Source organism: Trichosurus vulpecula, chromosome 5 (assembly GCF_011100635.1).
Source record: "Trichosurus vulpecula isolate mTriVul1 chromosome 5, mTriVul1.pri, whole genome shotgun sequence".
NCBI lineage: Eukaryota > Metazoa > Chordata > Mammalia > Diprotodontia > Phalangeridae > Trichosurus > Trichosurus vulpecula.
In genome coordinates, this window is record NC_050577.1 from 84997056 (window position 1) to 85285413 (window position 288358).

The following is a 288358-nucleotide window of genomic DNA, read 5'->3' on the forward strand; positions in this document are numbered from 1 at the left end:
ATCCTCTTAAAGAAACCACTGTGAAAGTGGAGACTTGACTTAGTTCTGAGAAGAAATTGAGATTCGTTTCTTCTAAGTGCCCCCTACAAAGCTCTTAGTATGATTCAGTATTGAGGTTTCATGAAGAAAACAAAAACAAAAAAGAAAAAAATGAAAGCCCAAAGGGGCCACCTCTTTGACGTTTTGCTCATCCTTTTACATGTCTTGATTCCCACCTTTGAAGTTTATGGTGCTGTTATTTCTAATTTGATGAGATTCTCAAATCTACCACATCTTAAAAATGGTTCTTCTAGAGTTGGGGCTTTTAAAAAATACGTAAAATAAAGAGAATGGAAGAATGGATGTACCTCATTATAGAGGAAAGTATAGGTCAATACCAGGATGTTTGATTTTAATTCCTAAAAGAAGGCTTCACACAGTTTGTGGCTTTTTTAGTTTTACATTTAAGTATACAGGAGCATTATCTGGAAATGAAGACTCAAGCCTCATTTTCATTTTTTAAACCAACATTGTCCTATAGAAGTCCATAAATTTATTAGCTTATGACCCTGGGATATCAAGACAAGCTTTTGGGAAAGACATTCTTTTCCATTAAAATCATGATGTACCATTTATCTAAAAGAATAATGAAATATTATTATTAAATTAAATCATAAGTTTTAAGTAGGTTCTGAACAACCATGGCATGTTACTTTATTTTAATCTTGGAATACCATAAATATCTTAAGTAAAAGACTGTGGGGAGGGGAATACTTGATTATAACTATGGCTGGTGATGGAATTGTTTTGCTCTAAAAATTTCTATCAGATTGGATTGGAAGTTTACTAACTTAAATAAAAATCTCTCACAAACAAATTAAGTAGTTGAACCTCTGCAAAACTGCAGATTGTTGCACTAAGGAATGGACCTGAGAATAAGAAGAATTAATAAAATTTCATAATTAATGAAAACTGCAAATAGAAAGCATGTATATTCATAGAATGTCATATTCATTATAGAACTAGACATGGTGAGTTTAGTTATTGTGGTAGCCCAAGGACCTCATTATAAGGGAATTTCACACTTAAGGCAGCACTATGTCAGAATTAGTGACAATTCAGGGTACCTTCATGTGAAGCAAGGGACAGAAGATAATAAATGGAGAGTGTACCAAAGGACTTCTGCTGGGAAATCCAATTAGAATTTACATTTCCTTTTCGTGTTTACTGAACACTTTGACTGCCTTAAAATGAGAATTTTATTTTATTTGCTTAATATTTTTTCTCTTTTTTTACTATTAGAAAATATCTCTCCCCATTGAATTGATGCACAGTGCCACATCGTAACCTAGCTAAATGCGAAGCTGGGACGAGAAGCAGTCTTTTCTTTAGCTCTCTATCCTGTGGCTAATGTGGCAGCATTTAAACTATGGTTTCAATAAGTATATTTTTCCAAAATCATTTGAAACTTTGCAGAAAAATTAGCTGATTAATACTCCTCAGTCTTTTTCTCCTTCCCTTTACTTTCCCCCTTTCCTTTCCCTTCCTTTTCCCCTTCCCCTTCCTCTTTTCTTTTATCCCTTCTTGCTTTCTCTTTCACACTTTCTCCCTCTATCCCTCTTTTTCTCCCTCCTCCCTCCCCCTTGTCTCTCTCTCCCTCACTCCTTCTTTCCTTTTTTCATCATGTAACACTATTACAGTCTTATTTGTCTGCAAGTATCATGGCTAAGGGATGGAGTTCGGTGATACTTCATTGTAATGAAATTTTCAACCAATTTCTTGCCTGTTAGTCAAGACTCCCCAAAAGACACTAAATTTTGCTAAACAAAATGTTTGTTATTCTTCCCCATTTTAATTTAACATTAGTCACCCCATCACATTTAACTCCCAACTGGAATTTTAAATGTTAATGTTATTCTCTATTTTCTTTTTATTAGGCTTTTGACATAAAGGCCACTTAATATTTCTTTCCTAAATGTTTAAAATATCAAATAGCTTATGCCACAAATTCTACCACTCTCAGTTTAGACATGGGCCTCATAGGACTTAGGATAGAGATATAGATAGATAGAAAGAAATTGATCAATTAATAGATCAATATGTACACACATATATAAACATAATCTTTATACATGTTTATACACATTTATGAATACATATATATTTATATATACATGTATATCTCTCTATCTCTTTATCTATCTACATCTCATAAGTGTACTTAATTTAGTCGGAGATTGTTATTTAAAGAATCCTTTTTGAGTATCTACCACAATCAGCAAGGGACTTATTACAGTATAGCCATGCAAAAACTTGTAGTTTGCTATCCTTGTGCAAAGAGGTGTCTGACAACATTCCCTTTGACCATATTCAGAAGTGGGAAACACACTGAGCATGTGGTAACAGCAATCTTATTTTTGCGTAACTGCTGCGGTCGCAAGGAGAAACACATGAAATGATGCGGACATCATTTGATGTGTCCTTGAGCTCTGAAAATGGAAGTATGAGATGAGACTGAGTGCTGTGACTCTGGGGATTGTGGAACAGCAGCTGGAGAAAGTCACGTCTCTGGCTTGACCTATCTGTTGTGAAAATAGGGAAGAAAGCCAATCACACACAATTCTGGCCACATTCTGACAGCTAAAGGAGGCATTAACAATTTGCAACACATGGTATGGGGGGCCAGGCTCTGCAATGGAGAGAAATTATTTTCTGACTGAAATAACACAAGAAGTAAAGGGAACTCAGGAATTACCCCTCTCCATGTGTTCTCTGGTGCTTCAGAATTTAGGCCTCAGGTAAAAATTATGGGTCAGATTTCATAGAATAAAGCTTTAAGGATGCTTCAAGAAAGCTGAATTGTTTTTGACTTATTTTTTTTTACCTCCTCTAATACATCTTGCTATTTGGTATAGATAGTTATAGGAAAAACTCATTATGACCATTCTTGAAAAAAAAAGTCATTAATCCTGGTGGCACTGAACTGATGCAAAAGCTGACCTAGACTGATATTAAAGTCTGGCTACAAGGTAGCCAGCCCATCAACTGTCGGTTAGATTTGTTTATCTGGTTGCTTTCTCAAAAGGAGCAAAAGCTACAAGAAAAAAAAAGTCTTTACTGTAGAAAAATTAAAAGTATACTTTTATCATATGTGTGGGTGAGTCTCTGCATTCCTATACACAAGTTAATGGATATAAAATATATGAATGCATACGTATATACCCATATAAACATAAATGTTCACATACACAAATGTATGTATATACAAGCATGTATACATATAAACACATTGTATAAATATGTATACATACATGCGTATGCACACATATGTATGCAGTTTGTCCCCAAAGTCTTCTTATACTTTTTAAACTTTAATAACTTTAATAATTCAGAAATATAAATTCTACAAACTTTCAAAAAAAACCTCAACATTTAAAAGTTTAATTATTTAATTTTTAATTTTTTAAATTACCATGTAATTGCACAACAGTAGTTTTTTGAACTTTGTAAAAACTTTCTTTAGTTGCTGCTCAGAGACTGAAAGGATTACATTTTTAATCCTAGCCTTAAACATCATCCAAAGAACAAGGTTTTGGTGTATACCTGACAATTTTGACATTATCTCACAAGAAAAATTCAAATAGATAGTTAAGGTGACCTAGTTGGCTAAGCAAAAGTGTCTCCTCTGTAGATCTACTGGTCTGAGAAAGTGTCATCCAGAAAGTGTCATCCAAACCATGCATAATGACAGAATGCCTAATCTTCTCCAAATTAAAATTAAAAGTGTCTTATTCATAATTTCCAAATTAAAATAAAATAAATTGAAATGAACTTTCTAATTATGTCTTTGTAAGTTAGTAACATATATACATTTGAAATTATTAAAGCTTAAAATTGTACTGTTTTGAAACATCATATGTATCTATCTCTATCTTTATCTTTCTGTCTATATATTTATGCATAGAAATATATCTACTATCTATCTGTCTCTGCATTTAGGTATCTCACTATCTTTGTATCTCTGTGTATCTCTCTTTCAATCTCTATCTCTCTGTCTTTATCTCTCTCTCCCTTCCTCCTTCTCTCCCTCGTATCCATCTTCTGTCTATTTCTATGTATGTATCTATCATCTATCAGTAATAAGTGACTAGACCTATTACTTTACTGGTTTAGAGAGCTACCACTGAGGAACTCCCTTTGCCAGTGTAGGTTATCACCTTCTCTACAACTAATAGTTGTTGAGAATACAGCTATTACAAATAATATCTCTGAGCGACCCATTGCACTCCTGAGTGCAAACCAAACCAGATAAAAATGTAAATCAGAGATACTTAACAAAATAAATAAAGATAAAACAAAACATTCTTAAATTAGTATTTGGTTTTTCAAAGTCAATATGTGGCTGCAGGAATCCTTATGCACAATCTAGTGACCCCATTTCCATTTAAGTTTTTTATGACTGGCCTAGAGTACTGAGAGGTTAAGTGATTTGCCCACAGTTACACAGGCAGGATCAGTCAGAGGTGTGATTTGAACCAAAGTCTTTTTGGATCCAAGGCCAGGTGTCTGTCCACTAGGCTACTCTACCTCTCATTCGCCACTTGAACATTTTTTTAAACATGATATAGACTCATAGTCCCATTATTCAGATGGAGAAGCTATTGACCCAACACAATGAAAAATCTTAATAGTAAAATTGAGAAGGAAATACCAAACCAATAAAGGCTTAGGGCTCCTCAACTCATCAACTCTCTCCAGATAGGTATAAATTGGTAACAATTTTCCTCCATACTAGAAGCAGTTACTATCAGAAGGGAAAATCAGGAAATATGATTTTTTTAAAAATGTGGTAAAAGTGGAAAGAGTCCTTCCTGGCTTTGTAGTCAGAAGACCTGGCTTTAAATCCCACCTTCTTTTACTAACTACCTGAATGACTTTGGGTATTTCATTTAACCTTTAAATTTCCCCATCTATAAAATGATGAGATTTGACTAGATGGCCTGAAAGACCCATTTCAGCTCTCAGTCCATGATCCCATAAACTAAAGGACTCTTTTGATGATACCGATGCTCTGAATTAATTTGAACTTGGGAGGATGTCACTTGCTGAACTGTCACCAAGTGTTATAGGATGGGTCAAAGCTGGGCGGCATAGCCCTAAGACCTTCATGGAGCTTGTGGTCTTACTCTGCTTGGCTCTGGTTCTGTCATTGCCTTCCCTCAGGGCCAGATAACCTATCCACTTTATTTTAAATTAACCGATACAATCTCATGAAGTCTGTTCCCTTTGCTTCCTGCCTGCTTGGCCCAGGAAGAGAAGGAGAGAAATTGTTTTTCTTATTTGTGAAAACAATCTTCATGTTATCTGGAACTACAATTCAATCTCAATATAAGAGAGAGAGACAAAAAAGAGGGGTTGGAAAAACTATTAACTGGGTCCTCTCATCCTGCAACTCTACTTTGACCATTCTTCCTCACCACCTCCCATTTCCCCATTAATCACTGACAAGAATCATTCCTTCCTATCAGATGCTGTGGTTGTAGCTATGTGGGGGTTGGCATTGTCCATCTGTGGGAGGTCATAGCTAAAAAAAAATAGACAACCTAGTCAGAACTCCAGCAGAGCTGGTCAATCGGTAACTCAATGTCCTACAATACAGCCCCTTTGGTGACATGGAAATAATGTGTGTACATTACAGCCCTGCTGTGATCCTGGGCAGTCAGCAGAGCAAAATTGTTATAATTGGGGTGTGAGCCAAGAGCATCCACTAGGTATGGTGACAGAGACAAAGGGGAAACAAGACGTTGCCAACCCTTCATTTTGATCGCAGCTGTCAGCTTGGTATGACGGTTCCTGTGTATGGGCTCTTTGTTGAGCTTTATGTAAGGAGAGAGCCTCTCCTTCCCTCCCTCCTTCCCTTCTTTCTCTTTCATTTTCTTTTTTGTTTTCTTTCTCTTTTCCTCTTTTTTCTTTTCTTATTCCTCTCCTGCCTCTCTTCTTTCTCTCCCTTCTGCCTCTCTCTTCTTTCTCCCCCTTCCTTCCTTCTTTCATTCCTTTGTTCCCTGCTCCCTCCCTGGAAGACTATGCATAAGGTATATGTTAGACATAATTACACTTTCTGGGTAGATGATAGTGTGAAGAATTATGGTCATACTGACTAGAAAGAAGTAGACTGCTTTCAAAGTAAGGAATGGATTTGGTTTTCCTACAAGCTTGTTGACCTGTGTTACCTATTTTGTTGTAAGTCACTTGCCGAAGAAGAATGAAGGTTAGTGTTGTCGCATAAGAAAGAGAATCCCATTGATAGGTAAAGTCTATGGGGAAAGTCTTCTCTTTTCCTCTTCTTTTTGTTCTTTCCTGTCTTTTATACCTGGCATTTATTTTAAAACTTAGATGACACTACTAATAGATTCCAAGAAAGCTTAAGTGACATAGAAACTATCATTATCCTCCACTTTGCAGTGCCTATGTTGTAGTAGAGAGAACAATGAGGAAAGACACAGGTCAGATTGTATCTTCTCCAGTTTCAGGATGGTGGCACCTTCCTGGAACCAAATGAGAGAGTAGAGATGAATATATAGTAATAAGAATACAACTAGCTTACCGACTGAGGCAGGGAGAAAGGGAGGGAGGAAAAGAGAGAGATAGAGAGGGAGAGGGGGGAGAGGGAGAGCATTGATCAGTGAAATCCATGCATCATTCAGCAACCTCATTTTAACTAACAATCTTCTCTGCACTTACCTCATGAAGTTTTATTTGGAAAGAAGAAAATTGACTAATATGCACTCTATCTTTTCCATTTTTTTCTTAATTCTCTTTTGACAGAATTCTAATGAGCAGCAAGATAACCACATAGCTCAAATATGGGAAGGAAAAATAAGAGGTGTGGAACAAATCCTCTCAACCAGGACTTGGATAATTTAAAAGTATAATTTAATAACAATAGAACCAATCTTCTGGCATGGCAATGTTGGTTGGGGAAGATGGGCTGCCCTATAGGGAAGAGAAAAATACCCTATATGAGCTGAGTTCTCATAGAATATGGAGGCAGGATGGCAACGAGATTCAAGGAACCTCATCAGCTGGACCAAATGTGATTTCTATTTGAATGCTGCCATTCAACATCTTACATGTCTCTGTTCTATAAAAATATCTGGGGTTTTTGAGTTTGATAAGCTTTGGAATAGTCCTACAGGATTCCATGATGTACTTAAATTTTTGTTTATATTTGACAACTTAAGAATATAGCTAATGAATTTCTATACTGGAATTTATGATTTTTAATGGTTTTCAATTATACTTGAGGTATGCATCATAGAACATAGAGGTAGATATGATGCTAGGGATCATCTAGTATAGGGGTTTTCAATATTGGGTCCACAGACCCCTTAGGAAATCTCTAATCAGGTTCTTAACTTCTCTCTGTGCTTCTGTGTCTGTATCTGTGTCCATCTATCTCTGTCTCTGCCTCTCTCTCTCTCTCTCTTGTCTGTCTCTCTCTCTCTCTCTCTCTCTCTCTCTCTCTCTCTCTCTCTCTCTTCTCTGTGTATGATGGCCCCTTGGAGAGTTTGGTAAAGCCAATAGATCCCATCTCAGAAAAACATTTTTAAATGAATAAAATAAAATACATAGGAGTACTAAGGAAATTCATTATATTGAAATCTTTGTTGAACTACTTAAAAAAATTCACCAATCCCAGGTTAAGAACCCCTCCTATAACTGAAATGTAGGATTTTCCTCAATTATTTAGAAATACTGTTCTGAGAAGGGGTCTGTATGCTTCCCCAGACTGCCCGAAGGGGACCATTTATGTTCTATAAAAGGGTAAAAATGTTGTTCTTTTCCATTTCCTTCCATTCACAAGTAAGGAAACTGATATCCAGAAGAGTTAAGTGACAGTTCTACGTAGGTAGACATAGCAGAAATGGGATTTGAACCCAGATTTTCATCTCTTGAGCCAGTGCTTTTCTACTACAGCATACAAAGTTTATACAGAGGTATATGGGGTTAGCAAAGCTATGCTCTTTCCATGTGATAACCAGGGAATGTCAATGACTTGTTCATACTCACAGTAGATTCATGATAGTCAATATACCTATACCTAGCAAATCAGTCAATTGATAAGTTGTTATTAAGCACCTACTATTTGCAAGGAACTGTGTTGGCGACTAGGGATACAAATGCAAAAGAGGAAACAGTCATACTCTTGAGGAGCTTATATTCCAACAGTAGCTAACATTTCAGGTTATTTGTTCACCATAAAAATACAAGTGGTTTTAAAACAAAATTGGCTTGTTCATGGTTACTTAAAAGCAAACAAAGAAATAGAACTGACAAATTCTCAGTACATTTTCCTTTTTTTTGCATCACTTTAAGACAAACATATCTGATTCCCTCTTGCAGGAGCCATAGGATCTCTTAACCCTTGCCATTCTCCTATTTAGCCCTATTCTGGAGATTTTATAGAGCTGGAAGGGCCCTTGAGTGACTTCTGGCTCTCTCTTTACACATGAGGAAACTGAGGCACAGAGGGGTTGACTGGCTTACCCAAAGTTGCCCAGATAATAGGAGAGCCAGGATTTGAACCTAAATCCTTTGATTCTAAACCTAGTACTCTTTCCACTTATCACACTGCCTCAGAACTCTGCCTCATGAACTCTGCCCTGGGAAAGCATTTGTGTGGTTGGATATATTTTGCCATGGCCTTTCCCCATCTCTCCCTTTCAAGCTAGTGTGAAATTTAATGGTCTATCCCAGGAACAACCAATTGCCTAGCTAAGGGTGCCTGCTACCAATGATTAACCAATAATTGGGTGGTAAACTATTACCTTTTCCCGAGGCAAGCCCTGACATCCCATCCATAGGCTACTGGTCTAATTGTTTCTCCTTTTTTTAGAATTGAAATTTCGCATATCGAGGAGAAATCAATTTCCTTTTTGTGTTCTCTCTCTGTCTTAATACCATTAATTTCAACTAAAGAAGAATAAATCTACTTCATTCTCTGGATGAATTGTTGCTTTTGAATAAGCATTAATATAAACCGACATGAGACAGTAGAAAGTTCTGGATCCCAGCTTTGGAAGCATTCCCAACCCATGCATGCTACATGTATCTCTCCTTAGAGTCAGAAGGCCTGATTTTGAATGCCCTCTCTGTTCCATAATACCTGTGTTACCTTGGATAGGTCGATAATCTTGACTGACCTCAGTTTTTTTCATCAGTAAAATAAAGGAGTTGGACAAGGTGACCTTCAAAGTTCCTTCCATATTTAAATTTGTGATCCAAAGATCTTAAATTATTTCGTGGAGTATGATGCCGATGCTAACATGCACAATGTGTTTGTCTTTCTGAGTGAACCAGAAGTATTAATAGAGGCATGGGTTTCTTTGGGATCTATTTTGTTCTAGTCTTTTTTTTAAAGAAGTCCAGGGCAAGTGAAACAGACTTGTCTCACTTAGTAGCATCTTTCTCCAAGTCATTTATAACACTTAGGTTGTGCTTTGACTGCCTATCTACAGTGACTGCTTTTCAAGGAGTTGTGTTGTACCAGACAAAGCTTCTTAGAGCAACTTTTTGTAGGAGCTTGTTCTGTTTGGTGACATTTTCCTCCAACTCCCATCCTGGATAATTCCTGGGAGCATTCTAAGATTTAGAAAGGTACAAACAGTTTGAATCCTGCCACCTGTATGTTTAGAAAGGTGAGATTTGCATTTGAAAACGACTTTAAGTGGGGTCCTGCAGGCAGCTTATATCTCCCAGTCTCTTTTCTGAGACCTTGCAGAGAGCTTGTTTCTCAGCAAAATTGCTGCCATATCTGAACACAGCCAGCACATACACTTGTGCGTGTGCTCACACCCACATCCATGCACACACACACACATACATTTGTACTTGTGCATTCATGGACTCAGGCTATACACACACACACACACACGCACACACACAATCAGTGATCTTGATTTGAAGATTTTGGTAATGTGTTTTCGTACAGGGCATAAAAATATATCTCTGTAATTACATGATATTTAGTGATTAGATAATTATGGATAATTGCATGGGGGTAGTTCTAAGAGCTAAAGTGTTACCATAAGATCTAAAATGTACAAATTGCATAATAATTATTCTTGGGAGTTATTTGGTAATTCTGAACATAATTATCATGTGATCTGCAGTGCATGTAATTAATGTATAATCGCATGGATTTTGCCTTCATAACTACACTTCACCCTTGTTATAAACCTCTTTGTCATAACATTTGAGTATAAATATAATGTAAATTGGCTCCCAGATACAGTACATTAAGCCCCGTGATAATTACTTTCACAGTAACAATACCCCTTATTCCATTCCAAATGCTTGACTCTTAAGCAAGATTGAGTTGATGAAGAGGGATGGCCTGGAGATTGAAAGATTGGGCAGTGTATCTGATGAGTGGGGTGTAGGATTGTACAAACTGCTCATGAGATGTAACTTTTTCCTATGATTGTCATCCTCCAGTTTGGAAGCTCCTTCATTATCTTTCATAATGGCTAGAAATAGCTCTTCTGTTTAAAAACAACATCTGTCCAGCTTAGGGCACTTGGGTGTCTAGTGGTGGTAGAATTTCATTAAGTCTAGTCCCTTTTTAAACCCAGCACAATACCCACTGTCTTATTTGAGAGGAATACTTTTGTAGTATTGGGATTTGAGTGTTAGAAAGTCTGATTAATAAAAAATGCTTATAGTAGAGGATAGTCTTCACTTGGGATTACTAGGGTAATCCTATATGGTTAAAAAAAAAGTTTTCCCCATCTACATCTCCCGTATCCAGGTACCCAGCAGCTTTACTATAATTTTTACAGTGGCTGAAAATTTTCTGTGTTTTTATTTCACAGGTTTCACTTGGCAAGATGATTATACTCAGGGCACTGTTGCCCAGGAACTTGAAAATATCCCAAAAATCCACCAGTGGCACCCAGAATCTTTAGCAAGTGATGGAGTCAACTCAATCAGGTGAATTCTTCATGATGTTATTTCCCCAGTTCCTCTATTGCCTAATCAGAAGAAATATTGCCATTCCCCATTTGTATAATAAGTCATTTTGAGTTTGATTCTCCTCAAGTCCCAGGTTTGAACTAATCCTGTATTTTGGCATTGACTCTGGACAAATTCTGCAATTCTCCATGCCTCCTCTATGGAATAGAAAGGGAGGTGCTTACAGTAAAGGAAAATAGTTACAGTAAGTGATTTGGTTTATATTAGTAAGTAGGACAAGAAAAAATGTCAAGGTTAAAAAAATCACCTCTTATTATTTGTGACTATATCAAAAATAGAGCAGGGCTTTGTGATATGTTAAAAACAGGATTACTCAACAATTAAATGGATTAGTGATCTCATCTGTAGGGGTACTCCTTCCAGTAATGCAGATCACAAGTCACCTACATCTTTTTATTCTGTAGAATATGTAAGGCATGGCCTGTCTCTCTAAGCTAAAGGCTTATACAGACCAAATATTGGTCATTTTGATTAGCTGCAGGAATACAGGACAAAGACTGTCAGTTCTACCCTGGCTCTCCAGAGTAACTAAGCGAAACTCTAAAGTAGTCTTCATAGCATTGGTGTTAACGATCAGGAGCATTATGGGATTTTCAAAACTATGTTCCTCTCAACCCAAATATTGAATATGCCTGGAGGATTTGCCCCTAAGAATGAAGCCACATAGTCAGAAAGACAGATTGGACCTGAGAAACTCTTTGCTGTGCTGGCTGGATATGACTATGGCTCCGACTCACAAAAGAGCAAAAATATCCCTAAAGCTTTGAACTGGTTCATAAAATGACTATAAAACACTTTACTATTTAGAAGCAGCCTACCATAGCAATTCATCAGTTGTCAGTAGAAGCTCATTAGTGAAGTAGGCTGGTAACAGTTCACTGGGGAGCCCACAGATGGCGTAGCTCAATAGAGAAAGCAGCACAAGAGTTGATATTAATAGCCTGTAACCTTACAGAAAGCATCATTTGCTCTTCAGAGAAGTGGGGAGTGGGTACTTTTGAAGCAAAGAAGTATTATAGCTGGCTTACAACCAAAGGAAAATGAATTGTTCCACCAACAGATATCTCCTCTCTCACTGGTACGAGTATATGAGATAGTATGCCCTTTGTTTATGGGGTGGTAGTAATGTTTCCTTATTAATTATTTTTTGACTATGTCTAATTACATATATTTACTTTGAATTAATGTGTCCTCTACACTTATCTGTCTAAATAAAGGTATTATATAGGCACTTCTAAGGCCTTCTGAATAGATGCTGACTTAAGTAGAGCCTTGAGTCTGGGTGTAATGTTCAGGGAGAAATGTTGAGGGATAAACAGGGTTACTTAAGGATAGCATGTAAGCAAACAGAAATAAGAATTAAAGTTGGAGAAGGAGGCTAGCAAGAATCGATTCTCAGACCCCTTAGGGTATTTGAACGTCTTGGGGTTGAGAAACAGAAAAAAAATGCCATAAATTCTTGAAAAGAGATTTTAGTCAATGCACGTGTTATGACGTATGACAAAACATGACTTTCTTTTAGATTTCATTTAATATTTGAAGCTATTGACCTCCACTTAGAAATGTTCAAATCTTTTAAGGAGATGACATAGTTGTTTTTTTCTTTTTTGGTTTGCCATACAATTGTTTATTTACTATTAGGAATTTCTTTATATCTGATGCCTTTCTGTATTGGTTTATGCTTGATCTCTGCCTCCCCCTACCCTCCCTAGTACTGAGTATCTTTCTATTTTTATAATTTCCCCTTTTCTATTGTTGGGACTAAGTTCTCTGTTTTTCCATTTAAATTTATGTCCTAGATTTGGATGCATAATTCAAGGAATAACTTGACTAGTGTTGTTTTTTATTTTCATTTGTAATAGCAGCACTCTATAAGTGATTCCTGTTACTTGTTTTTCACTATGAATCTATTCTCTGATCATCTGCCACATTGGTTTTCCTAAGGTATAGATTTGACCTTGTCATCCCCTCCCCCTCAATAAATACCATTGACTCCATATTATTTTCAACATCAAATATAAAAATTTTTACTTGACTTTTAAAGCCTTTCACAACCTGATACCTTCCTACTTTTCAGTAAGGTAGTGGGAAGACACACTAGTTTTAGGTTGCAGGAAGTTGTGGAGGTTATGAGAAAGTGAATGCAGGGAGTATAGCCTCCTTTTGTTGGAAGTTCAACAGGAATGGGGAGGCAAAAGGATGATAGTTTTAATGAGTGACTGGATCAAAGGAAGGTTTATCTCTTTTTAAAGTATTGAGGACTATGTATTTGTACACTGAAGAGGGTGAGACAGTAAAGAGAAAAATATGGAAGAGGAGAGATAACTAATGGAACAAGGTCTCAAAAGAAATGGGAGAGAATAGGATGAAGGATGCAATGAAGGTGTTAGATGCTGTAAAGAAGAGACATGGCTCTTCCTTTGTGATGAGATGGAAAGAGAGGATGAATGAGATGAGTAGTCTGAGAGGATTGAAATGAAAGAAGGGAGTTGATAGAGCTCACATCAGTGTGTCTAATTTGTATCAGCAAATAAAAATTTGAGGCTATATGTTTTGAATGAGGAAGGATGTGATACAGTTGGGAGCTTAAAGAAAGATGAAAATATCAAGAACAGTTATAGGGAATGTGAGAGAGATAAATCAGTAATAAAAGAACAAAGAATTGCTGTGTAATTGAGATATAGCAGATTAGTTGAGATTAAATAGCTTAAATTGAGGTGAACCCAATAAGCACTATTTCATAATTTCTTCCAGCAGCTCTGAAGGAGGAGTCTGGGAAATGGATATTAGGAATACCTTAGAGTTGAGGATTAGCAGCACTGGGAATCCTGGGAGATTGGGCAAACAAGGGATTCAGAGGTAGAGAAGACCTAATAGAAATGACTGACCATAGGGTCAAAACAGAGAAGTGATGAAGGTGAGGCCAGAATCAAATGAATAAACTTGGTGTATTGGGAGTAACCAGAGGACTGAAAGGCTGTAGGCAAAGAGCAGGTGTGGGAGGGGGAGGAGAATAGAAGACGGTGGTAAAAGAGGAGAACTTTAGAGTTTAGTATCTTGAAGTACTGGTGATGGCAGGCAACCTTTGCAAGCAAAACCACACAATCTCAAAGGTGAAAAGGATCTGAGAGGTCAAGTCTAATGTATACTTAGTCCAGAATCTCCTCTATATCATTCTCAACATGTGGTTGAGAGCCTTCCCCTGATGACTTCCAGGGAGAGAAAACCTATTAGTTGTCAAGGCTTTGTGGATAGTCTTATTAGAAAAATTTCCTTTACATTGAGCCTAAAATTGCCTCTCTGCAAAATCAGTCCCATATATCTTCACTACAGTGGTCCTTCACATACCTTAAATACTTAGAGATTTCTATTACTCTTTAAATCTCCTCTTCTCCATTCTAAACAGACCCATCTCTTTCAATGCAACTTTAGCATCATCTCCCCATCCTCATTGCTCTCCTTTTGTCGTATTAATATTTCTCAATATCATTCCTAAACTATGGCTCCCAGAAAGAAATATTCTCTCTCTCTCTCTCTCTCTCTGTCTCTCTCTCTCTCTCTCTCTCTCTCTCTCTCTCTCTCTCTCTCTCTCTCTGTGTATATATATATATATATATATACCACATATAACATGTATGTGTATATAACTGTGCACAATACATACATTTAGATGGAGTTGTATCATATGCCATGTTATATATAAGTATAGTCAGAAACATATTGCTATACATAGATATAGATATATGGGTTTAAACACATGCATGTATCTATAGTTATATATCTATGTATCTCTGTATCTCTCTGTCTCTCTCTACAAACATAATAGAACATATATTTTCAATACTAACTTACATGTAAGAAACGATGTAAAGGAAACCCATTCTTCTCTACTCCGATAAGAAGGTGGCCTAGTAGCAAGAGTAGGTAGTCCTCCTCTAGTGCTAAACTGGTACCAACAGAATGTCCAAAGGAAGGACTTAATATTGTTGTATAAATCCTCTACATGGGATTTCTGGAAGAACCTAGAAAATTATTACATAGCACAAGAATGCAACCATAGTCTGTTATCTGTCCTCTTAAGCATAGAAACAATATCCAGGAGATCACAGCTCCCCTGAATTATTGAATTAATATTCACTGTAATAAATTTATCCCATTGTTCTAATTGTTCCAATATTTAGGGATCATGATTCTGTTATCCAACATGATAGTTATCCTGCCTCGCTTCATGCTCTTCACACATTTGATAAGCATACCTTGTATACTCTGCTGGCCAATCCAAGAAACATGGCAAACAAGGACACTATACTCCTTGAATATGAGTTCATTTGTGAAAACATGGCAGAATATTACAGAAGAGAGTGAAAAGCAGTTGAGAAGAAAATGAACCTGCAGAGAACTTACTATAAGATGCAGCTAAACCAGAACATCCTGAGAGTGCTTTAACATCAATATATGTCCACTGATATTGTGTGGAGATAAGCCACAGAACACTATAGTATCCAAAGGACTAAAGGTGAAGACCAATGATAGGGTATTGGAAAGGCATACGGAGGGCATGTGCAACCTGTGATGTATTATAAACAAAAAATTTTGCATGAGAAATAGTGTAAATTATGTCATCAAAAAAAGGAATGATCAGAGAATATGGATAAGGAGAACTGTTTGTGTGCACAGTGTCCTCAATGGATGGATCCTTGGTGATGAATTTAGGGTAGGGCATAGACAAAAGATACACATATGAGACACGCTCATGATGGCCTGCTGTCAGCATCACTTTAAGGGATGTTCATAGTGGTAAGATCATAGATTACTTGAATTATAGTTGAATCTACTTCATAGGATAATTGTGAGAAGAATGCTTTGTGCATCCTGAAGTGCCACATATATAAATTATTATTGCTACCCATTTGCCTACTTTCTGTTCTGCATAAAATCTTTATGAAAATGGCATATACAAGTTCAGAAGAAAAAAAGGATACTGAAGTACCCTTGAAGAAAAAGACAGAAACATCCAGAGTTTCACAGGTGAAGTCTATTGCATAAAATTATCTGTAGATGATAATATAAAATTCAGCTGCATCCATTATTTAAAAACTTTTAAAAAGTAATTTAATCTGATAGAACAAAAAAGTTTTAATGATGCTATTCAAAGCAGTGGCCTTATAGGCATATGCTAGAATTATACAAAACTCTACAGCAGATGTGACTAAAGAGATGACTTTATTTTTTAACCTATATGTTTTAGCAGAAATATAAATTACAGGGAGTAGCCATCAATTGGGGAATGGCTAAACAAGTCATGGTGTAAGATTGTGATGGAATATTACTGTACTATAAGAAAGGATGAGTTCAATGAACATAAAAGAAACATGGAAAGACTTGCAGGAAATAATGAAGAGTGAAATGAGCAGAAACAAGAGAATATTGTATACAGTAATGGCGGTAATGTTTTAAGAATGGCTTTGAGCAAATAAGTTATTTTGACTATTGTAAATACCCAATTTTTCTATGAAGGACACCATCTGATCCCAGAGAAATAACTGATAAATGGAAGTACATATAAAATAGTTTTATACACACACATACATATTTGTGTCTAACAGATGACTTTATTTAATGTGCGAAATATTGCCATCAAGTCAAATGCAAAACACATGCTTACTTTTAATGTTTATCATAGTCAAGAATAATGTATTGGCTACCATCCAAATAAAAGGATTATCTAATGATGGTTGTTGGTTGTCCTTCATTCTTGAATAGGACCATGACATCAAGAAGGTGATGTCATGACCTGCAAATGAATTGGATTTAAGTGAGTCAGGGCTTTGCAAAATCACCAGCCTCACTCTTTCTTCTGGAGCCATCTGGGTCTATTGGCAAGATATAGATCATTGTTTACATCTTTATATAGGATTATATCATTTTACATATGTTTATATGTATATATATATATATATGTCAATCTTGAGAATAGTATAGTTATTATGACAACTGAAAGGGATACACCTGGGAGAAGAGGTAAGAAGGTAGTAGAAAAGGTTAAATTACATCAAATGAAGAGGCACAAAAACACATTATAGTAGAGGGAAAGATGGGAGGGAGAAGAGTAGTATATGAGCTTTACTCTCATTGGATTTGGTTCAAGAAGAGCATAATATACTTTGAAAAGTATAGAAATCAAACTTGTCCTACAGGCAGTAGGAGGGGAAAGGGGAAAGAAAAGGGGGGTGGTCAGAAGGGAGGGAAGAAGTAGCAAGGGAAAAAGGGTAAGATAAGGGAGGGAAATCAAAAGGGAGGGTAAATTGAGGAAGGTGGTGGTCCAAGGCAAAACTCTTGAGGAGCAGAAGGGGTGAGGGAGAAATAAAACATAAATGGGGGGGAGGAAACAGGATGGAGAAAAAGACACAGCTTATAATCATAACTGTGAATGTGAATGGATGCACTCTCCCATAAAATGGAGGTAGATAGTAGAATTGATTAAAACCATAATTCTACAATATATTGTTTACAGGCAACACATTTGTAAAAGGGGGATACACACAGGGTAAAAGTAAAAGGATGGAGTAGAATTTATTGTGCTTCAGCTAAAGTAAAAAAAAAAAAGCAGGAGTAGTAATCCTAATCTCAGACAAAGGAAAAGCAAAGATAGATCTAATTAAAAGAGATAAGGAAGGACACTATATCCCGCTAAAAGTCTCCATAGACAATGAAGCAATATCATTATTTGACATATATGCACCAAGTGGTATAGCATGCAAATTCTTAGAGGAGAAGTTAAGGGAGTTACGGGAAGAAATAGACAACAAAACCATACTAGTGGGGGACCTCAACCTCCCCCTCTCCAAACTTGATCAATCTAACCTCAAAACAAACAAGAAAAAAGTTAAGGATGTGAATAGAATTTTAGAAAAGGCAGATATGACAGATCTCTGGAGATGAAAAGGAATATACTTTTTTCTCAGTGGTACATGGCACATACTCAAAAATTGACCATGTGCTAGGGCATAAAAACATCACCATCCAGTGCAGAAAGGCTTAAATAGTGAATGCATCCTTCTCAGACCGTGATGCACTAAAAATTATTTGTAATAAAGGACCATGGAAAGATAAACTAAAAATTAATTGGAAACTAAATAATCTAACCTTAAAGAATGAATGGACCAAAGAAAAATTGTAGAAACAATTAATAATCTCATTCAAGAGAATGACAATAATGAGACAACATACCAAAACTTATGGGATGCAGCAAAAGCAGTTCTTAGGAGAAGTTTTATATCTCTAAATGCTTACATCAATAAAATAGATAAAAAGGAGATCAATGAAATGAGCATGCAACTGAAAAAAAAACTAGAAAAAGAACTAATTGAAAATCCCCAATTAGATACCAAATTAGAAATAGTGAAAATCAAATGAGAGATTAATAAAATTGAAATCAAGAAAATTATTGAACTAACAAATAAAACTAAGAGCTGGTTTTATGCAAAAACCAATAAAATTGATAAACCCTTGGTCAGTTTGATTAAAAAAAAGAAAGAAGAAAACCAAATTACCAGTATAAAAAGTGAAAAGGGTGAATTCACCTCCAATGAAGAGGAAATTAAAGCAATAATTAGGAACTATTTTGCCCAATTGTATGCCCATAAATTTGATAACCTTAGGGATATGGATGAATATCTATGAAAATATAAATTGCCCAGATTAACAGAAGAGGAAATAAAATTCCTAAATAACCCCATCTCAGAAAAAGAAATTGAGTAAGCCATCAATGAACTCCCTAGGAGAAAATCTCCAAGGCCAGATGGTTTTACATGTGAATTCTATCAAACAGTTAAAGAACAATTAATTCCTATACTTAATAGACTATTTGGGAAAATAGGTGAAGGAGTCCCACCAAATTCTTTTTATGACACAAATATGGTACTAATACGTAAACCAGGAAGAATAAACACAGAAAGAAAATTATAGACCAATTTCCCTAATGAATATTGATGCAAAAAATTTAAATGAAGTATTAGCAAAAAGAATGCAGCAACTCATTAGGAGAATAATACACTAGAATAATAGAGAATAATAAATCCAGGTAGGATTTATTCCAGGAATGCAAGCCTGGTTCAATATTAGGAAAACTATCAGCATAATTGATCATATCAATAACAAAACTAGCAGAAACCATATGATTATCTCAACAGATGCAGAAAAAGCTTTTGACAAAATACAACACCCATTCCTATTAAAAACACTAGAAAGCATAGGAATAAATGGATTCTTCCTTAAAATTATAAATAGCATCTACCTAAAACCATCAACAAGCATTATATGTAATGGGGATAAGCTAGATGCATTCCCAATAAGATCTAGAGTGAAACAAGGATGTCCATTATCACCCCTATTATTTAATTTGGTACTAGAATTGTTAGCCTTAGCATCAAGAGAAGAAAAAGAAATTGAAGGAATTAGAATAGGCAAAGAAGAAACTAAATTATCACTTTTTGCAGATGATATGATGATTTACTTAGAGAATCCTAGAGATTCAAGTAAAAAGCTACTTGAAATAATAAACAACTTTAGCAAAGCTGCAGAATATAAAATAAATCCACATAAATCCTTGGCATTCCTGTATATTACTAACAAAGCCCAACAACAAGAGATAGAAAGAGAAATTCCATTTAAAGTCACTGTAGACACTATAAAATATTTGGGGGTCTACCTGCCAAGACAAACCCAGGACCTATGTGAACACAATTATGAAACACTTCTCACACAAAGAAAGTCAGATTGAATTAAATGGAATAACATCAGTTGCTCGTGGTTAGGCCGAGCTAATAAAATAAAGATGACAATTTTACCTAAATTAATTTATTTATTCAGCCATACCCATTGAACTACTAAAAAATTATTTTACAGAGCTGGATAAAATAATAGCAAAATTCACCTGGAAGAACAAAAAGTTTAGAATATCAAGGGAACTAATGAATAGAAATGCTAGGGAAGGTGGCCTAGTCATACCAGATATGAAACTGTACTATAAAGCAGCAGTCCTCAAAACTACCTGGTACTGGCTAAGAAACAGAGTGGTAGATCAGTAAAATAGGTTAGGTACACAAGACCCAGTAGTCAACGACTATAGCAATCTACTCTTTGATAAACCCAAAGAATCCAGCTTCTGGGCTAAGAATTCACTACTTCACAAAAACTGCTGGGAAAATCAGAAAATGGAGGGCAGAAACTGGGCATAGAATTCATGACCCAACAAGAGATAGAGAGCATTACAAAATGCAAAGTGGATAATTTTGATTATGTTAAATTGAAATGTTTTTGTATAAACAAAGCCAATGCAAAAAAGATTAGAAGGGAAGCAGAAAACTGGGAGAAAATCCTTACAGCCAGTGTCTCTGATAAAGGCCTCATATCTAAAATACATAGGGAACTGAGCCAAATTTATAGGAGGACAAGTCATTCCCTAATTGAGAAATGGTCAAAGGATATGAACAGGCAGTTTTCAGAGGAAGAAATTAAAGATATCTATAGGCATACGAAAAAATGCTCTAAATCACTATTGATTAGAGAAATGCAAATCAAAACAACTCTTAGGTACCTCATATCTCCTGTCAGATTGGCTAACATGACAAAACAGGAAAATGATAAATGCTGGAAAGGATGTGGGAAAATTGGAACATTAATACGTTGTTGGTGGAACTGTGAACAGATCCAGCCATTTTGGAGAGCAATTTGGAACTATGCCCAAAGGGCTATAAAAATGTGCATACCATTTGACCCAGCAATACCACTCCTAGGGTTGTATCCCAAAGAGAAGACACAAGTGGAAAAGGGACCTGTATGTACAAAAATATTTATAGCTGCTCTTTCTGTGGGGGCAAAAAATTGGAAATTAAGGGCATGCCCCTCAATCGGGGAATAGCTGAACAAGTTGTGGTATATGAATGTAATGGAATACTATTGTGCTATAAGAAATGGGGAAGATACGGACTTCATAATAACCTGGAAAGATCTACATGATTTGATGCTGAGTGAGAGGAGCAGGACCAGGAGAACATTATGCACAACCACAGACATATTGATTCTGTGATGACTAACCTTGATAGGCTTGGCTCTCCTCAGCAATACAAGCCTCAGAGACATCTCCAAAGGACTCATGATGGAAAAAGTGAGATACACCCAGAGAAAGAACTGTGGAATCTGAATGCAGATTGAGGCAAACTATTTGCTCTCTTTTTTCCCTCTTTTTTTGGTTTTGTTTCTTCTCTGTCATAATTCATTCCATTGGTCATAATTCATCTTTGCAACTTGACTGTGTAAATAAGCTTAATGTGAAGGCCTATGTAGAATCTATATTGGACTGCATGCTGTCTTGGGGGGCAGGGAGGATGGGAAGGAAGGGATGAAAATTTGAAACTCAAGAACATGTAAAACTAAGTGTTGCAAACTAAAAATAAAAAATCTAATAAAAAAAGTGAAAAAAGAGATATAGATTGGAATGACTGGAGATGGTGGGAGACCTTGGCCTTTTTAAGCTAAGGTCTTTCCCAGGTCTCAGTTTGTCTCAACTCCAATTCAGTCATTAAGGCTAGGTTAAAAATACAGGCAAAGAATGGCTTCTTTCACCTAGTCAAAAAACTCAGTCTGGGAAGGGAAGACAGGCTTTCTAGCCAAAACAGAAACAATTGCTATTTACACTCACTCTGAGCCATCAGAACCCAAACAATGACCAAATGAGGTTAGGGCTGGCACCTGTTTTTGGCCAATCAATGAGGGTTCAGAGTGATTTGAGTTTAAAGCATGGTCCATAAAAAAAATCTAGCCCATAAAGCCCAAGATATCTTGCTAGGTTTCAGTGATCAAAATTTATTTTTCTTTGGATATAAGACCTGCAGGTGAGGATATGATTCCCTATGTGGACAGAGGGAGAGGAGCAAGGTAGGGAAGGAAGGAAGGAAGGAAGGAAGGAAGGAAGGAAGGAAGAAAGGAAGGAACGAAAAAACAGTGGCATTGCCCAACTGGATCTGGCCAGTTGGGACCCCATTACGGCAGTTACTAATAATTACAGTTTGTCCTTTGTCCTTATACAGGACCATGATGTTAGGAAGATGATTTCATGACTTGCAAGTGAATTGGATTTACGTGAGGCAGGGCTATGCAGTCACCAGTCTTACTCTCTCCTCTGGAGCCATTTGAGTCCAGTGGCAAGATATGGATCAGGATGACTGGAAATGACCCCAGATGCAGTGAAGAATGTTGCGATTTGTTTTCCTCTAATGATGGTGAAGCTTTTTAAATGCCCCTCTTTTCAGATGATACTACACTAACTGTATCAAATCCTAAAATGCTACAGAGGTGAAAACACTATAAATTGAGGTGAAATACACATCAGTGCAAAAAGAGAATTATTTAATCATTCATAGTTCAAAAGAAAGTGGATGAAAAATTCATTCATCCTGATTAGCCTATGAATTTAATCTAGTGATTCCTTCCTTCTTCCTTCCTTCCTTCCTACCTTTCTTCCTTCCTTCCTGCCTTCCTTCCTTCCTTCCTTCCTTCCTTCCTTCCTTCCTTTATTTAATGTGGTGAAGTGTTGGCATCAAGTCAAATGCAAAACACGTGCTTACTTTTAATGTTTATCAGAGTCAAGAATAATGTCTTGGCTAAGGTCCAAATGAAAGGATTATCTAATGGTGGTTGTAGTTGTTTGTCCTTCATTTTTAAATAGGACCATGACATCAAGAAGGTGATGTCATGATATGCAAATTAATTGGATTTAAGTGAGTCAGGCCTTTCCTTCCTTCCTTCCTTCCTCCCTCTCTCCCCTCCTGTCTGCCTGCCTCCCTCCCTCCCACCCACCCTTATTTCCTTCCTTCCTTCCTTCCTTCCTACCTTTCTTCCTTCCTTCCTTCCTACATTCCTTCCTTTATTTAATGTGGTGAAGTGTTGGCATCAAGTCAAATGCAAAACACGTGCTTACTTTTAATGTTTATCAGAGTCAAGAATAATGTCTTGGCTAAGGTCCAAATGAAAGGATTATCTAATGGTGGTTGTAGTTGTTTGTCCTTCATTTTTGAATAGGACCATGACATCAAGAAGGTGATGTCATGATATGCAAATTAATTGGATTTAAGTGAGTCAGGCCTTTCCTTCCTTCCTTCCTTCCTTCCTCTTTTCTGATTACATGCCTTCTTCCCCCTCTCCATTCTTCCCCTCCTTCCTCCCAAGATGTGGTCATTACTAATCAATAATGATTTAAGCCCAGAACTAGTAGGCAGAGCATATTGTATTAGACAAATTGATTTCTTTGTTTGTAAACTGATTTCTGCTGGAAAAGCCCATCTCTTTAATACTGATATCCTTTTAGTAATGCTATTTAGAAGAATCACAATTATAATAGTATTTTATTTTTTCTAATTACATGTAAAAATAGTTTTCTACATTCACTTTTATAAGATTTTGAGTTTCAAATTTTTTCTCCCTCCCTGCCCCCTCTCACCAAGATGGCATGCAATCTGACATAAACTATCCATGTCCAGTCATATTAAACATATTTCCACATTAGTCATGATGTGAAAGAAGAATCAAAACAAAAGGGAAAAACAATGAGAAAGAAAAAACAAAAAAAAGTGAAAATAGTATGCTTTGATCTGCATTCAGATTCCATAGTTATTTCTCTGAATGTGAATAGACTCATTTTGCACCAAGAGCCTTTTAGAATTGCCTTAGATCATTGTATTGCTGAGAAGAGCTATATCTATCAAAGTTGGTCATCGCACAATGTTGCGGTTCCTGTGTACAATGCCTTCCTGGTTCTGCTTGCTTCCCTCAGTACTAGTTCATGTAAGTCTTTCCAGGTTTTTCTGAAATCCACCTGCTCATCATTTCTTATAGAACAATAGTAAGGAATAGCAATTATAATTAACCCAAAAGGCAATGAAGGTACACATGATAGACATAAGTAAACTGTGGCACACTACTAACAACGATCAATGCCACAAATTATGTGGTGGAGAAAATAAATAAAAAAGAAAAGGTTGTGAGATAGTCATTTAGTGAGAATGGGATCAAGAGAGGGCAGCATAAGTTCTATGGTCATATCTCTGACATAGTGACAGAATCAGAGGCAGATTCAGTGTTGTGATGGGGTGTAGGAGGATATAATTTGGAGGGTTTATCATTAAACTTGAGAAACGATCACATTGATTGTAAAGGAGTAATGATAGAGTTCTAATCTATATTAATTGAGGGAGTATTCACACCAACTAAACCATAGATTCTTTAGTGAACAAGCCTTTATTAAGGACCTCCTTTTTACAAGCTGGGCAGCCAGGTGGCACAGTGGTCCTGGAGTCAGGAGGGCCTACATTCAAATCTGGTCTCAGACACTTACTGTGTGATCCTGTGCAAGTCACTTACCTATGTTTGCCTTAATTTCCTCTTCTGTAATAGGAGCTGGAGAAGAAAATGACAAGCCACTCCAATGACACATACCAAAATTTGTGGTATACAGCCACTGTAATACTTAAAGGAAAATGCATATTTCTTAATGCTTACATAAGTAGAAGAAACAAAGGGCAAATCAGTGAATTGGGCATGAAATTTAAAAAGTAGGAAACTAAAAAACTAAAACTCCTTAATTAAACACCAAATAGAAATCCTTAAAAAAAATCAAAGGAGAGATTAGCAAAAAGGAAATTAAAAAAGAAAAAAATGGACTAATAAATAAAACTAGGAGTGTTTTTTTTTGGGGGGGGAGTAGATGGGTGGAGGGATATAGGAGATAAATTATTGGCTAATGTAATTTCCAAAAGGAGAAGAAAACTAGTATTGCCAGTGTTAAAAATGAATTGATGAAGATGATGAAGATAAACTAAAAGCAATTGTTAGGAGTTACTTTGCCCAATTAAATACCAATAAGACTAACATTCTACATGAAATTCATGATTATTTAAAAAAATATTTTTGGATTAACAGAACAGGAAATAGAATACTTTAAAAACCCTATGTTAGAAAAAGTAATTGAACAAGCCATAAATGAACAAATGCAGAAGCAGATGGATTGACAAGCAAATACTGCCAAACATTTAAAAATAATTATTCCTATGCTACATAATTTGTTTTTTAAAATAGGCAAATAAGGAGTCCTAAAAAAAAATCTTTCTATGACAGAGATATACAAGGCATAGTCCTGATACCCAAACCATGCAGAGCCAAAACAGAAAAAGAAAACTATAATTTCCCTAATGAATATTGATGCAAAAATTTTAAATAAAATAGTAGCAAAGAGATTATAGCAATATATCAGAAAGAAAGTATCGAATGAACAGACTGAATTTATACCAGGAAGGAAGAATTGGTTCAATATCAAGAAAACTATAACTGATCATAATACTAATAAAACCAATAAAAATCATGCAATTATTTTAATAGATTCAGAAAACTTTTGATAAAAAATAACATTCATTCCTGTTAAAAAGAAACCTAGAAATTATGGGAATGAATGGAGCTTTATTTTTTAATTAATTAATTTTTAGTTTTCAACATTCACTTCCACAAGATTTTGAGCTCCAAATTTTCTCCCCATCTCTCCCCTCCCCCCCAAGATGGCATCCATTCTGTTTATCCCTTCTCCCAATATGCCTTCCCTTTTATTCCCTCCCCCTTATCCACTTTCCTTCTGTTTTCCTGAATATAGCTTTCTTTAAAATCATAGCATAGTTTAAAATTATAAACCAAGCACAGTCAGTATTTATAATGGGGAAATGTTAGAGACCTTTTTAATAAGATCAGGGTAAAGCCAGGATATCCATGATCACTGTTACTATTCAGTATTTTACTAGAAATGCTAACTATAGCAATAAGACAAGGTTAAAAAAAAGAAATTAAAGGAATAAGCATAAATATTGAGGAAACAAAACTATCACGTTTTGAAGATGGTATGATGATGTACTTAAAAACTCTATAGTCAACTAAAAATCTAATCAAAACAATTAATATCTTCAGCAAAGTTGTAGGATATAATATAAAATCACACAAATGATCAGCATTTCTGTAGATTATAAAAAATATCCTGGCAAGGAGAGATAGAAAAAAATGCATTTAATATAAGTACAGACAATATAAACTACTTGGAACTCCATCTGCCAAGATATACATAAAAACTATATGATTATAGATACAAAATATTCTTCACTCAAATGAAGACAGATCTGAGTAATTGGAGAAATATTAATTGCTCATGGGTAGGCTGAGCCAATATTTAAAATGTGGAAAAATTATCTAAGTTAATTTATTCAGTGCTATACCAATGAAACTACCAAAGAATTATTTATTGTGCTAAAAATAATAAAATAATTCACCTACAGGAACAAAAAGTCAAGAATATTAAGGCACTTAATGAAAAAAAATTGAGAATGAAGTAGGACAGTGGTACCAGATCTTAAACTCTACTACAAAGCTGTAATCATTAAAATAATTTGGTAATGAGTATGAAACAGAGAGGTTGATCAATGAAACAGTTTCAACACACAATATACAGACCCAAATGAGCACAGCAACCTATTGTTTAATAAACCCCAAGATCTGAGCTATTGCAGCAAGAATTCACTATTTGACAAAAATTGTCGGGAAATCTGGAAAATAGTCTGGCGGAAAGTAGGCATCAACCAATATTTAGTACTGTATGCCAAGATAAGTTCCAAATGGGTACATGATTTAGACATAAAAGATAGTATAATACAGTAAGCAAAGTAGCAGAACAGGAAAAAAAATTACCTCCCAGATCTATGTATAATCAAAAGTTCATGACAAACAAGAGATAGAGAAGTTCACAGTATCCAAAATAGATAATTTTGATGAAAGAAAACTAAAGATACTTTGCACAAACCATGCAACTAGTATTAGAAGAAAAGCAGGAAACTGAAAAAAATCTGTGTAGCAAGTTTTTCTGATAAATGTATCATTTCTAAAGTATATAGTGAACTGAGTGAAATTTATGTAAGAATCATTCCTCATTTGATAAATGGTCAAGAGCTATGAATAGACAATTTTCAGAGCAAAAAATCAAAGATATCAATAGCTATACTAAAATGCTTTAAATCACTAGTAATTAGTGAAATGCAAATTTAAATGACTCTGAGGTAAAATAACTCACACCCATCAAATTGAATAAAAATGACAAAGAAAAATTCCAAATGCTGGAGGGGATATGAAAAAAAAATAGGTACATTGATGTGCTATTGGTGGAGCTGTGAATCAGTCCAACCATCTTGGAATGCATTTTGAAACTATGCCCCAAAAGCTATTAAACTGTGCATAAACATGTGCAGACCAGTGATAGTTCTAATTGGTCTATACTCTGATATCCCATAGATCAAGGAAAGATAACAGGATCCATAGGTATAACAATCTTTATAGCATCATATTTTGTGGTGACAGAAAACTGGAAACTGGGGGGATGCCCAGCTACTGAGGAATGGCCAGACTTTTGTGGTATATGAATACAGTGGAATACGGTTGTGCTGTAAGATATAATGATTTTAAGGAAACTTCGGAAGACTTGTATGAACTGATGTAGAGTGAAATAGGCAGAACCAAGAGAACAGTTTATATAAATTACAGCAATAGTATAAAGATAATGAACCTTAAAAGACTTGATAACTCTGAAGAACACAGTGATCAACCATAATTCTCAAGACTCATGGTAAAGCATGCTATCCATCTCTAGATAGAGTACTGATACACTCTAAATGCAGATTGAAGCATATTTTCCTCCATTTCTTTCTTTTTCCTATTTTTTTTGGCGGGGGGGGCATGGCTAACAGAACATTTGTTTTCCATGTTTCTAAAAATTTGTTATTGGTTCTAAATATCTTGCCTTCTTAATGAATGGAGTAGTTGGGAGAGGGAGAAAACTTGAAACTGAAAATAAAGTAAAATTGAATTTTTAAAAAGAAGGGATGCTTGTGAAATGGCACAAAGTTGGGAGATAGAGTTTTATGTATGGGAAATGGCAAGAAGACTAGCATTACCAGATTATAGAAAGTGAGGAGGAAATACTAGACAAGTAGGAAGAGGCAAATTTGTGAAGGCCTTCAACGCCAAAAAAAAAAAAAATAGAAGACTTTATTCAGGTTGTCCCAAAAATCTTAGTGCAGTTCAACACTTTAATAGCTTTATTTTGTAGGTGATATGGAACCTGTGGAATTTATTTAACAAGAGAATAACATGGTCAGACCAGCATTGTAGGAAGATCACTTCTGTAACGTGGTGGAGAATGAAATGGAGTAGGGAGAGACTTGAACTAATTAGACCAACCAGAATGCAGGTGTGAAGTGTGAAGTGATGATGGTCTGTACCAGAGTGGTGGTCAGAGAAGAAAATGTGGTGCATATGAGGGATGTTACAAAGGAAGAAATAACAGCATTTGGCACAGCTTAGTATATGTGGCGTGAAGGAGGGTCAGAAGTTGAATATAAAACCTATGTTACAAACCTGGGTGACTGGAAGGATGATGGTGACCTCGTTAGTAGCAGTGAAGTTTGTAAAAAGGGAGGGTTTGGGAAAAAATAGTTGAGTTCAGTTTGGAGCATGTTTAGTTTAAGATATCTGTGGTTCAATGTGCCCAGAGGCAGTTGGAGATGCAAGGCTGGAGGATAGAGAAATTAAGTTTGGTTGAATAGATCTAAGGATCATCTGCATAGAGATGATAATTGCATCCATGAGAGCTGATGATATCATAAAGTGAGGTCATATAAAGGGAGATTATCCTTGGGTTTCCCATACTTAGCAGTTGTGACCTGGATTCTGCAAAGGATGAATAAAGAGTGGTCACATAGGTAGGAGAGGAATGAGGAGAGAGCAGTATCATCAAAACTCAGAAAGCAGATAGTACTCAGGAGAAGAGGTTGATTGACAAGACTTCAGTTACATAGACAATTTGTCCAATAGGAGTTCAGAGGAGGGAAAGAACATTTTAGCCTGGCATATTTGTGGAAAAGGTCTCATAGAAGTTCTAGAAGGCTGGAGACAAACAAATGTCACAACTGCTAAGGGAAGTGAAAATGATGCTTCAAATTTGAAACCATAAGCTTGATTTTGATTGCTGTCAAAATTCTAGAAGGCATTATTAAAGAACTAGATTGTGAGCCTTTAGAAATGGAAGTGATGATCACCGAGAGCTAGCATGGATTTGTCATGAAATGGCCAGGACACATTAACTGCATTAACTTTTTTGACAGGTTGCTTAAGATATTCTCCAGACAAAGAATACATGAATTTCAACAACACATTTGACAGAGCTCTTTAATCAAAGGCTTAATGGACCAGTGGAGGGGGGTGGGTGCAGCATTTTGTAGAGAGGATTCCTGCTCATATTACAGATTAGAATAGATGACCTTTGAGTTCCCTTTCAACTCTGGAATTTTGTAATTCTCTGATTCTGTGATCAGGGAAGTCTGCATGGTGGAAGCACAATTTGGTATGGATCCTGAAGGAATCAGGGTTTTAGATCAGCAGAGAGGATAGGCTGCTGTATATGGCAGCTAGGTGGTGCAGTAGATGGAGTTTGGGGCCTCGACTTAGCAGTACCAGAGTTCAAATCTGACCTCAGATACTTACTAAATGTGTCACCTTGAGCAAGTCACTTAACTTTTGTTTGTCTCAGTAAACAGCCTCATCTGTAATATAAAAATAGTGATAGCACCAATGAGATAGTCATTGTAAAATGCTTAACCCAGTTCCTGGCACATAAAAGATTCTACATAAATGTTAGATGTTAGCTAACCATTAGCTACTTTCTTGCTTGCTTGGATCTTTTCTCCTTAGGGAGCTATGAAACTGAGACAAATTTTAACCTTCATTATAACCCCACTTTTCATAGCATGAAGCACAGCATTTTAGGAAACAGGAAGCAGGGTAAACCATAGTGGAAATATTTTAAAATATTTAAGATGCAGAAAAATTATGTTTGAAATGATTTACTCTACCCGTGCCAGAATTACTGGGTGAAAGTCAACTTACAAGTTAATTGCTATGATATTGCACACTGTAATGATGATGACTCCCGTTCCTATAATATATTACAGTGTCACAAACAAATCCGTGAGCATGAACAAAGACACAAGGAAGATGAATAAGACAATTTAAAGGTACATTTATGAGATGGTTTTATCTGCATTGATTAGCAATTAGTGAGAAAAAGAGACAAAATACCAGAATGGTAAATTAACTTGAGTTAAATTACACCCTGAAAACATAGAACAAGAAATTTCATCCATTATAAAATAGCCAATGAATATATGCTGTTATTTGGAGTTGTAAAGTCTCCCAGTCATGGAATGTAGAGGTTGAATGGTTCAGCAGAAAGAACACTGGGTTGGGAATCAAAAGATCTGGATTAGAAACCCAGCTCTCCTTCAATCTCCACAACATCTCTCACTTTTGTCCCTTATTGCCTCTATAGGAAGGATATCCCAGGAGAAATTGAAAGGACATGAACCATGGTCAACTTAGGGATGAGGAAGTGGGAGAAGTCGAACTGCAAACCTTAGTAACTTGAAAACGGTTAGCTTAAGTGATGGCCAGGTTGTGCAGTGTGTAAAATGTTAGACTTGGAGTCAGGAAGACCTGTGTTCAAATTCTGCCTCATATACTTATTAGCTGTGTGCCCCCAAACAAATCATTTAACATCTTTTTGTGTCAATTTCCTCATCTGTAAAATGGGGCTAATTGTATCACTTATATCCCAGGGTTCTTGTAAGAATCAAATAAGATATTTGTAAAGCACTTTGCAAACCTTAAAAAGGTATATCAGTGCTGGCTATTATAATTGTTGTTACCATTAGAAGCCACATAGGTGACATATTGGATAAAGCACTTGACCCAAAGTCAGAAAGATGTGAGTTCATATCCAATCTCAGATATTTATTAGCTGTATGACCCTTAGCAAGTCACTTACCTATCACCTGTTTCATTTTCTTCATCTATAAAATACAGGTAATACCTACCTTCCACTTTTGTTTTGAGAATCAAATGAAATAATATTTGTAAAGTGCTTTTCAAAACTTAAGTGCTATATAAATGCCATGATGATGATGATGATGATGTCATTGATGAGGTCGTCAAGAGGCAAGTTTGGACAAAAGAGATTAAGTTTGGTTTGGGACATACTGAATTTGAAAACAGTATTATCTTGATGTTAAAATGGAAAAGAGCTGAGCATTATTTGAGGGTTCTTTTAGGATATTGAGAAATCGGAATATTCCTTTGGAATGACCATGTTTATTGTGGAAAAGAGGACTGATTTGGGTAAAAGTTAACTTAAGTAGTTGACATAGTAAACATTTTAAATAAATTAGCTAATTGGCAAATATAGGCAAAGGTGGTTATAATTCTATGCATCAAGAAAGGTATTCCCTGACCTAGATATGATCCTATAAAACTGCCTTTCTTGATGTTGTAATGGCTCAGTGTGGGCCTGGGTGGAAGGAAATGCTATAAAAAAGATATTTTTTCCTAGCCAGAATATTTTTGCAGTGTTTTAGATTAAAAATAAACTCACTAATAACACTACTTAACCCTTACCCATAAAGGATGTTTAAAAATAATTCACCTACTAGGTTGGTTAAAATCAATAATCCCCCTTTGAGTGTAAGCAAATCTGCAGTCAAAGGCACTTTAAATGCAAAGCAACTGTTGACATATTTGTGACTCCCAAATGAATAACTCTTAATTAGCTCATAAATGGAAACAATATAAAAGGTCCAAATGGTTAATTTTTGCCAAAAGAATTTCTTTGAATTATCTGTGTTAGCAGTATAGCTAGGGATAACAAGTAAAATTTCCATATGTGCCGTAGACATAGCTTCAACCAAACTGGAACTAGATGATAAGCCTCAAACTTGAAAGAGATAGGCATGCCTAGTGAGTATATGGCAGGTTAACACATGCTGATGTAACCCTTAGTAAGTCTTACATCTAAGGCTTAGACCCATGCCAGCTTCTCACCTTTGCATTCTCCCCAGAGGCTTTGTTGTTGATGATGATGACATTGATGGTCGAGGAATCTGATGAGATTTTCATAGATTCTTGAAGCAAAACAAGAACGCTTTCAATGGAAAATCCCCAGACTTTATCACCTACCTACCTTTTTTGGTCATAGGCCATTGTGAATAACTGAAATAAATGCCTTTGGAGAATTCAGGGGAGTCATGCACACACATCTATAGAGCTGGGAATTCCATGGTGCTGCTGGTCAAGCCCTTTGATGGGTGGAGCTTTCTTCATGGCTTTTTTCCTGCATCCATAAAAAATGGGATGGGGAGAGTTGGCATAGCTCCATTTTAACTATCAGTTTAGGTAGCCTATTTTCTAAATTCTGCTCAAACATGATGCACATTAAGTCAAAACCCAATGAAAATGGAGAGAAAAAAGGCACACACTTCCAACAACCTGACTAATTCAGGTTCCCCCCACAGAATTAAGAAAAGGACAACCTAGGAGCTCAGTTCAAAATCTGCCTCTAGCACCTACTGACTTTAGCTAGCTAGTGAAATTTGCTGGGGCTCTGTTGCTTCATCTATAAAATGGGTGTATTGGACCAGATGACTTCTAAGCTTCATTCCAAATCTACATCTATGATCCTATGAACTCTATGCCTCTGGAATGCCATTTAAACTGCCTTTATTTACATCATACCATAAACATTATTTGGGTTCCGTTCTCCCCTTAGTGGGTTTAGGTTTACAGCTGTCCAATGGCCAGTTTTCGACTGGTATTCATTAAGTGTGAAATAACAATTACCACCATTAAAAAACCGGTCTACCACACCCACTGAGCACCTACTGGGCATAGAACATTGTGGTAGGGATGGTTCCCATAGCAGCCATAAATTGAATCTGCTACTGTGAATTGCTGAAGAGGATGTTAAAGTTTATGTCTTAATGCAATACCTTCTGCATTTCATTACCATGTTTAAAAGAAATAAAGACAAAGAAGAATGTTTTGTTTTGCCTGCAAATAAATTAAAAACTGACATTTAAAAGGAATGAATTCATTTACATCATGCAGTGCATTTTATTCTACTATCATCCCTTTCATTGTAATCAGCTCTTAGATTTCATAAAGATATTTTAATACTTGAAAAACAAAAATAACTGACATTTGTATACAGTAGCATAGAGAATAGAGAATAATTGCTAGAATGCTAGGTTTGGATCTTGAGAGACCTGAGTGGAAACATTTGTTTGAGCAGTTGCCAGCTGTGTGACCCTGGGAAAGTGACTTAATCTATTTGAGTCTCACCTGTAAAAGGAAGGCTTTGGAATGATAGCTTCTAAGGTCACTTCTAGTGCTAAATCTGTGATCCTATGAACCTGTGTGGGTTCAGATCCTGCCTGTGACAATTACTAGCTGTGTGACCCTAAGCAAGTCAATCAATCTGACTCAATTTTACTTATCTACAATATGGGTATAATAATACAGATGTAAAAAAGTACTTTGCTAAACTTAAAATGCTATGTAAATACTGTTTTGTTATTTCATATATATGAAATATGCACATACATTATGTATATATATATATATATATGTATGTCTCAGTAGTATTCACCATATAGTTAAGTGCCATATTCATGGAAAAGATGACATTCCTGAAAGGCAATTTATTATAGGTTGACAATGTAAGGAATAATATACCCTGAGCTTCATGAGGGTGGGGACCAGGTCATATTGGAGTCTGAACCTTGCTATATTCTCTGTTGCTTAGCATTGTGCCTGCACATAGGAAAGAGGGGAGGGAGGGAGGGAGGGAAGAAGGAAGGAAGAGAAGGAGGGAGGGAGGAAGGAAAGAGGGTTACAAGGAAGAAAAGGAGGAGAAAGGAAGGGAAAAGGGATGATGGAAGGAGAGAAGAGGATGAAAATAAGCATTTATTAAGTTCCTGCTATATGCCTACTAAGGCACTGTGCTAAGCACTTTACAAATATTGTCTTATCTTCACCACAGTCCTCCTAAGTAGGTGTTATCATTAGCCCCCTTTACAGTTGGGGAAACAGTCTGAAGCAGACAGTGATGAAGTGACTTGTCCAGAGTCATACATCTAGAAAGTATCTAAGGCTGTATTCAAACCTTGATCTGCCTGACTCCTAGTCCTATGCTCTGATCACTGCACCACCTAGCATTTGTTAAGTGCTTACTTTGTGCCAGGCACTGTGCTAAGTTAACAATGCGTAATTAATAAATGTTTGTTGAATGTCAATGTGATACAGTGCCAAGAGTATGGAATTTGCCATCAAGAGACTTGGGCAACACTCTTGACTCAATTTTTTATTAATTGTGTGACCTTGGACAAATCACTTTATCTTTCTAAAGTTTACTCACCTGTAATATGAAATCATAATAAGACTGGCCCTTCTAGTTCTAAATGCTACAGACTAAATGGAGAAAAGGTCACCTATCCTCCAATACTCTTTATGTCATACTAGATGACTAAACCAAACAAAAAAAATCTTGCAGAAATTTCAGCAAACATACAGTTCAGTCAAAGGTAGAAAGAAGAACAAAATGGGAAGTTCCATCTTGTGCTATTTATTTTTAAGAATTTCTTCATGGTTCAAAAGAAAGTCAGTCAGGTTGCCATCCTAACTACATAACCCAGTAATTCTCCCCCCTCAAATCCAACTAGGATTATGTAGTCTTCCCTTCTATAACATTTACCACCCAGATTTTAAGACAAATAGAAAGTATTCAGTCCATTGAACAAGCTGGAAACTGTGAACTTGTGCTAAGCATCTTGATTGATGGCTCTCAGAATTTGACCCTCTGGGCAAAAGCTAAAATTTCCAAAGGACCCATAATTAAAATAAGGTTTATCAGGAAATATGCTATTTGTGTCTTATTCAAGGTTTAGGAGTAATCTCAGAGTCTCCTGCCTCAAGTCTTTGAAGGGAAAAGAAATTGGGAATTTTTAAAGAAGATTGGAATTGGAGGAGAGTTGGAGCATGCGAGAGAAGTCTACAAAGTAGGAGAATCTTGACAATGTGGGCAACAGGTTGAGCTTTCTTTGGCAGTGTGTGTGTGTGTGTGTGTGTGTGTGTGTGTGTGTTTTCTGGGAATGCCCAGTCTGATGAACTCCTGGGCAACAGGAGAAGCTGAGAATTTGGAAGAATGAGGCCTTTGAGGCAGCAGCTTGTTGTTGAGGAAGGGGAGACCTACTTCTCCTGCTTTCAGGTCTCTAAATTGTTCCTGAGGGATTTACCTGGCAATCATCAGGAAACATTCTATGTTTGGAAATTGGAATTTACCTGTTGCAGAGCTTCAGAATGAGTAGCGTTTCTTGACCTTTAACATCACTCTATTCAGTTGGGGTAGGCAGTAGGGAATGAGAAGCTGCAGGTGATGGGGAGAAAAGAAGAGAATTTAGACAACACCAAGAACTGTGCTGAGAATGCAAAACTAGGTTTTTGCATCCTTGCTCCCATCCCACCAAGGAAGGACATCAAAATAACCCTGCCCCTTTTATGAGTAGCTTTATATTTCTATAGAGACAAACATAGTGTAAAGAGAGGTGGATTTGACATCTCAAAGACCTGGTTAGGAATCCCTCCTTAGATATCGATGAGGCTGTGAGAACTCGGGCAAATCATCACTTCCCCTCTTTTGGTCAGTTTCTACATCTACAAAATAGAGATCATAATAGCACTTACTTCACAGGATAATTGTGAGAATCAAATGAGGTAATAAATGTCAAGTACTTATCCAACTGTTTAAGTGCTATATAGATGCTGTTTTTATTAATATGATAGTAGTTATCATTTAGGTAGCATTTTCAGGTTTCCAAAATGCCTTACAAATATTATCTCATTTGATCTTCACTGCAATCCTGGAAGATAAATTCTATTATTATTTCCACTGTGCAGATGAGAACATTGAGACTGAAAGAGATTAAATGACATGCCTAGGGTCACACAGCTAAGTGTGTGAACCAGGATTTGAACTTCGATCTTCCCAACTCCAGGTCCAGTACTCTATCCACGGTGCTGTCTAGTGACATCTACCATTATTATTATTGTTGTTCTCACTGTTATTAGTCCTGATTTATTGATATTCCTTAATTTTTGCATCCCCCAATGCCTTTGATATGTAAAATATGTCCTCAGTGATTTCTTGGCACTTGAGTGACAATAATCATAACTTAACTTAGTGATCTATTGCTTAAATATTTTTCTACAGATAGCAGAATTATCACCATCTCTCTTTTACAAATGAGGAAACTGAGGCTCAAAGAGGGTATATAACTTGCCTATGATCATCTATCTTGGAACTCCTAAAGCCAGGACTTGAACTGAGTTCTCATGTGTCCAAGTATAGCTTTCTTTCTATTCTTTTTTACATTTCTAACAGTGCTTTTCTCTATGAAAAGAAAAAAGAGAGAGAGATGTAATTATATATTTAGGTCATAAATGCTTCACCTTATGACAAGAAACCATAAAGCTGGATGTAGTGAGAGGTTTGGTGTTTTGAGATGATCAGATGATCAGAACATAGTGTTATTTCTCTTCAAAGCTTTTTGGGAATCTGTCCCATTGCTTCTGGCTAGCTCTTGGCAAGCCAGAGCTAACAAGGGGGAAGAGAGCCAATCTAGACTGGAAGCAGCACCTTGAAAGCATTTCTTCCCCCCTCCCCACAAAGTATGGTTCAGCTGAAGAGCTTTGACTTTATGGCTCGGTCAGGTGCTTATTATTAGCACTTGATGTTGCCATGACTCCAGCAATGGATTTCCACTAGTCATAAGAACTGGGCCGTGTGATCATTTTCTCAATTTCTTTTGTTAAACTACACTTGCCTGGTGATAATGTTTTCAAGTCCAGTCAGTTGGAGATGAGAATTGATTAACTTTGCTTGCTGACTAGTGCGATTATAAGGAGAGAGAAATTCCATTTCTTCCTTTAAAATGTCTCCCAGATTGCCCCTTTCCTCTTCATTCCCACTGTCACCACTGTACTCAGTACCTTATCAGCTTCTGACTACAGCACTGTCTGTCTCCTACCAGATGGCTGCATTCTCTTGGTCCCTCTGGACCATTCAGTATACTTCTGCCATTATTGTGGTGTTATGGAAAGAATATGGGATTTCTAGTAGAAGACTTAGATTCTGCTCATAAGATGTGTGATCTTAGTCAAGTTACAACCTCTCTCTGAGCCTCAATTTCTTCATCTGTAAAACAAGGATAATATTTTTACCACTTATCTCATTAGGTTTTGTGAAAAAAGTACCTAGAAAACTTTCAAGTGATACATAAATGTGAGCTAATGTTATTTTTCAAGTAATTATGTAAATGTAGTTATCTTCCAAAATAACACTTTCATCACGTAACTTCCACTTGACCACTTTCATCACATAACTTCATCACATAACAAACATGGTTTTGTTTAATTCTACAAACAATTATTAAGCTACTGAGTGTCAGGTGCTGTCCTAGGTGCTGGGAATAACAAGACATAAAAGGGTTTTTAAAAGTTCTTTCCCTTACAGAGCTTATATTCTGCTGCATAATCAATATTATTTTATTGTCATTTGCATCCATCTTAGTCAGACTCCTCTGCTTCTCTTTCTAGGTTTTTGATGATTTGAATTTGCCTTCTCTAACTGAACTCATCTCTTCTTATTGCCCTACTTGAAGCATCTGCTTTGGGTGTCAATATCTATTCACAATCTCTGAACATGCTTTTCTAAATACCACTACTGTCTCTGTGTTTTTGCTCATTCTATTTCTTCATTAGAATACTGTCCCTCTTCCATTGTACTTTTCTAAAACAAAAACACATGAAATGACTTTAAAAATTTATCTAAAACTTCCCCTGCAGTTATCTTACTCAAATTTCAATTCCTAACACCTACATAAAAAGTGCTTTGACTATAGTCACATAGTGACAAGTCTTTCAGTTTAGATTCTATTCATGAAGTGCTTATTAACTCCATACTGTATACCAGGCACTGTACTAGGAGCTGGGGGTACAGAGACAAAAGGTAAACAAAACAAAAGAAAAAACTACCTATGTTACTGTTCACTTGTTCCCAACTCTTTGTGATCCCAAGGATCATAACATGTCAGGCCTCTTTATCCTCCATGGTCTCTTGAAGTCTGACCAAGTTCATGGTTATTGCTTCCATGACATTCTCTATCCATCTCATTCTCTGCTGTCCTCTTTTCCTTTTCAATCATTCCCAGCATCAGGGTCTTTTCCAATGAGTCCTATCTTCTCATTATGTGGTCAAAGTAAACTTCAGCTTCAATATTTAGTGTTCTGTGAATAGTTTGGATTAATTTCTTTAAGTATTGACCTATTTAATCTCTTTGCCATCCAAGGGACTCCTCGAAGTCTTCTCCAGCACCACAATTTAAAAGCATCAATTCTGTGGCACTCAGCTTTCCTAGCAAGGCAATAATCACAATATAGACTATAATTGTAACTGCCTATGTCATTCTATATTAAGAGATTCTCTGTATAGAAGGTAGGCATAAACCATTTATTCAGACACCAGAGAACCAGATCCTAAAACCAGTAAGTCTGACCCATCCAAGCAGCAAGCAAATTCCAGAACCAGTAAGTCCACTTTATAATAACAGCAAAGAACCTAAAACACAACATCACAGCAGGGAACTGAGCCATCTCATAACCTTCCTTCCCCCTGCTGGGGCCTTGCCATCAATAATCACTCACAGCACAGCTAGCACACATCTGCTCTCTCCCTCAGCTTTAATTGCTCTGAGCATTTCCTGCTCCATCCTTTCTTGTTCTGCTTGTTCAGCAAGCTCCTCCCACCACATGTGACTTAGGCTTCCTATGACATAAGCAGGTCACATGGGTCTATTAATGGGTGGGAAAGATCTTCAAATTTAAATTACCATTACAATAGTCCAACTCTCACAGTCATTAATTATTACTGGAAAAACCATAGCTTTGACCATATGGACCTTTGTCGGCAAGGTGATGTCTCTGTGTTCAGATTTGCCACAGCTTTCCTTCCAAGGAACAAGACTAATGTACTGAAGAACCTTACCTTCTATTGGAGGTAGAGAGGGGAGGAAAAAGAGAAGAAGAAAATATACACAAATAGGTAAATGCTACATAATTTGGGGGGCTGGGTTAGAATTTTCAGCTAGGGCAATCAAGAAAGCCTCTTGATGGTGGCAGTATTTGATTGGAGGCTTGAAGGGAACAAGAGATTCCAAGAGATAAAAGTGAAGAAATCATTCCAGGAAAGGGTGATAGCCTTTGCAAGTATATAGAGGGAGAAAATAAGATGCCATATACTAGGAACAACATGGAAGCTGGTTTGACCAGCATTTAGATTGTATTAGGGTGAATTATTGGAACCAGTTAGGTAGATTGGAACCCTGACTTAGAAGGATATTAAGTCCCAAATGGATATTTTTTTCCCTGAGCCAATAGAGTGCCCCTGAAGATTCTTGTGCAATAGAGTTATATGACCAGACTTACAATTAAGGAACATTATTTTCAAAACTGAGAAGAAAATTAAATAGAATGGGAAAAGGCTGGAAAAAAGGAAATAAACTAGGAGGATTTTATAATAGTCAAGGTGAGAGGTGTTTAGGGCCTACACAAAGATGGTGGCCTTGTTATTAAAGCAAAAGGAATAAATGGAGAGATGTTGTGGTGGTAGATTTTGTATAGACAAGACTCAAATGGATTGGATATGGGAGTTGAGTTAGAAGAAGGAGTTCAGCATCACTCTAAGGTTGTGAATCTGGGTGACCAGAATGAAGGAAATGCCTTGGCCATAGTCTCAGAATTTCTGTTGTACCTGTGCCACAATCTAACACAATTTTGTATAGCTATACATGTGTATACATTTTGCCTCTCCAGTTAGACCATGCATTCCTTGTGGTTTTAGTCTATGTCAGATTTCTCTTATATTCCTAACAGTACTAAGAGTAGTGCTAGAAATATAGTAATCAATTAATGACTTTTTGTCAGTTAATTGACTTTTCTTTTGTTTGCCTTTTTCTGTATAGGACTTCAAAGTCAAAGGTTGATAATAAAAGGCCATCTACACTGGAAGAGGATATCAATTTGGCCAAGACTCTTCAGCAATATCTCAAATACCTGAAGATTCTCGCCCATGCCTCCACTCCCAATGTATATCCCTGGATTAAGAATGACAAGGCTGCTGTTCAGGTTGTAACTTGTGAATGTCTTTCTGACTCTCTTCTCACCCATTCTGTCTTCTCTCACCTGTCGTCTTTTGCAACAACCTTATTTTTACATAGTTTTCTCTAGATTTTGGTTCTTTTCTTTTAGAGGTTTCCCACCCTTTGGAACCCTTATGATTTCTGATGCTTTCTGTCATACACCAGGGCCAAAAAAAATGATGCAGTAGATTCAGAGCCTCAAAGTCCTGGGTTCAAATCCTGTTGCTGAAACTTATTACTTGAGCAACTATGGGCAAGGCATGCAACTTCTTGGTTTACCAGGAAATTTCTTAGGCCTCATATGTTTTCGTTTGCTTTGGTGGAGGCAAATCATAAGCCTTTCCAGTATTTACATAGACCAATGCACATTCATTTCTCATTATGCATTAAAATGAAGAAGTGAGGCAGAGCTGAAAGGGCATTTTAATGGCATAACTCTTGGTCTTTCAGTCATTCAATAAGCATTTATTACATTTTTATAATGAGTCAGACAATACATTAAGTACTGAGGTTATTAAGAATGGCAAAAGCCTGTCCCTGCTCTCAAGAAGCTGAGTTTTATGATGTCTTGGTGTCATTTTGAGAATGTAAGAAGTTACCCAAAGGCTAGAGTAAGCAGCTGCCCACATGGTATGATTTGATGTGGAAGGACTACTCTCACTTATATTGAAGATGAGAATGGTTTTAAAGGAAATGATTCTTCCCCTGCTTCTCTATACTGCCTCCCCCATAAATTCTCCAGTGTTTCCTTCGGAACAAGGCATTGTGTCTCTGGAAAAACCCCTGTAAACATACACACATGCCATCTGAGTGGGATCACATTTTAATATCAGCAGTCACTGAGTACATTAGTGCAAGTTTGCTAGCTGTCACTTAATAAAGAACAGGGCCTGAGGGAATGATACCAAGGACAGCTGAGTTATGAAGGGGAAGATGTTCGAAATGTCTTGAGTGCTACCTAATGAGAGTAAGCAAAACAGAGAGACCCCAGTAGAAGGCCATGGGCAGCCAGGAGAGAGCAGGAGACATCATTGGATCCCTGCTGGGCTTGAGGATAGGTGCTAATAAATAACAAGAGGGTGCAGAGAGGAGGAGAGAGATGGCAGACACAATTTTCATGACAAACTTCAATTACATTGCCATGTTACCTAGTGCCAGTCCTGGCTCTTGTCATCATCACACCTAGAATTTCATACCTTGCACATGTCAACCATCTCAGAGAAGACCGTGGGTTCCGAAGAGCATTTTAAAGAAGCAAAATAAAAGCAATGCATTTAAAAATAAATGCATGGCCATTGTGATACTTTGTTGCTCTCAAGCTGCTAGATTGCATTTTGGGGAACACAAAACACATTCTGACTGGACCTGGGAGAAAAGGCAGTGGTTTGTTAACCGAGCAACAGTAGAGGCTGATCACAATCAGATGTGAGACTGTTATACATCTTGACAATAAAAATGGGACAAGACAGTGAAATACGGGATGTTTCTTGGCATTCTGGGCATCTGACAGCCCTCTCCTGCTCCAGTCTTTGTTATTGCTTCTGAGAAGCGTCAACTTGACAAATTTTCTTTCTTGATACTAAGACTTAAACTAGGCTATTGCTAACCAGATTCCAGCTCAGCCCAAGATCCAGAAGTGGAAGAGATCTCAGAACCATCTAGTCCACAATGCTCATTGAATATATATAGCCAACATAAGCTCAGATGCATCCTCATCTCGGTTCCTGCTCCCACTGAGTTTCTAGTAGCACCCCTAAGTGATCAGAGGTCATTCTCTAATGCCAGTGGCTTGAGCCCCTGTCAGTATACAAGATTATTGATGAAGGCAGTCAGCCTAAATATTTTTTCAGAAAGGGGTATTTACTGAGGTGTTACAGTGAGTACCATTTGGTACAAAATGTCCTTGCAGACATCAGTGAGGTAAAGAGAATTGAGGTGATTTGCCCAAAGCCACATAGGCAACTTGGTGTGACTGTGGACAGTGTACTAGAACTAGGTTCAAGGAGATCTGAGTTCAAATCCTGCTTCACATATTTAATAACTGTGTGAACCTGGTTAAGTCACTGAAAGGAGCATTGAATTTGATATTAGCGGACCTTGATTCAAATTTGAGCTTTCCTACTTGCTAGTAGAGTGACCTTGAAGAAGCTGCTGAATCTCTCTATGCCTCAGGATTCTCACCTTTAAAATGTGACTGGTTGGACAATAAGATTCTCTCCAGCACTGAATCTATAATCTTAGGAAGCCCAAAGTGTTTCATAAAATTATGGATTCAGAGCTATTAAAACTGTTGTGTGGGGTTTAAGAAGTAGAAGGGCCATTTGAGTTAAGTATTGTCAATTCAAGGCATCCTCCTTCAGTTCATTAAAATTTTCTGATAATCGAAATTTACCCTTGTAACAAATATGCATAGTAAGGCAAAAGAAATTAATTTCTACATTCATGACCAAAATAGAATGTCTCACTTTGCATCCTGAGTTCATCACATCCCTGTCAGGAGATGGGTAGCATTCTTCATAATGGGTCTTCTGGAATTGCAATTTGTCATTGCGCTGATCAGCGTTCGTAAGTCTTTCAAAGTTGCTTGTCTTTACTTGTTATTTATATATATATATATAGACTGTCCTCCTGGTTCTGCTCATTTTTTTCTGTTTTTTTTTAATTTTTAAAAAAAATTTTTCCAACCAACAAAAATCCTATCCTCCTTTAGTTCATGGTATCCTGATAGGAAATTTTGCTTAAGGGGATTTTTGTATAGAATTCCAAGGAAATGTTGTTCTTGGCGCTTGAAGAGTAGAACATAAGACTTTAATAGGAGAATGAGATTTAGGGCTAAAAAGGAAATTTTCAATCATTTAGTCATTTGAACATAGATTTTAACCTAGAAGGGACTTTCAAGGCCATCTTGTCCAACCCTGTAATTTTGCAAATGAGGAAAATGAGGCCTAGTGACAAGAAGTGGTTTTCCCAAGATCACATAGACAGTAATTTAAAAAAAAAAAAGGATTTGGACCCAGGTCTCCTCCTAAATCTAAATCTGGTACTTTCTACCAGATTGCAGCTGCTAAAGTCCTGCCATGAGAAGTGAAGCATAGGATGGGACAGGGAAGGAGACCTGAACATTTCACATATCCCTGTGGTAAAATCATATACAAGACTGGGAAATGTCTTCTTGTTTGTACTTAAGTGGCTCTGGAGCAGTCTCCAAATTTGGTCTGCTTATTGATTAGGGAGGAATTAAATATTTCATAATGGGAAGCTGTACTGCCTCCATACCATTCAAATAAAGACCCGTGCTGAGGCCCAAAGTCATCAGCTGGAGCAGTGGGAAGTGAGGCTCTAGAGGAGTTATGTGTTATGCCAGTAATGGCAGGGAGGATTAGACTATTTCAGGAGGAATTGGACCTCTCACAGTGTTGTGAAGTGGGAGCCTTCAAACTTTATGTTTCCCCTTGAAGGAGGAGAAGCAGAAGTGCCACTGTGCCCTTAGAAACTCTGCCTAGTGGCCTGACATCATGGGAATTGCTGTGGCTGGTTTACCAGAGGTCTTCTGGTCTATGGTTGTTGGTACTGTAGGAAGCCCTGTCCCAAATACACCCTGGAACAACTAAAACAGTACCTGGGACAGTGATTTGGTACAAGGAGCTTTGCTGTGCCTTGTAGCAGAGCATAACATATTCTATTAGCAATTCTAGGCTTAGACAACTTCCTTGAGAGCAGAGACTGCTTTTTGTTTGTCTTTGTATGCCTAGAACCCTTCGTAATGCTTTCCACATCTAAGGGCTTAATAAGGATTTGCTGGCTTGGATTGGATGAAAGCCCCATAGGGAGAAGACAACTTTATTGAGCAGTATATGTGAAAATTTGATAAAGGCTATAACAAATGTATTTAACTTAGTTTAAAGTATCTTCATTATGCATTTTCCTCTGAACCATGAGCCCTGCCTGTAACGGCTCATGCAAAGAGAGGGCATGCGTATGGCTTGTACTCAGCAGTCATTCTCATTTTCTCCCACCTGAACCTTGGACTCTTCCCTGAGCTTGGAGATTTAACCTTTCACCTTATGTTGCCTAGAGCCAGGCTTTCAAGCCATCTTCAGGCCATTTCTCCACTCTATCACCACTCTTTCTAACCCTTTCCTGCTCCCCTTTATGTTTTGCCTCAGGTAGTAACATTTGTAACACACTGGGTTGGTCCAGAGAAAACATACTAAAGCAGCACAGGACAAAAAGTGAATTGTCCCAGCTTTTTGAAAAAAAAGAATCTAGCCCCTAAACACTGAATATCTTATAAAATATAAGCAACCAAAAATTATATTCCTTTGAACAGAGCACCCACATTTAAGGATATGGTGCCCCAAGTGGAGAAAGAGATGATATGCATCAAAGAGCTATAGTCGTGAATGGCTGCAAGTGATTTGCCCAGGTATTAAAGCAGAGCCATTGTCAATTGTCTTGTCATTTGTCCTGTCACTGAACTTAATGCCTCTGGAAGACAGAGTGAGGCTTCTGACTTTGTGCAACTATGACTCACTTACACATTTCATTCTCAAGTCAAGACATCACCCTTACAACGTCATTGGTCCTCTTTGAAAATGAAGGATGAACAAAAACAACAGCAACAGCAATGTTTTGCCCTCCTTCATTAGAGCAGAAACCCCCTGAGGGTAAAGACTGCCTTGCTTTTTGGATTTTTGTCCCTAGCACTTAGCATGGTGCCTAACATGCAGTTACTGCTTAAAAATACTCTGCTTCTCTATCTGTATGGTTCATAGGGATAGCACTACTTAGAAGTCAAATTGGAAGTTATCTTGAAAAGAATCTAGGCCAATGATCATTTTTAAAGCATTTTATTTGGGACATTAATAACATATACAATTTTGATACAAAGTAGACAGAAAAATAGGATTTTACCTGAAACTACACATCTCTATCACATTTAACTTCTATTTCCCATTTCAGTATACTATAACTTCATTATGTAAATTTCAAAGCTGTCCTACTCATCTGCATATCTTTCTGGCTTTGCTACTCTTATCTTCTGGGAATACTTTTTTTAATCATCAATGACCTTTTTCTTTTCTTTGTTTTTGATAAGTCCCTACTATTAACTCTACTCCCTCACTAGCCTTCCCTTCCTCATTGGAAACGAGAAAGCAAAACTCTTGTAACAAATATGTATTTAAAAAACAAATTTCTGTATTTTCCAAATCTAAAAATGTATGTCTCCTTTCACACCCTGAGTCCATCACCTCTTTGCCAGGAAGAGGGCAGCAAATTTCATCATTTGTCTTCTGGAAATCGTAGTTCGACTAATTCATTTTACAGATGAGAAAACTGAGACCTAAGAAGTAAAGTGACTGATTGAAGCATGTCTCCTGATACCTACACTCCCATTCTTTCTACTTGACCACACTGTTTTCTTCTTAAACAACTTTTAAGTACCCTTTCAGGGATCTACAATAGTTATATCAAAGTCAAATAGAAACGGATCCCTGCAGACTGTGTACTGGCTTAGAAAACCATAAATTAACTATCTAAGTTGTATTGTATCTTGATTTATTTTGTTAAATATTTCCCAATTCCATTTTAATCTGGTTCAAGCAGCACTCAGCTGTTAGGGTTCTGAGTTTGGTATCTCCTATTATGATTGTTACCTTTCTTCCTGAGATTTAGGGTCATCCCAGTTTAAGGCAGCAGATAAGTGGTGCTGTTGAAATAGTGAGGCTAGACAGGAAAATCTCTGTGTTACTATTGCTGGTAGCCCTGAGAAGTCTTTGGCCTGGCAAGAAGACCCAGAAATGTAAAGTGAGGGCATGAAGCAGATTGCATCCTGGTGTAATGTACTTTCAGAGCAGGTTTTAGAGCTAGCTGATATTCTGAGGGATCAAATATCTTTTTAAATGGATAAAGAATACATATGATGTCCCAGAGAGGTACCACTCACATGACCCTTTTCATAGTATTACCAAGGACAGTTTTTATCTCTTTAAAATGTAAAGGTAGAGACAAAGCTTTCAAAAGCTTTCAGAACCTCCGAATCACTATATCTACATCCAAGTTGTTTGCAGATAATAGTGTCCCACTAGCACATGACAGTGACTGCGAGGAAGGTAGGAGTAGGAAAAAAAGCCTGGGGAGAAAAAAAGTACCTCCTGGCCTACTATTTCCTCCTTGACCTGAGTAAATCTTTTTTTAGGATCCTGAAGTCTTAGAGGTCATATGAATCTGCTTCCTCATAGCTCTCTATCATGGCTTTCCACTCAATACAAGGGACTTCATATTTCTATAACCCATTAGTGGGAAAATGCTTCATATGGTCCATTTCCTATGAGCCTCTCAACTGCATTTGCAAGGTGGGCAGTGCAGTATTATTATTCCTGTTTTGTGCAAGAGGAAACTGAGTTTAGTGTGGTTATGGTTTACGCAGTCACAAAGCCACTACATGGAACAGCTTGAATTAGAAGTCATCTGGGTCTCCTAATTCCTACTCCAGTGTTCTTTCCAGGACTGACTCCATGCTTCCTCCTGAAGGAAACAGCCCCAATGATGCCAGGGCCTTCCAGTGCACCTGCTGGAAGGGCCAATTTAGGGGAACAGCATTTCCCCCCTTATGACTCTATGTCTATTGGAGACCTTTCCTTTTTCAAATGAATGATCTACCCCGATGAAATAAAGTGGTATGTGTTTGAAAGCCATTCTACAGCTTCTGAGTTTAATCATATAACTTAAAAATGAAAGGAGGGAAAGGAAGACACTCAAAGCATGTATATTTATTCAGTGTAGTTTAGCATCCTAAGATCCCACAAAGCAGCTTGCTCCTTATATGAATTGTACTGTCAAGAAAAAAAGATTTCATTTGTTTGGTTCACAGCACAGTGAACACCAGCATTTCTCCCAAGTCTCTTGAATATTGGTAATTTAAATATATACAGATAGACAGTCTTTTTGTCATAGTTGGCCTCTCCCTTGTTTTATATTTTTCTTCACCACAAGGGATGAGTAACTTTGTGCTCAATCCTAGTTAATGCAACTGGATTTCTTGGTCCTTTAAATGGACACATTACATTATGTCCTTCCAGTGTTTATGTGTAATCAATAGCCACTAACCAGGCTGCAGCCCAGTGATGTTTTTAGCAGGCCAAGTGGGGGGAGAGAGTGTGTTCATTAAAAGCTGCGATGACTCAGGAGAAGCAGGAAGGAGGGAAAATGGGCAGAAGTGTCACAGTAAAAGGAGTTTCCCACTTCTACCTAACCTCAGCTAAAAGGGGCATTTCCGTTCATCTGTAATTGTCATTAACGTCACTTCCCTTATTCTCTACAGAATGACCTAGAACAGTAACAATCATAGCTGGCATTTAAGTAATGTTTCAAGGTTTCCAAAGCACTTTCTGCACAGTATTTCATTTGATCCTCATAGCAATCCAATGGGTCATTTGCCACTATTCCATCCATTTTACAAATGGGGAAACTGAGACCAGGTGAGGGCAAATGACTTGCAATGAGTCACACAATATAATAGTGTCCAAGGCAGAATTTGAACTCAGATCTTCCTGAATCTCCAGTTTAGCATGATATCCATAATGCTACCCTTCCTTCCATCCTAGTAGGAACATCTAATCTACTTCATACAAGAGCATTTAACTAAGACTAACAGGAAAAGGCCACTGGATTTTGCAAGAAGACTCCGTTAATCCCTGATCTAGGCAGAGAGCTAGATGTGGAGTCAGAAAGACCTGAGTTCAAATTCTGCCTCAGATATTTGCTAGCTGTGTGACTGAACACCTGTGCTTTAGTTTTCTCATCTGTAAAATGGGAGAGTAGGATTTGATGGGCTCAAAAGTTCCTTCCAGCTCTAAATCTGTAAATCACACAATGATGTTTCAAAGCTGTTTTCATATGAGCAGGTTACAGAAGCACATGGAACAGATGAATGTCTTCACTCAACTTTACCATGTGATGCTGTATATAGTCTTCTTTAACAAAATGGAAAAAAGCCACATGGGCCTGGAATCTTCCTACTACGCAGGGAATTCACCTAAAAATCAGTTCCACCTTCAGACCCAGCCCATTCCAATGTTAGGCACATGAAACATCTGAAAGATGTATTTAAAGAGACCTCTGTTGACTCTGCCTTTTTGTGTCACTGGTAGCAAAAGGGTGAAAGGTCCTGAGAGCAGGTGTGACAGTCAGGTATTAAAAAAATAAGCTATAGTCAATGGCAAAATCTTGCTGAAAGTGGAAATCAGCGATAGAACATTGAGTATTTCATGCTATGAGTCATCAGGAGGCATTGTATACAATGCCAAAGTGGAATAGCAAACAGCTGCTCTCATGGGGAAAAGTAAATTCTCTCAATTGACAGAAGGGGCTCTTTCAAGTTGTCCCTTATGATTTTCTGTAGGACCCTATGGGGCTTCTAATATAGAAACAAGAATTTCATTAGCTCAATATCTGTTGCTTATTTATAGGGTGCAGGAAGAACACAGTGTTCATTACATTAACTGGAAAATGTGTATAACCTAAGCGATTTATTAAGCCAGTACAATATGCTTCAACACAAGCTTCCAAATTCAGGGAAGATGCCAGCCTGTTTGTTAGAGCAGGAGAATAGCACACTGAGCTATGCTGGGTCCATGAAGACAGCTTCTATCATAATAATGCTCCTTTTCCTACTAACGCCAACTTGAAAAAAAGAGTCCAGTAATAGTAATAATAGCAACTGACATATGTAGAGTTATGGATAGAGAGACAGGTAGATACATAGATAATCTCAGCCACTAAGGAAGACTTATAGGGCAACATGGAATAAGAATTACGTAGGAATTTCATGTCTAAAAAGTCACAGGGACTTCCAGTGCCAAGATGATGGAGTGAGGAAGGAACCTCTGAAGCCCTCCCAAATTCTCTTCAGACAACTGGAAAATCCCCTCAGAATTGATCTAGGAGCAGGGAAGCAGCTTACCAGTCTGAGAGCAAAGGTCTGCCTAACTGGAGGAGGAGGGGAGCAAGATCTAAGAGCAGCAGAGGCAGCTGGGCTCCAAGACTAGGACAATACATCAGTGAGACTCCACCCTCCTGAAAATTAGCAGCCATCTAGATAAGTGACCATCCTGTGCAGTGCAGCAAGGCTCTACCCCAGTGATCCCAACCCAAGCACAAGTCACCAGCGAAGCCTTGACCCCAATGTTGACCAGTAGCAAAGCCCTGCCTGAGGGCTGGCCATGGGGCCTACCAGCAGAGAGGCCCTATTTCCATAGTAACCCAGCAGCAAGGCCTCATCCTTGGAGACCAGCAACTAAGCCCACACCTAGGGGAGGCCAACAGGAGGGAGCTCACACCCCACCCCCACCCTAGTACAAGTTAGAAGGGAAGCCTACCCTGTAGAGATAGGAAGCAAGCTCTGAAGCCCAGTGAAAGTCAGCAGTAAGACCCAGAGCTCTAGCACAAAAACCTTGGGACAGTGCAAGACCAGAGTCCAACTCTCACATATTTACACCAAGTTCTAAAAAAAAGGCAGAAAAAATGAGCAAAAAAAAAAGGACTTTGACTATAGAAAGTTACTATGGTAATAGGGAAGAATCAAGGTATAAACTTAGACGAGGACTATAGTGTCAAAATGGTTACGTGTGACGTGTCAAAGGAAGCATCAAAGAAAAATGCAACTTGGTCTTGGGACCAAAAAGAATTCCTGGAAAAGCTTAAAAAGGATTTTAAAAAACAAATTAGAGAAATAGAAGAAAAATTGGGAAAGGAAATGAGAGTAATGCAAGGGAGTCATGAAAAATAGAGTGAATAGCATGGGAAAAGATATACAAAAATTTACCAAGGAAAATAACTCCCTAAAAAAATAGAATTGGCCAAATAGAAAAGGAGGTCCAAAAGCTCACTTAAAAAAAAATAATTTCTTAAAAGTTAGACTTGAACAAGTACAAACTAATGACTCTATGAGACATGAAGATATAATAAAACAAAATCAAAAAAGTTTTTAAAAATAGAAAAAAAATGTGAAGTTTCTCATTGGAAGAACAACTAACCTACAAAATAGATCCAGGAGAGATAATATAAGAATTATTGGACTACCTGAAAGTCACAATAAAAGAAAAGCCTGTAAAACATTTTTTCAAGAAATTATCAAAGAAAACTGCCCTGATATATTAGAACCAGAGGGCTAAATAGAAATTGAAAGACTCAATCAATCACCACCTGAAAGAGATCCCACAATTAAAACTCCCAGGAACATCATACCCAAATTCCAGAGCTCTCAGATCAAAGAGAAAACATGGCAAGCAGCCAAAAAGAAGCAACTCAAATATTGTGGAGCTACAGTCAGGATTACATGGGATTTGGTAGCTTCCACATTAAAGAACCAGAGGGTTTGAAATATGATACACCAGAAGGCAAAGGACTTGGGATTACAACCAAGAATCACCTACCCAGCAAAATCTAATATAATCTTTCAGGGAAAATAATGGATATTTAATGAAATAAAAGTTTTTCAAGTATTTCTAATTAAAAGACCAGAGCAGAATAAAAAATTTGACCTGCAAATACAGGACTCAAGGGGAACATAAAAAGGTTAAAAACAAAACAAACAAGAAAGAAAAAATATAAGAAATTCAGTAAGGTTAAACTTTCTATTTCTATATGGCAAGATAATATTTGTAAATCAACTTTATTACTATGAGAGCAATTAGAAAGAATACATATAGACAGAGGTGTGGATATAAGGTGATTTTGGTGAGATGAAACCCAAAAAAAAAACAAAATAAAGGGATGACAAAGAAAATTACACTGGAGGGAGGAGGGGGGAGATTGAATGGGATAAATGATCTCATATAGAAGAGGCATGAAAGGGTTATGGAGGGGGAAATGAGGGTGGGATGGCAGACAAAGATTAAACCTAACTCTCATCAAAATTGACTCAAAGAGGGAATAACATACACACTCATTTGGATATAGAAATCTATCTTACCATATGAGGAAGAAAAAATGGAAGGGAATAATAGAAGGGAGAGGGAGGACTGATAAAAGGGGGGGTATGTTGGAGAAGGTGGTGATCAGAAGTAAAACACCTGTGTGGAGGGAAAAGTTGGGGGGTAAGAGAGAGGGAGATAAACAAGCAAAAAATAGCTTGGAGGGAAATACACAATTATCATAACTATAAATGTGAATGTAATGAACTCACCCATAAAATGTAAGTGAATAGTAGAATGGATTAAAAAGTAGAATCCTGCAATACATTGTTTACAAGAAACACATTTGAAACAGAGAGATACACACAGGTTAAAGGTAAGGGGCTGAAACAGAATCTATTATGCATCAGCTAAAGCAAAGAAAGCAAACCCGATCTCAGACAAAGCAAAAGCAAAAATATATCTAATTAAAATATTAGATCTAATTAAAATCAATCTCATTAAAGGAAATAAGGAAGGTAACTATATCCTGCTAAAAGATACCATAGACAATGAACTAATAATTACTAAACACATATGCACCAAGTGGTATAGCATCCAAATATCCAAGTTCTTAGAGGAGAACTTAAGTGAGTTACAGGAAGAAATAGGCAACAAAATTATACTAGTGGGGGACCTCAACTTTCCCCTGTCAGAACTAGATAAATCTGACAAAAAGTAAATAAGAAAGATGTTAAGGAGCTGAATAAAATTCTGGAAAAGCTAGATATAATAGATCTCTGGAGAAAACTGAATGGGAATAAAAAGGATGTACCTTTTCCCTAGTAGTGGACCTAAGCAAAAATTGACAATGCATTAGGACATAAAACCTCACAACCAAATGCTTAAAAGGAGAAATAGCAAATATATCCTTTTTAGATTATAATGCAATAAAAATTACATTCAAAATGGACAATGGAAGGAGAGATTAAAAATTAATTGTTTATTAGATAATCTTATTCTAAAAAACAAGTGGGTCAAAGAACAAATCATAGAAATAATCAATAATTTCATTAAAGAAAATTATAACAGTGAAACAATATACTAAAATTTATGGGATGCAGCCAAAGCTGTACTTAGGGGAAATTTTATATCTCTAATTGCTTACATCAACAGAATAGAGGGAAAGCAGATCAGTGAATTAGCTGTGCAATAAAAAAAAAACTAGAAAATGAACACATTAACAATCCCCAATTCAAAACCAAATTGGACATCCTGATAAACAAAGGAGAGACTAATAAAATTTAAAGTAAGCAAACCATTGAACTAATAAATAAAACTGAAAGCTGGTTTTATGAAAAAGCCAATAAAATAGACAATTGGCAAATTTGATTAAAGAATGGAAAAAAAAAGAATACCAAATTACTAGTATCAAAAATGAAAGGGATGGGAAAATCCAGGGGGGGCGGAGCCAAGATGGCAGCTGGAAAGCAGGGACCACCTTGAGCTCCCTGCCGAGTCCCTCCAAAAACCTATAGAAAATGGCTCTGAACCAATTATAGAGCGGCGGAACCCACAGAACAGCAGAGGGAAGCAGGGCTCCAGCCCAGGACAGCCTGGATGGTCTCTGGGTGAGGTCTATCCCACACGGAGCTGGGAGCTGGGAACCGAGTGGAGCAGAGCCCAGCCTGAGCGGCGTGGATCAACCAGACCAGGAGCCGGGCGGAGCGGGCCCTGGTGCCCTGTGTCGGTGAGCTGCGGCAGTTGCCGGTCTTCTCAACCCACAAACACCAAAGACTGCGGAGAAGGTTAGTGGGAAAAGCTGCCGGAGTGGAAGGAGTTCCCGGTTTGGCTTCCAGCCCCGGGGGCCAGCGGAGGTGGGGCAGCTACAGTTGCTGCTGCTTCTGGCCCCAGGCCCACCTGGTGGGAGGAATTAAGTGGTGGATCAGAGCAGGAGTGCAACAGCCTGCTGAAGATCTAAGCCCAGTCTGGACTGGGGGTTCTTGGGGAAGGAGTAGTGTGGGTGTGACAGAGCTGGCACCTCCCCCCCAAACGTGGAACATAGAACTCGTTAGTCTACAAGCAGTCATACCCCACTGAAAAACTCAAGGGTCAAGTTAGTTGGTTGAGAATATGGCCAGGCAGCGAAAGCACACCCAGATTCAGTCTCAGACTTTGGATTCTTTCTTTGGTGACAAAGAAGACCAAAACATACAGCCTAAAGAAGACAACAAAGTCATAGGGCCTACAACAAAAGCCTCCAAGAAAAACATGAACTGGTCCCAGGCCATGGAAGAGCTCAAAAAAGGATTTGGAAAAGCAAGTTAGAGAAGTAGAGGAAAATTGGGAAGAGAAATGAGAAGGATGCGAGAAAACCATGAAAAACAAGTCAATGACTTGCTAAAGGAGACCCAAAAAAATACTGAAAAATACACTGAAGAAAACAACACCTTAAAAAATAGATTAACTCAAATGGCAAAAGAGCTCCAAAAAGTCAATGAGGAGAAGAATGCCTTGAAAGGCAGAATTAGCCAAATGGAAAAGGAGGTCCAAAAGACCACTGAAGAAAATACTACTTTAAAAATTAGATTGGAGCAAGTGGAAGCTAGTGACTTTATGAGAAATCAGGATATTATAAAACAGAACCAAAGGAATGAAAAAATGGAAGACCATGTGAAATATCTCATTGGAAAAACCACTGACCTAGAAAATAGATCCAGGAGAGATAATTTAAAAATTATTGAACTACCTGAAAGCCATGATCAAAAAAGAGCCTAGATATCATCTTTCAAGAAATTGTCAAGGAGAACTGCCCTGATATTCTAGAGCCACAGGGCAAAATAGAAATTGAAAGAATCCATGGATCGCCTCCTCAAATAGATCCCAAAAAGAAATCTCCAAGGAATATTGTTGCCAAATTCCAGAGCTCCCAGATCAAGGAGAAAATACTGCAAGCAGCCAGAAAGAAACAATTTGAGTATTGTGGAAACCCAATCAGATCTGGCAACTTCTACATTAAGAGATCGAAGGGCTTGGAATATGATATTCCGGAGGTCAATGGAGCTAGGATTAAAACCTAGAATCACCTACCCAGCAAAACTGAGTATCATGCTCCAAGGCAAAATATGGATTTTCAATAAAATAGAGGAATTTCAGGCTTTCTCAGTGAAAAGACCAGAACTGAATAGAAAATTTGACTGTCAAACACAAGAATCAAGAGAAACATGAAAAGGTAATCAAGAAACAGAAATTGCAAGGGACTTACTAAAGTTGAACTGTTTTGTTTACATTCCCACATGGAAAGATGATGTGTATGATACATGAGATGTCAGTATTAGGGTAGCTGAAGGGAATATGCATGTGTACATATATATATATGTATATATATATATATATGTATATATGTTTATGTATATATAGGTGAATGTGTACGTATGTATATATCTATGTGTGTATGTGTATGTATATGTGTATATATATGTGTATGTATGTGTATATATATGTGTGTATGTATGTGTGTGTATATACATATATATATATATATATATATATATAAAAGAGAGAGAGCAGACAGGGTGAGTTGAAGATGAAGGTAAGATATCTAAAAGAAATAAAATCAAATTAAGGGATGAGAGAGCAACATACTGAGAGAGGGAGATAGGGAGAGATAGAATGGGGTGGATTATCTCACATAGAGGTGGTAAGAGGAAGCAGTTCTGTGGGAGGAGGGGAGAGGGCAGGTGAGGGGGGGAATGAGTGAACCTTGCTCTCATCAGATTTGGCCTGAGGAGAGAATACCATGCATGTATCTTACCCCACAGGAAAGAAGAGGGAGGAAGATAAAAAATAAAAGGGGGGGATGATGGAGGGGAGGGCAGATGGGGGTGGAGGTAATCAAAAACAAATGCTTTGGAAAGGGGACAGGGTCAAGGGAGAAAATTCAATAAAGCAGGATGGGTTGGGAAGGAGCAAAATATAGTTAGTCTTTCACAACATGAGTATTGTGGAAGGGTTATACATAATGATACACATGTGGCCTAGGTTGAATTGCTTGACTTCTTAGGGAGGGTGGGTGGGAAGGGAAGAGGGGAGTGAATTTGGAACTCAAAGTTTTAAAAACAGATGTTCAAAAACAAAAAAAAAAGTTTTTGCATGCAACTAGAAAAGAAGATACACAGGCAATGGGGTGTAGAAATTTATCTTGCCCTACAAGAAAGGAAGGGAAAAGGGGATGAGAGGGGAGAGGGGTGATAGAGGGGAGTGCTGACTGGGGAACAGGGCAACCAGAATATATGCCATCTTGGAGTAGGGGGGAGGGCAGAAATGGGGAGAAAATTTGTAATTCAAACTATTGTTAAAATCAATGCTGAAAACTAAATATGTTAAATAAATAAATTTAAATTAGAAAAAAAAATGAAAGGGATGAATTCACCACCAATGAAGCTGAAATTAAGGCAATTGTTAGGAGTTTTGGAACATCATATGCTAATAAATTTGACAATCTAGATGAAATGCATGAATATCTACAAAAATATAAATTATAAGATTAACAGAAGAAGAAATAAAATACTTGACCCAATCTTTGAAAAAGAAATTGAATAAACCATCAGTGAACTTCTTAAGAAAAAATTCCCAGGACCAGGTGGATTCACAAGTGAATTCTACCAAATATGTAAAGAAGAATTAATCCCAATACTATGTAAATTATTTGGAAAAATAGGTGAAGGAGTCCTAACAAATTCCTCTTATGATAAAAATATGGTGCTGATATCCTAACAATGAAGAGCCAAAACAGAGAAAGAAAATTATAGGCCAATTTCCCTAATGAATTTTTAAATAAAATACTAGCAAAGAGATTACAGCAACACATCACAAGGTTCATATACTATGACCAGGTGGGATTTATACCAGGAATGTAGGGGTGGTTCAATATTAGGAAAACTATCAGGATAAATGACCATATCAATAACAAAACTAATAGAAATCATGATTATCTCAATAGATGGTTGAAAAAGCCTTTGATAAAATACAGCACCCATTCCTACTAAAAACTCTAGGAAAATAGGAATAAATGGAACTTACTTTAAAATAATAAGTAATATTTATCTAAATCCATCAAGAAGCAGTATCAGTAATGGGGATATGGCAGAAGCCTTACCAATACAATCAGGGGTGAAGAAAGGATGCCCATTTTCACCTCTATTATTTAATATTGTATTAGAAATATTAGCTATAACAAGAGAAGAAAAAAATTAAAGGAATTAGAATAGGCAATGAGTAAACAAAACTATCACTCTTTGCAGATTATATGATATTATACTTAGAAAATTCTAGAGAATGAGCTAAAAAAACTACTTGAAATTATTAACAACTTTAGCAAAGTTGCAGGATACAAAATAAACCCACATAAATCATGAGCATTTCTATATATAACTAACAAAGTTCAGCAGCAAGAGATAGAGAAATAAACTACATTTAAAATAATTGCAGACAAAACTTGGGAGTCTACCAGTCAAGACAAACCCAGGAACTATATGAATACAAATGTAAAACACTTTTCATACAAATAAAGTGAGATCTAGACAACTGGAAACATATCAATTGCTGATGAGTAGCCTGAGCCTACATAATAAGAAAAACAATTCTATCTACAATAATATCCAGTGCCTTACCAAACTATCAAAAATTATTCTGTAAAGCTAGAAAAAATAATGAAGTTCATGTGAAAGAACAAAAGGTCAAGAATATCAAGGGAATCAGTAAAAACAATGCAAGAGAAATGGTAATTATCAAAACAACCTGGTACTGGTTGGAATAAAGGAATAAAGTAGTGGGTCAGTGGAACAGATTAGGTACAAATTACATTATACTAAATGACCAAAGTTATCTGGTACATGATAAACCCAAAGATCCAAGCTTTTGTAATAAAAACTCATTATTTGACAAAAACTGTGAGAAAACTGGAAAACAGTATGGCAGAAACTAGGTATAGACCAACATCTCACAATATATACCAACATAAGATGAAAATGGATATATGGTTTACACAAAGAGATTGATATCATAAGCAAATGAAGAGAGCATAGAATAGTTTACCTGTCAGATTTATGGATAAGGTAAGAATTTAGGACCAAAGAAGATCTAAAGAGCATTATAAAATATACAATAAATAATTTTGAATATATAAAATTAAAAATTTTTTGGATGAGCAAAACCAATGCAACAAAAATTATAAGCAAAGCAGAAAACAGAGAAAAATTGCAACAAATATCTCTGATAAAGGCCTCATTTCTCAAATACGTAGAGAACTGAATGGAATTTATAAAAAATACAAGTCATTCCCCAACTGATAAATGATCAAAGGACATGAACAGACAGTTTTCAAACAAAGAAATCAAAGCTATCTATGGTCCTATGGAAAAATGCTCTAAATCACTATCGATCAGAGAAATTCACATTAAAAGAACTTCAAGGTATCACCTTACATCTGACGGAGTGGCTAATATGATTAAAAAAAAGGAAAACATTGGAAGTTCAAGGGGATGTGGGAAAAATGGGGCACTAATACACTGTTGGTGGAGTTGTGAACTGATCCAACCATTCTGGAGAGCAATTTAGAACTATGCCCAAAAGGTTATGTTTGATCCAGCATTACCACTGCTAGGTGTATATCCTAAAGACATACAACAAAAGGGAAAATGACCCATTTTTACAAAAGAAAATTATAGCAGCTCTTTTGGTGGTGGCTAAGAATTGGAAATCAAAGGGGTGCCTATCAGTTGGGGAATGTCTAAACAAGCTGTGGTATATGATTGTAGTGGAATATTATTGTGTTATAAGAAATGATGAGCAAGATGATTTCAGAAAAACCTAGAAAGACTTACATTAACTGATGCATGGTAAAATGAACAGAACCAGGAGAACATTGTACATAGTAAAAGCAATAGTGTTTGATGAAGAGTTGTAAATGACTTAGCCATTCTCAGCAATACAATGATCCAAGACAATCCTAAAGGACTAATGATGAAGCATACTATCTACCTTCAGAGAAAGAACTAATATTGTTTCAATGCTGGCTGAAGTATGCTATTTCTCTTTCTTTCATTTTTTTTTCCTTTTAATCAAGTCTTCTTGTCCAAAATGACTAATATGGAAATGTTCTACATAATTGTGCATATGTAAACTAGATTTGATTGCTTACCATCAAAGGGAGAGAAGAGAAGAGGGAGGAATAGAATTTGGAACTCCTGGATGGTAAACAGTTTAATACAGATTATACACATGCAATCATATAAGCCATTTCCATATTAATAATTTCGTACAAGAAGACTTGACTTTAAAAAGGAGTGAAAGAAAATGAAAAACAGCACACTTCAGTCTGTATTTAGACAGTATCCGTTCTTTCTCTGGAGGCAGAAAGCATACTTCATTAATCTATTGGGATTATTTTGGATCATTGTATTGCTGAGGATAGCTAAGTCATTCACAATTCTTCATCTACAATATTGTTGTTATCGTGTACAACTTTGGCCTAATTCTGCTCACTTCACTTTCCATCATTTCATGTAAGTCATATAAGGTTTTCTGAAGTCATCCTGCTTGTCATTTCTTATAGAATAATAATATTTCATCAAAATCATTTGCCACAGCTTGTTTTGCCATTCCCTAATTAATGGGCATTTTCTCCATTTCCAATTCTTAGCTACTAAAAAGAGCTGCTATAAATATTTTTTGCAAATAGATCTTTTCCTTTTTTTCTGATGTGTTTGGGACATTGACCTAGTAAAAGTGAATACTATTTTCATCCCTTCAGGTGCCTTGTGAATTAGGAAGGGCAGGTATTGTGATCACTGTACCAAGGGGAAAACTGAGGTTCAGAAGGGTCACTGTCACTTGCCTAATGTGACATAACAAGTAAGCAATACAGTCAGGACATGACTGGCCAATGCTCTTTCTTCTGCTCCTTGCTTTCATGACATCACAGTGTCTCTGAATTGATGTCTTTTGAGGTAATAGTATTTGGAAACTTTAAAAGGGTTTGGCTATTTGTAGGGGAAGTGTCACTGCTGAGATGCTGCCCCTGGTGTTACTGAAGCATATAATTATGGCATCATAGAACACTGGCTTCAGAATCCCACCTCTGTCACCTAGTGACTGTGTAACCTTAAATAAACCTCCCTTGGATTCAGTTTCCTTATCTGCAAAACAAGGGGGTGGACCTCTGAGATCTTTTAAAGTTCTAGATTCATGATTCTATTACCTAGTGGTTTCCTATCTGTGTCAACATTCTTGGAGGCAGATAGATGGCACAGTGGATAGAGTACTGGGTCCAGAGTCAAGAAGACCTGAGTTCAAATCTGGTCTCAGACATTTACTAGCTGTATGACCCTAAGCAAGTCACTTAGCCCTGTTTGCCTCAGTTTCCTCATCTGTAAAGTCAGATGGAGAAGGAAATGGCAAACCACTCCAGTAACTTTGCCAGAAAAACTCAAAATGGGGTTCACTGAATAGCAACAACAAAATGAGCTGGAGAAGAAAATGGCAAACCATTCCAGTATTTTTGCCAAGATAACCCCAAATGGCATCAGGAAGAGTCAGACACAACTGAGCAACAGCAACAGCATCCTTATACTCACAGATATGAGGTTTATTTTTTTAAGGAAGAAAGGAAGGAAAGGTCATTCTTATGTATTGTCCCTTTTAAATTCCTACTTTGGGGTCCTATTTTGTTGTGGAGGTGACTCTGGGTTCTTGATTACATATCATCAAATGTGATCTTTGTCTCCCTCTACTAAGGGAAAAGACTTCATGAATGGGTGTGACAAGGATCTGCATTCTCTTGCCTGAGGAAAAGCTTAAGCTGCAGGGAGGGCCTTCTCTCCCAGCTTGGCTAGAGGATGATTAATTGTTCAGGCACAATATTAATTTTCAAGACCGTATTCCAAGTTCCAAAGATCTGTATAACCTCTCTGTGCAATGAAATTATGGATGCTTGAAATGAGACATTCTCTCTTAAATTAGGAAAATGCCTCATGAAGGTTCTTCACAAATGACTGTGGTCAGAACTGTCATTTTGGCCACACTAAATAGCTTGGACTCTATTTGGCTGCTTTTCTGCTTTCTTTCTTCCCTTGGCTGATGAAATTCCTCAGTTGCAAGTTTGGGCTTTACATGCTGCTGACTTTTCTGGGGTGCAAAGCAATTACCAGTGGATGCTTTTATAAATCATCGCCTTCTAATTCCTCTGTCATCAAAAATCTAAATCCACTATAGACAATCTGGGGAGTATGCTGAATTTATTCTCCTAGGAGGTCTTAGCACTGATTACTTGATAAAAGAAGCCATGGGGAATAAAATCACTACTCTTTTTAAATCAGGCCAACTAACTCAAAGCTGTGGCACCCTAATTGAACTGTTATTGATCACTAAATCAAAATGTTAGTAAGGCAACTGAACTGCTGATGGTAGCAAACAGTTTCCTTTGGCTATAGAGCACAGACCTTTTATTGTTGCTTGAAAATCCTTTGGCACCTAAATTGTATTACATAATAAAGTTTGAATGCTCTCCTCATACAGTACCATTTCAATATTTTGAAATCTAAGCATCTCCATTTAGCATTTCAATAGCATTTGACTTTGAAAAGTTCTTCATGAGAATTTCTTTATGTTTTCTTCTTCAGAACTACTTGAATATAACCCCTAGCTCCTCTTAATGTTTACTGTACCTCTCTGGGCCTCCTTTCATCATCAGGAAAGTGAGAGTGTGGAAATAAGTCATCTTTAAGGAAACTTCTAGCTCTAAAGTTCTAGTAGACTAACAAAGGCCAATGTCCTTTTATCCTTGGAGAAGGAAGGGAAACTGAGGCATAGGGAGGCTGACTATTTTGTCTAAAGCCTAGTAATGGAAATAGAATCTCCAATCCTAGTGTTTCCTGATTGTTCCTTTGTAGTGGTCCCTAACTTTTTGTTTCAGGGCCAAGGGCCAAGGATACTTTATCTTACGGGAAAGAAACTATTTTTACAATAATGAAAATGGAAAGAATGACCACCACAAGGCAATCCAAAATTAATGCTGTGAAATAAGAATGACCAAGCTTGGCCCCATTGAATAGATGTGAGAATATACTTCCCCCAACTCTTTAGAAGAGATGGGGGTCTACCAGTGTAGAAAACTGTATACATCATCACACTTTTTTGACATGTTGTTTGGTTTTGCTGATTTTTTCTGTCTCTTTTTCTTCCATTTTTAATTTTGCTTATTCTTTGTTGTAAAGTCTGAAAGTGGAGAGGGGTGAGGATACAGAGAAAATGCAGGTGACATAAAAACAAAATGTAACAGAAATCTATTTTTAAAAAATAAAAGGAAACATGTATGTTCCATAGTAGTGTCTTCTGTTTTGGGATAGAGTCGGGGCTGGATTAATATCAAGTTGATACACTGCTTGAGATGTTTGAGGACTGGTAAAAGCATCAAGCACAATTGTGGAAATTATAACACATCTGGAGGGCTGGATATTTAGGAATCAATACAAAAGATTGCTGTTCTAATCATTATTACTACTTTTTACATTCCATCACAATTCTTCAGTGTACTTGTGATATCACAAGTCAGTCTGTAGATGAGGACAACCTCTATTAAGATAGATTCTTAAGTTTTGATATAGTCTCAGTATGAGAATCATATCAAATGGTGGATTTGGCTACCACTTTGAAGAAGGCAGCCTTGTAGGAAGAGTTGGAGATCAGGGTCCAACCCTTATATTTGATAGCAGACCATCTAAGGTTTTCTGGCATAGTAAGTAATGGAGATGATTAGTTCTCTGAACTGGCTTTGCATTTTATGGAGCTGGAAGAGCATGTTAACAATTTACAAAACTGCCACCTCTGATGGAAGAGAGTTGAGACAATGGTGGCAGTACCACCTAGGCTCTGGCTTTTTCACAAAAGTATAAAATATGAATTCCTGATGTCAACATATGACTTTAACCTGCAATGTGAGATGAAAGATACTATTTTTCTGTAATAGATGTGAGGCAAGACCCTTACACATTTAAATAACCTTTAAAAAGAATCAGATTGTGGCCACGATTAAACTGGTTCATTAGTTCATGTGAGTTCCCCAAGATTTTACTCAGAAAACAATAATTAAATATCTTCAATGTACAAGTCACAGTGCTCGGCATTGTAGACTACAAAATTATAAGATAATCTCTATTTGCATCAACAGTACAAGCTAGTTGGAGAGAGAATATAAATATGTGATATCTTATGTGAGATAATTCAATACAATGATGGGAAAGATGTCATATGATAACAGAGACAATAAGTACCTTTGGAGTTAAGGGGAAGAGAAATGACTGTGGAATGGGGAAGTTGTAACAAAGTGGGAAGACTTGATTGAACTGGTTCTTAGGGAAAAAAAAAGGTGGGCATAAAAAAGAGAGAGGAGAGGTGTTTTAAGTAAAAGCAAAAGGAAAAACATGGAGGTAGGCAAAAGTAAGGCATATTTAGGGATCGGTAAGTTAAACACATTGACTAGAATGAAAAGCTACAAGATTTATGGGAGATAAGCCTAAGCAGAGAGGTGGAGCCAACATTTTGGTAGGTTTTGAAAGCTGAGATTTGGGATTTGAACTTGATTCTTTTTTTATAATCAAAAAAAGATTTCATTCATTTATTTTCTTAGATTTATTTTTTATTTTTAGTTTACAACACTCAGTTCCACAAGTTTTTGAGTTCCAAATTTCCTCCCCCCTCCACCCAAGATGGCATGCAATCTGATATAGGTTCTACATATACCTTCATGCTAAACTTATTTTCACTGTAGTCAAGTTTTAAAGAATTATAACCAATGGAATGAACCATGGGAAAGAAGAAACAAAATGAGATTGAGAGAGAGAGAGAGAGAGAGAGAGAGAGAGAGAGAGAGAGAGAAAGCAAATAGGTTGCTTCAATCTGCATTCAGATTCTGTAATTCTTTCTCTGGATGTGGATAGCCTTTTCCATCATGAGTCTTTTGGAGCTGTCTTAGCATTGCTGAGAAGAGCCAAGTCTATCAGAGTTAGTCGTCACAGATACCATGTGTCTATAATCATGTATAATGTTCTAGTTCTGCTCCCTTCACGCAGCATCAAATCATATACGACTTTCCAAGTTATTATGAAGTCCGTCTGCTCCTCATTTCTTGTAGCAAAATAGTATTCCATTACATTCATATACCACAACTTGTTTAGCCATTCCCCAATTGATAGGCATCCCCTTGATGTCCAATTCTTTCCCACCAAAAAAGAGCTGCTATAAATATAAATATAAATATAAAAAACATACATGTCCTTTTTCCACTTTTATGATCTTTTTGGGATACAGCCCTGGAAGTGGTATTGCTGGATCAAAGGGTATGTACATTTTTATAGCTTTTTGGGCATAGTTACAAATTGTTCTCCAGAATGGTTGGATCAGTTCATAACTCCACTAACAATGCAACTGTGTTCCAGTTTTCCCACATCTTCTCCAGCATTTATCATTTTCCTGTTTTGTCATGTTAGTCAATCTGACAGGAGATATATGGTACCTAAGAGTTGTTTTGATTTGCATTTATCTGATCAATAGCAATTTAGAGCATTTTTTCATATGACTACAGATATTTTTAATTTCTTCCTCTGAAAACTGCCTGTTTATATCCTTTGGCCATTTATCAATTGGGGAGTGACTTGTATTATTATAAATTTGACTCAGTTCCCTGTATATTTTAGAGATGAGGCCTTTATCAGAGGAACTTGATTCTTTAGGTAATGGGAAGCCATTTGTGGGTTTTGAGCATGATCAAAGATGTGTTTGAGAAAGGTAGTTAATTTTCACCTTAATCCATGATTACTGTCTCATGAAATATGTCTTTTCCTCATTGTAGGATAATAAAATCTTAAAATCTTACCATTTCAAAGAGAAATTAGAGGTCATCTACTCTGATATTTTGTATGAATTCCTTCTACCACACCCTCAACAAATGTCCCTGCTTCTTTTGCTAAATAACCTCCAGCTGGCAGTGAACTTATTAGTTAATGAAACAGCACATTTAAAAAAAAAATAATCTACTTGTTAGAAACTCTTTCTAATGCTGTGTCATCATCTAGCTCTCTGTAACTTTCATTCATTGGAGTCAAACAGGCTGAATCTAATTCTTATCTCACATGACAACTCTTCAAATACTCAAAGTCATCAACATCACTCTGCTCCCACCCTGTGTTCTTTCTTCCAGGGTAATATACCCTATTTCTTAAACTGATTCTCTTATTACTTGGCTTCAGTATACTTTACATCCTGATCATATCCCTCTAAAGGTTTGATAATTTCACTCAAAAGTGTGGTATTTAGGAATGAGCTTAGTGTTCCATGTATTCACTCACTAGGATGGAGTGAATGGGTCTATTACCTTCATTTTTCAATATACTTCACTGCTTTAATGCTTGGAGGATCCGACACTTTGTTAATGTGGGTACTTCTATCACTTCCACACATCTCAACCTGGGGATAACTTAGCGCTTGGGCTTTGAGAGGTACTGTAGCCCAAAAAATCCATTGTCATATAGTCATCCAAGTGATGAGCTTCTCTCAACTTAGCTCAACTGGCCTTCAGACAATAAACACACATTTGTCCATCACTGGACTCCCATCCAAAGTCTTTTCAAGTGGATAGGATGTGGCAAAGTTTACTCTTTGTTGACACAGCCTTCAAAAATTCAGGGTCATCTCTATGGCTCAGTGAGTCAGTGAGAAAGAGGACTTTGGTTCTGGATACTTTGGGATTGGGTCTGGACACACTGCTTTCATCAACATAGGGAATTCATGGCATAGAAACCTTTTTCACCAGTGTAGATAGGCAGCTCTTTTGTAGTTTATAATTTCAGAGAAATACCTGGAGAAATAAAGGAGTGAAGTGACTTGTCCAGGGCCACACAGCCAGCATGACTTAGAGGGGAGAATTGAATGCCATCCTTTCTGCTTTCAAGGTTGGACCTCTATCCACTATGGCACAATGCCTCTATATACATTTTGTAGTGAAGCTTGCATTACAAGATTTCTTTGACATACTATAATTCCTGGTGAGATTACAGTAAACTAAAACATCTATATCTTTTTCACATTACATGTTGCTGCCATGTTTTCCTCACTGCTAATTACAATCTAATGGATTAAGCCTTATTCATCTATATTTGAGTATATTGGCCACTTGAATGCACACAGAAATCCACTTCCAGTTTGCTAAAAAATTTTCCCATCTAATAGACATTAAGCATAATCTGAATCTCTTCTTCCAGTCATTCCCAGGGTCCTACATGGCAATCATTGTGCTGGGAAAATCTTCCCACACTAAGATGTGCAAGTTGTATTCAGTATAGATTTATGGACTGAGGTCTGAAGTCATTTGTCAGCTTGCATTGAGAAAAGTTTACTTATAGGACAAATTCTACTACAAAAATGCTGTTACAACATTTCTGTATAACAGCAGCAAAAAAGATTTCTGTATTTCAACCATTATCTTTCTATGTGTCCTAAGCTACCTAATTTCAGTGCAATTCAGGCATCTCCTTAGAATTTGACTGTATAGGTTAAATCTTAGTATGATAAAGCTTTTTTTTATCAGCAATACTGATGTGAAATCTGTTGAAAATAATATCTAAGAAATAAATTGACCGTGGGTAAACTAATAAATTGTCATTATTAACAATAATAATATCATCAGCAATGCCATTAGTAATAATGACTTCACCTCCTCCTCCTTTTTGGATAGAGATTAGACCTGTGATTTCATTTGAATGGGGAGTTCCCAGAAAGGAAACATCTTCTATCAGTACAGGTCCTGACCTTATCTGCAACTTATAGTCTGAGATAGTACAGTGATTCACCCAAGGCCCTCCAGACAGTATGTTTCAGAACTTAGATTTGGTTTTCCTAAATTCAAGGCTGCTTCTCCCTCCACCCTGCGTTGCTGCATCCATTTAGATTGTTCTTTAAGATTTTAATCCTCTCATTTGATCTTCATAATAACTGTTTAAGGTGAGTTATTATTATTCCAGTTATAGAGATGAGGTAACTAATACTCAGAGAAGTTATGACCTGGACCAGGGTCACGAAGCTCATAAGAGTCTGAAGTAGGATTTGAACCTTAATTTTTCTGACTCCAACTTTAGTGCTCTATCCACTATACCTTGATGTTTTGAGGAATCTTGTAGGTAATATGTTCCCTAAGAAGATAACCTTATGGCACCAACTCTAAACCCAGCCCAGCAGAAGCACTAGTGTTCAAATGTCCAAACGATGTTGAGATGTGGATGTGCCAGTGATACGCAAGCTTGATGAGCACTTGTCTAGGGGATTGTAGAAGAGGTCTCCATTCAGGTATGGATTGGACCAGATGAGCTCTTAGATTTATTCCAGTTTTAAGATTTAATGATCTCACAGCCTTCTTTCCCTAGCACTAATTCCTTGAGTGCCAGAGAACCAATTATCAAGTAGTAACATCACAACCTGAATTCACCACTGCTGAGGCTCTCAGTCTGGGCTGCTTCCCAGTCAAGCGACGCTCATTGAAATCTAGTTTTACTTTGCTAAAGAAATTGACAACAGCAGGACAGACAAGCAGCTAGCTGTTGCCTGGTGAACTTAAGTAAAGCAAACAGAAGAGAATCTATAAGGATTTAAGAAGACAAGACTTTGAGTTCAAGCTGTGAGATTGCTGAGAAAGGGAAGAATATCAGAGAGGAAATTTGGCCTGTGGCAATCAGAGATGGAACAAAGAAAAGATAGCCAGTTTAAGGAAATGCTGAACCTGGGAATCCTTCCTCATCCCAGCCCTGTCACTTACTAGCTATATGTACTTTGCCAAGAGATTGAATCTCTTGTGATTAACAAGGACATTTGAAGAAGGAAAAGGTTTGAGAGGAAAGGAAATGAGTTTGGTGCTGAATATATTGAGTACAAGATGCCTAGAGGAGACCCAGGAACTGTCCCTCAAGCGATTAATGATTCAGGACTAGAGTTTAGGGATGAGATTAAGGTTGGATTGTCTAGATTTGAGAGTCATAAGGATGATAGTTGGACCCATGGGAGCTGATGAGATCAATGAAAAGAGAAGGCTCAGGTAAGGGACCTGATGAATACCTATGCTAATTATGTGAGAGATGATTCATGATGGAGCAAAGGAGACTGAGAAAGAACCATCAGACAAGTAAGACAAGAGTCACGAGAGGATACCGCCATGAAAATCAAGAAAGAAGAGAAGCTAGGCAGGAGCAGCATCAAACATCACATTGAGATTAAGGAGAATGAAGAGTGAGAAAAGGTCATCATATTAGCTGAGATATAGCTGGTAACCTTGGAAAAAGCAGCTTCAATTGAGTGGTGGAATTTCAAGTCAAAACATGAGCAGTGGAGATATGAGTGGAAGGTAAAGGAGTGAAGGCAGTAAGTGAGGATGAGTCTAGGAATTTGGAAGTAAAAGAATGTGAAGGCGTGGTAGAGCCTAGTGAATGGGTTGGGATTTTTTAAGTTCTTGGACAAAGCTGAGCACGAGTCTAGGCAATGGGATAGACTAAAGTTGAAAGAAAGGGAAACAAGCTCCCAGAAAAGAATGGAGGGGATGAGATTGAGAGCAGAAATAGAGAGAGGGATTGAGCTTGGCAAAGAGAAGGCTATCTCCTCCTTTAAGTTAGGAGTAAAGGCAAAGAGAATGACTAAAGATCTTGAAAATATAGTCTTTTGATACCAAGAAAAAATGCTGTACATAATAAACAGTTTGATAGATGCACAATTTTGTCCTCCATAAAGGTCTATCTCATTATGATAGGGCAGTGACCTGGGGTCCTCAAAGGCTATGCTAAGGGAGCACAAACTCTGGCCAATTTTATCATTCTTTTTTTTTTAACTTCGCATTGAATTAATTTATACACTAGTCAAGTTGTGGAGAAGAATTATGACCAATTTTATCATTCTTGAAAGAGTTCATGTACAATATAGACAGTATGCTTTACCTGCATTCCAAAGACCAGCCCATCTATATATGGAATGACATATTGATATTAGGCTGTCCCCTTGACAACAAGTCATGTGGCCTCAGCAATCTATAAAGCAAAGAAAAATACAAAATGGCCCTTAGTCCTTGGTGACTGTTATCTGCTTCTGGAGTGTGACAGAAAAAAGAGGGTTAGAGCATGCTAAAAATCATACTGCTCTTTAGATTGTCTCTAAACAGTAACTTTGTTGGTGGTGTTATAAATGGGAGATCTTCATTCAGTAGTTTACTGGACATGATATGAGAGAAAATTAATCCTATCAGTGCTGGTGATCTTACCATAAATTGAAAGAGAAGACAAAGGTAGGTTGTAACTCTATGGAAGTATGTATCATAGTTTTCCCTAGAACAGGTAAATAAAGCAGTTGGACAAGTTGGTTTTATCTTGTGTTGAAAGGCACCAAGAAACATCTTCACAGGACCCAACCATCTCATTTTGTAGTATTCATGATAAGCACTTCCAAAAATATGATGATGATGATGATGGTGGTGGTGGTGGTGGTGGTGATGGTGATGGCGGGGGTGGTGGTGATAACTAATATTTATGTAGTGCTTGCTATATGCCAGGACATTACACTACAAGGACACTCTCAAGGTTTCTCTCAAGAACCTTGGAATTGATTGTGTGACATGGGAGACATTGGCACAGGGTGCTCAGCATGGCATTCCCACATCAGAGAAGGTACTGTGCTCTATGAGCAAAGCAGAATTGAAACAGTTCGAAGAAAATGCAGGATGCGCAAGTTTGGAGTATCCACCCCAAATGTTCACATGGATTACTTGTGCCCAACCTGTAGTAGAGCTTGTATTGGTCTGATCAGCCACAGTCAGACACACTGAACCTTGACTCAAGTATAGCAATGTCATTTTGGTCCTCTTTGGGAATGAAGGACAACAACCAACCAATGTGCCAGGCACTTTGCTAAGCACTTTACAGTTATTATCTCATTATATCCTCACAAAAACATTGGAATGTAGGTGACATTATTATCCTGCTTTTTTGGACGAGCAAACTGAGGCAAACAAAGGTTAAGTGACTTGCCAAGGGCCAGCAGCTTATTTACTAACATAAGTTATAGAGAGGGAAGGGTCAGAGAAAGTCTATGAAGAGCTAGTTAAGATCTAATTCAATTAAACTGCTTTAGATTTTCGGAATCATGGTTCAAAAGTATGAAACAAGAGAGGACCAAGGCTTGCAGGCTCAAACCAAATTCAATCACTAAGTCAAGCAGCATTTAAGTGTTTATTTAATATATGCATGTCTGTATACATGTATATGTGTAGACATATATAATTACATATCACATATGTGTATACATATATATATATATATATATATATATATATATATATATATATATACCTTATATTATCACCAGAGGACGCTGAAAAAGCTCCATCTTATAGAACTTCATACTTTTTCAACTCTTTGGATTCTATTAACACCATAAAAGCTTTTCCTCAAATTTAGTCTTAACATGAAAGCTCTATATTTCTTCTGTGATGTTATCAGGGTGTAAACCAGTATACCAAATATGTGTTCCTCTGCATGAGAATAAAAGTCTTGTCAAAACAACACCAGATCCACTAAAAGCAAGCCCTTCCCACCCTTCTTTCTCTCCTTCACAGCTCACATATGGCACTTTCATTGTGAAGGCTATTATATACTGAGAGAAGGAGAGAGGGGGCGGGGAGGGAGGTAGGAAGAGGGAGAGGGAAGGAGGGAGAGAGAGGGAGAGAGCGAAAGAGGGAGAGAGAGAGAATGAACAAGAATCTGTATATGGCAAAGTAAAAGCAGCATGATTTTTAAGGAGTGAGATCTGAAATATGACATTGAAGTCACATTGTCTGCAGAGCGGCGTTTGGGCTTCCTGAGACTCCCCTCTGTGCTCTCAAGTCTTACACCAATTTGATGGTATTGTCGATATCGTCTCATTAGGAAGTGTGGGGACAGTCCAGTAGGGGCATGCTTTGTCATGCCAGCAATAGGCATCTCCTGAATTAAGTGTGCTTGCAAACTGCCTGAGGACTTTCATTCTGACAGACCAGAATGTTTGATCATGCTCCAAGCTGATCGGGGAAGAGAAGTCCAAATTTTGGTTGCTAGTTTCTTTTGACACCTTTGTACAAGCTACGGGGTAGTGAAGTGAGGAAGGTGCCAATGCCAATGCCTTGTATTCATTTGCAACTAAGACCAATTAAAGTACTTACTGTGAACTGGCTTCTTGAGTATTTCTTTGAAAAGAGAATTAATAGTTAATTTCCTAATCGTGGAATGAGACAAGTGGATTGCTAAGAGATAGTGTATTTGGGAAAGAAAAGCTAATCTAATTTTAGTCTCATTCCCGAACCTTGCCCTGAAAATCAAAGTAGGGGAGAAAACTGATAGTGGCCCTACATCTGCTTTTCTTATATGTGACTACTATGGAAAGCTAACTGGATTTCATGTGTATTCAGCTGAATATACATCAGCTAATTCTGTAAGTAGATGCTGCTTTAATGACAACACTCGGTAGATTTGGAGGCAGTTTCTAGAGGGGGAGTACTCTAGTATAGCATATTATGACAGATGTATTCAAAAGCTTTATGCAATTTGAAGATAAACTTATGCAGGATGCCCAAACCAAATGTCTCTAAGATTTTGCTTGAAGGGTCCATATCATAACAATAGATGCCAACCAAAAGTTAGAAATTGGTAAGAAAACATTTTCGAAAATTCCTTATATTTGGGCATGATCCAAGTACCAAAAAACAAAAACTACTTTAGCATCATCTTTAAGAAATTGTTAGCAAAAAGTAGGTATTGGCATGCCAAAGTTGTGGCATCTTGAACATCAGTGAACTCAAAGGCAGGCCATATTATCTGAAAAAGGAGGAAAATGGGAACACAGAAAAAAGAAGCAAGAATGACTCCTCTTTACCTCTGACTATGAATCCTTTGTTCATTGAAAGAAAAGACAAAAGGAGAAAGGTGGTTCATGAGGATAGAGACGGCATTACCTTTCTTTGCATTCCCAGTGTTAAGCACAGTGCATGGCACATAGTAGATGCTTAATTTTTTTTGATTAACTTTATTAACTGAAAATAAGGGAAAGGAAAATAAAGAGTGGGAAAGGAAGGCTGAGTGATGTTCCATTTAAAATGGGAGGGGAGAGTGAGATTTTGTGGTCACCAAAGTGGGAATCAGAATGTTATTCCACCAAAGGTCTCAAAGCCTTTGAAGTAATGGCACAACCCATTTTTGGACTTACTGTGTGAATGTAACTTTGGGAAGCAAGTTCAGTATTTATGATGTCCTACTAGGGGCAGATTTTCCCTTAAAACTGAAAAACACCTTTGAGGTCATCTGGACCAAACTCCTCATTTTACAGATGAAAATACTGAACCTCAAAAATGTGAAATTAATAAACATTGTTTGATTGAATGACTGATTGGTTGATTGGTAAAGGCCACATGGATGGCACCAATGGAGCATTCCAGCCCTTCAAAAATTCTCTTTTTTCACTTCAATTGGCTCCTAAAAGCAAACTCCATATAAATTACTTAGGCCAGTCTATTACTGTATGGATGTCATTTCACCTTGGTCTTTTCAATGAACTGTTTTGAGCCTGGTTTTGCCCTCCCAGTATAAACTCTCCAGCTCTGACTATAATTAAAGGCCTTTTGAGTGGGCCTGCCAGGCTTGAACATACTCTCAGGGAAGAAAGGCATAGCATAGGCACTTTAATGAGATCCTTTTGCTTTGGATCCCAAGCTGCCAGGGCAGTGACCTGACTAGGTGCTCAGAGACTGTCTCTTCTCAATGTAAGTTCAGGTCTGAGCTCAAGATTGACACTTATATCCAATTTGTTGGAAATTGCTTGAGGGTTTATTTTGTTGTTGTAGCATTTTAGATTTTTCTCTCCTTCTAATGAATCTTGCCTTTCTTTTATTTATTTATTTTGCAGCCAAAACAGTTGAATGAGCCAGCATTAGGAGGTATTTAAATACATTGAAGAGCAGCCAAAACCATGGAGTCTGAGAATTTGGAGGCATATTAGCAACTATTCAGTCCCTTCCTTTGACAAATGAAGAAACTGAAGCTTGGAGAGGTTAAATGGATTGCCCAAAGTTGCACAGATAATTAGAACCAGAACAAGGAATAGAATTCAGGTTTCCTGATATCCAGTTCAGACTCCTTTTCACCATAATACAGAACCATGACATATCTGTAGCTCTTTCTTTACATGTCCATGAAGATGGTAGTGTGTATTTTTTGAGGAGAAAGGGCAATTACAGGCCTATGATTGCCCAGAGTGCATGGAGAGGCCTTCCACCAGTGCATATTAGTGACTCCTGTCAGTTATAGCATCTGAGAGCTGGGTGGGGCACTGAAAAATTGAGTGATTTGCTATTGGCTGTGTAGTGAATATGTGTCTGGACTGGGATGTAAACACTAGGTTTCCCTGCATTCTAATTATTTTGCCACCACTTCTTTATGGATAGGAACACAGAGGCTCAGAAAGATCAAAATGACTTGTCTAGTTACATAGCTACTAAGTGCTGGAGAAGGGATTTGAACCTAGCTCTTGCGACTCCAAATTCAGCCTTCTTTCTACTCCCTGCAGTATGAGTACAGATGGAATATAGAAATAGATTTTGAGGGTTTTTTCCTTCTTGTTGTTTTTATCTCATGAATTCATGGTTGATCATGGAGTACCTAGGGGGTATAATGTGATTGAAATGCTGGAAGACCTAATTTTGAATCCTGCCTCAGATGCTTAATAGCTGGGTGAGTCATTTGCTTCTCTTGGCCTCAGTTTCCTCATCTGTAAAAGGGAAATAATGATTGCACCTACATACTACTTAATTACCAACCCTACAATGATATAGCATTGTTATGAGGATCAAATTATACACCACATGTATCACACTATTTTTTTGTTTTGTTTTTTTGCAGGGCAATTGGAGTTAAGTGACTTGCCCAAGGTCACACAGCTAGTACATGTGTCAAGTGTCTGAGGCCGGCTTTGAACTCAGGTCTTCCTGACTCCAGGGCCGGTGCTCTACTCACTGCACCACCTAGCTGCCCCCTCACACTATTAATGGGATGTTAAGAATATTTAGGGATCAGTCCAGACTGTTTTAGTGAAGTTTCCATGGTTGACTTCTTGGGGTTACTATCATGGGCAGAACTCTGGGCTGAACAGAACATGGGTCTCCTCCAATATGACATTCTCGTGTTCTGATCCAGTCAGCTCACCCAAAGAGTGGGAATACCTTCAGAGGCCTGCTTTTCTTAGAGCAGATTCAGAGTGTATGAGCCAATCCATCTGAAGAGAATTACTAATCAAGTCGGAGTGAGGGAAAATCGAAGGTTGGGTACAAACTTTAAAAACCAATTTTGGCCAGAAGATAGCTTATTTATTGGGGAGCTTTTGCCATGAAATGAGAGGTCTTTGCAATTACTCTGATGTAGAACAATGTTTTTAAAAAGAATGATACTCTTGAAATAATTCATTGGCAGACAAAAGATGTTGGATTCCAATGGGACCTCTGAGACAAAATCCTAAGAGGTCTTTCCCTAAATGTACCCTAGAGTTGACAGGCAACCATTTGGGAGAGAACTGATTTTAGGTCAAGAAAACAAATTGTAAATAACTGCCATGAAATGGAGAATGAGATCAATAGGATGAGAATTGGGCCGAGCAGTCATTTTTTGTTTTGTTTTGTGTGCATGTGGGTGAAGCTGCTAATGCCAGCTTCAGTGCCAGACATAGCCCCAGAAAGAGAGAAGAGCTATACCTTAAGTGCAGATTCTTGCTGACTTGCTGCAGTAATTTGACTTGTTGTTTTTTTTTCTGTGTCCTCCAGAACAATATTTTCCCTGAACGTCTACTAAACTACATTGTTCAGAAGACCAGAGGAAATAGCCATGAGCAGGCCTATGTCCCCATATCTCATCCAAATTATCCCGATAATCCCTCCTTGAGGGCCTTCAGCCAAATCCAGCCGGACACATTCTCCTACAACCTGGACCCAGATTTCGACAAACAGAATCTGATTGCTGCTCTCAAGGCCTACATGGCTCAGAATGCCATAGAGGAGAACTCTGACAAAGGCCCCAGTGGCAGGACTAGAGATGGCCCTCATTTCGGTAATCGATTTCTTTCGCCATACAATGAAGCCTTCTCCAAAGAGGAGGAAATGAATGTGAAGGCAAAGCCACTTTTCCTCCTACAAACAGGACTGAGAGAGCTAAGACCTGGCTCTGGAATGTCAGTTCAAAAATTAGTTTCTGTGCCTGGGGATGCCAAGGACTCTTTGAATACACTGGATGGTAAAGTATCCTCATTCCCTTACTTCCTTATAACCAAGGGGTTCACTGCTGAGCCTTGGCCCATGTTCATTGTCACTAGGCCCCAAGCAGTCATTGATTCCTGAGTACCTTATTAGTTTTTATGGTAGCACTTTCCTATGGAGTAGGACACTTTCCTAGGACAGAGGTGCATTTCAACTGGATCTCAATGTTTTTATTATAGTCTTAGAATGTTCTGTTAAAGAAGTTTTCAGATCATTTTTCTATACTGTGTCCCACAGGGGTGGGTGAGTCCAAGTTTTACAGAACATAGCTTTTTATTAAGGGGATTTGTTCTTTGAAATTTAGATTCAGTCAAAGGACTGCACTTGAGAACCTAGAGGGCCACATGTGGCCTCGAGGCTACAGATTACCCACCCCTGCTGGAGGATCAATATGTGACCCATCTTCCATTACCTGCATTAGGACATAGTAAATTATAGTGTGGGAGCTTCAGTCTTTCCAAAGCATATAGCAACTACAACATGAAGGTCTAGTGGAAAGAATCCTAGTCCTGTAGTTGGGAGAATGTTCAATTCAAATCCTGCCTTTCACACTTTTTAGTTGTGTAAGAATGGGCTGGGCATTCAGTTTCCTCATCTTTAAAATGGGAATAATAATATCTTCAGTTCTTAAATTGCTGGTTTATTAAGAAGCTTAAATGAGATGTGTGCAAAACATTTGAAAACACAATAAAAATGTGGGTGGTTGGTACTAAAGTAACTGTAAATTCCTTGAAGGTATGGTCTTCTTATCCATCTTTTTATGTCTTGAAGGAAACTTGATGATTTCTTTGGCTAGGATATTCCTTGAAGTTATAACAGGACATCCTTATAAATATATCTATTAGGGATTTGAAGTATGGGAAGGAGATAAGGGCTGGGAATGTAGACTTGGGAGCTCTGATCATTGAAGATACACACATATGCATGAATTCCCTGCTGGGGAGAAGTTGATAGAGCATTAGTTCAAAAAGTGGAGTCTAAACTTCTCAGTCATTCAAAGACTCAAACTATAGCTCCAACCTCTAACCCCAGTTTGCATAAACCATCATAATGGTCATACCTACGGACCCCTTCTCAGACTAATATTCTTAAATGCCTAAAATAAAATGTATCGCATTACAAAGGAAACTAATTATGCATTTATCAAAATTAAAAAAAAAATACAACAAGTTCATGGACCATAGGTTAGGAACCCCTAGTTTAGGTTATCTGGCCCTGCATCCTTTTTAAAAATTGACCTCCAGTTCAGTGATTCTGTGATTCCAGGATTTATTTTGAGCATCTGCTTAATTTGAGGAATCATGTAGCAGTGATATCAAACTCAGGTAAAAAGCAAGAACCACCAATATTGACTCAGAAAACCACACACTAACATTATCTTTTTCTATTGTATTTTTATGTATTTTGGTAAATACTTCCCAATCACATTTTATTCTATTTCAGCTGTACTGGGATATATTGCTATGTTTGTGGGCCCAGCTGTGTTTGTTATCTCTTTATGTAATACAAAACAGAAGTCACAAATGCTGCCCTCAATAAGCTTCAATTCCTAGCAGGAACAGGATACAAACTAGCAACCAGCTAAATTACAAGATAAACTAGTAAAAGAGAAGTGCCCTGTGAATAGGACAGTTAAGATTTGGGGCTTCTAAGGGAGAAGAGGCTACTTTCAGCTGGGATGATTAGGAAAGATTGAATAAAAATTTCCTGACCCAATAGCCAATGGAAAAGTAATGCACATGGACACACTCTTCTCCAAAGTTTCAGTTTAGGGCCTTTTTTTCTGTGCCATGTCCCATACTTAGAGTACTTTGGGGACTTAATCAATATTCAGCAATTTCAAACCCTCAAAGTAAGGCCATTTTTCATACTGGCCTCTGCAAAAACTGACAATACCATTAGGTACAACAGCCAGAGAGGCTACTGGTGTAAAGTCAAGATTGTTTAAATGAAACAGCTTACCCTCATCTCCAGATTCCTATGTGAAGATGGAGGGTACACATTGATATCAACTCTGCAAGGGACTTTAAAATAAACTGGTGAATTCCACCCTAAGTATCAGAGTGGGTACAATCTGCAAGCCAGTGCGCAGGGACCTTGCTCTTTCCTCTACTGCTTGTCCTCTGCTGCTGGCTCAGTGACCTACGATCTTTTGGACTTCACAAGGAGCTGGACTCAGATATCACTCCTATGGACAGTCCATCTAGAGCAGGGCTTCATAAACTTTTTCCTCTCGTGACCTCTTTTCATGTTTCAGCAGTGTTAGTTGGTGTTGCATGGCATGAGGGTGTGCATAGTGCAAAGTGCACATGCTTTGTGTTCAGAACCAAGGCTTCAGCAAAGACACATGATGCAACATGGGCAAGCACTGCCAGAAACACCTCAGATTCATTATGCATTTGATTTTTAATTAATTTTTGGTTGCTGCACATTCAGAAACCTTTTACTGTTGCAAAATTTTTCACAACTCCATATGAAGTCATGACCCATAGTTTAAGCTGCACTAATCTAGACCGAGAAGAGTGCTCCTTAGTGCTGGTAGTGGTACAAGAAAAAGAATAAAACTCTAGATTTCAGGAAAAAAAAAGATCTTTTCTTGCAATTTAACTAGTCACTAGCTTGCATTCTGTTTTGACTAGATATGGAAACTACTTGAGGGCAGGAATTGTGACTTCTGTTTTATAGTTCCCATGATATGTTTTTCAAATAGGACTAAAAAAGATACCACCACAACATACCCCTCCCCTCACCCACTCCCTTACACAAATACTTATAACAAATAAAAATACAGGACATCATGGTCCCTCAAAGAATCAGAGAACTTGAAGAAACCTTAGAGGTCATATAGTTCACCCTTTTTTTCCAGCTGAAGAATCTGAAACACAAACAGCTAATGCTTTTTCCCTGATCGAATAGTGTCAAACTTGAGACTAGAACTCAGATCCCTTGATGCCCAGTTCAGCGGTGTTCCTCATTACGCAACACTGCCTCTCTTGAGGTGCCTCTATGTACTAGAGACTTAGTTATTCTCTAGATTAAATATTGTCCCTTATGTTCCTATTGGCAATGAAACACCTGCTCTCCCCCTCCATTTTTCTAGTGCTCTCCTCCCCTTTTTGACCAGACTTATGATCTCACTGGTGCCTAGATCTCCCATTGAGAAATTTCCTCTACCATTTCATATTTGTATCTTTTCCTCAACTTATAGATTTAGAAAGGGTCAAATCACCATCATATGTCACAGGTGGGATTTTTGATCCGTGACTTTCTGACTCCCAGAGCCAGTCCTCTATCTACCATGTTGCTTTTTTCTCTAATACACAAGGATTATGAAGGTGGGGGCGGGAATTAGATAGTCTACATTGTGGTCCTGTCTCCCCTGTTCACCCATACAAGTAAGTATACATAACTCACTGTAATGACCCTGGGCAAATTATTTCCCTGCTTTTTTTACCCCAATTTTTAACCTATAATATTATAAGATTGGACTATATGATTCAGTTTTTAAAAGTTATTAACGTATAAATCACTGTACTAAGTATTGGCAACATAAAGATAAAAACTATATAGTACCTGGTCTCAAGCAGCTTACCTTCTTCATGTTGAGGGAGGGAATACAATATATTCTCAAGTAAATAAACACAAAGTTAATTTCAAGAAGGAGAGGATGATCATAACTGGGTAGACCAGAAAATGTCTTAGAAAAGAGGTGGTATCTGCATGGTGATTGTGAGCTCCTTGAGGGGACAGACTATCTTTTGCCTTTCTTTGTATCTCCAGCACTTAGCAGGGTGTCTGGCACAAAGTTGGCACTTAAATGTTTATTGACCGACTGACTGATTGCCTGAATTTGAAGGATGCTAAAGATTCTGCACTGTGGCACCGAGGAGGGAATGCATTTCAGACATGGGAAAACATCCAGGGCAAAGGCAAGGAGGAAGAATATTAAGCACGGGGAAGATCTAACTGGACAGCTGGACTGGAATCAATCAAACAGTCAATAAATACAGATTAAGCACCTAGCATGTGCCAGGACTGGAACAGAGATAATAGAAAGGGAATTCTATGAAATGACTGGAAAGCCCACCAACACAGGGCCTCTAAGTGCTGAGCTCATTTTGTATTTTAACCTAGAGGAAATAGGGAGCCATTGCAGATTTGTGGGTAGGTCTCTTCCTTAGGAGTGACAAGGTTAGATTTCTAAGATCTCTCCCTGCTCTATTGGTGTACCTAGTAGCATTATAGTATCTTACTACCACATGTGCTAATGTAAAATGAATTGTTGAGCTAATTATTCCACCTTGACCATTGCGCTCTTCTGCGAACCTTAATTTGATTTGCCCGTGTTTACATAGTTTGTGTGTCAGCTTGTACTCATCCATATCTGTCTGTCAGCGTTACGCTTTTTAGATAGAAAACTCTCAGAGAACAAAGCCTGCTCTCCATTCATAGAAGGGCATCTAATCAATGTCCCTTTGATAATGATGATGATTTTAATTTTTGAATCAGAAAACTTCATTGAAACACAGACATTTGCTCTGAAGAAAATCTGGCCATTTTGAGGTCATTTTCACTTGAAAGGAAACACCTGCTGCCTCTATAATACTTAGAGAAGGCCATTCATATTTGAGTGTAGACAAATGTTGTGCCCTGTTCAAAATCTAATTATACCTTTTGGCAAAGAGTTCCATCTCCTCTCTCATCCACCTGATCTCTGGAGCAGGGGTTGTTTTCAGTGGATTGTGCCCTGTTCACATGAATCGCCATGTGCAGGAGGTTTCCCAGTATGTTTTCCAAGCCAAAGCAGCGCAGGTTCCTATTGAATTAAAAGACTTATCAGTTCAGTTTCAGCAAACCCTTGAATATAAGCTCTCCTCTGCATGCTAGGGAAATTCAACAGAATGAAGCAAAGGAACCATCTGTGTTCTTAAAACTTTCTAATTTAAGACAACAAAATTCTCATCTAGTATCCTAGGAACATATGTGTCCTTTTGTTTCTGTAAGTAACTGCAGGTTATACACTCGGAAGGAGAAAACCATGGAGGGCCATAGACAACTTCTTGTCTAGGGGTTCTTTTTTGTGTCCTGGACCTCTTGGAATATCTCATGAAGCCTATGGACCCCTTCTCAGAATAATGTTTTTAAAAGTATAAAATGAAATAAACAGGCTTGCAAAGGAAAGTGAAGGTTAGTGAAAATAAAGATGTGATCCCCCCACCCCTCCCGCCCATCCAACTTCTGAAATCTATCCAAAACCTATCCAACACTGAAATCTGTCCCTAGACCCCTTGGCAATCCATAGACTCCAAGCTAAGAACCCCTGCTTTTGTCGAACTTGCTCATTTTACAGACGAGAAAATTGAAGTTCTGCAGTGGGGAGTTATTTACCCAAGGAGTATTAGTGATCAGTGACATATTCAAAACCAGACCTCAAGCACCTTTACCTTTCCCATTTGCACACTGACTTTAAATCCTAGACTTATATCTGCCAACCCAGCATGTTTCCTGGCCGTTCCTCCCTTGACATAAGTTGATGTGCATTGAGAGCATGCCAATTAATTTTCATATTATCCTAAACAAGGCACTATTAGGAAAATGCCAGATGCTCTTAACCAGCAAAAGTGAATAACAAGATAAATTACAAAGCCAGATCGATTTTTTTTATTATGTCCCCATCCCCTCTACCCTTACTCTATATTGCAGATAACTGAAAGTTAAAGTGTATGGCCCTGGTGTTGGAGCAGCCCTCCAGATCTCAGAACCCAGTAATGATTTTGAGGTGCCTCTCACAAAAAAAATCTCTATGGCTCATCACCACCCAAGAAATCCCTAGGAACTTCAGCATGTGGTGCATTTTGCTTCCCCCAAAGGCCCTTAAACTCCTCCGAAAATATTGAGGCTAGCAAGATCGTTAAAAACTGAAAAAGATTTAGTGATACAACAAATATACAAAAAAACGATTCACACATGAGTCCATTGACAGTCAATAAAATATCCTAACCATTTCCCATAGGGTTTCGTACAATGTGTCCAACTTGCTGGCTTGGGATAACTAAGGAGTTGCTCCCCCCACCCAGAACCTGCACAGTCCATGTGACAGGATAGAGAAAAGTTCAGTTTGCTCCTCAGTGTTGAACTTCTTTGCCTCATTGCTCTTCAGGTCTGGATCATCCTGTAGTTCTCCATTCTGCATGTACCTGCTCTGCGGCCGTTTGTTTGGCCTCTGGAACTCTATTTTCTTCTGCCAGTTCACCCCACACATCTGCCACACGGTGCTTCCCTCCAGGTCTGTGTCAATGCAAGAATCTTTACTGATCTTTTCCCACCTCTCCAATCTTCTTATACCTCACTCCGCTCCCCATACTCTATATTCCAGCTACATTGGCCTTCTTGGTCTTCTTTTGTATATAATATTCCATTTCCTAACCTTGGGTCTTTTCATTGACTGTCTCCTATGCATGGAGTACTCTTCTTCCTCATCTCCTCCTGCTGGCTTCACTTTCTTCAAAACTCAGCTGAAATCTCAACTTCTTCAATGACCTTTTCTGGTTCCTACCCACTTGCTGCTAATGTGTTCTGTCCAGGATTACCTCCCATTTGCACTATATCTATATCTTGTTGATATAGTTGTTTGCATGTGACCTTCCCCATTGGACAATAAGCTGCTTGAGGGCAGGGACCATGTTCTTACCTTTATATGTCCAGCACTTGATGCATAGTAAGTATTTAATAAATGCTTATTGACAGGCTGACTGTAGTCCTCTTTTAAGTTTGCAGCGATCTGAAAGTCTATCTTACACTGATGCCCATCTATTTGCCTATGTCTTTAAGTCCACATTATATTTCTCTTTCTCTTTTTTTTCTCTGAAACCCACATGAACCCCTCTTATATAGAAGCAGCTTTTGCATTGTACATACATCAAGAGCTTCCTGGCATACATGGGGGAAGAGGCGCCTGCTACTCTTCTTGGCACATGAGCCCTATGTATACACAATTCATAATGATAGAGTGAGAAGTGAAAGGGTCTTCAAAGGCAGGAAGCACGAAACAATATAGTCTGATTCAGCTCACTGTTATTCAGAAATCAAAGGTGTGAGATTCTATTTTTTTATTTTACCCAGAGAGATGCCATAGAATATCACTTTGCCCAGTTCCTCAATATCCACAAATTGTGGGAAGATAGCAGAAGTCATTTACCTCCTGTTGTTCCAAGTGTTACCTGGAGAATGGGCCAGATCATGGAGGTGATCGAACTAACCTCTCTCAATTAAGTCCTTGTGTTTTTAAGGTATGGGTAAACTGAACCCAATCAAAATTCAATTTGAATATCAGATCAACAGAGCATCCATGCTACACTGCAAAGGTCCCCAAATCCTGACACCATTTCCTGGGTTTGTTGTTGTTGTTCAGTCATTTCAGTACAGTCTGACTCCTCTGTGACCCCATTAGATACTGAAGTGGTTTGTTATTTCCTTTTCCAGCCCATTTTACCAATGAGGAAACTGAGGCAAACAGGGTTAACTGTGACTTGCTTAGGATCACACAATTTCAAAAAAAGAATCATGTTTTTTAAATGCGCAAGATAAAATAAATAGAATTACAAAGGAAACCAATCATATCAAAATCTATGTTAAAAAGTTTATGGATCCAAGGTAAGAATTCTGAGCTAGATGAAGTCCCACATTTTACAAATAAGGTCCATCCATCAAGATAAAGTGATTTGGCTAAGATCTCACAAATGACTTTTTAAAAAATATATAGTATTTTTTTCAATTACAGTTTTAGCATTCATTTTACAAGATTTTGAGTTGCATATTTTTCTCCTTTCCCCTGTCTCCTCTCCTCTTCTGAAAATTGTAGGCAATATGATACAGATTATATACATGCTGTCATGTAAACCGTATTTCCATATTAATCATAGCTAGAAAAGAAGAAACAGATCAAAAGGAAAACAACATGAAAAATGTGAAAAAAATATGCTTCAGAGTCCATCAATTCTTTATCTGAATATGGATAGCATTTTCCTTCATAAGTTCTTTGTGCTAGTCTTGAATCATTGTGTTGCTGAGAAGAGCTGAGTTATATTCATAGTTTGATCATCACACAATGTTGCTGATACTGTGTGTAATGCTTTCCTGGTTCTACTCTTTTCATTTTGCATCAGTTCATACAAATCTTTCCAGGTATTTCTGAAATCTGCCTGTTCATCATTTCTTATTGCACAATAGTATTCCATTACACTCATATACCAGCTCATTTAGCTGTTCCCCAGTTAGTGGGCATACACTCAATTTCCAGTAATTTGCTACCATGAAAAGTGCTGCTGTAAATATTTTTGCACATGTAGGTCTTTTTCCCTTTTTCATGATCTCTTTGGGATATAGACCTAGTAGTGATATTACTGGATCACAGTTTTATAACCCTTTGGGCATAGTTCCAAATTGCTCTCCAGAATGGTTCGATCAGTTCACATGTCCACCAACAGTGCATTAGTGTCCCAGTGTTCCCACATGCTTGCCCAACATTTATTATTTTCTTTTTTTGTCATAGTAGCCAATCTAATAGGTGTGAGGTGGTATCTCAGAGTTATTTTAATTCATATTTCTCTAATCAAAACTGGTTTAGAGCACTCCTTTATATGCCTATAGATAGCTTTGATTTCTTCATCTGAACAGTGCCTGTTCAATTGGGGAGTGGCTTGTATTCTTATAAATTTGATGCCGTTCTCTATATATTTAAGAAATGAGGCCTTTATTAAAGAAACTTACTGTAAAGATTGTTTCCCAGCTTTCTGCTTTCCTTCTAATCTCAGTCACATTGGTTTTGTTTCTACATAAGCTTTTTATTTTAATATAATCAAAATTATCTACTTTATATTTCATAATGCCTGTAACTTGCTTAACTTCTCCTTTAAGAATTTGGATGCCATACCACTTGTGGCGTATATGTTTAGTATTGAAATTGATATATTGTCTATGGTACCTCTTAGCAAGATGTAGTTTCCTTCCTTATCTCTTTTAATTAGGTCTATTTTTGCTTTTACTTTGTCTGAGATCAGGATTGCTACCCATTGCTTTTCTTCTTTTCTTTTTTTTTTTTTACTTCAGCTGAAGCATAATAGATTCTGCTCTAGCCCCTTACCTTTACTCTCTCTCTCTCTCTCTCTCTCTCTCTCTGTGTGTGTATGTGTGTGTGTGTGTGTGTGTGTGTGTGTGTGTGTGTGCTTCAAGTGTGTTTCTTGTAAACAACATATTATAGGATTCTGGCTTTTGATCCACTCTGCTATGCACTTTCATTTTATGGAAGAATTCATCCCATTCACATTCACAGTTACGATTACTAACTGTATATTTCCCTCCATTCCATTTTACCTTCTGTTTGTCCTCTCTCTCTTTTCACCTTTTCCCTCCTCACCAGTGTTTTGCTGCTGTCTACCACCTCCCCAATCCACCCTCCCTTCTGTCCATCCCCCCCTTCACTTAATCTCCTCCCCTCCTACATCCCTGTTGGGTAAGATAAATTTCTATTTTCAACTGATTATGTATATTATTCCCTCTTTGAGCCAATATTGGCTCAAATTGATGAGAGTAAGTTTCAAGCGATTCCCATTGCCGACCCTCCCATTTTCCCATCCACTATAACAGGTCTTTTGCATTTCCTAATGTGAAATAATTTACTACATTCTACCTCTCTCTTCCTTCTGCTGCCAGTGTGCTCCTCTTTCTTATCCCTTACTTTTTTTTTTGGTCAAGGAAAAAATTATAGTTTTATTAATAATTTTGTTAAAAAATAATAATTTGTCAAAAAAATAATAATTTTGTTAAAGATAATGACAACAATTGTTGGGAAATATTTAGCAAAATGAAATACAGTAGAGTATAAATAATATTAATATGTGGGTTTTTTAAAAAAGTTAGTATGTGGCCCACAGACATCTAAGTTTAACACCGTCAGTCTATACAACATTTGACATATGCTACTGAAGACTATTCATTAACTTACTGGTGTCAGATTGGGTGGCGCGGAGGGGAGTAAAGCAGTGGTGCCTTCTAACTAGGTTATAAACTACTTGAGGATATGAACTGAGTATCTATTTGAATCCCCTTCAGGGTCTCACATAATAATCAATATGAACTCAATCATATTAGTCCATCTACTGTCCCTTTGAATGACCATGAGATCTTAATAAGAACCTCCTGTCAATGTTCCCTTTCCTTTCCTCCTTCTCATATGGACATCAACCTTCCTCATTTAGACCCTCCCCACAACACCCACCACTTACTTTTTTTTATTTTTTTTTAAATTTATTTAACATATTTCGTTTTCAGCATTGATTTTCACAAGAGTTTGGATTACAAATTTTCTCCCCATTTCTACCCTCCCCCCCACTCCAAGATGGTATATATTCTGGTTGCCCTGTTCCCCAGTCAGCGCTCCCCTCTGTCACCCCACTCTCCTCCCATCCCCTTTCCCCTTCCTTTCTTGTAGGGCAAGATAAATTTTTACGCCCCATTGCCTGTGTGTCTTATTTTCTTGTTGCATGCAAAAACATTTTTGTTTGTTTTTAAACATCTGTTTTTAAAACTTTGAGTTCCAAATTCTCTCCCCTCTTCCCTTCCCACCCACCCTCCCTAAGAAGTCAAGCAATTCAACCTAGGCCACATGTGTATCATCATGTATAACCCTTCCACAATACTCATGTTGTGAAAGACTAACTATATTTTGCTCCTTCCCAACCCATCCCCCTTTTTTGAATTTTCTCCCTTGACCCTGTCCCCTTTCCAAAGTGTTTGTTTTTGATTACCTCCACCCCCATCTGCCCTCCCCTCCATCATCCCCCTCCTTTTTTTTGATTCTTCCCTCTTCTTTCCTGTGGGGTAAGATACCCAATTGAGTATGTATGGTATTCCCTCCTCAGGCCAAATTTGATGAGAGCAAGATTCACTCATTCCCCCCTGCCCTCTCCCCTCTTCCCACAGAACTGCTTCCTCTTGCCAGCTTTATGTGAGATAATCCACCCCATTCTATCTTTCCCTATCTCCTTCTATCAATATATTCCTCTCTCATCCCTTAATTTGATTTTATTTCTTTTAGATATCTTCCCTTCATCTTCAACTCACCCTGTGTCTGCTCGCGCTCTCTCTCTCTCTCTCTCTCTCTCTCTCTCTCTCTCTCTCTCTCTATATATATATATATATATATATATATATATATATACACACATACACACATACATATATACATACATGCACATTCACTTATATATATATATATATATATATATATAAACATAAACATATATATATGCATATTCCCTTCAGCTACCGTAATACTGAGGTCTCATGAATGATACACATCATCTTTCTATGTAGGAATGTAAACAAAACAGTTCAACTTTAGTAAGTCCCTTATGATTTCTCTTTCTTGTTTACCTTTTCATGCTTCTCTTGATTCTTGTGTTTGAAAGTCAAATTTTCTATTCAGCTCTGGTCTTTTCACTGAGAAAGCTTGAAAGTCCTCTATTTTATTGAAAATCCATATTTTGCCTTGGAGCATGATACTCAATTTTGCTGGGTAGGTGATTCTAGGTTTTAATCCTAGCTCCACTGACCTCCAGAATATTGTATTCCAAGCCCTTCGATCTCTTAATGTAGAGGCTGCCAGATCTTGGGTTATTCTGATTGGGTTTCCACAATACTCAAATGGTTTCTTTCTGGCTGCTTGCAGTATTTTCTCCTTGATCTGGGAGCTCTGGAATTTGGCGACAATATTCCTGGGAGATTTCTTTTTGGGATCTATTTGAGGAGGCGATCGATGGATTCTTTCAATTTCTATTTTGCCCTGTGGCTCTAGAATATCAGGGCAGTTCTCCTTGATAATTTCTTGAAAGGTGATATTTAGGCTCTTTTTTTGATCATGGCTTTCAGGTAGTTCAATAATTTTTAAATTATCTCTCCTGGATCTAGTTTCCAGGTCAGTGGTTTTTCCAATGAGATATTTCACATTATCTTCCATTTTATCATTCCTTTGGTTCTGTTTTATAATATCTTGATTTCTCATAAAGTCACTAGCTTCCACTTGCTCCAATCTAATTTTTAAAGTAGTATTTTCTTCAGTAGTCTTTTGGACCTCCTTTTCCATTTGGCTAATTCTGCCTTTCAAGGCATTCTTCTCCTCATTGGCTTTTTGGAGCTCTTTTGCCATTTGAGTTAGTCTGTTTTTTAAGGTGTTGTTTTCTTCAGTGTATTTTTCAGTATTTTTGGGGGTCTCCTTTAGCAAGTCATTGACTTGTTTTTCATGGTTTTCTCGCATCCTTCTCATTTCTCTTCCCAATTTTTCCCCTACTTCTCTAACTTGCTTTTCCAAATCCTTTTTGAGCTCTTCCATGGCCTGGGACCAGTTCATGTTTTTCTTGGAGGCTTTTGGTGTAGGCTCTTGCACTTTGTTGACTTCTTTAGGCTGTATGTTTTGGTCTTCTTTGTCAGCAAAGAAAGAATGCAAAGTCTGAGACTGAATCTCAGTGCATTTTTGCTGCCTGGCCATATTCCCAGCCAACTAACTTGACCTTTGAGTTTTTCAGTGGGGTATGACTGCTTGTAGACTACAGAGTTCTATGTTCCACATTTGGGGGGGAGGTGCCAGCTCTGCCACACCAGCACTGCTCCTTCCCCAACCCCCAACCCAGACTGGACTTAGATCTTCGGCAGGCTGTGCACTCCTGCTCTGATCCGCCACTTAATTCCTCCCACCAGGTGGGCCTGGAGCCGGAAGTAACAACAGCTGTAGCTGCCCCACCTCCGCTGCCCCGGGGGCTGGAAGTCAAACCGCGAACTCCTTCTACTCCCGCAGCTTTTCCCACTAACCTTCTCAGCAGTCGTTGGTGTTTGTGGGTTAAGGAGTCTGGTAACTGCCGCAGCTCGCTGATTCAGGGCGCTAGGGCCCCCTCCGCCCGGCTTCCGGTCTGGATGGTCCACGCCGTTCAGGCTGGGTTCTGCACCACTCCGTTCCCAGCTCCCAGCTCCCAGCTCCGTGTGGGATAGACCTCAACCAGAGACCATCCAGGCTGTCCTGGGCTGGAGCCCTGCTTCCCTCTGTTGTTTTGTGGGCTCTGCCGTTCTAGAATTGGTTCAGAGCCATTTTTTATAGGTTTTTGGAGGGACTCGGTACGGAGCTCATACTAGTTCCTGCTTACCAGCCACCATCTGTCCCTTACTTTTTTAAGTATCATTTCATCAAATTCAACTTATACCCGTACCCTCTATCTACATATATTCCTTCTATCTATACTGTTAGTGATACAATTTTTAAGCATTAAAAGTATCATCTTCACATGTAGGGATATAAAAGACTCTGTTGAATCCCTTATTTTTCTTTTCCCTTTTCACTTATTTATGCTTCTTTTGGTCTTGATATTGGAGATCAAATTTTTATTTAATTTTGATCTTCTCCTTATGAAAGTTTGAAATCCTTCTATTTCATGTAATAGCCATTTTTTCTCTTGATACATTATGCTTAATTTCACTGGGTAAGTGATTTTTCATCGTAACTCTAGGTCCTTTGCCTTTCTTCCATGACCTCCAGTCTTTTAATGTTGCAGCTATTAAATCCTGCATAATCCTGATTGTGGCTCCCCAATATTTGAATTCTTTCTTTCTGACCACTTGCTGTGTTTTTTCTCTGACACGATAGGTCTAAAATTTGGCTATAATGTTCCTTGAAGTTTTTATTTTGTTATCTCGTTCCTGAGGTGATAGGTGGATTCTTTCAATGATTATTTTGGCCTGGTGTTGGTGTTTGCCTGCTTCACTATACTGAGGCTCAGGATCTCCAGCTGGTTTGCTGAGGTGGAGCTTGCTGCTGGCTTGCTGGGATGCTTCCTGTCCTGTACTGTACTCCTTTTTTACCTGAGTGGGACAGCCTTTCCTGTCTTTCTTCCAAGCTTTTTGGGCTCAAAGATTATTTCACCTCATCTTTTTGCTGGTTCTCCTGTGCTAAGATTTGTTTAGGGGTGCTATTTTATAGTTGTTTAGAGGTGAATATGGGAGAGTTACTGTGATTTACTGCTTACTCTGCCATCTTGGCTCCCAGAAGTTCTCAAAGACCTCACAAATGACTTCTAATGGAGATGCAAGATCTGAACCTGGGACCTCTGCTTCCAACTACATTCTTTCCATTCCATACCCTCTCATTTACTTACGCTGATATTCAGTACTTCCTTGATGATGATAGTCATAGCCCAATTTGATGAAGAATCCTAGAACTTTGAGAACTAGAAAGAAGCATATGGTTACATTGGTCCAGCTTAAGTAGGATACTTTTATACTCCTACAGATTCATGGTGCTTAAAGCAAATGAAACTGAATATGAATTGCATCCTTCAAGATGAAGCTAATGTGATTAAGAGTCTTATTAAGAATGACTATTACCTTTGTGAAGCTCATCATGTTGTCACTTGAAGACCCCTATAGAAGTGCCCATTCTTTGTAGTGCAAGCCTACAGTTGTTGTTCATCGGGAGTCATTGCAAGTTGATCTCCTTTTCCAATTCTTACATATTTGATATTTGACATTTTACGTAATTGCCTAGCGATATCACCCTCGGAACACTGAAAGCTACTTAAAATGTCATCCTAAGCGAGTCAGAGTCACAGGTTTGTGTAGTGCGCTTAATGCAATAAAAGAATTGCCCACTTTGATCTTTTTGATCTTTGATTGTGTTCCCATTTCATGTCCCCCATCAGCTCCATCAGGGCTCTGAGGATTTTAAAATGTGCAGTTCCTTATTTCTCTTCGTCTTTTATAGGCTTGTCAATTCAGAACAGAAAAGGACTTTAGAAAGTATCTCACCCATCCTCCTTATTTTGTCTTTCTTTCTATCACCAGTGGTTAGCATAGTTCCTAGCACGTAGTAGGCATTTATTTTTTAACTAAATGGCAAATAAGGAAACTGAAGCCCAGAGAGATTAAGGGAAATGCCCAAAGTCATAGAAGTACTACATGGAAGAGGTGAGGGGAACATTTTTGAGGAAATGCAGTGTGGTTAATAATGCCCAAGGAGTTCTGTCATGAAGGGTTGTTTGGGAGACACACTGTCCATCACACCACCTAGTTTCCTCAGTGTATTAAAAACCAAGGCAACTAGGTGGTGTGATGGATAGTGTGCTGGACTTGAGTACAAATACCGTGCATAGAACACTTAATAGCTATGGAATCCTGGGTAAGTCACTTACCTTCTTGTGCCTCAGTTTCCTCATTTATAAAGGTATAAGGTTGGATACAATGGCATCTAAGATCCCCTCTAGAACTAAATCTGTGATCATATATTGAGCAGTTATAGTCACCATAAACTTATAATTGACCCAGAATTTGCCTGCATAGCTATGCACTAACCCCTTCTCCAACATGTGATTTTTTTATTCCTGATTTTTTATGTTGAAATCATTTCCAGGTTAGTTTTATGGTCATATTTTTAAACAAAAAATCTCACATTGCATTTCTTTAAAAAAGGAACTACAAAATGCAGGCGACTTCTGATTTGGAACGTCTTTAAGAATATAAAAAATATTTATGAGTAGAGATATTTTTTCAAAGTCATCTTGTTTCAGGCTCTGTCATATTTTTAGTGTGAATGTTACACTTTCAAAATTGGCATACACTACAAATCACAAACTGATTTAATATTTTGTTAATTGTCTAGACTTAAGAAAGGGATAGACAGAATGTTAATAATGCATATTCAGCTTAAAAGTATGTGCTGCAGCCAGTTGTTAAACATTTACCCTGATTATGAGGCACTGTCTTCCTGCTCTTTTCTAGCTCTAGTAAGGATACAGAAATAGGTGAGTGGAGGAAGACAGATTCTTGGTGGATTAACAGAAGGGTTTATAGTCAGGGTCATTAAATATTAGGATGGATTGGAAGTAGTGATGAACTTTTGTTAATTGTAGATCTCTGACAACAGGCTAGCTGGTTAGGCAATCCTATGTCCAATTTTGGCTTCATCAAATGAGAGGACTGTGTGTCATACTCTCACAGGGCCAGTATCATCTCTAAGCAAAGCAGGTGTAATCTGAGGGGGATCCCTCCCTGACTGCCCCTGCGCAATGCCTACAAATTCCACCGGTAGAGATTTATTCCTTTGGCCTAAGGCATTCCATCTCAGGAAGTGTCCTTTTAGAATCTAAATGCCCTTAGGAGGACAATGCTTTGACCAATTATTTTCTATCTTATAGTTGAGAGAGAATCATAGTCTTAGAGATCATCCATGCCAATTAATACCTGAACAGAAATACCCTTTTAATTTATTTACAATAGGTAGTCATCAAACCTTCACTTAATAGTTTCATCTATGGGGAACTTGTTATCTATCAAGGAAGGAAGAAGGGAAGAAGGAGAGGAAGGAAAGTGAAAAGGGAGGGAAGGAGGAAAGAAGCAAAGGAAAAAAAGAAGGAAGGAGAGGAAGGAAAGTAGGAAGGGGAGAAGAGGGAAGGAAAGAAGCAAAGAAGGAAGGAAAGACGAGAGGAAGAAAGGAAAGGAGTGAGGTAAGGCAGAGAGGAAGGAAAGTAGGAAAGGAGGGAAGAAGTAAGGAAAGAAGAAGCGAAGGAAGGAAAGAAGACAAGAAGGAAGGAAGGAAAGAAGAAAAGGAGGAAGAAAGGAAGAAGGAAAAGCAGAGAAGAAGGAAAGGAGGAAGGGAAGGAGGAAGGACACAAGAATTTATATTGATTATGTACTTTATGCCACGCACTATGATAAGTTCTGAGTATACAAATACAACCAAAAAGGAAGGCAGTGCCTGCTCTCAAGAGCTTGTATTCTAGTGGGGGAAGACAACCCAGAAAAAGGAGCTGAACAAACCGGGGTTTGGGGGAAGGGACAAAGGTACCCAGCACCAATGGGAGAAGCATTGTGGGCCTTGTGGAACAGGCTGTGGGAGTGTTAGGCTGTTTCAAGGCTGGGAGGCCCCAGGCACTGTAGGACATTCTAGAAAGAGACAGTAGAAGAGGCATCCAGAATATCAGGGATAGGTCCAGAGGGGAACCTGTTTCTCTTTGGGATACCCCTCATTGTTAGGAGGTATTTTTTCTCTCTTCATATCCATGCTGTACTCTCACTTCTGCCCTCTGGGTAGCCAAGTAGAGCCAGAACAAAGCTATCAAAGACAATATGGTCCACTTCACAGTTTGACTAAAGCTGACTGCGCTCACATAATCCCAGCTTGCTAACGAATGAGTGTCTAAGTAGTCACTAGGCAAATGCATGTTCTTCTTTTGTTTTATCATGGCTAAAAATATAGTATTTGCCATAGTTTCCTAGAGAGGAATGAATGCTAGGCTTGGAGGGAGGAGACCTCCCACAGTCATCCCCTTTCCAGTGCCATAACTTCTAGACCTTCCCTGTTGTAATCAAACCAGCAAAAACCACCTGTGAAGACTTCCTTCTCCTTGCCCCTCCCATTAGAATAACTTCTGGTCCTTCCCTACTGCCACCAAGCCTGTTAAATTACTTGGAAGATAGATCTGTGAAAGCTTTGTCTCACCAACAGCTAATTAGAACCTTTGGGAGGGTTTATCGTATAAGCTTCTTTCTACTTGGTATTTCCCTTGCTCTATTTAAAAAGAAAAAGTTCCAGCCTCTTCTCTTACTTTCCTATTGCTAGTCATTTATATCTACCTCCTTTAGCAGGAATCTACCTAATTGATCCTTAAGTCTTTGCTTAAAGATCTCAACTGATGGAGAGCTCATTACCTTCAGGATAGCCCAGTCCACTTTTTGAGTCACTCTAATTATTAACAAGTTGTTGCTTATGCCAAAGTCTGTACCTCTACAACTTCCTCCTGTGGGTCCCATTTAGGATCTGAGGATCACAGAATGATAGCTGTAGAGATCAAAGGGACCATGAAACACTTGTCTCTCTCCCTTATTGCATAAATGAGAAAACTGAAGTACAAAAAAATTCAATGACTTGCTCAAGGTAACCCAGGTAGTGAGTGGCAGAGACAAGACTCAAACCAAGTCCTCTAACTCCAAATCTAACACTCTTTCCATTGTATCTTCAGTCTTGGTCCAAACAAAGCAAGTCTAATCCTTATAATACAGCTAAATCCTGATTAGTGCAACTAATGAATCCCATGAAGTGGCCACATTATTTAAATCCCCTTTCCATATATTTCCATTGAGTTGGAACCAATTATCATAGTTTACATAATTATGACTTTGAATAGTGTAAATTCAAATATATACAACCACTTCAGAGTGGTTTTTTGCACTAAGTAGGATGTTTGTAAATAATGTGACCACTTCAGGAGGATTCATTATTTGAATTAATCACTTTAATTCTGATCAATTCAATAAACATTTATTAAGCCTGGGATTGTGCTAAGCACCCAGAGATATAGAAGAAAAAAGAAAAGAAAGAGAAAAGCAGTTCTTTCCTTCAAGGAGCTTGCAATCCAATGGGGAAAGACAACACATAAAAGGAAATTGAAAAGCGGTAGGGAACTAGAAGATAACTAATGTGGGAACATGATGTTTCGTGCTCATGTTGAAACCAAGAAAACCACTGACACAAAATGAAAAGTTACCCAGAAAGTTCTGAGTGCCCCATAAAGCAAGGCTTTGGGAGGCCTTTATTGCTCTGCCCTCCCATCTTCCAGTTAAGACTTAGTGGCTTATGGTAGTCCTTCAATGATTAAAAGCAGTTTTCATTTTGAACCCCATCCCCATCTTCTTTTCTCCAGGCAGAACGTCCCTCCCCCATCTTCCTACAGCATAGTTTCAGGTCCCTTCACAATCCAGGAGACCAGCCTCTAAATGTGTTCTTATTTGTCTCTGTCTTTGCTAAAATGTGGTGCTAAGGACTAAACCCAGTGAGACTGTCACCTCTCTTGTCATATTGTGTAAGATCCTGTCATCTGTTCTGAATCCTTGTCACTGCCACCTACCAATATCCAGGACACTCTCCTGCTTTCCTCAGTGACTTTAGCACCTCACTCAGAAATAGAGAATAAAATTTCAAGTTGAAAAGAGAGTCCAGAACCAGAGGGAAAGTAGAAGCCAGTAACTGACAGAAGGCTGAAAGTTCAGAGTCCTTAGTTAGGAGGCTAGAAGTTTCACAGAAAGCGGTCCTTGAAGACAGAGCCAGGATCAAGGCTGGCAAGCTGGAGAGCAGAAGCAGATCGGAAGCGCTAGAAATTCATAGGCTGAAAGTGAGGGAAAGTCTGCCTCAAGCAACAACATGCCTCTTCTCTTTATGCTATAGTTACAAGTCATTGACTAGCTCCCCCATTCCTATCTCCCCACCCAAAGAAAAGATTTTCTTTTGCTTTTTTGGAGCCATAGGTGGTCTTTCTGCAGGCAGGGACAAAGTGAGGTTGATAAGATTTGAGGATAAGGAACAGACCTTCCTGAATCACAGTTGATAATTCTGCCAGGCCAGATCTGCAATTGATATGGCAAATGGGCAACCTTAGCTCCTGGTCACACCTATTGAGGAGCTCCCCGTGAAGGGCAGTGATTTTAGGCTCAGCCAGGGTCTGCTGACCCTTCCCCTTTAGAAAGACAGTTTTTTTTCTCTTTGGAAAGGTAAGGGGTGCCTTTTGAACATAATTCATTGCTTTAGGCCTTCTTATGCGGGTTGATATTGTTTCCTTGTCATAGATCATACATTTAGCACCAGGAGGGACATTTGACACCCAGGCAACCCCTTATATTTTACAGATGAACAAACAAAAGCACAAATGAAGTGATTTGCTCAAGACCACCCAGCTAGTGAGTGACAGCCATGACTCAGATGCAGGTCTTTGAACTCCAAATCCAGGGTCCTTTTTCCTATACCACATTGTATGTTTTCATTGATTTCATCAGAAATGAACCTCTAACTTTATGTGGGATATAGTTGTAGGACCAGAGAAAGGCAAATGCTGCAAGACAAAGGGAACCACTTAATGAGACATATCCTTTCTTTTCCTTGCCCCCAAATAAAACATAGCTGTTGTGCTATGAGGCTACATTCTTTTAATTCTCTGCAGAAAATACTTTCTCTACTTAAAAGCTGTACTTCATTATCTACCCTACAATATCTCCCTGCTTCAGACTTATCAAGTTCTAATGCAGTGGTCCGACATCTATCATGAGTGTCATGACTAAGCCTGGAATCTTCCTCTCCAATGGATAGGGTCCCATGCTCAGTATCATACCACTCTGGATCTCTCCATGTATGCTCACATCTCCTCTAGCAAATATGAAATGGTGAGTTCTTTTCTGAATTGGTGCAGTTCCATGCCTATGACCATGTCTCCCCCAGGTTGGCCTTTAACTCTGTATGTTTGATGGTCATTTTTCCAGTGACTCTGGGCACTCCAGACAAAGCAGCTGCTTGAGGAGGCAAGAGGCTGCTCCGGCTCTGGTTTGCTCAATAAACTAGGAGAACCTGCAGACCTTGTTAGAAGAGAGTATACAAGAGTACCCGTGGCCATTTGCCTTCCCCTATCCCCACCCCTGTGTGAGCTTTTTTCCCTTCTTATTTCGATTTTGTTTGAGAGCCAACTAGTTCTTTGTTGCAGGCACTGAACCTGCAGAAGTGGAGATAAGACTTTCCTGATATAATAGACTCATGGGAAAAGAAAAGAGCTTGGTTTGTTTTGGTTAATGGAGATGAGAAGTAGAAATGAAAAGGTTATATTGTAAGCCACTCAGTTATGGGGCTTGTCCTGATGGGAAACTTTCCCGAGAATGAACAATGAATGACCAAAACAACAGCAACGGTGACTATAACAAGGAAGCACCTTTAATTTTCAAAGTGCATCTTTTATGCTTTCTGTAAAGGAGCCAGCCCTTGTATAGAAGCACAGAGAAAACAGCAATAATGATGTTGTTTTTGTAATATTGTCAGGGTCCTTTTGCTCAGTTGCCAGGTTTAGGGAGGAAAGTAGCTGCTGTTTTCCAGCAGTAATTCTTTTACACATCCTTGTCAAAATTCTTTTCCTTGGAACAGAAGAAAGAGCAGGATTTGGAGGCAGAGGACCTGGGTTCATCTATGTGATCTTGGGCAAGTTACTTAACCTCTTCAGGTTTTGGTCTCCTTACCTGTAAAGTGAAGGAGGTAGGTGGAACTAATTATCACCTCTATTCAGAAGCCTCACAGATCTGTGTATCTAGCCCTCATCACTTTTCTGAGCTTCAGTCCTCCATCATCAAATGCCCATTGGGCATCTCAAATGCAACATGTACCATATCCCAAACAGAACTCATTATCTTTCCCCTACAATCCAACCCTTTACCAAACCTCCATATTTTTGTTGAAGATGTTACTAATCTTCTAGTCTCCCAGGCTTGTAACCTCAGTGTTATTCTCACCTCTTCACTCTCCTTTGCCCCATGTGTCCAATTAGTTGCCAAACCTTGACATTTTTACTTCTATTAACATCTTTTGTATCTAGCCTCTTCTCTCTAAACACACAGCTAAGCACCTTTGTTTGGGCCTTATCATCTCTCACCTAGGTTATTACTTTGGCCTTTGGCCTTCTAATTGGTCTCCTTGCTTCAAGTATCTCCTCACTGTTGTTCATCCTCTGCAGAGCTGCCAAAATAATTTTCCTTAGGCTCTGATCTGACCATATCACTGTCCTACTGGATAAACTCTAGTGGCTCTTTGTTGGCACAAGGATCAAGTATAACCTTTTCTGTTTGGTTCTTAATGCCATTCACAATCTGGTTCCAATCTATCTTTCCAGCCTCATTATACATTATCCTGCTTCCTGCACCCTATGGTCCAGTCAAATTGGCCTTCTCTCTAGTCTTCACATATAGTAGCCCATCTCCTGTCTCTCTGTCTGCCATCTCTCGGGCCATCCCCCTACCTGGAATGCAATTGCTCTTTAACTGGGCTTCATAGAATTCCCCACTTCCTCCAAACTGCAGCTCAACCATCACCTTCTACATGAAGCTTTTTCTGCTTCACCAACTTTAACACTCTCCATCTCCTTATGTCCAAATAGTTGGTTTTTTTAAAAAAATGTTTATTCTGTATATAGCTACATACATATATGTTGTCTCCACCAAAACAATATAAACTCCTTGAGAGTAGGGATTTTTTCCATTTTATTTTTGGATCTATCTTTCCGCCATTTAATATAGTGCCTAGTACATTTAACAAATATTTCTTGATTGAATGAAGCTGAGGTCATGACTTGGAGATTGGCTCTCTACTTATTATACCACACTGCTTCTTAACTGACTTAAAAAGTTAGCTAATAAACTGATTTTGTTCCTTTTGTATATTTTGTTATGTTTTGAGGGGAAGAGTTTGAGCCACAATATGTCTGTGTCTATAATAACTATAATAACTATACTTAGAAAATTGCTCCAATATAAAATTATACCATTTTAAAGCTAAATGGAACCTTAAGGATCAATAGGGTAGCTTTAAGCAAGATATGTTAATAAGTCCTTCCAAATAACCCAGAATATTATTGGGGGTGGACAGTGTTTCTCCTTTGAAAAGATTTTTTTTCAGAAATGGAGGCAAAAAGGTATTTTAAAATGTTCCTCTTTTACATTCAGGCAAAAATCCTGAAAAGCAACCTGCTTACTTGATTAAAGGGTAAAGACATGTGAATGTATCCTCATAGAAGTTGTAATAATGTTCTAGCTGCTTATCTTTGTAAAAATCTGTAAGGTGTCTAGATAACCTCAAACTCTGTTTTCTTGTCATCCATTATTCTGTGAATAAAGCTTTTATTGACCAGGCAAGATTGTCACTTGGCTACAAAAGCAGTTTCAGAGTCCAGCACTATCCCTGGTTGATAGGAGGAGGGTATAAAAGACAGAACTGGGTTTTTTCCCACCATGTAGCATAATAGAGGATTTCTAAGTCCTATTTAGTTTGTATGTGCTTTTTTATCTTAGATTCCCCAGAGAAATTGTCACTGCCATTTTAGTTGGTTCTGCCTCATTATGATGTGTCCTTATTCTTGTCCTGGCCATCCCAGAATGATAATGTGCATCCAAGAGGAAATGTGGGGTAATAAAAAAACCAGAAGTCACAGTGATTTGGGTTCAAATATGCTTCTTAGACACTTTCCAGCTGTGTGACCATGGGCAAATCACTTAACTCTTCTGATAGCCAGTTTCTTCACCTTTACTTCACAAACTTATTATGAGACTCAGATATGACAGCTAAACTTTTTTAATGGTGAATTTCTGTATGTCTGTAAACACATACATACATACATATATATATTTATATATATATATATATATATATACATAGAGAGAGAGAGAGAGAGAGAGAGAGAGAGAGAGAGAGAGAATGAATGAGAATCAAAGCGTTGGAAACCTTCCTTTATTTCTCTATTGGCAGTTAGATGGCACAGTGGATAGAGATCTGGATTTGGAGCCAAGAAGGTCTGAGTTCAAATATGACCTCAGATACTTACTTGTTGTATGTCTCTGGGCAAGTCACTATACCTCTCTTATTCTGTTTGCTCATCTGTTAAATGGGTATAATAATAGCACCTACCTCATCGGGTTGTTGTGAAATAATATTTGTAAAGCATTTATCACAGTGCCTGGAATACACAAGGTGCTTAATGAATGCTTAGTGCATTCCCCTTCCCTATTAGCACCTACTAGACAGAGTTGTTGTGAAGATCAAATTTTGCAAACTGAGAATGCTCTATAAATGGTAGTTTTTATATCTGGTGCCTGCTTAAAGTCTAAATATTCCCATATATCTCCATTCTTGCTATTTTTAAAGAATGTGTCCAATACCCCAATTAGTTCTTGGCTGGTTCAGGGGAAAATTAGGAAAGGAAGATGCATAGATAGATTATAAGTATCTGAAAAAAAGTCTTAGGGTCTTTAGTAAAATACAAGCTTCATAAGAATTGACAGTGAGATACAACAGCGAAAAATCTCAGTGCAATTGAATATGACATTAAAGAAGCTGTGGGGTCCAGAATGAGTGAGGTCTTAGTACTCTGCCCTGGTTAGACTGCTGTGCGTATTGTGTTTAGTTTTGGGTGCCGTCTTTGGAGAAATATTTTTATAAACTGGAGGGCATCTGGAAGAGGGTGACCTAAGATGGTAAAAAGCTTCTAGGAAATGCATAGACAGGTGAGTTGAAAGAAATAGGATGTTTTAATCTGGAGAAGAAAAATCTTAGAAACCTGAAAGGTTGTTGTACAGAAGAATAATTAGATGTGTTCTTTTGAATACCAGAGGACAAAACTCGGAATAGCAGCTGGAAGTTTCTGAGAGACAGATTTTAGCTCCAAGCAAAGAAAAAAATTATAATCAGAACTATCCAAAAGTGAAATCAAATCCCTGGAAAGATTATAAATGGTGGGTTCTTGCTCACTAGAAATCATCAACCAAATAACCATGTATCAGAGCTGTTGTAGAGGACAAGGAAAGAAAGATGGAAACAAGCATTATTAACCATCTTTTACGTACTAGGCACTCTACTAAGCACTTTACAAATATTATCTCATTTCATCCTCACAACAATCCTTGGAGGTAAGCACTATTATTATCCCCATTTTACAGTTGAGGAAACTGAGGCAAACAGAGGTCAAGTGGCTTGCTGAGGTTCAAACAGCCAGTAAGCATCTGAAGTTGGATTTGAACTTAGATCTTCCTAATTCCAGTCTCAGCAATCTATCCACTGCACCACCTAGCTGGCACCACCTAGCTTGGATTCTTGTTCAAGTTCAGGCTGGCCTAGATAACCCTATGTAGTGTTCAAAGTAGGTCCTATCCTACTTTGATACTGTGTTCTTTACTAATGTTTAAATAGCTTTTTCTGATATGTCTTAGGAATGTTACTACTACCAGATTTTTTTCCTCTCGGAAAATTTGCTATATATCTTGTATAGATAACTTAAATGTGGAGGTTTAGAAATGAGTCTGATTATGGAACACGGTAGCACATACCTGTAGTTTCTGCTACTGGTAAGGTTGAAGCTGGTGGTTTGCTTGAGCTCAGGAGTTCTGAGCTCCAGTAGGACTAAAGCCCATTGGATGTCTACACTAAGTCTAGTACCAAGGTGGTGAGCCTGTGGGAGAAGAGGACCACCAGGCTGCCTAAGAAGGGGTGAATCAGCCTAGGCCAGAAAAACAGAGCAGGTCAAAATTTCCATGTGTGGAAGAATATGAGGATCAGTGAGTGGCTACAGTATATCCAGCCCAGGTTAGATAGGGAGAAGCAGTGTCAAAACAAAACAAAAAATTCAGATTAAAATTTTTTTTCAAGGAAAAGTGAACCACAACCTGCTTATAAATTGGGGAATTACTTGAACATCATGTATAAGGAAAGTACATTGTTCAAGTTAGTGAAAGTATATCCCTTAGGTTTCCTTCTGTTACAGCTGGTGGAAGTTCCTGTTGAATAGTAAGCACTCCCTTCTGCCTCTTAAAATCCCTTATTTAATTTGAGACTCAGTTCTAGGGCCAGTTTCAACTTGAAACCTTTTTCTGATCTGATCAGCTGCTAAATGCCTCTCTTCCTTCCACTCCCCCTCTTCTTCCCCACCCCCCAGCTTCTCTTTTATTTTTTAAATAAAACTTACTTATGTTCTTGATATCTCAACTGAAGGAATGCAAGCTTCTTGAAGGCAAAAGCCATTTCATTCATATTTTTGTATCCCCAGAACCTAGCACAATGTCTGCCCCATAGTTGATGCTTAATGAGTGTTTGTTGATTAACTAAAAGTAGCCTAAGTTTGAATTTTAAAGATATGAATGGTTTCCGATTGATCTCTACCTTTCTTGAAACAGTACAGCTATCTAACAAACCTTGGTATCTGGGCCAATACTGAGCACTGAAACTATATACATTTGCAAAGCCATTTTGTCAAATGGTTTTATTGAATTGAAGGCTGAAAAGAGACTTTTGTGTGAATTCTTTCCCAAGCTTTCTCCAGTCTATCTTTCCAGACTTATTTCCTACTACCCCCTTTCATGGACCAAAATATTCTAGGCAATCTGCCCTACACACTGTTCCACCAATTCAGCATCCCATTTCTTGTCTCCATGCTGTTTTCCATGCTGAGAATGGTCCTGCTCTTCATTTCCTCCTCTTAGAATTTCTTGGTACCTTCAAAGTTGAGCTCAGATTACATCTCTTACATGGAACTTTTCTTTATCTCCCCAGTTGTTAGTGCTTTCTCCATCCCAGAATTATTTTTCTTTACTTATCTTTTTATATGTTTTATTTCCCAGTAGAACGTAAGTACCTTGAGAACAGATACTGGTTTTCATTTTTATCTTTACATTACCAGCATAGAACCTTCTGCATAGTTCAAGAGCTTCATAAAAATTTATTGAAATCATTACACTTACTCATCTTCAGCTAGATTTTCAACTACCTCATTTTAAATTTGAATCCATTCCACTGCTATGTCATCTAATATTCCTGTTACTGTTGTGTAAGTCCTTTTTTTCTTTTCCTTCTCACTGGAGAGAGAAACAATCAGTCATTCTCTGAATAGCAGTCTTCCAATATCTGCAAGAGAAATCTTGAATCACACCCTACTGAAATTCCTTTAATATCCCAAAGGTTCCATTTTCTGACTCATTAATCACATTTTGAATGGCATCATAGTGTAGGGCATAGAGAACAGGCTTTGAAATCTGGAGGGTCTGTGTTCATATCTTACCTCTGGTGCATGCTGTGTTAAGAAGGGTAAGCCATTTAAACTGTCAGTACTCTAGACAATTTCATAAAGCCTTAGTTATAGATGAGTTGACCATCTACATCTAAGGAGGAAGTTTGCATGCTGAGAATTCCTTATATCAATGAAACCTCAGGTCCAGACTGTGACTCTTCCCCTCCCACCTCCAACCCTTGGCTAAAAAGGGAAGAAAATATTTTATGATGTTCTTCTGAGTTCTCTGTAGGTCTTACATAGCAAGATCACTGTATAATATGGTGAAGGATAATGTCAAAAAGTCCAGGATAGAATCAAATGATCAAAAGATCATAGATTTAGAATAGGGGAAAGATGTTAGAGACCATTCAGTACAGTGAATGAATGAAAAATAAAATATTTACTAATCACTTAAATATGTGCCAAGTACTACTATGTTAAGCACTAAATAAGCAAATACCAAAGAGAAACTAGTCTCTGACCTCAAAAAGTTTGCTTTTTGATTGGGAAAGACAACATATATATTGGAAAATGGTGGGCAGGGAGGGGGTGTTTTTCTTCGGAAAATTACAGGGATGGCAACTAGAGTCATAAGGAAATGGAATGACACACTTTTTCCTGAAGCAGTGACAAGAGTTTATTTGATTCTGGTTGTTGAACTTGATGAGCATGGGAGATGACAGGGATAAGGGTGCCAGATGCCATGCTAAAAAATCCGGGGATTGAAGTGAAGCATAACTGGAGGCCTGGTCTAAATATACAGGAGCTACTGAGGCACCCTCCAATCATGAAGTGAGGCCCAGAGATATTAAGAATCTTGTTCAGGGTCATCCATCCATTAAAAAGAATAACTGAGATGTAAAACCATGTCTTTTGGTAAATAAAAGCGAAGAGAGGGGATATCATTTCCTCAAAACAGAGAAAGCTAAGTGGCACAGCCAGAATTAGAAATGTAGATTTTATGCTAATTCCATGTCCAAGCCTCCATGATTCAATATATCCTGAAGATTGGGTAACCCCTACCACCACCTATTCCCTATGCTCACCTTGAAATCTAGGACTTTTTCTCTTCTATTAAAATGTAAAGAAGTGTCTTATTTGTGTTCTTTGGTAATACAGAAACCTTGATTCAAAATGTCCTGACGGACTTGAGGAAACAAAGAGGAAATGTGGACAGTCTGAGTCCCCTGGAGCTGGAAAAGATGGCTGATGTGATCACAGATGCCATGCAAAGTTCAAATACAGAAGAAGTGCCAGGAATTGTGGGAGCTGAGGCTGAAGGAGAACAAAGGGAACAAGAAATGAAAGGGATCAACAGTCCAGAATCAAACGACTACCAGAATGGCTTGATGGTTGAAGATAATTTACAAGGTGAGAGACCTTGCTTCTTGGATTGCCTCATGCAATAAAATCCCATCCATGGTCAATTAGGTTTTGTATACTATTTCAGGGGCGGGGAGGGATGGAATTAAGGTGCTGCTGAGAGATGTAAAGGTTATCTGAAACCTGAGATATGGTTTCTATTGGGGAGACAGGGATTTGTGGTAATGATTTTTATCCATTTGAACTTTGCTGCTACAAGCTCTCTGAACAGGCTAAATCTACCCAGGCAATTATGTTGAAAGGCAAATTACTGTCTCTGAGGATGTATAATTCCTTGGTGTAGTGACTGAGATTTAAAAAAAATAATAGTAAGTGTTTTGGATTCTGAGAGTGGATGTTTTCATATATGGGAACAATAAAATGAAAAAGGAATTACTCTAGCTTTGGTCTTATGATATGGCTCCATGAAGAAGAAGTCAAAGATCATTCCCCAGATGACGGCATTCCACTTGACTGAGAAGGTCAAGTGAGATTCTCCTGGCCTTTTTTCAGGACTGAGTTTCCTGATAAGCTTGTCATTACTTAGATTTATTGAGAACTGGTATCTTCGTTCACTATTGCTCTTCTTTACATCTTTTTTGATAAGGGTCAGGGTGTGGGGAGTATCCATGGGCCTACCTAGAACAAAGGCTGGCTTGGCTTCAGAGGGAAAATGTTTTCATTATTGGCAAAGTCAGCTCCACGTTGCCATAAATTTCCATTGATTGACAAATGTTGATTGAATACCTACACTCTAAATCAGAGCTGTCCGAACTGTGGCCAGTGGCCACATGCTGCCCATAGTGTGATTTATGCAGCCCGCCTACAGGCATATAAATTTACATAAATGCTTTAGTAAATGAAGCCTAGCTACCACAAAGCTCTCACTAAAATGGCAAAACAAAATATATTGTCTATTGTTTCAATAAAAACCTAAGGTTGGAAAGCCATGCTCTAAATGATAAGTGATACAAAGAAACTCACAAGACATGGTCCTATCCTCAGATAGCTTATAGTCAGCCTTGAAGTGTTTTGTTGTTTTTCAGTCATTTTTTAAACGTCTGGCTCTTTGTGACCCCATTTGAGTTTGTTTGTTTGTTTTTTTGACAAAGATACTAAAGCGGTTTGGCATTTCCTTTTCCAGCTCATTTTACAGATGAGGAAACTGAGGCAGGGTTAAGTGATTTGCCCAGCATCACACAGCTAGTAATTGTCTGAGGCTGGATTGAACTTATGAAGAGGAGTTTTCCTGGATCTGGGCCTGGCATTCTATCTACAATGCCACTTATCTGCCCCTTGTGCTTAAAGAGTTAGCACTGTTCTTTTCACCGATTGGTCATTCATTGAACATCTGCATGCTATTTTTGATATATAGGTAGGGAGAAAAACTGGAGCTTTCTCACCATAGTAACAGCCTCATAATCATTTAATTAACTTATTGCTCTGATGTTAACACAAACATCAGTTAAAACAAACCTCTCTATACATAGTAGAACAAAAAAAAAAAGATTGTGCATGGAATTTCAAATCTCCATTATGTCTAGCTTGCTTTAAAAATAAAAGTATATAATCATTCCAACAAGTAACTTTAAAGCTGTCCATCTAAATGCTTTTAACTCTGAAAAGTCAGTTTAACAGTGCTGTATGCTTGCGCTTGGAGCTTTATTTTATTATTGCATAAATATGAATAACCGTCAGGCACTCTGGATTTCTTGGGGGTATGGGCATGAAGAGTTAAGATACTAAGTCAGGCAATGATGTATGACTGAACTGGGTGTATATTCCTCAGCTTCTATCCCACTTGAATGAATAAGAACACTATTTCCTGCATTCCAAGTAGATTTAGTTTATCTTTGTAATTAGAACAGTTCATTGCCAATCTACTATAAGGGAGTATGCTGTATGATTATCTGATTTAAATATGATATGACACATTGCTGTGTGATATGAGAATGATGAGAATGTTGATAAGAAATTCATATCTTTTACAGGTAACAGATTGCAGGAAAGTGATGATGGAATTGATGAGAAGGTAAAACCTCTCTTTTTTTCATTGTAATATTATATGTCACAGGGAGGTTTATTAATCCTGGGTTATGGCAGTAAATGATATAACAATTCTCCTCAGAAGCAAATCGGTAGAACAAATTAATGCTGCAGTTATCAGTTCATAAAAACCACAGAGGAAACTCATTTTAAAAACATGTGACCGGTAAAAAGAATGCATCATTTACACAGAACTGGTGTTGACTTTGGAATCTGTGCAGGACTTTATGACTTGAAGTCCATTCAGAGCATAATGCATTCATTTTTTTTTCCTTTTGCTTTTGATATTCTCAAGAAGGCAGTTCAACCTTTTTTTCCCTTGAGGGAAATTTTTAGCAGCTGTATTTGCCAGATAATAGAAAATGTTTTGTCTTTATCTTAGGGAAGTATTGTAGTGAGCTAGCATATATTAAATAAACTATTACAAAAGGTAAGGACATGTGATAGATACATTGGATGAGTTATAAAAGCGTGTCTGAATGGTTGGTTTAAATTTAAATCTATGTAATGTGGTACCTTAATTGTTATATGTTGGCTCCACCCTGGATCCTAACTTGGGCAAGTGTTTATATCAGGATGATCATTCTGCTTAATTATCTAAACAATTTGAAAATCCATTATTTGCATTGTATTTTTCTCTTGTTTTACACAACAAACATGATATAGCAATATGGCTATAAAACAAATCCCAGTGTTTAAGTTATATTGTGGGAAATGTATTATCATAAAAGTAATATAAAATAGGTGATATGCTGACTTAAATTTTTTTTTCAAATGAGTCCAAATGTCACCAGCTTGTGACATCATTAGATACCAGTAGGCCACTCAAAGCCCTTTGTGCTTCAATATAAAGAGAACTAGTTCTAGAGTCAGAAGAACTGAGTTCAAATTCACTACCTGTTTGACTTTGTATGTTACCTGGGCTTCAGTTCCTCATCTATAAAATGATGGGGTTGGGTTAGATGACCTTTGAGGGCATTCTGAACTCTAGCTCTATGATCCTATGTATGTAGGCTATTTATAAAATGTCCTCATCTTCTTTGAAGAAACTGATATAAGATTATAGACTCAGCCGAAAGGGACTTTAGTGTCCAGTATGTAGAAGTTTATGCCCAGAGAGGTTTAGGGATTTGCTCAAGGTCAAACAGTAAGTTGCCATGGCCAACTCAAATTCTCTGACTTCAAATCCAGCATTATGTGTCATTCTGACTGCTGACATTAGCCAGGTGGTGGTGCCATCACAGCTAGACTTAAAGATGGACAGTTCTTTAATTGAAACAGCTATACATATCCTTTAGATGGACTTATATCTTTCTCCTTATGTTTTCTTTAGCTTCTAGATTAAGATGCTAAAGGAGCCTCTGTTTCCCCATCTGCAAAACGCAGATAATAATAACACCTAACTTCGAGGGTTATAGAGAGGATAAAATGAATTAATATGTATTGTGAGTTATTACTGTAAGGATAAAATGAGATAATATTTATAAAGCTCTTTGTAAATTTAAAAGCATTCTCTAAATGCTCTCTTATTATCATTATTTTAATTTCATCTCCCTTTTGTTTGTATTTTCATTCCTGGTTAGTTCCAGATAAAAGATTTTATTACAAATTTCCTGGACCACAATGGTCTGTTTTCCTTCAAGAACTTGCTTCACAATTGGATTTTCTTTCATTTCTACCAGGTAAAAGGTTTAAATACCCAATTGGTGGGCCTTAAGAATGAGCAGGATACTCAACATCTACCTGAAGGACCTCCCTCTGAAAAGCCCTTTAAAACAGAGACCAAGAAATCAGAAGATACCGAATCTTCCTTTTCCTCTGAAGAGGAGAATGTTGGGGTTGAAAATGTGAAAAGTGAGACCTATTCCCAAGAACTGACAGCAGAGAAGAAACCAAATGCTGACCTTGATGCCAATGAATTTGTGGAGTTTCAGGACTGGATGCAGGGTGATCTGAAACAAGATGAAAAACTCTCTGAAGGACCACCCAAAATTCCTGGGGAAGGCCTACAATTAGAAGTGAAGTCTTCTGATGAGGAAGAATATGGCTACATTGTGACAGAAATAGAGTAAGTTGAAAACTCCAAATTATGTATATGTGTATATGTATCTATATATACACATATATACATGCATATGCATATATGTATGTATAGATACCTATATGTCGGTATATATATATATATATACGGTATATATCCATGGTGTATACACACATACATACACATATGTAGTAAGCATGCATTATAACAAATTTTGAGGTTGTGATGTGAAGATATTTGATCTGTATCTTTGGAGTAGGTTTTAGGGACCTCAGGTCATTTCAATTCAAAAAACATTTATTTCTTAAGTATCTATTACTTGGCAGGAACTGTGCTAATTGCTGGGGACAAAAAGACCACTAATAAATGCCGCCCCCCCCAATCAAAAACTCACATTCTGAGAGCCAGGGTTAAGAGGGGAGTGATATTTTCACAGATAAGCAAATTCCAAATTTATACAGGATGCTTTCAAATAATTGGTAGATTTTGTTGGTTTTAGTCAGGAGGCAATGAATGCTAACAAGCAGTGAGATCAGGAAAGGCCATGTATAGGAGATGATATATGAACCTGAGCTTTAGGGGAGTTAAGGGGTTAAACAAAGCAGAGGTGAAGAGGGAAGAGCACTCCAAGTGTGCGGGACAGCCTCTGAAAGGCACATGGGTCAGAAAAGGAATTCGTTTATGGGCAATAAGACATCAGAACAGTTTGGATGATATGAAAAAAAGTAATCTAAAATCAGACTAGAAAAAATAGATGGGAATAAGACTGGTAAGGGCTTTAAATAGCCAAGAGGGGAGTTATTTTATTCTAGAGGCAAGAGGGAGCCCCCGAAGCTTCTGGAGCAGACGAATGATGCCATCCAAACCATGTTTCGGGGATATCAGTTTCACAGGTACATGCAGAATACATTGGAGAAGGGAGAGACCAGAGACAGGGATGTCCCTTGTGAGGTTTTTGCAATAATCCAGGCAAGAAGCAAAGAGGGTCTAAACCAGGGCAGAAGCTGAGAGAAGGAAACAGATTGAAGGGATCATTTTCTATTGTCTAGAATCATAAAATAATGGAATGTTAAAACTGGAAGAGACCCAAAATACCAGAATCCAGTCCTCTCATTTACAGAGAAGGTTAGAGTCAGAGAGATTTAGCCACAAACCCAAGGTCATACAGCTACTGAGTGGCAAAGCCTCACTGTGAAGTCCCGTACCTGAGATTCTCAAACAAGGCATTTTGTCCTGTCATATAATGTCAGTTATATTTCACTTCCCAGGGTTCCATGCTACTGCTCTGGCCACCTCCAGGTCACTGTCCCCTGGGTGCTCCACAATATGGAGTTTGTTTGGTGCCTGTATTTCAGTCGGAACAATATATATATATATATATATATATATATATATATATATAGTGCAGGAGGAATGTCAGTATTCAAGATGATACAGTTTCTATTTTTGAATTCAGCACTAGCTTTTGTCTTGCTGGAAGTTTGCTTCAGGTAGAAGGAAATGGAAGACTCTGGGTTCCTTTGGGCTGAATTTGCTAGAGTTCTGGTATGCGAAGTTCTAATAATGTATGCTATATATTAGTTTCTTTCCCTCCATTAGAAGACTACAAGCTTTAAATATTTGACATCAAAGTATCCCAAATAGCAGGATGTGAGTCATGCACCAAGGGAGAAAAGATTCACAGTAACAAAGTGTTCCTTCCTCTGTCTCATTTTGATCTGAAAGTAACATGAATAGGAATCCAAACATCATGTACCCAACAAGCTAGAAGCAGTGGACCCCATTTTTGCAGGTTATATCACTAATGAATCTGACATTTGATGCTATACTTTACTTAAAAATATGCTATTTCCCCCCAAGCAACCAAAGCAGTATTTCAAAGGAAAAATATATCCAGTAGTTCAGACATTCTTTTTTTTTCTTTCTCTTTAAAAAATAGACTGTACTTTTTCTAAGGTTGATCATCATATTGGCATTAGGGTAGATAAAAAGGGATGCAGAAGTCATTGACTTTTCAATTATTTTGAGCAATGAGAAAAAAAGTTTACATGAAACCTGAATTTGTCTCTCTGGCAATGATAATTTCAAACTTTTTTTCTTTCTCATTATTCCCAACAAGAGTTTAAATCTACCAACATGTATTAGTTCTTGCCGCATCTCAGCTACCAATGATATCATTAGTGGAGAAAACAGTTCCATACCAGAACTGAATAGAAAATTTGTTGTGGTTTGCATTTGTACCACATTGTGAGATGACAGCTTTTGCCTGAATGTTGATAAGTCTTTGAAATTTAAGACTATTTTCAGCTTTTGTTGATTGTGTTTTGGGGGTAAGTTCTAGTGGTTGAGATGTTCAATCTTTTATTAGAAAACACATTGACTTATTTTTCCCAACAGGATCTTTCATCAAGGCAGCCCTCTTTTCCTCTCTTTTGTTCAAAAACCATGTATTTGTTTGCTCATTTGTATCTGTCCCTGTGGTTTTTCTTATAGAATTGTTACGCAATTCAATGCTATTCAATTTAGAAGTATTTATTAAGTATCTATCATGTTCCTGGCACTGTGTAAGACAATGGGCATATAAAACAAGAAACTGAACATTCCCTCTCCTCATGGAGTTTACATTATGTGATGGGGACAAAACATTTTCTTGTGTAAGTCAATATTCAACATGTGCATAAAATACAAAGTAATTTTTTTAGAGTGACAGAAGCAATACTGGGAGAATCAAGGAAAACTTCCTGTAAGAGAGGGCTCTTGATTTGACCCTTGAAGAAAGCTAGGGCTTCCATGAGGAAGGGATAAGTAGGAAGAGCATTCTAGGCATGGAACGTGGCTAGTACAAGCACCTTGCCATCCATTTTCATTTGACAACACAATAAGCTGCTAATGACTGAAGCAGACATAGGTGATCATGTGATAATCAATATGGAATATCGTTGTATTTATTTGAAACATCACCCTATTGCTTTTTATAAAGAAAAGCCTTTGGACATCTGTCTACCTCTTGAAAATGACACTTTACACTTTCTATTGATTTGCCTATTTTTGTTTTTATTGTCTAGCTGTTGTGATGGTCATAGGGCTTCTATTTTGCAGCTACAACCTGTAGTGATTAGACTAAGAAGCTTCCTGTATTCATATGCCAAAGCCTGAAGCTTGTTACTTTCTGCCTTTCTATGTTCCCAGAAAGATTGTACTCAATGGGATAGTTGACAGATGTCAGAGGTGATTCATTCACTGTATTAGAGTCTCTGGCTGCCCAGGCTTTGCATATGTGGCTTGAGATGGCTAGAACTGCAGGCTTTACTGCTGAGATGCTGGTTTTTAATTATACCTCAAAGTAGAGATGCACATCTCCATGTAATTCTTAAAGAAACAGATTTCTGATAGTTTTAAAGACTTGTCAAAATGGCAGCTGACTTGTCAACAGGGAGAACAATAGATGACTCCTGCTGTTTGTCTAGTGACCTTTCAGAAGCTTAGAGCAAGGCAATCCATACCAATCCATACTATACATCAGGGCTAATCTCACTAGTGAAATGACAGTTTCAGTGTAGGCAATTGTCTAGGAAGCCTCTCAGGTGCTGCCTCAGCACTTTCTGATGGAGAGAAGCCTGTCGAAATGGACTGTTTCCTGTCGGCTGCTGGTAACTTTCCAGTAGAAAATGAAGCTGTTATTAGGATGAGGATTTCAGCACGTTCCTCTGTTCACACAGAGGAAATGGACTTTAGACCTGCATATTTTACATTTAAAATATGTTTTAGAGTTAGAAAGCCATCATTTAGATTACATTGGTTTACTTCTGTTTGTTTCTCCTTTGCCTTTTCATTTGTTTTCTAGATTCAGAGTGAACAGAATGTAAGCTTCACTTCCACAACTCTTCTGTCACTGGCAAAGGATAGGTCTACAGCTGATGTTTTCCCACCAATGATGCTGAGAATGTGTTGCATTTATTGACAGATTGCTTGGCAGTCAACAAATTTAGATTTTCAGTTGGTCCAGAGAGACTCGGGAGCTCAATTTAAAATGATGTGGATCAAGTAATGGATTGTTTTAATAATTGGGGGTGGGGGAGAGTTGGGGATAGAAGTGATTAGGAAATATCTCTAAGAATGAAAGGTAACCCGATCCGTTAAAAAGAAAAATAATCAGGACCATAATTATTTAATATAATAATAATAGTAATAATATAATCTAACATTTATATAGTACTTCCTATGTGCCAAGTGCTTTACTGTTATTAACTCATTTAATTCTTATTAACACCCCAAGATGGTAGTTGCTGCTATTAATCCCCATTCTACTTATTTGCATATTTGGCAATACAAGTCAGAATTACTAAGAAAGAAGTTCTAACCTGGAATCCAAGAATTGATTGTATTACATTACATGTAATATGTATATTACATGCAATATGTACATTACATGTAATTTGCCTATTAGTGATATGTACAACAATATACATCACATTACAATGGATTAAATTATATCTTTCTTTTCACTAATCTCTAACTAAAATGTAGCACTTTCTTCAATTATTAATTTAAAAAAACATTCTGAAAAGGTTTCCATAGGTTTTATCAGCCTACCAAAGAGATCTATGATGCATAAAAGATTAAGAGCATCAGATCCAGACTTGCCTTTAGAGTAGACCGTTACCTGGTCACTGACATATTCTGTATTTTTCCCATTGAAATTTGGTTGGCAGAAGAATGTGTCTCATTTTTGTCAGAGCGTCATTTTGCTTTTTACATTTTCTGATAAGATAGGATATGACTTAATGGCTTGCTATTTGGTTTAATGGTTTGTCATTTTCACTTTTATCCTCTTTATGAACTGGAAGGCTTAGTCAAACTGAGTAAAGAGCAAGCCTTATGCTCCAAGAAGGAATATTTTATCAACCTATGTTTGAACCATTTAATCTTAGGGTGAGAGAAGAGATCACAGGGTAGAAATGTGTTTTGAAGCTTGGAAGAAAACAAACAAAGGCCTGCTTTCTTCTTAGCAGAAAAGAAACTGACTTTTAATTGGATTCAATAAATCCTCCAAAGGCTTATGGCAGGGCTATTACACTCCACACGTAGACTTGTGGAACTTAGGGCTGGAAGGGAGGTCATTAGTATGGTGGAAAGAGAGCTGAAGCTGGAACCAGATTTAGTCCTTAGTCTTCATGCTTATTTTGTGACGATGGAAGTCACTTCACTTCTAGACTTTGGTTCACTTCTTCATGAAATAAGAGGATTGGATTAGGTGGTCACCAAAGTCACCAAGGTTTGTTGCAGCATGTTTAAGGCACTGGTCTTAGAGTCAGGAGGGCCTCAGTTGAAATTCTGTTGGCCACTTCTTTATGTGTAAGCAAGTCATTTTAGTTGTCTAGGCCTCAGTTTTCTCATCTATTAAATAGGATTATTTGACTTAGTGTCCTCTAGTGTTCCTTTGAGCTCCAGATCTGTGACCTTATGATAACTCCTGATGCTAAAAGCTCTGGTTCTATAACATATATTCCCACTCAGCTCAAAACATGTATTCCTGTTTCTTCTGATACATCTGACTAGAAGAGACATGTTGAGCTAGTCAGTTGAATTTACTTTGAAAAAGTGAAACACAAAAATACTAAAATCTTGAGCTTCAAAAGAGTGACGCCAAGAAAGAAAAAAAACAGAGAGCATGGTATTTTGAATATAATAGGTATTCAATAATTCAATCAGATGTAGTCTTGAATGGATGGATGTATAAAACCATATGACCTTGGCCAGGTTACTTAACCTGGGGCACCTGAAATGGAGTACTGGGCCTGGAGTCTAGCAGACCTGAGTTCCCATCTGCCCTCAGTCACTTACTAGTTGCGAAACACTGAGCAAGTAACTTAACCTCTGTCTTAGTTTCCTTGTCTATAAAATTGGAGTAATAACAGCACCTACCTCCCAGGGCTGTTGTGAAGATTAAATGAAATAATGTTTGTCAGGTGTTTTGCAAATCTTGAAGTGCTTCATAAATGTTAGCTAGAATAATTGGTGCTAATCATTAATGTTAATTATCATTGATAATAATTGACTCATATCAATTAAGGGGTTCGATAAGATCATTTCTAAAGTTTCTTACAAACTCGATCCTTCTAATATTCTATAAGACGAGCAAGATTAGTCATGAGGAAGGGATCTATGGGTCACCCTCAGATAGGCCAGCTACAAGTGTAGATATTATCGAGCTATTGAATAAGTGGTCTTCTTACAGTCTTAATTTTTCTTTGTGCCATTAGTGGTGTCTTCCTGTGAATCCTTAATAGAGAGGTCAACCCAACCTGCTGGAAGCTTTCTTCCCCATATCAGAACAGAAGAGCTGTACCTTCGTTGCTGCTCAAACCTGATGCATATCTGGTTCACCCACTTTTCTAGTCATGCCCCCCCTTTATATATTTCCCAAAAGCAATTCTGCTGCTTCTTTTCACCAGTTCATTCCGAAGCCTAGGTCATTGTCCATACACAGTGTTTGTACTTGAGGGGAGTGATACAAGACAGATGTATTTTACTTAGCCAAAAGTAGGAGTATTTGGAAAGATCAAAAACAAAGGCATCTGTTAGGAAGGGAAAACTGAGAAAAAAGGTCTTGTAGAGGAACCCAAGGAAAGTCAAGGAGGAGTGTGAAAGTCAGGGGTGTTATGAGGGCCGAATGAAATAATGGATTTAAACCACTTCGCATAACTTAAAACAATATATATGCTTTCCCTTCCTTTTCTCTTCCTCCTCCAACTCTTCCTCCTGCTTCTTCTCCTCTTTTTCATCATCAGCATCAGCAGCAGCAGCAGCGTATATTCACTAGGCCTCCATTCTAATGTTGACTTCATTCCCTCAGCCTGATAAGCTCAAGCAATGTCTATAGCACAATACAGGGATATATTGACAAATGTTTAACAACCGACTCTCCAGGGGATGAAAGAAAATATATGCACACAACTTTTAAGTTTACTCTGCATTATTAACATTTTATTAAGTTTAGAAAATCAACAAAGCAATAAATAAGCCTTATTTATAACAATTACTGGTTTCTGACGTATAAATGTTTACAGTGAAAATTTAACAATGGGTTCATTGTCAGAGACTGTACTAGCATATCCCTGGAGAAAAAGTAAGCCTATACTAAAAGAGAAGATGCTGAAGCAATCTTTATCCATATCATTGTTTTCCCCTACATTGAGCCCTACTGACAGATGCCTTTCACTGTTCTACAGTTAGAAAATTAATTATAAATTCCCTTCCTCCTTTTTCTTCATGTCAACTAAGTTTTCTTCTACCTCAGAAAAGTCAATCAGTTAATTTGCAAATCATACATTTACCTTCCTAATTATCATTTATTTATTTAGTGTATGACTAGCCTTATAAATATGTCATTACTGTCGTCATCTTTGACAGCAGTATATTTATGGGAATTTAGTCAGAATACATAATTTAGAGAAATGTTACCATAGAATATCAGGCATATTCTTAGAATTCATCACTTCAGCAAGTAGAATCAAAAGGTTTAAAAGGGACTTCAAAAATCGCCCTGTCCATTTTCCTACCTCCAGGCAAAATTGCACTTAAGCTATCTGGACAGATGAGAATCTATCCTATTTTTAAAGTCCTCTAGGGAAGAAGATTGCAGAACCTGCCTTAGTTATCCATTATAAAATTTAATAACCCTTACCATAAGGAAAGGGCTAGAAAAATGTCCTTTCATGGAAGGCAATGTACTGTAATAGAAAGCAAACTCATCCAGGAGACCTAGGTCCTTTTCCTGCCTCTGACACTAACTTGCTGAATGACCTTGGGAAAGTCTGGGCCTCCAGATGATATTCTCATCTGAAAAGTGGTGACAAGGATACCTCCTCTCCTACCTCATGGGGACCATAATGTAAAAGCACTTTTGGAGAAAAAAGTTATTATGAATGTTACACAAAAGTAAAGCAGTGTTGTATTACATTTTAATTATAACCTTTCCTTCCAAATGGAAATCAGATTTTATATGTATGTATATATACATGTATGTATATATATATATATGTGTGTGTGTATATGTATGTATATGTGTATTTATGTTTATATGTATGTATGTATACATATGTATGTATATATGTGTATATATATATGATTGAGGGGGAATATATTCCAAGCAAGTATAAGATTTATTACTGCTCGAACTCTCCCCCTTGTCTCCTGAGGTTCTGTTCCCTATCATGCCAGACGAACACATGTTAATCACCTCACTGAGCACAACCCAGCCCAGTCTGAGAAAGCAGAGATAAGTTTAGCCAACAACTCAGCATCAGAATAGCCCAAATCCATCCATGCATATAGATTTGTATACTTGGGGATGAATAATCACCATCCCTTTCTGTTTTCACAAATATGTATTGCTGATTATTCTATTAGCATCACAGTCTCTGAATTTTCTACTGAGGGACTTCGTGGCTCATAGGAGCTCAGTTATCATTTCTTCACAAATGACTCATATATTTAGCCATGATTTCTGCCCTGAACTTGATTTTCCAATATTGCTAGACATACCCATTTGTAAATGCCATCAGCACTTCAAACTCAAAATATCTAAAAAACATAATTCATGATCTTTTTTTCTAAGTCTATCACTCCTCCAAATTTTCCTCTTTCTGTTGAGAATATCACCTTTATTCTGTTGAAATCTGGTATGTTATCTGCAAGGAGGTCAGTGTAACCAGACCATAGAGGCAAGTAAAGTGTAAGAAGACATATACAGGTAGGAAAAGGCCAAGTTATAAAGCTTTTTAAAAGCCAAAGAGATGACTTTATATTTGATTGTGGAGCCACTAGAGATAATTGAATAGCATTGCAACATGTTTAGACTTGTCACTTTGATAGCTGAGAGGAGGCTAAAGTAAGGAGAGAGTGAAGAACCAGCAGGCTGTTGCAACAATCCAAATGAGAAGTTAGGAGGAACTGTACTGGGATGATCAGTATCAGAGGAGAGAAGGGGGCATATAAGAGAGATATTCTGTAGGTAGAATTTTGACAAAACCTGGCGACTGATTGGATATTGGGAAGGAGAGAGGGTGAGAAGCAGAGAATTACATGTAGATTTTGAGCCTGAGTGACTAGAAAGATGGTGGAGTCCTGGACAGCAATGGTTGATTGTTGTCCTTCATTCCAGAAGAGGACCAAAATGACATCACTATGTTAGAATCAAGTTACGTTGTAGCTGACTGTGGCTGATCAGACCAACACGAGCTCAGAATGCTCTACCACAGGTCAGGCAGAAGTCGTCCATGTGAACATTTAAGATTGTACATCTTGCATTTCTTTGGAGCCATTTCAATTCTGTTTTAATCATAGAGCACAGTACCTTCTTTGATGGGGGCATGCAATGCTGGGTGGTCCTGTGCCAGGGTCTCCATGTCATACAATCACTTCCAAATTTCTTAAGAGAAACCTTAGGAGTGTCCTTGTGTCACTTTTTCTGACCACCGTGTGAGCACTTGCCTTGTGTGAGTTCTCCATAAAATAGTCTTTTAGGAATGTATATGTTTGGCATTTGAACAATGTGGCCAACCCATCAAAATTGGCACTCTCTGCAGTAGAGTTTCACTGCTTGGCAGTTCGGTTTGAGAAAGAACCTCAGTGTCTGGTACCTTATCCTGCCAGGTGATCTTCAGCATCTTCCTAAGACAATTCAAATGGAAGTGATTCAGTTTCCTGCCATGGCGACTGTCCAGGTTTCACAGGCATACAACAATGAGGTCAAAGCAATGGATCGATAGACCTTCAGTTTGGTAGTCAGTCTAGTATCTTATCTCTCTCATACTTTCCTTTGGAGACTCCCAAACACTGAGTTAGCTCTGGCAATGTGTGTGTCAACCTCATTGTCAATGTGTACATCCCTAGAAAGTATCTTACCAAGATAAGTGAACTTATTCACAGTATTCAAAAATTTTCCATTTGCTTTAACCAATGGTTGCATGTATGGATGGTGTGGTGCTGGCTGGTAAAACACCTGCATTTTCTTGGTATTAATTTTTAACTCAAAATTAGCACAAGGAGCAGAGAATCAATTCATATTTTGTTGCATCTCAACTCCAGAGGCTGCATTGAGTGTACAATCATTTGCTGACAAAAAAAATCATGCACCAACTCTAGGGAAGTTAGGAAGGGAGGAAGGTTTTGAGGAAAAGCTAATGAGTTCAGATTTAAACATGTCAAGTTTAAGGTGTCTTAGAACATCCAGTTTGAGATGTGCAATGGGCCATTGGAAATGTAAGACTGAAAGGTTACAAGACGGGTTAGGGCTAAATGATTAGATCTGAGTAACATCTGTGTTACTCTTCACAGATTCTTATCTGCATCTACATAGAGATGATAATTGAATTCTTGGGAGCTAATGAGATTATAAAGTAAAATAGTGTTGTGTTTGTCCTTCATTTTCCAAGAGGACCATGAGATGAGGGAAATGATGACATGACTTGCAGTTGACTATGATTTGAGTAAAGGAGGACTGTGAGAGGCACCAGGCTCACTTTCTCCTCCAGAGTCATCTGGGTCCAGTGGCCTGATATTTATTAAGACAACTGGAGATGGCCCAGGATGCACTGGGAGACCCTGGCCCTTTAAGGTTAAGGTCTTTTCAGGTTCTCCCTTTGAGTGAGGTAATCCCATTCAGTGAATAGGTCTCTTTAAGAAGTTAATCAAGAGATGTCCCCTTTAATCAAAACTCAAAAAGAATCAAACCGGGAGGGGACTACCCACAGGGTTCCTGGGCAAAAGAGAAATATTTATTATTTAGTACTTATATTTGCTCGGTGCTAGGAGGGCAGGGACCTCTTGTCCAACCTATGAGCTCCAGAATGAATTGGGTTTAAGGCTTGGTTTTTGAGAATGAAATCTAGCCAGTAAACTCAAAGTAAAGGAGGCAGCCTTTGGCCATTGAAATGTGCCTTCTGAGGGAAGGGGAGGGGAGGGGAGGGGAGGAGAGGGGAACAGACAGAAGGGGAGGGGAGAGGAGAGGCTACTCACAGGCTGTGTTTGTCCTTCATTCTCAAAGAGGACCATGAGATGAGGGAAACGATGACATGACTTGCAGTTGACTTTGATTTGAGTGAGGGAGTGCTGTGCAAGGTCACCAGCCTCACTTTCTCCTCCAGAACCATCTGGGTCCAGTGGACTGATATTCATCAGGATGACTGCAAAATAGTGTAAAAGGATAAGAGAAAAAGACCTGAGATAGAGCCTTGGAGGGCATCTCCTGGGTTGAGATACTACATTACGATCCAACAAAGGAGACAGGTAGGTAGGAAGCAAACCAGGAAATAGTGTTGTAAAGGAAACATAGAGAGGATAGTATGAAGTTGAAAAGAGTGATTAACACTGTCAAAGGCTGCAGAGAAGTCGAGCAAGATAAGGACTATGAAAAGACCCTTGGATTGGACAATCAGGAGATTGTTCATAATTTTGGAGAGAGCAGTTTCATTTGAATGATAAGGATGGAAGCCAAACTGAAAAGAATTAAGAAGAAAGTGAGAGGAAAGGAAGTAGAGGCAAAAATTATAGACAGCCTTTCAAAGAGTTTAAGCTACAAAAGGGAGTTATGGGAGATGGATGGATCAAGTGAGAATGTTTTGAGGATGGAGGCACGGGTTTCTTTGTAAATATTAGGGAAGCAACAAGTAGATAGGGAAATACTGAAGATAAGTGAGAGTGTGGGATGATAGAGGGGTCAATGTGCTGGAGAAGGTGGGTTGGAGTGTGATTACTTGTGTAGGTAGAGAGGTTTGCCTGGGCAAGGAGAAGGGCTATATCTTCTTGAAAGACAAGGGTGAAGGAAGAGATAATGGTGGAAGGCATCTGGATGATATGAGGTGAGGAGTGGATAAGAGGGAGCTCTAGTTGAATGGGCTCATTCTTTTTTCATTGAAATATGTGGCAAGATTCTCAGTTGAGAGAAAGGAGAGGGGGAGGAGTGAAAGGCTTGAGAAGGAATAAAATAAAATAAAAAAATAAAAATAAAGTAATATATAGTATTTATATAACAAAAAAACATAAAAATAAATTTTAAAATTTTTTAAAATTAATCAATTAAGAGGGTGTTAAAAGATAGCCTTGACACAGGGAAGGCCCACTTGAGATTATATAAAATAAATTTGTAGTGCACCCAGTCAGCATAATTTTGTGATTTTCTCCAGATTCATTCAGCAACATGCAAATAGGAGCTAGGGTAGCAGATGTTGGGAATAATTTAACTCTGTGTCTTGATAAAACAAAATCAGTAATAAGATATGAGGCAAGGGATTCAATAGTGTGAAGCTGAAGGGGAACGGAGGAAGATACAGACAGTACAGGTTTCATGGCCTGGGAAAGAACTGACAAGATATGGGATTAAAGTCAAAGTGAGGACAAAGAATAGAATTAGAGGTTGCAAGGCACAAGACAACAGCTATGATCAAACAAAGGAATTTCAGGATTCATAAAGATGGAAGTCGATAATGGCAATATTAAGGGAGTGATATCTGTGTGTGTAGCTGAAGTAGAGTAGAGAAAAAGGTCATGGAAAGTGAGTAAATTAAGGAACTGGGAAGATAGGAAGAATCAATATGTATGTTCATATATGCTAATATGAGGGCAAGATTTAGGAAGGAGAGAAAGACTATGAGCCAGGTATTGAAATAATTGAGGGATAGAGAGTAGATAACAGTTATCAGAATTTTGATTGGGTGATGAATATGGATTAAATGAACCTTAGTTCAGGAAATGGGAAATGGGAAGCAGAGAATGGGGTTTGTACAATGCCATCTGTGAATTCAGAATCACTAAGAAAGGAAGAATATGACAAGGTGAGACGTTATTACTTATTGAGGATCCATGAAAAAGCTGATACTTTAGGCCTTGAAGGATGGATAGAATTTGCAAAGATTCCAGTCATCTAGGGCTGGCATTTTTAGGCAGAAGAAGTGTGGACAACAGTACAAATGTTGGAAAGCTCAAGTGGTGTTTGGTGAATAACCAATAGAGAACCGATGAGAATGTAACTGTAAACAGAAATAAATGTTTCCATCTATTAGCCCACTGGGATAAATTCTGATCAGAAATAGACTTACCTTGAAAGCCACATGATTGATGGTGGGGCTAATATTTGGGTTAAGTTCAACTGGGCCCTCTTACTGATTTTTATTTTGGAGCTCTCTCCTTTTCCTCTGTAATCACTCAAATAGAAAAGTATCGAACATTTATTATATACCTATCAGTAGTGAGCATCATAAAGAATACAGAAGATGCATAAGATGTAGTTCCTCCCCACCTGGCACTTGTAGCTTTGTTGGTGAGACAAGACTTCAGTTTAGTTGCCTTTTTTTAAAGTTCTCCAAACTCCCTTAACTCTCTATAGTATCTAAAGGAATGGGCTGAAAAAACAGAAGTGATGCAAAAGTGTCCATGTGATTGAATGCTAAATTATGTGGTACAGACTTTTCAGTTCTGTAATGGTTCATAGGGAGGAGAGATCATTATGAGAAGTCTGGAAAGGCTTTGTGGAGGAAATGGAAGATAAACTAGGCCTTGCAGCCTGGGTGATTGATGCATTCACAGGTTTGTATATTCTTTTCGGGATATGGAAAATGGAAGAATGGTCTATTTGTGTGTTTGCAGGAGGACTATATATTTAGTGGTCAAGACAAAATGCTAGTTGAAGTAGAGAGAAGTCCACTGTGCCAACGTAGGGAAAAGACATGACTGTTATTGTCTTCAGGGAATGGCGGGGCCCTTCCTTTAAAGAGCTATGTTCAAAACTAAGGCAAATTGAGAGTAGATGGAGTATATTCACCTACTGGCAGACTAGGGCCTGTGATTTTGAGGGATGATTCAAGTTATGTTCATGATCTGAATCCCAAATTATACTTACTAAAGCTTTTCTCAGACTGCATCAGTAGCTTTCCTTGGTGAAGTATTTCAATGTGAGATAAAATGATTCTGTCCAGCAGCTTTTATTTTTCGTACTGAGACTGCTGGTTTCAAAAGTGTGGTCTGTAGACCCCTGGGGTCCCCTAAAACCCTTTCAGGGAGTTTGCAAAGTCAAAAATATTTTCATAACAATAGTAAGGTATTATTTGCCCTTTCTAACTACTTAGCTTTATGAGGCTCTACTTTCTTCATATACTTCACTCAAAACAACATATCGCAACAGATTATTAGCAGAAGCAGACATACCATTTTTCTCAGAATTGTTTTTGTTTTGGAATATGTGACTTTTCATAAAATATTTTATTTTGCTGACATTTAATGGGATTATTTTCATTTTAAGTGAATTAATAACTATTTTTAAAATTTACCATTTTTAATTTCTAATATTACAAATATTGATAGACACACTCTACAGCAAACAAAAGGTTTGTAGAGTCCTCACTAATTTTTAAGAGCACAAAAGACCTTGAAAATAAAAAAGTTTGAGAACTATTGCCTTAGGCTATGCACTGAGAATTTACCTTCCTTCCCTAATCCAATGCCTCCTTCAGTAAAACTCAACATATTTCATTATCTTAATTGCTGATACTTACATAGAGCTTTAAAATTTGTAAAGTGCTTTATATATATTATCTCATTTGATCCTCAGAGCAACCTTGGGAGGTAAGCATTGTGAATATGCTCATTTTTATAGATGTCTAAAAAGAGGTTGAGAGGGTTCCCAGTAAGTCTAGGAGGTGAGATTAGAATAGAAGGGGGGACTTCTGATTGGAAATCCAATCCTCTTTTTAAATGTTGCCTCTCTGGATTTTCCTTTCTGTTTGAAGCAGTCAAAATAGAAAATACTCATTTCAGACAAGTACGTGTTGACTGAGTCTTGTAACTGAAATTTCCTTCCTCCATTCATTCTTGGCCTTATAAACTAACATATAAATTGCCTCAAATGTTTTGGTAGTACTGAGAGTCTGACATGAGATCTAATACAGGCTATATAAGCTAATATTTAAGTTACCTTGCATATTTAGAAATGGAACTCAGGATCTTAAATGGGATCTAATGAAGATTCTCATTGTAATTTACATTACATATAACGCAGACAGGGTAGGATACTACCATTAGTATTGTTCTCAGGATATCTAAAGGGAGAAGATTGGAATGTCTGAAACCTCTCCTAAACCTCCATCTCCACCCTTCCCTTCATTTTAATGATGGAGCAGCTTGAGGCCCAGAGAGGTAAAGAGACTTAATTCAAGGCCAGGAGGGAGATAAGTCTCAAGAGAAGGGACGTATACTAAGGTCCTCTGCCTTGAAATCTGATATACTTTCTATAACACCATTTCACCTGTAACATATTCCACTCCATTCATTTCTTCTGTCCGGGCTCTGGCATTTTTGTTTAGTTGTCTTTTAAAACTTCCTATAATCCCTTAGTTATCCATGCTAGTCAGAAGAATGAACTGATATAATGATGAAATAGTGACATGAAGAGATGAGTTAAAATGTTCTCTCAATTTCCAAAAGTTGAGTGTAGACCAGGAAGCTGACACTCCAGTCACCTCAAATCCACATTTAGTTTCAACCTTAAGGCAGTTGACAATATCTCAACTCAATTTCTAAAGGCAATACTCCATATTTTTAGCATAGGTGGTCTGAAATATTTAGGTTTTTAGAAGGTTCTTAGCAACACTATGGCTTTCCTATTTTAGCCTTGCAGAGGTGTGTCTGGGATATGGCATGTTTTAGGGAGACAGCATAGTTTGATATACTTCTTCTGGAGAGTAGATTTGCTTCCTTTTTAGGAGTACTATCTTTTATGGTGTAGTAATCTCCAATGACCTTCATCACCCAAATATTGAAATTGATTTTTTGCAAAGTGTCACCTGCATTATAAATTGGTCTGGACTTAAATCTGTTTAATTTAAGAGGTTTAAATTTCACACCTTTTGGGTAAGAGAAGGAGGGGAAGAAGAGAAAGAAAAATGTGGAAGGTAGAGATTGTCTATACTGTCAAAATAGGAGTTAAGTGTATGAACACTGAATAGATAATAAGGCCAAAGAGGAATTTTTTTTAAATGAACTGTAACTTGATGTAATTCAGATGTGGAGTTTTAAAAATCATTACTATGGGCTTACTTGGGGTGTTAAAAAATATTAGATTCTCCTGGAAAAGCTAACCTAGGTATTACTGAGTTATGGTACGTGCTCACAGATCCTAATTAAATGCAAGTTATTTTGTAAAATGATGGTTTCAAGTCTTAGATTAACACGTATTACTCTTTTAGCAGAATTTGAGATTGAGCCTGGAAAATATTTCATCCAAATCGAGTAAGAATCTCTTAGTGATATAAACTTAAATTACATTCTTTCAGTGATTGTTTAGTGTTTATCAAGTGTGTCAAAATGCATAATAACTAATCACAAATAGCAAATCTCTCCAGTCTTTATAACAGGAGCTCTCTGTGATCACAAATTATCTGAAAGTGAAAGGCTTTGGAAATTGACTTCCCTTATAGTGTCTTACCATTATGTCTTATTTTATATGTAGCACTATAGAGAGCGTTACTTGTGCCAAATGAGAGGTAAAAAATTTCCAATGAAAAAATGATATGAAAGCACTTCCCTACCTCTGGGGGATATTTCAAAGATTTAAAATATCCGCACTATATTTACACAAGACAGCAAAAGTGAATGGTGGCCTCAGATACCCTTTCCCTAGATGAGACCATTAGTTAATGGAGTCCAAGCCAAGTAGTCTCTAATGAGAAAAATAGATCTAACCCAACTAGTTTGCAAAGATGCCCCCCTCAGACCAACATGTATCATTTAAAGGTTATGTTGCAAGGCTTGGAGTTATGAAAGTTATTGTCATGAAATATGCCATCTTTTATTAGGATCAGATTTTTTAAAGAATCTCAGAGCTGGAAGAGACCTTTGTGACCTCAAGTCCAACTCTCTCACTTAACAGATGAAGAAACTGAGGCCCAGAGAAATAGAGTGACTTGCCTGAAGTCAACCATCTAGTAACTGGCAGAACCAGGATTTGCTTCCAGGTCCTCTGATACCAAATATGTGAAGGGGAGGCACCTAGCCTTAACTTTAAAATCTCCACCTATGGGAAGTTTGTGATTCCCCCAGGGTATCCTATTTCACCTTTAGATAAGAGGAAAGGAAGGAAGGAAGAAGGAAGGAAGGAAGGAAGGAAGGAAGGAGGAAAGGAAAGGAAAGGAAAGGAAAGGAAAGGAAAGGAAAGGAAAGGAAAGGAAAGGAAAGGAAAGGAAAGGAAAGGAAAGGAAAGGAAAGGAAAGGAAAGGAAAGGAAAGGAAAGGAAAGGAAAGGAAAGGAAAGGAAAGGAAAGGAAAGGAAAGGAAAGGCAAAAGGAAAGGAAAGGCAAAAGGAAAGAGAAAAGGAAAGAGAAAAGACAAAGAAAATCAATCCTGGGGGGAAACTGGGGAAAGCCTTCATTGAAGACATGAAATTTGAGCTGGCCCTTCAAAGAAGGTAGGGTTTGTGCAGATGAAGAGGAATGGAGAGTCCATTCTAAATTATTGGGAAATAAAATAAAATAAAACAATGATGTGGTGGGGAGATGAGCATATTATGTAATGAGGGATCAGGATGTAGATCTTTCTGAGTGAAAGGACAGGAGTATGTTAATGAGTTATAGGAAATGAAATTGAAGACAGTTGAAATATGGCAAGATGAAGAAAGATTTAAGTTCCAAACCACATCTCACTCCAGATCGATAGTTCTTTATTTTCAATTACCTAATATGTATCTCCACCTGTATGTCCTGACTACTGCTCCAATTCACCATGTCTAAAACTAAACTTATCATCTACCCAAAACCTCTCCTTTCTCCTAACTGAGGCAGTTCAGTGAATAGAGCACAAGCCCTGGAGTCAGAAAGACCTGAGTTCAAATATGACACTTAATGACTGTGTGACCCTGGGCAAATCACTGAAAACACTGACTCAGTTTCCTCAGCTATAAAATGGAGATAATAATACCACATAACTTCCAGTGTTGCTGTGAAAATCAAAAGAAATATTAGTAAAAAGGGCTTAGCACAGTGCCTAACATATAATATGTGCTTAACAAATGCTCATTTCATCTCTTCTCTCTCTCCTAACTCCTTTATTTCTGTTGACTGTACCACTATTTTTTCCTTGACATAGTCTCCAAACCTTGGATTCATATTAGACTCTTCCTTCTTCTTTGGTCCATATAGTGAATCATTTGATTAACTCAACAAACATTTCCTAAGCCCCTTCACTGTGCAAGGCACTGTACCTGAGGCTAAAACACAAAAAAAAATGAAAGAGAGTGTGCCCTCAAGGAGCTCACATGATATTTAGGGGTGGAGGTAGGTGAGAGATTATGTACCTAATAAATATAATACAAGGACAATTGAGGTGGTAGAGAGTACTAACAACTGGGGAGATGAGAAAAGACTTTATAGAGAAGGTGGCATCTGACTTGAACTTTAAAAGAAGATAGGAATTCTGAGAGATGGAGCTGAGGAAGGAGTGCATTTTAGACATACAAATCAGTTTGTTCTAAACACATGAAAGTGGGAGATGAAGTGGGAAGTCTGAGGAATATCTAGTAGTCCAGTTTGGCTGGAAGGTAGAGTTGATGAAGGGGAGTAATATGAAATAAAGCTAGGAAGGTAAGTGGGAGCCATATGGTGAAGGACCTTAAAAATCAGGCAAAGGAGTTTGTATTTTATCCTGTAGATACTGGAGAGCTACTGAATGTTTTAAAGTATGAAAATAATATGATCATATCTGTGCCTTAGTAATATTGTTTTTGCAGCTGTATAGATAGATGATGTAGTGGAGAAACTGAAAATAAGGGAATGAATTAGAAGGCTGTTGCTATAGTCCAGGCAAAACATAATAAGAGCCTGATCAAGGCTAGCAATTCCATAAGTGGAAAGAAAGGGAAAGATGTGAGCTGTGCTGTGGAAATAGAATTTACAAGACTTGCCAAATGACTGGAGGGAGCAGAGATAGTGGTGTGGGAGAGGAATAGTCTGGGATAACTCAATGGTTATAATGCTGTCTGCCCCAGTTTCCCCATCTACAAAATGGAGATAATAATACCGATACTAAGGATTGAGGTCCACTCAGTAGAAATAGGGAAGTCTGGAAGAAAGTAGGCATTGGGTGAAAGATAGCAAGTTCTCTTTTGGATATAACAAACATGAGATGCCAATGGGACAAAGAGGAGGAGATGTCCAGCAGGCACTTGATGACGTAGAATTGGAATTTAGAAGAGAGCTTAAAACAAAATATATAATTTTAGGAGTCATCTACACAGAGATGATAATTGAAGCTTGTGAAATCACTAAGGTAAAAAGGGTATTTAGAGAAAAGTCCAAGACAGATCTATTAAAAATAATGCTAATGGCAAATATGTATACATAAAATAGATACAAATAAAGATCAGATATTTAAGTGTAAGGTAGTTTGGGATGGAGAATAATATCAATTAGAGGGATAAGAAGAAGAGCTAATAATGAGAACTAGCATTTGAATGGCATTTTGAGCTTTGTAGAGTGCTTTACAAATATTATCTCATTTAATCCTCATAAAGGCCCTTGAAAGTAGATGTTATTATCTGCATTTTACAGATGAGGAAACTGAGGCAAATAGAGGTCAAGAGATTTGTCCAGGATCACACAGATGGTAAGAATCTGAGGCCAGATTTGAACTCAGGTTTTCCTGGTTCCAAGCTCTCTATGGACTGCAGCAACTAGCTTCCTCAGGGAGTAAGCAAGACTTCCTCTAGAACAGGGCTGTCCAACCTTAGGTTTTTATTGAAACTAGACAATATATTTTGATTTGCCATTTTAGTGAGAGCTCTGCAGTAGCGCGGCTTCATTTACTAAAGCATTTATGTAAATTTCTATGCTTGTAGGTGGGCCACAAAAATCACATTGCAGGCCACATGCAGCCTGTGGGACACATTTTGGACAGTCCTGCTCTAGAAGATGGTGCTTGAACTGTGTCTTGAAGAGAAATATTCTGTGAGGCTGAAGGAGGAATGCATATGTTCCAGGAGTGACCAGTATAAAGGCATGGAGACAAGATCAAATACTATGTTTGAGGAATAGAGAAAAAGTCAGAGGGGCTGAATTGCAAAGTGCAAAAGGAAGAATAATGTCCAGGTAGTGCAAGCTAAGTTGCATAGTGGATAGAACATTGGGTCTGGAGTCATGAAGACCTGAGTTCAAGTATGGCCTCAGACACTTAATAGCTTATGTGACCCTGGACAAGTGGCTTAACATCTTTTTGCCTCAGTTTCTTCCTCCATGAAATAGAGGTAATAATAGCACGTAATTCCTAGGGGTATTGTGAAGATCACATGAGATAATATTTGTAAAGCATTTAGGACAGCGCCTGGCACATAGTAGACAATTAATAAATGTTTATCTTCCTCTTTCCTCCCCTCCCTCTCTCCCTTCTTCCCTTCCTTTTTCTTCTCCCATCCTTCTTTCTCTCCTTTCCTCTTCCCTCTCTGTTCCTTCCTTCCTTCCTTCCTTCCTTTCTTCCTATGAGATATATGCTGTTTGTGAAGATTAAATGAGATAATATTTTTAAAGCACTTAACAGTTCCTGGTACATAGTAGATACTTAATAAATGCTCCTCTTCCCTTCTTTTATCTTCCTATGAGGGTGGATGTATATTTTGGGCTCAGGTTATGAAGGACCTTAACATCTGCACAGAATAGTTTTATTTTGTACCATAGGCAATACAGAGCCCCTGGAGTTGATTGAGGAAGACAGTGCCTTTGGCAGCACTTTGTCATATGTATGGCGGTGGGGAGAAACTAGAGTCAGAGGCACCAATTTTAAGGCTGTTGTAAGACTCTCAAGGATAGACCTGAACTGGGGGTGGAGCTGTGTGAATTGGGAGAAGGGGCTGAATGCAAGAGATAATATCGAGATAGCATATGGAGAGAAATAATATGGAAAGATCTGGATATTCAAGGGTTAACACAAGCCTTTGTGTTTCTCAGTGAAGTTGGAGAGAGTGGCATGATGGAGGCATTGGGAGTTATAGGCAGGAGGTTTGGAAGAGTCAGGTCCTAGTGACTACACCTCTCCCATATCCCTTGTATCCTTACATTCCTTTGCACTCCTGCTGCATGCAATCGGATTCTTTCAGAGCCTCATTTGCTGTCCTATTTTATTATAATGCTGCCCTAGCTGGAGAACGAAACCATATTTGAACTCAGATCTTTTGCACTCAAGGCCCAATGCTCTATACACAGTACCACCTACCCACCTCATAAGCTATATCCACCAATCCTCTACCATTTCAGGGAAAGGCCTCTTTATCAATAGTTTTGCATATGAGTCAGTCAACTTCAACATTTAAGCACGTATGTGCCAAACACTGTACTAAATATACCCTGGGGGCACAAAAAAGGCAAAATATAATCCCTGCCCATCATAGAACTTGTATTGTAATGGAAGAGACAACATACAAATAACTATTTATATATAATATGCAGATAAAGTAAATAGAAGGTAATCCCCGAGGTAAGGTTCTAATACGAGGAAGGAGGGGGGAAGTAGGGAGGAGAGAACATTCTTTCATTTACTGGCTTATTTAATTAAACAGTACTCAAAGGTGAGCCTATGAATATTATTTACTTTCATTTTTAGGCAGAAAAAAAGCTTTTGATAAAGATTGTCAGAAAAAAATCACCAGAGAAAATAAATAGCTTAAATATGAATGAGGAATGTAGTCTTGTCATGGATTTTTTTTTAAATTACTTGGTAGGATACCATGAATTACCATGCACTGTTGCTTCTGTCTGTGAAGAGAGGTTAATAGTGGGTTATGCTGAGGACATATTGTCTTGATTAGTAAAAATTATTGAATACTGTTAGAGCCTCCATGAATTGCAATGTATTTGGGGGCTTATGGAACTGGAGCCAGTAAAATTCACCTTGGGTAAGCAAAAGAATGATACCACCACCACCAACAACAACAACACATAAGCCCAGTGACTCAAGTTATAGATGAAATTGTGCCTGGCTTGAGTGAAAACTCTTCCTCAAGCTGAAAGTATAACTATTCTTCAGGCCTCTTAGATTCGCTCCTGCCAGATTCACAGTTACCCTACCCCCAAGAGTAGAAAATTAGCTGGTGGAAAATATTGTATTCTAGAAGATTTTTAACACAGTTCCAAGTTGGGAAATGTTTGAAGTTAGCATCCCTCTTATTTTTTTTAACCTCACATAGTATTAGGATAGAAGGCTAAATGAGATAACTGATATAACTGAAGCATAAGAAAAATTTAATTTTAATCATTAGCTTCAAGCATCTCCTTCTTCAGAAGTTTTACCAGTAGCAGAGTTGACTAACTGGAGTTACTTTCCATGTGTTTTGTTTTCCTACCTCATGGTGGAGGTACTAATGAAGAGTGCAGTGTCTTAAAGGAAAGGAATGAAAAAAAAAAGCAAAAGACCTATTTGATCAATTTCTGAATAATAAAGCATTAACTAAATATGTATATCTCTGAACTGAAAGATCAGGCTGGGAAACTTCTGTCTCATAGGTCTAGCAGATCTAGCCTTCATTTTGATTTTACTTGATCCATGAAGCAAGAAATAAAAGCAACAAAGCAATAAAACTATGAAGCAAAAATAAAAAATCAGATTATATTTTGAAGATACACCACAAAAAAGTTAGTGTTGTTGGGATTTTAAAGAAATGGCCCAGATGAGTCCTGGTGCCATTAAAAAGTTATTGGGCTAGAACATCTCAGGAACAAAGCTTTAGACTTGTCATCCTTTGATCTTCTTGTCTCTGCTTAATTTTGTTATAGGAATTTTTCTGACAATTATATCTCCTTAAATTCCTCTCTTTTGGACGTTTACCCTTACTATCGGACATGGGCAGGTAATAGGTATATATACATATTTTAAGATGACTTCACAATCCTTGGCTCTCCTACTTCTGTTAGTAACATCATATTTAAGAGACATTAAACAATAAGGAGCAAGTGGTTTTGGTTGGATGCTGTACTTTGGGGCTGAAAGGCTGGAAAATGATGGTATCAACGCCATATACTTTAGAAAATATTTTCTGAAAGTCTCAACTAGTTAAACTTTTAGACTCAGAGCTAAGAGCCCTCCTCTCTACACTTGGCCTTGGCCCTGACCTGCTTAAAGTGCTGGTGTCTATCTTCCTCCTATGGCTGCATTAGGTGTCTAGGTAATGAGGGTGACAGCTGTCACAGATAGACAGATAAAATTGTACGTGCTGTATCCTGTTATTGATTTTTGAGATTAACTCCAACTGCTTTCTAAGGAAGTTCAGAGCATGAAATGATAGATGATAGCTGTGTATTTTAAAAATAAAATAGAAGGAGCTGTATGCTCATTTTGTGTGCAATCAGCACCATCTTATTTGTTCCATTTATTGTGTGTGGACAATCAGCCTTGGGGGGAGCCATTTGTTCCCCCTACCTGAAGCCTGTAGCAATTTATGATGGGTGAACAGTAAAGCATACTTGTTCTTGCTAATTTGACTGCTTGTGTAGTCTAGAATATTTATCATATGAAAGGAGACAAATTGGTTAAAAAACATTGCAGTCTGGTAAATTTTGGTTGTATTATAAAATTTTGGTGAACGTGATCAGAAATTGATACCCCCATAAAAATATGGGTAATAATAGAACTTCACAGGATTATTGAAAGGATCAAATTTAATATATTAAAAGCACTTTGCTAACCTTAAAGTGCTATGTAAATATTAGCTATTATTATGGTTAGAATATTGTTAAATTGCTCTGATTTTACAGATTTAAAAAAGAACAGGAAACATACCTTTAGACAACACATCTGTTTAGTATAAGAGAAGGAACAAGAACAATGCCAATTCAGATGGGTTTCTACTTGAGTGAGCTGCCCTCTTTTGCTTTTAAAAAGCAGAGGAATAAGATTTATGATCCATGAGTAAATTCAATCAATCAATTACAAGATAAACGAACACTTGTTGAAACCATCTTCTGTCTCCATCATTGTGCTAGTTGCTTTGGACAATGCTACGCATGTGTTGCGCATGCACATTTGTACATACAAACGTGCAGACATAAATTGTGATATATGTGCAATATACAGGTGCATATATAATGCACATATATGTATACAAACACGTATATACATGTCGTATATTGACAAATGGTCCTTTTTCTTGTGAAATTTACATTCTTCTGAATGAGATTGTATGTGTGTGTGTATAAAACAAATAGAGAATAATTAAATAAAAGTAAATTTTATGATACTGTCTAGAATAATAGAAAGCTGGATTTGGAGTTAGAGGATTAGGGCTCAGATTCTGACTGCCATTTACTTTCTATGTGATCTTAGGGAAGTCATGTAAATTCTCCAGGCTTGGGTTTTCGACTAGATTAGATGACCCATAAGGTCCCTTGTGGACAGCTAGGTGGTGCAGCGGATAGAGCAATGGTTGATGAATCAGGAAGACTCATCCTCCTGAGTTCAAATCTGACCTCAGATGCTTATTAGCTCTATAGACTTGGGCAAATCACTCAACCCTGTTCGCCTCAGTTTCCTCACCTGTAAAACGATCTGGAGAAGGAAATAAGAAACCATTCCAGTATCTTTGCCAGGAAAACCCCAAATGGTGTGACAAAGAGTCAGACATGACTCAACAACAAGGTCTCCTCTAGTCTGAACTGTTGAGCCTCTGAAGAGAGACTATTATGGACTTGAGTAGTTGCAGAAGACTTCCTTGATGAGTTGGCCTCAATAGACAAATAGTATTCAGGTAAATTTTGGGAGGAAGGGAGGGCATCAGCTATGAAGAAAACAGGCTGAGCAACGTCATGGGGATAGGAATAGGCAGGCCCATGTGCCATAGTGAGAAGATCGGACTGATTGTAGAAAAGGTTGCCTGTTAGAGAATAGTGGGAAAGATGATTATATGAAAATGTTAAACTGAATGAATCTAAAACATTTATTAAGTCTTTATGCTGTGACAAGTATTACCCTAACTTATGGGACTACAAATACAAAAGCATGACAGTCCCTGCCAACACAAATGGGGAAAATAGCACATATAAGGGGAGAGATAACCTGGGAGTCTCAACAAGGGTGAGTGGGGCTGTAGAAGAGTCAATAGACATTACCTTTCCTGAAGTAATGGCAGTTTTGAGGTGATTACTATCTCTGATTTTAAAAAAAATGGAAAGTACAGGGAGTGGTAGTAGGGAATGTGTGTCAGAAGGGTGAGTAGCCAGGGGACCCAAGTAGATGATCAAATGTGATATGAAGCATGATGTTCATAGGTTAGATACAGTGGGCTCTTTGTGTTTATGCTGGAGAACTTACCAATCAGGATAATATGGTTTCAAGCAGAGGGTTCAAAAATGGAGTAGATTAAAGTCACCTAGTGCTCAGGTGATTGATTAATCCAGGAGTAACAGCAGGTACATTGGCAAGGAGATGGCTAGGGTGAATGATCCAGTGGCTACGAAACGAGGATGGCACCAGTTTATAGAATACCATTTCACAGACTGTTTTGCTTTGGGCTATAAATCTATCACTCCTTTAATCTATGTGGATGTGGATGTTAGTCTTAGAGTTTCTTAGTATCTCTTCCTATGTTGTCTCATTTGTGTATCCATATAGATGGTGCTCAGGTGTCTTCTCCTAGGGTCATTCCAAACTTCTGTTTTCTTTCAAGGGTCACAATAGTCCATTCTTATGCCCCTCTGTCCCTTGAGGTACAGGCTTATACAAGTTCATATCTTGTGTATCCAGAAATGCTTTTAATTCCCCTAGTGTAACATGTCCCAGATGATTAGAAAGAGCTTAGTAACACTCAGTCATCATGGAAAACTAGGTCATGCTGACTTCCTGGCCCACTATCATTCTTAACATTCCATCAAGATTTAACTTAGACCACTAGAGTGAGTAGTTCCAACAACTGATCACGTACAGCAAGAAATAAAATTTAATAGTAATAGTAAAAAACAGTCAATTTTTTTTTGTATTCACAGTGAATATCTCTAAAGTCCCTATTTATTCTCTCAAGGACTATTCTTCAGCTTACATAAGGGTCACTACTAAGTAACCTGTTGTTTCTTGGAGCTGAAACTAACTACTTTACATTCACTGTCCTGTCTTGTAACAGTGCAGCTCCTTCTAAGCAGTTCAAACCTAGAAAAACAGAACTGAAATATAATGCTGCATGAAACCACAGCAGCATATTTCTTATTTTTGTACTCAACACTCGTACTTTATTCCATAGCTAATAGTGAAGCCAAAATATATTTTTTAAAAAGATTTTCCCTCCCAAGGGCTTAATTTTCTCTCCTCCTCACCCTCTTGGTAATCCTGCATGTCCCCCAGGGATCCTTGAGAAGTCAGTAGAAATTCCAAAAGGAAAAAAAATGATACCTATGAAAGAGAGGGTAGGGGAATAAGATTGAGTAAGCAGCAATTAGCTAGAGTAAATGTTCACACTTCATTGGTCTCTACTGCCACTCTCCCCTAATTTCCAACCTAATGTCACCACATGAACCATCCCTGCAAATCTACTCCACACAGTTTCTGCCAAGTGCAGCTGCAGGCAGGTTATTAAAGCTCCCAATGCTTTTATATTTCCCAGTACCTTCCTAATTTATAGGGCATGGGGGCAAAAACCCAGTTTTCCCCTTATGGATGGGTCTTGCTACAGAATTGTTCTATGGTCTGCAGAGATGTTCTTTAGAAGAGATGTCCATTCAGCCATATTTCTTCTAATTTCCCTATAATCCCCTTTCCTCTACCTCCAACCCTCTTACTCTCCTGGTCTAAACCTGATGATCAGTTTGAAAGGAATTGCAGCAATGAGTGGTTTTCCTTTTTGGAGAGGGGTGTGTGTGTGCATGTATGTGTATGTGTGTTATAAAGGATCGTGTCTAATGTGGACATGTGTTTAATATGATTGCACATGTATGGTCTATATCAAATTGCACACTGTGTTGGAGAGGGGAGAAGAGAGGGAGGGGGAGAAAATTTAGAACTCAAAATCTTATACAAGTGAATGTTGGAAACTAAAAATAAATACATTTTTAAAATAAAATGAAATAAAGGATCATGGAATTTTCCGTTTCCAGAATCATCTCATTTCTAGTCTAACTACTTTCCCATATGAAGAAAACAAGGTTCAGAGAATCTAAGTGACTTGCCTAAGGTTCCAAAACCAATAGGTAAAGAAGCCAAGGTTCAAAGTCACTTAAATTCTCTTGGATCTTAGTTTCCTTGTTTGTAAAAGGAGAGGGTTGTACTATAAAATCCCTTCCTATGTTCTAAATCTGTGACCCAGGTCCACTGATTCTGAATTCATTGCTTTTTTGTTATACCTTTATGTATCTATAGGATATAGAAGAATTCCTGGCTTAGATCCATGATCCATCCAGCCCTGGATTCTGTACCTGGCCTTGGGAGCAAAGACATGTGATAAGGTTACATGACATGAACCTAACGATTAGGTCTATTCTACTGGCAATCCATTATGGACCTGAGCTTTTTAAAGAACTGCTTTAGGCCTGTGCTATTTATTGGGATAATGCATTTCAGAAATTTTCTACCCACAATGTAATGTAGTGTTCCCTTTCATCTATATTACATTTGTGCATTTTAATCTTTAAGAAGTTCACCTGGTTATAGGGTTCCAAGAATTGGCATGTATGGCCATGCTCCTTCTTGCCATCCCTCTCATCATGCCCCGCCCCTCCTAATTATCACCCTTTCAGAATGAAGGGCCCTCATTTTAGGCCATATTCATATTAAAATTTCTTCATTCTGATTTTCTGTTAGTGTTCCTCTGCAACTTCGTTAACTCTATTAAATCTGTCTTGAGGGGCAGTAACTACCACTGTAGGCAGTTGTCCAGCTATGGGCATGCCACCACTTTGTATGTGAGTAGACTATATTCTCACTTTGTGTGTGATCACAATACCTTGATTTTACATAGCATGTTTAATTTTTCAATGCACTTTCCTACTTATCTTATTTTAGCCAAAATAGACTTCTCATATGTAATGCACTTATTAAAATAAATGGAACTCCCATTGAAAGGATAATATTCAATCCTGAGAAGGCTTCTAAGGGAGAAATGTGCCCTAGGGCACTTTGACCAAGATGACAATCATAGGGAAAGCCACCAAGGGAGTGTAGTCAGGGAAACCACTGACATAACTCTCTATCCAACTGAAACACCAAGGTCTTCTCTTTTTTCCTTTATTCCATGGAACTTCAGTACATCTCCATCTCTGGTGAGGAGGAAAGAAAATCTAAGAGATACACTCAACCTTTTTTTAATTTCTGTCATTCCCATTTTCTTTGGATTAAGGAAAATTTCCCCATCTCTTTCATGGGCCATAGAGAGAAGCGCAGCTTTACCATCTGTTTTTTCAATCAATGGGCTGATTCTTCATAACTAGATTATCATGTTATAGTTTCTCTCTCTCTCTCTCTCTCTCTCTCTCTCTCTCTCTCTCTCTCTCTCTCTCTCTGTCTCTCTCTGTCCCTCTCTCCCTCTCTCTCTCTCTCTCTTTCTCTCTCTCTTTCATGGTGCTAGCACTTTTGTTTTCCTATGCTTCAGGGTTTATACATGCAAAAATTGATGGAATAGAATAATCTTTTTTTCTATTTGGTAGTCCTCTAGCTACCAACATCACCACCTGCCTCTTCTCTCCTCTTCCTTCTACTCTAAACCTAGACTTAACCTTATCTTTTTTAAAAAAAAAATCTTTTTGTATTATGAACTTAACAAACATCAATAAGCATCAACATTTCAATATATAAAAACACAAAAGGGGATTATATATAAAACTGCATTTCTTATTTATACAAATTGATGTATTCAAATGTATATTGAATTTAATATAATAAGAGCAAAACTTCTCTTCTGGTCTGTATTCCTTTCTGGACTTCCTTCCGCTCTTTTCTGCATATATTTTAAATGTTTTTGCATCACTCCAACTAATCATAAGCTCTTTCCACCACCCTCCCCTTACAATAAGAACAATGAAAAATAAATTAATATTTTGGCTCTTTCTGAAAATGTATGTCCTATTCTGCACCTCTAGTCTGCCAAGAGGTAGGAAGCTTGTTTTCTTTTTCTTTTTTTGTAATTTTTATTTATTGATTTATTTAATATATAGTTTTCAGCATTGATTTTCACAAGAGTTTGAATTACAAATTTTCTCCGCATTTCTACCCTCCTGCCCACTTCAAGATGGCATATATTCTGGTTGCCCCATTCCCCAGTCAGCCCTCCCTTCTGTCACCCCACTCCCCTCCCATCCCCTTTTCCCTTACTTTCTTGTAGGGCAAGATAAATTTCTACGCCCCATTGCCTATGTATCTTATTTCCTAGTTGCATGCAAAAACTTTTCTTTTTTTGTTTTTGAATGTCTGTTTTTAAAACTTTGAGTTCTAAATTCTCTCCCCTCTTCCCTCCCCACCCACACTCCCTAAGAAGGCAAGCAATTCAACATAGGCCACATGCATATCATTATGTAAACCCCTTCCACAATACTCATGTGGTGAAAGACTAACTATATTTTGCTTCTTCCTAACCTATCCCCCTTTACTGAATTTTCTCCCTTGACCCTGTCCCTTTTCAAAAGTGTTTGCTTTTGATTACCTCCTCCCCCATCTGCCCTCACTTCTATCATCCCCCCCCTTTTTTTTAACCTTATTCCTCCTTCTTTCCTGTGGGGTAAGATACCCAATTGAGTGTGTATGGTATTCCCTCCTCAGGTCAAATCTGATGAGAGCAAGATTCACTCATTCCACCTCACCTGCCCCCTCTTCCCTTCCTACAGAACCACTTTTTCTTGCCACTTTTATGTGAGATAATTTACCCCATTCTATCTCTCCCTTTCTCCCTCTCTCAATATATTCCTCTCTCGTCCCTTAATTTGATTTTATTTTTTTAGATATCATCCCTTCATATTCAACTCACCCTGTGCCCTCTGTCTATACACACACACACACACATACACACACACACCCATATATATATATATATATACACATACATATATACATATATATACACACATATACATATGAATATATATATACATACACACACACACACACATATATATATATATATATATATATGTGTGTATATATATATATATATGCATATTCCCTTCAGCTACCCTAATACTGAGGTCTCATGAATCATACACATCATCTTTCCATGTAGGAATGTGAACAAAACAGTTCAACTTTAGTAAGTCCCTTATGATTTCTCTTTTTTGTTTACCTTTTCATGCTTCTCTTGATTCTTGTGTTTGAAAGTCAAATTTTCTATTCAGCTCTGGTCTTTTCACTGAGAAAGCTTGAAAGTCCTCTATTTTATTGAAAATCCATATTTTGCCTTGGAGCATGATAATCAGTTTTGCTGGGTAGGCGATTCTTGATTTTGATCCTAGCTCCATTGACCTCCGGAATATTGTATTCCAAGCCCTTTGATCTCTTAATGTAGAAGCTGCTAGATCTTGGATTATCCTGATTATGTTTCCACAATACTCAAATTGTTTCTTTCTGGCTGCTTGCAGTATTTTCTCTTTAATCTGGGAGCTCTGGAATTTGGCGACAATATTCCTAGGAGTTTTCTTTTTGGGATCTATTTGAGGAGGCGATCTGTGGATTCTTTCAATTTCTATTTTACCCTCTGGCTCTAGAATATCAGGGTAGGTCTCCTTGATAATTTCTTGAAAGGTGATATCTAGGCTCTTTTTTTGATCATGGCTTTCAGGTAGTCCAATAATTTTTAAATTGTCTCTCCTGCATCTATTTTCCAGGTCAGTGGTTTTTCCAAGGAGATATTTCACATTGTCTTTCACTTTTTCATTCCTTTGGTTTTGTTTTATAATATCTTGATTTCTCATATAGTCACTAGCTTCCACTTGCTCCAGTCTAATTTTTAAGGTGGTATTTTCTTCAGTGGTCTTTTGGACCTCCCTTTCCATTTGGCTAATTCTGCCTTTCAAGGCATTCTTCTCCTCATTGACTTTTTGGAGCTCTTTTGCCATTTGAGTTAGTCTATTTTTTAAGGTGTTGTTTTCTTCAGTATTTTTTTCCATATTTTTTGGGTCTCCTTTAGCAAGTCATTGACTTGTTTTTCATGGTTTTCTTGCATCATTCTCATTTCTCGTCCCAATTTTTCCTCTACTTCTCTAACTTGCTTTTCCAAATCCTTTTTGAGCTCTTCCATGGCCTGGGACCAGTTCATGTTTTTCTTGGAGGCTTTTGATGTAGGCTCTTTGACTTTGTTGACTTCTTCTAGCTGTATGTTTTGGTCTTCTTTGTCACCAAAGAAAGATTCCAAATTCTGAGACTGAATCTGAGTCCGTTTTCACTACCTGGCTATGTTCCCAGCCAGCTTACTTGACTTGAGTTTTTTTCACGAGGTATGACTCCTTGTAGAGTAAAGAGTACTTTGTTCCAAGCTCGAGAGGATGTGCTGTCCTTTTCAGAGCTATTTCTATACAGCCAGTTCTGCCACACCAGCACTCCTCCTTCCTCAAGAACTGCCAACCTGGATTGGACTCAGATCTTAAGCAGGCTCTGCACTCCTGCTCTGATCTGCCACTTAATTTCTCCCACCAGGTGGGCCTGGGGCTGGAAGCAACTGCAGCTGTAGTTTTGTAGCTGCCCCACCTCTGCTGCCCCTGGGGTGGTGGCCAAATGGCGAACTCCTATCACTCTGTCCCGGAAGCTTTTCCCACTAACCTTCTCTGTTGTCTTTGGTGTTTGTGGGTTGAGAAGTCTGGTAACTGCCTCAGCTCAGTGATTCAGGGTGCTAGGGCCCGCTCTGCCCGGCTCCCGGTCTGGGGTCTTGTTGGTCCTGCCCTCGCCCACGCTGGGCTCTGATCTGCTCCACTTTGCTCCCAGCTCTGTGCACAATAGACCTCACCCAGAAACCATCCAGGCTGTCCTCGGCTGGAGCCCTGCTATTTTGTGGGTTCTGCAGTTCTAGAATTTGTTCAGAGACATTTTTTATAGGTTTTTGGAGGGACCTGGTGGGGAGCTCATGCAAATTCCTGCTTTCTAGCCGCCATCTTGGCTCCACCCCCAGAAGCTTGTTTTCAGCATCAATCTTTTGAAGTAATGATTTGCTCTACACTTTTCCAAGACCTTAAAGCACCCAGAAAAGCCAACACATGTGTTCTTTGTCTTCACAGTCAACAAGCATTTATTAAATGCTTAGTATGTGTCAGACACTGTGCTAAGCTCTGGAGATAAAAAGAAAGGAAAAAAAACTTTTCCTTCTATCAAGAAGCATATATTCTATATTTATTTTATAATATTCAGTTTTATTTTATTTTCATTTTACTATCTTCTGCGATTGTTCTCCCACCCATTAAGAAAGCAAGAAAAATAAAATCTTTTTAAATATATATAGTCAAGCAAATACATTCTCCCATTAGCCATGTCTGATACAAGGCTAATAGCCATGTATATGCTTACATACATACATATGTATATGTATTATGTGTATGTATATATAAAATTTAGTATGCACTCTGACTTTATCACCTCTCTATGTGGAGATGAGTAGCCTGTTGCATTGGAGGCAGCTAGGTGGCACAATGGATAGAGTGCTGGACCTAGAATGAGGAACACTCCTCTTCTTGAGTTCAAATCTACGCTCAGACACTTACTAGCTGTGTGTGACTCTGGCCAAGTCACTTCACCCTCTTTGCCTCAGTTTCCTCCTCTGTGAAGTGAACTGGAGAATGAAATGGCAAAACACTCTAGTATCTCAGCCAAGAAAACACCAAATGAAGAGTCAGACAATAAAAACATGTTGTATCATGAATCCTCTGGAGCTGTGGCAGGTTCCACTGTGTTGATCAGAATTCCAAAGCCTTTCACAGTTGCTTTTTTTTTTACATTATTGTTGTTTTTGTTCAAGGAGGCATATGTTCTAATGGAGACCACATACAAATATCTCAGTACATGCAAAACATATATGGAATATAGGAAGGTAGTCTGGGAGGGGAAGGCCTACCAGTTGAGAGGACCAGGAAAGGCCTCTGGTGGAAAGTGAGATTTGAGCTGTCTCGAAGTGACCCAGGAAACCTGAGAGGTGGAAATGAAGGGGACAAAGTAATCTAGGCATGAGGAACAGGGAGCACAAAGGCCAAAAAATAGGAGAGAGAGAATGCCATATTCAAGGAATAGCAAGCAAGTCTTGGCATACACGGAGAGGAGCAAAGTGTAAGAAACCTGAGAGGTAGAAGGGGAGGAAACAGGAGAGTATGTTTCAATCCTAAAGGTAGTAGAGAATCATTGAAATTCCTTGAGCAAAGGTGGTGGTAGTAGTGAGGGAGGGGGGTGGAGGTGTGTGATATGACCATCTCCTCTAAAATTGCTGACTATCATCCTTTCCCTAGCCTGCCAACTGAGGCAACAGCTATACTTGTTCCTTTGGAAATAGTTTGAACCCTTCTCCTAGTCACTGCTTCATCACCCCCTCCTTTACCAAATAAAACAGAATATTAGTATATTTCCAGAGCCATTCTACCAAAAGGACTCCTGCCCCCACCACCACAGATCCCAATCAAAATTCAGTTCATGGTCTTTTCATTATAAGATTTTAGCAATCTCAAGGTTTAGTCTCCACAGGCATAACATTTCCTATCTCCCAACCTGCCTTCATAATTTGTTATGACTGACCTATTCTGACTTGGTCTCTGCATACTATGAAAGCTTTCCTTTAGAGCTTTACAGTGAAAAAAAAGGGTGGGGTGGGAAGAAAGAAAAAAAAAAGAAACAATGATATATCTGAAGCGTCCCTTGTATTTCTAAACAGTAAGGAGGAAGGAAATATGGAGTGAAAGCCTTGGGAACTAGAGAGGCAGGAGGAGCAAGGAAGAGCAGTTGTGCTGTCTCAAGTTCTCAGCCCACAGAAGTTCAGAGCTTGGCAATTCGCTGCCACTGGTCATCTGGGGCTTGGGAAGAGAGAAAAGCTTTTGGGCCAAAAGGCCTGACAAAAGAGGCCAGGGAGGAAGCTACAACTGGGGTAAACAGAGATTGAGGAAACATGTCTTCTGTTTCCACATTGTGGCTGCCAAAAGAATCCTAGAAAAGTCATGCATTTGAGGAGGGAAAAACCGATCCCATTACAGATGGCTTAATTGTTCGTGTTGACCAGGCTTGTTCTTTAGCCAAGCTAGACTTGGACAGTAGCTCACAGTTGGCTGTGTTACTTCTCATTCTCCCATTTAGAAAAGAAAAATATTCTTTCAGAGGCCTCTTAGGGAGTACAGACCAAGTGCTTCCACTCCTATCTTCTCCAAACCTAGATGTTATTTATGCTTTCAACATTATCTGTACCCCACCATCTGGCAGGGGCTGAAGACTGGAGAGGTGCAGGCCCAGGGCAGTACTATTTGTGCATAAAAAACAGCTGTGGACAATAAAATTCTGAGAATGCAAATTGACTACCACCAGACTAGAGCCTGGGTTCTTAGCCCCACCATACCAGTAACCTGTGATTCACCAGGGTTTGAGTTGTAAGCTCAGCTCCTAATGTCTCTCTTCCTTGGATCCCAACATTAGATACCCTAACCATTGCCCTGGTTCTCACTACAGAAGTATCCTCTGTAAATTGAATTCTTTGACATTATTTATTGGCTCAAAATCCTTCTATTTTCATTGTTAGAACTGGACTTGGCACAACATCCTTGCCCCTCCCTCCAGGCCCCCAAGCTCACCCTCAAATCAGAATTCCCTATACGATCCTGTCTTTCTGCTTTATTGGCCATTGCCCTTCAAATGGCCCCTTCTTTGGCCCAGTCAATGCTTCACCATTGCTGGTTCATCATAACCACTGTACAGTGAGCATCCTTGTTATACAAAACACATCCTTAAGGTATAATTTGGGACTGTTGTAATTCCATAGAGTCATGGATTCTGAGTCAGTTCTGTAAGATTAAGCCAAAATATAGCATTATCTGCCCCTCTCCAAATGAGGAGTAACCTGATAGTATAGTACTTTATCTGACATTACCCACTCATTGAGAAGAAATAGTTGTTTATATCCCAGTGAAATCTGAAGAAAATAAAATATTTTGGATTGCCTTTTTTCTACCCTCTTTCAAGAAATGAAATAACTTAAAGGTAATCCCTTCAGTTTACAATTGGAAAATTATCCAAGAAATTGATTAAAAGAAGTCATATGTGAAGAATTTCCCATGGTATTTTCCCTTTAGATTTTAAATTATGTTTTTCACTAACAAATTAGTTGGGAAAAAAGATACAACAGCCAACTTTTAAGTCAAAAACTAAGTCTTTTAAAATTCACTCTGCCTCACTGACCTGATGTGGGTCAACAGATTTAAAAAAAATCTTTTTAATAGGTGCTAGTATCTCCTTTGTGAGGGTTTGAGTTTGCAAATTAGATTGAATAGTTCTTAATAATCATAAATTGTAGTTTAGGTTTAAAAATGTTTAAAATAGGAAATAACATCACATTAAAGGACATGGGAAAATTTTTGTTTTATTTTGTTTTTACTTTCCTAACTGCCATCTTCTTAAGTAACTTAACATTGCCTGACTCATATATATGACATTTCCCTTTCTTTGGTATATGATACAGTCTCATATTCTCTCTCTCTCTCTCTCTCTCTCTCTCTCTCTCTCTCTCTCTCTCTCTCTCTCTCTCTCTCTCTCTCTTATTTCTCTCTTCCTTTCTCTCTCCCTTTCTCCCTCTCCCTCTTCTGTGTCTCTCTCTTTCCCCCTCTCCCCGCTCCCAAAGCCTCCCCCCTTCCCTCTCTCCCTCTATACACACATATTTTTATAACATATGCATACATAGGTTCACAGGATAATTAATTCTCAGTGATCTTCTAGTCCAACACCTTCATTTGATAGATTAAGAAATTGAGGCACAAAAAAGTTTGATGACTTGATTAAGATCATATAAACTGTATTGTGAGGACTCAAATTCAGGACCTCTGACTCCAAGTTCTATGTTAACTTCACTGTACAACCAACCTCCTTTGTGTATATCATGTGTCTATATGGGCTTTGAAATGTACAATCCACTATATACGTGTACCTGCATACATATGCAGAGAGAAAGCTTTGCAATGTGGATAGACAATTAGTCTTAAAATCAGGAAAAGCAGAGTCCAAGTCCTCCTTCTAACCAGTATTAATTGGGTGACTTTGGGCATAATTATTAATTTTCTACTGGCCCAGACAACTCTTTAAAACTATAAATTACGGGAGAGTGGATGATAGTTTGGTGGAAGGAACATTGGCTCTTGAATCTGAGGTCCTGCATTCACATCTCACCTCTGATAATTCCAACCTATGCGACCTTTGCCAAATCATATAATTTCCCCACATTTCAGATTCTTTATCTAGAATATGAGGGTATTTGAAAGAGATATGCTTGAAAGTCTCTTCTATTGTCCAGCTATGATGAATTAAGGTAAGGAACTTCCATACCTAGAATTTCACATTGGGTTGAAATCACAGGTCTGGATCAAGATATGTGTATATATTTTATATGTGTACATATGTATACTGAGAACTTCCATCTCTTTCCTCTCCCATCCCTAAGTATCCATAGGTATATTTCTGGCTTGCTCACTAACCAGAAATACCTATGTAGATGGATGGGAATCAGCAACAGAGGTGAATTTACATTTTTCACAGATGTTTATACCCAATATTTTCTTGTTACCATATGAACCCATGGTCTGGCAAGGGTAATACTGTTTGGCAGATCCCTCTTATGACCATGCTGGCACATCAGTACCTAGATAGGGGATGTGAAATATGATCAATTTGGTTTTTCAATTTTGACCTCTTTACTGTTGCTGCTTGCATTCATCAACTTCTATCTGGACCCTGATGGGGTAGTATGCTCGTTGGCTAGTGTTAATAGCTTTTTTTGTGTGAATCTTCCCATAAACTGAAGACTGTTTCAACTCTTCTGCTTCACCCAACCAGCTCAACTTACATTTTTCTTTAGGTTAAATTTATTTCTTTTACTACTTCACTTATCACTCAACAGGAATATTCTCAGTCCTGCTTTATATTTGGATTAGAGAAAATAAATTTCTTTCTACTCCCATTAGACCAATGCCTTGTAGATTACTCTAGAGCTTCAGTTTGTCATAGTGGGTGGGTATGGCAGAGCTGGCAATCCTTCTGCTAAATTCATGCATCCACACCCAAATCACAATCTCATTTTAAGTACAAAATGACAGTGTGACTACATTAAAAGTTAATATATGGTTAAGTACTAAGTGAGTACAGACTATCTGGGCTATGAATTTAGAGGTGTCAGATAGTTTGACCTTAATTATTCCCACCAGCAAGTTGCAGTTCAGAAAACTGATGTCTTATTGTGCCTCTGCCAAAGTGTTTTGGGGGAGCCAGGTAAGGTGAAGCAGACTTCTGTATCTTGGATCAAACATATGTCTTAATGGTGGTAAGAAAAAATGGATGGTGACAGTGAGTAGAGTGGAAACAGTGAATGAGATTGGTTGATGTTGGGAAATGGAACTACAAGAACCCATGTTTTTCTGTCTTTGATTTTTCATCCCTTGCATCATTGTTGGTGATGCAGGGGTCATCATAGCTATCTATGTCATTCTAAAAAATTGGTTAAGGTTGCTCCAGAGCCCATATAGAGTGTGTACCAGAATCTGAAAAGTCAGTTATCATGAATGTTCTGGTCAAATTCAAGTTCCCCTTCTGAATTGTACCAGCTGAGTGTACTTTCAGTTCTCCATCCCTAGAGAAGGTTGCCTGACAGTAGATGGCAGTAATATGTAATAAGAGGCTAGAGGGATCATTCTGGGTTGGGACAAACCGGAGAAGTTTGACAGAAGCCTTAACAGAATTTTTTATTAGGATTGAAGTTGGATCTTGAAGGTAAGATCAAATTCGAATAGATGGGATTGGAAATGTTGTCTTTCTAAAGACGTGTCTGAGTATACCATGACTAAAACTGATGCACATGGCCCTATCTGCTCCTCAAGTTATCATTTTATATCTCTTCAGTCATCTGAATTTTCAGTGCACAGAGAAATGTGGGAAAAAGATAGATTTAGCTGGAAAGAGAAAGAGCTCAATTTTGAATATGTTGAGTTAAAGATGCATTATGGACAAATGATTGAAAATGTACAACAAGAGTTTGGTGCTGTAGGTCTAGGGGTTATGAGAATCCAAGGATGGATTTATAGATCTACAAATCATTTGCACAGAGATAAGAATTGAATCCATGGGATTGATAACTTCATTTAGTAGTCTGCCCTAGTGCCAATAGCCTTTCTTTTTGGCCGTTGGTATTCTCTTCTTCCTCAAATTTTTATGTTGTTGCTTATTGGTTTATGTTCTCTGTGACCTCAGTGGAAGAGAAGCTTCTTGTAGGCATAGACTGTTTTTCATTTTGTTCTTGAATTCCCCACAAACCAGCACAGTGTCTTATGAAAATAGAAGCTTAATAAGTGGTTATTATATTGAATGGCAGGAGCAAAATACATTAGAAGACTGGTCAGATTTCATTGGGATGAGAAATTCATGAATAAAATGAAGGGATATACAGTTGGAAATAAAGACAGTAACCATGTTGTGGAGGGCTTCTACCTGCATGGCTTAATGTCTAATGAGTTGGGTGAGAAGGGAGAAAACAATTTTCAGGTATTTTTTTATTTCCCTTTACCTTAAGCCCTACAATTTTATCAGTGGACAGCCTATGCTCCTTATAATACAAGCACAATCAAAATTCTGAAATCAGATTTTTACAACTAAAACCCAGCATCCCTAATTAATACATTCTTCCTTGTATCACTGACTACCTGGTTTTCATGATGCTTGGCAAGATTGCCAAGTTCTCACAAAACTCAGAAATCTTTCCACTTTCTACACTCTGTGCTATATTTCTCCTACTGAAATGCTCAAATCTTTTGATTATTGGACAGGTACATCTTCTTTACAGATCCTTACAAAATACAAATGTATACATGGCCTACGGGGCTACATCTGTTCCTGTGACAGGGAGTCCCTGGAGCATTTGGGGTTGGGACTGTAGGAATGTGCTAGACTATGGAATGTTTTATGTCCCAATCATATTTGATTTAAATGCAGATATCCTCAGGGCACTGGATAAGTTGATGAAAGAAAAAAGTGGTGAATTGTGGTATCTGAACAGATGAGGCATGAAATGATGACAAAAAGACAAAAGTTACAGTTGAATTTTTTCCACAATTACCTAGAATGACAGAAGACCTCAGGTCTTCTGAGAGAGTTAGCTAGTTGAAAGACTTATTTTTTCATTAGTCATGTAGAAAAAAAATGGACTCTTACTTCTCAGCAGTAATTGGGGAAACAATATAGGAGCACAGGAATGAAAGTCAGGAGGCACATCTTCTCATTTTGCTTCTGTCAACAACTAACTCTATGCTTCTAGAGGAAGTCCTAAAACCAGGACAACTGGATCTACCACAAACTAATGTTGCTTTATGCTAACTGGGCCCTCACCATTGCATGACAATCTATTTTTTCTTGTTTGGAAATCTATAGCATCCCCTACACTGGTTGTTGTAAATCCTCTCTGTTCTCTTACACTTCCCCCTCCACCTTTTTCTCTGAAGAGAGGAACTTGCTTCTTGCTTTACCAAAGAAATAGCTACCTTTCATGAATTTCATCTTTTCCTTTTCATCTCAAAAACCTTTATCACCATGCCTTATTCTTTCTTTCTTTTCTCCAGTTTTGGACAAAGAGGTGATCTGTCTTCTTGCTAAGATGAAGCTTTCCCCTCTGGTCTTAAATTTCATCATTGGTAAAACTGGATGATTTAACAAATAGTCTTTGATATGCCTTTCAGTTTTAAAGTTTCATGAATATCTCATTCTATGAAATATCATTCTCTTCACCATCTTTTCTACCAATGAAAAAAATGTTTTTTAATTTTATTATAATGTTGATTAAGACATGCAATCTAGCCTATCTTCCCAAATTTTAGGTGGTTGGGGGCTTTCCTCCAAGAGACATCTGATATATGTATTTTATTTAAAAAATAGTTATTGAGGACTAACATTGTGTAACACACATCCTGCAAATGTAGGATGACATGCAAGAGAAATTTTGGAGGTAGAATTAATAGGATTTCGTCATGGGATTAAGGATGGATGAGATAAATGTCAAAGATAAATTCGAGATTCCAAGCTTGAAGAATTGGAGAATGGTAATACCTTAGAGCATCAGAACCTGGCTTTGTAGAGACAGTGAGTTATTTTGGTTTTTAAATGTTGAATCTGAGGTTCCATTAAGACAGGTGGAAATAGCTAGCAAATATTTTGAGACAAGTCAGAAGTGTGTGATCATAGGTCATGGGAGAAATTAAACCTGTAGTTGGAGTCATGTAAATGGATGAGACCTCATGGGAACAGGGCAAAGGGGAGGGATAGATTGAAGAGTTCACTTTTTAAAAAAATGGGAAGTATCTCTTTCACAAAGACAAGGAAAATCAGTCAATCAGCAAATATTTATTAAATGTCTGCTTTGTGTCAGGCAGCTATGCGGTGCAGTGCATAGAACATCTGGCCTGGAGAAAGGCTTACCTTCCTGAGTTCAAATCTGGCCTCAGATATTTACTAGCTGTGCGACCTTGGGCAAGTTATTTCACCTGTTTACCTCAGTTTGCTCATCTGTAAAATGAGTTGGAAAAAGAAATGACAAATCACTCCAGTATTTCTGTCAAAAAAAGAAAAAGAAAAAAACAAATGGGGTCAGGAACAGCTAGACACGACTGAAAAAAACTGACTTATGGCACGTACTGTGCTAACTGCTAGAGATACAAAGAAAGGTAAAATATAGTCCCTGCCCTTGAGGGTTTCATAATCTATTGACTAAAAAATGAGGTGAGATCTCTTTTGAAAAGATAGGAAAGATAAAGAAGATGTTGCATGATATAACTATTAGTGAGATGTTAAAAAAGGGATAGTGGGAGTGATCTTTTGCTTTATGGTCTTAAAGTCATCCTTCAAGAGTTCAGGAGCTTGAGAAGCTTTGGAATAATTGTTGTGGAGAGACTCCCAGGGCATCAACAAGTGATGAATAAGAAATTGTACAAATGATTGTGTAGGTGAAAATAGATAGCATTTGTGATGGATCAGGTCAGTCTACTACCAAAATTTTCTGCAACCTGGGTGGAGTAATGGAACATATACTGTGGGCCATCAAAGATTAGCAGAAGGTTTAGGTGACCTACGTTGCTACTAAGGGAAGCAGTGAAATGGCCTTGACCAGATAAGGATAAAAGAATAGGTAAAAAAATGACCAGTTACCTGGATTAAATTTCAGGCATCCAAGGATATGAAGACCTACTGAAGGTAAATATATGAGTGAAGCTTGGGAGAGTGCGGATGTGGAAGGTAATGGAGATGGTGTGTGTTTCAGATTAGTATTTGGAGTCAGTCCAGTAACAAGCATTAATTAAGTCACCTCTTAGATGCCAGGCACTGTGCCAAGCACTGGGGATGCAAAGAAAGGCAAAAGATAATTTCTTCCATTGAGGATCTGACAAGTTTGAGGCTATGACTTGTTGGTAAGTATGGAAGTAATGTATAATGGAGCTGGAGGTGTGGACAGACAGGGGTGGTAAAGAGCTAGGATAATTCTATAGAGAACAGCTAGACTTAGCAAAGCATTCACTTTGGCCTCTCAGATATCCAGTCCTCTTTTACCTCTACTCCTTCCTTAAGTAATCAGAACTGCTGGCCATAGTTAAAATGCAAATTCCCAGATACTCAGTTAAAAATTAATGTTTAATTTCCCCTTATGCCCCTATGACACAAAAGATTGTGTCACTTTGGTTTTTGTTGGTTTGTTTTGTTATGTTGTGGGTTGGTTTTTTTGTGGGGGGCATAATACTGTGAGGTATGTGGAGCTATAGGGCAACTGAATGATAGACCCTTTACAGAACCAATGATAGCATTAATTTGGATCCTATTCCTAGAGTGAGAGGTAGAGGTATAGACAAAAGAGGTAGTCACATAATGGATGGGAAGACATCAGAGAACTAGGGATGTGGAAACTCCCTCTAACAATGCAGAGTAGCGGCTGCTCTGGAACTTAAGATCTCACATCATGTGTCACAGGCAAGACTTGAAGCAAAGTCTCCCTGGTTTAAAGGCTGGTTTTCTCTCCCTGGTCACAGTGCCTTTTTTAATTTAATGTACCATGTAATTTGGGGGCAGCTAGGTGGTGCAATGGATAGAGCACTGAGTTTGGAATCAGGAAGACTCATCTTCATGAGTTCAAATCTGGCCTCAGACACTTACTAGCTGTGTGACCCTGGGCAAGTCACTTAACCCTGTTTGCCTCAGTTTCCTTCTTTGTATAATGAACTGGAGAAGGAAATGGCGAACCACTCTAGTATCTTTGCCCAGATAACCCCAAATGGAAGAATCAGACAGGAATGAAATAACAGAACAACCAAACTACATAAATTGTCACCTAATTATACATCCCCTTGTATCATTCACTGTTCTGCAAGCATCACGCTGTTGTACCAGAAGCGAGCGAGACACACCACAGAGCATAAGTTTTAAGTGGAGAATTTATTAGCCGGCGGCCATCAGGGTACGGCACCACAAATCAATGGCAAATGTGTTGGGGTGATGGCTTGGCTTATATAGGATATGGGGGTACAGAGTGGGGGGAAAAACAGGAACAAAGGTCCTGGCTGATCAAAAGATTCAGTCAGGTTATCGTACTAGTGGGATAATCTCATTTACATTCCTTGGTGGAGTCACGGAGTCCCAGGGATATCTCCCAGGAAGGGTCTGTCAAGTTATCTCTCAGTGGGATGGTCCTATCTACTGACATTCCTTGGTGGAGTCATGGAGTCCCAGGGGGTTTGCTAAATGCCAAAGATATCTGAGTCCATTCTTTCTGGGGGTGCTTGTCAGTAGCTAGGGGTTTCTCAGGGGTTCCTAATTTTCCTTGTATTACAACTCATCAGTTAGATTTGAAGCTCTTAAAGGGCATGAACCACCGTACTTTTTTAATACATCCCCCCCCACCTGACCCTGAGCACCTAACAGTGCTGACTATACAGTGAAATCTCCATAAATATTTCTTGGATAATTAATTAGAGAGGGGATGCGTTGGTTGGGGCAGAGCTTGCAAAGCAGCTATTGATATAGGTATCAGGCATTCTTTTCATTATATAAGCCATACGTGATTAGGTAGTTAACAGGCAAAGCAAGGCTATGTGAAGGATCTGTTATTTTGGCAATGTGCAGAATTCTGGTGTGGAGACTTCCTTTGCCAGCTATTTTAAACCAGCCATTGTCAGTATTTAAATCCTAGAGAGTTGTCTGAGACAGTTCAGGTAAAGTGAATTGCCCAGAGTCACATAGCTAGCAAAGATCTGAGGCAGATCCTCTCTTTTAGATTCCAAATCCAGCCCATTGTCTAGAATGCAGCTGGTGAAGCAGTGGATAGAGTGTTGGACCTGGAGTCAGGAAGACCTGAATTCGAATGTGGCCTCAGACTTTTACTAGCTGTGTGATCCTAGGCGAGTGATCTAACTTCTGCTTGCTCAGTTTCCTCAACTGTAAATGAGCATAATAAATGTACCCATCTCCCAGGGTTGTTGTGAGGATCAAGCTTAACACATATGCCCGGCACATAGTAAGTGAGATAATAAATGTGTGTTCCTTTCCCTCTTCCCTATGTATTGCACCATGCTTTCACTAATTATATTTTATTCTCATGGCACTGAGCTAATAGATTGGTTATAGCCTATAGATGATACTACAACATCTCCCTTTATATTTACCAAACTGTCCAAATGGCTTTTATTAGTACATAGAAATTAAATTCTGTCATAAATACCAGTGCAAAAATAATCTCTTTTCACCAAAGAGATCCTCACTTCCCAGCAGATTACCCTCTTCATTTGAGCAATCTGTTATACCACACCTGCACCCTTAAAGTTTTTTTTTGATGTGTAAAACTGCTTGTGGCACCCAGCGTCTACATTTACATAGACTTGATTGCACCCCAGCTTCAACACAATAAAGCAGTTCTATTTATGTAAATATGGTCTTTATGTGAGTCACAGAATACAAGGCCATTGTGTCATCACAATACACAGATATATACACCTCTGATCTCTTGAATCACCCTTCCTGGGCTCATCTGTCTCTTTCTATTGTTTACTCTTAAATACGTAATATTTGGGTGTCCTTTCAGCAGGCGAGGATTCATTTCAGACACTAATGAATTTAAAAATATGCTTTTGCCTTGTCCATTTGATACCCAGTCCTGCAATTTGACTTTCAGCATTTGTTTCTATCTCAGGCTCCTGTCCTTCTCCTTCCTTTCCCTTTCTTCCCTCCCCTCCCCACCCCCTTTATTATATTTTTTATTGAAGGCTGAGATGAGCCAGTTGCTGCATCATGGGCCCATTACACTTCCTAACAATTCCATTTGCACCTTATTGTTTGTCTTATTGCTGGAAAATTCAGGTGATTCATCATGCCTGAAGAAGCACCTGATCCCAATTCCCCTGATATCATGATCACTATGTGACAGGAATACAGTAGCAGTGGTGGCTTTCAGAGTCTAAGAGGCCAAGGTGATAACTCTTTGGGGACTCTTAGCCTCTCAAGTATTGATGAGTTCCATTTTTGTAACAATGTGTTTTTTCTCCCCCCGCCCCTTGCTTCCCTTCAACAGCCCCCTGAGTGTGGAGAAAGGGCAGAAGTTGATCAAGGATGTGGCATATCTACTGAAGTTGCCTCCAACCGCCATTGTGGATGTCAGGTAGGTACCTGAAGGAAGGGGCCATCCTGGAATTGAGTGCTTCCATCACATTGCAGTTAGTTTCACAAATCAAAGCATGAGAGAAAAGCGAGGTGTTGAGTTTTTTTGTTAATTATATCAAAGAGAATCTGTTTGGAAAGGAGTGAAGAGGAAAATCCCAGTGGTTCAGGGTAAGTTATTTAAATAGTAAATGAAACCTGAGTTTAATTATGAAACATCTGAAATAATCTCCAGAAGGAAAGATAACTCAGCTAGAAGGTATGAAATAAGATGAATGAAAAGAAGGCAGCCAGTCATCATTTATTAAAGCCTTTGGGGGTACACAGCCATTGACTTGTCACTAGCAAATGTATAAAAGATTTAGGCCATTTGATTCCTTTTCCTTAGGAGTTTACAAACTATCTGGAAAACAGGATGTATACCCAGGAAACAAATAAAGAAACATGTTTTTGGATTGGCATATCAACAAATAAGCAAATTAATATAACATTACCCAAGCATATAAGTGCTGGGGAGGTCATGGATAGAAAAGGGAGAAAGGAGAATCATGAGAAATCAATTGTGGAAGACTTCCTGAGGAATATGAAGTTGGAAAGAAGTTCTGAAAGGGGTGAAGACATAGAAGCGAATCAGAAATGAGCTAGTCTGTCACCCACTGATGAGGAAACCTCAGACTCTCAGAGGTTTAATGCTTTGATCAAATTCGCAGAGGCAGTAAAAGCAGACCTAGAATTCAAATTCAATCAATTTATCTAAGTCTGAATGGCAGAACTAGAATTTGAATACAGGTCTATTTCTGAATGTAGTTTCTCTCTCTCTCTCTCTCCCTCTCCCTCTCTCTCTCCCTCTCCCTCTCCCTCTCCATCTCTCTCTCCTTCTCCCTCTCCCTCTCTCTCTCTCTCCCTCTCTCCCTCTCCCTCTCTCCCTCTCCCTCTCTCCCTCTCTCTCTCCCCTCTCTCCCTCTCTCTCTCTTTCCTTCTCTCCCTTTCTCCCTCTCTCTTCTTTTCTCTCTTCTCTCCCTCATCCTCTCTCTATCTCTCTCACTCTCTCTCCTACTTCAGTTTACAGAAGGTTAAGTATTAGAAACAGGAAGACTATGCCTGAACATGTGGAGATACGACTTACATCTATGCACCTTTTCTTCCTCATTTGGGGAATGGGAATGGGCTAAATAGCCCCTGAGATCCTTTCCAGCTTTAAAGCTAGTGTCTCTAAGATCTTCTTCAGCACGCTTTTTCTGTGATTTTATGATTTCTAAACTCCTAGATGTGGCTTTGCCATTCTCTTGGATGTTTCCTTTAAAAAAAAAAGGACACAGTCAAAGAGTTATACTGCCAGGTCATGGCACAAGTGACTTCATGGCAGAGAATTGTGACTTGCCTACTTTCTGGGTTTGTGCCATGCTACTATCTATGGCTATATACGCATTCAGAGAATCACATTATCCCTCTTATACTTGGCCACTCATTCTGTCTAAGTTGGACTCCTCTGGAAATATCATTCACTCTTTGAGGCTGAGTATTTCACTGGTATATAAACAAATTCTCTGCTAATGACCCAAGAGAGTTAACACAATTCTCTAAGGGTCTCTAAGGAGTCTAATTTTGAACCAGAAAATTGCTTAAGGAATCTTGTTTAGTGGGGTTAAAGTAAGCTTTATTTTTTCTCAAAAACTAAACAGAGAAATTATCTTTGTCTTTGACAAAATGAGCCTGAGAATATGACTAATCTCCCCTAGCATTACGAACAGATTAGTTCTGTGGCTACTTAAATCTCTATGTATATACTTCTATACGCCAATTAATAAGTCATTAAGCTTTTATTGATCACTTTCCTGAGAGTCAGTGTGCCACAATTATTCTCAAGCTGGCCTTGAAGTCAGAAGACCTGGATTCAAGTCCTGTGCTGATAAATTTTAACTGCCCTACAAAAGGCAAACCACTTGAACTTTTAATGGAAATTTTCTAATTTTGCAATTATTCCCTCCCATAGGTGGTCCTCATAAAGGACTTTAGAAAACAGCAAATGCCTGGTGAAAAAAATCAACCCCTGAGTCTTGCTCTCTTACCATCTGGCTTCTTTCAATGGACCTTTTATGAATGAGTATTCCTCATAATGAGTTTTGTGGGTTTGTGCGTATGGGAGTTTTCTGAGAAAGGCAAGGGGGAGTTCTTGAACAGCTAACCTTGTGCCAAAATGGATCATAGTGTTACACTTATTTTTTTATGCTATTGCTGCCGTAATGATTCCCTGATGACTTGGAAAATTCTTCCCAATTCAACTCAGCTCAAATATTGATACTGTCTTCAATGTCATTTTTAAGTATGGCAGACTTAAATATATTTTGGAAATTCCTATTCTTGAAACATTCTCATCTTTTGATCTTCAATTGATACATTTTAATTTGACTTTGTTTTGGAAAAAAATGGGCGTCATAGAAAAACCCACTTTACCAACCAAATTGCTACATATTTACTAAAGGACTTTCCCTATTACGATCCCATTACATACACTTATAATGGATGCTTATGTTTGTAAATGAATTCTACTTTGAGTTAAAATATGTAAAAAGAAATACTTTGATATGCTTCCCTCATTAGAGAACTGAAAGCAACCCAATGAAAGAGATATTTTTGATAGATTGTATGATTTAGTTAGGCAGCCTTAGCAGTCTAGTCCTTCTTTTTGAAGAGCCCTGTATTACTCATTGTAATACATTTTTTGCTTTTAGATGAAATTGTCATGTTTGAAACATGACAAGTCTCTGATTCTTCACTGCACTGTTTTCTTCTCTTTCTTAGCAAAACTTACCCTCTTTCTCATTCTAGTGAATTTTCACTTAGCCTGCTGGCTCCAGTAAAATTCCATCTATCCCAAACACAAAGAATGGAAATCTGGAATAATCATGTATCTTATGCTCTGTTTATGAAAAAGAAAGAAAAGATGAAGAAAAATGTCTCATATCAGGGATCTGTTTTTTTTTTTAAAGAAGCAGCTCTCAGGTTACATCATGGGGTCAGTTAAGGTCCAATTATTGACACCTTTTACATCTACAAGCTGTACAGTGATAATTGGTGTTCAGGATGATGACTCCCACCCCTCCCAGGAACCCTGTGAAGTGTGAAGTGTCTTCTCATTTACTCCCCAGTGTGATCCCTCTAACCATGCTGGGTCTTGGCAGCATCAAACCAGAAGAAGGCATCACTGGGAATCTAGTTAGACCAAGATAGTCTGATGAATATTGAAGATCTAGGTAACAAGATAGCAAGGGGTCTCAGACAAGAATTCAGTCATTAGAGAAGGGTGCATGGGTACCATGATCTGGGCAGGGAATTAGGATCTAGAATGTAGGAAATCTGCACAAGCAGGAAGAAACAATAATAATAACTCACTGTGTTTGGAGCTTTTCAGAAGCACTTTCTTTACAATAACTTTGTGAGCCAGGCAGGCCCCAGAGTTCTAAGTAGTTAGCCCAAATCTAAGGCTAACGAAGATCAACAGAGCATGAAGAGACAGAGTTAAAAGTCAGTTAACAAGTATTTGTTACTTACTTACTATGTGGCAGCTTATGCCAAGCTAAGCATTGGCAATACAAAGAAAGCTCCCTTCCTCCCTCCTGAAAAAAAATTAGTCCTTGATCCCAAGGATCTCAAATTCTAATGAGGAAATCAACATACAAACAAGCATATAGAAAATATATATAGTATAAATAGATGGTAGTTTTTGAGGGAAGGCACTTAATAGCTGCAGAAGAGGAGCTGGCAATAGTGATGGTGGTGATAAAAACCTCTTAGAGAAAGTCAGATTTAAACTGAATCTTGATGAAAACAGGAAATCTAGGAGTTGGAGATGAGGAAGGAGAGCATTCCAGGCAACAGAATAGCCAGTGTAAATGTGTGGAATCAGGAAATGGAGTGTTCTGTGAGAGCAACAGCTAGTAGGGCAATGTAGGGAAATCATAGCATGAAGTGGAATAAAGTATAAGAACATGGGAAAAGTAAGAAGAGGCCAAGTAGATGTGTAGAATCAAAGCCCCAAGAAATTAGCCAGTAGGGCTCTATAACAATAGGACTCAAGAACCCAAGTATGAAGGAAATCTTTAATAGTGGTTGAAATATTCAGCACAGGTAAGGATAAACAGGTCAAAATGAAGAACAATAGCCAAAGCATTGCCAACTATCTTGTTTTGTGCCCTGATTTTAAATTCTTTTTTCAGATGTGAATAGTACTGGGCAGGTTTACTCTGAATCAGAGTGTCATGACTCTACAGTTTTTAGATATTCTTGATGGCAGCAGGTTTAGAGAGCGAGGCATCCTAGGGCATTCTAGTGCCAGCTCAGCCATTCTCCTCACTGTGGGATAAACATAACATGCTTCTCTGACTCTGATCTCAGGTTTATCCTCAAATCCCAAGCATCTTCTCATTTTATTTGTCATCTTCTTCGTTAGAATACCTGTTCACCTGTCCATATTTATACAAACCTTATTCATTCTCAAGGTCCTGTTCCTTGCAAATCAACCTTATTCAACCCCTGGATAACCCAGATGATCAATCCAATCTAACAAACATTTATTAAGTGCCCACTGTAGGCAAGGCACTGTGTGCTAGGGACACAAAGGCAAAATTAAAAAAAAAAAAAATTAGCCCCTATTTTCAAGGGAATTTACATTCTACTAGAGGGATTAATATTTATCTTCCTCTGCTTTGAATTCTTACAGCATGTATTTACTACTTATTTTGCTTTTAATAATTATTGCTTCACTGTCTACATACATTAATTTATTAAATGCTTACAAGATGTTAAACACTGTGCTAATCACTGGAGATACAATTACAAAATCAAAAACAACTCCTGCCCTCATGGATCTTGCATTCCAGTACAAGGAGACAACATATAGGTAACATGTAGGTAAATAATGGCCAGATGGAGGTATTTTGGCTTGATAAGTTAAAGTGATAGTGACTGGAACAATGCACCTACTGTAGAATGATATACTCCTGTCAGACTGACACATGCCAATGTCCGTATCGATTCTATTATGGTTCAAATGCCTATTATGTACAAGATACTGCTCTAGGTGCTATGGGGTATACAAAAAAAGAACAAGAATATCCCTATTCTTATAATCTAATTCATATAATATGAACACAAATAATGCTAATACTATTGACTAGAGCTTACTGTAAATAAGGAAGAGGAATGTTCTATAAAACTGAAAGAGCAGGTTGGAACCAACCAGATCGTGTGGGACTTGGAGGCAAGAATATGATGTTTGGACATTATTTAGTGGACAACAGGGAGACAACAGGAGTTGTAAATGTTCTTTGATGGGGGGGGGGAAGGGTCAGCAAAAGAAAGATTAATCTGGTGAAGGATTAGAGGCAGAGAGACTCAAGACAGGGAGGCGAGGTAGGGAATTACCACACTAGACCAGGTAAAATGTAAGGAGAATCTGAACTAGTTCGTAACCATGGAAAAGGAAATATTGCAAAAGTGAAAGCAATAGGACATGGCAACCAAATGTACGTTGCTCGGGGGCGGGTGGGGGAGGGGAAGCAGGGAGTAAGGAGACGTCTCTGTTTCCTCAGGGCTTAGCCTTAATGACTGGGAGGAAGATAGGAATTCTCTTTTCAATAGAAACTGGAAAGTTCAGAAAGTAGCTGACAGAGAATACAATCCATGTTCTAACTAAACTGGCTGACTTACTAACACCCAAGTCATCATTCTGTCTCCTTCCTCTGAGCTTTTGCAAAACTCTCCCCCAGGCCCATAATGCGTAAGTTTCTCCCCTTTGCCTCTGGGAATCCCTGGCTTCCATCATGGCTCATTTGCCATTTCCAATGGGGAAACCTTTTCTGATCACCCCAGTTCAGAGTGTTCTCTCCCTCCTTATATAGTCATGTGCTTATCTATCTGTTTATATTTTTTATTTCCCTCTTGCAACCTCCCAGGTGGAATATAAACTCATTGGGGGCAGGGACATTTTTTTGTCTTTGTATCCCAGTAACTTGGACATAATAGGAGCATAATTGATTAGAATTGGAATTCAGAATGCTATCTGAATAGTAGTAGCTTTTAGTTATTAACCAATTTTGAGAAAATTATCTGAACTAAGAAAACAAGTATATTATAAAATTAGTCTTTGGGTCCAAGTAGCCTGTATACTTATTGGAATGGGTAAATGGAGATCAATTGTATTGCGCCAAGTGCTATTTAAAAACTGTCACCAACAATGTGGCACTGCACTATCATTTAACAGTTTTATGTGGCACAGTAGATCAAACGCCGTTGATTATTTTCACTTTAGCATGTATATAGGGAATTTATGCATAGTTGTTTACATGCTATCCACCCTATTAGACTGTGAGCTTCTTAAGAACAGGGGCTGTTGCTGTTTTGCCTTTTTTGCAATGTCAAATGCTAGAGAGAAGATTGGTTAGACGGAGAGTTAGGCAGCCAAGGGTAAGTATAAGTATTCTGAAGTGGATGAAGAAGGAGAGAGACGAAATAGGGAGACTCTGAAAGGGAAGATAGGAAGGCACTTAGCACAGAGTAGGCACTTAATAAATGCTTGTTGACTCACCGACTGACTCTAACACTTACCAACTCTATGACACTAGACCAGGGATTCTTACCTTTACTCTTTATCATAGAGTCCTTTGGCAGTCTGGGAAACCTATGGTCCCTTCCTCAGAGTAATATTTTTAAATGCCTAAAATAAAACACACGAGATTACAAAGGCAACCCATTATATTAAATGAAGTTATCCAAATATCTAAAAAGCAAGTTCATGGACCCCAGGTTAAGAATGTCACCCTAGACAAATCATGTAACTTTGGGCTTCTGTGCCTCACTTTCCTCATCTGTAAAACTGGGAAAAGAATACTTGTGGAACCTATCTGAAGGGTTAGTTTGAGGTTCTAGTAACATGTAAATATATATATGCCTATGTATATGTAAATATTCATACATATAAATATATACACATCTCTACACATGTACAATGCTTGTATGGGTGTATGAGCATACATAAAACGTGTATGTAGACACATGCCTACATACATGTATGTACAAAGATGAATTTGTATGTATATATACTTTTATATACATATATGTGTGCTATATATGATTATATATTGCAAAGATTATGTGTAATCTTCACAAACTTTAAAGTGCTGCATAAATATTAGCTACTGTCATTATCCTTACATTATTTATTCAGTGTGTATTGAGCCCCTGCCATATGCAAAGCCCTGTGGCAGGGGCAATGTGTTGGTCAACAATGGATAGGACGTAGCCCCTGGCTACTTGGTGCTTACCATCATCCTCACAGATGTACAGATTTCATTTCTAACTACATGATCACCTCCTGGAGGTCAAATATTTCCTTTATATCCTTCTGAGAGTTTAGAACACAGCAATTGCTCAGTGAATACCTAGTGAGTGAAGAGAGGACAGCTGTACCACCTCTGATTCAGGGCTTCGAGGTAGCTGTCAAAGCCTTGGAGTGGGTTGTATGGGGCTTAAGCCATTATAGATCAACTTTTGGCTAAGAATGAAATAGCTCACTGTACATGAGCTAGGTTAATTATCACATGTGTCCCTGCTCTGGAAACTTCACCCACAGGTCCATCTCACCCTCCTATCCTGGCCAGCAGTAGCTATGGTGAAGAAAAGCCAATCACCCAGTCTAGATGCCCCACCAAAGTCAAGAGCAAAATCAATCCCTGGCCTCCTAACGATCTCAGCCTTTACCTCCAAACATCCCATGTTTCCCATAGAAGAACAGGCCTTAATTAAAAAATAAGGACTTTGTGAGAGTCAGGTGAATTGAACAGAAAACTCAAGGTGTCTGGGAAGGGACAGTGCTCTGTCAAGGAGTGTCCCAGAGCTGCCTAGTGGTTGTCTAAACAGTATTCAGATGATATTATTACTGCAGTATTCAGATGATATTATTACTGCCTAAAAACACTGGAAAGCAAGAAAAAAAAATAAACAGAACGGATTTTGAATAAAAACTCCTCCAGCCCACCAGGAGCTGTATATATTGAATTTTCATTTCTTTCCTATAGAGCAAACCCCTCTGTGGTGATTTTACAGTAGATAAAATTCAGTGATTCAAGTGTGTGGGAGGCCTTTATGTTGCCTGCTATTCACCTTGGGGTGGCCTGAGCCCTTTCTTCTCCCTTCCCACTGCCCCTTCTACATGCCTTGGTTTTCATCATAAAGACAGTTGTTTTTCAAGTGGGAAAACTCCCACAGTAGAAGAATGCCATGTACTCCTAGATGAAGGTCACAGCATAGCCATGGGGAAAGGGCACCCACTTAGGGAAAGGGTTTTAACCTTTTAAAGGCCAGGAACAATTTCCCATTAGAAGGCCAGGATATAGAATGAAAATACACACTAGCCTCTAAGGTGGCCTTAGGAAGTGGACTTAGCAGTAATAGATAACAATCTTATGCAGTCTTTATGGGGGTGTTAGGGGTGTGGGAAGTGGGGCGGGGATTAGGAAAGTGAGTGAAATTGGTCTTTATGGTCCTCCGATGTCTTCTTTCACAATTTTCCTATCCTGTTTTGTCTTCGTCCAGTGTTCTCCACTTCCAGAGGCCTTTGACTGCTTAGGGCCTCCTTTAATGCTATCCAACTCACCCCATCCTTTCACCTTTAAGCAGTAATAGTTATTCTGGATCCAATGGCAAATTGGTAAGAGAGCTATTTTTGGATGGGGTGGTGAGAAGCCTTTGAGCTGCCATGAGTCACACATCCTCATTTCCCTTTCTTCCTCTTATCCTTCATCCCAAGCATTGATTTCTCTTTCTATTTTACTCCTTATTCCATTTCCCAAAGATTAATTTGGAATACAGACTTGCCCAATATTTCTCTAGTCATTTAGCAGGTTTTCCTGCTGTTTATAGTGGTGGTTCCTCATAATCCTTCATAAGAGTTAAATCCCGAGCTTTCCAAATGAACCGGCTGTGAGCCTGATCACTGAGTCTTAAATACTACTTTGATCCTGTTTTTCCCATCATCATTAACCTTCAGTGGCTCCCTACTTCCTGTTAAGTAGGAAAATTAAACTCCACAACCAGCCTTTCAAGGCCTTTGATAATAACCCAACACATCACTTTCACATTAATCAAGCTGGCCTCATTGACTCACTGCATATGCCATGTAAGGCGCCTCCCTGCCTTCATATATTTTGATATTCTTGTCCTCTTTTCTTCCCTTCCCTTATTAATCATGCCCTTCAAGATACGCATCAAGCAGGGCATGATGACTCATGTTTGCATTCCCTGCTACCAGGAAGGCTGAGGTTGATATATTGCTTTAGTTTGAGAGTGCTGAGCTACACTGAGTTGTGTAGGGACTGCACTCAGCCTGGTACCAGTATGAGAAGCCCTGAGGGGAACAGGGCCACAGAGTTGATAGAAAGGTAAACTGGCCAAGGTGCTAGTCTGGGGCCTGTGAATGACTGCTGCACTTCCAGCAAGATAGGGCCAGATGACAAGGTACAAAGAGTAGTGGATTTGGAGTCAGAATCCTGACTGTGCTTGCTGCTTACTGTCTAGGTAAGCTAGGGCAAGATAGGGAGATTGGCTCTCACAAAAAAGATGCCCATGAAGTCTCATGTCCCATGTTATCCATGGAGCTTTCCCTGAATATCTAAATCCTTAGTTGTCTCCTTTGATTTCCGTTGATCAGCTAGCCTACCCAATTCAGCACTCGATTCTATGCTGCTTTCCCCCAGCCCCTCTGTTTCCTGTGTGGAAGCTTTCTTCACTAAGGTATAGGGAGCATGGACTAGACTTTCAAATGCATCTAAACTGCCTGGTACTCTGCAGAACACGTAGTAGGAATTCACTAAATATTTGACTCATCAGTTGATTCACAGAAAGCATTTCATTCCTGTTTTGAGGGCAGCTAGGTGTTGCAGTGATAGAGAGCCAGGCCTGGAGTCAGGAAAACTCATCTTTGTAAGTTCAAATCCAGCCTCAGACACTTACTAGCTTTGCGATCCTGAACAAGTTGTTAACCCTGTTTACCTCAGTTCATCAGCAAAACGAGCTAGAGAAGGAAATAGCAAACCACTCCAGTATCTTTGCCAAGAAAAAAATCCCAAATGGAGTCATGAAAAGTCAGACATGATTGAAACAACTGAACAATAACAAACCTATAGTAAGGGGGATCAGCAATGAGGGGATCCTTATCATACTACATCATTGTTTGGGGGGGGGGAGCCAACATGGTAGCTGCCACTTTTAAATGCTGCCCACATTTTTATGGAAGTGCTAGTTACGCTTAATCTGTTTTGTTAATGGTTATGTAGCTGTCAAATAAATTCCATTATTTCTTATTACATCATTAGATACCATTAAAAGGACATTAGCATGCTGATGTAATTATGCCAACAGACGTAAAACGACTACAGTTATGATTTTATAATCTAATTATAGGTGTCCACAGCCCCTGCTGATTGATCATGGAATTGGGGTAGGCCATATCTCATGCAGGTGAGCCCTGCTACCAGTATGAACAATTTTTAAAATTTACTTTCCCCTCCCTGAACAACACGGATTCTAGAGCAGTTTGGAGCAGCAACACCTATACTGCTCCCAGATATATTTCAGCCTGAGCTTCTAAATCAGCCACATAAAGTATTGGATCAGCTGAGGGCACTATTGGGAGGACAGTCTAATTCTGTGATCAATCTTCATGTGTTTTCCTGATGCAAGAAGTGGTTTAGCTTCGCATCGGTGTGATTTACTGAATTGATGAATACAGTGTTCTCTGGTCTCACGATGGTTACTAAAGAAGCAGCGATGGGAATTTACCACACTGACACTTTTCATTAGGATCTCATAAAGGCAAGACTAGGAAAGGGGATACTTGGACTGGTATCTCAGGTAGAGTTGGAGATCTCAGGAGTGGAGAATTTGACCGGGAAAAGACCTGGAAAATTGACCAATCCAACCCCCTCACTTGAGAATTGAGGAAACTGAGGCCCATACCAGTGAAGTGGCTTGCCCTAGCTCACCTAGACAGAAGTAGCAAGCACTCCAAATTCACTGCTCTTTGTACCTTACCATCTTGCCTCATTGACCTCTGATGAATGTCCCCATTGGAATTACGTCTTCTCTTAATGTCGGAGGAATAATTTGCTATGAACTACTTGTACTGTTCTTCAAGTGAACAGTCTCCTTATTCAACCCGAGATTTGGTCAGGAGTATGCTGAAGCCTGCTCAAACTTACTTTCAAGAGTAGATTGTTAAATTTCAGTGTGAGCATTTATACCTTGGAAATTGAAAAATACTACAAATCAGGACTCGATGTATTGATTTGTTGGTCTAGACTTAAGAAGAAAATGTTAAAAGTGTAGGTTAAACTCAAAAGTGTGTTGTATATACTTTTTTTTTCCACCTGCAGAGGACTAGTTGTTAAACATTAACACAGTTGGTCTCAGTGTTAGGGAGGATCTTAGAAGTGATCTAGTTTTATCTAGAACCAGGGGGAGGGAACCTGCAGCCTGGACTCCACATGTGGCCCTCTAGGTCCTTGGATTCGGCCTTTTGACCGAGTCCAAACTTGTTAGAACAAATCCTTTTATTAAGGGGATTTGTTCTGTGAAGTTTGGATCCAGTGAAAGGGCTACACTTGAAGACCTAGAGGGTCACATGTGGCCTTGAGGCCTCAGGTTCCCCACCCCTGATCTAGACCTAACCAAGAATCTTCTCTACAAAATCTCCAATCAGTGATTTAAAGCCTCTTGTGAGGGACACCTTCTATTTTCTTCTTTTTGTTCAGTCATTTTTTAGTCATATCTAGTGCTTCATGACCCCACCATTTTCTTCTCCAGTTCATTTTACAGATGAGGAAACTGAGGCAAACAAGGTTGAATGACTTTCCCAAGGTCAGAAATAGTAAGTGTATAAGGCCTAGTTTGAACTCAGGAAGCTGGGTCTTCCTGACTTCAGGCCCAGCCTTCTATCCATTGTGCCATCTTGCTGTTTTGTTATCTTCTTAGGTAACCCATTACAGTTATCCCTTCCTGTATTGGCAATCAAAATGGGCTCTCAGCACTTAGTTCAACCAAGTGCCCTTGAAGAGTTTGGCCTTTATTTCCTTGATTAAATTAGGACTCCTTGACGACCTCCTTGCCTCAAGGGAAAGCCTAGTTTACATGGGTTTGAGTGACATGTTTGTGACATCAGAGGCTTTTAGACCACTCGGGTTTAAGTCACCTCTTTGTGACCATTTTAGGTCATGAGTGAGTTGTATGTGTGACTCACCCTTGACCCTGAAAAAGATATAAAACCAGGGGTTGGCTTTCTCTTTTTCGGAGCTCTGACCCACAAGCAGTGGTGGCACACATGACTCTGGGCCAGCCCTTGTTATGAGCTCCTGGGCCGAACTTAGATGTCGGTAACTATGAATTGTATGTGGCCTGTCTGTTGATGTTTGTAATTTGTTTGTTTTTGCTCTGAAGTTCAGGGTGCTGGCTTTTCTCCCCTGAACTAAGTGAGTGATATTTGTATGCTGGATTAAAGTAAGATTGTTAACCCCTTAACGTCGCTTTCCTTAGTAAAGCAGATCAAAAGAACCTGGGCTTTTGCAGTATTCTGTGAGCTGGTTGCTGTTGGTTTTACACCCCCACAGCAGCTGCTAGCTGGATTGTTGAAACACTTCCACATCACAACTTTCCCCATCGTGGTTTGGATATATTGCAGGTCAGCATAAGAAATTAAATGGAAATTTGGGGGGAGTTTTGCAGAAGCCACAGACAACATACAAAGGCCAGCAGACAACACAGAGCCTATAAGCAAACACAACACAAGTTTTGCAATAAAGTACTATAAAAACCCTGTTACAGAAAAAAGAGAAAAAAATTCAGACTTTTCTGGTTTGAAGGGAGGGCCAAAAATTTTTACCTGCATTTTCCAGATCATTGGAGTGCTGTTCCCCTGACCTCTGTGACATGGAAAGGATAGCTGTATACTGTTGAATAGATCATTTAGAGAGGGTTTTTGTTTTTTGAGCCAAAATCTGCCTCTCTATAACTTCCATTCATTGTTTCTAGTTTTATCCTCCAGAGTCAAACAACAGAAGTGTGACTCTCCTTTGACTTGAGAGGCTTTTAATACTTGAAAAGACTATCATGATCTCATAAATCTTCTCTTTTCCAAGATAGATATCCTCATTGTCTTGAACTGGTCCTTCCACGGTATTGTCTACAGTTCTCTCAGTACTTGCATGTTACCTTCTGGATGCACCCCATCTCATTCGTATCCTTCCTAAAACGTGGTTCTAGCATGAGTCACAGGATTTGAACCCTATTCTGACTCCATCCCTTTCTTAACGCCACCTAGGATATATCACATGACTTAAAAAAGGTTTTCGACTGCCAAGTCATAACATTGAGTCAAATTGAGTTTGTAGACTACTAAAATCTCCAGATTTTTTCCCTCTCAATTTTTTTATCTATTCACATTTTCTCTGTATTAAAGTAGTGAAATTAATGTATTTATAACAGAAGTATAAAATTTTACATGTATCACTTTTAAATTTGATGTTATTCTATTTGACCCATTGATCTATTCTGTTGGATCTGAACTCTGTCATTCACCATTTCAATATTTTTTTTAGTCTAAAACTTAGTTTCATGTCACCTGAAAATTTGATAAGTAGGTTTTTTATGCCTTCTGTTGAATAAATACTCAATTTTATTAAGATAAAAATCTTATTGAGTCAAAAGTAGATCCCAAAGGCACTTTATTAGAGACCTCTTGCCAAGGTGACACTGATCCATGGAACTATTCACTGAGATGGTAGATTTAAAGATGGAATGAGTCTTAGAGGTCATGTCATTCAATTCTTTCATTGTACAGATGAAAAAACTGACTCCAAAGCCAGTGGTTTTTTTTTTTCCCATTATGGGACTTTGCAGATTGACAAGTTAATTTCTATTTATTATTTAACATCAGAGATAAACAACTGGTTCTAGTAAGTAAAATCCTGTGTCTTGGTATTATGCTTAAGCTAGTTGTTTGTTAAACACAAAGAGCTAATACTCATTAAACATGGTTTTAATTGGATTGGTTATAAGTGCCAACGTTTTACACTGCAAATCTATTTCTATAGTGAGATGTCATCACTTAATATGTTTGAGTTGTTAAGACTAACTCTGTAGGGGCTGATTATTTCTTTATAAGTTCTGTACCTGATTTGAGATAGCTACTACCAGGTAAATGGTTCTTCCTAATGATTAACTGCCTAGAACAGATGATTAGACTTTCTACAGATGGGGCTAGCTGACATAGCACGAATTAACCTTGTTTTCTAATGATCTCAGCATTTAATTACTTACTGTAAAAACTCTACAAACAAAAAGTGAAATAAAAATTACAGTATGAACTAAAGAAATGTGAAAACTAAGGAACTGATATGGCCATAGCCACCAAACTCTGATTGTTATCTATTACTGATAGACAACTCTTATTTTCCTTGTCAGAGTTTTGCAGAAAACAACTTTTCCTCACCTTGAATCCTTCCCTATGGTCAGACATGATCCAGGCCTTACCTCATTCCAGCAGGCCTTCAGACTTCAGTACTTCTTTTCATTAAGAGGTTGCTGCAGGCAATCCTCTAACAGGGCAAAAATCATGTAAACCCATAGAAGTCTGAAGAGATTGTCATTCCCTGGAAGGCTTAAAAAGTCTATAATAGTAGCAAAATAGTTAGTTCAAACAAATGACTGAACCTGGCAATGGAAGTGTAAATTCAACCCTACTTTCACTCAACAAGCATTTATTTAGCACCTATTTGTGTCAGGTACTCTGCTAAGTACTGAGTTTATTAATTATCATTTCCTATTTCTGACATTAGTCTGGGTTTGGTATTTGCAGGTTTGTATACTCACACATATCGATGCATGGATCTGGCCCTGTGATTTTGTTGGCATGGGGAGTTCCCAATAAGGACATTACCTCTATCGCAGTGCTGATAAGCAAATGTTTGCAATTTGTCATCTGAGAGTTGTCTGTAGGCACTGAGAGATTAATTGAATTATACATTATACTTCAGCTAATACATATCAAACCCCAAAACCTGATGCCAGGGCTTCCTGACTCTGATGCCTTGCTCTCTATTCTCTATGCCATACTACCTCATATATATTGTGTTAATATGCATATATATGTATGCATGTGTGTAGATGTACACACATATATATGTATGTGTTTAACAATATAATTCAATATACAGTTACATGTTTACATTTTAAATGTGTGTATGTTATATATGTATAGTATAGTATATTGTTGTAACACACATGCACACATATGGTGATTATCATATAGAGAGTTCCTAGTAGCAAGGTATTAGCCTGTCTTCGCTTCAGGTATATAATCTGGAAGAGATGGTATTGTAAAATGGTTTTATAAAGAATATTTTTAAAAGATTAGAAAACACTTAAAATACAAAGCTACAATATAAATACTAAATAATCTGCCTTTCTCCAAAATCTCCAGGAAAATAAAAGTGTGCTATGCAAGGCATTCCCTAATGATAGAGAGGTACTCCCGAATTACACATAATCACCAAGTAATTGCAAATAAGATAAAATCTGTATGGCAAAGCAATTTCTCAACTCTTTAAAGTGATAAAGAATAATCAGTAATTATGTTTTGGTTAAGTTCTATGTTATGTTAAATTATCTTACAATAACTTTAGAAGGCTTTGTTTCCTCACATATTCAAATAGGAATTGAATTCTTTCTCAGCCTTTCTTACTCTGCAAGGCATCAAATTAGATCTGCTTTAGAATATTTATTGCCCAATGTTTGGGAAAAGGGAATTCAGTTATCTATAGTATAAAATAATGAAAGGTATTCCTAAGAAATGTGTAAATTCTTATCTACATGAAGTACTCATTTTTGCCCACTGGGAAACAGGTAGCGGAACATGATGGTCTTACCCCTCTCCCTGATTTTGCCAAAGCTGTGTGGCAAGTTTTTCACCTGTGAAAAAGTCTTAATCTTCCTGTCTACCATAATCTCTACCATCATCCTAAGAGTTAAATATTCATGTTGACAAGCTCTCTAAAATCTCTACTACATAATTCTTCACCATCCTCAATGACCTCTTTCCCCACCCTACACATCTTGCCCTGCAACTCAGAAACACACTGGCTATACCTCAGACCTTATCATCCTATGGAATTGCATTATCTCTGAGATCTTAAACTTTGAAATTCAATTCTCAGACCATCACACCCTATCTTTCTGCCCCTACACTTACCTCCCTAGCCCTCTCACTCTAAACTTTCTTATTGCCTTCAGTATGGCTTCTGTCTCCACTTCTAATCATCACTCTCCCCATCTACCTGGCCTACACAGCTGATCTTGACCCCATGATCTACTAATGTCTTGCTCTATTAGTCACCGTCTTGGAAAATGTCAACTCCTAACATTTGGAGTTTACTAAATTGCTAATCCTCTACTTCAGGGGTTCTTAATAGTGTGTGTGTGTGTATGTGTGTGTGTGTGTGGTGACAGTGAAGCCCATGTATCCCTTCTCAGTATAATGTTTTAAATGTAGAAAATAGAATATATATGATTACAAAGGGATCCATTTACAGTGAAATATAGTTATTAAAATATATTTCATAGATGAGGAAACTGAGGCCCAAACTTTCTCATAGCCATTCAGTTATGAAATTTCAAGACTGGTATTTGAACAAAGGTCCATTGATGCCAAAGTCAGTATCTTTCCATTGAGCTATGATGTATTGGTGTTTGGGGATTTGAAACTAGCACAATGTTGTCTTTGATTAGAATTTAAAGAACTTCAAAATCAATAGGAAATCATTTTATTTTGAATTCTACCAAACATTTTTTTTTGGCAAAACACATTTCTTTTTGTTGCCCTTGGCTCCCATATCTTTTTTGCTTAAATGCATTAGGTTGGGTTTACTTTAACCTGACTAAATGTTTTCACATCTCATTACTTTTTTCTAATTTAGTATTAACTTTGACTTTTGTTTTAACTGTCCAACAGTCTGACTGCACATAGACACCAGATTCTGAATTGTTACTTTCCATATATTAAGACATAGTAAATTTCATGTTTTGTACTGTTGTGTGGTGTTCCTAATACTAAGTACCTTCCAGTGTTCTTTTCAAAGAAATTATCATGATTTATGGACATAGGGCTTCTGACAATTCTACAGGCCTCACTCATTGCTTGAGTACAAATCATGTTTTTAAACAAAGTTGTGATTTCTTTGATTGTTTTTCAGTCTTCCTCTATGCTTCTTTTCACATTAAAATCAGAGACATTCGGGGGCAGCTAGGTGGCACAGTGAGTAGAGCACCAGCCCTGGAGTCAGGAGGACCTGAGTTCAAATCCGGCCTCAGACACTTGACACACTGACTAGCTGTGTGACCTTGGGCATGTCACTTAACCCCAATTTCCCTGCCGAAAGGCAAAAAAATTAAATTAAATTAAAAAAAATAAAATCGTAGATATTCAAAATTCACACTGATTTCTGTTGCCATGTCTTGTCATTATCTGCAAGGACTCTCTCTATTTCCTTATTCATTCTGGTACATGAGGTACAGTTGTCTTCATCATTAACTCAAGTTCATTATGAGCAATGCAAGGAGATATGAGTAAGTATACCAAAAAAAATTGTTTCTTTTCATCATTTGGTGCAAAATGAAACCAAATTCACCAACTTTTTTATTAAGGAACAAAAGAAGGAAGGAAGGAAGGAAAACAAGCATTTATTAAGTACTTGCTATGAGTTGAGCATTATGCTAAGTGCTTTACAACTATCAACTCGTTTTGTCTTCACAACAACCTTGTATGGTAGATGCCGTCATTACTCTCATTTTAGAGTTGAGGAAAGATAGAGGTTAAGTGACTTGCACAGGCGCACACAGCTAATAAGTGTCTAAGGCTGGATTTAAAGTCCAGTCTTCCTTATTCCAGCTCCAATGTTCTATCCACTACACGATCTAGCTGCCCTACTTCTCTGGAGGTGACTTACAAGCTATCCCAGGATGCAATGTCATCTCTAGTCATCCTGATGAATATCTGGTCACTGGACCCAGATGGCTCTGGAGGAGAAAGTGAGGCTGGTGGCCTTGCACAGCCCTCCCTCACTCCAATCCAAGTCAATGGCAAGTCATGTCATCATTTCCCTGATGTCATGGTCCTCCCCGAGAAAGGACAAATACAACAACAAGCTATCCATTTTGTGACTTCATGGTGTCTTTTGATCTTATTTTTAGTGAGAACATCAACATGGATGTAGTTTGGTTCTTCTGCTATATCAAATTGTTGGCCATAAGGCAAATGTTGGTAATAGAGGACACAAATGGTCAATGAATGTTTATAGTTGTATGACATTTTGGCCCTTCTTCCCTTTTCCCATAGTATTCTTCTACTACCATTATGTCAATGGAAATAGGCCATAATAGACTCAGGAACTGGCTGTGCAAGGCTGTGTTAGGCCAATAACACCAGCATACAGAAGGGCTGCTAGCACAGGTTTTTTGATCTGTTTTTCTAAGGAAAGCAACTTTAAGAGCTTAACAATCTCACTTTAATTAAACATGCATATATCATTCATTTAGTTCAGGGGAAAAACTCAGTACCTTGAACTTCAGAGCAAATACAAACAGCAAATATAAACAGATCAACAGACAGGCTTTTGTCTGATCAAGACATCACATACATAGTTACCAGAAAAAGAAGCACCAGCATCTGGGTTTTCAAAGCCAGGGAGGCTCCTTGATAGCTACCCAGAGTCTCCACACCAACACCCTTCCAATGAGTGTACCCCCAAAAGCAAAACGCCAGCCTCAGAGCTCATATACCCTGTTCATGGCCCTGAGGGTTCAATGCCTACTTAGCAAAAGGGGTATGGGGCCAGGGGCTTGGGACTTTCTTGTTTCTTAAGCAGGTCATCAAAGACTCCCAATTGAAACAAAGGCAAGACTCATCAAAGGCACTTGATTACCTCAGAGCTGAGAAGCACTCAAACAAAAAACAGTAAAAAAGTCCCACTCTGATTACCATTACATGGTGTTAGTTTGATGGGCTGGTGAACACCACTGCCAAATCCCTCTCCCCAAGAAAGCAATTCATCATTTGACAGTCTGCTTCTACCAAGGAAACAAACTCCTTGCACTAAGTTGCATTTGTTTTTAGATAACAGACACAAAAGTTCTTGCTAGGTTCATAGTCAGTCTTTTCTACCTTGTCAGGATAGCGCCATGTTTGTATTCTTCCGTCACTGCCTTCAGAAAACAAGGTCACCTCCATGAAGTGACAAGACATCAGTGTTGAACTTTAATAGATTTTTTTCTCATGTTTTGTGGTTGTTGTTCAGTTGTTTCAGTTACGTCTGACTCTTTGTGACCCCATTTGGGTTTTCTTGGCAAAGATACCAGTGTGGTTTGGCATTTCCTTCTCCAGCTCATTTTACAGTTGAGGAACTGAGGCAAACAGGGTTAAGTGACTTGTGAAGGGTCACACAGCTAGTAAGTGTCTGAGGCCAGATTTGATTTCAGGCTGGGCATTCTATCCACTGAGCTACTTAGCTGCTCCATAGATTGTATGTATGTATGTGTATATGTTTATATATGTGTGTATGTATGTATGTATATGTATATGTGTGTGTATATATTTCCCTGCTAAAATTCCCAAGCTAGGATTAGTATAGTAAATATTAATAGAAATCACTTGATGATCAACAGGTTTAAAGCAAGTGGAGCTATATTTGAAGACCACAACCACCCTTCTTATTGTAGTGGCCAAAATAATAGCTTAGTTGTGTGTGGGAGTAGTTTTAGTCATTAAAAAAAATAGATCTTTGATTTTATTAATAGAGGGAACTCTCAATGAGGAAACTTCTTCTAACAATGCCTATCAGCACTTGCACTGTAACTTACAGGCTTAGGGAGTTGCTTTGTTTGTGGAGAGACTTGACCAGGGTCCCATAATCAGTATATTTCAAAGGCTGAGACTTGAACCCAGCTATTCATGCCTCTGAGACTACCTTTCTCTATAAGCCATGTTATAATACCTCTTTTCACTGATAAATGATTGTAAATGTGATATTCTGAAAGTTCTCCATGACAAATCCCTAACTCTGTCAGTTTAGGTGATGATTCTAGGCCTCTGTCTTCTCTATACAATGAAAGCACTGAATTTGATGATTTCTAAGGTCTTATCCAGCTCTGATCATCTCGGATCCTATGGACCTATTTATGAACCAACCATACTCAGTTCTCATGACTCTGATCCTGACTTTTCAGTCCAGCAGCCTTCTCAAGCTAGAGATGTCTCCATTGGTGTGGCCTCCTCTTCTAGTGAGTTGTTGCCCAGAACTTCCATTTGAGGAAGGGTCTGGATAAGCCATACTATTTCTGTCTTCACTCTCTGGGCTTTTCTACCTTCCTTCTCCCCTCCCCAACCTCATCCTTCCCCCATTCCTCCTTTTGCATTCTTTCTGTTGTGTCTTTGAATGTAAGCTCCTTTAGGGTAGGAACTTTTCTTCTTTGTTTGCATTTGTATTCCCAAGGCTTGACACACTCAATGGCACAGTACACAGAAAGTGCTTAATAAATGTTTATCTATCTACCCTTCCTTCTTCCTTCTTTCCTTCCTCTTTCCTTCCTTCTTTCCTTCCTTCCTTCTTTCCTTCCTTTCTTCCTTTCTCCTTCCTTCCTTCCTTTCTTCCTTTCTCCTTCCTTCCTTCCTTCCTTCCTTCCTTCCTTCCTTCCTTCCTTCCTTCCCTCCCTCCCTCCCTCCCTTCCTCCCTCCTTCTTTCTTCTAACTAGCTAGGTATCCATCATTTATGATTCCTTCATCTTACCTGTAAACTAAATGGGAAATTACCACATAATAAATATTTAACTTATGATCCTGGGTTTGAGTTATTTATAGATTACATATTAAAATCTTTTTCCTTATACACATATTGAACAGTTTTAAACAAAATAAAATGTACCATGTGTCTCATGAACTCATCTCTTATACTTGCACTAGAAAAAGAATTCAGGATGACTGGAGATTGAATGTGTGGATTTCCCCCTCTGTGTTTCATCGTGGCATTTCTTCAGCTTTAAATAAGTCTAACTCACTTCCATAAATGAGTTTAATTGGCAGAATTTCAATATCTTTACTGGAGCAACACAGAAAATCATGCCTGTTCTTTCACATCTAAAGTAATTTTCTGTTGGGATGTGCCTTGTGTTCCAGTATTACCATTGGAACAGTGCCTTCTGAATGTGCCCTATTGCTAGTGTTTATGGGCTGGTCATAATCTGTAAATCGTAACGTCCCAGCATCATGGAAGAATCTTAAGTCTATCTTACCCATTCTTTTGTATCCTATTAAAGATACAACCAAAGTATTCAAAGGAAGATTCTATCACAAGCATACGTACAGATAGGCACATTTTTGTATATACACAGGCATAGACATATGTATATATGTCATATGAAGCTATTGTATATACTAAAACCAGCCAACATTTAGATGACTCTTTAAATTTTACAAAATGCATTCTTTCACTTAATGCCAAGCTTATGATAACATGTTTATGTATTGCTTTAAGCTATGAAGAGCTCTTTACATTATCTAGGTTGAACCTCACAAAATTGCTATGTGGTGGTATTATTTTCCTTTTACTTGAGGAAACTGAAGTTGAAGAAAGTTACCTGAGTTGCCCTAGGACACATTAAGTGTCAGAGACAAGATTGGAACCCACACCTTTTGGTTGTTGTTGATATCATTCTGCATCAGTTTATGCAAGTCTTCCCAAGTTTCTCTGAAACCATCATTTTCATCATTTATTATGGCATAATAAGATTGAATTACATACAAAATTTATTCAGCCCTTTCCTCATTCATAGATATTACTTTTATTTCTAGTTCTCTGCCATTTCAAAAAGAGCTAGCACACACACACACACACACACACACACACACATATCTAGGTCTTTTTTATCTCTGGTGTATTGCTGGGTCAAAGTGTATACAGAATTAGCTCTTTTTCAGGAGCTAGTTCCAAAATGTTTTCAGAATGTTTTCAGAATTTGTTTTCAGCTAATTCACAACTCCACTAAACGTGTGTTAATATGCTTTTTTTTCCTCACAACTCTTCGAACATTTGTCATTTTCCATTTTTTGTCAGCTTTGATAATCTAATGGATGTTTCAATAGAACCTCAGAATTATTTCAATTTGCATTTTTTTCTAATTTTTAATGATTTGGGGTATTTTTTACATATGTTGCTAGGATTTCTTTCTTAGAAAACTGCCTATTGGTATCATTTGACCATTTATCAATCAGGAAATGGTTTTAATTCTTAAGAATCTGAGAAACTTGCCACCAAGATCCCTTTTTTCTTCCCCAATTAATTTGCCCCTTTCTAATTTTAATTACATAGTTTTCTTTATTCAAAAACAGTTGGATTTTATATAAGCAAAGTTGTATTTTCTCTTTGGTGATTCTCTTTATCCCTTATTTGATCATGAATTCTTCCTCCATCTATAGCTCTGAAAAGGAATTTCTTTTTTGCTCCTCTAATTTGTTGATGATGTAACCTTTTATATGTAAGTCAGCTATCCATTTGGATCTTCTTTTGGCATATGGTGTGAGCTATGGACTTAAACATAATTTCTACTAAACTGGTTTCCAATTTTCCCAATGAATTTTGCCAAACAATGAATCTTTAAGTAGCTGGAGTCTTTGGATTTATCTAATAGTATACTACTAGGTTGATTTGCTTCTGTACACTGTAGATCTAATCTATCCCACTGATCCACCTCTGTTTTTAAACCAAGAACAAATCATTTGGATGATTACAGATCTGATACTTCTAGACCCTTGCTTTTCCCACTTTTCTTTTGCTATTCTTGACCATATATGGTAATATTTCATTCTGCCCCTGTCTGGTCACTCTTCATATTTTCTTCATTTTCTTAGCATTTGAATGGAAATTTAGAGTAGTATATAAAAGGCCAGGCTTGATTTAGTTGGAAAATGACTAGGCTTGGTGTCAGAACATCTAGATTCAATTCTCAGCTCCCTACCACTAAACTCTGTGTCATTAATCTAATTATTTTACCTTTCAGAGACTCAGTTTCCTTTTATGTAAAATGAAAATAATACCTGCCCTGCTTACTCCATGGTGTTCTAGTAAGGATAAAATGAGAGGTATTCACAGTGTTTTCTCACTGCAAAGTACTATACTATATGTATATATATATATGTATATATATCCCAAATAATTCAGGCAGCAAATATTATTCTCTTTGTTGAGAATAGAGAAATGACAACTAAAAACAATACTGGGTTAGAATATGTTTGTTTGTAAAATCTTTTGGAAGAAGAGGGTAGAAGGTTATAAAAAAGTATCAAATTTTAAAATGGAGAATGGCCAAGGAATAACAATGTTTTCAGAAAACTTGCCAGATGACTCAATTCGAATACTTTTTAATGAAAGTAGAAAGTGGCCAACAAAAACATGAAAAATGAAACAGATATTTGCATATTTCTATAACAAACTTTTATTCGTTAGTAATAATGAAACCATTGCCCCTGCACTCTGAACTTCTTAGACCCCGATCTATTTACTCAAGAAAATAATTGAAATAGCAGAAAAGGTAAAGTTGGGATTGGTACTGAAGAAGAATAAGATGAGAAAGAGTTGGTGGGTCAGCTCTGACCAAGAGGACATGAAATTAATGTATATTGAGGATGACATAATTTTGGAAGTATCAAGGGATTGATTCTCTAGAGTTTCCCTGAATGAGGGGAAGATACCCAGTGACTCGGGGCAGAGAGCTAAATCAAGAAGAGTGTTACTACTCCCCTGCAAAAAAGGCGATTAAAAATAATAAATAATTATCAAAAGCAACTTGGCATACTAGATAGCCTCAGGGTGAGGAAGACCTATCAAGTTCTACCTCTGATCCATATTAGCCCTGTTGCCTTGGAGAAGTTGCTTCACTTCTCAATGACCCAGGTAAGTCCCTATGATTACAAATTATGAAACAGTAGCTCATTCTGTGTTGACCGAGAGAATTGCCCCCTAAGAGTTCCTTATACCAGTGTAATCACAATCAATAAACATTTAAATACTTACTATGTCCTAGGCATGGTGCTAAGCACTGGTGATACAAAAATATATAAAATATAGTCCCTGCCCTCAAGGAACTCATGATCTAATGGAAGAGAAAGCATGCAAACAAATATATACAAACAAGCTACATATGGGGTAGATAGGAAATAAGTAAGGGCTATAAGACACTACAATTAAGAGGGGTTTGGAAAAGTTTTCTGTAGAAGATGGAATTTTAGTTTGAACTTAAAAGGAAGGCAGTAGGTAGAGGTAAGAGGGATAGCATTCCAAGCATGGACAGACAGAAAATGCCTGGAGCCAAGAAATGGAATGACTTGCTTGTGAGACAGCAAGAAGACTATTGTCACTGGTATAAAGAGTACCTAGCAGCTAGTAGGGTGTAAGAAGACTAGAAGGCACAAGGGGGCTAGGTTATGAAGGGCTTTGAATGCCTAACAGAAAATTTTGTAATTGATCCTGGAGGTGATAGGGAGCCGCTGGAGTTTGAGTAGGGAGTGACATGGTTGGACCTGTGCTTTAGGAAAATCTTTTTTTGTGACTGAATAGAGGATGAATTGGAATGGGAAAAGACTTAAGAAGGTAATCCCAGTAGCAGTCTATTGCAGTGATCCAGTGATGAGGTGATCCAGGGCCTGCACAAGAGTGGTGGCAAGGTCAGAGGAGAGAAGGGAGTGTATTGAGCAGATGTTACAAAGGTGATTTGACAGGCCTTGGTAACAGATCGGATATGGGGATGACAGATAGTGAGGCATCACGATGACTCCTGTGTTGTGAGACTGAGAGGAGGATGTGACTTGTGGAAGGGTGGTGCTGTCCCCTACAGTAATAGGGTAGGTAGGAGGTCTAGAAGATTGAGAAGGAAAGGATGAGTTCAGTTCTGGACATGTTGGGTTTAAGATGTCTAGCAGACATAAAGATGTCTAAATGGCAATTGGAGATGTCATATGTGAGGTAGGAATAAAGGTTAGGGTAGGATAGGCAGATCTGAGAATTGCCAGAAGAGAGATGGTAATTCAGTCTATTGGGAGCTACTGAGATAACCAAGTAAAGCGTTATACAGGGTGTTCCTAAAGTCTGGACACATAGGCAAAAATGCATATTTTCAAGAAACGAAACAGATGAAATTTTCAGCCACATTTTATTTAATTGGAATGTTAACAAATAATATCTTCAATATGATTTCCATGATTTGTGATGTAAAGGTTGATGCGCTTTGCAAGATTCATGTGAACTTGATGCAATAACTCCACATTGCCATCAGTTTTCCTATGCGTCCAGACTTTAGGGACACCCTGTAGAGAGAATAGAAGAAAAGGCTTCAGGAGAGAACTCTGTGGGACACCTATGTTTAGAGAGCATGATCTGGATGAGGATCCAGCAAAAGAGACTGAGGAGTGGTCAGATAGGTAGGAGGACAACCAAGAAAGAGCGGTGTCCCCAAAACCTACAGAGAAGAGTGTATCAAGGGAAAGACGATCCTCAAAAATAAAAATAATCCCACGAAGTTATCAAACTATATGACTACTTTCTCATCACTATAAAATATGAAATGGTACATCCATATATGAATGGTATCCTTCATGCTAATATAAAAAGGAAACAATCAGACTTTTGAAAGTAATACTCTACAGCAGTCTCTTTACAACCTGATTTAGTGGTATGAAGAAAACAAGGTCCCATTGTGTTTGTCATTTATTAATTTTTTTGTTGTTAATGCTCTTGCTTTTATACCAGGAATGAGCAGATGGAATAGAATAAGTAGGATACATTACATTACAAGAAAAACTTGGCCAAACAAATTGTACCTTTGAAGGCTTGCCTCCCATAAGGAGTCCCCCATGCATATATTAAGATCATATAAACATGCCACAATAGTGATAATTTTGAAAATACCTGGTACATAATAACTGCCTGTTCAACTAAGTTGAAATGTATTCAACACATACTCCTCTGATTATCAATATTAAGTACAGCTTAAAACAGGGAGAGATATGTTCATCGCAGACATTTGTACTATTGTGGATGATATCCAGGGCAGAATACAAATGGAAGAATTAATCCCTGGAGGTAAGGAGATCATCCAGATGTTTCTATTTGTGGATAAAATGGTGCTAATTACATCAAACTCTGCGATACTTAGTTTCCTAAATAAAGTACACAGTCACTCAAAAGAATTTGGCAGAACAATCAACTTTAGAAAACACAAGCGGATGAAGAAAGCCCATTGTCCAGACTAACATATGCATTTGGATGGGCAGTCCAGAAAAATGGCCCATTAGTACATCTACCTGCAGATGATCAATGAACTGTGCTTGGAATGGAATAAGATGAAGAGAACAAGCTGTATTGCATCTGGGAAACTGCAGAGTACTTTCAGTGATCCGAAACTGCTTCTTGAAATAAAAAATCTATTTTCTTAACACTAACTATAGCCTGATATTAAATGACTACAAATTATGGAATACCACAATCTCTAAAGAACAAAAAATGGTGATTACATAAATAGTAATGGACAGTATGGCAGGCATATATAAACTAAAGTATAATATTAATTATAGAATGTAAAAGAAGCGGCATAAAATATATCATCTTTGATATATAAGATAGCTCTGTAGTCAGATAGGCAGATTACCCATGAACAGACTGACTGCTGGTACCCGCGTAATGTTAAAAGGCTTCAGGGGAAAATCTCAACGTGAGAAGACATGAAAATGAGTAATCAAGAATGCTGAATGCATAGAGAATAGTCTGCTCCATTGAGGTAGTGCCTGCATCACAGAGATCATGTGTCAATTAAATATGGAAATGGATTCCAATCAAACTCCAAGTAAACAATGTTAACTGTCTAAAGTACAGGTCTGCATGGACATTAGAAAAAGATCATTAAACAATGGCTGAGTTAAAGAAGGAATCATAAAAACTATAACATATTACCTTAATGATAATGACAATTCAAATACTATCAAACTACATGGGATGTAACCAAAGCAGTGGAAGAGAGACAGATGTATAGCACTGAATCTTCACATTAACAAGCAAGAAAAAGACGAACTTAATGAGTGGAGACTGCATTTAAGGAAATTACAAAAAGAATAAAGTAACACTGTCAAGGAAAGCAGAAGAGAGGTTATTAATATGCAGACAAAAATTAATAAAATAGAGAACAAAAGAACACTTGAAATGAAAAATAAGAGATGTTTTTGTAAAGGCCAATTAAATTGATAAACAATTAGCAGAGGTAATAAAAAAGAGAGAAAAAAACCCCTCAAATTACCAAAATTGGAAATGAGAGGGGTGATTACCATAAATGCAAAAGAAATTAGGAAAATTATCAGAAATTACTCCATCTAGCCTTATGCTCCTAAATTAGAGAAAATAGAATAGATGCATATCTACAAAAATATAAAATATCCAAAATGACATAGTGGAAATGTCTAATCCAAATAGTCTCAGTAAGAGAAATCAGCTGGATTGTTAATGGGTTGTATGATAAAAAGTAAACAGTTCCAGAAAGATTAACAAATAAAATGTTCCAAACCTTCAAAGAATAAGTAAACATTGTAATCACAGATCATTTTTAAGGACAGAGAAAAAATATTTTGCTTCCCAATTCTTCTTATGCAAAAAAGATGATTTCAATTCTGATTTTATCTTTGCCAATCCTGGCAAAGATAAAACTGCAAAGGAAAACTGTAGGCCAATATTGTTAGTGAATATTGATGCAAAAAAAAATTAAACACCAGAAATAATATAACAACACATAGACAATATTCACCATGATCTTACCAGAAATGGATAAGAGGTTTTCCATTTGGAATACTATCAATAGAATAAATTACATCAATAAGAAAAATAATAAAATCATACAACTACATAAATAAAATCAGAAAAGCATTAAATGGTGACAAAAATTTAATATTATATGACTAAAATATTTTCCTTATTATGCTTTAAATGTATGCATTTGAAACAAAGAATTAAAAATCTATATTAGAGGGAAACAGAGGCATACTGAATAAAAAAGGGTATGAAGCAGGATTGTCTAGTTTTGCCCCTGTTATTGAAAATTGCTTTGAAAAAAAGTTAGCCAGAGCAATAAAGCATCCCCCCCCCCAATAAAACAAACTAAAGGGAAAACAAAATTAAAGGGAAAAGCACCAGTGATTAAAGAAAAAGACATTTTTATTTGTTGAAGACATAATTATTGCACACTCCATCCTAGAGATTCACCAAAAAAAATACAACTGAGGTATTAAATGATTTTAGCATTTAGCACAAGATATATCCAATAATGCTTCCACACATTAGGAGTTACATTCACTTTGATGTTACCCACCAAATCAGGAAAAATTAATAGAAATATAAATATCATTTGTTATACAAACCAAGAAGTATTCTTTCATTTGAGGCTTTCTTTGTCACTTTACAAAGCAGGGAATGTGAACAGGCAAACCCCTCCTAGATTTATCCTGGAAAATCAATATTTACCAAGCTTTTATTCCATGCAAAGCCCCGAGATAAGCACTTTTTATAGGAGAAAAGGGAGAAAATGACAGACACTGCTCTCAAGGATCTTACAATCTGTTGGGGGAAATATTATGTATACAAATATGTAAGTATATATATTCAAATTGTACTTCCTTTGAGAAGCCTTCACTCCCTATTGATCTATCCTTCCTCTCACCTATAGGACTATCCATACCAAACACAGGGCACTTCATATAGGTTGACATTGTATATTGATCAAATGAGATATTGTGTAGCATACAATATAAGCAGTACTTTGCAAACTTTTAAGTGCTACATAAATTTTATATATATACACACATGCACACACACACATATACACACAAGAAAAAATAACTAATAATAATAGCATTATACAGCACTTTAAAGTTTGTGAAGCACTGGGCATATGTTATTGCACTTAATCAGAATAATATAAATCCACCTTTGCTATGTGCCTTTTGTTTGTCATGGACAGTCCTATAGGAGGTCAGTGGAAGGTGAGGTCATAGAGGAGGGAAGGCTTCAAAGAAAGTAGAATTTGGGAGAAAGAATAAGGCTAAGCTAATTGGAAAAGATGCTATTACAGCCCTGAGGTGATGTGAGAGTGCCACAGAGAAATAAATGCTTAAGAAAAACTCCTAGACACTGATACATTAGCTTGGCTGAAGCTGATGATTTGAATAGGGGAGCAGGGAAGTTCTGAAATTATTATTATTATTATATTATATTTGGACTTGCAGTTGCCTCAAAAGGTGACCAATAAGAGCCTTTCTACCATGGAATTAGTATACCTACAAATGCCCAGAAAAGGATGGCAGATTCTGGGAGAGTCTGGCTATTACTGAGGATTGGCACCTTCAGGTTTATTCTAAAATGTTGCTTACTGTTCAGTTGTCCTTTCTTTCTCTACCATGGCTTAATTATGGGTCCCATGTGGAAAGTCAAAGAATGCAGCCCCTCCTCTTCTTCAAGCTCTCCCCTTGCCAGATAGCAAGGTTGGGAGCCAGAGGTGATCTTGAGAGCCAAGGACGTTGCGTTCAACAGATAGAAACCCTCCTGGAAATTCACATCCTTTCTGGGATTTTACTTCTCAAGAAGCTGAACTTTTAAAAAATACAACAAAAAAACCATGTTTACAGATGTAATGGAAAAATTAAATAATTGGAGATCTATTCAGTGTTCATGGCTGGGCTATACTAGTCAAATTAAAGTAATGATCCTTCTTCCATTAATCTTCAGATTTAGCATTATACCAATCAAAATACCAAAGGCATATTTTATAGAACTCATCAAAAGAATAAATTCATATGGAAGAATAAATAAGACAAGTTTTTCAAGGAAAAATAAGTAGAAATGAAGGCAGTAATATGATTACACCTCAAATTATATTGTAAAGTAGCAATTTTCAAAATTATTTGGTACTTGTTAAAAAAATTGAAAAGTGGGTCAGTAAAATAGACTAAGATTAGACACAAATGAGTAAACGTTTTGGCATTTATCAGATTAAAGAATACAAACTGCTTTGTGAGAGGATTCTTGACTAGACAGAAATGTAGAGGAAAAACTAGAGAGAAGTGTGGTGAAAAGTAGGTTTAAATCAACAGTTTACAGTTTAAACTATATGCCAAAATAAATTCCAAATGGATAAAGTACTTTATAAATGGTCACCACACAAAAGTTATAGAAGAATTAATGCTCAAATCTTTTCAGCTTTGGTAAGGGATGAATTTATGAGCAGACAAGAGAAAGAGGATTATAAAAGACAAAATATATAATTTTGATTCTCTAAAATTAAAACAACTCTGTGGGAACACAACCACTCCAATTAAAATAAGGAGAAAAGCCGTGGGTTGAGGGAAAATACTTTCAGTAGATAATTCTGGTAAAAGTCTGACTTTAAAATCAGGAGAGTTGCTTCCTCAGTCCACATTAGAAAATCAGACAAGCAACAAGAATTTAGGTTTTTTGTTTATCGTACATATGGCTCTGGGAGAAAAAGAATTCTTCATGGAAACATCTTCCCTATGTTTATCCCATTTTTAAAAGGAGTGCCACAGTAATGTACTTTTCCCCTATTTAAATGTGAAAGTGACCATCAATTCTCTATCGATAACATAGGAGGGTCAGTTTATAAATAGGTGATGGACATAATTTAAGGATGGGGGGGAAATTTTTGAATAATGCAGGGTATTCAACACTAGATTGTTTTATTGAGAGTTTTTATGGAAAACTAGAATTTCTTAGGGAGGTAGTTTAAAATTCCTGGATTGGTTCTCTTCCATCTGAGATGATTTGGCATAAAGATTGATAAATGGCCTGAGTGATCTTGCAAGATAATTTACAGCATTAGAATTGTATTTTGTACTCAAACTAGAGGAGCAATCAACTTTTGGGAATATGCTTTCCCTGATAAAGCTTTGAAGCCTTCTTTCCTTCTTTCAGCATTGGGAAACTTGAATGGCATTGTACAGCTTTGCTGTGATCATAACTATAGGAGAGAACTCTTGAAGACTTGAGATCAGAAATCCATTTGAATATTCAATGTAATCTGTGTATAATTGAGTCAGCATTACATGGTGGATAGGACGTTGTGGTGGGGGACAGAGTTCATCTTGCTTATGACACTTATTAGCTCTATGATCCTAGGTAAGGCACTTAATCTATCTGTTCCTCAGGCAATTCCCTAGGATTTATCTATTAAGTCACCAGTTTTTAAAGTGTGATCCAGTGACCACTGGGGGGCCCCTGATATGTCTTAATTTCTAATATGATAGATATCAATAGATCAAACAAAAATAGATCTAAGCAAAAGTTCTTTGGAACTTTTTTTTAATTTTTGATTTAATTTTTGAGCATAAAGGGGCCTGAGACCAAGGAATTTCAGAACCACTGTACTGTATAGGTCAATTACAACCTGCCTCACTGGAATGAGCCACCGCAGTGAGAGTTCAGCCTCCTGGAGGGCTCACAGATCTTCTGTTGTTCCTAAAGCATCATTTGGTACTAGGAGAGTTTTCAAAGAAATTAAATTTAATATTGAGTTACTGAAAAGTGATAAGCACTAGGGGGATAGTGTGATGCCAAAGATAGGGCCCTTGCCCCCAGGCAGCTTATAATGTAGTAGGAGAGATAAGATATGAACAAATAAATGTGAAATAGCAGGTACCAAGTTGTGTGTGCTAAGGGTTTAGAGAAAGGAAAGATCATTTCAGGCTGTGGGGAATCACAGAAGGTTGCAAGGAAGTGATAGAACTATGAATGATAAATAGGATTCACAAGGTCATTATATGAGGAATTAGTATTTTAGATATAGGGAACTGAATAGATAAATCCTATATTTAGAGCTGGAAGAGATCATGGGGATCAGTGAGTCTAGCTTCCTCAAATTATAGATAAGGAAAACTGAAGCTTAGAAAAGTTAAGAGATTTTCTCATGGTCACCCAACTAATAAGGGTCAGAAGCAGTGTTGGAAACCAGATCTTACTACATTCAAGCCTAGGACACTAGCCATTGTGCCACATTGTCTTGAATGGACTTCATAAATAAGAGTCATGTTTGAGGTAAGGTGAATAAGCCAGTATAATGGGAGCTCTGGGTACCTGAAAGAAATTAATGATTCCGACTTTGAGAGCAGGATAGTTATATGACAAATTTTCATTAGGAAGTTTAATACAATAGAGTTGTAAAAAATGAGGTGTTGCTGGGGGTGTGGTAGGTAGGAGGAGAGACTGGAAATGGAGAGACTGATTAGGAAAACATTACTGTAGTCTAGGTGAGTAGTAATAGACTCTTGAACCAGTGTGATGGGAATGGGAAGGGATAGGGAGGAGTAGAAGAATCAAGAGGTATTCTTGCAGTAGAAGCATCAGGGCTTGTAGATTGATTGGCTGTTGGGCAGGAAGGACATGATGAGACATGCCAATAGTGCTGCTATTAACAACAGCAAAGTCAAAATGATGAAAAATAATTTAAAGCGGAAAAGGAATTGAGTACTTGGGTGTTTTTGGTCCATTTTTTTGTGGGATACCTGTTTTGGATATTTTGAGGTGGCTATTAACTTTGAAGAGAGTTCAACTACATACATACCTACACACACACACCCTAGGGAACATTTAGAAAAATAGACAGCATGGTCCTGGCTATGAAAGAAAAGTAGCATGGCCAAATGGAAAATGCTAGACCTGAAGCCAAGCAGACCTAAGTTTCAGTCTCACCTCTAAAATTTAGTATAGAGACCAATCTTTCGACTTTCAAACCTCCATTTTTCTACTCTGTTAATACCAGGATAATAATACCTATGATTACTTTCTATTTGAATTACTACGAGGCTTACATGAAAAATCTATATAAAGAGTTTTCAAAAATCTTTAAGTACTCTATAAATGCCAATTATTTTTTTTTTTGGAGTGGACTGGTGATTTCATGGCTATGGGACTCTCCCAAGGAGACCATTTCCTCTGCCATTGCAGATCTGCCCCTGAATGGTAGAGAGTTGCCTGGGTCATCCTAAGGTTATGGGACTTGTCCAGGGTAATACAGCCATTACATCAGAGATGGGATTTGGACACAGGTTTTCCTGATTCTGAGGCCCGTTCACTTCCTATTACACTACATTACCCTCTCTGTATGGGACAGAATTTTTAAATAATAGGAGAGACATCTTTAAAGAGAAACAAAGTAAATTTATTATACAAACCTTGATAGACTTGGGCACACCTCCATAAGGGAGGAGGCAAGGTAAAAGAGAACCTGCCTTAATTTATAGTCCTAATGAAGAAGATTCCCACCCATCTCTATCCCTTCTCACCATTGGCTGGGGTGGGTGGGCTTACAGTCTAGGCGTGAAAACTACACAGAGGACCAAGATTGATCCGGTTCATCCAGGTTTTTCCCTATCAGAACTCAACTGCCAGGGTGGCGTCTGAAAGTCTAGGAGGAGAAATGGGATGGGGGAAGGAGAGACCCTTCCCAGAGCAGAGAACAAATAGCTCACAAGAAGTTCATTATCTTCTAACATCTGAGAGAAGAGGGGCGGAATGGCATGCCTTCCCAAAATTACAAAGCCAAATCCCAAAACCTCTCCATTAGACATACCCTGTGAAGTCTTCACAATTATCCACCCCATACAGTCCCCCCTCTTCTTTATACTAATCTGATGACTTCACACATCATTGCATCCCCATTACTCTTTTCTAAGGTTTGTATTCCTCAAAATCTCCGATGCACTGACAAATCAAAGGGGGCAGTCCCCTTTGTAAATACAGATACAGAGACCCAAAAGGAAAGCGATGATCCAATTGTCCCTTTAAGATTCAAAAAAGTCTTTTCCTGTATAGCTGTCCAGCAGGGAGCATCAAGTCTTCTGGTCCTTGGCATTTGCTCTCAGCACAGCATCCCAACACCTTCCTCTTGTCTTCTTATAGGAACCAGCTTTCTGTCCGTTCTCCTACAAAAGTCACCTTAGCACAATTTTAAGTTACCATTTCTAATCCTTATAACCCTAATCATTTTACAAATTCAAAATTGGAACCTTGACCAATTGTTCTGTCTAAGAAATTCACATCAGAACCCAGTTTCTTATATTTTACATTCAGTCATTATTAATTTCCTCACCAGGAGGATGATATCTCCCTTAAGGAGTTAGCAATGGACTCCAGCACACACATAAACACATTAAATAACCAATTTTTATCACAGTACATACAATATCATAAACTTTTGTCATGCCATGTTTCTTTGATGGCATTTACAGAATAAGCCACAAGTCATTCTTCTTTTAACATTACTAATTGTAACAAAGCTTTAGACAAGCCTGATATTAACCAAATAGCAAAATAATATTCTCACAAGACCTTGACCTAATTGTCTCTATACCATTACTAAGAGAAAATCTAACTTATATACGGACCTATGCAAAAATGCTACTCCCACTCCTATAGTAATCTAAGATGTTCCATAATCAATATTTTAATAGATTTTTTTTTTTACTGTACTTACAAAACCTTCTGATTACAGAAATTTGCCACCAAGAGTAGGGACTTAGAGTAAGGGGACCATATTTTCCCCAGCTTTCTATCAACTCCAGGCAGAAGTTATGTCAAACTGCAAGCTGCATTGAGCCAGGCCTAGTCTGCCAGGCTTCAGTTAAGAGAATTAAGTCAAAAGGGTCCCACCTCAGCACAAGCTGAACAGTTGCCCTCTCAACTCTGCCAAGAAATCATACCTGCAGCTCAGGCTTGCCCTCTCACAGGGCTGCTGGCAACTTGGGTCAGCCTTCCTTGATACTCACACCTGGAGTTAGACTCAGACAAACAGTCAGTTAATAGTCCCATAAAGTCTTTGAGTGGCAAGACTGAATGAATATAATCTCACATTGCTTCATGAACATCCTTAAAACTAGCTCTAAATGGCTTGTATGCATTTCCTCCCTTATTCATAAAGTCTCCCTATTAAAATCGTAAGTTATTGCTCTAACATATTTGCATCAGTTTCTCTTCTATTTTTCTATTCTTCTCTAATTATGCCTGATCTGAAAGAATTAAACCATATAACTTTATCTTTATATTTTGGATGATGGAATGAATTCAAATCTACATTTAACTTTTCCCATCAGTACAGAAATATTCTACAACTTCTCTCCTAAAGAGACTTACATGGAAATTCTTTTTCCTAAACTGATGATGTCTAATTACACTATTTGTATTAATATCTAATTGCTCTTATATCACTTTAAAACATCTAAGAACTCTTTCTCACATAGATACAATATAACTTTAAAATCCCAGCCTTAGTCTATGGGATAATGATTCAACCTTACATTTGTAAACCAATATTATCTCATAAAACTTCTTTTCCCTTTTTCCCCAAATTATTCCTATTAATACTTTAGAAACCATATTATCTTTCATTCCGTACAAGAGTACCAATATAACTAGTCATTTGATTAAAAACAAGATTTCACATATATATATTTGCATTTATCCAATTTTCCCATAATTCCCCATAAATGGTAACAGATTCTGGCAGATAACTTCCCTTGTCACTACCTGCTTATTTCTGATTAAAGAGATCTGCCACAACATCTACCCCTGAGGGTGGGTTCTTTCCCCTCAGATGGCAAGCTTCACTAATAAAAACTGTATCCTTAAGACCCACATCCTCAAAACCTAATCTTATTCTAAAAACCCATCACTTTTGCTGACTTTAAAAAGCAGGTCTGGAGCCTTCTGACCCCTGCTGTTCTTCCTTTCAGTAAAAACTCAAATCCCAGTAATTGTTGCCCCTCCCCCTTCCTTCCCTTCTGACAGGTGGGCAAAGGTAGAATTCTTTCTTCTTATTTAAACTAAGGGGGGGGGCGGGGATGAGTAAGGAATGCAGACTGCCTCCTGACTCAAAAATGTGGAATAAGACATTGAATGGGCCTTTCTTGGGGTACATAAAACACATGCTTTAACCACCCTCCCAGGACTTCTATAGATAAGCATTAATTCCTCAAGTATAAGGTTCTCACCCAGAACTTGGAAACCTCACAGTAGTTTGAACTGCAACCAATTAGCTTACAGGTGGAAATTCAGCAGGCCTTCTGAAAATTATACAAAAAGATTTTACAGAGCATTTTTCAAAAGCATTTTCCCTTTTTTTTTTTAAGCACTAAACTTTCATGAAGAAAATTATTTGGACAGCTCTAAAATGAGATGTGTCTCTCTCTTAAAGCAAAATAACCTTTAAACATTTGGATTCATTCATATTCCCAAAGTGCCATCAAAAATTAGTCCATAAACCTCCAGATTAACATACATAAATACATCTTTAGATAATACAGGTTTGAAAATCACACTCCTATATTTTTCAAATTATAACAACTCAATTCTTTGTTATTACAGAATTTCTAGAATTATTTCCGTCTCAAAAACAGTTTAAAATCTTTTATCCTGATGTTAAAAGGCATGCTCGCTAAACTTTCCTGAAGACAATTATTTAGAAGGTTTAAAATGATAGACATCTCCTTCTTTTTCCTTAAAGCAAATTAACCCTTAAACACTGGAATTCATTAACTAAGTTGGTGCCAAATGTCCTCATTCTCAAATATTGCCCAGAATTCCTAGATATTACAAAGTTCCTTAGTCAAAAAGTGTTATAATGGGAGGACACTTAGCTTCTATAAATTACATACCCAATTAAATTTACCTTCACAATAATAAGGTTTACCAGGACTTTAAAAACTTTTTCCATAAGAATTCCTCTATACAGAAAACCACACAAGATTGATAAGAATTCATGACTAGATGGTTTCAAAAGTTCTTGTTTCAGTTAATAACCTCAGTTTCTTAATTAACTACAATTCTTAATCTAACAACATCTAGATTATAAGCACAATTATTCTAATCACTAGTGGTAACATTAACATAATTTCTAAGGCCCAATACTCTTAGCATTGTAAAAGAAAAGATTACTGCTCATAAAACCGCATTTTAACATTTCACAATGTATCCTGAATTGACAGAGATTACAAGAGAACCCCAAAGGGCCTCTGCACAAATTCCTGACTTATAACAAAAACAATTTCAATTGAACTTCCTTTTAAATAAAGACAAAACTTGGAAGTTTATAATTTCTTAGGTTACAACAATAGTACAACTTCTTAAACTAATACAACTCTTAACAAAAGTTATACTATAGAAAAGTACTGCCCTAAACATTATTATGTGTGAAAAATTTGAACTACTCATTTCAGTCTAGGTAAATACATTTCTAAACCAAATATAACAGTTTAAAATTACCAAATTTTCATCACATCCTTTAAAAGCACCCAATTCACATGTAGCAAACTCAGATTAAAATTGAATTTTAGAAATACAGAAACAATAAATTTCAGATGACATCAATTGCATTTCCAGATCACATATAGGAATTATTGATCCTATTACTTCTGGTATTTCTATACTAATATATTATTTAATATATATTAATACATTAATATCTTAAATACACTTTACTTATTTAGCTATATATTCTTTAACACCCACTACCTCTGGCCCAAGCATCAGGAAAATTTGCCTGGCCATGAATAAACTTAAAGAAAAACTTTATTTCATATCATTATCTGCTTTCATGAACCATCCAGGTTTGAATTTGGTACCCTGCTTTCTCTAAGCTTCATCTTATGCATACTGGCGATTAACAAAATGTCTAAAAGGATTGAGGGGGAAGGGGTACAGGCAGTTCTCTTCCAAAAAAAAAAAACACATGGGTCTTGCAACTCCCTCACTCATTCTTTCTACCAAGCTAAAATATTTTCTGTTTCCCCTCTCTTTGTCTGCCTCAGCAAGAGGGGCGGGGGGTGGGGGGTGGGGGGGGGTGGAATCCCTTTCACTTGCTGAGGAGGATTGACAAAGGTGAGTTGAAGATCTCAGCCACAGGTAAATTACTTTGGGCGGGCCAGTCCCTTTGAGAACAAAGGAGCCAGCTTTTTAGACATGCTAATTTTCCTATTCCTAGCCATTAGCAGACGGCTTCAAACCATGATTTTTATAATCTCTGTGAAAACAAAATTCAGTAATACCTTACGTGGCCAAAGCTTATTGATTACACAAATCAGAAAATTTCTTATAGTAAATACCCAGAGATTCAATAAAACCTTCCATCACTAACTATTTCCCAATCAAGTTACAAGTTTCTTTTAGCTCCAGCTCCCCACAGTCTTTCAATGTTGAGGGTGGGAGAAGGGTGTGGCCAGGAGCACATGGCAGCCAAAAGCAACAACCCCCCACCTAAATTCTCTTTCCCAACTTTTTACCTTAACCTTTTTTTTTTCTTTTTACCCTCTGTATCTCCAATTTCAATCTTTCTTTCCTAATCTTGCCCCCAAACTACCTCAAACATTTCAAGTAAATAATAAATTACATACTCACCCAGCTTTCCTTTTCCCAGCTGCTTTCTTTTTTACCTTAAAACTTAAAGGTTAAAATGATCAATAATTTTTAATCACATCCTAAGCAGACCACTGAACCTCTTTAAAGTGGTCATCCAATTTTTCATACAGACCCCTTTACTTCTCCTCTACAGTTTAAACACTTGCCTGATGTTAGATAGGCTAACCCAATACAAAATCCTTTAGAATCTAACTAACCCTTAATTCAGAGCCCCCAGCCCTCCCGGCTGGCAGCTTCAGCTCTGATTCCTTAGCGTACCAAAGGAGCCCATTTCAGTCTCCTAGAGTTAAACATTTTTACCTGAACATAGAAAAGAAAAACACAGACAAAACATTAGTCAGACAGACATTTCACATGAACAATTTCGAATTCGAATTCAGACCCACTTCCAATGTTGTACCAGAAGCGAGCGAGACACACCACAGAGTATAAGTTTTAAGTGGAGAATTTATTAGCCGGCGGCCATCGGGGTGCGGCACCACAAATCAATGGCAAATGTGTTGGGGTGATGGCTTGGTTTATATAGGATATGGGGGTACAGAGTAGGGGGGAAGAGGAACAAAGGTCCTGGCTGATCAAAAGATTCAGTCAGGTTATCGTACTAGTGGGATAATCTCATTTACATTCCTTGGTGGAGTCCCAGAGTCCCAGGGATATCTCCCAGGAAGGGTCTATCAAGTTATCTCTCAGTGGGATGGTCCTATCTATTGACATTCCAGGAAGGAACCAAGGAGTCTCAGGGATATCTGCTAGACAGGATCTGCCAGGTTATCTCTCAGTGGGATGGTCCTATCTATTGACATTTCAGGAAGGAGCCATGGAGTCCCAGGGGGTTTGCTAAATACCAAAGATATCTGAATCCATTCTTTCTGGGGGGGCTTGTCAGTAGCTAGGGGTTACTCAGGGGTTCCTAATTTTCCTTGTATTACACCAACATTACCAGGGGAACCCATTTTCCCCACTTGAGTCAAATTAAGAGCTCTTTCTATGGTCATTCCTTTCTACTTTGGTACAGCACATTAGGGCTGTCCAAGCGCTGAGATTTGCAACCAATTTCTACTTTGGTACAGCACATTAGGGCTGTCCAAGCGCTGCTTTTGACCCCAATTTACACGAGACAGGTCACCCTTGCTTCCGGGTTAGAAACCCCACAGATAAAAACCCCACAAATTCCAATCCCCTGGCACTCCAAGGCCAGGTGGCTTGGTTTTTCCTAAGACCTCGCGATCTTAGCTCAGTCCCCGAGTGTCTTCTCAGATTCCTTAAATCTGTCAGTCGACACTCTTGGGTCGCAAAGACAGAGGACATACTGAGGACTTACCCTCGGTCACAGGGCGGATGACTGTTCGCGACTGAATTTCACGGCCGGCCGATTTCCACTCAGCTCATAGCGCACTCAAATTTCCCCCCTTTTACTTTGCTTCTCCGAGTTCCTCTCCGCCGAGTTTGTGACTTCCCAGTGAGACCAGGCCTGCCCTCAGGCGCTCAGCTAGTCGGAGAAATCTCCAGTGCCCGTGCTGGCTAAGCCCTGAGCCAGGTGCCTGCCCACATGGAGAGTGCAAATCTCGGTGGGACCTCCAAATCTGTATGGGACAGAAATTTTAAATAATAGGAGAGACATCTTTAAGAGAAACAAAGTAAATTTATTATACAAACCATGCAAGACTTGGGCACACCTCCATAAGGGAGGAGGTGAGGTAAAAGGGTACCTGCCTTAATTTATACTCTTAATGAAAAAGATTCCCACCCACCTCTATCCCTTCTCACCATTGGCTGGGGTGGGTGGGCTTACAGTCTAGGCACGAAAACTACACAGAGGATCAAGACTGATCTGGTTTGTTCAGGTTTTTCCCTATCAGAACTCAACTGCCATGGGGGAAGGAGAGACCCTTCCCAGAGCAGAGAACAAATAGCTCACAGGAAGTTCATTATCTTCTAACATCTGAGAGAAGAGGGGGGGAAGGGCATGCCTTCCCAAAATTACAAGGCCAAATCCCAGAACCTCTCCATTAGACATACCCTGTGAAGTCTTCACAATTATCCAACCCATACATATCCCTCTTGGAGAGAGGGATGTGGTTTGTGTCTTGAGGAGAGTCAAAGCCAGATTCTAATGTTCCTAGGCAAAGTTCTGGGTAGGGACAAAATGATTTATTGAATTATTATCTATTTAGGTGAAAGGGAGAAGAGCCTATATTTATGAGAACAGAAGCAATTATTTGTTAATATAGTTCTAACAGGTGGCCCATTATTAAAGTTCCAGGATCACATGGATAGGTTTAGTGTTGAAGGATTCTCTGTCAAGAGAATCTTCCACCTCTGCTCTCAGGCTGCCAAATTTGCTATCTAGCACCTGAAAACATTTGAATACTATAACCTGAGTGCATTTCACTTAATGCATGTGTAAAATTTCAAAGACATCCCCTGAGGCTCTCTGGAAATCACCAGCATTTCCCTGCCTTACTCTTCTATTATACCCGAAGCCTGTTCTAGGTTGGACTTAAAGGCCTCCTCTTCAAGTAAGTAGACACCCTCATCCCCCAACAACCAACCCCGCTTAAAAAAAATCATTATTATTTTCTCTTAACTTTTCCAAATGATTAACAAGTTTATCCCACAGAGCAAGCCTATGCCTTCCAAATCTGAAGGGGAAGGTGTGTTTCATTTCTCACCAGTTCCTTAATTTTTAATAGTCTTTTTTTCCTTCTCAGAGCTAGGCCTCAGGCTTTTTATAGTAAATCTTGATGAGAAGAAGTTAAACATTTAATTTCCAAGTTCCCTCTTTTCTAGGTATCTTTTTAGGGATCTGGACTATGTCATATGAGGCAGCTGCTTTGGCTTCTTTCTTGAAAAAGAACTGTATATACCCACCCGCCCCAGGAGAGTCCAAATACACATGCAAAATTTTTTTCTTTGGTGCCTGTCACAGAGCAGAGTCATTGGGAAAAGCAAATGTCCTTGGTGAAGATTCATACCTTTTAATGCCCGCTAACCCTCCAATCACTAGGTAATCATAGTGGCCACTTAGCACTAATACACAGTTGTATATTCGGCTCACTTATTACTTGCTGCTCTCATTGTGTTTACAGGCTAACATGCTGGTAATGGATGTAGTCCAAATCTCCCTTCCTTACCACCCCTCTCCATACTCAATATAAAAGACATTTCATTCGAGACCCAAAACACAACCTGTGATTCATTACAGAAGCTCAGTGCTCACACAGACCAAGTTCAGTCTTGAAAGTTCCCCAATAATAATTCTATTACTTGTTAGGCCCCTAAGTAGAAGTCCCTGGGGGAACATAAGAGAATGTGAGTCATGCCTCTCAAGGTCCCATGATCCTTCAAGTAACCAAAGCTCTAAAGGCATTAATTTGGTAAAAGTTTATTTTTTTTAAATGACCAAAATGTAAATGACAGAGAAAGAATGCATAAATTTGGCTTAGGGAAGATTCGTAGATCAAGCTCTAGGGAGTATCATTTCTCCCTCCATTCCACAGGTTCAGGAGTTCAGTCACAAAGTTCCTGCAAATTACATGCAAGCAGTGAGTTAGGTCTCCCTGTGATGCACTGCCGTTGTGGGTCCTGGGGCCAGGGCAGTATCAGCTGTTCTTTCCTGTCTTTCTAGTTGTGTTCCTTTTGCTGCCTTGAAATTCCAGCATCAGCTTTTATCTTTCCTGGGTGTCACTATTGCCTGCCCACTGCTACCATCACCATCTTTCAACTCCCCTGTGGCTGGTTATAAGTCATAGGCTCCTGGTTTTTATTGCTACCTCCATTTTTGGTGATGTTCTTCCTTCCTGCCTTCCTGCCTTCCTTCCTGCCTGCCTGCCTGCCTGCCTGCCTACCTTCCTTCCTTCCTTCCTTCCTGCCTGCCTGCCTGCCTACCTTCCTTCCTTCCTTCCTGCCTGCCTGCCTGCCTGCCTGCCTACCTTCCTTCCTTCCTTCCTGCCTTCCTGCCTTCCTTCCTGCCTGCCTGCCTGCCTACCTTCCTTCCTTCCTGCCTGCCTACCTTCCTTCCTGCCTGCCTGCCTGCCTGCCTACCTTCCTTCCTGCCTGCCTGCCTGCCTACCTTCCCGCCTGCCTGCCTACTGAAGAGGTTATAGGTTGAGGGGTGATCGACACCCCGAAATATTGACGCACCGGGTCCTGCCGAAAGAATTCGACTCAAGCCTTCTCAGCCAAGGGAAAAGATAAAGTTTATTAGGGATTCACCACAATGGGCTGTCTTAAGAAATCCCCCCTTGCCCCCCTGTGACGCCTGTTTCCACAAGCGGGCCAGATTCAACCTACTGAATTAGATTGAATCTGAGCACCTTCATGGAGGCAAGATGGAGATTATATACACAAAGATTGTAGGAGGGATTGAGGGGTGGTCTGGGGTGACTAGAGGAGGGGTTTAGGGTGGGTCTTGAGGGGAAGTCTAAGGAAGATAAGGTGGGGTCAGAGTCCAGGAACCTAGAGAATGGAATTAAGGATGGGAAATAGCTGAAGGCATGGATACTGATATATCAAGGGTGGGGAAGTAGCTGGACAATAAAGGGTGAGGCTAGGTAGAGATTTGGGCCTAATGATAATGTGAGGCTTGTGGCCTTAGGGGAAGGCCAGATCCAGTTGGAAGATTCAAGGACAGTTCAAGGGGGCTCCCAGAGACTGTATTCCAGATTCAAGGGGGTTCCCAGAGACTGGGCCCTCATCACTACCTTCCTTCCTTCCTTCCTTCCTGCCTTCCTTCCTGCCTGCCTGCCTTCCTTCCTTCCTGCCTGCCTGCCTGCCTACCTTCCTTCCTTCCTGCCTTCCTGCCTTCCTTCCTGCCTGCCTGCCTACCTTCCTTCCTTCCTGCCTTCCTTCCTGCCTGCCTGCCTGCCTGCCTACCTTCTTTCCTTCCTGCCTTCCTGCCTTCCTTCCCGCCTGCCTGCCTACCTTCCTTCCTTCCTTCCTGCCTGCCTGCCTGCCTGCCTGCCTACCTTCCTTCCTTCCTTCCTGCCTTCCTGCCTTCCTTCCCGCCTGCCTGCCTACCTTCCTTCCTTCCTTCCTTCCTGCCTACCTTAATTCCTTCCTGCCTGCCTGTCTTTACTCTCTTTCTGTCTGTCTCTCTCATCTATCTCTGTCCCTCTTTTTTGTTCTTTACCTCTCTGTGTATCTCTGTTTTTATCTGTCTTCCTTCTCTCTCCCTTTTTCCTTTTTTCTCTCCATCCCTCAGTCTCCATTTTTCTTTCTTCTTTCTTTATCATTCCCTCCCCAGCTCACAGTTTTTTTTTTTTCCAATATGCTTGTACCCTAGGGATTTTCTTCTATTCTGTGCATAGGTGGGAGGGGCTGAAGGCCTGCCTAATCCCCTCAGAAATGGTCTGATTCTGTTAGCATGGAGCTTCTCTGTGAATGCCCTCTACTTGGTATAATCTGCACATTTCAATACTGGAAGAGACCCACTTATGTAATCACATTTAAAATCTGGAAGAAATGCTTTGACAGTTTAAGGGGTGCTAAGTTTCTCCTCAAACAAACAAAAAGTGATCTCTGAGTTGTGTGATCAAAAGGGCCACTCCTGAGGAATTTGCAAATGTGGCCTTGAGCTGAGGATTTTAATCTGCTGTTACTTTGTTTACCCACTGGGCTGATTACATTTGACTTAATTAGTGCTTTATGGAATACCTTAGAGAGAAGACCTCAGGGAGAGTTCTGGGCTATCACCAAGGTTACTCTTGAATTCCAAAGAAGATTCCTGATAACTCTTCAAGCCCTTATTTTGCTTTTTTTTTTGCTGTGTATTGTTACCTTTGTGTAGTTTGACTAAGTAAGGGTGACTTCAAAAAGAAGATATAGTCGCATAGTCACATTCTCTTTTCTAAAACAGCTTTTTCTTTGGAAGTTTAGATCTAAAGAGAGAACAGATGAATTAGTTGAAACAATGCTAAAAATTCAATAATTTTGAAATCCCACTATTTCAGTGATTTGAGATTTTCAGAGGAAAGTAACGTAATAATTTCAAGGTAGGTTCTGCTTGCCTCCCCCAAAACATCATCAAAAACAAAAAAATCATTTTCTCCCTTTGACTTTGCTATTTTTCAGTGATGATGATGAGGGTACAATCTGTGGGAACCCCCTTGAATCTGGAGTAAATCTGTGGCAACCCCCTTGTGCCCCACCCTGAATCTTCCCACTTGATCTAGCTTTTCATGCTCAAATAGCCTAGCCTAGCCTTCCATTGTTTGGTTGCCTCTGGATTGCCTTCTGGCTGTTTCCCACCCTTGATCATGATCAAAATATCTATATCCTAGCTCTCTTATTGTCAATCATCTCCAGGTAGCCTTCAGCTATTTCCCACCCTGGAGTCTGACCTCACTCCAGTCACCCCAGTCCACTCTAAACCCCTCCTCTAGTCATCCCAGATTACTCAAGACCACCCTAGATCCCTCCTACAATCTTTGTGTATATGTTTCATCGTGCCTCCATGAAGGTGCTCAGATTCAATCTAGGTCAGTAGATTGAATCTGGCCCATTACTAAGGGTGGGATTTCTTAAAACAACCCATTATGGCAAACCCTTAATAAGCTTTGTTTTTTCCCTTGGCTGAGAAGGCTCGAGTCAAATTCTTTCAGCAGGACCCGGCATGTTGGTACTTTGGGGTGTTGAGCACCCCTCAATCCCAAACCTCTTCAATGCTACCACCATTCTCCCAACCTAATTAGTCTACAAGTCCCACTGCTTTTGATTTAGAACTGTTTGAATCCATGACTTCCTTACCATTCCCACTATTGCCACACTGGTTTACAGCTCCCTAAAACTCCTACCGTAGTTTGCCAACTAGTCTTCCTGCTGTGCTGTTGATGAGGTCAGGGAACCATATGTTTTAGGGGTACTTGAGACCCCAAAATCCCGACATGCCAGGTCCTGCTCGAATGAATTCAACTCAAGCCTTCTCACAAGCAAAGAAAAACAAAGTTTATTACAGATTACCATATTGGGTAGTTTTAAGAAATCTCACCATTTGTGATATTTTTTATAAGTGGGCTAGATTGAATCTGAGCACCTTTATGGAGGCAAGATAAAACTTATATACAGATTGTGAGAGGGATCTAGGGTGGTCCTGGGGTGATGGGAGGAGGAGGGAGGGTCTTGAGGAAGAATCTAAGGATGCGACTGGGGTGAGGTCAGACTCCAGGAACCAAGAGAATGAGATTAAGAGCAGGAAGTACCTGAAGGCTGCCTGGAGAAAACAATGTAGGGCCAGATTTGGGCATAGACACTTTGGTAGTGAGTGGGGAATAATTCTTGTGAAGACTTCACAGAGAGAGAAAATATAAAAATTACTTTTTTTTAATTTCTGGAATAAGCAGGGGCAATGAGAGGATGGAATGGACTCAGGGTTTGACCTTGTAGGAATGTGATTACCTAACTCTCAGGAGTTTGGGGCCTGGGTCAATAAGTGCCTCTCCCTCTCTCCCTAGGTGCTAGTCAGTTACCAAATAAGGACAAAAGAATCGCATAGGGATTGTTACTTCCCTGCTCCTGGAAGCCCCCCCCCCCACCTTTTTCCTCATTCCTCCTCTTTACCTTATGTGATCTGGATTGGCTGTGTTTGATTTCCTGATTCTTTGTCTAGCTTTTCAATGCTAGATTGTAAGCCTGCTTCCCAGCCAATGGAGAGGAGGGACAGTGGTGGGCAGAAATTCTTTTGCCATAGGATATATGTTGGTGCTTTACCTTTGTGATCCGCCTCCTTCCACTAGTCTGTCCTAGTGGAGGTGATGCCCAAATTTCGTGAGATATGTGAACTAAAATTAATTCCTTTTCTGTCCCTACCTGAGAAGCCTCTGTGAATTATTGGGGTACTTGGGTGGTCTTGCCACCCCACACAATAGGATCAAGGATGGAAGCTAGCCAGACAATGGAGGGCTAGGCTAGGTTAAGAGTAACAAAAATTTGGGCCTAGTGATAGTGAAAGGCTTATGGCCTCAGACAAACACCTTATCTAGTGGGAAGATTCAAGGGGAGTTCAAGGGGTCTCCCACAGTCTAAACCCTGTGACTATTTTCCTCAATTTAGTTCCATGAATATTTATTTAGTGTAATATCCTGTGCTAGGTACCACATGAAGGCAGCATAGTATTGTGGGAAGAAGACTGGACCTAGAGTATAAGAACTGGGGTTCAAATCCCAATTCTTCAATTTACTAACTGGGTGATTTTAGGAGAATCAATCAACCTTCCAAGAATTTGAGTTCTTCATCTACAAAGTGAGAGGGTTGGAATAGACAAACCTCACAGGTCCCTTCCATATTTAGATCTATGATTCAATGAACTCATGAATGTAAGTAACTCAGCTGGAGAGATAACTATGTTACTCAATGATGCATATGTAATACGTCATCTATTTACCAGGAATGACCATGCAAACAACAAATATTCCTGAAGCACCAAAAAAGAACTTACTGCTAGCATCTCATCTCTACATTGGTCCTGTTAAATGAACTAATGAACAGTATTATGTTTTTAGGCTTATATGAGACATTCAGATAGAAATATGCAAAGTACAATTATGTTAAATCTAACTTTCATATATAGTAAGTATATTTTGTTGTTTGCATGTTCATCCTGGGTAAATAGATGACATATTACATACATATTATTAACATAATTATCAGTCTAGCTGAGCTATTTATATCCATATTAGTTTGTTAAGTTATAGATCTAAACATGGAAGGAGCCAGTGAGATCTACAAAGAGACTTGTTTTTATGTATTTTCTAATTCCCCCACTTCCTTGTTCTAATGGGGCGTAATTGGGATAAATTATTTCCTTTTTCATGTTTGTGCTCTTTTTGCCAACCGTTAGCTCTTTTGTATCTTGTACTTGTTTTTGGGTTATGTCTGACTCTTCATGATGCCATTTGGGATTTTCTTGGCAAAGATTCTGAACTGGTTTGCTATTTCCTTCTCCAGCTCATTTTATAGATGAGGAAACTGAGGCAAACAGGGTTGTGTGACTTGCCCCAGGCTCTCACAGTTAGTAAGTGTCTGAGGCCAGATTTGAACTCAGAAAGAGGAGTCTTCCTGACTTCAGGCACAGCACTGTATACACTATATACACTAGCTGCCCATAAAACAAATGTAGTCTAGCATGATAATAGCTGTCTATGTATGCTTACAATATGAGATTCAGTGTACTTTCTTTGCATTTTTCCATCTGAATATGTCTACACCTAAACCTAAATACAATACTATTCATTGGTTCATTTAATAGAACCAGCGTAGAGACAAAATGCTAGTAATGAGTTCTTTTTGGTGCTTCAGGAGCTCTATCCCCTTGGACAGGGTCCAAGACTGACTTGCCTCATACTGAGTTCCACCTTATAGCAAATGGTGTTCTAACCAGATTCCACTGTATTTCATATGTTTTGGAGATCATTGTTTTTAATTGCCCATTAATGCTCTCCCAGAGAAGCATTAAATGAGAATAGTGAATGTGGATGTATTACTTTAGTCCTAGGTGTAGTAAGCACAGAATGCTGTGTATGCACCTCAAGGGGTTTGTTCAAGCCTGCTGAACATTCACAAAAACAATTATCTCCACAACTACCAAATTTACTTGGCTTGATTTTCTGGAACATTACTAATGGGTTTGTTTATTTTTTTAACACTATGTACGCATGAGCACACACGCATGAATAAACACAACAAAAGAATGTGTACATACACAAATGAATGTACCATATATGTGTATGTACTCACCTGTGTACACACATATATTCACAGACATGAATATTCCCAAACAGTTAGGCATCATAACCTGCCCACACTGATGGGATCAGTTTATTGAGAAAATGTTGCTCTTACCATTTGAGCCTATAGAAAAGACAGCCTCACAGTTACGGAGAGATCCATCCCATCACATCTCTGAGCCCTGTATCTGTATCCTTTTTGCTTCATACTGGCACTTGTTTCTCAAATTATTTTCCACTAGGGGGTATGTGTAGACTGCAACTGTATTCCACTGCAACCTGGTATATAATAGAGTAACATGGGAGAATACAGACCAGAGAAAAACTGGGGACTTGCTCCAAGCTTAGAGACTGCTTGTATAAGGATTGAAATCCTGTCATTCATAAACATCATTTTGACCTAGGGCTCACAAGTAATGTGGACACCAGGCCTGCTATCAGGTTACTTGCCTGCCAGCTGGGCCATTGTCTTGTTAATAAGGAGAACAAAAAAAAAAAAGCCCAGGAAGCAGTTTATGAAAGGAAATGTTTCATTCCTCTTATCCCTCACCCAATCTAGGCTTTTCCTCCTCAGCCCTAGGGCCCTGTCTGCTATACTTAATGGATGACTTGAGGCTCTGGGCAGGGTGAAGTTGGGGGTGTGGGTGCCAGTGTCATTACCTCGACAATCAGCCTTCGAGTTATTTCTGTACAAACACTGTAATTACTTCATCTCTTGTAAACAGAATCAAAAGCTGAGGCACATAAGGGTAACAATTTGCAATATGCTGCAAATGTCTTTGTAGGGGGAATAGACGATGACTTTATGGCTGAAGGCAGCATTATTGAAATAAGAAAAAAATTACCAGCAGAAGTTCTGACATCCAACAGAGGGGGTAATTAGTCTGTAAATTTCCAGTAATATATTTAGGAGATCATTAAAGGAGACATTCCACTTTGCACAGGGATTGTTCCTTATGTGCTGCTCACCAAACTAGATTTTGCTTACCTTTGCTGGAAAAGGGGGAGAAAAAGTCTGCCAAAACACAATCAACCAAGATTAGGAGAAGGGATGGACATGTGGGATGGTTGTGTTGACAGATTGAAAAAAATAATAATAATACACCAACTACTCATCACCACTGTCTCTACAACTGTGCAATATTCCTCCCTGGAATTATAAATGTACAACCACATCTCCCATTTTAAATATTGCTTCCAGCAGAGGAGATCCAAACTTTCTTCTCATTGTTTTATTTGATATACCAAGCTGGTCAGCCTTCCCCACTCCCCACCCCCTACCCCACTGTATTTCATCTTTTCAGTGGGACAAATGTGATTGTGATGTAACCTACCCATTAAAGATGGAGAATGTGCTATAATTGGTGACATCTCTAGGGCTTAGAAAAAGCTGTTTGTTTGCACCAAACCGCCTGTAAACAACCATGCCATTGGAGTAAGCTTCTCTATTTAGTGATGTAAAGACAAATGCAGTTAATATTAGCTTGGCTCCAGAGTACTTGGCAGCATCATTTAGAAAAAAAAAAAAAAGAAGAAAGCTAATCCCATCTTGATCCCTGCTAACTAATTTTGAGTTCTTTTGTCATGAATGTTGTAGGCTCATTTGTACAGCTTACGCCCCTTTCACAGACTGAGTCACCCATTAGAGCACTCTTAAAAATATTTATCAAATAAATTCTCATTTTATTTAGGGGTCTGACACATTCCGGCTGAAGATATGCAGCGAGGGAGTCCCTGGGGTTCAGTCACTCTCTCTGAAATGTTTATTTATTGAGTGTTTTATGCTAGGAAGCCCCTGGTGAGATAGCTTTTTTTCCCCTCTTTTATGAGCTTCTTGGCACGAGCAGCTCCTGTGCATCCAGCTGAAATGCCATTGGGGAAAAGTCAGAGGGCAAGTGTTGGCACTTTGTGAAGGGGGTGGCCGTCAGATGTTTGGGTGACTGTTTGGAGAGGAATGTGGAATATCATCATTGGTTGTGTCCCTAGGTGGTTTCTGAGTCTCTAACTTGATGCATTCTTACCTATTCTCCCTGTAGTATATTCTGTTCTCATGTTCCTTCCTTCCTTCTAGGATGCAGTTTCACATTCACAGAAGGATCATTGACAATATGTTAGAATTAGGGAAAAGCTGAAGAAATCACAGAGCCAGAAGGGGCTTCTGAGATTATCTACTCCAACTCCTACTTTCAAGGGTTGGTGAAACTGAGGATTAGAGAGATGAAGAGACTTTCCCAAGGTCACACAATTGGTTAGAGACAGAGCTGGACCTAAAGCCTTACTCTCCAGGTGCCTTATCATTCACCTTTCCTCTAAGAAAGAATCAGTCTTGACTATCCCATCATTTTTCTCTGCCTCATCACCACCCTCCACCCTCTCTTCACTTTAGGCTTCAGAGGGCAGGTAGGCAGGGCAAAGTAGTGGGGTGGTGCTTGGAAACCCGAGCAAGCCAGTTTGAACCCATCTACAAGTAAGAGAGCATATTTCAGCTTAAGCAAGAGAATGCAGGGCACTATCCACCCTCCATCCTACCCCTCATATATACGTACTTCTCTCACCAGCAATTTATATTATGCTATTATTGTTCAGTTCTTTCAATTGTATCCAACTCTTGGTGACACCATTTGAGGTTTTCTTGGCAAAGATAATCGAGTAGTTTGTCATTTCCTTCTCCAGCTCATTGTCCAGATGAGGAAACTAAGGCAAACAGGGTTAAGTAACTTGCCCAGAGCCATACCTAGTTTCTAAAGCTGGATATGAACTCAGGTCTTTCTGACTCCAGGCCCCAATCTCTGTCACCTAGTGGTACACACACACACACACACACACATGCACACACATATACGTGCATACACACCTACGCACATACATATATATTGTATGGAAAATGTTTTTTGTGTCTGTGCATGCTCCTGAGTCATAATCTAATCTCCACTTGAATATTTCATTTGAAATAACTATATTATGAAATAGCCTATTCCACTTTTGCACAATTTCATGAGGACATTTTTTTGTCTTCTGTTTAAATCTGCCTTGCTGCAACTTTTACCCATTATTCTTAATTTTGCTCACTGGGCAAAACCAAATGGGCTTAATTTTTCTTTCATATGACAGTCCTTTAAATGCTTGAAAACAGCTATCAAATCCCCTCTAAATCCTCTCTTCTCAAGGCTAAACTTCCCCAAGTCCTTCAGTTGATCTGTGTATGGAATGATATCTCTTTGCCTTTGTTTATGAATGGCTCTTTGCCATCAAAGTTGACCTCAACTGGATATTGTTCAGTGCCCTTCCTAAAATGTGGTGTTTGTTCAAAGTAGTGCCCAGAATTGCAAGCTCCAGCTGTCATAAAACCAGAACAAAAAATGGTTCTTTTGTCCTGAATATTAGGTTTCTATTAAAATAGCCTAAGATTAATTTTTTTTAATTTTAAAAAAATTTTGGCTATTATGACACTTGACTACTATAAATGGACCTTTCAATTTTCCTTAGATCTTATCTTATAAGCCTTCACCTATACTAACAATTCTCAAAGCACAGTCCATAGATACTTGAGGGACACCTTTTCAGGGGGGTTGAGAAGTCAAAAACCATTTTCACATTTAACCTCTCCTTTGTAGTTTCTGGTTACTGAACCCTATGAAGACATTTGGTATCTTTGTTGTTTGGTATCATGTTATTTTTCCAGTGTCACAGTGAGGCATGATTATGCGCAGTTAATACTTTGTACCTGATGGAAGTATAATTTCATCAGTGTGGGTACTCTTTTCAACAATGTAGCTTGCAATTCTTGCCTTATAGCTTGTTCTCTGATTAGAGATGTGTTTCAAAAATCCATTACCTTGCCGCTGACATGATAAGCCTCTCTAAGTTTGTCTAGTGTGGTCCTCCAACAACAAGCATATTGTCTATACTTGTAGCCTTACTAGCTACAGAGAAAGTTTGAAAATTTGTGGTCTCTTGGCATAGCCTTTGAGAAACTAAAGGCCAGGATGAGGCCTTGAGAAGGGCTTTGCTGGGGAACACATAGTGAAATCTGTATTAAAGTCGTGTTTTGGTTACCTGCATTTTCTGCTTAGGCTTTTTGTCTTAATCTTTCTCCTAGATATTATGATGCTTTGGGGAGTGATTCCATTAAGTGTGGTTGATCATTGTTTTATGATTGTGCATTTTTTATGCTTGGGAAGGATAATCTTTCTAAATAAAAATCTTTGTAGTATTGGACCATGGTCTTAGAAGTTTAAAAGGATAGTTGAGTAGGTCAAAAAATGGACTGGACCAGGAAATCCCTGGAAATGATGAGTATCCAAAGCAGGATTTGAACCTGTGTCTTCCTGCTTCCAAGGCTAGCATTCCATATGGTAGTCATTTTTGATAATATGGATTAAAACCTTTAATCAGAAAATGGCAAATTTTCATTAAATGAACTGTTAAATTATTGACTTCTTTGTAAGAGGAAGGAGTTGTATATGGCCATGGAATGAGGATGGAGAGTTTAGTAGCTGTCTGGTCAAAGATTTCTTATTTCACTACTGATAAATCGATTCAATTTAATAAGCCTTAAGATCATCGGTCATTCACATTTTATTTTGAATTACTTTAAACAAATCATTGAATTGTTTTAAATCAGGCCTATAAAGTACCTCCTAAGTGGACTAGGAGACCAGCTTGAGGATTAGGGATCCTGATGAATGAAAACTGGGCAAATTGAAGTTTCCAGGCAGTGAGACAAAGAGAGGTGAAAACTTCCTTTCGGCAAGTGTTGAATCCATTGCATTCCAAATAAACCAGAAATGTAACACATATATTCAGGGAAGTGTGATCTTTTGGGAGCTGCTACTACAACCCTCTCACTGTAGCTGAATTAGAGGTTTTCCTTTACAATTGAAGTTGCCCCCTGGGCTTGCAATCTCCTCCACCTAACCCCTGCCTCTCTTAGACACTTAATCTGAAGTGATATGTGGAAATATTCAAGGGTTTTTTTCCACTGAACAACCAGGCATAAATGATAACACTGAGAGAAAAAAAATAACAACTGCCAGCAATCCAAAACAGAGGTTAGATTAACGCAAAGAGCTCTCATCTGTTCTCCAAGTTTTGGGTTGTAAATAATGTAACATTATGTCCTGAACTACAGGACCTCATGGTATACAGGGCGGTATTGAGGACAGAACACAGGTTCAAGCTGACTTCATCAGAAAAAAAAAAGCTTTCAGTTATAACATCCTACAAAAAATCATAGTTAACAACTATGGTAGAGAAAAGAATGGCAATAATACAACACACCACAATTTTAGGGATGCACTTAAAGCAGTGAGTGCTCAAAAGGAGAAGTATTTCTTTGAAAGAATACATTTAAAAGTAGAAAATGAGAGATATAGCGAATAGAGTACCCAATTTTAAAATTTAGTCTACAAATTAACATAGCTAAAATAGGTATAAAAGAAGAAATCATGAAAATTAGAAGAGAAATATGTAAAATGGAAAAAAAAAGTCTATAGAAGTGATCAAATTAAAATATTCTTTTTGAAAGGAATGAAAAAAAAAAGACACAGCGATACCATTGTTAGTTTTCTACCTCAAAGACATAAAAGAAAGAAGGAAAAGATCCATATAAAGAAAAATATTATAGTAGCTCTTTTTTGTGATGGTCAAGAATTTGAACTTAAGAACACTTCCATCATTTGGGAAATGACTGAACAAATTATGTTATATAAATATGATGGGATACTATTTGCTGTAAAACATGATGAAAAAAATAGTTCCAGAGAAACCTGGGAAGACTTGTATAAAAAGTGAAGTGATCAGAACTAGTAGAACAATGTATACAATAAGAACAACATTGTAAAAAAACAAACAGTTTTGGAAGACTGAATAATTATGATCAGTACAATAATTCAATAGGACTCACAATGAAACAGTCCATTTAACTTCTAACAGAGAGGTGATGAACAAAGGTTGAGATTGTGTGTGTGTGTGTGTGTGTGTGTGTGTGTGTTTGACCTGGCCAATGCAGCAAACTGTTTTGTTTCGCTTTGTGTATTTGTTACAAAGATTTTGTTTGTTTTTCTTTTCATTAGGGTAGGGTAATTGAAGGAAGAGGAAGAATTTTATTAAATGGAAAAAAAAAATAAAGTACAAAGATAAAATCCAGTAAATGTTTAAGTGGTGGAAGAATTAATACCTATGACAAAGATAATGAGTAATGATGGCTTTTTAGTATTCTATCTTCAGATAAATTCATTATCGCATGTTAAAAATACTTAAAATTAACAAACCTTTATCTAGAGTAATCCATGAAAAGAGAGGAAATTCAAAGTACAAAATTTTTTAAAAATATGGCCAACATGAATTCAAATCAGAGGGAAGACAAAAAAAATCATCAGAACCTAAAATAAATGATTATATACTAGCCTAACTGAAAATTTACAGTAAATTGTTGTTTACCATCAAAAATATAAAATACCAAAAAAAATTTTAAAAAAAATATAAAATACCCAAATTAGTGGGACATAAAAAAAAGAGATTTTAAGCAACCTAATTTTGTAGAGTGAAACTGAACAAGACAAAAGTTTTGCCAAAGTATGGAAAGGGGAATCTCAGATCCATTAAAGGTTAATGTCACCATTTTAAGAGCAATTAATACTTATGCTTTAACAAGCTTTTACCAATAATTAAAGAAGAAAGCTGTAAAAGTCCCATTATTAGGCAAAAATTATCCTAATTTAAATCAGGGAGGGATAAAGCAAAGAAAGTGAATTATAGACTGATTTTGCTAGTTAATATTGACAAAAAAATTTTAAATACAATTTTAGTAGAAAAACTCAAACAATGTATCTCCCAAATTATTTGCTGTGACTGAGTTGGATTTATAGCAAGTATAGTTCAATATTAGAAAAGCAATTATCATAATTAGAATAAAAAGAACAAAGAATCAAAGCCATATAATTATACTTATAGTTTTAGAAAAGGTCTTTAATAATATACAACATTCATTTAGCCTAAGAATTCTAAAAGACACAAGCATAGTAGAGACACTTTTAATATATTGTTATTGATTTGACTTTTAATCATGTCCTTTTGGGGTGTTCTTGGCAAAGATACTGGAGTAGTTTGCCATTTCCTTCTGCAGTTCATTTTACAGATGAGAAAACTGAGGCACATAGGGCTAAGGTTGGATTTAAGCTCAGAAAAAGGAGTCTTCCAGACCCCAGACCTAATGTTCTATCCATTATGACACCTAGCTGCACTTTATTTAAAACCCAAAACTAGCATTACCACTAGGCAGGTAGGAGTTACAGTGGACCAAGTACTGGAACTGGAGTTAGGAAAATATGAGTTCCATTCTGAACTCAGACACTTACTAGCTGTGTGACCCTGGGCAAGTCACTTAAATCTTTGTTTCAGTTTCCTCATTTGTAAAATGGGGATAGTGACAGCGCTTACCTCCTGGGGTTGAGAAGATCAAATGAGATAATAATTGTGAAACCTTAGCACAATGCCTAACATATAGGAAATGTTATTATTGTTGTTATTGTAATTCATTCTATTCAGAAACACTTGAAAATTTGTAATAAATGTACAGGTAAAGTGAAGGTGGCTCTTCCCTCATTATTATTTCATTGTGACATTGTGACATTGTGACTTAGAAAACTCTAAAGAATCAGCAAAGAAACTAATTGAGAAGTATAATAGTTTAAGTTAAGTATGATACAGATTAAACCCTGAAAATTATTATTATCATTTTTATCTAGCTATAATAAGTAACAGTAAGAGACAACATCAAGAGAACTTTGATTCAAAATAACTACAAAATTGATAAAATGTCTGTGAGTCAATTTTCTAAGGTATACTAAAGAGATTGTAAATGATGTTATAAACTGTTCCTTATATAAATGAAGGAGTACTTAATTGAATAGATATTTATTGTTTAAGGTTGAGTTATGGTAATATAATTTAAATTACTATGGCATCTAAAGAAACTTGCAGATACATTACAGATGTATCTAGATGGAGTCATAATCATTCATGTGGAGGAACAAAAAGTCCAGAATCAAGTGAAGTAATGGAAAAAGAAAGCAGGTATGAAGGGGGAGTATTAGCATTTCCAGTCCTCAAATTCTTTGATACTTATCTATTTGATACTTACTCTTTGGTACTTATCAAAACTATTTCATAATAGTTAAAAAGATCAATGGAACAGACTAGATTGATAAGAATCAGACACCATTCAACTCAGTAACCCAGTAAAACCAAGGACAAAAACCACTTCAGAAAAACTTCCTTTTAAATAATAACTAGTGAGAAATTTAGAATGAAGTTTGATTTTAAAAAAATGTTTAAACCAGCATCACATACCTAATACTATTATAATTTCCAAATCTTTGACCCAAATATAATAGGTCTTATCATTAAAAGAAGAATTGAAAGGAAATGGATAACATTTTTGCAAAATGCTTTGGAGAAAAATCCTAATAAAAAAGGAAGAGAGGACATCAAAAGATATACAACATAAAATTTAATTATGTGAAATGGAGAAGCTGTCATATACACAAAAGCTAGGATAAGAATGTAAACAGCTAATCGAGAAAAAAAATCTTTACATCAAATATTTATGGTTATGGTTTGATAATGTATGTATGTATATATGTATGTATGTATGTAAGTGGAATAAGCACAAACATATGAGCCATTCCACACTAGATAAATGGTTCAAAATATATGAACAAAGTTTATGAAAGAAAAATTTCAAACTGTTAACACATGTGAAAAATTGTTCCAAATCACTAATCATAACAGCAATACAAGTTAAAAACAACTCTAAGATTTCACCACACTTCCGTCATATTGGAGAAGATGGAGGAAAAATAGTGTTGGAGGAGTCACGGGAAAATCATGACATTCATACATTATTGGTGGAGCTGTGAATGAGTCTATTTTGTTGTTGCTTCATCTTCTTAGTCATGTCTGACTCTTTGTGATCCCATTTGGGGTTTTCTTGACAGAGATACTGGAGTGGTGTTTCAACAATTCGGCTAGCAGCTGCTGTGGGCGTGAAAAACAAACGCAAGCCCAACAACAGGAATGCTGCAAGCCCAGGTTCTTTTGATCTGATTTATACTAAGGAAAGCAATGTTAAGGGGTTAACAATCTTACTTTAATCTAGCATACAAATATCATTCACTTAGTTCAGGGGAAAAAGCCAGCACCCTGAACTTCAGAGCAAATACAAACAAATTACAAACATCGGCAGACAGACCTTGTCTGATTCAAATCTCAATGCATAGTTACTAGAGTTTAACAAAGTCTGAACATCCGGGTTTACAAGCTGGAGGGCTCTTAGCTACAGTCTCCACATCAGCACACTGCCAGGAATGAGAGCACTAAGCAAATAGCCCTGTCTTCCCTTTTTGTGCACTCTTTAGCCATCATCAAACATCACCTGGGGGACGAGAACTTAAGCTCTTACTATTGGCTCTGGTCTTAGCAACTCCCCTTAGGACCCTGGGGTCTTCATGCCCTCATCGGCTTAGCCCCTAGTAGCTAGGGGTTTTGGGCCTACTTGGGAGTGAAGATGTAATCAGACCTCCCTTCATTGGCCCCACCTTAGTTATCAATGCAAGTGGTTTGCCATTTTGATCTCCAGCTCATTTTACAGATAAGGAAATTTAGGCAAATAGGATTAAGGGACTTGCCCAGGGCCACACAGCTTATAAGTGTCTGAAGCCAGATCTGAACTTGGGAAAATGAGTCTTCCTGACTCCAGGCTCAGCCACCTAATTGCTCTGTGAATCAGTTAAACCTTTATGAAAAACAATTTGGAATTTTTTAAAGAGAAAAATGACTAAAATATCAATATATCCAAAGAAAGAAGTGTTCAATATCACCAAAATGATAACACTTGTTGTAATAGCAAGGAGCTGAAAAATGAAATGGAGACTGGCCAATTAAATCAATTTAGCAATTATTAAACATTTATTATATGTTGGCAATATGTGCCAGGTGTTGTGTTAGGTACTGGAGACATAACTATAGGAGTAAGGGACTCCCTAACCTTAAGGAACTTGTATGCTCTTAGGAGATATGTAAATTCACAGAAAAGAAAATATAGATGTATAGAAAATGAATTGAAAGTTATCATGGTAGATGGACACTAACAACCTGGAAAATTAAGATCTCTTGAAGGCAGCAGGGATTGGTTAGACAAATTGTAGTACCTGAATGTAATGGAGTATTATTATTCTGAGATTAATAATGAATATGAGGTATTCAGGGAAACATGGGAATGCATATGAACTGATACAGAGCAAACTAATCAAAATTAGGAAAACCATATACACAATGATCCAACAATGTAAGCAGAAAAAGTAACAAAATGAATAGATAATTATAATGACAAATTTTGGCCTGGAGAAGAGATGAGAAAGTACACCAAGCTCTATTCCTGGGCAGAGGTGGAGGTTTTTCATGATAACATCCAGGAATGTGAGGTGGTAGCAGTGATATAGTGTAGAACTATATAATGTCACTTATTTTGTTTCTTTTTATGTTTGTAATAAGGGAAGACAGGAAGGGTAGGGAGGGAAGAGAAGTGTTTTCAAAAGCATATGTGATGAAAAAATAAAACATTAACAAAACTTTAAAAAGAACAAAATCTCACAGTTACAAAAACAAGAACTATTTCTAAGGTCCTTGATGCAATTCAACAACTCTGAGGATACAACTACAACTAAATGAACAACTAACTCAACAATTTCCAGATTTGTTTGTTAAAAGCAAAGTGTAGTAAATTTCAAGGTCATTTGGACTGTCTGGCAATGCTATTTATCTAGTCTATGGGTAGGACTTAAGTAATTAGAGAAGAGAAGGCAGAACATTCCAGTAGGAGGTTTTTGCTATTCTTTACATGTCTAGTACTTTGGAAAGTGCCTTGAAAATGCTCACTGGCTGTTAATTAACATGAGCAAACTTAACTGAAGCAGAAAAGAGGGTGATATGTTCATGGAACAATGAAGAGACCCAACTGGTGACTGGATTGTAAAGTGTGTATTGGTGAATATTTCACAATAAGTTGGTTTAGGAATGATGGGACCAGATTTGGGAAGATGTTGAAAGTCAGATTTGATTAGAAAGAGTCATTAAAGTTTTGGGGATAGGGCTGCTCTGGGGCAGTAGCATCAAATGATGCAATGGAAGAACTAGTTCTAGAATCAGAGGTCCTGTGGTCAAATACCACCTCTCTTGCTCTGAGTAACCTTAGGCAAGTTACTTAGTGTCTCTAGTCTAGCCTCAGTTTCTTCATTTGTAAAAAAGCGGTTTGGAACATATGGCCTCAAAGGTCCCTTCCAGATTTATTTGTATTATCTTAAACCATAGGAAATCAGGAAGCAATCTTAGATTTAAGGTTTTCAAGTTTGTCCAGAATGTCATAGATAGGGAATGATGCTTTGGATTGGAGTTGGAATAAATAATTTCTGAGGTCCTTTATTGCTCCAAGATTCTGTTATTTTAATAGAGAAACCAGATTCCCTATTTATCCTCTATGAAGCTTGCTTCATGTATATTTGTTTTTATATTATCTTTCCCACTAGATTTTAAGCACCTTGAGGGCAGAGATTGTTCTTTGCCCCTTTTTGTATCCCCAGTGCTTAGCATAGTGCCTGACACATAGTAGGTACTTAATGAGTGTTTATTGAATAAAACGGAATTGAAAATTGAAATATCAGTCAATTGCTAAATTATTCATGGGGTTTTGAATTATTATTGCCCTCTTAATTATGTAAAGTATTATTTGGTTTTTGCATTTCCTTTAGGAAGTTGATTTTACAAGTCAGAGAGCAAAAGTACCGAGAAAAAGTAATGATATATGGGTGTCCAGCAATGAGCTCCTGGTTTTAGTAGAGTCTGATAATGAGATGGTTCAAAAACATTGTACCTTTAAAGGGAGACTCTGGACTTAGGCAACTAATTAAATAGTCCTATGGGCTTTTATGTGCTGAACTTCATTAGGAGATATTAGGAGTTTCCTATGTCTTCCTTCTTCCACCTGTCATCTGGTCATTTCCCTACCATCCTTAGACCTCACATAACCCTTCCTTTTCCATCTTTTGAATTTTTTTTTCATTTCTGTAGCTATGTGGGTATTTTTATTTTTTCCTTTACTTGATGATAAGCTCCACAAGCTTAGCATTCATCTTTTATCCCCTGACACACAACTTAGCACAGTGCTCTTCACGTGGTAAGTGCTTAATAAATATTTGGTGAATTGGACCGAATTCAGTTGTAAGTATATCCTTCAAATTTTCCATCTTAAGAAGAAAAGGAAGAGAAAAAACTAGTAGAAAGGACCACATTATTTCAAATTTAAAAATATGGTTAGAGAGAATTTATGTAAATTTATCATGATAATTCATTAGTGAGTTCTTATGGGAAGTTAGGAATGCTTGAGGCATGGTCTGGTATAGTGAGGTATGTTTTAATTCAGAGGACCTGTCCATAAATTTGATTATACCTGTATGAGCTTCCCCTTTGGGGGCTGTGTTTTCTCTCTTGTAAAATGAGATGACTGAACTAAGAAGTTTAGGGTCCATTCAAATTCTAAATCTTTTAACCTAATGCTTCCAAAATGATTTTTCTAAATTGTAGGTCTGAATATGCCATCCTTGTATGTACGTATTTTGAAATTTATTTTATTTTCTATTCATGGAAGAAAACAAGTGTTTTCTTAACAAAGCATAATAAAAAAGATGATTACACAGAAAACTGCAAATCTACTATGTAAAACATGCTATTCCCTCCAAAACTAGAGTTTGCATCTGAATTTTTTTTTCTTTTTTTTTCCCCTTCCCTTCTTCCCTGCCCCTTGCCCTGGAGATGGCTACTTGTATTTATTATATTCCAGTAGATCCCCTTCCTATCATTCCAATTTTCTTGAACTCTACTCCCTTCTATACATTCTATGATACAGGCCTACTGACTTGTTTGCTGTTCCTCATAGATGACCCCTCCACCTCCTGTCTCTGTGCTTTTTCATTAACCGTCCTCCATGCCTGGAAAGCTCCCTTTCTTTACCTCTGCCACATAGAATACTTGGATTCCTTTAAGATTCAGCTGACATACCACTTTCTTATGAGGGCTTTCCTAGTCTACCCCACTCCTAGATCCTTCCCTCTAATATTACCTTTCTGTAATATTTCTTTTCTGTATTTATCTTGTATGAATCTATGTATTTATTTACATGCTGTCTCCACTTAAAGTGTGATGTCTTTGAGGGCAAGCCTTTTGCCTTTCCCCTGTGCTTAGTACATATAAACAAAGTCTGATAAATGCTTGTTGATGAATTGGTTGATCCTATATGTTTGAGGATGATGGCATAGGGAATAGCTGCAACTTTTGCCCCAATGTTCCGAAGTACCATAGTGTGAAATAAAATATAAGGCTTGATGGGCTATGGGTTTCACCCAATATGACAACTCAGATGTTCTAAGGTAGGGGTCCCTAACTTTTCCCCATTGGGGAACTGCCTTTTATTTCTCTGAACCCTTATTATTGATGATAGGGCTATATGCCAAATGAAGACAGCATATAATGTTATTGGTGGAAATTGTTAATGATGAGAGAAGAGCATGGCAATGGTGAGTGATCTACCTCAGTTGGCCACACCTGACCTATAAGAGGTTTTCTCTATGGGATTGCTCAGTTTTATGACTGATCACAGACATATTTCTCCATCACTGGTTAATCTATAAAGCTAGGATTCTGTATGTTTTCCATCAGGGAAGCTAAATAATCGTCTTAAAAAGGAAGGTTCAAGTCCTTTAGCCCTAGTATATCTCTCATTAAAAACTGGTCCTGAGTCCCTGGTCTTTGATTTAGGATAACATAGCATTCTACTATATTAATTTCTAAAGTGTGTAGGGTCCTGGCATAAAATGACCCAGAGAAGTCAGTGTTCAACATGATGTTTAGGGAATTCATATCTATTCGGTCATTCCTGCCTGGGATTCATTTTGTCTACTTGTTCTTTTCACTCTATGCAGAAGTCCTAACGACTTCTGGTAAATTTTATTTTTTGTTGTTGTTTTTGTTGATTTTTTTTAAGGGCCCAATTGTTTATCATAATTCTTGGGAACTTTAAAGCTGAAATCTCTTTCTGTGACAATTTCCCCCTCAATCTTGCATGAACATTTGCTTGTTATTATTGGGTTACTGGGGTTGATTTGAATATATTTTTTTTAAAAGATAAGAGCACTGAACCATGTGCTTTGTAAAGGAAAGCACATCGATTGAATCACTTGAAGAGGGGACCAAAGAATAATGCTGCCTATGAAATACAAAACCCAGGGGAGGTCAAATCGAGGGCCTAGCAGCAGTCCTGGATGCTTTCTACTTAATATGTCAATGTTTTCCATCTGGCTTTCATAGGAAAGTCACATTATGTCAGAGGACTCAGTGATAAACTTTTTGTTTTTAAATTATCTCTTTCAGTGTGCTGGGACCAGCAGTGACCTTCAAAGTGAGCTCCAGTTTCCAAAACATGACAACTGCAGATGTTGCAAAGGCAGCAGGTAAGGCCATTTTGATGCACATGCAAACACATGTGCCAGTGGAGAGAATGGTGAGCCATAAAAACAGGCCCCATAGAAAAGGCACACTTTCCCTGCTCAGATTGACATTTAATGAAGGAGACAGTTGAAGGGTTAGTGGCACTGAGGGCAAATTGAAGTGTAACATCCCTGAGTCAATTAAAACTGCCTGAGACTTCATTGTTTGCACAGGGACTGGATTAAACAGAGAAATGTGGACATGGCTTCAGATAGAAGAGAAAAGACCACAGAGCTGTTCTGTCTGAGGGAGAAAAAGACAAGCTTTTTAAAAGTAAGGATTTGGCATCCTTGGTAACCCTGGTGTTAAAGAATGAATGTGGACTTATGTTGAGGCCATTTGTTCTGGACAAGACAGGAAGAAAAAGCGGCTTTCTTTTATCCATCTGTTATATAGGCATGTTCTATGATCTGGAAGACTTAAGATAAACATAGTCAGTATCCATAAGTAAATGGTTTTACTGTATAGACCACAGAGAGGGGACCATTGTTGTGGTCCCCTTAATTGTGAACTCTTATTTACTCTCCTATGTGACTTGGGTTTGCCTTAGTTATTATATAATCAGTGCCTCCTTGTTGAAGAAACAGAAATATTACCATTAGTAGAATTCTTAGGGAGTAGTGTGCTGGGGTTAATTTGGATTCCAGATTAGTTTTTAATTAAACATGCCTTTTTGTTTCAACCCTCATTGTTGGAAATCTTTATAACATATATTATTCCTCTTCCCTGCCTTAGTAAGTAGAATATTGTGTGCATAACTAAATATTTGATGCCTGAGGTCCATTCAAAGGCTTGGATCATTAGGATTACATTGTAGTTTTTGCCTAGCGTAAAATTCTAGACACCACTTAAAATTGTTATTTTCTGAATCTGTCAAATGAACTTATTTTGTTTTTACTTAGTTATTTCCCTAAATAGCAGTTGTATTAAATGAGGATCAGTTTTCTTGTATCCTGTCTAATGAAGGCCTTGCTCTATTTTCACAGTAAAATTTTGAGGTCAGACAGTCAAATTCAGTTGAAAAAAACAACCTACTATAGTAATGAATCTTTAGAAATGGCTAAAAACTGATCTAAGACACCTTGATGGCCATTGAATTTTTAGTGACCCTATATGCTCTTAGGAACTCCCATCCTCTGATCATAGTGTTTTTGAGACAAAATGAAGATTCAAGAAATTTAAGTTGGTAAGATAGAATTCTCTCTTACACATACACACACCCTTGGCCAAATCATTTTATAGGTATTGTTCAAGTTAGAATTTCAGACATCAATGTCTCGGCTAAGAAAATCATGACTATTAAGGTATGAGTCATGTGTTGGGGTATATGTAATATGGTGTGGTATCTGGTAATGTTAAAGCAACCCAGCTCATAAGAAGGAAATAAACCATTCCTGAAAACTCTTTGTTTGTTACTGACAAGTACTACTGGCCTGCATTCTTTCCTTTTCCTTCATCTACCATACAAATTTGTCAACTTCAGCCATCATCTATGAATTGTTTGTAGTTGCTATTTTTTTTTTTACAAGGAACAGAACTAGTTAGCAATCTGCTGATTTCAGAAATGCATTCACAGTTGCTCACAGAGGGGTAAATTCACCAGAGTACTGGGAATTTAGTTTGGAATTTGGTTGTTGTTGCTTAGTCTTTTTCAGTCATGTCTGACTCTCTGTGACCCCATTTAGAGTTTTCTTGGCAAAGATACTGTATTGGTTTGCCATTTCCTTCTCCAGATCATTTTACAGATGAGGAAACTGAGGCAAACATGGTTGAATGACTTGCCCAAGGTCACACAGTAAGTGTCTGAAGCCAGATTTGAACTCGGTAAGATGAGTCTTTCTGAATCCAGACCTGGCACTCAATTCCCTGTACCACCTAGCTGCTCCACCTTTGAATTTAGTCTCCCCAACTTCAAGGTGTTCCAATGGATAGAATCCTGAGTCTAAAGTCAAGAAGATCTGAGTTCAAATACACTCTCAGGCACTTACTAGCCTGAACAAGTAATTTAACTTCTATGTTCCTCAACTGTAAAATGCAGATAATAATAGCACCTACTTTTCAGGATTGTTACAAGGATCAAATGAGATCATATATTTGTAAAGCATTTACACAGGCCTAACACATAGTAGGTCCTTTATAAATGCTTATTCCCTTCCCCTTCCTTCCGTCTCTTCTCTCATTATGACTTAAAGACAAAAAAGAAATAGTATTTTTCTCGTTATGATTCTGTGCTCATTATCAGTGACTTTTTTGTGAGTTTTATTTCATTGTAGAGTCATTTAAGGAAGGATATTAAAGGCCCAGAACAAAGAAAGAATGATATCAAACATGTGTCACATTTAGACCTCATCAATAGCTTTCTAAGCATTAACAAGCCACTTTATTAGTCCATTAATGTTCATTGATGTCTCCAGTATGCGTGTTTGGGTTTTTTGGGAGTTTTTTGTTTGTGAAAAGTTAAAATAATAGATATAAAATGCACTTATGTATTTATAAAATTAGGGAATTTAAGAATACATTTCTCAAATTAAAACATTTAATGTCTTTTAATGTTGTATTTTAACATAGGTTATGCTAAATATAATATGAACACAAGGGTTCCTTATGCCATACAGTAATAAATTATGACAAGCTCTCACCTTATCTCTCATCCTCCCAGACACCCAGCTATCTTTGATTCTTCCTTCTCCCTTGCTTCCATCTAATGATTAACCAAGTCCCATTAATTCTATCCCCCAAACATCCCTTGCACCTGTTCTCTTCTGCCTATTCCTGCTGTTAATGTCCTAGTTCAGAAGGTCCCCAATCCTAAGAGCTTCCAAATCAGTTTCTTTGCCTTTAGTTTATCTCCTCTCCATCCGTTCTGTACAGAAGTGTCAATGTAATCTTGTTGTTGTTCTATCGTTACTGACTCTCCATGACCCCATTTGGGATTTTCTTGGCAGAGACTGGAGTGATCTGCCATTTCCTTCTCCAACTCATTTTACAGATAAGGAAACTGAGGCAAACAGGATTAAGTGACTTGACCAGGGTCACGAAGCTAGTAAGTGGCTGAGGTTGGATTTGAACTCAGGAAGATGAGTCTTCCTGACTCTAGGCCTGGCATTTTATCCATTGTGCTACCTAGCTGCCCCCGTGTAGTCTTAGGATCACAAATTTAGTGATGGAAGGAACTTGTAAGAACATCCCCCTCTGCTGAACAAGATGAGCACCTACTCTTCAACATACAACTTAGAGTCCCTTGGGGTACTGATAGGGCATGTGATTTGCCCAGGATCACACAGATAATATGTTTTAAAGGCAAGACTTGAACACAGATCTTTCTGACTCTGAGGCCAGTTCTAATCTCATATCACATGATCTTACTATCCTTTATTTTACCCTGAGAGGGCTAAGAGAAAAGCCTAAGGTCACTGAGATGATTAAAGGGCAGAGCTAGGATTTGAACCCTGAACTTCAAACTTCAAATTTAACACTGCTACTGCTGAATCATAGTGTCTCCCTTCATTTTGTCTATTCATATTATTTCCCAACTTGAAAAGGTTTAGTGATTTCCTGTTATTTTCAAAACATAACAAAAGCCCTCCATAATCTGGCCACAGGCTACCTTTCCTTACCACCTTTATATTACTGCCCATCATGCCCTGTATGTTCCAGGCAATCTTGACTAACAGCAACAAGAGCAACATTTATGTAGCACTTACTATGTGCCAGGCACTGTGCTAAATGCTTTACAAATATTGTCTCATTTGATACTCTCAACAAATGTTAACTGAGCCTCAAATGTAATCTTCATCATCTGGCATTCACCCAGATCTCACTTTATGCCTGGAGTACAGTCCTTCCTCAGTGCCACCTTTCATAATTTTTCTTTTCTTTCAAGGATCAGTTCCAATGCTATCTTCTCAATGAAGTCTTCCTTTAATCCCCTCAACTGATCTCTTGGTCTTCAAAGTTTTCCATAGACTTTGGTACAGATCCTTATCTCTACTTTGTACACACTTCACCTGAAATTTACATATCTGTGTATATGCTGTGTCCTCCCACCTCCCACTGCCCACCCCCAAAGGATGGAGGCTTTTTAAAAATTGTTGTGTCACCCAGCATCTTGCACAGTGCTTTGCACACAGTTGATCTTTACTAAATGCTTGTTGAATTAAAGGATTTAATCTTCTAACTATAAAGATAGAATACTATCTTCCTAGGCCAGTACAGAATCTCTTTGGGGACAGTTTTTGACAACATGAAAGAAAACAATGTGCCTTTCATTAAATGGTGGGTAACCCCAATGGGAGGCAGACTTCATCACTCTGTTGGTAAAGAAGTAAATTAAGCTAGAAAGAACTGTTATTTTCAGCCTCAGAAGACTAGGCAAAGCTTGAGGCAGGGTAGCTGCACCTTAACCATTGTATAGATTATCAACGGGACAGGCACACTTTAGATATAATGTGCTGGTATTGTCTGTAAATGTTATCAGGGTTATTTAAAAAATTAATAGACCCTTATATAGAAATTACTTCTGAGATTATGCTTTTCCCGTATGTTTAAGCTGTTCTAAATCCTCCTGAAATGTTTACAGTTGGATCACCTCAAGGGGCTTAATGGGCCCTATGCTGGGGATATCTTTTGTTATTGGTAATGAAGGGAGACTAGTATTCTAGCTATGGCATTAAAAGTGCAATTTTAGGGGGCTAATTTCATATAAAATGGCACAAAACTTCTAAGACTAACCATATGTTTAATACCATATAAACTCTCTTCAAATATCATTTAGTATTTATCTTGAATGAAAAATGCAATATTTTATTGTGAAACAGAATCTCTTCATTATGCCAGACAATTCTTGTCAGGGCATTCTGCCTAATTTATGACCTTGGGTTTGAGCACAAGGTATTAGAGAATATTAAAGAATAAATGGATATTGCTTAATAACATGAAGAAGCATTTACTGTATTGCATATGCATTTAGTATTAATGCCAGAGATAGCTTTTAATCTTTGCTGTCAAGACAACTAGTCAAATTGAACAGAAGTAAAATTGATATATTTGGAGCTTCCTTCTCATTCTAAAGTTATTTTAAGGTACAGATACCACATTGATCAGTTCTAACAATCTTCCTTTCTGCCCAAATGCAATTGACCAGATTTTAGAAGCATATGCAACACCCCCCCCCATATATTACATTATGTTTTCTTTTTTTTTTTGAGGGGGAAGGCAGGGCAATTGGGGTTAAGTGACTTGCCCAAGGTCACATAGCTAGTAAGTGTGTCAAGTATCTGAGGCTGGATTTGAACTCAGGTCTTCCTGACTCCAGGGCTGGTGCTGTACTTACTGCACCACCTAGCTGCCCCCCATATAATATTATGTATTACATCTACATCTATGTATGTGTATGGTATATATTCAAAATTTCATACGTTAGGATAACTGTGATAGCAGCTAGGTGGCTCAGTGGATAGAATGTTGGACCTGGAATCAGGAGAACCTGAGTTCAAATCGAGTCTCAGACGCATACTAGCTATGTAACCCTGGGAAGTCCCTTAGCCACTGTCTGTTTCAGTTTCCTCATTTGTAAAGTGAGGATGATAATAGTATCTAACTCTTAGAAGTTGTTGTGAAGATTGGCTGATAATATTTGTAAGACACTTATCATAGTGCCTAGCACTATGCTTTAGGCACCTCTCCACCCTCACTCTCTTTGTTGTAGCACAAATAGCTGGCACCTGCTGTTCCCCATTGCAAACCCCGAAACAATCCCATTCCTGCAAATCTTGCTGCCCTCCTCTCCTAACATCAGACTGAATATAGACCTTGAGTTCCGTTTCTTGCATTTTCAGCACTTAGTGTCTATTTGGTGACTTGTTGGGTTTATCCGCTGACTCTTCAGCAGGTGATAGAGCCCATCATTATGCATTTGTCTCTCCATCTTTGATCTTAGTGTAATTCAGCCAACACTTTTCCAGTATGAACTTCTTACACTTGGCTGTTTTGATTGTCATTTTCTTCCCTGGCTTGCCACTCTTCTCTTTCGTTCACGAAGATGTGCCATACCACATCACATGTTATAGGCTTTCCCAAGTAGAAGAAAACTTTTCATGATTTTTTCCCCCATCTATTCAGATGGGTTATAGGCCAGCTGATTTCATCTTTAAAATTCTCCCTTTTGGACTTCTCAAGCATCATCACTAGTGTCTAAGAGGATAACCTCAGGGGCAGCTTGGTGGTGCAGTGAGTAGAGCACCAGCCCTGGAGTCAGGAGGACCTGAGTTCAAATCTGGCCTCAGACACTTGACACACTTACTAGCTGTGTGAACTTGGGCAATTCACTTAACCCCAATTGCCCTGCCTTCCCCACTCAAAAAAAAAATAAGAGGAGAACCTTAGCTTGATGTGTTAGAACATTTTCTATGCTCTTAAAACTTTCTACGTATATCCAGAGAACCATCGTCTGTCCGTACTCCTCTATGGCTTCTTCCCACTTTGATAATTTAACTTTTCCTCCTTACTTTGAAGCTTGGACCATTTAAATGGAAGATGACAACAGTATAAGGATGTGAGGAGGAAAATGTTAGCTTTTTATTGTAATAATTGCCCTCTTCCCATTCCCCTCTCTCCTAAAAAAGTTTCTTTGTAAGATACCTAAAAGTCACTAAATGTGCAATTTAGGGCACTTATGATAACTTCCAGTTATAATCATAGGATCAAGAAAGGAAACTTAGATATCATCTAGTTTTAATGAAGAAGTTAAAACCAAGAGATATACAATGACCAATAAGGGGAAGGGAATAAACTTTTATATAGCAACTTCTCTGTGCTAGGCACTGTGCTAAGGCCTTTTATAGATATTTCATTTGATCCTGATTACAATCTATTATCCCCATTTTATAGTTGAGGAAACTGAGGCAATCAGAGATTAAGTGACTATCCCAGGATCACAGAGATAGTAAGTGTCTGAGTTTGAATTTGAACTCAGGTCTTCTTGATTCCAGGTTCAGTGCTATATCCATTGTGCCACACTGCTGCCTGTGAAGCTTGCTTGTGATAATAACTGGCAGACCCAGTTTTTGAATCTAGCTCCTTTGACTCTAACTCTTTCCATCTGAGAATATGGAGACTGTTACTTTATGTTGGAATTCCCTTAAAACTCTTATAGTCCAGGAAAGAAGCTCATGGACATCGATGATAAATCGCTGTTTTTTAGTGTAGGGATTTCTGAGTGATCCCTGAAGCGGTAGATAGAAGGTTACACTTAAAGGGAGACCTGAGTTCAAATCTCCTCTTCAACATGTAGTTACTATGTACCCCATGGCATTTAATGTCTTAGGACTCCAGTTTCCTTATCTATGAAATAGGGATCATAAGAGCATGCCAGAAGCTGCTTGTAACTTTCCTTTAGCTGAACTGAGAGACATATCTTACCTACACTGTAAATTAACTCTTCATGTAGTGGAGACAGTTGCTTAAAAATTAAAAGTACAAATTGTTCACTTGTTTCTAAGATCTTAAGACATGCAGGGTTCTTCACATGTAGGCACCTGACTCAAGGCTGATACGAATTAGTAGAACCTTCCAAAGTTTTGCAGTGTCCTTGACTAGGATGCATCATTGTGCTGAGTAGATGCACAAATGATGTCATCCCGAGCGCTAAAGCATTACCTATTTTTTGAGGAAAAACAGCTGAAACACAAATAGTAAAAAGCTATTGAGTCGCAATATTGTCCACATGTGCAAGACATGAAAATTGACCCAGGCTGATATAAACATTCATTAGACATTCTGGACACTTGAACAAGAAATCGGGGGAGAAAACAGATGACAAGAAGCAAAGGGGAAGGAAAAGAGATTATGAAGAATTTCAATGGGTGGGAAAGAGCCACCATAATGGAACACAGAGTCCTGAATGAATGAAATTCTGGTCTCAGTGAATAGGGTGGTTATTTATTGGTACAACCGTGTGTATTGGGGGGAGTCTGACAAGTGAAGAAGTCTAAAAGGGCAATTTTAAAAGCAAAAAATCGATTACTTTTGTGATTCTGACTAGTGTGAATTCTATGCTGATTATTCCTTTGGAAAGGATGGTCCATTTTGTTCTTTATTGGACTGAACTGATTGATTATAGGTTTTGAAAGGGGAGTGCATGAAAAGCAAACCAGCCTCTACTTTGTACTTTATCAAAAGGAATGTACACAGTCTCCAGACTGAGAAGTCAGCAGTCTTTCAAAGCATCAGGGTGATTATGAGCAGAAAGTTCTCGCTGATAAGAAAATGCCATTTCACCGTGCTCTACCCTGTCCTTTCCTTTCCTTTCCCTCAAGCCTCTTATTGACTTAAAAAAAAAAAAGGAAAAAAGAAAACCACAAATCTAAAATAGCGAGCTTTTGAAATATGGAGAAATCCAACCTTGGAGTTTGCCTCAAATGACGTGAACTCCCTTGCCACCTTTTTCTGCAGAGGGAGGCAGTGAAGCCTGAACACATGTCGTACAGGGAGATTGGTTGAGATGTTCCATTTTTGCTTGATTTAATAATGTCTGTAGTATCCACCCTAGGTGACAAGATGTGGCCCTGGCCACTGAAAAGCTTGCAGTCCTCTTCTGGCCACAGCCTGTTTTTGTTTGTGAGGGGAGTGGGATTTTTGTCTTGAAGATAAAATTCAGGAGTCTAATTTGATTTAGAGTTTGATGTATTCCCTTCTACGTACTTCCAAGACAACCAGTCTTGCTTGCCGTTGTGTGGGAAAGACAAGTTAGATCAGAAAATCTAGGACTTACAGAATATAATTACAATTAGTAAAGCCCTTAGAAGAGGGGTGCTTAACCTAAGGTCCATGAACTTTAAAAAAAAAGACACTTCAATAACTGTAATTCAATATATACATATATACATATATATATATATATAGTAATCCTATATATTTTATTTTTTGTACATTTAAAAATGTTCTTCTGACTAGTGATCCATGGACTTTGCTAAACTGCCAAAGGGGTCCAGGACACATATCAAAAACAAACCAAACCAAAACCAAAACAAAACAAAATTAAGGATCCCTACACTAGCCATCACCCAAGTAGGTTACAGTTAAGGCGAATGAAGTTAAGATGAAGTGAGTTATTTAAGATAAATAGCTAATTGGTGGGAAATCTGATACTCTACCCCCAACCTCCTTACTCCCAGTCTAGTGCTTTAAAAAAAAATAACACTATATCATACTAATTCCTTCTTCCTTTTCTTGAAAAAGTATTGATATTTTGGGCTTCCAAATAATCTATACATATCGATATTTCTATAGTATAGTAGAGTATAAATTGAATAAAATATAAAATGAATGACTATCCAGAGAAAGGACCTTAGATACAAAGATACCAATATAACTGTCCATTCCCTCAAGGAGCTTACATACTGTTTGGTAATATAACAAATATACAAATAGGATAAGGACTGGTCTTGTGGTTGCTTTGATGTAGGGAACCATGGATAAGGAAGCTCCCTCTACTAGTACAAATCAGCATCTTCTCTGCAACTTTTTCTCAGAGACTTGCCCAGAGTACAGAGAGCTTAAGCTATGTGCCTGGGGTCACATGGCCAATATGGAAAATATATACAAGGTAATTTCAGGGGATGTGCTTGCAACTTGCCAGCACAGGAAATGTCTCATATAGGGGCCCATTTTGAATAAAGGTTCAAGGCCCACAGGCTGGAATAATGTTTGAATGTCAGAACCAAAGGATAGAATAGAATTACCGGAGAATTTAAATTCCTGACTTCACCTGGTGGTATCTTTTCTTCTGTTTTTTTTTGTAGGTCCTTCGCATCTCTATTTCCTCAGGTAACTGTGAGAGTAATGTAAGGACATACTTATAAAGAACTAGGCCTAGCCTACCAACTCCGCCTCTTCCCTGTATCTTTGTGCTCTCAAGAAATTAGGGCACTTCTTAAAGTTTATATTTAATACTTTCTAGCTTAGATGTCTTACTTGCTAGGTTGTACTATTCCTTCTTTGCTCCTCCTGTGCCACCATAGTGATCACGTGACAAGGAAGCTGTTTGCTATTAAGATGAGAGAGCGAGCATCCATTCTGGCCCAGAGGTGAGATGTCTGCCTGAGGTGTTGCTATATGGCTAATATGTATTAGAACATTAATAAGAAATGAGGGGGAAGTTTTGCATGCCAAAGAGCAGCAGATGCCTAATGGCTACAGTTTCATAGATGTTTTAGATCAGTAACAAGAAAAGGTAGATAGATACACCCCATTACTCCTTCCTAAACAGCCAGGTAATTACTTTTGGCATTTTGACAAGTGTTTGCTGGAGTGAAGGTCAAAGCTGTCAGTATATAAGATCTATGCTAATCTGCTCAGCTGGAGAAGATTCAGGTAGCCAATGTTTTTGTAATTAGAAGTTGTGAAAGCCAGTTTTCATCATGGCTTTACACTGAGCATAAATGAGCCAATAATATAAAGTAATTTCATTTGTCATAGTTTACAGGGTTACCTGTGTAGAGATGCAGGAACAGCTTGCACTGGGAGATTAGGGAATTATGGGTAAATTAAATGTTATGGTAGATAAGGAAGTACTAGTATTCAAAATGATACTTTTTCATATGCCTAGATATACAAAGGGCAAAAATCTACTTTTGAAGCCTAATTCATGAAAGATATTAGGATTTATTGTTCTTGTAAATAAATGGAATCATGCACCTCATAGGATCAAAGCTGAAAGGGACTTCAAGGTCATCTTGTTCAACCTCTTCCTTTTATATATGAGAAATTAAGGGTATAAGACTTCCTCAAGATAACATAGGTATCAAGTAGTAGATTCACTATTTGAACCCAGTTCTTCTAACTCTAAATCTAGGTTTATTTCTATTATACCACATGGGATGGTGGATGTAGAAGCAGAGGGAAAGTCTGAGGCCATGTCATCCAACCTTCTGCTTTTGCTGATAAGAAAACTGTGCATCACAAAAGCTAAATGACTTGCTCAAAGTTACACAGATAACAGGTGTTGAAGGGAAGATGGAATACAATCCTTTCCCACCTTTATAAAAAGCTATTCCAGAAATACTGTGGCCAGAAAGTGTTTCTTCCCTTAGTGGCTAACTTTATGATGATGAAGCTCACTTAATGGTGTCCATTGTCCACATAAATGTGGCCATCATGGACCTTTATCTGAAGCTTTCCCTTCCAGAACTTGTTCTTCTTTAGCAGAGCCTCTAAGCCAGAGGTTCCTAATCTGGGGCCTCTGAACTGGCTGTTGTTGTGGGGTTTTTTAAATTTTTCTTGATAATTATTTCAGCTTTGATTTCCCTGGTGATCCCTGGCTGTTGGTTTTTTTCTAATGTCATTCCAAGAAGAGAATCATTGGTTTGACCAGACCGTCCAAAGGCTCCATGATACAAAAAGGTTAAGAACTCCTGGCTTGAAAGCCCTAGGTCTACCCTAGGCCATAATGAGCCACTGGAGAAGAGCTTTTTTGTATTACCCTCTTTGGTGTTGTAAAAGGGTAATTGTGATAGAGAAGCCATCCAAAAAGAAGGTACAGTAATAGGCAAAAAGAGGCAATTATGTTCTATTGCAATACTCTGACTAAAAGTATGCATTTTTCAACAGTTGGTCTGAGCCAGGGTCTATAACTCTGAGGGGAATTCTTGTAGACAATACTCTGTGTCTTGGCCTATTTGCTGAGTATACTTTATGGACATAGTTTAGTATTCTTTATAGGGGTTGTTTTTGCTCAGCACCAGGTTTTTCTCTTCATTGCTGTTTTACCACTTGGGGGCATGTTGTCAGACCAGAGATTTATGTGAGTGTATTGCCATTTAGCATCAATGGCAAAGGCACAGCTGAAAGCCTTCTTGTTGGTCACTGATTATGCCCTGTAGTTGTCAAGTAAAATGTTTATGCTTAGGAGTTCAAATTAAAATTATTTTCATTTCATGATGAAAATTCAACTGGACATTACACTGACATAAAGATACTTAGGTTACTGCTTTAATACTAGGAAATCTGCCTCCTGTTTTCTTTTGCTATTTCCTATTCTGTTACAATCTGTTGGAAACCTAGTCTTTGGAAAAAGAATGATAATTATAACTCAGTAATCATTTATGTTAATTCTTAATTTATTTTAATTTGTATATAAGCAATCCCTCCATTTGCTTTAATTTTCTTAAAAGGCAAATGGAAGTGCTTTTAGATCTAAATAGGGGGTAGCCCCTGGAAAATCAGTTCTACAGTCTTCAGTGCAGCTTTATTTGCCTTACCTTAAAATAGACAAGTCTCTTATCAGGAAAGCAAAATCCAAGTGGTAAGACACAGAGAGGAGGAGACTAGGAGAGGCTAACTCAGCTTTGTAGTAATATTTCCACCACATTGATTGACCCCTTCCTCCAGCTCTTACTCTACTTCCCCCTCAGCTGTGAAAATGCCAGTGTTTGTGCAAAGCAAATATCCTCTAAGTTCTCCCACAAATACAAATTCCCATGGCAACCCAACAAAAGGATAACAGAATGGAAAAGCAGAGCTTACTTAATTTCAATAGGCTTCCTAGTTTAATCATGTTAGACTTTGACTGAGAAGCCCATGTCACCTGGCCATCAGTCCAGAAAGGGAGAAGATTGTCATATCTACTGAATCAGCATTGGATTCTTCTTCTTCTCTTCTGTCACTGAGCTTAGAGTGTGCTAATGTAGTAGAGATGACCAAAGCATTCTTTCTATGAAGCAGTTATGGCCAGTCCCTTGATAGGTTGAGCCTTAAATTTATGTGAGGGAGGTTGAGCAGGGTATTTCCCCAAAGGACAAGCCAGTCAGTGCACAGATTTGAATTAAGTACAAGAAATGACTTATGTAATATTATGATTATAGAATAAAGTGAGATTTATTAATGAATGAGTATAAATTAGCAGTCTTGAAGGAAAGGCAAGAATCTCCACTGAAAACCCCAGACCAGTGGCCCAAATGGCCACGTGTCACAATAGACTCTAGACTTCAGTTTACTAGAAGCTTGTTATTGCTTAGTTGCTTTTCAATCATGTCCAACTCTTCATGACCCCTTTTGGGGTTTTCTTGGCAAAGACACTGAGTGGTTTGGCATTTCCTTCTCCTGCTCTTTTTATAGATAAGGAAACTGAGGCCAATAGGATTAAGTGACTTGCCCAGGGTCAGAAAACTAGTAACTATCTGAGGCCCAATTTGAATTCAGGAAGAGAAGTCTTCCTGACTAGATCCAGCACTCTATCCATTGCACCACTTAACTACCCACTGGAAGCTTAGTGCATCCTATAGATAAAAAATCAGGAATGTGCTGACAGTAAGCTTGACTAATACTTCAAATATAGAGTGACTTGAAGATCTCATATCTGGTGAAAGGTGTGGGCACCTTAGGGCAGGGGAGGAGAATCTGCATCCTTGAGGCCATATTTGGCCCTCTAGGTCCTCAAGTGTGGCCCTTTAACTGAATCCAAATTTGTTCTGTGAAGTTTGGATTTAGTCTAAGGGCTACACTTGAGGACCTACAGGACCACATGTGGCCTCAAGGCCACAGGTTCCCCATCCTTGCCTGTGGGCCTAGGCAACATACCTATACTTTTTTTTTTTCTACAGAGGTGAGTTCCTGGAAGGTGAAAGAGTATACACCCTGGGCTTGTGGCTTCCTCATTCTTTTATCACTCCCTAGTTGTGTTCTCATCTAAGACATCCAAAATAATGGATAGGGGAAGTCAGGATTACAGGGTAAAATGGTACATGCCCTCCTTATGTCTGTTGGGAAAGCCAAAGGCTGAGAAAAGTGAAGAAAAGTTGAATTTAAGACAGGAGCACATAGCTGAATGAATACAATATTTATACCTTTTCAGACAAAAGAGCACCGGACTTGTGTTTAAATTTCACTTCAGTCACTTACTAGCTTTGTATCCCTGTGCAAACTAACCTCTCTGAGCCTCGGTTTCCTCATTTATAAAATCGAGATAATATTAGTAGCTACATCACGGTGTTGTTGTAAAGATCTAATGACGTAATTTATGTAATGTAAACCTCAAAGGTCTAAAAAGATGTGACATCATCATTGTTGTTGTTAATAATCATAGGTGACCCATATAGGTACTCTCTGCAAAGGGTACACAGCTGTTGAAGTGGTGTGAGTCAACGTATTTGAAAAGTTCTAGCTGTCACAAAGCATGTCCTTTACCAGTCTTTCACAGTACCTGCAATTCTCACCATTATTTTTTAGCCCCTTGTTCTGGAAGAGATTTTGAAGATCTCATTTGGAAAGGCAATTAAATTAAACCTTTAGCAGATATTAGCACCTAAAAACACAAAGTGGATTGTCAGATTATTTTGTTGTCACCTTGGATAGCATTTTGTGGAGTTGGTTCCTGGGTGAGCACATTTTGACTGGGCCAGAGGCAGGATAGGATTGAGTCATATTTGAAAAAGAAGTCCACGTAGTCCCAAGTGGAGGCCCAGGAAGGATGAAGAAGTAAGCATGGCTTGGCAATGCTCTTTCTTAAAAAAGGGTTTTTGAGAGAAATTGACCAAAGACAAGAGGTGTAAAGGGGGCAGGGTCTTTCAGCATGAGAAAGTGAAGTCATCTTCCAGCATCCTTCAGAGAGCTTATGCAGAAATTCCTAGCCTGACTCTGCAAATGGATTTCAGGGGATCCATGATCTTGGATGGAAAAAAAAGGGAAGACAACATACAAAGAAGGGATCTGAAAAGGAAGAGAGGGGAAAGCAAAAAAATGCAGATGAGTTAGCACTTCGGCCTGGAGATGTCTTTGCTCTGAGCCTCCTCTTTAAATTGGAGGTTCTGAGAAGAACCAGTCAATCAGAAGATGAGACCTCAGGCATGGATGGTACTTCCAGTGTGAGAAGGAGTCCAGGGTAGAGGAAGTTTCCAGGGTTCTGTGGCATGGTAGAGAAAATCCTGTGGAAATGAGTCAGCAAGAAAGCTGGTTAAAGACAAAGACCTAAGATACAATCAAATTTATATGTAGTGCCTGGGGCATCCCTGCTTCCAAATAGTCCTACAGGAAAGGTTATAGGCATTTTCTGGGGAATAGATCCTACTCAAAACCATAACTTACAACCTCCTACCAATGTTTTTACATTTTTTGGCCAGCTGAAGGACCTAATAAAAAGATATGGACTTGAATTGCATAGAAAATGAAGTGACAAGAAATCCCTTTATGTGCTCATGATGTATAATCTCCCATCAATTACCACACTCTCAGCAAAGGAGAATGCAGAGAAAGCACATTTTCCAAGGGAGCCCAAGGGAAATCCAAGGTTCCAAGGGAGATCATATGCATGGGAAATATGTGTGGCTTGGGGACATGCATAAGTAAGCATCAGGGACCATACAACGGGGACACACACATGAACAAAACATATTTAGCAAATATATATGGGCAATTCCTACCACTCCAGATGTAGGATTGCTAATATTCTCAGTTGAAACCATCACACTTCTCCTTGTTGCTCTGCCGGGCATTATCTTCCCTCACATCATCTCAACTGGACACAGTAACACTGTGTTCCCCTGGTTCCCATGTCTCTGCTGGCTATTGTTCTGTTGCTTCTCTCTACCACCAGTTTCTGGGTTTCATATCTTCATGACCATCTACCTGTCATCCCAGTTCTGATCATCTGGGTTTAAACAATGAGAATGTCATCCCCCGATGAGAGCAGACTGCTAGGTGTTTATATGCCCAGTCACTGGGGCTGTGAGCCACCACACACAGCTATGCATTACTTAAACAATTCTTATTCTACACAAAAGCCTTGTGAAGTAGATTAGTCTAACTGCTTTTGTATTATGGATAAGGAAACAGGCCCAGGGAGCTTAACGGACTTGCTGAAAGTCACATGTCTACAGAAAGAAAGCATCAGAGCTAGGATTTGAACCCAGATCTTTTAACCCAGAGCTGATACTCTTTCTGCTGTCCCATATTTTTATCCCATTCTTGCAGATTAGGAAATCTAGACACAATGAGGATAAGTGACTTGTCCAAAGAAATAGCAAACCAGTAGATGGCAGAAACAGGATTCAAAGCAAGTTCTTTTGATTCAAAATCCAAGGGTCTTTCCAGTACACCATAGCTCCTTCTTACTGTTTTTACTTTTGCTTTTACCGTGGAAAGAAAAGCATTATCAGGTTTCTCAGCTGTTAGGCACTATACAATTACTTAAGTGGATATCATATGACTAAATTTGTGATATGACTTAACATGATCTATAGTGTGTTTAGGAGGATGTGATTAGGAACTAATCAATATTTGGAATGCTGCTTTGATTTAATTACACTGGAAGGATGACTTGGATTGGAATCTTAGGCTCCTCAGAATTAATTGTTTCTTGTTTATCCAAGTGACAGAGCTCAAGATTCATAGACACACTGAACTGTGTGAAGACTTTCAAAACCACCTAGTTTCAAAAAGACTGAGCAAATTTTCCCATGGGCAATCTATAAAGAAACAAATGCCAATGGCCCTGTGCCAAAAGCACTATGCTAAGGAAGGCAGTGTGGCCTAATGGAATGAACACTGACTCAGATGTACGGAGGACTGATATTCAAATCCTGCTTGTGACCTGGTGACCCTAGCCTAGGCCTCCCCTAGACAAATCATTTCATCTTCCTGGTTCTAAGTTTCCACATCTTCAAAATGAGGATGCTGGACTATATGGCCTCTGAGGTCCTTTCCAGCTTAAAGTCTCTGATACTGTGATGCTTATCTTTCCAGGTCATAAAGATTACAAAGGCATCTACCTACTCCCTCCCCCCACCATGGTAAATGCTTCAGTTAGCTGATATATGGCAAAAATCCATCTTCTTATGTTTTAAAACTCCTTCCCCTTCTTCATTTCTAAGTAGAGATGGAGCCCATGATTTTTTCAGAGTCACAGAGTTCATCAAATCAGTACATATTTATAGAGCCTTCTTTTCAGGGTCAACAGTCTCAATTTCTCTAAAGCTTCTTCTTTTTCTACCTTTTAAAAAACTCTCATAAATTCTCCAAGCTCCCCACATTCCCTCTTAAATTGTTATGTGATCTATTTTCTCATGTTAAAGGAGAGTTTTGATTGTAAGAATGAAATTACATTGCTTGGAGAGAATGATCGACCAATCATACTGTTAAATTCATAGGAGCCTCAAGTGTATTTCATATCATCCACTAAAAGTATGAAAACACAGATCATCTTGTATGAGTGTAAGGTTGAATAGGATATTACCTCTCAATGGACCTTCTTCCATATAAATATTAAATGTTCTCATTAATGACAAGTTGGTGGTTTGTATTATGCAAGACAAGACCCTAAAGTTGGTGAAGATCACTTGAAGGAAACATCAGCATACAGAGTTAACACATCATCAAGCAGGCAGAGAAGGAAGGAAAGGATTCTGTGTTGATACTTTAACACTGATTAAAGGTGGATTGTACAATTATACCTTTTAAATTTAAAGACAGTTTGCACTCTATCAACACCTTCCTTGTCTCATTACAATTGCAAAATATGAAAAGGCAAACTCGGTAGGAAAAAATCCTTAGTAAATGCAATTAAAGAATTTTCCTCAGTAGGAAGAAATATAAAATATAGCAACCTCAAGCTTGAAAAACTACCACTAAAAAACTGACATCCTCAGACCAGTCCCTAGAGTAGCCCTAAGTGCCCTGTTCTCTTCTCCTTTATATGAGGCCCAGCACCAACGATTCTTCTTCTTCTGATGTCCCATTGAAGTTGTTGTCTATACTGTGCATTCTGGTGATTAATATGTGCTAACTTGTATTGTTATTTATCTTAAAATAGATACGGGCTATTTTCTTAACTGACCATATGCTCCTTAAGGCCAAGGACTTTGGTATGTGTCTCATGCCCTAGTTGGTAGTTTGATGAAGTTAAGTCAGGAAGACCTGGGTTTGAATTCCACCTCAACACTTGTTAGCTGTGTAATCTTTTTCTGCCCTAGTTTAAATTGCACCTACCTGTTCTGTGGATCAAATGAGAAAATAGATATAAAGCACTTTCCAAAATCTTCACATTTTCTACATATTATCTCCATATTTCTCCATAATTTCTATTATTGTTATTTCGCCAGTACATTGGCTTGCATACATCATATAGTTAGTGCATATCTGTCTTTTATGATGGTATTGATCTAGGAAGAAGAAACTAAGAATTCGAATGCTATTCGTTTTCCCATTTTCATGGGAATGATTTACCGAAAAATAATTGGCTGGGGCATCTGGGTCCATATTTACAAGAAAAACTGTGAACACGCCTAGGCACAGTTTACGTGAGAGCATTTTTTTGTACCCAATTCCACCTGACTCCAAAAGAAAGTTTAAAAATATATAAATACATATAAATATATAGATGAATATGTACCTGTTATGGTTAGGAAGAGAGATTGCTGTTATGAATGGATAATATGAACACATTTATGCATGGGCAAGGTGGTATATTTTTGCTCAGACTCTAATTTCAGCTTTTACCTGTGGCATTCTGTCTTTCACTATAAGCTTGAGGAATTATGAGGGGGCAAAATGAGACTGTAATGATTTGTGTGGAAATGGATGGAAAGCCTTTTGCAAAGATGTTTTCTGCTTGGGTGGCAGCACTAGTGACCTGCTAGGGGAATCAGTTAGGGCTAATAAGCCTCTTGTTAAGGAATTGGTAATTACTTCAACTTGTCACAGAAGATTTGTTTAGGATGCCATAAATGCAAGCTTGTTTTGTCAGTTTCTGAAGTATAAATTTACATTCCAAACTTAAGTTTGTTGTGAGCCATTCATTTTGTTATCTGTCTGTTTGGGGGAGGGCAAAGAGGAGAAAAGCTATTTTCTGAAGGCAACATGTAAGTTGTTTTGATTTATGCCACATTTAAAAAAATAATAATGCCAATTATGAGTGAAATGTATATGTGCCAAGTGTTGTGTGTTTTCTCATTTAACACAGTGAGGTGGGTACTAGAGGCATTATTGTTCCAATATTTTTTTAAGTAGAAACTAAGACTCAGGGATTGACGTAATTTGTCCATGGGACCCAACTGGTAATTAGTAGAGGTAGGTTTGGCATCCAGTTCCCCCTGACTTTAAGTCCAGTACATTATGCCCTATGTATCACTACCTTGCTTATCATTCAAGGCTTTCTCTATGAGAATTAATTTCTTTGTTTATAAAGTATGTTATTTAATTATGTCTCCATGGTGTGTGTCACAAAGTATCTTATTAGAGGTCAGAACCACAAAGAGAGGTCCCACATACACTAAAATATTCATGGCTACCCTTTTTCATGGAGGCAAGTTCTGTAATTGAAAACTAATTAGATGGCCTATCATTGGGGAATGGTAAGCCACCTGAAGTAAATGAATGGAATTTGGATAACTGTGCTATAATAAATCATGAATAGGAAGACTTCAGAGATTCCTGGGAAGATTTACATGAATTGATGTAGAGAAAAGTAAACAGAACCAGAAGACTACAAGATTCCTGCCTGACACCTATTAATTGGGTATCCATGAGCAACTTTACTTTCTCTTCGTGAGTTTCGTATTCCTAATCTATGAAATGGAAATATATCTATCTCACAAGTGGTTTATGAAGACTGTGCTTTGTAAACTTTAAAGTACTATATAAATGTGAGATTATTAGAGCATAAGAGCATAGATGGAAAGTTGGAAAGAAGCTTAGAAGTCATCTAATCCACAAGTGTCAAACAACACAGCCCATGGACATCATCAGTGCTCAAGTGCTCTGGAAACAAACTGAATTATAATTGGGAAATATTTAATCAAAATTTTTAAAAGTACAATAGAACATAGATAGGGTTAATATATGGTTTTATGTCAGTTTCTGGCCCATAAGGATTTTTATATTCTGTTTAGGGGCCCTATTTCTATTTGAGTTTGATTTCTTGGATCTAATCCAACACTTTGACTTTACTTGTGAGAAAACTGTGGTTCCCATAGAGTAAATGAAGTATTCAGGATCAAATAGATAGCAGCAGGTAGTAGATGGAAGATTTGAACTAAGGTCCCCTGACTCCAGATTCAGCATTTTTTCCTTCATGCTGTTCCCTCCATTTAACATCCTTTTCCCAAATTAAATATAAAAATAGTCAATAGTCCATAAAGAGTGGTGCAAAAGCAAAAAACAAAACAAGGAAGCATTGTTATGTAATTCTGGAAACTGCAAATTTTTTTGAGGTAGATGGAAATACAGAAATCATATTCCAGTCCTGTTATAGCTCAAGAAATACAAGTTCAACAGAATAGCTGGGCTGCTAGAGTTTTACATTCTCTAGAAAACTTTCCTTCGAGTTAATTTCTATTCTTTTCCTTGGAAATATTTGGAAAAACCAAAGGATTAACTAATTCCTTTTTTTTTTTTAAGACTTGGCCACTTCTAATGCTCTGAGGCAATTTCCATTTGTGTGTATGTGTGATTTCTCAGATCTTTAATATAGCCAAAGTTATTTTATCTGAAATTAAATCCATAATTTATTACTTTTTGGAGGTCCTTGTGGATTGTGACTTTATTGTTCCAAAAAAATGAATGATTTAAAGAGCTTTCAGTTCTCATTCATTTAGAAACCATTGACATTATCCTATTAGAAAGGTTTCCCCCACTAGCTGGAAATGGGGGTGTCAGGCACTTTGTAAGCATTCAATGCAACCACCATGATCAGCATTTTACATAAATGGTTCTCTTTCTCAAAAGCATGTGAGCTTTTGAATTTTTCCTTTGCACATGGTATATCTCTAGAAGAGAGTCTCTTTTACACAGCACTTGGGAAAGCATCAGTGCTCTTTCTCTTGCCATTTAAAAATGTCTTTCAATACAATGTAATACAATAAACATTTCTTAAGTGCCTGCTATGAATAGATCACTGACATATGAGAGCACGGGTGAACAAGGTACAAAGATTTAAAAAGGGCATGGTCCCTGTCCACAAGGAACTTTCCTTCTGGTAAAACATTCTGAAAAAATGAACCCTTTCAAGTACATTGTTAAATACCACCACAAACAGAAGGCCTATAATTAGAAAGATATTTTGTTTCTAGGAATCAAGTAAAAGAAAGGACTTTGTGTATACCTGTGATCCTGCTTTATTTCTGTACTGGCCCAGGATAAAATTGTGGAGTAATTGAATATTGGCTTGATCTTCAGTTTCTCCTTCAATCTCCTTCTGCATGTCACAGCTGGTTGTCTTGTTCTGTCCTTCAGTTACCACAGGGCCCCAACTGCAGCAGCCTAATTGAATGTGATCTCTCTGAGATCCCCCCTTACTTTCAGCCTTTGTAGGTCTCCACTTCCCTCAAACTTTGCTGCATTTTGTTGCATTTTCCTGGGGCCATCTGCTCAGCTTTGCATACTAGAAGTTAGCTATGTTCATACTAACAAATTAATAGGAGGATTCTAGCTTGCTCCCTTTTCTTTTCCTATGAGGTAACAGCAGCGCATTTTATTAGTGGCCTTCTGAAATGTGCATTTTGTTCCTGCTCCTACCGTTTGTTCTCTCAATCAAAGAAATCACTCTAGTGGCAGGAGTTTCCCACAGAGTAGGAGGAGAGGACATCTCCTGGGAGGTTGAAAGAAATATTTTGCAGTAGGAAGGGACTTAGTGGTGTATCTCAGGTTGTACTTCAAAGGTGGCTGGCTGCCTAGTCTGTCTGTGAATAGGGCTGAGGCTACTTCCATGTCTGCTCTTCTCAGAATCAGAGGCACAACCTAACCAGAAAGAAGTTTTCAATGTGGTTATCCTTTCCATATTGAAGTAGATATTTTGTCAACTGCAATATTGTACAGCCTATGGCATTAATCCTCACTTGGAAAGGACAACAGGTGAATAATCACTGATTTCTCTCCTGACCAAGGAGAGGAATTAAGATGTCATGTGACCATTGTTATTAAGCAGAACCAAGATTTAAAAAAAATACAACCACAACCAAAAACAATATCATTAGACTTCCATGACACTGATCTGATCAGGGGAGCAGGAAAGGAATACAATGGCTCTGAGCGCCAAAGGCCCAGAAAGTGGAGGCTGCTTGCTTAATGCTTCACTCACACAACTAAGCCATTCAACTTGCCGCCACCAGGACACTGTTTGAATTTGGAAAATTCTGCTGTTCTGTTCAGCACAGCCTCCTGGCATGCTTCTGTGAAACTTTGAAAGAAATTCTTCATTTATGCTGCCCATTATCATTGGGGAAAATAGACCACTTAATATAAATATCTGGGATGTCAAGCAGATGATTCATAGAAAAGATATAGATCTCCCTAAAGTTAGCTCCTAGATGGCAAACACTGTGGTGATTGGGGTAGGAGGAAACATAAGACTAAGAGATAAGGGAACCAAAATTTGACTTCCAGGTTTTCTACTAAGAAACTACCTCTGTGACCTTAGGTAAGTCATTTGATCTCCCTAGATCTCAGTTACCTTTACTACAAAGTGAGGCAGTTAAGTGGCACAGTTGACAAATGCTAGGTTTGGGGTTAGAAAGACCTGAGTTAAAATCCTTTCTCAGACACAGACCCACAAATAAGTCTGTGTGATGTTGAGCAAATTTCTTAACTTCTGTGAGTTTCAGTTTCCTATCTGTAATATTAAGATAATAATGCCTACCTCATAAGGTTGTTGTGTGGACTGAATCATTAATTTTTTTTCATTTACTATGAGCATATGCAATGAATCAAATAGCCAAATCTTTTTTTTTATTTCTCCCTTTTTATTTTTTTTAATTTTAAGCTTAAATACAAAATAAGAAAAGAAAAAAGAAACAAACTTAAATACTAAAACTAAAATAATACAAAATAAGAAAAGAAAAAAAGAGTATTGCTATGTGCACAGAAGAACATGTAGGGCAAGATAAATTTTTACGCCCCATTGCCTGTGTATCTTATTTTCTTGTTGCATGCAAAAACATTTTTGTTTGTTTTTGAACATCTGTTTTTAAAACTTTGAGTTCCAAATTCTCTCCCCTCTTCCCTTCCCACCCACCCTCCCTAAGAAGTCAAGCAATTCAACATAGGCCACATGTGTATCATTATGTATAACCCTTCCACAATACTCATGTTGTGAAAGACTAACTATATTTTGCTCCTTCCCAACCCATCCCCCTTTATTGAATTTTCTCCCTTGACCCTGTCCCCTTTTGAAAGTGTTTGTTTTTGATTACCTCCACCCCCATCTGCCCTCCCCTCCATCATCCCCCTCATTTTTTTTTATCTTCTTCCCTCTTCTTTCCTGTGGGTAAGATTCCCAATTGGGTATGTATGGTATTCCCTCCTTAGGCCAAATCTGATGAGAGCAATGTTCACTCATTCCCCCCTCATCCGCCCTCTCCCCTCTTCCCACAGAACTGCTTCCTCTTGCCACCTTTATGGCAGATAATCCATCCCATTCTATCTCTCCTTATCTCCCTCTCTCAGTATGTTCCTCTCTCATCCCTTAATTTGATTTTATTTCTTTTAGATATCTTCCCTTCATCTTCAACTCACCCTGTGTCCACTCTCTCCCTCTCTCCCTCTATATATATACATACACACATAGATATATACATACATACACATTCACACACACACACACATATACATATATACATATATATACATACATATATATATATATATATATACATAAACATATATATATATATGCATATTCCCTTCAGCTACCCTAATACTTAGGTCTCATGAATCATACACATCATCTTTCCATGTAGGAATGTCAACAAAACAGTTCACCTTTAGTAAGTCCCTTACAATTTCTTTTTCTTGTTCTTTTTCTTTATTACCTTTTCATGCTTCTCTTGATTCTTGTGTTTGAAAGTCAAATTTTCTATTCAGTTCTGGTCTTTTCACTGAGAAAGCTTGAAAGTCCTCTATTTTATTGAAAATCCATATTTTGCCTTGGAGCATGATACTCAGTTTTGCTGGGTAGGTGATTCTAGGTTTTAATCCTAGCTCCATTGACCTCCGGAATATCGTATTCCAAGCCCTTCGATCTCTTAATGTAGAGGCTGCCAGATCTTGGGTTATTCTGATTGGGTTTCCACAATACTCAAATTGTTTCTTTCTGGCTGCTTGCAGTATTTTCTCCTTGATCTGGAAGCTCTGGAATTTGGCAACAGTATTCCTGGGAGATTTCTTTTTGGGATCTATTTGAGGAGGTGATCGATGGATTCTTTCAATTTCTATTTTGCCCTGTGGCTCTAGAATATCAGGGCAGTTCTCCTTGATAATTTCTTGAAAGATGATATCTAGGCTCTTTTTTTGATCATGGCTTTCAGGTAGTCCAATAATTTTTAAATTATCTCTCCTGGATCTATTTTCCAGGTCAGTGGTTTTTCCAATGAGATATTTCACATTATCTTCCATTTTTTCATTCCTTTGGTTCTGTTTTATAATATCTTGATTTCTCATAAAATCACTAGCTTCCACTTGCTCCAATCTAATTTTTAAAGTAGTATTTTCTTCAGTGGTCTTTTGGACCTCCTTTTCCATTTGGCTAATTCTGCCTTTCAAGGCATTCTTCTCCTCATTGGCTTTTTGGAGCTCTTTTGCCATTTGAGTTAGTCTGTTTTTTAAGGTGTTGTTTTCTTCAGTGTATTTTTCAGTATTTTTTTGGGTCTCCTTTAGCAAGTCATTGACTTGTTTTTCATGGTTTTCTTGCATCGTTCTCATTTCTTGTCCCAATTTTTCCTCTACTTCTCTAACTTGCTTTTCCAAATCCTTTTTGAGCTCTTCCATGGCCTGGGACCAGTTCATGGTTTTTTTTTGGAGGCTTTTGGTGTAGGCTCTTGCACTTTATTGACTTCTTTAGGCTGTATGTTTTGGTCTTCTTTGTCAGCAAAGAGAGAATGCAAAGTCTGAGACTGACTCTCGGTGTGTTTTCGCTGCCTGGCCATATTCCCAGCCAACTAACTTGACCTTTGAGTTTTTCAGTGGGGTATGACTGCTTGTAGACTACAGAGTTCTATGTTCCATGTTTGGGGGGGATGTGCTGGCTCTGCCACACCAGCACTGCTCCTTCCCCAACCCCCAACCCAAACTGGGCTTAGATCTTCGGCAGGCTGTGCACTCCTGCTCTGATCTGCCACTTAATTCCTCCCACCAGGTGGGCCTGGAGCCGGAAGTAATAACAGCTGTAGCTGCCCCACCTCCGCTGCCCCCGGGGCTGGAAGTCGAACCGCGAACTCCTTCTACTCCCGCAGCTTTTCCCACTAACCTTCTCCACAGTCTTTGGTGTTTGTGGGTTGAGAAGTCTCGTAACTGCCGCAGCTCACTGATTCAGGGCACTAGGGCCCCCTCCGCCCAGCTTCTGGTCTGGATGGTCCATGCCGTTCAGGCTGGGTTCTGCTCCACTCCGTTCCCAGCTCCCAGCTCCCAGCTCCGTGTGGGATAGTCCTCACCCAGAGACCATCCAGGCTGTCCTGGGCTGGAGCCCTGCTTCCCTCTGCTGTTTTGTGGGTTCTGCCGTTCTAGAATTGGTTCAGAGCCATTTTTTATAGGTTTTTGGAGGGACTCCGAAGGGAGCTCACACTAGTTCCTGCTTGCCAGCCGCCATCTTGGCTCCGCCCCCTCTATTTCCCTTTTTTAACGCAAATCTTTTTTTTAAGTGGATGTCAAAGTTAAACTTACCAAGATAATATCTGTAAAGTACTTTGTAAGCTTTAAAGAGGTATGTAAACGTTAGTTACTATTAAACATAACAAAACAGGTAGATTGAACTAAAAGATCTCTAAGTATCTTTCCAGTTTTAGCCATTATTTCAATCTGTAGCTGCATTCATATTTTAAGAGTAACTGAAATATAAATAATGCCTTTTTTATAAGGCTTCTCCACCTCTATTTCCTTCTCATTCAGTTTGATGCAAAGCCAATGTTAGAAACATTGTTTTTCATTCCTTCTGGTTCTAGCTTTGTCATCAAATCCCCCAAATTTGCCTGTTATGCTGAACCTTATCCCTGGAAATGTTTCCTGAAGAATTCTCTGATTTATTTCAAGTTTGGATTATGTTGGCTTCCAGTGTCCCCACCTAAGGGGGTCAAGCTGTGGAAAATTTGGGGGCCATTTATAGGCTCTGGTGTTAGCAGACTCGTCTGGTCCAGATGGGGCAATATGAAGCCAGGATATATCATTTAGTAAGGGAATAGAAACAAGAGATGGATCTTTCAAAAAAAAAGATGTTATAAGAGTAAGTAGCACTAGATATTAAACAAGCAAAGGTCAGAGACTGGAGTCTGGAGTCATGACTGGAATACATCTCAGAAGAAGTGACTAGCAGTGAGGCAATGACAGAAGCCAAGGAGCAAATATAATAGTATGGTTCAAGATAAATGAAGGGTTCAAGATAAATGAAGAGTTCAAGAAAAATGGCTGTGCAAACAGGCTTAAGCTTGTACCAAGAGTCTTTTACACATCTATTCATTCAATACATTTGATATGGGGCATAGCTTTTGATGATAACCCTGCCCAGTTGTTTCTCTGAATAAGTATCAGCAGTTGAAAACAACTGCTAGAGAGAAGTGGAGAAGAAGGAAGGAACACATTGAGTTTGAAAAGATAGTCCCATAACTGCCCCAGCCATTATAATTATAAAGTTGTTGACATTCTTGGACCTGCAGGACCATTGAGCTATCTTAACAGGCAGCTGGAATGGAAATTTTTAAAAGATATTTTCAAGTAGAGTTTGAATTGAATGGAATTGAGTAGTTTGAATTGAATAGAACATGAGTTGGGGTGTGTATGTATGTATGTGTGCATGTGCACATACACATATATGCATATGCATGTATGTGTGCTTGTCATTTTCAGGTGAACAATGTAAAATTAGCCTCTTTTATATTCAAATCATATAGGAAAATTTGTACTGAGTTTAGTGAATTGAGATTTCATAGCCTCAAGCTAGTATGCATGGACATTTGTACTGTTGGTGTTAAATTGAGATGTCTACTATTAATGGACTAATGGCAGAATAGACTCTAGAAATATAGGTCAGGAGAAACTCTATTGACTAAAATTGCCTGTGGATGGAGTTGTTACTTGCCTGATGGTGACGCTTTAAAATTAATGGCACCTGTGCAAAGCAATCAACTTTGAAATCTCTCCTAAAGTTTTCCCTGAGTATATTTTGGGAATGACCTTTTAAATATTTTTGAGGTGAAATTTTATATGTGCTTACAACAAAACCATCACCCAAAATCATGAATTCATATATTTTATTGGACTTGGAGGTATGTACACACATTCATCCATGACCTAATTTAGAGGTCAAATCATGATAGAGTATTCTTTAAGTAGTGGTCTATTGTTTGGGGTGTTTTTTTCTTTACTAGAACATTACTTTAAATGTGTATTTCTACAAAATTTTGAAGCTCATAATAATTCAGATCCCCAAATCTTTCCTTAACTAGTCATACCATATTGGTCGAGTTGTTTAACCTTCTCTGGTTTGAATTGTCTTCTCTGTAAAATGAGGCATGAAAGTAAATGAACTTTAAGGAAACTTGCAGCTCAAACATTCTATGTTAGATATATCATTAAGATGACCTTTTCTTAACTCTCTTTTCCCATATATAGACCATAGATCCAACAACCTCACAGTTTGGTTTGGAGCAAACCTATAATTTGGAATTTTGCAGGAATTCATGATTTTAGCTTTCATCAAAATTTGAAGTGAGGTATTTTGTAGTGGTATTAAGCTAGCATTTATATAGCACTTCAAGGTTTTCAAAGTGCTTTACATTTGATCCTGACAACAATCCTGGGAGGGAGGTGCTATCATCATTCTCATTTTGGAGATAAAGAAATTGAGGCTCATAGAGGTTGAATGACTTGCTCAAGGTCATATATCTAGTTATCTAGTTATCTGACACTAGATCCAAATTCAGATCTTTCTAATCCCAAGTCCAGTTATCTGTGCCACCTAGGTGTCCCTGGCATAACTACTCCAATTATAAAACTTGATACGTCCATACTTTAAATGGCTTTCATATTTTTAATACTAGCAATAATAGTTGGAATGTTTGTAAAACTTTAAAATTTAAAAACAATTTCATATATATTTTCTCATTAGGTATTCGTAATAATCCTGGGAGGTGCTATAGATAGTATTACCCCTATTTCACAAATGAATAAACAGATGAACAATTTGGTTATCACTTGCTTAGAGTAATGCAGTGCAAGGGTCAGAATTGGGTCTAATTAATTAACTAACTTGATTAACACCAAGTCCAACCCTCTTTCAATACCATAGTGACACTTATTTTGCTTGAATGGATTGACTTTCTCGTTTTCCTCATCCCAAATTTTGGCTTTTTTAAAATTTCCTGTTAGCCATCTTGAGAGTTTATTGCAATCTTTGTCTATTAAATCATCAGAATTAAGTAATTAGTTATGGCAACAAAATTCACAGTATCTCTCATCTAAAAGCATAGGCTTTATAGTGATGATAAATAAGTGCCATAGTTTAAAAAGGCAACAAATGGTCCCCTTGGCTTCTTCTGCATGAAGAATTATACTTGGCTTTGGAGGATAAACCTAAGACCTATGGGTGAACAATGCAGGGAAACAGTTTTTACTCATAAAGGGAAGAACTTGCATTTAAAAACAGGCTTATCTAAAAATGAATCAGCCTGAAGTGTTATTGAGTTTTTCATCACCGTAGGCCTTCAAATGGAGGCCTTTTATAATAGAAGGGCTTTGTAATTCACAAAAAGGGTTAAACTAGGTGGCATCTGGGGTCTCCGTCAACCACAGAAATCTTCTCTGGAAGCATACATTTTATGTAGCATTTTAAAAAAAGTTTGCTTGTGGTTTACCAAATATTCATGCTTCCGCTGTTACTCTAGTAGTCAGTTGTCTCTTCTTTATGGTCAGTGAGGGAATTTACCTGAACAGTCTGCTTCACTGTGAATCACTCCTAGAGCCCAAAGTCTGAAGTAGCAACACATTTTGACAGTAGAAAACTAACCCAAGCAACTTTCTAGTGGCAGACTCATATTGTATACCATTGTTGTCAAAGCAACACGAGGATCCTGCAATTCATTTGATCACTGAATTGAGTTTATTTGATTACATTTTGGTTACTGTTCTTGGATCATTTATGCACATTAGCAATCCCAATGGTGTCAATAAATGTTATTGATGCAAAGGAGTTTTTAATCCCCACTATATTGCAATATAGGTCATTCTACTCAAGTGTTCTTTGGATTTGATACCCACTCTGACCTTTACTGACATTTGTATGATAAGGTGGCATTGGAAAAAAAGCATGCCTATTTAGTTTCTGTTAAAGACATTATTAGAATAGTAGATTAAAACCATATTGCTTTGCTTCAAATACAGAAGGGTCACTTTGGCTTACTGAGAAGTTTGGTTATAGGATATTTTAAAGATCAATGTAATTTAAAATAAATGTTTATGTACATACAATAATATGCTGACAAGATAAAGGAAGATCAAGATAATAATAACTATAATATTTACATAGCACTTGTAATGTGGCTGGATTTGAACTCATGTATTTTTAACTAAAGACCCAATGATCTATTCACTGTACTACCTAGATAAAGGAAAACATGAATATTTATATATGTATGTTTGCACATGTGTGTATATATGTAAGAATTTTGTCAAGTGCCTTAATAAATAGATATTTTATGCATCTTTAGTATAAATACAGTAATGCCTATGAAATCTTGCTTTTAAATAGGTCAGAATAGCCATTGTTTACATTTGCATAACAAAATGCCTTCTCCAATCCCATTCCTTGCTGCTCACATATAACCCCGTGGGTTTCTGAACTATAGAAAACTCCAAATTAATCAAGTTAACAGGCATTTGTTATGCATCTAATATGTATCACAGGCATTGTACTAAGGATTGAAATGAAGGAATGAATTCCAACTTACCCCTGACCCTTATGTTGAGATGCCATTTTTCCCCTTTGCAGATTTCTTCTAATATACTTCCTCAACATTCCCTGAATCTGCTAAATGAACCAACAGTTAGTTTGAAAGGACCATATCCTAATAGCTTTTGGTCTGGTTCCTTTTGATATAGGAATGGAATCCTGCTTAACAGCAGATTTCTTGTACATGTTATTAAACCAGGCTATAGCTTTGTTGCTATGATGAAAGCATGCTATATTTGTTGTGGGTATTTGGTCACAAAGGCCTTTCTGTTTGGACATGACCCTTGTAGACTATGAAAATCAAAGAGAAAATGATACTGAATCATTTTGCATTGTTTCATTTCTTCCTGGTAGGATCAACTACTTCTCTTACCTTTGTGCATTCTGACCTCTTGCTTACCCATGAATCTCTGCTGAATATTGTGCAAACTGAGTTAAAGAGGTATGGTCCTGTGTTTCAGGAATGGTCCTTCTGTAGCATGTAATACTTAACTTTGAAAACTTGAAGAAGTCCACTTTTAAAGGATGTCCTGGTCAGTAGGACTCAGTGGTGAGATATGACTACCAAAAAGTGAATGCAGTCTTAAGCTGCATCAACAGAAGCTTTGTGTTCAGAATGAGAGAGATGATAGCCTTCCTTCCTTGCTCAGTAATATGGGTTTCTTATTCTTGTTATTCACAATGAGAAGGTGGGGCTTTGGTCACCATTAGCCAATATTGTTTCATTATAATAAGAACAATGCGTTATATTTTTATAGTGCTTTAGATTCCTCTCCACTATTGTAACAAGCAATGAGTATATGGATAAAGAATAAGGGGGGGACAGAGGGAGAGAAATCTTTTGTTGAATTATTCATACTAGAGAATTTTATTATAACGATGTTTTTAAAATGCACACATACTTTGTTCTTTGGACCAGTAAATAAGAGTTAGATATCTTTTTGGTATAGTGATTTTCTTGCTGTAATTATATTTGTTGAAGTGGGATTTGATCTGAGTTTTTTTGTGTGTGGTAGAAATACTGCAATTATGAATGATCTTTGATGGTGACTTTGTGCAAATTGGAAGGAAAAAATCTAAAATCCATTCCTGAATCAAAGGAATTTAAGCAATCATTAACAGGCATATGCTTATTTTCTTCCTAGATTTATAAAATAAGGAGTGATCATGCTTCTCCAGTTTAGAGTATCTGAGTAGGTGTTCGTGATAGATTCAGAGAGGTCTCCAATCCTAAGAAATAATTTCATAGAGCTTTAACAGAAGCCAGAATAGTTTGCCTGTGCTGAATATTCTAGAAACTCTCATGGTAGCTGAGAAAATAAGGGAATTGACACTGAGTTTTTAATACAGGTGTCCTAAAGGTATTAATTCTCTAAGAGGACCATAATTGGTCTCATTCTCCATCTTTGTTCCAGCTTTTAGAATTAAGCTTCTTTGCCCCTAAAACCAGGCCATTGTGAGGTAAACTTCAGTTTTTGTGGCCATCATTACTTTTCTCACCCCAAGATTGCATAACATTGTGGACTTGTTATTTCAGCATCAGGGGACAAGAATAATGAGTGTTATGGTCTAACTATAATATTACAGGTCACAGTTATATTTCTGATGATGTGATTTTGATCTGTACTATAACAGAAACCACACAATAAAAAAGCAGTAGTAAATAAAGGTTCTAAAGTATGGATTGTTGAGTTTCTTCTTAAATTATCTCTGCCCCCCCACAAGCAATTATGATCCCCAATTTCAGAAGACAAATATGTGTGAAATTATCTGAAAACAGAATCTGTCCTTCTGGGATAGATGTCAGTAAAGAAATTTCCTATTTGGGTAAAAGACAGAGGAAAAAAAGGTAGAGATTTTAAGGAGAAATTAATGAGGAATTTTTAGAAGAGTAAAATTCATGATCATTAAATATAATTTACATTTGGTAATTAGAAAAGGCATTGAAAGATAATTAAGTAATTGTTGTTTTTAAAGAGGGCTTTCTAAAACTGAAAACTTCCAGTTCTTTAAATTTAGTACTTCATTGTGCTGAATGTAAATATTCAAATTTTGTTTTGCCAGTGTTTAAAAAAAATCTAAGTGGAAAAACATTAAGTAAATTTTAAAAAATCTATGGGATAAAATCTCTTATTTTAGAGTTTCATATTTATGTGGTCCAGAAGCCAGAAAGACAATGAGAGAATTGGCCTGTGGTCTGAGTCAGTGACATTGGTAGAACTGGTAGAATAAACTTCACCCCTTGGTTAATTGATCACCAGCCCCCTCTCCTTCAGCACACAAAGGAACATGAAGCTCCCATTTCTTTTTCTGGAGTGTTCTAGAGTCCTAGGGCTGGAAGGAATTGTTATAGGTCTGGTTTATTCCCTAATTACCTAATAGGATCATTCCTTTATCATTAAAAACTCCTGCTTACCCATGAATATCTGCTGAATATTTCACAAACTGAATGTGGTCCTGTAGTTTAGGAACTTATAATCTATTGTACTCTTTAGTATAGTACTTGACTTTGAAAACTTGATTTACACTTAAATACTTGTCCTGGTCAGTAAGAATCATTGGTGAGATATGACTACCAAAAATGAATGCAATCTTTTTTAAATAGTATTTTATTTTTTCCAATTACATGTAGACACACTTTAACATTCATTTAAAAAAAATTTCAGGTTCAAATTTTCTCCCTCCTATACCTCCTGCCTCCCTAAGACAGTAAGCAGTTTGATATAGATTATATATGTGCAATCATGTAAAACATATTTCCATATTAGTCATGTTGTGAAAGAAGAAATAGACCAACAGAAAACACACACACACACAAAATGAAGAAAGTAAAAGTTTCAATATGTATTCAGACTATCAGTTCTTTCTCAGGAAATGGAGAACACTTTTCATCATGAGTCCTTTGGAATTGTGATGGATCACTGTATTGCTGAGGATAGCTAAGTCATTCAAAGATGATCCTCATACATTGTTGCTGTTATTGTATACAATGTTCTTCTGGTCCTCCTTACTTCACTCAGTATCAGTTCATGTAAGACTTCCCAGGTTTTTCTGAAATCCACCTGCTCATCATTTCTAAAAGCACAATAGTTTTCCATTACATACATATACCACAACTGTGAATGCAGTCAAACTGCATCAGTAGATGCTTTGTGTTCATAATGACAGAGATAATAGTCCTTCTCCCTTACTCAGGCACTGTCTGGAGTGTTCTATTATATTCAGGGTGCCATTCTTATAGGAAGCAGTATAACATAGTGAATAAGGAGCTGGCCTTGAGGTCAAGAGAACCTAGGTTCAAGTCCTGCCTTTGACATGTACTTATGTGACTGCACAGGTAACTTAACTTTTCAGTGACCCAAGCAACTGTTTAAAAATATATGTTTCAGAACAGATGCTGATTTGCATTGGTAGAGTGAGTTTCCCCATTTTTAATCTCCCTACATCAATGATATCACAGGTGTAGACATAAATTCACAAACTGGAGTGCATCCAGAGAAGAGTGATCAAGACATAATGATAGCAGTCTTCAAGTGCCTAAAGGACTGTCATATGGAAGGTAGATTAGACTTGCTCTTCCTAGAGTCTAAGAACAGAGTCAAGGGCAAAAGGTGGAATCTGAAGAGATGTTAAGTTTAGACTTGACACAAATTCTTATGACATTCTGAGCTCTCCAAAAATGGAGTAGCATGCCTTGGGAGCTGTCATGGCTTCTTCACTGGGGGTCTTCAAGTAGAGACTGCTTAACCACACATCGGAAATAACTTAGAGAACTTTACTGTTTAGATATGAATGAACTACATTAAAATGACAAGATTATTTAAAAAGGAAAGTAACATATATTTGTTGGTTAGTCATTTCACTCATGTCCAACTCTTCATGACCCCGTTTGTGTTTTTCTTGATAAAGATATTGGAGTGGCTTGCCACTTTCTTCGTGTGTATGTGTGTGTGTGTGTGTGTGTGTGTGTGTGTGTGTGTATGTACACTTATCCCTTTTTTATGGATAAGGAAATTGAGGCTCATTAAAGGTAAATAGTTCCTTTAAGTTCATGTGATGTCATGAGGAAGAATTTGAACCTGGTTTCTTTCTGACTCCAAGCCCAGAGTTCTTTCTACTGTACCACACTGGCCTCTGGCCCTTTGACTCTGAGATCTCCATGACATCCTTGGCAGTCAAGCACTTTTGAAAATCTATATCGAAGCAGAAAATCAATGATATGCCACCTTCATTATTTAACTACTATCACCTCGCTCTCTTCCTTATGCTTAATTATACAGTGTCATGTTCTTATTTCATTCATAGAGATGGGAGTCAGCCGACATACTTTTCATGTATTGGAAAGCTACTATTTTTGTTGCTGCCTTACTGATGAAACCTTTTTTAAGTCAGGAAACTGAAAATCTCGACCTTATAAAATATTAGTTGGAAGGTAGTTCTGCTTCTTCAACCTTTCTTTAATTTATAAAACATCACAATTAAGGGATTCCTTTAAATGCTTTCACAATGTGTTTAAAATTGATTCAATTGATGAGAAATTTATGCACATCTTTTTGGATATATTTTACCATCTATATTTTGTTCCCTTGCATTAAATAATTTCATTCCTCATAATACTTCATAATAGGACATGATAGAAAACGTCCTAATCTTCTAATTGAAGTTCTGCACACTTCTTTTATATTGTGGTTGTTAGACCTATACCAGGTGTTCAAAGAAGAAGCTGGCCAGTTCTTTTCTATCTTTGCTGATTAAGCTCTTTTGCCTTCCTACATTAATTATGTAGGCCAGAGGATTCAAGAAAGCCAGTCCCACTTACTGGCACAGCACTGAAATAGAAGATTTTTGTGTAGTATGAAGCATTTGAATTGACTTTTAGAAGGATCCAAATCCTGAACTTTGTTTTGTCCCATCTGTATATTACTATTTCTTACATGTTGCCCTTTTTGAGTCATAGAATTTTCTCCCCATTTCACTTTGAATATTTAGCCTCTTTTAATAATCAGAAGTTGTTACCTTGGTGTCATTCATCTCTGAGTGAGGGGCTTGCTCTCTGAGATGCCTGTGCAGAGGGTCATTGGACTGCTCAACCACAAAAGTCAATTCCAGGTCATTCTATTAAAATCACATTTATTGAGGTGATCTAATATTCAAGAGGTGCTAGGGAGTGGGTAGTTTTTCCCTCAAGTCTGTGAGGATTGTGAAATAGCCAGAATCTCTCTAGTCACGAAGAAGCTGGAAGTTATGAGATTTTTTTTTCCTAATTGCACTCATTTTATAATGCCAAAGCCCAGAGTGCTTTCACCAGAGAGGCAAAAGGATTTTTGATGGTGAATAGCTAGACTGTTTTCTGCTTGCTTTAAGATCATTTCTAACAAGATCCAAAATAGCTCAGACCACTTATTTTAAGAGAAAATCAGTCAGTTCTTTTGTTTTTCTTTAACCTTTACTGTCTGAACTTCATCTGTGGGGGTTTTTCCCTTTGAAAAGAGGGTCAGAAACCAATGAGCAAAGTGTCTAGAAAGATCATTTATGATAAGTGGATGCTATGCATAATAAACATTAGCACATGTTTAACAAAAAAAATTTCCTCCAGTAGAAGTCATTCCCATATTAATTTAATCCTGCTGTCTAAGATAATACAATCTCTTTGAAGCAGTCCCCATTCTTAGTGCATAGGGACCTTTTCTGGATCAGAGGCCAAATTTCCATTACCTGATGAGCTAATCTGACGTGACAGCCTCATATACAGATGGAGAATCTCTTGTCAATAGTTTTTCGTCAGAGACAAAGAGAGACAAATGTCTATATTCATTCTCTCACTTCATGCATGAGTAACAGTACCTTTTCTGTCTCTCTCCCCCTCTATCTTTGTTCAGGTAGTCATTGCAAATTTAAATTTAAGCCTTTGTATTTGGGAGTTAGCTTATGCATGCAAAGCTGTTTACAGAAGCCTGGCAACCTTGTCTATTTGTTTAAGTACAGTATGTATTTTGACATGTAAATTTACATGAGGCATATTTAATCAGCCACAATGATATGCTAATTGGATTCATCTGTGAACAACATAAAAAACGTATTTGAAAAAAATGAAGTGAACTTATTACCAGCTGGGACACTTTGTAATCAGTGTTATGCGTCATCAATATGCACAAAGATAAAAATGCCATATATTTGTTGGGAAATGATGGGGGAAATAATATTTAGCTTGTTTCCAGCTTCCTTATTTGTTTTTCCTTGTGACCATTCACCTAATAGATGGGTTGTTGCTCTCCATGGTACTCTGATCAGCAATAAGGACTGGTTTTCACAGTCTTAGGTAGAGAGTTACTTTTACTAAAAGAAACAAGGATACCTTGTCTCTCTAGTTGTATCATGACATATAGATAATAGAATCCCTAGCTTAGTGTTGCCCAGTTCTTTTAAATAAATAACATAATATGGACCAGTTGTGGTACATTAGAAATAGGGAAACAGGGGAGTGACATTTGTCCCTTCCTGCCCTTTGTCTACCTATCTGTTCATCTACTTCCATATTCCCAACCATATATACTAGTAACTGCATATTGTAGCATTCTATGCTTTCCAAGTGTTTTCACATATATGATTATGTTTAATTTTTTTCAACAATCATGTAGCTATCTGGCCCATATATGAGCGGCATAGTGGCACACTGAATGGATTGTAGGACTTGAAGTCTAGAGAACCTGAATTTCAATTCTGACTTAACCACTTACTGACCTGAGTAAGTCACTTAACCTGTTTCCTTATCTTTAAAATGGGATAACAGTACCAACTACCTCACAGGATTGTTCTGAGGATGAAATGAGTTAACATATGTAATATGCTATATATATATCTATATATGATATGTTACATATATATACGTATATAACATATGTAAAGTGCTTTACAAACCTTAAAACACTATATAACACCTTCAAATAGTACATAAATTCTAGCTATCATTACGATTTATTAAACACAAACACCATTATGAATTAGATAAATAGTCATCGAGTCTATGCTTGAAGACTTCCAAGGAGGGGAAAGCCCCATTTCTCAAGACAACAAATTTGGCCTTTTGTAATTTTAATTTCTACTCTCTGTAATCAGTAACTCATCATAAGGATATAAATATAGAGCTGAACAGGACCTTAGAGGTCTTCTCATCTACCCCCTCATAGATGAGGAAACAGGCTTAGAAAGGTGAAGGGGCTTGGCCAAGATTATACAAACAGTTTCAGAAGCAGGATCTAAATGATGGTGTTGTGACTTCACAGTTAGTTTTCTTTCTACTATTCCTGGCTGCCTCCACTGACAGGCACAATGAACAAAACTGCCTGGTCCTCACTTGCACAGGCAGTATATGTCAGAGGAAAGATTTGAACCCTGATCTCCTGACTCCAAGTCCATTGTTTTCACTCTTACCACAAATGCACTTATTTTAGAAGTGAGAAAACTATGGCCCAAAGAACTCCAGGTTAGTATGACAACCAGTTCTGATAGCACACATAAAATACTTTACAAATCTGAAAACACTGTATGAATTCTAGTCATCATTATTACTATTATTTTATCATTAGGTTTGGGAAGCTTTTCTTTGTGTTCCCCGCTTAGAGCAGTAGTGCCTAGTGAAAAGTATGTATTGAATAAATGATTGTTGAGATGATAATGATGATGATATTTTATATTAAAAACCTTGCCCAGGTTCACATAAGAAAGAAGCAGCAGAGCTAGGATTTGTAACCATGCCCTCTGGTACTAATAATTCCTTCCACTATAACATATGAAACTTTTTCTCCAAACTTTTCCTCTTAACTTCTCTATTACTCTTATTGGCACCACAATACTTCCAGGCACCCCTAATTACAACTTCAAGGTTATTTTTAATCTTCCTTCTCCTCACGTATGATTAGTCATCAAGTCCTTTTGATTCTCTCTTTGTCATATTTCTTGCATCTTGCTTCCACTCTACCACCTAGGTGTCTATACTCATATATATTTTTGCTTCAATCATATACACTAGCAATTCCCTAAAAATGTCCAAAATATTCCTGCTTGCAACCATTTCCTCTGCATAGAGAGTTCTCCTTTGCTCATATTCCTGGAAATTCTATCCATCCTTCACAAACTATCTTAACTGCCACATCCTCCATAACATCTCCCTTGGTCTTCATAAGCACATGTGATCTTAACCTCCTAAGAATTTCCATAGCACCTTGTTTATATGTCTTGTTAACCAGGCTCTGCTTGGGAGTCCATTCTGAATTATATTCTGGATTGAAATTATTCATGAATTTCTTTTATATTGCCTGCTGAATGGTAAGTTCTTTAAAGTCAGGGACCATTTCAGGGTCTTGTACAAATTGAGTGCCAAGAAGTGTTTGTTCCATTAATTGTTACTTATTATTCATATAATCTGCACCTAGAATTTGGAAACCACAAAAAGTAAAACATAAAAATCAAATGGCCTTTCCAAAATTACATAAAAATTTAGTAGTAGAGAACCCAGGTCTTATCTTTTCCATTCCAGTGTTCTTTCTACCATGCCACAGGACATATACGCATGTGCCATTTAGCTTACATTGAATAATATTCAACAAGTTAAAGTAAATATTTAAATAAAAATTCTATCACCACCTCTACTTTTAGTCATTAGCAAAGGGGAAAAAGGAAATTAAGGATATCTCTCAACAGCCCATTAATACCTTTGAAATGCATTCTAGTTATCATACTGGATGGCAAATTGTTCCTTCCTAATTTACAGAACAAAAAAAAGGCTAATATGGAATTGATGCCCAAGATTAATAATAAGATAGTGAGAAAGCATTTGGCTGCCCTATATGAGTTAAAGTTACCAGGCCCAGATGAACCATATGCTAATAGATGTGGTAATTGAGTCTCTATCAGTGATCTTTGAATCATTCTGGAGAAGAGGGAGAGACAAAGGGAAATGTTCTTCCTATTTTCAAAAAGGGTGAGAGAATGGAGTTTGCACATTTGAGGTCAATGACCTTGGTTTCATTTCATAGAACAAAATTCTAGAATGTATTATGGAAAGGGTGTTTAGTACATATCCAGAAAGGAAGTGGTGATCTAAAAAGCTATCTTGGCTTAATGGGGGCTAACTTTTGGCAGACTAACCCACTTCATTTAATGATAGGGATACTAGATGGGTAGGTCAGGAGAACATTGTACCTTGAGAATGGCATTGCTTCCACTTTAGCCTCTGAGGTCATTGTCTGGGGGAAGCAACCCTCTGGAGATATATGGCCTGGTGACAGAATCTACAGAGACTGCAGCCATAGATATTGAAGACCCAGAAAAGAAAGTTCTTATCTCCAAAGTCCTTGGCACTGTCAAAAAGTTCATCATCAGAAATTGATATAATATTCTCAATGGAAATGACATTAAAGAAAAGACATTGCCATCTAATTTGGAGTGTACCCTAAGGACTATGGGACCTTTCCATCTCACTTGCAGCTGAAACCTTTCACGTGTTGTGTATCTTTGAGAGAAGGGACTGTCTTACTTTTCTGTTTGTGTTCCCAGCTTTTAGAATAAGGATTTACATATAATAAGCATTTACTGAATGTTTCATTCATTCATTCACCCCTTTCTCTCACTCACAGTGCCACTGCCCTAGTTCAGATTCTCATCACTTTTTCTTCTCAATAGTACTATTTTAATAGTACTCAAGCACTGTCTCAACTCCTCTACCCAGAATCCTTATCTCCTTGAAAGGTTCATTCATAGTGCTAAACCTCTCAGAAGCTTTCCTTGATGCCCTTAGCTATCAATGCTCTTTCCCACCTTAAATTACCTCCTATTTACTTAACTGTGCACATGCTGTACTCCCACACTAGAAAATTCTACCCTTTATACCACGGAGTATTTATTATGTGATAAATCAGTTTCTGTTTGTTTCAATAAACACCATGAATGTATTTTTCAAATGCTGTCAGGAAAAGAAAAAAGACATTTTTACACTTTCAAAAGGTTTATAAATGCCCTCTCTTTGCCTGATGGTCTGTTTCAGGGGGACAATGAAAATTGGTTTGGCTGGATCATTGGCTTTATAAACGCAAATGTGAGGGAAAAAGTTGAATGGAAGGGTGGATACAGATAATGGCAAGCTTTGAATGCCAGGATAAAGAAAATAACAGATGCTAAGTAGTGAAACAAAAATAAGTGAATTGCTGGTTCATACTACATCCCAGAAATTGAATAGTGATATCTATCCAGATGGAAACTTGCTTGTTAATGTAATTGAGCTAAAGTTAACAATTTGATAGAATGTGGGAAAAATACATTTCTACCTTGGAAACTAGCATCAATAGAGTGATAATAATGTTTAAAAAACATATAGATAGATTTCTTTCTTAAAATCAGGATTTAGTAAAAATTATTTGTTTTATTCCATTGCCAAACAGTGAACCATATATTCCAATTTTAAGTTAAAATATTTGTTTTTCTCTTTGTGGGGGAGAGAAAGGGTTAGTATATTTATAATATCATTCCTCCTTTGCATTCCTCAAAGTTAAACTTAGATGCTCCTCAAAATAACAGAGAATTCAAGTCCCAATGTCATGGGGTTGCTATGTTGCAAGATCACTCTCAAAGTCAGGAAGGTATCACTTCAAAGAGTTTTAAGTTTTCCACAAATGCAGTTCTATATGCTATTACCTTAGTTCTTTAAATAGAAAAATGAAGGACAAAATAGGACTTCAGATTGAAAACACCCAGAAGAAGATGATTTGAGTATCTTCCATTGCAGTATTGCTTACCTCTCTCCCCTCCTTTTCATTCACTTTGCTACTATCCTGTCTCAGGAGAATACCTATTGCCTGAGCTGTTGCAGTAGCCTCTTCTTTTCATTCCTTTAGTCACTCCCATCATGAAAAAAAAAACCATCATTTAGACCAAAAAGTATCAACTTGGCGTGCTAGGCCTTCCATATTCTATCTTTAACCTTCCTTTCCAGGCTTACCTCTGACTATTTTGCTTGGAGTAGTATGCTAGGTTTTAGCTAAACTAGGTGACTCACTATTTTCATCCTTTTCTAACTATGGGACTCTGCTCAATCCATCCTTTTAAATAGGCTCTTCTCCAACCTTGGAATGTTAAAATTCTGGCCAGTTATCAAAAGCTATCTTCTCCAGTGATTCTCATTCAATCACTCCACCCACAAATATATCCTGTGGCCTACAACCAAAGCTCTGAGTTTTCATGGATTGGGTGAATCATAGAGGTTTCTCATTAACCATTTTCACTTTGCATTACCCCTACCTGTTTTCCCTTAAGAATGTTAAGATGTGGCTCATGACTAGGTTCTTCAGAAAGGAGGGAAGCAAGCATATAACCTAAAAAAAATTTCATATAGGATATATTTTGTTTTACCTGTCAAATACACACACACACACACACACACACACACACACACGCATACACACACACACACACCCAGGCTGAAATCCATAAAGTCAAGCCTAATCATTATCTCTTACCATAGAGTCAAGAAATGTTCTCAGATGAGTCCTACTTCTCTTAACACTTACAGAGCAACCCTAGATAGAGATTTCCCTCCTCCAAAAGGTGAAAGACCTGCCTCATCTGAACTCCTCTAGGTCTTTGTGCCAATTCTTGCAACTGTCAACAGATACTGCCTATGCTATGATTATTCTTTATGTTGTTTAGCTCTCCTTTTAGATTTAAATCACATCTTATTTTTCTCTGTATTCTACACATAGTGTATTCTTACTATTTACTTCAGTGAATGCATTAACAAGGGAGGGAGCAGTGTATTGGAAATCCTGAGTTCTTAGAACTTTGATCTGGAAGAAATCATAGAAATCGTCTTCTCCCAGCATTTAGCACAGTGTCTGGCATGTAGTAGGTGCTTAAGAAATGTTTAGTGATTGATTTGTCCAACTCCCTCATTTTACATGTGTGGAAAGTGATGGCCAGAGATGCAATTAACTTGGTCCAGGTTATACATGTAGTAAGCAGCACAGATAGTTCTTGAACTAAAAATTCAATGCTCTTTCCACTATACTATGTGTCCTCTTCCATACCATCACTCACTAGAAAGAGATGTCCCTATTTTTCTCCATAATTTAGTGTTCATATATAAGTCCTTCTCATTCCTGATCTATTTGACCTAAGCTCGGTTGCTTACATCAAACTTATGGCATAGTCTGCACTACCACTGATCCATGAAAATTAAACTAACATTAAAAATAAGTGTTGGATGTATTCTGAAATCAGAAGACAGAAATACTGCAAAGCCAGGGTAACAGAGGATAAGAAAGGGTAAGAACTGAGCAAGCCCTGTGCTTATGAACAGTTATCTCTGAGTCATACAGTTCTTTCCCCAAGGTAACAACCAGGGAAATTTGGATTAGAAAGCAAAAGAACTATTCTAGATGGACCTGCTGTTATTTTTCTTCTCCTGATATTCTTTTTCAGGCATCTATTCATTGGTCCCATAATCTCAACCATTTGGGAGTGCCACCATCTTTCAGCTCTGGATATATTTCCCCTTTCCACTGTACCCTTCACTCTAATAAAATGGATCAACCATATTTTCACTGAAAAGACAGTAGTAAGCACTGTGGAGGTGATTTTTAAAAAAAGTTAAAAAACTCTTTTTAGAAAAAGAATGCTTAACTATCCCTTTTGGAGCGTGGCAGTTTATGGTGTGGCAGGAAGACCATATTGGATGGGGAGTCAAGTGATCTAGCTTCTTATCAGTTTGGCTACTGTGAATGAATGAAATAAATGAGTGAAAAAGCATCCATTAAGTGTTTACTTTTTGCTACACACCATGCTGAAAGCTAGGGATATAAACATACGAGAGAAAATCCTTGCCCTCAAGGAGCTTACATTCTTACATCATATGACATACAAATAATAGAGTACTGGTGGGAGAAGGGAATTTTGGACTACAAAGTCACAGGAATGGTGGGTTGATGTTTGGGCATTCAACTGGTCTACGTTTTCTATAAATAAGGGAACTATTGATTTGATTAATATGTTTTACATAAGAAGCAGAAAGCAGAGGCGGGGCAAGGCACCCAAGAGGATATGTCTGTGATGGCAAGTGAATGTCAAGATGGCATGGGTGGAAAACTGGTTGGGATGTGAAAGTGAGACATGCTCAGACACCTCAGTTCAGCTAGTAGATATGATGTGCTAAGTGGGCTAGTTTAGGTCGACTGAGTCACTAAGTAACTGAACTGGTCACTAGGCCAGAGAGCCAAATATATGACCTTAACTTCAGGGACTCAGGACAAGGATTCTGGAGGTGCCATTCTAAAAGTTCAGGTCTGGTGTAGAAGGTGCTGGTTCAGGTTGGGGCCAGCAGTTGGAATCTGGAAATAAAGGATACGGCTCTAAATAGATAAGTAACATTGACCAAGGCACTCACCTTCTCCAATGCCCAGTTTCTGTTGTCACAAATGAGGGAGTTATATTAAATATTCTCACAGGTAACTTACTGTTCTAAAATTCAATTATTCTCTATCCATCAGTATTCCGGATTATGCACTTTCGGGTCTGGCCTGCTGCTTCAGAAATCCCCAAGTCCTTTCTCTTTCTTATCCATATCTCCACTCTTCTTCCACCTCTTGTATCTTGTAATAGAGGTAAATATTTAAAATCATGGCATGAGGTCAGGCCTGTTAAGGTGATTGAATACGCTTCAAATGACAGTTATCTTGTTAGCTGTGATCTTTACAACAAAAGCCAAAAAATTGGAAATCTGATGAGTGTAAACACCCTTGCTATCAATTTTTTTTCCCTTTTGGTAATGTATTTTCCATTCATTGGGAGCTGTTTGAGATAGAGACTGGATTAGCTTCACTTACCCTCCACTCTCTTTGCTAGAAACAAAGAATAGTAATACTATACATTGTGTGACTGTCTGTCTTCAATAAAAGCCTTTACCTCTTTCAATAGGAAACAATCCCACTCATCTAGCCATCAGACTTTGGATAATTTCAGGACCGATAGCTAGTCAGTCAAGTGTACAATTTTAATACAGTAAGATTTAATTGGATAACCCTTTGAAAAAGAGAGCCCAGGTGTGTGGTGCTTGAATAATAGCAATAACTCACATTTATACAACATGCTAAGGCTTACAAAGCACTGTCCTCACAAAAGTCACATGATGTGGTAGTACAAGTATTATTGGTAATTCTACCTTGTACAAATTAGGAAATTGAGGCTCAGAGAGGGTAACTGACTTTCCACTAGCCAGAAAGCTGTGATATGAACCAAAGACTCTTGTTTCACAGCACCACACAACATCTCTTGAAAACTAGTATCTTTCCTTATGAAATTACCTCCTATCTATTGTCTAGATCTTGTAGGTACCTAATTATTTATAAATCGACTCACATAGTATGATATGAGCTCCCTGAAGGCAGAGACTATTTTTTTTTTTTACTTTACTTTTTTATTTCTAGTGTTTAGCACAGTGCTTGGCCCATGGTAAGCACTTAATAAATCCTTTTATTATTTGATGCGCTTTTGATTTAGAAACATCTGAGTAATTGAGTGACATTGATTGAAAATAAGTTGTGCCCTAGGTAGAAAAAATTTCCTTGTGATATTGCTGACCATCTTTCTAACAGTGAGGTAGGTGTAGGTGAAAGAACACTGGCTTGGTCATCAGAATATATCTTCATCATTTACATGATGACCTTGTCCAGATTCCTTAACCTCTCTGTGTCTCTAGGAATCATAGATTCAGAGTTGAAAGAGACCTTAGAAGTGGTTGAGTCTGACTCCTCATTGTACAAATGAGGTAACTGAGTCTCTGAGAGGTTAAATGACTTTGCCGGTGTCACACAGGTTGCAAGTGTCTGGAAGGACTTGAATCCCAGCTTCCTTGACTCGGAAAACTGACACTCCATCACAGTGGCTCTTCAGTTTCTTCACCTTGGAAATGGGGGTATTATCCTTGCTTATTTCATAGGGTTGTTTGGAGGGGATCAAAAGAGGTAACATATGCGAATGGCCTTTGAAAACTGTGAAGTGTTATGCAAATATAAAATATAATGGTAATGACCATGATGATAGTCTGTTATTATCCCTACCTATGATGCTTAGCATTGAAGTCCCTAAGTGTTCTTGTTGGGGATAAAATGTTATTCTGTAGCACACTCTTCTGTATTTAATTATAATTGTGCTCAACATCTGTTGGCTTATGGTGCAGGAAAGGATATCTTCCAAATAACAGAGAAGATGGTAACCCAGGGGCCTTTAGTGCATTTCTTAGGATCATTTTCCCACTCATTCCTCTTAGGAACAACTCATTATCCCAGCAGCTTAGCATCTTCCTTCCTCCCATCACATCTCCCTTTTCAATTTGTTCTCCTCTACTGAATCTGGTTTAAGTTGAAACTTTGCAGTGGCTAAGGATACAACAACTCTGAGCTGGGTGTCTTACTTAGGTAGTCATTATGGTCACTGCCGTACCATCATCAGTAAATATGTAGTAAGTATGTATAGGGTCCATGGCATTGACAAGTGTGCCATGATGTTGTGGTGAGGAGACAACACAAAGAACACTTTCTATCTAGTGAAAATGGGGGAGGGAAAGAGGGAGGGAGAGAAAGAGAGAGCAAGAGAGAGAGAGAGAGCAAGACAGAGAGAGACAGAGAGAGAGAGACAGACAGAGAGAGACAGAGAGAGAGACAGAGACAGAGAGAAAGAGAGACAGAGACAGAGAGACAGAAACAGACAGACAGACAGACAGACACACAGAGAGAGTACGCAAATGTCTTACATTTATAGAAATATCCACTTGGACAAGAGGGAAAGAAGGGTAGGAGGAACAAGGATGACAGACTGACCTAGGTGGAGTGTGGTAGCCACTTTATGATTAATCACATCATTTTTCTAATTCCAATCTGGATTCAGAGCATGACTTCAGATCCTGCCTTTGTTACTTATTGCCAGTAGGACCTCAGGCAAATGACTTATCTTCTTTTGTTCCTTTGGTATTTTATCCCATATTACCCTTTAGACATCTCTTATCTTGGTCTTAAAGGTGGAAGTGACTTTGGAGGTCTTAAAATCCAATTCCTTCTTTTACAGTTGAAAAGAAACTAAGGTCTTGAGAAGTGAAAGTTCTGTACCAGAGCTAGGATTTAAATCCAGTTCTTTTTTATTTCATTTTCAATTCCAAATTCTCTTCCTCCACCCATTGAAAATGCAAGAAATACAGTATCCATTATACATATGAAGTCATGTCTAACATTTCCAGATTGGCTTTATTGACAAAGGGTAAAAAGCAAGAAAACTAAATTTGAAAATACGCCTCAGTCAGCCCTCACTCAGAGTCCATTGGTTCTTTGTCTGGAGTTAGGTAGCACTTTTGTCATGAGCTCTTTGTATTTAAATCCAGTTCTTCTTTCTGACTGCAAATCTGTTTCACTTTTTCCTGCTCCTTACTACCTTTTTGCTTCACTTCCTTATTTTGATATTTAAAATTTTCCTGTTTGAATATCTTATCTCCCTAACTAGATTATATGCTCCTTGAAGGTAGATACTATGTCTTATCCATTTAAGAAAAAACAAAAATCATCTTTTTTTTCACTCTACAAAGTATAGTATTATGCATGGAGTTCAGTGTTCAGTAAACATTTTTGATGGACTGAATCAATGAAATCAGATGTGTCATGATTTCCTTAATTTTTGAAACGATTTTGCAAGGGTTGGATGTCTGTCTCTCTTCATCTTAGAAGATAAGATCTGATATGCTTCTTGAACAAGAGGCCCTCCTCTGACCTGTCATCTATTACAATTAAGGTTTGCCTCCCCTCTAGGAAGTACCTTGGAATATGGTAGAAAGGTAGATATGTGAGTGTGCGTCTGTAAATGTCAGGTTATACCCCCATGACACCATTGCTCTGTACTCAGAAATTGAACTTTTAAACACAGATGTTTTTAGGGCTGTGGTCAGGCACTTCTACCATCACAGCTCTTGGGCCATGCCCAGAGTGCAGCTGACATTAATGACATTTCCCTTCCAAGTGGGCTTTCATGTCTTCTGTCGTGGAGAAAGCTGTTTTGCAGCATCAGTAACTTTGCTGGGAAAATTTACCAACAGCATAAAGATGGGAAGATGCAATAAAAGGCTTTATGGCTTCATGAAAGATCATGTTTTCCAAAGGTTCTGTTGGAATACTTAAGATTTTTTAAATGAAGGGAAAACCTATTGTTTAATTGGTAATCATATAGCTAATAGGGAATTAAACCTGTCCTATCACTGCATGTTTACAATCCTAAATTTCTGCATTGGGTGGGTATTCCATTCCCACTCCCACCCCCCCACTTCACTTGTTTACTTAGATACATTTTAATTCAATTCCTTGATTTTCACTGTCTGTTTACTTATCATTCTTCTGTGCATTGAAAACAGGGGTTTATAGAAGCACCTTTATTCCGTCACATGTTGTTCTGCATCTTTAACTTAAAAAGTTGTCTCAGTTCATGCTATAACATGGTAAATTATACATACACAGTCGGCTAATTTAGTTTTCTATCATCTGAATATCTCCATTAGTGGACAGAACATTGAGCTTGGAGGCAGAACACCTGGATTCAAATGTTGCCTCACTCAGTTACCATATGAATACAGATAATCCGCTCAAAATCTCTGAGCTTAATTTCCTTACTTGTACAATGAAGACAATTATGCATCTACCTTGCAAGGTTGCTGTGAGAGGGTCAGTTAGCAAAGCTCAAAGTGTTATATGAATATGAGTTATTATTAACAGGGTTAAATTTTGTCTTAACTTCTTTTGTTAAAAATCTTATTAAAATATAGTAGTATGTTTTCTTGTCATAGTATTTGTAGTTTACTGAACAGAACCTTTCCCTGATTATTAAGTAGATTTGCTTATTATGATATAATGTTGTGACTACAGGAATTGCCCTGAATGAGGCCGAGATATCCTCTGAATTTTTAAATTTCTGATTTTAGCTCATTTTTTTTTCATGATTTGTCTCTTCTTTTATAAAAGTGAAATAAAACAGAAATTGCCCAGTTTGGGTTCCACCTAATCAAATTATGACTATATATTATCAATTTTAACTCTTTTAGCCATAGAAACCTGATATTTGTTGTTGCTGCTGTTATCATTACTACATCATTGTTATTGAAGATGGCAACAAGAATGGATCCAGCCTATAAAATGGCAAAGATCTAAGAGAGGAAACAAAAAGCTCTCTAGTTCTCACAAATGAAACCAACAATATGTCAACAAAGTGGCATCAAACAAATGACTGGCATGCAGATTTGTTTACAGAAATGTGTTGACAACATTTGAACTTTTTGACTGATATAGATTTTGCAAAGAAGGAGTAGAAACTTTGCAACATATAACTGCAGATTGTAAAAATCTGACACCTACCATTTCCTTGAAGGATGTGATCAAGTAGCAGAATCACATACAAAAGTTTTGCTAAACTTCATAAACTACCAGACAACAAATCTGTGTATTATGAACACATACTACAAATTCCCCCCCTCCTTGGAGATCTTCAAGCAGATGCTGGCTGGCTATTTGTTCTTTGTGTTATAGCTGAGATTCATTCCACATATGGTTTGGACCAGATGCCCATTCCATCTTTCAAATTCTGTGATTCTATGAAATCCCAACCCCACCCCCCAATATCCTTTAAAACTCAGCAAAAAAGTGGCCTTTGAACCAGAGCATCATCACTGATACAACTTTGGTGCGCCCACACAAGCACTGAACCATAACAACCCAGAGCAATGTCTATAATGAAAGTGGCTGGCTGTACCAAATAATTTTAACCACCAAGCTACTTTGAATGAAAAGCCCTCAATATGCAAAAGATATAGTAGGGGAGAAAACCCACCTAGAGCCATGTGGGGAGAGATGGAAGAAAGTATCATCCATGTTCCTCCATTGGTTAGCACTGTGGTCCCAAAGTTGCTTTCAGTGAGGCTCCGGAAGATGAGTTTATACCTCAGTACTTTGATTCAACTATGTAAAGCATTAATTTTATACACCTTTCCAATAATATGCTGAATGTTAAATGTAAAAGAACAATATAACAGGATGGCAATGTGGCTCCAGAGTGTTTCTACCTGAACTACATTGAACATAAGGTGAAAAGACTATAACCAGAAACAGCTACTCAGCAGCAGCAGGTCACATTAGCATGGACTCAAGTCCTGTCTCTCATGCATACTGGCCTTGTGACCCCGGGCAAATCTCCAGAGAGAATTCTGTAAGAGCATAAGTTGCTGAACATTTGCCAGTCTTCCTTTGCAAAGAGTTAGGTGGTATTGTAAGGAGAGAACTGGAATTGGAAATCAGGAAGACCTGATTTCCTCCCTCACATGTTTACCAGCTGGGTGACCTTGGATGGGTCATTCACCTTTCCCTAGTTTCAGTTTCCTCTTCTATAAAATGAACATAACAGTTCCTACCTCACAGTGTTGTGGTGAGGACCAAATATAATATATTCAAAGTGTTTTATAATCCTTAAAGGATTAGATAAAGTGATGACGATGATGATAATGATTCTGATTCCTTACTCCCTATACTGCTGATCAGTTTTAGGTTGAAAAGTTGTAGTTTAGATTTCTTTTGCACTTTCATGTTTACACAATGCTTCCTTCATAGCAACTTTGCAAGGTAGATGGTGCAAGTATACTATACCCATTTTATATTTGAAGTAACTGAAGCTCAAAGGGATTCAGTGACTTTATTAAGTTTCTGAGCTGTCAATTCCACTCCTAGTCTTCTAGCAGCTCCTAAGTAGCTCTGGCTAAAAGAACCACTAGCAAAATCATATACCTGGAAACATTTTCCTCTGTTCAGTGTTAGTTACATCAGCATCATAGAGTTCAGGTGGATGTAGCAGTTGGGGAATAAATGCTGAGACAAAGAGTTCCCATTGGTTTGGTGTCCTGCTTATCCATGCCACTGGTGAAATTGAATATCATTCAGCATTTGAACTTGGGGTCCTTTGACCTCAAATACAGGACCCTTTACTGTGAGCTTTTGTGTCACTCTTAGGGGTCAAAGTGATGAAGAAGAATGCAGAAGCTCTTATGCACTTCAGTTTAGCAAGCATTGCTTGCATGCTTACTCTATATTAGGTATTATGTTTACCAATGAGAATACAAAGACAAAATGAAAGTCGGGAGAAAAAAAAGAAAAACCAGTCCCTGCCCTCCAGGAGCTTACATCCTACTGGTCATAGTGGTAGAGAAGACAGCAATTAATTGTTTTAAAGTAAATTTTTTAAACTAACAAATATCTATTTTTTCTACATCTAACTGCCTACCCCATTGGAAAAAGAAGAGAAAAACAAAATTCTTTGTAGGTAATATATATATTCAAGCAAAAGAATTCTTAGGAATCAGAGGCCTAGTCTCCCTAAAATCAAGGTTATATTATAAAAAACTCTGACCTTCCTACATTTTGTATTTAATTTTCATGAAAATCCTTGTCACAAGTACAGTTGTAAGTTTCTTGTTGATAGTACACACAAATTAAGGATCTATGGCCAAGTAGAGGAGAGGCAGAAAAACAAATTCTCAGTTTTAGGAGTGATCAATGCAAATTCCATGACTCAATGAGGCTAGCTGCCAGTTTAAAGACTATTTTCCAGGCTAGTCTACTGTCTCTGGCTTGGAAAGTGAGTTTTAAGAGATGAAAATGAGAGTCCTTTCAATGGAATCCAGATGAAAAAGAAGAAGCCACTGCTTTACTTCTCAGTTCATATTTAAAATAATATCCTGATGAACATCTCAAAGCCATCATTCCTTAAATGTAATCCTAAATTTAAAATGAAGACAGTAATCATAGGCTCCATTTTAATTTCCACACTCATTCTACATGAGAGCTGGGTAGAAGATACATAGGACCTCACTGGCATTCCTACATAAATGTGTTATAAATACTACTTAGAGGTTAACAATTGCAACAATGAGCAGAAGTCTGAATTGAACTTCCAGAAGCTCACAGAGAATTAGAAAGTCAGTGATTATGAGGAGCTAGAAGAGTGAACACTTTGGTGCATTAGAGCCACATACGATCATTGGATATGGGAAAGCTAGGAGGGAGAGAATGAGTAGGTAGATTCTCTGGAGACCATGGACAACAACAACATCTTTAGAGAGTTGAATATCAATTTTATGATGACAACTATTTCCAGAAATTATGGTTGATTGTTTGGATAAGTCATCACCAGGTGAAAAATAAAATCATACTCTTCTCAAAACCATAAAAAGAGATCAAAAGAAAAAGAAAGAAACCTTTTTAATATGCATTTGAATTAGAAGTTTGTGTGTGTTGGGGTTGGATGAGGGGAGGGAAAGGATACATTGGGTTGTACTATATTCTCTACTGCTTTTTTATGCTAGAAGGAGAAGCCCCCGCATATCAGCTGGTGGCTTTTATGATAATGAGCTAGTAAAATAATTTTTAAATGCCTTTTTTTTTAAAGATTGGGCCTTTCTTACCTGTTTCATGCAGTGCTAATTAAAGTATGTTAGCTTTAAACATAACAAATCTGGCACATTTCCCATGTGTTGACTTTGTATGTAAAGTGTGCAGCATTTAGATTTCTTCTGTCAGTAGAAAGAACATTAGCCACCATACAGTATTTGCCTGGTCCCTTGACTGTAAAGCTCAGTAGTTAGAAAAGTGAACAGATTGTCTTCAGTATAATTTTATAAGAAAGGAAATAAGAGTCAGAGGTTATGTAAAAGTATTTTATTTAGCAAGATCAACAAGTGGTAATGAAACTTATAAAAGTGTTATGTATGTATGTGTGTTTATGTGAGAGAGACAGACTTCAGTGAAGTATAGATGTCATGAGTGTGGGTAGTTCCTTCACTCACATAGATCTTAACCTATCTACATCTTCTTGTGTGAGTCTTACCCATGTCTTTACATAAAAATCCTCAGTAAAGCATCTAACCTTACTTTAATAAAATATTGTTGTAGGTATTACTGTAGCTTTTGGTCTTTCTCTATGTTATCCTTCATTCTTTCCATATGACCAGTCCAATGTCTTTATTGCTTGTATATGCCCTTGATTGGGTCTTAATGCTCATTAGTATTATGCTACAATCCACTTACCCCACCACAGGTGTGTGCTCTCTCTCACTGCCTTGCCCTAGTAGTGATTTCACTTTTTTTTAGGTATGAGAGGTCAGTCCATGAGGTATCAGAATAAAGTCAATATCTCATTGTTACTGTTTAGTCTATCTAAAAAATAAAATTTCCTTGATTTGAAACATAGAATGGCCATAGATTTCTGTGGGCCAGTGAGAATCTAGTGTCTTTTGGATCATAGACTTTCCTTGGCAACTAAATCATTGATAGATTGAGAGTAAGCTACATCAGCTGTTTGTGGCCCTGCAAAAGTGGAGCATCATACTGTCAGAAAGTCAAGAATTTAACCAAAGTCTTTATTGAATGCACCTATCTTTCTATATTTGAGTTAGTAGCCCCTGGTATTATTTACAGCTCTAATCTCTATCTTGTCAGTTTGATGACTGCTGGACCCATGATTAGAACCTGATTGCTGTGTTCCAAAGTTGCTTTCACCTTAGTTGGAAGGGATTTTTTGCACTAGTCCTATTCTTTTATAAATTGAATGGTCCCTGTAGATGTATAGTGGGTTGGACCCAGAATTGAATGAAAGGAAAAGAGCAAGATTGGATCATATTATGGTGTGATGCATTGGTGGAATAAAACCTCTTTTAGGGCAGCACCAAGAAAAGGGTCTTTCATACATTCAGTGCTTAATAAATGCAGTGAACCCAAGTTGTTCCCTGAGATAAGAACAATCAATCTTTGAGCACCAATATTTTCCCAGCAATACTATAGGGTTATAAATAATGGAATATCACAATCTTGGAAGAATAAAAACTACAAAAGGGCAATTGAGAAATGCACATCAGGTATAGGTAGATAGCAATATATTATCAATGATGGCTTGAATGCAAGAAGTAGCATAAGACATGGCATCTAGGAGATACATGATAAGAAAAGATTGTAGGTTAGTCATCTAGTGAGAGAGGAATAACAGATGGAAGAGCATGGATAGGAGTCTGATAGAATGAGTAAGTATGGAGGGGTTGCAATATCTCCTATAGTAGAAATTCCCACATCATTGAGTTTGCAGACTCATTGAAATTTTGTATTTATTTAATAAAACACTTTATGTATAGCTTCTCCAGACATACGCACTCAGAGCACACTCTGTCAAAACAGAGGACAATCTCTGCAGCTAATCATTAGCTGAGAGGCTGAAACAATCATCCCAAAGTCCATCTGAGAAATAAAAAGGCTTCCTGAGCTGGACTGTTGAACAGTAGGGCCTTGGTTACATTGACTCTGGGCTTCTACTATGTCTTTATCTGGCTGGGTCTTTATCTGATTTTGCATAAATAGGTGCAGACACCCTGATCACCTCCAAGAATAACTTTTCCTCTCCTGTGTTACCTAGGGTCAACTTAGTTTACAAACTGAAACATTGGTGACATCTCTCTAATTGTACTCAGACTGTGTAGTTGAGACAGTCTTTCATACGCTGATATGGATGCCTGCTAGATAGTGCAGTGGATAAGGTGCTGGCTCTGAAGTCAGGAAGACATGAGTTCAAATTTGGTCTCAGATATTTAGTAACTTTGTAACCTTGAACAAGAGATTTAATCTTTGTTTGCCCAAGTTTCCTCAGCTATGCCATGGGGTTAGTAACAGGATTTACCTTACAGGATTCTTTTGAGTCCCAAGTGAGATAATATTTATTAAGTGCTTAGAACAGTGCCTGGCACACAGTATGTGCTATATAAATGCTATTATTATTATGCATATAGTGATGTAATGCAACCTGGTTAATTGGATTTATTTAGGTAAGCTAGATACTTCAAACTTAAAAAACAGCCAATGCTTAGCTGGACTTGCTTTTCATGGTGACTGGTAGTGGTCAAAGCAACAGGTTGATCACCCTAATTCTGGTTTTTTCTGTGCAAGGTACATATAACCCAACTGGTACCTTATAGCAGTAGTGTTATACCTCCCTTGGGGTGATAACACAGAAATAAGTTTAACAACTATGGCTTTTTTACACTACAGAAGAATATTTTTCCTTCACCCCTGAAGACACATAAAGCATCATAACTTGTTTCTGTGTCTCTTCTTGGGTACATAAGAGCACAGGATTGCTGTTCTGGGGCAGACTCATGCTCTGTTATAGCCAATATCTTGTCTTTGCTGGTGGCATAGAGGGATGTGTTTTATAGAAATAACCAGTAGGCTCCACCTCCTGATGTCAATAGCTGGAAATGCCCTTAAACATTCTAGTTCCTTTATGAACTCTTTATTAACCATCAATTAATTCATGCAATCTTTTAAAAATATGTTTAAAGTTTGAATCTGTACTTCTGGAGTTTATTAGTTGACAACCTGTTTTTGTGAAGACTTCATTTTGTTTTTCTTATTTTTAACTCTTTCAAGCTTAACTTCTGAGTTTTAGTACATATGAATTTGGAAAACAAGTACATATTTAACCAATCCATACTACGAATACTTTTATAAACTTTGATGAATATATATTCTCTTAGCTTTCCTCTTTGTAGAAAAGAAATTCTTAACCATTTTAGTCTCTAAATCATGTGGTTGCCCCATTCTCATCTCCTTGTTTATTTTATTAGCACTAATTTGATATCTTCAGTTTGGTAGTAGCTTATCTAAGGCATAACTGCCAGAACTGCACCTTCTGTCCCACCCCCACACTTCTTTAATTTCGTTATTTATCTTCTTAATCTGAATGAATAGTTTTAGACTTCACTTCATATAATCAAGTCATAATATTCTTTCCTTCCTTGAAGAATCAGATAGAAACAGCCTTCTTGTTGTTCCTTCTACACAGCACTCCCTCTTCCCTCTCCCTGTCTTTGTATTGGCTGTCCCCATGCCCCAACCATTCTTTTTTCTTACCTTCCCTACTTTATTCCCTGGCGTCTTTTAGGATTCAGCTTAAATCTCACCTTCTGCAAAAGGCCTTCCTTAACCCCTTGCACTGCTAGCTTCTTCCCTCTGAGATATCTTACCTGTGCTGAGTTATTTACATGTTGGTTCCCCCATTAGAATGTAAGCTTCTTGATAGCCAGGGCTAATGAAACTGAATGGCTTAGAATTGTGCCTGACACATAGTAAGCATTTAATAAAGGTTGTTGACTGGTTGATTGACTGTGACCTATAGAGAAGTAAGCTTAAAATTAAAGTTTGAGTTTTCCTAGCAGTCTTTTTACACTATAGAAAAGAAAATATGGGGGGCAGAGCCAAGATGGCTTCTGGAAAGCAGGGACTTGCTTAAGCTCCCCGCTCCCCCAGGTCCCTCCAAACACCTAGAAAAATGGCTCTGAACAAATTCTAGAGCTGTAGAACCCACAAAATAGCAAAGGGATGCAGGGCTCCAGGCCAGGACAGCCTGGATGGTCACTGGGAAGGGTCTATTACACAGAGCTGGGAGCAGAGCAGAGCCCAGAGTGGGCTGTGCCAGGACCACAGACCAGGAGACAGGTGGAACAGGCGTAGCTCCCTGAATCAGTGAGCTGTGGCAGTTACCACACTTCTCAACCCACAAACACCAAAAACAACAGAGAAGGTTAATTGGAAAGGCTGTTGGGACAGAAGCTGAGCTCTGAGGCTGCTTCCAGATCTACGGCTTCAGTTGCTTCTGGCCCCAGGCCCACCTGGTGGGAGGAATTAAGCAGCTGATTAGAGCAGGAGTGCAAAGCCTGCTTTGCCCTGCCTGGGTCTGGGCTGCAATCCTGGTTGGTGGTTCTTGGGGGAGGAGTACTGCTGGTGTGGCAGAGCTTGCTGTGTAGCAGTAGCTGTGAAAATAGCAGCACAGCCACTCAAGCTTGGGACAAAGTACTCTCTACTCTACAAGCAGCCATATGCTGACAAAAAGCTCAAGGGTCAAGTAGTTGGCTGGGAACATGAACAGGCAGTGAAAATGGTCTCAGATTCAGACTCAGACTTTGGAATCTTTCTTTGGTGACAAAGAAGACCAAAACATACAGCCTCCAAGAAAAATATGAATTGGTCTCAGGCTATGGAAGAGCTCAAAAAGGATTTGGAAAAGCAAGTAAGAGAAGTGGAGGAAAAATTGGGAAGAGAAATTAGAGTGATGCAAGAAAACCATGAAAAACAAGTCAATGACTTGCTAAAGGAGACCCAAAAAATACTGAAGAAAATAACACCTTAAAAAATAGACTAACTCAAATGGCAAAAAGAGCTCCAAAAAGCCAATGAGGAGAAGAATGCCTTGAAAGGCAGAATTAGCCAAATGGAAAAGGAGGTCCAAAAGACCACTGAAGAAAATGCTACCTTAAAAATTAGATTGGAGCAAGTGGAAGCTAGTGACTTTATGAGAAATCAAGATATTATAAAACAGAACCAAAGAAATGAAAAAATGGAAGACAATGTCAAATATCTCATTGGAAAAACCACTGACCTGGAAAATAGATCCAAGAGAGATAATTTAAAAATTATTGGATTACCTGAAAGCAATGATCAAAAAAAAGAGCCTAGATATCATCTTTCAAGAAATTATCAAGGAGAACTGCCCTGATATTCTAGAGCCAGAGGGTAAAATAGAAATTGAAAGAATCCACTGATAGCCTCCTGAAAAAGATCCCAAAAAGAAAACTCCTAGGAATATTGTCGCCAAATTCCAGAGCTCCCAGATCTAGGAGTAAATACTGCAAGCAGCTAGAAAGAAACACTTTGAGTGTTGTGGAAACATAATTAGGATAACACAAAATCTAGCAGCTTCCACATTAAGGAATTGAAAGGCTTGGAATATGATATTTTGGAGGTCAATGGAGCTAGGATTAAAATCAAGAATCACCTACCCAGCAGAACTGACTATAATGCTCCAAGGCAAAATATGGATTTTCAATAAAATAGAGCACTTTCAAGCTTTCTCAGTGAAAAGACCAGAACTGAAAAGAAAATTTGACTTTCAAACACAAGAATCAAGAGAAGTATGAAAAGGTAAACAAGAAAGAGAAATCATAAGGGACTTACTAAAGTTGAACTGTTTTGTTTACATTCCTACATGGAAAGATGATGCGTGTAATTCATGAGACCTCAGTATTAGGGTAGCTGAAGGGGATATACATACACATATGGACAGAGGGCACAGGATGAGTTGAATATGAAGGGATGATATCTAAAAAAATGAAATAAATTTAAGAGGTGAGAGAGGAATATATTGAGAGAGGGAGAAAGGGAGAGACAGAATGGGGCAAATTATCTCACATAAAACTGGCAAGAAAAAGCAGTTCAGTTGGAAGGGAAGAGGGGGCAGGTGAGGGGGAATGAGTGAATCTTGCTCTCATCAAATTTGACTTGAGGAGGGAATAACATACACATTCAATTGGGAAAGAAGGAGGAAGGGGATAAAAAGGGGGGATGATACAAGGGAGGGCAGATGGGGGAGGAGGTAATCAAAAGCAAACACTTTCAAAAAGGGACAAGGTCAAGGGAGAAAATTGAATAAAGGGGGACTGGACAGGAGGCAGCAAAATATAGTTAGTCTTTCACAACATGAGTATTGTGGAAGGGTTTTACATAATGATACATGTGTGACCTATGTCGAATTGCTTGCCTTCTTAGGGAGGCTGGGTGGGGAGGGAAGAGGGGAGAGAATTTGGAACTCAATGTTTTAAAAGCAGATGTTCAAAAAAAAAAGTTGTTTTTGTATGCAACTGAGAAACAAGATATACAGGCAATGGGGCATAGAAATCTATCTTGCCCTACAAGAAAGTAAGAGAAAAGGGCATGGGGGAGGAGTGGGGTGACAGAAGGGAGGGCTGATTGGGGAATGGCGCAATCAGAATATATGCCATCTTGGAGTGGGGTGGAGAGTTGAAATGGGGAGAAAATTTGTAATTCAACATCTTGTGGAAATCAATGCTGAAAATGACAAATATTAAATAAAAAAAGAATCATCTGCAAAAAAAAAGATACACAAAGGAGATACACAAAGGAGAATCTCTAACTTCCATATCAATTCAATTTAATTTTGTTATTGTTGTTGTTAAGCTATTTTCAGTCCTGTCCAACTCTCCATGACCCCATTTGGGGTTGTCTTGGCAGAGATACTGGAGTGGTTTCCTATTTCCTTCTCCAGCTCATTTTACTGATGAGAAACTGAGGCAAACAGGGTTAAGTGACTTGGCCAGGGTCACATAGCTACTAAGTGTCTGGGGCCATATTTGAACTCATGAAGATGAGTGTTCCTGACTCCAGGCACTCAATCCATTGTACTGTCTAGCTAGCAATCCATTTAACTAACATTCATTAGCTACTACTCCACTTTTGAACCATTGTGAACAGAAAGATTATGATGTAATCAGCAAATAGGGAATTTTGGAGATTGGATAGAGTAAAATTGGCAGTAAATACTCATTTGTTTGAGCATGTTGAGTTTGAGATGCCTTCGGGACATCTAAATAGAGATGTACATTAGGCCAATGCTGCTGTCATACTCAAATTTCCCACCAACTATTATGCCTTTGGATCTTTTTGTCATGACTTCCAAACCCCAGGGATCACCATTGACAAATCTCATTATTCTGCAAGATTGATTCTGCTTGGTATTCACTTCTCATCCTTCTGCCTCTCTGATTGGATCCTCTGACTTAGAGGACAGCTCTGAGGGCTCCAGGATCTCTTTGAGAAAGGGACTCAGCCCTGTGTTCTCTGCATTTCCCACCAGGTACACATTGGACTCTGCTGGCCTTCTCTGTCATGCCCTTGACACTTGTACCTTATTCCCCCTCCTTTCTTCCCATCTCAGCTTCCTTTTGTGTGTTGTCTTCTCCTGTTAGACTGTAAGCTCCTTAAGGGCAGGGATTTTTTTTAACTCATGGCTGTATCCCTAGTGCTTAGCACAGTACCTGACTCACAGGAAATGCTTAACAAATCTTTATTTACTGACTGACAGATAGAAAAAAGGGGCTTCTAATCCATGCATAAGGATCCCTGCTGGCCACGTATTGCCTTAGCTTTAGAATGCAATGTTATCTGTATCTCGTACTATTTTTATTTATTTTTTGACTATTTCCCAGCTACATCGTAATCTATTTCTGATTGCATTTGGCATGTTTAACTCCTCTGCATTGGGCAGTTGGCAACAGAGAAGACCAGTTTAGTGGCTATTGGAGCTCAGGAGAACAACTAAGGCTGGATTTAGAGGATCATCAATTTAGACCTGGCGTGGACTTTGCTATTAATTGAACTTAGCCACGAGTAAACTGAGGCCCAGGGTCACAGAGCTGCTAAGCTTCAGATGCAGGATTTGAATATAGGTCTGACTCCAAATCCAACTCTGCCCAGGATGCCAAGCTGTCTCTTGGATATAGATGGGGGAGTCATCTATATAGAGATGATAATTAAATGCACAGAAGCTGATATCACTGAAATAGAGGCCATGGATAGTGAGGATAAAAGATGTCAGCCAAGTGCCTTAGGAAGAACCTACATGGATGATGATTCATAAAGAAGGAAACTAAGGAGGAGTGGTCTCAGAGGTAGGAGAATAACCAGATGAGAAGTGGTTTGCAAACCAAAGAAGGAGACAGTATGTAAGAGGAAGGGGAGTTCAACACTGTCAAAAACTGCAGACAGTCTGAGTGGCTGTTGTGATCTTAGCATGACTAGCTCCAGTTGCTGTAGATTGTTAAAAGACCAGCTAGTTAAAGGTTTTTATTTTATCCCTTTCTTGGGTATTTTCTTTCATGTATGAGAGAAAGAGAGATAGAAAGAGACAGAGAGACACAGCAACAAAGTTAAATTGAATTGATATAGAAGTTAAATATTCTCCCTTATGTGTCTTCAAGAGTGAAGGAAAAATATAGTTAATAAATGCTAGTTAAATTGATGTACTGGCTAGATGGTACAATGCATAGTGTGCCCAGCTAGAGTCAGGAAGACTCAGCTTTGTGAGTTCAAATATGGCCTCAGATGCTTAGTAGCTGTGTGACTCTGGGTAAGACACAGGTAGAGAGAGAGTGTATACATACACATACACACACGCGTATATAACGCAGATATGCATATATTTATACATTTGTGTGTGTGTATATATATACATGTGTATATATGTATAGGTGCATGTGTATATATATATATGCATGTATGTGTGTGTATATGTATATATACATATATAAATGTGTGTATGTATGAGAGAGACACAGAGTCTAAGGACTACCCTAGAGAGACATAGTAACAGGTTGACCACAGGATAGTGAATTTTTCAGCTTTAGACATTCTCTAGGACCATCTACTAAGTGGTAGAGGGATTAACGTATATCTCAGTGAAAGAAATCCCACCCATGGCAAAAATACAGATCATTAAACTAATGAAGATGAGCTCTTAAAACTATAGATATTTGTTAGGATATTGGTTTGAAATTGAATATAAATATTTTAAAAATCAATTTGTATAAGCTTCCATATTTTGTCTATCAAAATAAACAATCAACCTGTTTATTGGTCATGCTGCTTTAGTCCCTGAGAATTTCAAATAGACACAGCTCCTTACAGTGCAGATAAAATGAAGCTTGCTGTGTAAATTCTGTATATTCATATAGAACCAAGTGGACAAAAGCGTCCAGGTTTTACTTGAACCAAAGTATTTTGCTTTCTATAGCTAGATCCTTTAAAAAGTCACATTCTTCATTCTGTCCAAATCACAGGAGGTCTTTGTATGCTGAGGAAGATCTATGGACACTGTAGATTACTGTCCCTGCCCTTAGAGAGCTTCCATTTTAATGGGGTGGGGAGAATAGATGTTCTGATATGTAAAGGCAAAATACATCTAAAGTAAATGCAATGTTATTAAGAACAGTAGAGCTCCGACAAGTTGGGGGAGGGGGAAGGAGGACGGCAGAGGGCTCAGGTGTTTTCACTTAAATTGCATCTTGTAGCCTGCCTGGGCCCACTCCACTAGAATTAATGAAGGGCCTGTTTAATTTCGGGATGCATGGGTGGTATCATTGACCACATTTGTTCCCTAATGAATGAGCAGACCACAGACCTTTCAGTGAGCTTGCTCTTTGCTCTTAAAGAGTAACAAGGAGAGTGAAAAGGAAGGGTAGGGGAGCCTGGGCCATCTCTGAAGTGGCACTTGAGAGAAATCAGAAAGAACTTTCATGCAAAATCTACCCACTTCATTCTGCTCTTCGCTCCTCAGAGAGGACATCTTTGTGCTCCCAAGCCAAGCAATAATTGTAGAAAATGAGGCAATAATTGAAATGTGAAAGCCATGCTGCCTGACCCTCATTGTTCAGCTCAGGCCATAAAATAGGGAAGCTGGCTGGCAGAGGTTTGAGGGCAGAGGAGAGGGGCTCTTTGAGTTGTCGGCCTTCCTTCCAAAAAGGGAAGCTGCCCCGTATGCCTAGCAACCCTGAGCCCCTCGGCCAGGAATCCTCTAGCCAGGCAGCAGTAGAAATGTTGGATCTTGTTTCTCATTAATGGGGTAACAAACAGGAAAAGGTCCCTTGAGCAGTTAAAGCTTAGCTGCTCCATAGTGTCCTCATGTATTATGAGTGAGAAACAAAGGAAACTGAGAAACTTCAAAGCTTCCTGTGGCATTCAGAGCTTTCTGCCTTCAAAGCAGCCCTTCTCTTTTGTAGTTTTACTCTGGCTATAATTAATACATTTTCAATATTGTTCCTGTAAACAGCCCCATCTTTTGTTTTCTGCCTACTTCTCTTTTTCCTGGGTAATTTGAATTATTTTCTGATTCTATCTGTCATCTTTATTTAGTAGCTCTTAACCTTTTTTTTTTCCTTTTTTCTTTTTTTTTTTAAACAAATGAGTAGTCACCTCCAGCAGAGATTAAAATACCATTTGAAAGGTATGTGTGCATATATGAGTACTAGTCTCAGAAAATTATCCTTTGCTTGCCCTTCGTCTAAATTTCTCTAAAGTCAGACCAAGCTGACTTTGGACAATCTTCCAATTTCTACACAAACATTATTTTAAAAACACTTTTCCTCTTAAAAATAAATGTATAAATTAATAAAGAACAAAATCCTTAAAGGTCTCCCCCTCCACCTCCCAAGCACCTGCTCTTTTGCAAACTATTCCATATAGACATACACATAATATCGCCTGGTACTCTTGGGTTACTGCTCACATACTTCATTTCATTTAGTGGGACTTTCTGTGGTTGGATTGTTTATAATCTCATGCTTTTTTTGGTGACTCACACGCTGAAAACAAATTAAGTCTCCCCACCCCCTTAAAAAAAAGGTGAACATAGTGAATCCTGCAGTGCAAGGAAATTTCCGACAGGTTCATTGTAAAATTAATATCTTGGCAGTGATGTTTCTATCACTGTAGGATGAAAGCAGCTTGTCTGAGCATTCATTGTCCTCTAGAACAGCTGCCGGTGTGGTTTTGAAATTTTGGATAACCTCGCAAGAGTCGGGAAGTGCTGGAGATGAAATGCTGGAGTCTCATTAATCAAATTGTTGCATTATATTTGTTAGCCTTCCAGATTCTCTGACTGGATGAATTAACAACTGATCATTCGCTGTCTTTGGATGTTCTGTAGAAGCATTAATATTACCTAGAGATATTATGTGCTATGATTCCCTTCTTTCCATTTTCTATTCAGAAACAGCAGGTGGGAGGACAGCGATTCCTAGGAAGAGAATCGGGTAAAGTGATGCAAAAGAATCTTAGAGGTGTTGATGATTTCATCCTAATTGTGGCACATGTCAGAATGCATTTGTTGGCCTCACCTCTGCCTCTAGGCAATGTGAGTCTCCATTTTCTCTGCGGTTATCATGTGCATAAGATTCATCTTTTAATCCCCTAAATATCTATTCCTTCTGGGCACAGAGCAGGATATGTCCAATCGGTTTTCCTCTAACCTATATGGTAAATTAATTTGTGTGCTATTATACATTAAAAAGGTATCTATGTGGTACAGCGGACTTGAGATCAAATTCACCCTCAGACAATAGCTGTACGACCCTGGGCAAGACCTCTGTCTACCTCAGTTTCCTCAATTGTAAAAATGAGGATAATAGCACCTACCTCGCACAGTGGTGTTATGAGGATTAAATCAGTTAACATATGTAAAGTGTTATACAACCTTGATGTGCTATATATATATGTTAACTATATTATTGCCAGTATTATTATGTATTATATATATTATATTTTTATGCAAGTATTATATTTTAGATATTATTATTAAAAATGCACAGCCCACAAATGATAGGGATCTCAGATCTAGAGGTGGAAAGAACCTTAAAGGTCACCTTTTTCTTCCTAATAAACTTGCAAGATGGCGATGAAGATCGCTTTATAAGATGTAAAGGACTGCATAAGCCTGAGTTTTTGTTGTGGTGGTGGTGGTATTGTTATTGTTATTATGTGTTCCTTCAGGGAAGTAACACTTTCTTATTCATCTTTTGATCACTTACTCCAATACCTTACATAGAGCAGATGATAAATCATTGTTTGTTGAATTAAATTGGATTTTTACTTGTGAAACCATCAGAGTGAACCCTATCTTTTTTGGAAAACCCTGCAGTCTACCAGGGAAGAAGTTATGTAGAAATGAGAGTCACGTGTTTTCTCTGCCAAATGTAAGAGTAGTGTTGGTGGTGAAGCAATACAGGAGGACCAACTCCAATAAGTGAGACGATATGATGGACAGTGACAGAGGGCTATGAATACATAAAGAGGAAGTGTATATAGACTTCATTTTAATTGGCTAACATGGACATAGTTCTTTATTTTTGGTGGGAGGGGGTCTTGACCGATTTCAGCTCACCTGAGAAAGAACAACACACATTATTAGGTGGCAGGGTGAGACAGTGGAAAAAGCGTTGGCTCTGGTGTTCAAAATCTTGCTAACTACCCACCTGATCATAGATAAGTCACTTAACTTTCCTGAGTGTCCGTTTCCTCACCTGTTAAATGAAAAGGGTTGACATTCTGGAACGAAATTAGGGGTTACATTTCACTAAATCATACCTACTTTTTTACTGCTAAAAACATACCCAAAGAGATCAAAGACAGAAAGTAAAGAACTATATATACAAAAATATTTACAGCAACACTTTTTATTTTAACAAAGTACTAGAAATGAAGTTGGTGCCCATCAGTTGCAGAATGGCTTTAAAAATGTAGTATACGAACATAGTGCAATATTCTTTTATTATGAATGTGCAGATTCAGAGGAACCTAGAAAGACTTACATGAACTGAGGTAGAGCTAAGTAAACAGACCCCAAACAATTTATGTGGAACTGGGGCATGTTTGGGCATGCCCAGACATGCCCCAGTTACAAGCATAACTGCAATAATTTAAAGAAAAATAACTTAGAAAGACTTTAAGAAGTCAGATCAGTTCAATGCTGAACAATGCTGAACAAAAGCCTCACTATGACGTTTGTTTTCCTACCTCTTGAGTGACAGTACATTCTATAGACCCAGTGAATATGTGATTTTCCTTGAATATTCTTTCTTTTTTTAACAAAGAAGTGATTCTACTTGGGAGGGGATCAAGTGATCATCGTTTTAAGGTTTAAGGGACCTTAGAAGCCATCTAGTGCAACCATACCATTTTACAAATAAGAAGCTGAGGCCTATGGAACTGAGCTAACTTGCCCCAGGTCACAAAGGTGGCAAATGGCAGAGCTGGAATTTGAACCCAGGCCTTCTGACTTCTACATAAGGCTGTGGGATTGTATTAACTAGTTCAGAGGAATTAGTGCAACAGGAGATAGATGAATGTGGGACTTTCCATCAGTGGAAGGCTGATAGAATGAGCACATTGGTGTTTTAATATATTCCTCCACGTGAATACTTCTGCTGTCCTTTGATAAATGCATCCACACTTCAAGTTCGGGAAGCTAAGGAGGGCTGCCTCCAAATGTTCCTTCTTGAGAAGCCTTTTGTACCTTGATTGGTGAGCAAAGCAGTTATTATGGAGTTAGGCATGAAAATATGACATAGCGGAGTGTTTGCTGAGCTTGGAGTCAGAACAGCCAAGTTCCAATCCCAGCTCTGACTCCTTAATAGCTGTGTGATGTTGGGCAAATCATAAAATCTCAGAGCTTCAGTTTCTTTATCTGTAAAATAAGAATTATAATAGTGTACTGCCTAGTGTTCCTCCACTTTATGCCATGAATTCTAAGATAGCATGGTCTCTTTCTCAAAGGTTCCATCATTTCTTTCACTTCCATTTCTCTAAGAGTTGGTTTTTGTTAGTTTTGCTATTTTGTTTCTGCCATTCTGACTTATCTGCTTATATGTCCTTGAGCTATTCATGCCCTTTTAGTCTGTCTTTCTTTTGAGGATATTGAATCATTACTGTAGATTTTCTGTTATGAAATGAGAGCTCCAACAAGCCTAATTCAACAGACATTAAGTACCTACTATGTACCCTCAGGTACTGTGCTGGGTGATAGGAATACAAAGATAAAAAATAAAATGATCCCTGTCTGAATAGTTTAGATAACCTATCATTATTATAGTTTGCCTCTGTGCTAGCTTTTTCCTTTGAACCAGCAACCCATCATGCATTACTTTCATCTGGCTAGAAGGTCTATAGTCCACCTTCATAATGATACCACTTCTGTTTCTGTCTCCCTTGATTTTCACTTAGTTCTCCATTTAGGTTCTTAGAGTTTTCACGTAGGTCTATGCTTTTTGCCTCATGCTGCTGTTCCTTCTGTTTTCATAAGTTTATTTTGGTCAAGATACATCCCATCTGTTGCTGACTTCAGCTATCAATATCATGTCATCATATCTTGTCAGTACCTGGGAAGTCATATTTATCTCCTTGGGCTGAATTACCAGGTTCCCCTTTTTAAACACACACTCTTGACCACCAATACATAAGAGGAATCTGGGTCATATTCTATCCTGCCATCTTCCCAATTATGTACTCCTGTCAATCATTTGGTACTTCTGTTCATCTGAAAAATATCTCTATTTTTAAACATTAATTATTAGAAAGTTCTCCTATATATTAAGCCTAAATCTGCTAAATGTAAGGAACTTTGATTATGATGTTGCCTTTTTTGGGTGGGGGGGACTCCTACTGTGTACCAAGTCTACTGTAAGCCAACATTTAACAAAATTCTTAATGAATGAATGAATTAGCTATAGTCAAAATTGTCCACAGTCAAACATCACTCAGAGATTAGATGCCCTCTGAAGTTAGACAGCCCAGTGCTATTGGGCAGTGCTAGTGGGGTAGAAAGTCTATTCCCAGAATCCTATGTCTGTCAATGTCTCAAAATATCCACATGTATGCTATGTTCAGCTTTGTATGGTATCTATTGTACTTCCTCCTTTTTTCGCTAGTTCTGACCATTTTTTTTTCCTTTCTCGTCAATGCTTTGTAGTGATTTTTCATAATACCTGCATAAATTTCAGGCCTTCTGGGTTTTCTACTTATATGTTACTCTCTTTTTTCTTCACATCTTTTCTTCCATCTCCCTGTTCTATTCATGTTCTTTCAATATATTCATCCATTTTTTGAGGAAATGGCTGGGTGTGGTGGTGGTGGGAGGGGGGTGATGGATAGCAGATAGCTCTCTTCCTCTTCCTCTTCTTCCTCCTACTCCCTTCTCCCCTCTCTCAGGCTTCTCACCTCCTCTTCTATCCCTTTTGTTTTTGCTGGCTGACTGTCATTCAAAATGCTGCACTAGCCGAAGTTGATCTCAGGAGATTTGAAGAAAAATCCTGTGAAGGCAGCTGTTCTCGGGTGTTTTCAGCCATCAAAATGTCCAGAGAATATTGACCTGACCTGGAAACTCAATTGCAGGCTTTGCAAGCCATTTTGTTTGCAGTGGATATAATCACATCTGGAATGGAGAGAAAATGCAAATTCAACCTAGAAACTTTCCTTCATCCATAATTACCCCCCAAAAGCACTGTTTTCAAAGTTTCAATTTGCTTGTGAAACTTTATTATCAACAAAAACTAAGTATTTAGGGCCAAAGTCTCAGTTTGAGATACTCAAGCAGAGTATTCCTCATTTTCCACTGCCCAATATATATGTCCAATGAGATATACACATTATACACAATATACGTATACATATATGTGTGTGTATATATACAAACACATATACATATGTGTATATAGTGCACTGCCAAATAACTGCCCCCCACCAAAAGAAGCTTTTTGATACCATTTTTAGAATGATAAGCATAGGGATAGGATGGTGGAATGGGGAACTTCTGGAGTAATGATGTAGGTCAGTACCTTCTGTTTGACTCAAAGTCTTAGAAAGTTTCTTAGAGGTTTGAGAAACTAAGTCAGGCCTGCATAACATACAGTGCTGTGTGCTTCTTATGCTGTGGAAGGATTTCTGGCATCCACGAAAAATGTAGAGTTGCCACTATGCACTCTCCTGTTTGTCATGTGCCCCTTGGCAACCAATCATCATCAGTCTGTCTCTAGCCTAGCCTATCTTGCAGCCTGAAGATGTTTATAAATTGTGCAGGTCTGGATTAAGTGATTTGCTCAAGGTCACAAAACCAATTCATGTAAGAGGTAGGACTTGAACCCATCTCTTTCTGACTTATTGATCTTTATTGCAATGATTCAGACTCAAAACTACTTCAAATCTCTAGTGTATGATTTATTAACACAAATGAATAAGTTTTCAAATGGATGGCAAACAGCCATCCTGACTTTCTCCCAAACCAAGATGTGTACTTATGTGTCCATTTAAGGATTGCAATATAAAATATTCCAAATGATGAGAATGCATATGACCTGAGTCCAGCTGGAATACTTGCAAAGCTGATATCATTTTAGCATCAAGACTATTTGCCCTTAAAAATAATGCTTGAGTGAGGGGAGCAGAACCAGGAGAACATCATACATTATTACTGACACACGGTATCTGTAAGGACTGACTTTGATAGACTTGACTCTTCTCATCAATGCAAGGTTCAAAGCCAGCTCCAAAAGACTCATGATAGAAAAACCTATGCACATACAGAGAAAGGATTAGGGGGTCTGCAGGCAGATTGAGGCAAACTATTTGCTCTTTTTTTTCCTTCTTTTTTGGTTTTGTTTCTTCTTTCTCATGATTCATTCCATTGGTTAGAATTTTTCTTTACAACTGGACTATTACGTAAATACGTTCAACATAAAGGTATATGTAGAACCTACACAGGATTCCATGCTGTCTTGAGGGGAGGGGGAGGAGAGGGAGGGAGAGAAAATTTGGAACTCAAAAACTTGTGGAACTGAGTGTTGTAAACTAAAAATAACAAAAATAAATTTAAAAAAATGCTCAGATTTCTGCTCCTGAAAAACCATTTGTTGCCTGTTAAGCTGCTGCTGGGCTCATTTGCTAATTGGGAAAAATTGTCTTTGCAGCCATGAGTGCAGCTGGATGATGTGGTGGGTAGAGAGCTGGGCTGAGTCAGAAAGCCCTATGTTCAAATTTGTCCTCAGAAGCTAACTAGCTGTGTGATGCTGGGCAAGTCACCTAACCTTTGCTTGCCTCAGCTTCTTCATCTATGAAAAGAGGATAATAAAAGCACCTAACCCCCAGGGTTGTTGTGAGGATCAAATGAGATAATATTTGTAAAGCACTTAGCACAGTGTCTGGCACATGGAGTAAGTGATCTATAAATGTTAGCGATGATGATGATGATGATGATGATGATGAAGAAACAAGGAGGTGGGTGAAAGGTATTATACAAATGGTCCATATATCAGAACACTAAGGAAAAAAAGAAACAGATTAAAAATATGAGTAAGATTTAAAGTAGGCAGCATAGCACAATGGTGTTTTACATTCACCCTGGGCTAGGAGGGCAGGGACCTGTTGTCCAGGAACCCTGAGGCTCTTCCCCTCCCAGCTTGATTTTTTGGGGGGAGTTTTGATTAAAGGGGGCATCCCTTGATTAACTTCTTAAATTGACTGAATGGGTGTTGCTTCACTCAAAGTGAGAACTTGAAAGGGCCAGGGTCTCCCAATGCATCCTGCGTCATCTCTAGTCCTGGTGAATATCAGACCACCAGACCCAGTTGGCTCTGGAGGAGAAAGTGAGGCTGGTGACCTTGCACAGCCCATGCTTGCTCAAATCCAAACTGCGAGTCATGTCATCATTTCCCTGATGTCATGGTCCTCTTTGAGAAGGAAGGACAAACACAGCAATAACAACAAGAAGAACAAGATTGGGAGTCAGGAGTCCCAAGGTTATGTTTAAACCAACAACTATCGGAGTGACCTTGGACAAGTCAGTGCACCTCTGTGTCACTCGGCATACTTATCTGTGAAATGAGAGACTTGGCTTAAACCTAGATGAACTCTACAGCCACTTCTAGTTTGAAATCCTATGACTCCACCTTAGATTCTATTGAGACTCTCCCACTATCTCTTGTCTCCAGTGCACTTTGATGCTTCATGGATTTGTGATGCAGTTGTGCATGGTGACTTCTAGTGAATCAGATCACAAACCTACCATACCTTCTCCCAGGAAAAGTTGTTGAACTTAGGTGAGGGGGCTTTGGAAGAAGCTGAAAAGCTTTTGTTTTTGTTTGGTTTCATTTTTCCAGGAGATCAAGAGCAGCTTATTAAAATAGAAACTCTAGCAGTTCATATTTTTTTCTGTGTTGTTTACCCTTTTAACAATCCAATGAAGCTTATGGATCCCTTCTAAAATAGTATTTTTTAAGTTTTTCAGGAAATGCTAAATATCAGAAATTAGTGAAAATAAAGATGTATTTTCCCCTATTCAAATTAATGATCCCCCTGAAATCTATCTATGGATTCATAGGGGGAAGGGAAGGAGGGAGTCTATGGATACCTGATTAAGAACCTTTAAACTGTGCTAATAAATTAAAAAGTCAAAAGTATTTGATTTGAGGATTACCCACCATTTGAATTATTATGTATTCCTCTGTTCTCTACCATTAGAGCAAATGGTTGAGCATTCCTTGTGATACCTTTGCTGTGTCACTGACAAACTCTGTTAATCTTCCATTTTGTAGCTGAAGTTATTTTGTTCAGGGTTTTTGAGAGGATTTTGTAAGGGCTCATAATTAAGAGAATGTAATGACCCTTTGTCTCCCCATCAAACACCACATGTCCAATTCCCATGACAGTGACAAGATTTGAAATGGGACCATTATGCTAAATTTTATCTTGATAGAGGTTTTTAAAAATACACAATGTAAAGAAAGACAATAGGCAAAGCAAAAGAAAAGGAATGCTAAAGAGCTTAATTGTCCTTTCTACATCTGCTTAACAGGGCAGGCAAAGCCCCATATACTGTTTGCTGTCTTTCTTCCTCCCAAACCTCCTTGCTTTTTGGGGAACATCAAATTCCACCTCATTTCTTTTTCCTAAAACTCCTTGTATATCTGTAGGGTCCCAAGTTAGGAGTGTTAATAATCTTTCAGGATATCCAATGATCTCAGCCTTCAGGGAATTTTTCAAAAAGCCTATGTTTGATTAATCTATCTAGCAGAAACACCTCAGGGCCAACTAGCTCCACCTTCTCTTTCTAAGACTTCACTTGTTTTCCAGCATAAACTAGCCTGCAAGAGATGCCCAACTGATTATGCCAGGCCTTTTCCCCATGAACTCCAAGCATAGATAAATTCCATGGCCCTTAACTCCTTAATTCCAAATTAATTTGATGGTCACTACGTTGACAGCAGTGATAATAATTCTATAATTTTACCTACATAGCACTAAGTTCAGATGAAACCATGAAAGCTAAATAATCCATAAATATCTGAAAGCCCATTGTGCCCTTTCTATCTTCCCCAGCCCTCTGGTTTCTATCTAAATCGATATCTGTGTACCACTGTGACGGCCCACAGACTGCTGTGCCGCTGGCATACTCAAACAGTTACGTGTTTTTAGGCAGCCAAGAGGGCCTTCAAGAAAGCTGCTTCCCTTCTGCATTGCTGCTGCCTTTGAAGCTGCCTATTAATTGTCAATAAAAACTGCTACCTCTATTACAAAAGGAATTGAAAGTGAAAATAAAACCCAGACAATGGAAAATAAACTGAAGAGCAAATCCCGCTCTGGATTTAAATTGGCTGTTCGAGCTTGTTAATCCATAAGGCCCAGCATTGGGAGCATGCCTTGATTCTTTTCTTTGCATTTGCTTCCTGATCTTTGTGTCAATTATGACACAAAGCCTTCTCACAACATGCCAAGTCCCTTTTAGAAGGGTTTTGATTATTTTCTGTTCAATAATTTGGGACTTTCCTTCCTTCTTGTCTTATTTGTTGATACTCTGCTCATTAGTTGAATAGAGAAGTATAAATACACCTAGCCATGTTCCCCAAAGAGAGTTTCTGTGTTTTATATGTGTGTGTATACACACAAACATGCACACACACACATATATACATATATATGTATAGTGTATATATGAATGCATGTTTACATGTATATATTACATAGCTACACATGCATATATATCACATTGTATATTGGCATATGTTTATATTGTGTGTAGATGTTATAAACATATGTTTATAAATAAACATGTTTATGATATCTCTCTCTGTATATAGGTATTATATTTGCTAAGCTGAAGTGAAGTTACTTGATCCCTGTTTTGTATAGTTAGCAGTAGCACTGCATAATAAGTTGTGTTCCAGAAAAATCTATTTTTAAAAGAAAAGAATAGGGCTGTACCATTTAGAGTCTCAAATACCTACACCATTCTCTGAGGGGAGGTGAGAGAATAGAAGGAAAGGGGAAAGGAGGGGTGAAGAGAAGAGGAAAGAGAAGGGAGGATGGGGATGGGATAGGAAAGAAGGGAAAGGAGTGAAAGGGGAAGAGAGAAATGAGAAGGGAAGGGGAGGGGAAGAGAAGAGAGGGGGGACTCAGGAATGGGAAGGGAGGAGAGAGGAAGACTAGGGAAAAGGATAGATAATACATTGGTTAAGGGAAGCACTTAAAATATCAGTAGAAATTATAATGATTATAGTAAGGGAACTTAACACAGAATTATAAAGGTCACAAGTCAGTTTAGCATATTCTAGGGATGCAGATCTACTTTTTTTCTCCACCAGAACTCAGGTTCTAACTTTTAGCTGTCATGTGGTGAGGTGACATATCACCATTTTATAGGTGAGAATGTGGCCAATTGCAACATTGCTCTAAATTTTGACCTAATTACCACATGGCAGGCCAACTGTCTCCCTGGGATGGCAAGTGGCAACTCCATCTTATTCTGAAATAATGTTCTTCTCATCTGTGCTCCTGAAGTATGACATTTGTCATACCCAAAGGTCAATCAATATCCAAAACAGTACAGAACATTTCTTTCTCTGTTCATGCTTGATGAAAACCATTATCTGAACATTTGCCTGCCCCACTTATGGGCATACCAATCATTGCACCCTGGCTACCCACCTGATCCTACCTGAAAAAGAGACCCAGAAACAAAGAGTTCTTGCTGGTTTCTCCAAATGATCTTGAAAGGAGTTGAAGACTTTAGTACTGAAAAAAGAAGGAGAGAGAGAGAGAGAGAGAGAGAGAGAGAGAGAGAGACCAGAATGATCATTTCCCTATCCAAGTCCCAAATATATTTTTACTTCCTTTCCTTGTAAGGATTTCCAACAGTATTAAATTTATTTTTTTCAAGCTACCAGACACTAAGATACTCTTTGGTTTTATTCATTCAATAATATGCAATAAGGATTTATTTAAAAACTACTGAGTACATAGCTCTTTTCTAAATACTATAAGACATGTAGAAGATATAGAAAATAGGGTCACTGACAAAGAAGAGTTTATAATACATGTGGGGAAGCAAGGCATATGTATATGCTATGCCCGAATTAGGCCAGAATGACTAGGTCTTTCCCTCTGATTGCTGAATTCAGAAGGCACTAATGATGATTGTAGGACTTGCAACAACTGAGAAAGAACAAAGCTTAGCACCTAATTGGCAAGAACAATTATTTAAAATAGTAAGTTTACTTTTACTTTTCTTTTTTCTTCATTGTTGTAAAGGAATACTCTATAGCAGAACAGGTGAAAAATAGATTGAGAAACACAGAGCACATAAAATCAAAAGACAAACAAAACTTTATTGGAGTCTTAAAGATCTGAATTCAAATTCTGCCTTTTTATGAAAATGTATGTACATGCGTATACATATATGCATGTATGCATGTGTGCATAAAGTTTGGTTATAGTTTCCTAATAATGAATAACACTAGGAAAAAGGAAAAGAATAGTATGAAAGATTGTTCTAGAGGCTGAAAATAGAAATGGGACAAAAAAAATAATCAGTTGAAGAGAACAGAGATGTTGAAGTTGAAGCAGTTTTTGATCTGGACTGAGAGGAGTGCAGGGATATTTGGCCCATCTTTATTTAATGGTTTTCACAGAGGAATTATGGGTCCCTGGGTGCCACAGTGGACTATCAGAGTGCAAGCTGAGCTGGAAGGATGGACAACAACAAAAGGACAGGTGGGTCTCTGGATACCTTGAGCTAATTATCTTTATCAGGTTGTCATATTAACTAGCATGCAGGATGTTTGACTACTATGTATTTGATATATCCTATGCAAGCAGTGAAAGTCACAAAAGGAAAGTTCTTTGTCTCAGTGTATTGGACACTGGCTGCACCATACCATTGTGTGTATGGGGGGAGGGGGGACTATCATCTTAATTCTTTTGTCATGAATAACGAGTCCTAAGTAGTGGGAATATTAATATTCTTCATGGATCCTACTAGAGACTATGCAAATACATCCTGGGGATAGAGTCCAAGATTCAAGGACTCTGCTTTACGGAAGTGAGGTGTGGTGCTCATTTCTATGAAGCCGTTTTGGAGATGGTTATGTTTCAGAGGATTATAACGTAAAGAATTCCTGCTTTTGTTTATAAGCTCCTGAAGGATGCCTACTCTTTCCTTTATATATCCCGAGTACCAAACAGTGTGCTAAGCACGCAGATTATGTTCATTCAGTAAATGTTCATTAAGACTTGCTGATGTT

General features: G+C 38.0%; 1 protein-coding gene across 1 annotated transcript; it reads left to right on the forward strand.

Annotated features, from left to right (window-relative positions):
- Positions 1-2437: 2437 nt before the first annotated feature.
- On the forward strand, positions 2438-214467 carry LOC118850912 (receptor-type tyrosine-protein phosphatase N2-like). Its single transcript, XM_036760536.1, has 9 exons — positions 2438-2480; positions 10854-10971; positions 40053-40215; positions 74046-74511; positions 102302-102553; positions 104536-104576; positions 106273-106658; positions 151368-151454; positions 214260-214467. The coding sequence occupies exons 1-9, from the start codon at positions 2438-2440 to the stop codon at positions 214465-214467; spliced, it is 1764 nt and encodes a 587-aa protein (XP_036616431.1).
- The last annotated feature ends 73891 nt before the right edge of the window (positions 214468-288358 follow it).

Excerpts from the sequence above, each read along its gene's own strand:
- LOC118850912 (XM_036760536.1), top strand. The coding sequence starts at position 2,438 with ATGCGGACATCATTTGATGTGTCCTTGAGCTCTGAAAATGGAA. Across the intron at positions 2,481-10,853 it reads CTTGAGCTCTGAAAATGGAA|GTTTCACTTGGCAAGATGAT; the intron begins GTATGAGATGAG and ends TTTATTTCACAG. Across the intron at positions 10,972-40,052 it reads GATGGAGTCAACTCAATCAG|GACTTCAAAGTCAAAGGTTG; the intron begins GTGAATTCTTCA and ends TTTTCTGTATAG.